Source organism: Gopherus evgoodei, chromosome 4 (genome assembly GCF_007399415.2).
Source record: "Gopherus evgoodei ecotype Sinaloan lineage chromosome 4, rGopEvg1_v1.p, whole genome shotgun sequence".
Lineage (NCBI taxonomy): Eukaryota > Metazoa > Chordata > Testudines > Testudinidae > Gopherus > Gopherus evgoodei.
This window is the reverse complement of record NC_044325.1, coordinates 120,933,234-121,185,017: the sequence shown is the minus strand read 5'-3', so window position 1 is coordinate 121,185,017 and position 251,784 is coordinate 120,933,234. Positions and strand designations below refer to the sequence as shown.

At 45.2% G+C, this 251,784-nt stretch overlaps 3 protein-coding genes and 1 pseudogene across 7 annotated transcripts; 1 reads left to right on the top strand and 3 right to left on the bottom strand.

Annotated features, from left to right (window-relative positions):
- Positions 1–20,107: 20,107 nt before the first annotated feature.
- Positions 20,108–99,051, bottom strand: LOC115650589 (NACHT, LRR and PYD domains-containing protein 3-like). 3 transcript variants are annotated; one of them, XM_030560769.1, is made up of 14 exons: positions 98,896–99,051; positions 95,042–95,131; positions 92,435–92,729; positions 83,273–83,311; positions 80,721–82,443; positions 62,631–62,720; positions 55,869–56,036; positions 53,251–53,421; positions 47,198–47,368; positions 44,841–45,011; positions 38,633–38,800; positions 34,405–34,593; positions 31,115–31,285; positions 20,108–20,721 (listed from the first exon to the last, which is right to left on the bottom strand). In XM_030560769.1, exons 3-14 carry the CDS (start codon positions 92,709–92,711, stop codon positions 20,622–20,624), a joined length of 3,438 nt encoding a protein of 1,145 aa, XP_030416629.1. In that variant the 5' UTR covers positions 92,712–92,729; positions 95,042–95,131; positions 98,896–99,051; the 3' UTR covers positions 20,108–20,621. The 3 variants fall into 3 exon arrangements, with proteins under 3 accessions (XP_030416629.1, XP_030416631.1, XP_030416630.1); XM_030560771.1 differs by lacking the exon at positions 34,405–34,593; XM_030560770.1 differs by lacking the exon at positions 62,631–62,720.
- A 21,904-nt stretch (positions 99,052–120,955) lies between these two features.
- LOC115650592 (NACHT, LRR and PYD domains-containing protein 3-like) lies at positions 120,956–180,703 on the bottom strand. 3 transcript variants are annotated; one of them, XM_030560776.1, is made up of 12 exons: positions 180,584–180,703; positions 171,597–171,693; positions 170,734–171,037; positions 162,333–164,058; positions 156,676–156,765; positions 152,461–152,631; positions 147,955–148,125; positions 142,978–143,151; positions 138,515–138,685; positions 134,959–135,129; positions 133,047–133,151; positions 120,956–121,521 (listed from the first exon to the last, which is right to left on the bottom strand). In XM_030560776.1, the coding sequence occupies exons 3-12, from the start codon at positions 171,014–171,016 to the stop codon at positions 121,437–121,439; spliced, it is 3,147 nt and encodes a 1,048-aa protein (XP_030416636.1). In that variant the 5' UTR covers positions 171,017–171,037; positions 171,597–171,693; positions 180,584–180,703; the 3' UTR covers positions 120,956–121,436. The 3 variants fall into 3 exon arrangements, with proteins under 3 accessions (XP_030416636.1, XP_030416639.1, XP_030416638.1); XM_030560779.1 differs by lacking the exon at positions 134,959–135,129; XM_030560778.1 differs by lacking the exon at positions 152,461–152,631.
- Positions 180,704–184,668: 3,965 nt separating this feature from the next.
- On the bottom strand, positions 184,669–225,700 carry LOC115650591 (NACHT, LRR and PYD domains-containing protein 3-like). The gene is made up of 12 exons (XM_030560775.1): positions 225,418–225,700; positions 222,480–222,512; positions 220,029–221,793; positions 218,318–218,407; positions 212,758–212,928; positions 208,460–208,630; positions 205,723–205,896; positions 200,298–200,475; positions 198,428–198,591; positions 190,559–190,729; positions 188,306–188,476; positions 184,669–184,996 (listed from the first exon to the last, which is right to left on the bottom strand). Exons 1-12 carry the CDS (start codon positions 225,698–225,700, stop codon positions 184,906–184,908), a joined length of 3,462 nt encoding a protein of 1,153 aa, XP_030416635.1. The 3' UTR covers positions 184,669–184,905.
- A 17,750-nt stretch (positions 225,701–243,450) lies between these two features.
- Positions 243,451–251,784, top strand: part of LOC115651202 — a 20,220-nt pseudogene continuing 11,886 nt past the window's right edge.

Sequence of the window (251,784 nt, the reverse complement as noted above, 5' to 3'; positions counted from 1 at the left end):
GTAGTGAAGATGTACCTGAAGAGACTATCAGGGCTGTGAGAACCAAAAGCTTATTATGTGGAGCTGGTTGGGCTTTTAGGTTCACCCATTGATATCTGCTCACATCCTCAAGGTTGTAGGCCCCTGTTGCTTATTGAAAGAAATGTTATTTGCTAACAGTTTTATAAATTGTATTAAAACTATTACACCAACAAACTGTATCACCAAAGTGAAGCTACTAATTGTACTACAAAACTAAATGAAGCACAGAGCAATGCAACTGTTAGGTAATAATGCAAGTCCTCACTCACCTCTCCAGCACCCAAGTTCGTGCTGAGTTGGTATGGGCACACAATTCTGTCAGAGACCAGACACCAATGCGTTGATCAACGGGCTCACACTATCCCAAAAGCTTTAGAATAAGTGTGGCACCTTTATTAGGGGTGAGCATCAATATTTATACACAGAAGTAAACAAAGTGATTAACAAAAGATAATGGTCATGCATAATCAATCAAGATTTTACAGGAAAAGCAAGTTTAACAAGTAAATGCATAGAGATAAAGGCTAATGGCTACTTGAGAAAGGGGGTGTCATGAGTAGTTTGCAGGTCAGTGCTTTGTTCGATAAAGGGTTCAGAAAGGATTATGCAGAGACGGCCAGTCTGGGTGTGTTTTGGCTCCCAAAAGTTCACCAAAAGTTTAGACCCAACATTCCTCCATTTGTAGCTTTGAGATAACTATTAATCAAAAAGCTACACCCTATTTCAAGATCTCAAGGGCCGCTTGGCAATTTCAGCCTGGGCCAATTCGAAGAGAGTAAGGCTTTTAGCTGAAGTGGGAAAAGAATAAACTGACTTACATGAGTTTATGAGGGAGGGGACACACTGAATACAGCAACACAGTATTATAAGGACCACTATGGCCCCAACAACACCCACCAAGAGGTTTTTAACCCACCCAAGTCCGGGCAGCCAATTCCATAAGGCTCCCCACCAATCATAAGGTGGCTGGCCAGAGGAGTAGTTTTTAGCCATTTCCCTTAGGTGTTTGGTACGTTGAAAAGTGTCAGAGTAGGTGTCATTTACAAAAACACAGCATTCTTCATTTATGAGGGCGCAAGTTCCTCCCTGGGCTACTAACATCATATCTAAAGCCATTCTGTTTTGCAAAGCTAACTGGCGCAGCTGGGACATTTCCCCGGCCTGATTTTCAAATAGGGTTGCAGTTTTATTGGTTAAAGATTCTAATAGTCCCTGTAGACGGATGATAGCACCCTTTAAGCTAGTATGACCAGCCCACCGCTGCCAGGACAAACCATCACGGAGATTAATATCTCTGTCAGTTTCACGGATGTTACGAACGTGGGGAAAATGAGGGGGAGTGAGGGAGATGCAAGAAGGCGGTGCTAGCCATGCCAAATAACATGACCCTGCCCAATCAGGGGAGAGAAAATAATAAGCCTTGGGCCCGCACACCCAGTATGTTCCATATAATGCGTTTTGGGTATTCCATTTCTCAAAGTAGGAGGTAACCCACCACCCGTTGTACCACTGTTCCCCTGGTAACGCAGAGGGGTCGTTGTGTGAACTGCAGAAGCACAATTTGGTAGTGTTGTCCTCAAAGGACAGTGTAGTACTGCTTGAGCAGTTGTAGAAGGCAATTGTGTATCCTTTAACAATTAGTTGGACACCCTCGAGATCTGAGCAGGGCTTTTTAAAAACTGACTCTGAAAACCTGCCCCTCCATGAAAAAGTTGAAAAGGTTGGATCGGGGTGAGGGATCCACATATGGGATAAGTGGGATGCGCAAGGCTAGAAGCCAAGATTTTTACTAAAGGCGGTGCCATTAAAATATATGTTGCATTTACTTGTTTCCACAAAAGCTGACCCTTTTTCTTTAACAAAACACAGTGATCCTGTTTGATTGGTTACCCTGAGATATTTGTTAATTGGCACTCCTGTTTTGTCCCATGTAAGATTGGGTTGGACTGGATCTTTTATTCTAGTCGGTGGCATCCAAGTCATATTAGCAGTGGTTAGGGGAATGGGTGTGAAGGGGAGTCCCTGTGCTGCATTTACTGGAAATTGAGTACATACCCAGCAATCACTTCTATTTCCTAAAATACGAGTTTTAATCTCGTGGGAATATCTAATAAAAGCATTATCTTCATAAGCAGAAAATAAACTAAAAAAGCATAAAAAAAACACAGTTGTCAGAATAACGGGTCCTCTCATTTTTTTCGAGTCAATTTAAGTCTAATGTCTGAGAGAGGTAAGCTGGTCCACTGGTCGAAGGCAGTGTCCTCAGTGGTGACAAGAGCTGCTGGTCCGTCACTGTGGTCCACTACGGCTGGCTTGACGTGGGAGTGGTGGATCCAAGATTTGCGTCCTTTCAGGAACACTGCAGTCTGGGTTGTCAAAAGAACCTGGTGGGGTCCAGTAAACCTTGGCTGGAGGGTGTCGTCACGAACGAACTTTTTGGCCCAGACGAAGTCCCCTGGTTGGAACGGGTGGATTTGTTCCTCCAGCGGCACGGTCTGGGAAAACTGCGAGGCTTTCCAAAGGGTACGGAGGCGAGCCTGTAGGGAGAGAAACTGACACGCGGTCATATGATCCCCTCCCAATAGTGAAACATCAGCACGTGGTAGCGCCCCGCCTTTGAAAGGGTGGTGTCCATAGAGCAGTTCAAAGGGGGATAATCCCAATGCGCGGGTTGGGTGAGTACGAAGGTGAAACAGGACCAAGGGAAGTACCTGAGGCCACTTTAATCCTGTTTCCTGACAGTATTTAGCCAATGTAAACTTAAGTTCCCTATTCATACGCTCAACTTTCCCGCTAGACTGGGGGTGGTAGGGTGTATGAAAGGAGTGTGAAATGCCCAGTCCTTGTTCTAAACGGCCAAGGACATGACCAGTAAAGTGAGGTCCGCGATCTGAGTCGAGCACAAGAGGGATGCCAAAACGGGGTACAATGTCTGTAAGGAGAATATTTGCCACTGTGGCAGCAGTACAATTAGCAGTAGGAAAAGCTTCGACCCAGGAAGTCAGAGGGCAAACCAAAACAAGGAGGTGCTTTTTCCCAAAAGCCTCTGGCATATCTGCAAAGTGAATTTGAAGATGTTGAAATGGAGCAGCAGGCGGAGGTCTTCCACCCTTAATTTTGTTAAGAGGCGGAGCAGGTTCATTACGCTGACATGTGCTGCATGCTTTGACTATTGATAGGCAATAGGGTTGAATGCCTGGAGCATACCAAAAGCGAGCGATAGTGTCCACGAGGGCGTGCGTGCCGTAGTGACCCCCTTTATCATGGTGCCAGCGAACTGCCACGGGGTATGTGGAGCGAGGGAGGCAGGCTTGGCCATCTGGCATAAGCCAGGTCCCTTTGACCAGAGTGGCCCCGAGGCTCTTCCACGATTGTAGTTTAGCAGCGGGTACTGGTACAGGGTGCGGTGGAGTAAAGGAGGAGGTTGCAATAGCCAATGTGGGGATGACTAAAGGTAAGGTGGCAGCCTTCTTGGCGGAGGCGTCAGCCAGGGCATTCCCACGGGTAACGGGGCTACTATCTTTAGTATGGGCCCGGCAGTGAACTACAGCCAGGACAGAGGGTTTTTGGAGGGCGTTCAAAAGCTTGTGGATGAGGAGGAGGTGCTGAATGGGTTTACCGGCAGCTGTCTGGAAACCTCGAAACTTCCAGAGGTGGATATGACAATGCACAACTCCAAAAGCATATTTGCTATCAGTAAAAATGGTAACGGTTTTACCAGCGGCCAACTGGCAAGCTTGGGCCAGGGCATAGAGTTCAGCGGCTTGGGCTTCCCAGTTGCCTGGCAGTGAGGCGGCCTCTTGAATGTTTCATTCAGAGGTGACAGCATAACCTGTGAAACGCTTGCCATGAACATAGAAGGAGCTTCCGTCCGAGAAGAGGATGCAATCGGGATTGTCCAGTGGCACGTCAAACAGGTTGTCCCTTATCTGTAAGATGCTGGAAACTACTTCCACACAGTTGTGCTGATCCTGGAGGACTGGCAGGTCAGGAAGCAAGATAGCTGGATTAAGGGGTCCACACCTTTTAAAAATTAGGTTAGTGTTTTTTAAGAGTTCGGCCTCTAGCTGTTGCTGACGATGGGCCGAAAAGACTTGGGTTGTGCCCCTACGCAGAAGGGCTGACAAGGCATGAGAGGTCCAAACCGTGGTAAAATGACCCAGGGTTAGGCTCTTTGCCTTTGTGATCAGCAGGGCAGCTGCTGCCAGAGTCCGGGTGCAGGATGGGGTTCCCTGAGCGACAGGGTCGATTTGCTGAGAGTAAAAAGCAAGCGGGAAATGGTGGGGCCCGCTCAGCTGGGTAAGGACACCACTAGCAATTCCGCCCCTCTCGTGGACAAAAAGGTGAAAGGGTTTGCTGTAATTGGGGGGGCGGAGAGACATGGAGGAGGCCACACTGTCCTTGAGTAACTGAAAGGCTTTAATAGTGTCCGGGGACCACTGCAAAGGGTCAGGAGCAAGGTTAGCAGTGAGTCGGTGGAGCGGTTTGCTTAACTCCCCGCAGGATGGCAACCAGGGGCGACAGAAGCCAATTAATCCTAAGAAACCTCGAAGTTGTTTCTTGGTGTTCGGTAGAGGGCAGTTTTGAATAGTCTTTATGCGGGCTGGGTCCATCTGTCTTTCCTCTGGGGTTAACAGGAAGCCCAGATATCGGACCTTCTGTGAGACCCACTGAATCTTTTTAGGGTCTACTTTGTGGCCTCTGGTGTGTAGGTATAATAAAAGTGCCTTACCATCGATGCGGAGGGCAGCTTCTTCGCGATTACCTAATAGGATGTTATCTACGTATAGGACCAATGTGGATCCCTGCGGACTGGTGAAACCTTTCAAGTCGTGGCGGAGGCACTGGCTGAAAATCGTGGGGCTGTCTCTGTAGCCTTGAGGAAGTCGTTGCCAGACATAACTTTGTCCCTCCCAGGTGAAACCAAAGAGATACTGAGAGTCTGGGTGCACAGGAATGCTGAAAAAAGCTGATTTTAAGTCAATAACAGTGAACCACTGAGCATCCCAGGGGATTTGGCTGATGATAGTAGCTGGGTCAGGAACTACTGCATGAAGAGGGACCACATACTGATTAACAACTCGTAGATCCTGTACAAAGCGCCAACAAACAGGGTCTCCGTCCTTTTTAGGAGGCTTTTTGACAGGCAGTATAGGGGTGTTACAGGGAGTGCGCTGAGGGCGGACTAGCTTTTGTGCAATGAATCCCTCGATAATGGGGCGGATGCCCTCCCGGGCTTCCAGCGACAGGGGGTATTGAGGGACTGACGGGGGGGTTAAGGAAGGCTTCACCTGAATCCTTACGGGTTCTGCCGAAAGGAGCAGGCCAACATCAGTGTCAGAAATTCCCCAGAGGGTTGAAGGCAAGTCAGTGAGGTCAGGGGAGAGAGAGGGGGGTGTTTCCCAATTACCCTGAGTAGGGGCCGAATCTCCTAACACTGTCATCAATAATCCTACCCCTTCAGGAGTGCAGGTTAAAGTAGCCTCAAGCTTACAGAGTAAATCCTGGCCCATCAAAGGGATCGGACAAGCTGGGGAAAAAAGAAAACGGTGAGGAAAACATTTATCAGCATAAACAACATTCAAAGGCAAAGTGAGTTTCAGAGACTGTGGGCTGCCCTCCACCCCAGTCGCAGTTTTAACCTCAGAGGATAGCCAGGGAGAGGGGGCATGATTTAAAAGAGAGAAAGTAGCCCCAGTATTAATGAGGAAAGAGACAGGCAGTCCCTGGACTGAAAGGGTTAAACGAGGCTCTTTGCTGGGAGGGGAGAAAGTGAGAAAGGAGCCGGCTAAAGACATTAAGGGAATAAGACCATCACATTGTTTGCCTTCGCCCCCGGGGTACCGTCATTGAGGAGGCTGAGTTTGCTGCGGCTGCTGCTGTTTCCCGAAGTTGATCCAGGCCTGGGGAATGGGCTGAGCTGGTGGTGCAGGGGTGTATTTCTCACTTGTGTAAGCATCTGCGGATGCAACCAGACCCTCTGGGCGTCCCCAGGGGCATTCACGTTTAAAGTGACCAGGCTGTCCGCACTGAAAACAATTTCCTGATGGCTGGGGTCGCCAGGACCCTCTTCCCCGAGCACCCTGGAATCCCCTGCCACGGCCACGGCCTTTGCCTCGAACACCGCCGTGAAAAGCTAAAGCCATCAGCTTATATTCTTCCTTTTTCTCTTTCTTTTTACTACTTTTCCTTTTTTTCTCCCAGGCAAAATCAGCTACGTCCAACACTGAAGTGACTGACTCACCTCCCCAACCAGGGCGAAACTTTAAGAAGTAATCCCTTACAGGGGGCACCGACTGATTCACAAAAAATGAAATAAGAGTAGGGTGGTCTGCTTCTCTCTCAGGATTCATCTGAGTGAACATTCGGGCCCCCTCCAATAGCCTCGACCAGAACTTTCTGGGCGGCTCATCAGATTCCTGCCGAATCTGCATGAACTTAGCCTGATTAGGCGAGCGGCGAGCCATTTCCTTGAGTCTTTCTAACAATCGCTTTCTATCTGCTCGCAGCTGAGTCAGCCTTGGCTGAGTCCAGTCTAGGGGATTCCAGCCAGCGGCCAGATCCCGCCTATCCATCCAAGTAAGATTAACTGCATTGCTATCTCCCCATGTCCTTTCTGCCATCCACAATCTACTACGTTCCTCTCCGGTCAAAACTCTACTTAACAACTGATCCACATCCGTATAAGTAGGATTATAACTTAAAAACAATCTTTTTAGAAGTTCTATGATCTTTCGGGGATTTTCCCCAAAAGACCCTGACAACTGTCCCCACTCTTTCAAGTCCCATTCTAGCCATCCTTTATATTCCACAATAGTAGCATGTTGTAACCGTCCATCATTGCCCATATAAGGTTGATCGTGCACCTGTAAAGGCATCTCTCTAACTATACATTTATTACTCGCAAGAGATTTGACGGAGACATCCTCTGGGCTATCCTCAGGGGGGCGGGGGCATGCACCCTGCCGTACCTGCTTGGACATTAGCCTAGTAACTACTCCTCCCGAGGTTTGCCCCTTCATTTCCTCCTCATCCTTCTGCAGAAATTCCAATCTGGTATCCTGCAGATTCCCCTCTGCTACAAGGAGAGAGTTCCCCTGCGGAGGAATAGGGGCAGGTGCAGAGGGGACCAGCTGACGAGTCAAAACACGCCGTGGTCTACACCCTTCATCGAAATAACCTGGAGGGGGTTCACTCTCGGGAGAGTACCTGACTGCCATAATTTTTAAAGATTTCCACAGCTCTGCTGCTGTGTCCCAACAAAACCAGTAACATAACTGTCCCGGATGGTCTTTTTCGATCTGGCTCTTTACTCCTCTTAAGGCAGCCTGTTCGAAAGAGCCATACGAAGGCCACCTCATCTCCAGGTCGGCCAATACCGCGGTATACCCAGTCCAATTCCTTACACATAGTGTGTACAATTTCTTCCTAGACATTCCTGTCTGTACTGGGAGTTTCCCTTCGTTCCATAACTTATTTACAATCCCCAACGGACTCTCAAGAGGCACGCTAGTCCCTTGACCCATGGTGTCTGACAGGAGCCCTCCAACTGGCGTTTACCCTGCTGTCCAATACACGACCCCTCAATATTGAATTGGCTGGGAGAAATCTCCTGTGGCGCCTTGCCAATTCATATATGAGTGGTCTGACCACTGGACAGAGGTACCGCACCAGAAGGAATCCCGGACGAGCCCCCAAATTGTTAGGTAATAATGCAAGTCCTCACTCACCTCTCCAGCACCCGAGTTCGTGCGGAGTTGGTATGGGCACACAATTCTGTCAGAGACCAGACACCAATGCGTTGATCAACGGGCTCACACTATCCCAAAAGCTTTAGAATAAGTGTGGCGCCTTTATTAGGGGTGAGCATCAATATTTATACACAGAAGTAAACAAAGTGATTAACAAAAGATAATGGTCATGCATAATCAATCACAACTACCCCAAAAAAATCAAAGCCTGATTAAATTAGTCTCAATGTTGGATCAAAATTATGTCACCAAATTAGTTACCTCATCAGATTAATAAGAACTGATTATTTGTTGTATTAATCCTGAAAAGGATCTAAGAAGGTGACTGTTTGGGTTGTGAATCCAAACTAAAGAATTTTACCCAACCAATCAAATCTATAACTTGGTTCTGGATCACCATCTTAATACTGTAAGAAGTTTATTATTTAATGTCTAAACCACAAGCTCAGAACCAATTACAAAGCTCCCTCCTGACATTTCAGTGTGTGCTGGTGAACACTTTCCTCCCGTCACCCAGAGCTATTACAGCGTAGGCCTTGAAAAAACGCACTCTGCTAAGCAGAAGTTTGACATCTCTTATTTAGCAATTTACAGCTAACAGCTTTGTTTCTCAGGCCTCAACCACACACAGTCAGAACATACTTCAGCGAAAGTCTTTGAGATTGTTTTAGGGCTACTTCTATCCCGGGAACTTTCTTTAAGGCACCTTCCCGGTGTGGATTCTACTGGCTCTCGTACGCACATGCTGCATGTATATACAAACCCAGGCTGTAACACCATCAGTTTAGAGAATAGACAGGGCTGCTGGAATCATATTGCGTTTATTTATATTTGTAGGTATTGAACAAGAACTTTTTTTGTTGTTTTAAAAGATGTGTTGATACATTTTTAGAGATTATCCAAAACGTTTTGTATTTAAGTGATGCTAAACTAGGAATTTGCATTTTAGTACATTTTATGGCTAAGACAGTTTTTTTTAATTTGTTGTTTATATAGCAGTTTTGTGATGGTATTTAGCCACCGCTATATCTTTTATATTGCTTTTAGATTTTTTAGCTTTATTTGTACTGTTTATATTAGTATTTGCTTGCTTGTGAATGAGATTACTTTGCAGTTGTGATAAGGAACTTAATTTATTTTTGATTATTTTTAGCTTTATAGTATTTATAACTTTTGCTTTAAAACTATTTCTTTTTAATATGGTGTTTGATATATTTTGTTTTGCTTGGCTATTGGGGTGTTGATGCATTTTTATTTTAGGCCATCACAATGGGAAGGGAATAGGGTAAACATTTAGATTTTATTTTAGATACGCTTAGTTGAGTTTAATTTATATTTTTTATTTTTATTAATAGTTTTTTTTACCAACTGGTAAACTCATTTTTATTTTTTTGCATATGCAATATTTTTTTATTTGCTGATTTTTACCTGTTTTTATACCAATTATGAATTTAATATTTTAATACAAAAATGACGGTTAGCAGTGGATACAGACTAACACAGCTGCCCTTCTGATACTTGTTAGCATAAATATACATGGGCCATGGGGAATATTTATATTGCCTTAAAACTTGATAAATTGCAGGGAGCTCGGCATGCTGGGACGATTTATGATATAGATGTTTTTGAGTGACTGTTTAAAAAAAAATAATGGCAGCATATTTTGCACATTTTTTTTACTACCATTGCACTTTTATTAGTAAACCAGATGTGCTTTTTTTGATTAACGGTATTGAATATTTTTAGTGGGAGTGCCTTTACCAAGGCAATTGTTTGCTCCAGAGTGACCTCTGGACATTTATGTTGGTTTTTTGATTTCTTTTTTTGTTTTTAATTAGGGCATGTGTTAGCATGTCCGGCTTGGACATCATTTTTTGGTCACCCCTTTGTTGACTAAGATAAGCGTTTATTGAGCCATTTGGCTGTTTGAGACTTTACTTTTTAGTAATTTCCATGACAAAATGTACTTGAGGGGAGTGTGGGTGCTTTGGATAGTAATAGGGGCTGTTCCTGTGAGTGTCTTAAAAGATTGTACTGCCCAGATGGCTGCTAGGCACTTACGTTTACAGGGATTAAAACATATTTTTCCTTTTTGTAGTTTTTTAGATTTACATGCTATTGGTACTAGCTTTTTTTATTATTGTTTTGTAATAGTGTGGCAGCCAAGACCATGTTACTGGCTGCAAAACGAATAACAAAAGGCAGTGATTCATTAGGAGAATGCAAGGCTGGGGCTGTGAGATCGTTCTGTTTTAAAAGGTTTAAAGTGGACTTTTGCTTTTTCTATTTTTATTTTGTTTTGTTTTTTAGCAGTTTCCACAATAGGTGAGTTTTTTTAGCATATTTATAAATGTGGTTTAAGAAAATTGAATTTTTTTAGCAGTACTTTTTAAGAGTGGGCGTTGGTAGGCGCCGGCATTTTTATTAGTGCCCTTATCTTCCTCTGATCTACCTGTTTTCCTTTTTGTTTAATGACCATGCCCAGGTGTGTAACCTGAGGTAGCACCAACTGAGCCTTGTCTAAGGCCTTGGCTACACTGGCTCTTTACAGCGCTGCAACTTTCTCGCACAGGGGTATGAAAAAACACACCCCTGAGCACAGCAAGTTACAGCGCTGTAAAGCGCCAGTGTAAACAGTGCCCCAGCGCGCTCCCAGCGCTGTATGCTAATCCCCACAAAGAGGTGGAGTACCTGCAGCGCTGGGAGAGCTCTCTCCCAGCGCTGGTGCCGTGACCACACTCGCACTTCAAAGCACTGCTGCGGGAGCGCTTTGGAGTTTCAAGTGTAGCCAAGCCTGAAGACTACTTTGAACCCTGTTTTTTTTAATTAGTGCCAAAACTTTTTCCATTAGTGTTTGAGTTTGTGCCTTAGTTTTTTTAAATCTTAAAATGTTATTTACATATGAAAACACAAAAGACTTCTTTTGTGGACTCAACTGGTTTAGCATATTCACAATACATGGATGGGCAATAGCTGGGCTGTTGTGATATTCCTGGGGTAACTGACAAAAGGTTCATTGTTGTTCTTTTGTTCTAATGGCAAACCCATTTTGTTAGTCTGGATTAGGGTGACCAGATGTCCAGATTTTATAGGGAAAGTTCCAATTTTGGGGTCTTTTTCTTATATAGGCTCCTGTTAACACCCACCCCCTGTCCTGATTTTTCACACTTGCTGTCTGGTCACCCTAGTCCGGATGTAGGAGTATGGCAAAGAAACGGCCAAATCAATAACTGAGAAATATTTAGATGTGACTTGCACATTTGTATGACCTTTGTCAGATTAGCCACAATAGGGGCCATATGAATGGTGCCCTTATGAATTCTTTTATAATTAATTGTTAGATGCCAGGATTGGCCGTTTGCCTTTAGCACTGGCCACACAGGGGAGTTAAAGAGTGAATTTGTTTTTTGAATGATACCTTGTTGCTTTAATTCCTGGATAGGTTGCACCAATTGGGCTTTTGGGTAGGAGTATTGTTTTGGGGGAGGGACAAATTCCACAACAAGTTTAACACAAGCATTAATTTTACCGCAAATTTTTTTTTTGCATGTATACTGAGAGGAATTTTAAGGGCCACTTTTTTGCTTGTGGGGCTGTAAGTGCAGCTACTGGTCTCTCTCCCGTCAGCGGCTGATACAGGGACAGTGGTGACAGTTGTATTTTCCCCCCTTTTTGTGGGTATTGTGATTGTAGTTTGTTGTGGCTGTGAAAGGGTTTTGTTTAATACATTTTAATGTGGGGGCTTATTTTATTTATTTTTATTTTAAGTTTTACTAGGGTTTTATTTTATTCTTTTATTTGAGGATTTTACCGGATTGGGCTTGGTTTTATTTTTTTGCCATTACAGCTGCTACTTGGCGGGTGGCAAACCCCGCTTTGTTTTGAGATGTTTAATAATATATTCACAGTGATTGTAATTGGCAGGGGCTCTACCTTGTTTTAATGTTATTTTTGAATTATTTTTTGTAAAGCCTGATTTTTTTTGTTATTTGATTTGTTTTGATAATTTTTTTTTTAATTTTTTGGGGGTATTTTTGAGAATGTCCAACTGGCTTTGGACTCCGGTGGCCAGTATTTTCCATTGATCAGTTTTTGTTTAGATGCACCACGTTTTTCATGCAGTGTGGCATTCTCCTCTTGGCAGCTAGCCAAGCAGAGGAATTCCTCATTGCATGCTTTTAACAATAGCAGCTGAGTCCCTTTTTACTGGGGTTGATGGCCTGTAGACCAAAAGATATTTTGCCAATTTATATTTATTTTTAAATTAGCTATAGTATGGGCATTGACTAATGCTTGTTTAGTCCATGGGCTGTGCCCAAACTTCTGCAAAACATTTTTAAAAAGATTGGGGCATGGGAAGAGGCTCAAGGATGCAGGCTCCAGGCAGCGCTTACCTCAAGCAGCCCCCGGAAGCAGCGGCATGTCCTGGCTTCTACGTGCAGGCACAGCCAAGTGGCTTGGCACGCTGCCCTGTCTGCAGGTGTTATCCCCGGAGCTCCTATTGGCCGCAGTTCCCTGCCAATGGGAGCTGCACAGGCAGCACTTGGGGCAGGGGCAGCATGCAGAGCAGAGCCCCCTGGCTGCCCCTACATGTAGGAGCCAGAGGGGAGCCATGCCACTGCTTCTGGGAGCCACACAGAGTGGCCTCCGATACTGCTTCCCAGCTGGAGTGCCGGAGAGGGGCAAGTCCTAGATTCTGCTCCCCAGTGGAAGCTCAACAGCTGGATTAAAATGGCTGGCGGGCCAGATCTGGCCTGCGGTCTGTAATTTTCCCACCCCTGCTCTCGGCAGTCCTTCGCACCGACCCCAGGGTTAGTGAGCTTCAGGGTTCAAATCACATCTAATGCTGGGCCCCTGAGGCTCTCTACTAGACATCTTCACTTTTCTGTGCCTGGTATGGCCCACTCCTGCAGCATTTCAATGGTATCTTCCAACCAGGGTTCACACTCCTCTTCCACAAGTATTGCGATGGGACCCCCCCACCCCAGGAAATAACCTTAACTTACGATAGGAGCTTGACATAGCATGGGACAGCACAACCTTTTCCAATGCTTGCCCCAGTGCTTTTGCCCAATCATCGGCTGAGGCTGCAGCCCCCGAGCTAGGGGCTGCTGAGCCGGGGCCCAACAAACCTGACCTATTAGTTATTATACAGAGTGATTTCCTCAAAATATAAACACAATTGTTTTCCCAACATAGTGAATCACTCACCAGGTGCTTGAAAGGGGTACTGATCCAGGATCCCGGATGAGCCCCCCAAAATGTAACCCTTCTGTCAGATGGAGCCAGCAGCAGCTAGGGCCATGTCCAATATCTAGGGGTTCCTTTCCATTGATCCAACAGAGAACCAGCGTGAGCCCCCACCCATAACCTGGGAAATTTACATATCCCCCTGGGGCACCTCTGAGAGGCACTAGTTCCTCTCTCGCAAGCACAGAGTCTGTGGGTAGAAAAGAAACCTTTAATAAAAGGAGGGAAGTAACTCAGCATTAATTTTGGAAAACACCACAAACAGGGTTCATAAACATAAACCATGAGTAAAAGACCCACCCCAAGTAGGTTGGGCAGTGTCCTATTACCCTCAGGTTCTTAAATTCAGCAACCCAAAAGTTCCCTTCTCATGCGCAACCCTTCTCTGCACCCCACTCACAGTTGCTGCCCTTGGTCAATGCAGACCCAGAGTTCAGAGGTACATCTGCAGAGTTCACCTCCCCTGTTGCATGAGGGTTAAAGCAGTGGGTAAGAGGCATCTTACTCACTCATCACGCCTCTCTACTGCAGCCGTGCTGGCCACTCATCATGTCTCTCTGCCTCTGCCTGCTTGTGCCAGCTGGCCACCCTCTTAGTGATTTTAGCTCCGTGCACTAAACACTGTCCTGTCACAAGTGATCTGCAGCTCTGGAGAAGCAGGGAGAAACAAAGTCCTGCTACAGATGATTTACCTTCTGACTGAACAATTAAAATAATAAAAGGCTCCTAATAAAGCCTATTTAGCCCTATTTTTAACAGAAGAGAACAGACTAAACCAACCTAGGAAGAACCCTTAAGACTATACACCCTTCTAGCTGCTATTCCTACACCCCCCCCACCCCCATATTTTTACAGGGCTCGGACATTTGAGCCCTTGTTTTACCAAGGTTCTTTAAACTGAAAGTGACTAGCTCCTTTGGGACAGGTTAAGCAAGTACTTTTCTGTATTCCCACAATAATTGCAAACATTGGTAACCATATTACACTACTCCCGCATTCAGTACTAACATCACACTGGAGGTAAGGCACACAGTTTTAACAGGGAGGGTAATTAACCACTGGAACAACTGACCAAGGATTGCACTGAATTCTCCATCACTGGCACTTTTAAAATCTGGAGTGGCTATTTTTCTAAAAGACTTGCTCTAGATCAAGCACAACTATTGGACTCAAAGCAGGAATTAATTCAGGGATATTGTGTTGCCTTCTGCATGAGGTAAGACTAGGTGATCACAACAGCCCTTTCTGCCTTATGTCTGTGAACTGCGAAGCCAGATATTGGGGAAAGCCAGTGCCCTGGGGGGGGATCTAAGGGTGGGGCACTTTTTAGGGAAATGGGAGACAGGGAGCCATGGGCCTAGAAGGATGGGACTTCCCCTGAACACACGGAAACCCTGTCATTGCCCTGGTCTCTACCTGTGAAAGATCAGGCCTGCGACTGTGCTTTCCTCCCTTGTGTGGCTTGCAGGCTGGCTCGGTGCAGGCTACTGTTCGAGATGCTGGGATATGTGCACAGAATGACAGGGTCTGACATGGAGGGGTGATGTGTGAACTGAATGACTGGTGGAAAATGAACAGGTGCATGGAGTATGCTTCTTCCCTGGATCTCCATCAGCACAGAACCTACATTTTATCAAGCAAAGATCTCGCCCCCTCTCTCCTAACAAGCACTGGCTGTGATCTGAGGGGGCCTCACTTTAGTAGCTGATCAACTGCTCAGATGCTTTGCCACTTTTTGCTCTCTCCCTCATCTCCTTCCTGAGCCAGTCCTCATTGATTGTCACATGCTGCCTGCAATCAAACATGGAGTGTGGGGATGATCCTCTGTATTGCACAAAGCAGAGAGATTGGCATTGCCATGGACTATGTGCCAGGCAATAATCATGTACAGAAAAGGCATGGAAGGAGGGGAGCATGAAAAGGGACTCAGCAGGGGCACAGGGAGAAGGCCAGCCATGGAGCAGGGCACACTCTCGATCCTTTGCAAAATGCAGCTTGGGTCTCCCATCTTCAGGTGCCACTAGATGCTCTGTGGCTGCAGCTTGTAAGAGGCGCCTTCACCCTGCCAGACTGCATAGAACAGGAGCAGGTTGAAGAAGCTCCCCCTCTCCCAAGACGAGCTGAGGAAGACCCTGAGTTATGTCAGGAACCAGAAACTGAGGCTTGTAAGTTACATTGCCCCCTCACTAATATCCCTTCTTGCTCTGGTGCTTAAGTCTCAGTTTTAAGATCAAGGGTATTTAAAGTACTGTGCACTGACTTTTCCTCCCTGTAAGTATATTTCAGCCAATTTCTGTTGCAGCAAAACTCCAGCTGGTTCTTCAGGGTCACCGGCAGTGCAAATCTGCTTCGTCCTCCTTCATAGATGACCAAATCCCTCCATTCAGCAGTATGTGATCCACTAAACCTTGCAGGATGATTGACTAATAACCTTTTCAATTCATTGACTCATCTGCCCAGTGCAGGGGGCAAAGTATTAGGCTATGGGTGCCATTGATGGCCCTGCACAGTTAAGAAACCTCATTCTCTGAAAACCAAATAATAGTACTGGAACTTTTCTTATGACACCCACCTGTGGTTAAATCAGTGTTCACTGCCTCACAAACCTGCACAGCCACAACCCTGACAGTTGATGGGTCAACCGCAAAGTGGTTTACAATGGACCTATCGCTGTCTGGTGTAGCCAGCATCCACAGGGCAATAGCCATCCACTTCTGCACTGGTGCAGCTTCCCTGAATCAAGTGTTCTGGTGCTGGAGAGTTAGTGCAAGCTAATCAGAGTGCCCCATAAGGTCCATTGCCTCATTCGGCCCAAAACTTGGATCCTACCACACGGTGCTGGTTCTCCTTCACCAGATGTGACAGTCACTAGAAGGACGCACCATGACAATACGGACATTCACATAGCTATACTGTGTGAGCAGAATTGACTTGTCAGTGCCCCACAGGGTCAGCCATCTTCGATATGTCAGAAAATGCTGCCCAAATTCCATCCAGCAGCTTGCTGAGCACCCACTTCACTGCATAACGATTTATCCCTCAGTAAGGAACGGGAGATGAACCAGATCATCATCCAATTGTTCCATGTCTTCTACCCAGTTCTGTAGGAGTAACAATCAGAGAGTGACATGATCAAGAACTGCCATAGGCAAGAGTGCGAAGGTGGAGGACAGTACCAATATCCCACAGCAAAGTGGTTCTTGTAGTGTCTCCCTGTGACACACAGAGCCCTGAGATACCACCCCTGAAATGGCAGGGCTACTGCTGTGCACTTACAGTGGCAATGTGGCCACAGAGATATGCATGTACACAGTGTTATACCTGTTTCCATCAATGCTTAGGTGGGTTCTTGGTCATGAGTATATGATTCACATGGGGGCATAGTCTTATTGTGAGGGAAAAAAGCTCTCACCAACATAAGCTCCAAATCAGACCAGTCACATTAAAAAAAAAAGGACCAATGCTAGTGTGACGTGGTGATTACTCCAGAGGTCACTTTTCCACATAAAGCTGAATCCAAAGCCCAGGGAAAGATTCCCTTTGACTTCAGTGGGCTTCACAGCAGATCCATAAAGCCTATTCCTGCCCCATTGAAGTCAATGGGAGTTTTGCAGTTGACGCCAATGGCTGCAGAATTAGGCCAATAGAGCAGGTGAAATTCCCTAGTAAGGTTTAATACGCTCTTCTCACCAGCTTTGCTCAGATGCAGCTGCCTGCACATGGGGCTGTGCAGGGGAGAATTACCCCTTAATGTGTTAGGATCAATTTCCACCTTGAATTATCCCAGTGCAGCAACTTTGGCTTCTGCAGAAACCATCCTCCACTAGCCCTAAGATCCCAGGTCTTGTCCATGTGGAATGTCTGTGCTTCACTGGAGCTGCATGGATGTAACTGAGGGCAGAATTTGTCTCTTGTGTCACAGCAACCGATTGTCTCCACCCTGGTCTGGTAAGAGAGGAATTAGTGCAGGTAACCTGGCAGTTACTGCAGCATCCATATCTCCATCTCAAATGGATGTAACCATGCACATTCCTGAAGAAAAGTGTAGATCAGAGAAGAGTGTGGTGGAGGCGCAAGAAACAGCTGCTGCTGAGTTTAGTTCCTTAAGTCTAGATGATCCAGGACTGTGGACCCATTTGAGCAGTACCCTGAGGACTTCCTTGTACTGCATGGGCCACAGCAAGTGAAAAACTTCATGTTCCCCAAAGACAATGAAAATAGAAGTTTCCATCCAACACATTACTGGCATGAAATCCCCAATGGTGACAAAGTGGAGAGGCCAGGGCTTATGTACTCAAAAACCCAGAATGCTGCATACTGTTTTGTTGCAAACTCTTCCAGTCTAATGTTCCAGCCCCATTGGGTTCTACACGAACAAAGAACTGGAAAAATTTGGCTAGAAATCTGGCATGCCATGAGAAGGCAGCAAATCACCAGCGAGCATTCCATAGGTGGAAAGAGCTTGAGAAAGGTCACCTTAGATGATCAGCATCAAGAGAAGATTGCATCAGAGTCTCTTTGCTGGCAAAATGTTCTGAAAAGGCTCATTGCCATTGTGGGAATGCTTGCTACCCAAAACCTAGTACTGTGTGGCACTTCAGATCAGCTGTATGTGCCAAACAATGGAAACTTTCTTAAAAAACTGTGGAGCTGATGACTGAGTTTGATGCTGTACTCCAGGAGCATCTAAGAAGAGTCACCACCCAAGAAATGTACACACACTACTACCTTGGGAAAACAATTCAAAATGAGATCATACAGTTACTGGCAACAAAAGTCAAATAGAAGATTCAGGCAGATCTGAAGTTAGCAAGCTATTACTCTATTATTCTGGACTGCACACCTGACATCAGCCATATGGAACAAATGACTTTAATGGTGTGTTTTGTAACAACAACAGAACCTACTGAAAATGTCCCTGCAATGGTGGCTGTCAGAGAGCATTTTCTAGAATTTATTGACATTGATACTACAGGAGCTGGTATGACAAATGTGGTTCTTAAAAAGCTGGAAGATATGAGAAATTCCGATAGCTGACATGAGAGGTCAGGGCTGCGATAATGGTGCCAGCACGAGAGGAAAGAACAGAGGAGTGCAGACATGGATCTGAGAGTTAAACCCTCGAGCTTTTTTTGTCCTATGCAGTTCTCCTTCATTGAACTTGGTGGTGAGTGATGCAGCATCAGCTTCTAGTGAGGCTGCTGAATTTTTTATGTAATTCAAAGCATCTACGTATTTTTCTCTGCATTAACTCATCGATGGCAAATTTTGAAGCAACATCTGGGAACATCCTCTCTGACACTGAAACCACTGAGTGCCACACAATGGGAAAGTCGAGTGGAGGCGATAAAGCCTATCAAACACCAAATTGGGATGCCATAGTTGCCATTATGGAGGATAATACTATGACAGGAACTGTTTATAGGAGAACAGTGGCAGAGGGAAATGGAATCACCAGAAACATACATAACTTCAAATTTCTGTGTGGCTTAGTGTTGTGGCATGACGTACTGTTTGAAATAAATGTTGTAAGCAAGAGACTCCAAGGTGTCGACCTTGATATATCTGGAGCAATGGAACAACTGGACAAAGCAAGGTCATACCTACAGTCTGACCGGGCAGATGAAGAATTCCAAAACGTTCTGAAGAGTGCACAGAAGTTGGCAGAGGAACTTCACATTGAAGCTATTTCCTCACCCATTCGAGAATACAAGAGTCACCGAAGAAGACGACATTTTGATTAGGAGGCACGGGATAATCCCCAGAGACCCCAAACAACAAAATTCAAAGTTAAATTATTTAACCAGGTGCTCAATTGTGCAATACAGTCAGTTGAAGAACGTTTCATGCAGCTCAAGGAACACAGCAGTATATTTGGGATGTTGTATGATATTCCAAAACTCCTCACTATACCCGAAGAAGACGTACACCAGCAATGCAGGGCACTAGAGACAATGTTGACACATGATGACATGTGCGATATTGATGTGAGTGATTTAGGTTATGAACTGAAAGCCCTTTCAAGATATATTTCAGCAGGATCAACTCTAAAGGCTGTTCTGGAATATATGTGCACAAATAAGATGATCACCCTCTTTCCAAATACTTTTGTTGCTCTGCGCATACTTCTAACACTTCCTGTAACAGTTGCCAGTGGAGAATGAAGCTTCTCCAAGCTGAAGCTAACAAAAACACATCTATGCTCCACGATGACACAGGAGAGGCTGGTTGGCCTTTCAACCATCTCAATAGAGCATGAGTTCGCCCAGACTGTGGACCTTGGTTCAAATCTTTGCAACCAAGAAGGCACAGAGAGCATGACTTTGATTATTCAAACAGATAAAAATTCTAATGTTTACTATGTGGACAAGAAAAGTCACATTTGCTGTTCAGACATTTGAAAGTTAAGTGTTACTTAAAATTTTTGAAGAAGACATTTTAAGTTGTTAGTTCTCCTCTATTGGAGTAGGTAGCAGAGCAGTACCATGAGAGGAGCAGAATAGGAAGAAGACAGACTTGAGACCTTTCAAAGTTTTGGCCCAAGCGAGGGGGCATCGTTTGAGCTCCCCGCCTTAGATGCCAAAATGTTGTAGACCAGCCCTGCATAGTCTGTGTGTTTGGGGTATTTTAATCAATGCGTAATAGGGCTTGTGGCTGCGTTGCAGCTGTGAGAGGAAGTGAGTGGCTATAAGGTGAATGTCATCACTTGTGCTGATATATTAGTCGTTCACCAGGTATAACTAGACCAGCAGCATTTCTTTGGGCACATGCAACTGGGTGACTGGCTAGGCCTTAATCATCTCCCTATCTTGCTTTTTTGTTTCCCACTCCCAAATGGGCATTCACGAGCCTTTGTGGTGACCTACAGCACCTTTCTGATAAAGCCATGAGCACCCAGAGAAGGGTAAACAAACCCTCTTTTAGCTGCCCAAACTGTCATTTTGCCTGTGCAAGCTTCTTGACCCTGAGAAAGTGGTCTGAAAAGCATCCCAGAGGACTACCCCTGCCTTGGAGAATTCTTGTGCACAAGAACAGCACAAATTATAGAAAGAAATACAAACTCTGAAGTGCAGCATTAGTCTTGATTCATGATCTTTATTGGACTCCAGCAAAACTGACATAGAAACATCCATCTGGCATAAACAAATGCTGTAGATGGACAAAGAATGTTGACTTAATGGCCAGGGAATTGTGTGAAATTGTGGGAGGGGGATGAGTAGGAGAAGAAACATACAACAAATAATGACTGAGCTATTGGAATAGAATCCACTGGCTCCAAGGATGGTTCTTGGGTCACCCCCCTTCACTGTCCCCCTTCCTTCCTCCTGCTCCATCCTGCAAATCAACTCCCCCATCTAAGGTCAGACCAAGCATGGAGCAAATCCAGCTTCTACTTCTGAGTTTCTTGCCTCAGACAGGAGGGTTGGGCCTGACAACCTCTACTTAGCTCCCTGCCACTGATGCTGAAATATGATGCTGGAGTCCCTGGGGATGGTGGGATCTATAGTAAGTGAGCCAGGTCTTCATCTTTCCCTGGCTGCTGATCCAGCTAGTGGCAGGGCAGCCAGGCCAGAGCTGTGTTGGTGCGCAGGCTCCCACTCAGTCCTTCGGCTGCATCTTTATGATCAAATCAGGTTTTATCTTTTTCACGGCATACAGCTCTGCCTGCATTACTGGAGTTAGACAGTGAAAGTCCACTCTGAGGGGAAAATAAGGAAAGAAAAGGATGTTAAGTTCTCTCTGCAGACATGATGCCTGAGCCCACAGTCCCTGTCAGTGTGTTGCCCACCACTGGGGTCTTTCCCAGCTGTCTGCCAGAGCCTACAGGATCTGTACCAATGTCATTCCCTTGCCTGCTGATCTCACTGTCAGCTGGTGCCTTTCCCTTGGAGAAGGGGAGGAGAAGCATTGGTGCAGTCTGTAGCCTGGCCTGCACCACCACACCCCACTCACCCTGTGAGCTCTGGGCAGGGACAGCAATGTCCTTTCTGCACATAAAGGGCTAGATTGTGCAGCTACTCAGCACTCACAGGGAGCAGGAGCTGCAAAATCCAGCTCACAGTATCTCTCCATGTAAGCAGAATTATCTCAGCTCTCTGCTGCACGGGCATCTCACGCTCCCCTCCCCTCAGTAACTCAGCTCTTGAAGGGGGTGAGTTTTAGCAGCTGTTGTGGTGCTGCACACTGGGCCTGACACTGCTGAAATGCAGGTGAGAGCTCAAAAATATGCCCCAGCTACAGGAAGACAGGAACATTTCACTTACTCTTGTATTTACTATTACAGCCAGTTCAGAAGAATGCAGTTTTTCTGTCTGCAGTGAGTTTGAGAGAGCAAGGGCCAGTGCTCAGTTCAGAGCATGGTGCTCGTGACACTGGTAAACAAGTGCCAGCTCTGGCCAAGGCCATAGGTGTCAGCTAAGAACTGACAAACTCATGGCTGGAAGCCAGATCAGTTGATTGGTACTTTAGTACTGTTCAAAGTAGATGTTAAATGTGTTTAGTGTTTAAACTTCACAAAAAACCTGCAGGATGTTGCATGCTTTGTTTTTACTTATCAGTACCCTGTTATAGCAAATATCTGCACTGTATATACCCCTGTAAGGAAGTAACTCATCAAACAAGAAAGACGTCTTCTGTAATGCAAATGAAGAACTCTAGCAGAAAGTGTTAAATCCTGCGCATTCAAAGCAAGTGGTCATTGTGTGTGAGTTCAAAGTCTCTAAGTGCATTCCTCTTTTCCCACCATGAAGAAAGGAACCTACATCCAGTAAGCTTGGTTTCTGTGAGGAGAAGTTATAAACACGGACTCATGGAAAAATACTTTATTTCTTGACTGTTTGGATTCTAGCAGGGCAGAATCTTTTATTTGTTCTTATTTTTATTCTTATTTTAGTTACCACTAGCCTAAATGGTTCACACCCACACGTGCCTTGATCCTGCTATGTACATCTTCTAAAGTTAAGAACAAAGGAACATAAAAACGGCCATACTGGGTCAGACCAAAGATCCATCTAGCTCAGTATCCTGTCTTCTGATGGCCAGGTGTGCCAGAGGGAATGAACAGAACAGATGATCATCAAGTGATCCATCCCATTGCTTATTCCCAGCTTCTGGCAAACAGAGGCTAGGAACACCATTCCTGCCCATCCTGGCTAATAGCCATTGATGGACCTATCTTCCATGACTCTATCTAGCTCCCTTTTGCACCCCGTTATAGTACCGGCCTCCACAACACCCTCTGGGAAGGAGTTCCAGAGATTGACAGTGCGTTGTGTGAAAAAATACTTTCTTGTGTTTGTTTTAAACCTGCTACCTATTAATTTCATTTGGTGGCCCCTTGTTCTTGTATCATGAGGAGTAAATAACACTTCCTTCCTTACCTTCTCTATACCACTCATGATTTTATAGACCTCAATCATATCTCCCCTTATCCGTCTCTTTTCCAAGCTGAAAAATCTCTCCTCCAATCTCTCCTCATATGGAAGCCGTTCCATACCACTAATCAATTTTGTTGCCCTTTTCTGAACCTTTTCCATCCAATATATCTTTTTTGAGATGGAGCGACCACATCTGCACACAGTATTCAAGATGTGGGCATAGTATGGATTTATATATCGGTATCATGATACTTTCTGTCCTACTATATATCCCTTTCTTAATTATTCCCAGCATTCTGTTTGCTTTTTTGACTATCGCTGCATGTTGAGCAGATGTTTTCAGAGAACTATCCACAATGACTCAAAAATCTCTTGGCAACAGCTAATTTAGACCCCATCATTTTATATGTATAGTCGGGATTATGCCTTCCAATGTGCATTACTTTGCATTTATCAACATTACATTTCATCAGCCATTTTGTTGCCCAGTCACCTAGTTTTGAGAGATCCTTTTGTAGCTCTTCGGAGTCTGCATGGGTCTTAACTATCTTTAGTAATTTTGTATCATTTGCAAATTTTGCCACCTCACTGTTTACCCCTTTTTCCAGATCATTTATGAATATGTTGAATAGGACTGGTCCCAGAACAGACCCATAGGGGACACCACTCTTTACCTTTCTCCATTCTGAAAACTGACTATTTATACACACCCTCTGTTTCTTATCTTTTAACCTGTTATAAATCCATGAGAGCACTTTCCCTCTTATTCTGTGGCAGCTTATTCTGAGTATGAGCTTTTGGTGAGGGACCCTGTCAAAGGCTTTCTGAAAATCTAAGTACACTATATCCACTGGATCCCCTTTGTCCACATGCTTGTTGACCCCCCTCAAAGAATTCTAGTAGATTGGTGAGGCATGATTTCCCTTTACTAAAAGCATGTTGACTCTTCCTCAACAAATTATGTTCAGCTATATGACAATATTATTCTTTATTATAGTTTCAACCAGTTTGCCTGGTACTGCAGTCAGGCTTACAAGCCTGTAATTGCTGGGATCACCTCTGGAGCCCTTTTTAAAAATTGGTGTCACATTAGCTATCCTCCAGTCATCTGGTACAGAAACTGATTTAAATGATAGGCTACAGACTACAGTTAGTAGTTCTGCAATTTCACATTTGAGTTCCTTCAGAACTCTTGGGTGAATATCATCTGGTACTGGTGACTTATTGCTGTTTAATTTATCAATTTGTTCCAAAACCTCCTCTAATGATACCTCAGTGTGGGACAGTTCCTCAGATCTGTCACCTAAAAAGAATGGCTCAGGTTTGGGAATCTCCCTCACATCCTCAGCTGTGAAGACCGATGCAAAGAATTCATTTAGTTTCTCCGCAATGGCCTTATCGTTCTTGAGTGCTCCTTTAGCACCTTGATCATCCAGTGGCCTCACTGGTTGTTTAGCAGGCTTCCTGCTTCTGATGTACTTAAAAAAAATTGCTATTACTTTCTGAGTCTTTGGCTAACTGTTTCTTAAATTCTTTTTTGGCTTTCCTAATTGTATTTTTACACTTAATTTGCCAGAGTTTATGCTCCTTTCTATTTTCCTCACTACCGCTTTTTAACTTCCACTTTTTAAAGGATGCCTTTTTGCCTCTTACTGCTTCTTTTACCTTGTTGTTTAGCCAAGGTGGCTCTTCTTCAGTTCTCTTACAATGTTTTTTTTTAATTTGGGGTATAAGTTTAAGTTGAGCCTATATTATGGTGCCCTTAAAAAGTTTCTATGCAGCTTGCAGAGATTTCACTTTTGGCACTGTACCTTTAATTTCTGTTTAACTAACCTCCTCATTTTTGTGTAGTTCCCCTTTCTGAAATTAAATGCTACAGTCTTGGGCCACTGTGGTGGTTTTCCTGCCACAGGGTTATTACATTTAATTATATTATGGTCACTATTACCAAGCGGTCCACCTATATTCACCTCCTGGACCAGATCCTGTGCTCCACTTAGGACGAAATCAAGAACTGCCTCTCTTCCAGTGGGTTCCAGGACCAGCTGCTCCAAGAAGCAGTCATTTAAGGTGTCAAGAACCTTTATTTCTGCCTCCTGTCCTGAGGTGACGTACTCAGTCAGTATGGGGATAAGTGAAATCCGCATTATTATTATTGAGATTTTTATTTGAATAGCCTCTCTAATCTCCCTGGGCATTTCACAGTCACTATCACCATCCTGGTCAGGTGATCGGTAATATATCCCTACCTATATACTTATTATTAGAGTATGGAATTTCTGTCTTATTATCTATCCCTTTCTTAATAATTCCCAAAATTCTGTTTGCTTTTTTTGATTTCTGCTTCACATTGGGTGGATGTTTTTCAGAGAACTTTCCACAATGACGCCAAGATCTCTCTCTTGAGTGAGACCCCCATCATTTTATATGTTTAGTTAGGATTTGTTTTCCAATATGCATTACTTTCCATTTATAGACACTGAATTTCCCCTGCCATTTTGTTGCCCAGTCACCGAGTTTTGTGAGATCCTTTTGAAGCTCTTTGCGTCTGCTTTGGACTTATTTATCTTGAGCAGTTTTGTATGATCTTTTTCCACCTCACTGTCTACCCCTTTCTCCAGATCATTTATGAATATATTCATCTCTGTTTGTGTTTAATTGTAATGTGATCAATTTGGTTCCCTGTTCTGTGATTAGATGACCTCCATATCTCCCATCTTTTGAAAATATAGACCATAACTCACTTGTACATATATTTTTACTTGCTTTACCCTTGAATAATGCATTTATTTTTCTTGGGGTATGTCTACACAGCAATGTAAGTCTAGGGCTAGTGGGACTTGAGTTAGCAGACCTGTGTCAGAGAACCCTGAATTGAGAATCCACACTGCATTTTAATCCTAAATAAAGAATTTTCTGACCAGTGCTCAAATCTAGGGCTCTGTAGTCCACTCTGCAGTGCACAGACTCAAGACGAAGTAACCCTATCCCAGAGTACTAAGCACATCTTCCCCGCCTCGACTGTCGACACTCTAGCCCTTTTAATGTGTTGCACTGTGGGAAAACTCTATTGCCCTCCCTATTTCCGAACTGTGACAGTGCTGTTGATAGGATTCAGGTGCCCATAAGGACACACGAGCACATCAACTGCATAACTAGCTCCTTTGGCAGCTGTCTCAGTACAATGACTGCAGTTTGTGAAGGCTTTATATTGAACAACCATCTAATGTGAGAATTGGGCTCTGCATCTCTAGGCTGTCACACTGGCAGGAAAATGCCCATGTGCTCCAGTTCTAGGGATAATTAGGATGTCAGTCTCCAGGGCTGTCAAACTATTCTAATAAAACTTTGCCATTCTTCATTTTTAAAACAGGATATTCAATTAAGCTGTTTTTGTTTGTTTGTTATTTTTGTTAGTTTGGTTTTATGTTTGAGAAAAACAAGTTTTTCAGAGGGAAAACGCCCACCCACCCCAAACTGGCTGCTGCCAGTGAAGTTTTATCCCCAGGGCTTGGGGTGCAGTGTACTTCAGCAAACCCCAGGGATCCCTTTTCTGTGCCCCCAAAACACCCTGTGAGGAAGGGATAAGGGATCCCTGGGAGGCTGTGAGGAAGTTTTGGGGCTGATTCCCACCCCACACCCTCACAGTGCACACTGCCTGGGCACCTCTGCATATGAAGCCCAGGAAACTCTGGAGAACTTCTGGGAAAGAGTCAAGCCAGGGCCACATGCGCACAGGAAAGCAATAGAACTCAGACCCTAGGTCCCAGCTTAACACAGGCTCAGACCCTCCAGACTTTCAGGGTCCTGTGTCCCTAGGTTCAAGCCTAAATTAACGCAACACAGGGGGTGTTAGGCTTGAGCCCAGGCTCAAGTTTGGACTTACACTGCTGTGTAGACATACCCTTACTAATAAATCTCTAAACAGCTTACTATAGGATTGGCTGCCAGCTTCTTTGGCGTGAGATCTAGGATGCAAATCAAACTCGGTGAGTAACTAGTCTCTTGGGAGGTGCCCACGCTCCTAAGTCCCCCCATACAGCTTGACAGTCCTGTTCTAAGGAAAGAGATGTGCTAGTGTAACCCACCATACCCAGTGTGGCTCTGTTCCTCTCTAGTGGCTGGACCACATGGAAGCATTGTGCTAAAATCACTAGAGTTTGTAATACTGACATTTCCCCAACCCTGTCCCTGAAAACATGATGAAAGGCAAAAACTAGCAATTTTTCCTTTATTAAAAATGGCCACCATCTCCTCTTACTGCAAATGAGGATGAAAAAAAAAAAGTGTTCCTTAAAAAAAGAGAAAAGAAACCTCTCTGGTTTTTAAGTAGCCAAAAGGAAAATGTGTTCTTTTAAACTCCTGAGTGCTTTTGGTTTAAATTGATTCCAACTCTGCCACCATGTCAGGATTCCCCCCACACACTCTGAACTCTGGGGTACAGATGTGAGGACCTGCATGAAAGACCCCCTAAGCTTCTTTCTACCAGCTTAGGTTAAAACTTCCCCAAGGCACAAATTCCTTTCCTTGTTCGCGGTCGATATGGCTGCCACCACCAAGTGATTTACACAAAAATTCAGCGAAGGGTCACTTGGAATCCCTATCCCCCCAAAATATCCCCCCAAGTCCCTTCACCCCCTTTCCTGGGGAGGCTTCAGAATAATAAACCTACCAATTTCTTTAGCAATGTGAGCACAGACCTGACCCTTTGTCTTCAGGACACTGAAATCAATCAGATTCTTAAAAGAATAACTTTATAAAGAAAAAAATAAAAGAATCACACCAGCAAAATCAGGATGCAAGGTAACTTTACAGGGTAATAAAAAGATGTCGGCAATGGCTACACTGGTGCTTTACAGTGCTGGAACTTTCTCGCTCAGGGGTATGAAAAAAAACACCCTCTTGAGCGCTGCAAGATACAGCGCTGTAAAGCATCAGTATAAAAAGTGCCACAGCGCTGCAAGCTAAACCCCATGAGGATGTGGAGTACGTGCAGCACTGGGAGAGCTCTCTCCCAGCGCTGGCGCTGCAACTACACTCACACTTCAAAGCGCTGCCGTGGCAGCGCTTTGAAGTTTCAAGTGTAGCCATACCCGTAGAACACAGAGGATTTTCCTCTGGCGCAGCTTCACAGTTACAAAAACAAAATTCACAAGCTAAAACAAAAAAGATACCCTAATGCATTTCCTTACCCTACTTATATTTGCAGATGATGTTGTACCTGCTTGGCTTCTCCCTCCATCTGGAGAGGGAGCAACAAGAGAGAAGAACAACAAATCCTCCCACCTTCCCCCTCCCCCCGCAGATTTGAAAGTTTATCTTCTTTCCTCATTGGTCTTTCTGGTCACGTGCCAACTAGGTTATTTGAACTGCCTAACCCCTTACAGGTAAACCAATCTAGTAGAGCTGCCAAGGAGGGATTTTATGCTACTACAATCAAAGGTTGCTACCCTTCCCTCTATATTTATAACAATGGCTGCCATTTCCCTACAGTCCATCTGCTCGTGGAAGTGAGGCTGCCCTTGATAAAGTTGGCTGCCACCTCCCGCTGTTTTCAATGAGATGGAAGTCATGACCACAGGCAAAATGGCTGCCATTCTGGTTTGGGGGCTAGACAGGATATAAGGATTGTGAGGAGCTCCAAGGACAGGGCTAAAAGTAGATGGAGTGAGGGGGATCAGGGCAATGAAGGGGAGAAGGAGGTAGATTTAGGGGCGCAGGAAAATGGGCTGCAAGGCAATGTGGAGGACAGCAAGGAGCGGATTGCAGGAGGCATCTGGAGGAAGAGGAGTAGTATTTCAGGGGCTTTGACAGAGATGTGGTGGTTGGGGGATCAGGAAAGTGCTGCTTCTTAGAAAAGGCTAGACCAATCCCATAGTATGTTTACTGTGACTTTGTTGCTTATAACCTTATTTGAATACGTTTCAAGTTCTTTAATATGAATAGCTGTAACTCACCAACCCTAAATAGTAATATACATTCTTTGTGCAAGTGTGAATCAGGAAATAAATATGGAGGGTAGAAAGTCAAGACAGTGATAGGAAAGGGATAGAAGCTCCTCTACATTATGGGTGAGAAGAAATTAAATGCAGGCTCCATCTGAGCAACCAGGGAGAGAGATGCATTTTGTGTACACTGAATATTGATTTTTCAATCTATTATTTTACTCACGCTGGTGTAGTAGTAAGAGAGGTTGAGACATAAGCCCTTGTATCAGAGGCCTGGGCTAAAGTAGTGGTCAAAGCTTTGCTAATATAAAGCAAAGTCAGGCTCTGAACTGGAGGCAGGCCCTGCTCACAGAATCTGGCAAGAACAGGGCTGATATTGCAGAAATACATTCTTAAGAAGTGTTAGGCGCCAAAGACACCCACAAACACATTCCAGAAGGGTGGTACCAGAACACCTCAGTACTGACACATTCCCCACAGATAACACGAACACGTTGACCCATTTTAAAGATAGGATCAGATGACAGCATGCTGAATAGAGATCTCTGGATCGAACCAACATGTATAAGGTGATGGGTGGCACCTAGCCATGTCAGAGGGGCAATACATAACTTGTTTGTATCGGTGTATAAAATGAAGTCTCAGAGGGAATGTCTTTCACCCGTCAAGAAGAAAATGAAAAGTCCTGCCATTCACTGAGTTGCATCGATTATCACAGGCATACACGTGCTAGTGTAACTGTAGATATTGATCTGGGAAGCTAGGACGATGGTTCATTGGCAATAAACCTGACTAGGTGTCATAAACAGATAAGTAAGAGTTAATAGAACAGAAGTACTTCATATCTCTTTTGCCTGTAAAGGGTTAACAAGATCAGTGAGCCTGGCTGTCACCTGACCAGAGGACCAATCAGGGGACAGGATACTTTCAAATCTTGAGGGAGGGAAGTTTTTGTGTGTGCTGTTAGTGTTTGGTTGTTGTTCACCCTGGGTTCTGAGAGTGACCAGATGTGCAACCAGGTTTCTCTCCATCTCTCTGATACAGTCTCTTATATGTCCAGAATAGTAAGTACTAGGTAGATAAGGCGAGTTAGGCTTATGTTTGTTTTCTTTATTTGCAAATGTGTATTTGGCTGGAAGGAGTTCAAAGGTGTATTTTGCTGAAAGGATTTTAATTTGAACTTGTATACTTAGGCTGGGAGGGTATTCCCAGTGTCTATAGCTGAAAGACCCTGTAACATATTTCATCTTAAATTTACAAAGATAATTTTTACTGTTTTTCCCTCTTTAATTAAAAGTTTTTCTTGTTTAAGAACCTGATTGTTTTTTTATTCTGGTGAGACCCCAGGGGACTGGGTCTGGATCCACCAGGGAATTGGTGGGGAGAAAGGAGGGAAGGGGGAGAGAAAGTAATCCTAACACAGAGAGAAAATAACCTCTCTCTCTCAGGGAGAGTCTGGGAGGGGGAAAGAGAAGGAGGTGGGAAGGTGAATTTTCCTCTCTGTTTTAAGATTCAAGGAGTTTGAATCACAGTGATCTTCCAGGGTAACCCAGGGAGGGGAAGCCTGGGAGAGGCAACGGTGAGGGAAAGGGTTTACTTTCCTTGTGTTAAGATCCAGAGGGTCTGGGTCTTGGGGGTCCCTGGGCAAGGTTTTGTGGGGACCAGAGTGTACCAGGCACTGGAATTCCTGGTTGGTGGCAGCGCTACAAGTACTAAGCTGGTAATTGAGCTTAGAGGAATTCACGCTGGTACCCCATCTTTTGGACGCTAAGGTTCAGCGTGGGGAATTATACCATGACACCAGGTGACTTTGATACTGAAATGGGTCTTGTGGTCTCACTGGGTGGTTCGATTGAGGTCTGCTGTGCCAACTATCTGCACAGAGCTGAGACAGCACACAGAGAACAGACATGCAGCCAAATATCTGACTACATTTGACAAAGAAGTAAAAGGGAGTTAAAAAGTCAAAAGACACTAAAACCAAAAAAACCCCACCACAATTAGGGTTTTTTTTGGCAATCCCTATGAGTTTCAGGGGTCTAACTCATGATTTTTGCTCTCTTGATGTTGGCAATACTAGATTGTAGTTTTTATTGTATTAAAATAATAGTGTTTTTAACTTCAAAATATGCTGCATCTGGAATTTGCTAAAAACCACTGGACACTGTCCTCAACTGCACCAAGTTCACACTCAGCGCTGAGGAGGAGACTGAAGAAACCAGTTATAAGCCACATCTGCACTCCCTGATCCTGGGCCAGGTGGGGGACAAAATGGCTTCTCGTCTAACAGAGAGGAACCTCAGGGCTGCCCTAAGTTACCCCAGATGCTGGGCCGGCCTAGGAGAGGTGGAGCACCATGCACTCTGCCCTGGACATACACCTCCATGCTCCTCCACACCCTGTACATGGGAGCAGGGGGATGCAAGCAATGGGTAGTGCAGAGTTTGCTATACCAGCTTTCTACCACCTGAGGATTATCCTGAGTCAGGGGGATCCTTGGCTACCCCTTTAGGGCCGTTGTCCAGCTGCTTACCTGCTCAACAGGGGCTGAGGCCTGAGCCCAGTACATTCTTCAACTGTTTAACTAGTAAAATACAGGCAGTGAACACATCAGTGGGTCTCTGTTCTTTGCCTGGGGAGCAGAGTGGAGCTGGTCCGTGGCTGGGTTCCATGTACTGTAGGACATTGTGATCCGGGTACACTGAGTTTAACTCACAACATCACAGTGTTTCCAGGAACTGGCTAAAGGGAGCCAGCAGTTACTTACCCTAGTGTGTGTAGTTTGCAGTTTGGATGTTTCAGCCCCTCACACAGCCGCTGCACTCCTGAATCCTCCAGACTGTTTGCCCCTAGACCTAGGAATGTCAGGGTCTGGCTGGTGCTGAGAACAGAGGAGAGAGCCTCACAACATGCAGCTGTGAGACCACAATAGTGAAGCCTGCAAGAGACAGAGATATACAGAGTAAAATGACTTGCGTATGCCCCATTCTCTGCATTTCCCCTCACTGACACCCATGGGTATCTCCAAAGGAATTCTTAATTCAGGACAGTGGCTAGGATTCCTGTTATCTATTTATTTTGATTGAAATGATAATAAAAGACCCCTACTGAAAGTTGTAGACCCTTATGATATAATTAATTATATAAACCCTACTATGTTAAGAGAATATTACGGCTGCAAGATCAAGCACCCAAAAGTTAGGGACCGCCAAGCTTTAGGCTGCCTGGGCAACCTTAATTTAGCTCCTTTCTGTGTGTACATTTTGATATAGTCTGGGCAGGGAACTCTGGTCGCTGCTGATGCTGGGGGTGGGGTGGGGAAAAGTGGTGTGGAGTTCTCCCTGTTCCCTAACCACTCCTGCTGTGCAACCACCTTCCGGCTGCCTCCACCTGGAGATGCTGCAGAATCATTGCCTTTCTTCTTTGCAAGTGCATTGGGGTGCATGTGCTCCCCATCAGCCTTCCCTCTCCTTTCTCCCCTCAATTTGCATTAGTGGATTGGTGGACCTCCTCCTCTTCCCTCTGCCTGCCCAGCAGTCCTTTTGACCCCCACCCCACATAATGTCCCCCTTGCTGCCCCCATCTCACGTGGTCCCCCTTGTGATCCACTTTCCCCTATGGTGTGTTGCCTGTTTCCCCTGCCCTTCCTACTCACCTGCACACACCCCACACACTTATATGCTCTCCTTCACTCCCAGTCAGCTGTAGAAGGAGATTCCACACATACACACCCAAACCATTTATCTGACTAATTCCTCAGTTGACCTTTGCTCCCTCCTCACAGCACGGCAGTCTAGTGGGGAGAAGATGTTAGATTCCCCCATCTCCTTTCTTCTATATTCCCCTCCAGTGGCTGTTCCTGTCACCCGTCCTCAATGGCAGACCCTGACCCAGCCTCAGGTGAGACTTCTGCTTTAGCGATTTGGTCCATGGGGGGAAGCTGGGAAGACTGAAGGAGGGGGACTCCTGGACATGGCTGACATCCCCCTCAGCTTTCTCCTCTATCTGCTCCCATGGCTACCACTGACACCTCTGCTGGTACCATCATCATCCCCCCTGGGACAGCAGCAGAGGCAGGGACTTTGCTGCCAAACCCACCACCATCAAGGGAGCCCCTCAGTCAGGAAGAAAGGCCAGGACAGAAAAAAAGGCCGTGGCTCTGCTACCAGCTGCAGCTCCCGCTCCTCCTGCCATCCCTTCTGGAGGGCAAAGGGGTGTCTGTGGGCCTGGCGATTCTGCAGGCTTCTCAGCTCCCACTGTGCTGTGGCACAAACTGTAATTGTTCCTGGAAGACTCACAAGGCTCCAGGAGGAAGGTGCAGCTCACTCTCCAGCAGTGGGGAGATTTTGATCTTGTCCTCCAGAGTGTGATGGCCTTACTGGGGGAGGATAAAGGGAGCAAAGGGCAGTGCTCTGCAGCCAACCAGTGGGCCTGCAACTTCCAGGACTCCCTAGTCACCTTTGGGATCGAGCACAGGTTTCTATGTGTTTCTGTGGGTACAGGCAGAATCACCAACCGTGAAGATCCTCAACTCCTTCAATCACATCTACACCATCACACCTCTCAACATCGGGGCAACAGGGCGAGTCTCCACATGTGCCAGGTACTGTCCTATCTTTGCACAGGGTGTGTGTGCGCTCCTTCTGCAGGAATCTCAATCCAAACCAGCCACCAAAGCCAGCTGGTAGACTCATCTCCCGTCGATCCAGTGGGTAATGTAGACAAGCCCTCTTGCTATGGGATACAGACCTTTCTGAAAGTACATCAAGTTCCCTCACCACTCCACACACACCTTTCTCTGCCAAATCCAATCTAAAATTAACGTTTGGGCAGTACATCACCTGCTCCTAATAACCAGCAACTTGCCTGGTCGGTGATTTGTAGATCTCATATGTCTTTTTGTGGCTGCTGTCAATCCAGGGTTGGTGGGTGATGGTAGGGAGTGAGCTATCACTACCACTTTCTCCAGAGACCACCTTCTCTGCAGCGCATTACAGCCAAAACGTAAAGGAGACGGGTAGGAAGAGGCACTGAACCAGGCTCACATGCCACCCCTATTAGTTAACCTAGTACCTCCCTTGCCAAAGCAGGATTCCTCTCTACAACATGTGTTCCAGTGAGCTGTCTAGTGGAGATTTAAGATGTTCCAAGTTATGAGGCTTCCATCAGTTCCACGTGGAGACTGTTTCATGGGATAGTAGATCTCACAGCAGATCTGTCAGAGCAACACAGAAGTGTGTCTTCCCTCTCCATCCCACCAACAGTGAGTCACTTATCCCTCACTGTCCTACACCACATGGGGGAGAGAAGGGGCAACTTCCACAAGAGAGAGGAATCATCACCACTATAAGATTCTCTGCAGGGCTGTGGGAAGCACCTCAGCCCTCCAGGCAGCTAATCTGATGTTTTTAGGAGAGAACGGAGGGTGTGGACATCAGAAGTTAGTGGCATTAACTCCAGTGGTGAACAACTGCTGCAAATGGATGTTGATTTTGCTGCTCATTCTATTGGTGCTTTTGGGACAGATTTTCAGGAGAGCTCAGCTTCCAGGGTGCAGGTGTTTTGAAAATATGGGTGGAAGTGTTATAGTGGGGGCTGCTGAGTGCTGAGCTCTTTTGAAAATCTGGCCTGAAGTCCCTAGAGTCTCCCAGCTTCTCACAGGCATGGATGGGCCTTCTGCCTTGAGAGAAGAAGAAACACACAGAAATACACTGAAATAGAAGGAGGAAAAGCCAAGGATTTCCCAGGACAGTTTTGGGGTTTTTTAGAATGGGACCAGCACTGGCATCTGCTCTAACCAGCCCTGTTTGTAACTGTAAACACACAACCTCATTCCTAGCAGGCTACACTTCAACGGGTATTTTGACATTTACATCTACCTTTTCAAACCTGGCAGGCTGGGCACATATTGTGAGTCCTTCCTGCAAATGTTGGAGACACACTAGATTTTCAGATTCTCCTTGTAACTGCAGAGAGCAGATACCAGCTACGCACCCTGTCAAACACTTTCCAACAAGGACACCCGTAAATGCCTAAAGGAGGCCAAATGTTACTTACACCAGAGTCTCTAATTTACAGTTTGGGTGTGTCAGCCCCTCACACAGCAGCTGCACTCCAGAATCTCCCAGAGAAAGATGATTATCCAGGTACAACTTTGTCAGGTTCTGTTTGGTTTTGAGAAAAGCCGCGAGATCTCCACAGCCAGCAGCTGTGACACCGCACCCCCATGTACAGGACTTCCGCAAGCTGCAGTAGAGAGAAAGGTAGAGAAGGGGGATCCTGGGGTGAATGGGCTCATCACAGCTGTTCTGACAGGTGGCCCCACCCACTAGCCCCTCTGCTTGACTAATCAGCATCCAGAATGAGCCAGAATCCTGCTACAGACTCTACCCCAACTCCCGCCTCTTGTCCAGTGAGAAACTAGCAGTGGGTGGGACTTCCTGTCTAAACTCCACCCCAGGCCCTTTACCCTTCACCAATCAACAGGGAGAATGGCCAAGACACAACAAATTTCTGCTACTGACCAATGAGGAATAAGTTTTGTGGTAAGACACCTTCCTAGGCTCCGCCCCCTCACTCTTTCCATTCACCAGTAAGAATTCAGAAAGGGTAAAAATTTTCCCTTTAATTCCTGCCCACTCAGGTCCTGACCAATCAGGCTGGACTTGGTGCTAATATGTCTCAGGATGGTGCTATCCAATCAGAGTAGCGCGAGCAGCCCATCCCTACAGCTGGGCCAGGCTCAGAGCAGGAGGAGCTGGGTGATCCTGCCCCTCCATCCCCCCGGCACTAGCTCTGCGGCTGCCCTGCAGGGGAGCAGCTGTCTCACATCTCTGTGTCTGCCCCCCGGCCCACCAGCTCCTAACTCTGACCCTCAGACCTGGGGAGGGGAGACAGCAGCCAGGCAAAGCACTGGCAGCATCAAACCCACCTTCCTCTGAGACCAGGAATCAAAGTGGGGGGAGACAAAGAGAAGAAGATCCCCATGGCAGGGGGTTCCCCAAGGTTTGGGGAGGGAAGAGCCCCTGAAAGGAGGGTGACTGTGTGATCCTGTTGGCAGGGCCAGTTTCAGAGTCTCTAGAGGGGTTATAAAAGCAGATTTTCTGCTGGCTTCTGTAACCCCCTGCAGATCCTGGGCTCCTAATGGAGCTGCCAGCCAGCTGACCGGGTAACCATGGCAGCAGGCCAGCTATGACCATGTGCACTTCAAGAACCACCCACAAGTATGGCTGTCTTTGTCCTCCAAGGAGGCCTCACAGTGAGCCCCCTGCACACCCAAACATGAGCCCTCCTTATCCGTAACAGCTGCTAAATCTTGCACATATGTTGAGACACCCCTTTCACCAGAACTGGCACTGGCACGGCCTCCTTCATCACCTCATTTGCCTTAAAATATTGTTACTCTGCCCAATGGGGAGGTGTGACGGGCCTCCCAGGGTGCAAGAATAACCTGATTTTTCTTCCTAACAAAATGATGTGTAAAATGAAGGGTTTTCAGTCTAGATTTAACTTTAAATCTGTATGCAAAGTTAATCCTGGAGCTGCTCGTGCCCTTCCCCATCAACTCAAGTTGATGTTGGGTTTTAGAATATAGCTGGGTATGCATCTATTGGCAAATACTTTTATCTATTTAGGATCTTGTGGTTTTGATGCACTTCTATATTAACATGTAATTTGAGACACTAGAAAGTTTTCTTAGTGCAGAACTCCAGATGAACACCATGAAGGCTCTTATTATTCTAATTGCATAGAATGTTGCCTTTGAAATGTCTGAAGACTTTCAAATATACTGGGAATGACACCTGACATTTCAAAAATGTTTAGGAGATGGCCACCCTTCACCCTCCTCCTCCAGGCAACCCTACCTGGATTTCGTTTTGCCTCTTCATAGGTTTCAGATATTTGTTTGGATCTGATTTGGTCAGTAGACAGAGCTTTTTGAATTTTTCTGACATACTTCAACAAACCATGTGTATCGTGGTCAGAAAATTCATGAGTAGCACTGGCCCTAAGTTTGAAATGCTGATTGCTAAGTTTGTTATTGTTTAAAAACCATAACCATAGAAAAGAGAGGCCGTGTCCAATCCAAAAAGCACATTTCTGAGAACAAAAAATACAAGAGAATGAGCACAGCTCTCTGCAGGAGAAAGGAGGCTCTTGTAATTAAAGTCCTGCCTCTACCACAGACTCCCCCAGGTGACTTTGGGCAAGTCACTCTATCTTTATGGGTCTCGATTTTCCATCTGAAAAAATAATTATATTTCCTTGCCTCATCCTTTGTCTTTCTGGTCTCTCGGTGATGCTATAGTTAAGGTTTAGACCAGGTTTCTGTTTAAAATTCAACTCTTCTATAATCCTCAGGGTTAGTCAGATTGCCTTGAAAATTGGTGAACCTCATGAGTGCCTGAGATTCTATACGTGTTCCAAACTTTTAGATATTTGACCAGTTGTTCCAGAGATACAATCTCAGAGGAAAAAACATTTTTTCTTAAAGGTGGCAGATTTCAGCAGCCTTTTTCTGCTCACCAGATATGTCTGCACTGCAGTTAAACAGACTGTGCAGATCAGGGAGCCTCTGCTAAATTCCTGCTCCCTGCAATAGGAGTTTGCATTACTTTTAGACTGTGGCTTCAGGGATATGGCGTCTCCAGCACTGTAGTGACCAGAATCCAGACAGAGAGAGAGAGATCTTACCCAGAACAGGTTACCGAGAGCCATCCGAGATCCCAAGGGATTCTAATGAACTGGATGGAGTCAGGAGCAGGGGCGGCTCCAGGCCCCAGCACGCCAAGCACGTGCTTGGGGTGGCATGCCATGGGGGGTGCTCTGCTGGTCGCCAGGAGGGCAGCAGGCGGCTCCAGTGGACTTCCTGCAGGCGTGCCTGCAGAAGGTCCACTGGAGCCACAGGACCAGCGACCGGCAGAGCGCCCCCCGCACCATGCCGCCGTGCTTGGGGCGGCGAAATGTCTAGAGCCGCCCTTAGTCAGGAGAAGAGCCTGCCCTATCAAGGCATGAATTAAAAGGTGACTTTTGTTTTAGTCAGCCACCACCACAGTGCTGCAACATTCCATCTCAGGACACGCAACCTCAGCAGAACCATCCACCTTGGGAAGGTGCCAGGTGGGAGTTGGGGTTAGAGGTGTTTGTGAACGTTAGGATGCAGGGAAATGGGTTAATAATGTTTCTTAATTATTAGATAATCTTAAACCCTTCCTGCCCCGATCCTATTTTCCTGTGACCAATACAGTTCACCTTTCTGTTATAGTGTTATTTTTGGTGTGTCATTCATTTGCTGAGGTTTACTTTATTTTTATTTCAACATTTGTTTTCATCCCAAAGCGTGACAAAAAGATGAGGTGCCAGTTTTTATGGAACAGAAATTTTTAAAAAACCTCTATTGAAGAAACTTTTTGTTTCAGCCTTCTCAACTCAAATGAAATATTTTGCATTAAACTGCCTTTTCCTATTGTTGTGCATAACCTCTGGAACTGTAGTATGGGAACTTAATGCACCCATTCTCCACAGTGCCCAGGGTTCCTGCATGGACTAGGCCTCCCATGATGCTACCTACATCCTCCCATGATGCATCACACATGTTGGTCAGAGGAGAGTCCAATTGCACTAGGGAGATGTAGACCTCCAGGGAGTCTGAGTCATAGGAGAATGAGGACCTGAGGTACAACTCCCATAAGGAAATGTGCTAACAGGGACATACCGTTTAATGAAATGTTTTGTCAGTTCAACCAAAAAAATTCAATTTGGGTTGAACCAACCAAAACCAAAAAATATTTCATTTTGATTTTTCTGATGGAAAAATCAAAATATTTATATAAAATCAGAATATGAAGTTGCATTTTCCTTCATGGAATCATTCCACTGGTAAATTCTTGACTGGCTATAGACAACAGTCTGCATACGCCATTAGCTGCTTGAGCAAATTCTTCTAGTTTAAGTATTGGAGCATAAAACGTACACAATCAAGTAACAAACTCAGTTACTGCTATATATCTGCAGGTCTTGTTCCTCAGGAAGGAACAGGACGCTATTCTCCTAACTCCAGATATAAAAATAATAGGGCAAACAAATAGGATGAACACACTTAGTAGATTACAAGCTTTCTAATGACACCATACAGGGGCTATTTAGTGTAAAGCATATTCCAGTTATGTCATATTCCTAAGCATATTTCCATAAAGCATATGGAGTGCAACATCACATGCACCCTGTCAAGCTCTTTACATAGAGGACAGCTGTAAATACACAGAGGAAGCCAAATGTTACCTACTTCAGACTCTGTAATTTGCAGTTTTGTTTCAGTCCCTCACACAGCAGCTTCACACCGGCATCTCCCAGATTATTATAACCTAGATCCAGCTCTGTCAGGCTCTGGTTCGTTCTGAGAACGGTGGCAAGATCCCCACAGCAAGCGTCTGTGAGAAAACAAGAACTCAAGCTGCAGGAGAGAGAAATGCAGAGAAGGGGGATCATGATGTGAGCAGGGCTCATAACAGCTGTTCTAACAGGCAGCCCCGTCCACCAACCCTCTCCCTGACCAATCAGCATTGAGAATGGGCCAGAAAGTCTAGTCCAGGCCCTGTTTCAAGTCCCACCCCTTAGCTCATGAGTAACCAGTGTTGTGTGGATCTTCCTACTTAAGCCCCACTGCTTCCCTTGAGAGATAACCAATCAGCATTGAGAATGGCCCAGCCATGTCAATCCCCAAAACTCTGCCATTGACCAATGAGGAATAAGATTTGTTTTAAGGCTTCCTCCTTATGCAGCCCTCCAGCCCTTTCTACTGACCAACCAGAATTCAGGATGGGAACTAGGTCCCTTAAGCCCAGCCTACTGAGCTCTCAACCAACCACAGATCATCTCCAGGATGGTACAGCCCAATCAGAACAGGCCCATCGCTACAAGGAGGCTGTAAAGGGAGCTTCTTTCCAAGGCAGAGAGGGTCAGGCTCAGAGCAGGGGAGATCTTGTTCCTCCGCACCCCTGGCACTAGCTCTGGAAAACACAACCCTCTGAAGCATCTGGCATTGGCTACTGTTGAAAGACAGGATGCTGGGCTAGATGGACCATTTGTGAGCCAAACTCTCAGCCAAACCAGGGCTGCTCTTCCAACAGTGCCTGCACTGATCAAGCCTCAGGCTTGCAACAACAACCTATCCCTGAGCATAACCTGGCTCAGATGACCACCTAGGCTCAGGTATTTCCACAACCCAACTAGAGTTGCAGATCAGTCTGTGCAACAGCACCACCTGGCCAAGAGCCCTCCTGCTGCCTCAGCGCATCAGATTCTGGAGACTCCCAGCCTGGTCCTGCCCCTGCCTTGCCTGAGCCCTGTTCCAGTGTTGTCCTTGCTGTACTCTGGCCTCATTCCAGCCCTGTCACCAACCTGCTCCAGCCTTGCCTCCGCCTCCCGATCCTCTCTACACCCTCAGGCTCTGACTACCTGGCTTTGACCTTCAGCTTCTATATGGCCACTGGCTTCGATATGACTTGGCTTGTCCCTGGATTCTGACCACCCACCCTTGACCTCTTGCTTGCCCCTGCACTCCAGCTCTGGTTCTAGTCTGGTTTGTCTACAGACTGATCTGAATTTTGATTCCAGTCTGTCCCTGGATTTCATTTCCAGCATCACACCTTGGGCCCAAACCCAGCCCTACACCTAGCTGCAGCCTACACCCCAACCACTAGGCCTGCTTTTCAGAGGCACTGCTTGACACCATTGGTCTGACCCAGTATGGCCATTCTTATGTTCTACTGTCTCTGTCTCTCCCACCAGCCCACATATATGGATATTGATCTCAAAAGGCCAAAGGGTTAAAGGTGTTTATAAACTCTTTCTCTGCCCAACATTAAACGGTGATAGGTAGGATATGGGTTATTTTAAACAGAGGCCTTGTTTTTACTCAGTTATTTGGCAAATGGACAAAAACATTCATTCTAAGTAAAAGTTTATTGATTAACCACAAGAAAAAACAAAAGTCAAAACAGTCATTTATATTGAAAATGTCACTGAGTGATTATGCAAACCAAACGTAGTCAAAATCTTCTACGTCTTTCTCTTTTTGGAGGCAAAATATCAGTCTCTTATTTTCAGAATAACTTTTCTTGGATGGAAAGGAAAGGAGTAATTTTATTATCAATCCTGATGTATACTTTACTTTCCCTGTTTTTTAACAGACAGACACAAGGTGAAGAGAGACAGGATAGAAAAGATGGGTGAAAGATGAGTTTTGTTGATGTTTTTGAAACACTGTATTGCCAGTTATTTATGTATGAATGCTTTCTGGCTGGCAAGTCGACCACGACACCTGCTGCTTGGACCCTGGTTTACGATATGGTCAGGGATGTTATCTGAAAGGATCTTTTCTTCTTAGACAAGGCAGGTTTGGATGAATACAGCATAGCTGACTTCAGGATTTGATGAAAAGTCAAAAGAGTAAGAGAGAGAAGCGAAGGAAAGGAAAGAGGGGCAGAAAATACAACAAGGGAAGGGAAAACAATGCAGCATCTTATGTGCTTCTGCTGTGTTGGCAGTTTGACACCCCACTATTGGGCTGAGAATTGCATGTCATGATAATGTGATGACCTTCAGCACTCACAGGTGAAAACAAAGTTCCTTGAACAAGTTTAAGGTCAGTCGACCTTCCTCTCAGGAACAAAGTCCTTTAGATGAGCCGAGGTGAGTTGCAGTGCTGGCAGTTTGGGGGATGAGCTGAGATGCAAGGTGGGATGGGAGATGAGAGGGGGAGCTTATCTAAAGGGATTGGAATATTTTTTTCCAAAGTCTCTTTTTAAGGAACGCAAAAGTGGGAAAAGCAGGCACCATAGTTCATCTCCCTTATTTTGTCCACCAGTTAGGTCTAATATCCATCACACTAGTTTCTGGTTCCACATACCTGTTTTTCACAAGCATAATTTCAACAGCCCTTGGATTATAACAACACGGCATTTTTGGTTTAAATTAATCTATTTTTTCTATCTGGTTTTCTTGCACCTCTGGCAAGATTCAACATTGTTAACAGCTTGACCTATTTTTCATGGTTATTGTAACATCTTATGGACTCTCACATACTGTTTACATTTGAGCTCACAACGTGGGTACAGCTTATAGGCCTAATAGTCACAACAGTGCCAAGCTTTGACTGTTAGGCCTGGGGAGGGGAGGCAGTCATCAGGCCCAGCACTGGCAGCATCACACCCAGCACTGGCAGCATCACACCCACCTTCCACTGAGACCAGAGTTAAAGGAGGAAAGACAAAAAGAAAAGAGCCTCCCGGCAAGAGGGATCCCTGAGATTTTGGGAGAGAAGAGCCCCTGAGAGGGGGGCGACCATGTGAACCTGTTGGCAGGGCCTGTTTCACACTCTCTGTTGAGTTTATAAAAGCAGAAGTTCTGGTTTCTGTAATGCTCCAGCAAAGTCTGGGCTCCTGATAAAGCTGCCAGTCATTTGAGTGGGTAACCCTTGCAGCAGACTGGGTAACCATGTGCCCTCAGGGACCATCCCCAGGCATGGCTGTCTTTGTTCTCCTTCAAGGCCTCACAGGGAGCTCCCTGCACACCCAAGCATGAGCCCTCCCCAACTCCAACCAGCTGCCACATTCTCTGCATGTCCCAGACTTCACACCCATCAGAATTGGACATGGCAGTGACCCCTCCATCACTACAGTTGCCTTGAAACTATGGTCATCCTACTGAAGAGGGATCAGATCCCCTAACACTTGGGAGAGAAAAAGAGCCGCTGAATTTGTATAAGGGAGAGAAGCCCTCAATCCCTGGGTGAGCCCAAAAGTTCTGTAAGGGAGAATAGAGCCCCCAAGATATTTTGGAGGCAGGACAAGAGGAGCCCCCAGTGATGAGGGGACTCTAAGGTTGGGGTGAAAATGGAGAGTAAAACACCATGGGTATATGTGGGAAATTGGGGAGATAAGCACTAACTTGGGGAGCAGCGGCTAGGGAGAGAAGAGGCCATCCAAGATAAAGTAATGCAGAAAACACCTATAAAATTTACAGATAAAATAAGAGAAAAGACACATGAGAAGGTGAGGAGAAAAAGACCCCAAAGTGAGGAGAGGAAATGTGCGGGGAAAGAAGGACTCCAACTGGCTTCCAAAAGGAGAAAACCCCATCCCCCCCAGCAGTAGAAAAGGGTGGTTGTATTCATTTTATTAACTTTTCCCATCAACATTCATTATTAAGAACATAAGAACCCATACTGGGCCAGAACAAAAGGTCCATCTAGCCCAGTATCCTGTCTTCTGACAGTGGCCAATACCAAGTGCCCCTGATGGAATGAACAGAACAGATAATCATCAAGTGATCCATCTCCTGTCACCCATTCCCAGCTTCTGGCAAACAGACGCTAGGAACACCGTCCCTGCCCATCCTGGCTAATAGCTATTGATGGACCTAGCCTCCATGAACTTATCTAGCTCTTTTTTGAACCCGGCTAAAGTCTTGGCCTTCACAAGACCCTCTGGCATAGAGTTCCACAGGTCGACAGGGTGTTGTGTAAAGAAATACTTCCTTTCATTTGTTTTAAACCTGCTGCCTGTTAATTTCATTTTGTGACTCCTAATTCTTGTGTTGTGAGAAGGAGTAAATAACACTTCTTTATTTACTTTCTCCATACCCGTCATGATTTTTTAGATCTCTATCATTTCCCTCCTTAGTTGTCTCTTTTCCAAGTTGAAAAGTCCCAATCTTACTAATCTCTCCTCATACGGGAGCTGTTCCATACCCCTAATCATTTTTGTTGCCCTTTTCTGAATCTTTTCCCATTCAAATATATCTTTTTTGAGGTGGGGCGACCACATTTCACACAGTATTCAAGATGTGGGCGTACCATAGATTTATATAGAGGCAGGTGACTGAATCATTTCATAAACTTCCATCCACTTTTCCTCAGTCAGGCTTACAACTGAGGTAGGACCAGGACCAAATAATTACTATAAGGGTAAGGAAACGACCTTCTTCCCTTGCACCATGATATGTTCAATGGAAGAGATAAGGTTTAGGTGGGGTAAGTGAAGACCCACCATGGTGTGAACTGTAAGAGAGACCTTTGAGGAAAAGCACTGAAAGGGGGGAGAGACCCTAAATGGAATAGAGGCCCCATAGGAAGTGATATGGGGAAAGAGGGGGAGGAGAATTAATAAAGATGGTGAGGGTGAAAGAGAGAGAATGAAAGAGCTATAAAGGGAGTATCAAGGGAACAGAGAGAAAAAGGAGGAAAAAGGGGAAGTTGAAGAGAGAGGTTTAGAAAGGAAATGGCAGGAAAAAATGAGTTAAATTGGAGGGTAAACACAGACAAGTGAAAGGCTGAAGGAAAAAAGAGAAAAGAAAATACCCGAGCAAAGAGAAATAAGAGAACAGATTTTTAAAAAAGGGGCTGGGGAAAAGGAGAAATCAGGGAACTCAGGGTTTTTTTTTTAATTATTTGTAGAAAGGTTGCAGCCAGAAGATTGCAATAGGATACACACTCATTGTATGTTGAAAGTGTTCCCAAAACATGAGCCAGGCAACAGAGTTACACAACTGGCTTAAAAATCATGAAATTTTCACCATTATCCTCTATAAGACGGCATGATTCTCTGTGATAACATGGGACTCAGGAGACTTATTGGGAATGGTGGAGGACATGTGAATCCATCATTTCTGAGTTCAGTGGCAGGGAAAACCTTGGTTTTTGTCTATAACAAAATGTTAAGTGTAAAATAAAGGGGTTTCAGTCCTGATTTAACTGTAAATCTTAATTCATACTTAATCATGGAAATGCTACTATGCCTCTATATATTTCCCTAATCAATCCAAGTTGATGCTGGGTTTTAGAATATAGTTGTGTGTACAAAAATTAACAGTCTCAGCCTCAGAGGAAGCCTTCTCTTCAATCTCATCAACTCCTCATCTATCTCCGAAATCACAGTCTCCTCTCTTATGTCCACTCAGCTTGTATGCTCCCTCAAAATTCAAGAAATCCATACACTTCCAATTCCAGGACAGACTCTAATGCATTATAAAGCTCAGAGGTATTCCTTCTTCTGCCAGGTGCAAAACCAGGCATTCACAGCAATGACCTGCTATACCTGGGAATTCCTTTACAGAACCACATGCTAAACAGATGATTTGATGGTACAACTGAGATTCATAAACTAATTTCTGTAGGGGATTCATATGCTTACCCCTTTGGGGGATGAGATTTTCTTTTTGCAGAGTGGAATTACATTGGACCAATGAGTCCTGGAAACAACAGAAAAAGGATATTCCATTCAACTACTCAACAGGTTGCTGTCCCACACTTATTCTTCAGCCTTTGTCACTCTCCCTGTTGTTAGTCAAAACGCCCATTAGGCCCAGGTGTGATGCTGTTTGACTGAAATATGACTATGCTTGAGGAGTTGGGGCTGTCCTGAATGTTGGGATCCTGGTTCTACTTTACATAGAGGACACTGAATACACAGACGAGGCCAAAAGTTACTTACTCCAGTCTCCACAGTTTGCAGTTCGGGTGTTTCAGTCCCTCGCACAGTAGCCGCACTCCGGCATTGCCCAGATTATTACCACTCAGCTTCAGCTCTGTCAGGGTCCAGCTGGCTCTGAGAACAGCGGCGAGATCCCCGCAGCAAGCACTTGTGAGCTCACAATCCCGCAAGCTGCAGCCGGAGAAGGAAACACAGAGAAGAGGGATCACGCTGTGAATAGGGCTCATCATAGCGGTTCTAACAGGTGTCCCTGCCCAACAACCCCTCTCCCTGACCAATCAGTACCCAGAATGAACCTGAACTTCCCCTTCTCCCCACCCTGCTTCCCAAGTCCTCCCTCTTTGTCCAATGAGGAACTGGTGTTGAGTGGGACTTCCTACCTAAGCCCCACCCCTTGCACTTCACTCTTGACCAACTAACATTGTGAATGGCCCAGATACCCAAATCCTTAAACCTCTGCCATTGACCAATAAGGATTAAGGTTTGTGGTAAGATTTCATCACTAAGCACCGCCCCTCAGCCTTTCCACTGACCAACCAGAATTTAAAGGGCAGCCGTCTGGCCATCCGAAGTCCCACCTACCCAGCTCTCAGCCAATCAGGCTGGAATTGGCACTGATGTACCCTTGGATGGTGCGACAGGGGATCGCCCTGGCTATGAATACAAAAGACTACACTTTTCAGTATAACAAAGTGTAGAGAAAGGTGCTGTGTATTCATCACTGAGGAAACCCATTTAGGAGTTGTGGGGTGTGATAAATGAAGGGGGGGCAGGTTACTCCCTTTTTTGGACACTCAGCCAGCCAGCTAGCTATAAAGTTCCTCTTGGTGGCTGTTCTCTGTTTGCTTTACCTGTAAAGGGTTAACAATATCCCCCAGGTAAGGAAAAGAGCACCTGACCAAAAGAGCCAATGGGAAGGCTCGAACTTTTTAATTGGGAAAGAAGCTTACCCTTTGTGTTTGTGGTTGTTCTCCAGAAAGCAGAGACAGTGAGCAGCAATGCTGTACGTAGGTTTAAACCAGGCATGATCATAAACCATCAGATCTTACCTAGAACTACTTATCTGGAACTCCCAAATGTGTAAGTAGATCAGGAATGTTTTGAAAGATGCGATTAGGGCTATTTCTGTTATGGCTAATGGACTCCTATGTGCTAACCCCAGATGCTTTTCTTTGCTTGTAACCTTTAAGCAGAACCCCCAAGAAAGCTAGTTTGAGTGCTTAGTTTTTGCAATTGATCTTTTAATATCTAGCAAAAGCCTAAATACCAGATGTATTTTCTTTCTTTTTTGTTTTTAATAAAATTTACCTTTTTTAAGAACAGGATTGAATTTCTGGTGTCCTAAGAGGTTCGTGCATATTGTTTGATTAGATGATAGCAACAGCTAATTTCCTATGTTTTCTTTCTCAGCTCTTTCCCGGAGGTGGGTGGGAAAGGGCTTGAGCATACCCCACAGGGAGGAATTCTGAAATGCTCCTTCCTGGATCCAAGGGTTTGGGTTTTTTTGAATTTTGATGGTGGTAGCGTTTACCAAGCCAAGATCAGAGAAAAACTGTAACCATGGGAGTTGTATACAAGCTTGGAGTGGCAAGTATTATTTTTTAAAATCCTTGCGGGCCCCCACCTTCTACACTAAAAAGTGCCAGAGTGGGGATTCAGCCTTGACATGGAAGCGGTCCTTAATGTTTGCATCTGGTTTGTATGAAACTACCTAGTCCTGCAACTGACTGAACTTTGTGGGGAAAACCTACTTTATTAGCTACGAAAGGTAACTACTTACAGGTGTATGCCCAGGTTCATGGTTTTATGATTTTGTTTTCTGTCGGAACCAGTTGTTTCCATAACTTGCTTTCATTTCTAATAAATCTTTTTTTCCTTTTTTAAATAAACTACTTTCGTTTTCTTACAAGAGTTCACAAGTGCTGTGCGATGTACTGGAGCAGTGATTTAAGGTAAATCTGATAAACTGGGGTACATGGCACCTTTGGATGCAAAGTATCTGGTACTTATGTGAGTAGCCAGAGTCAGGGGCTGGGTATCACAGGAGAACCATTCAAAGGGACTCAGAGATTAGGGTGCCCCCCTTGTCAGCCTGCAAGGCAAAGCTGGGGCTGACATAAGCCCAGAGGAGAGTGCTTGAGTGAGTGAAGTGCTGGTGGTTTCAGGGAGATTATGCCCACCTACTACGAGTAAGATCCCCTCTTGCTGTAGGCAGGGAGTAACAAGCCCCGCTGAACCATCAGAGCGGGGCAGGGAGAGAGAAAAACACTTTTGTCCCCTCCACCGTCTCTCATCCTGTCAAGCGCTTTACATAGGTGACACCTGTGAATACACAGAGGAGGCCAAATGTTACTTACTCCAGTTTCTGCAGTTTGCAGTTGGGGTGGTTTAATCCCTTGCACAGTAGCCGCATTCCGGCATCGCCCAGATTATTACCACTCAGCTTCAGCTCTGTCAGGCTCTGGCTGGTGCTGAGAACAGCGGCGAGATCCCCACAGCAAGCGCCTGTGAGCTCACAATCCCGCAACCTGCAGCCGGAGAGAGAAACACAGGCCTGGTCTACACTACGAGTCTATATCGAATTTAGCAGTATTAAACTGAATTAATCCTGCACCTATCCACACCACGAAACCCTTTATGTTGATATATAAGGCTCTTAATACCGATATCTGTACTCCTCCCTGACGAGGGGAGTAGCGCCGAAATCAGTATTGCCATTTCAGATTCAGGTTAGTGTGGCCGCAATTCAATGGTATTGGCCTCCGGGCGGTATCCCACAGTGTACCAGTGTGACTGCTCTGGACAGCAATCTGAACTCAGATGCACTGGCCAAGTAGATAGGAAAAGCCCTATGAACTTTTGAATTTGCCCAGGGTGGAGAGCTGATCAGCACAGGTGACCATGCAGAGCTCATCAGCAGAGGTAAGCATGCAGTCTGAGAATCGAAAAAGAGCTCCAGCCTGGACCGTACAGGAGGTACTGGATCTAATTGCTATATAGGGAGATAATTGTGTGCTAGCAGAACTCTGTTCCAAAAGACAAAATGAAAAAACTTTTGAAAAAATCTCCAAGGCCATGATGGAGAGAGGCCACACTAGGGACTCAGCACTGTGCCGGGTGAAAGTTAAGGAGCTCAGACAAGCCTACCAGAAAACCAAAGAAGCAAACAGAAGGTCCGGGACAGGGCTGCAAACATGCCGCTTCTATGCTGAGCTGCATGCAATTCTGGGAGGGGGGTCCGCCGCCACTATCCCCCCCCAACCATAGATTCTGAAGAGGGGGTAATCTCAGCCATGCCTGAGGATTCTGCAGACGAAGAAGATGAGGAGGAGGAGGAGGAGGAGGAAGAGGAGGACGAGCTTGCAGAGAGCACACAGCACTCCGTTCTCCCCAACAGCCAGGACCTTTTTCTCAGCCTGACGGAAGTACCCTCCCAGCCCTTCCAAAGCGGTTATCCCAGACAATGAAGCCATGGAAGGGACCTCTGGTGAGTGTACCTTTGTAAATATAAAACATGGTTTAAAAGCAAGCGTTTTTTAATGATTAATTTGCCCTGAGGACTTGAGATGCATTCGCGGCCAGTACAGTTATTGGAAAAGTCTGTCAACATGTCTGGGGATGGAGCGGAAATCCTCCAGGGACATCTCTTTGAAGCTCTCCTGGAGGTACTCCAAAAGCCTTTGCAGAAGGTTTCTGGGCAGGGCAGCCTTATTCCATCCTCCATGGTAGGACACTTGACCACGCCATGCTAGTAGCAAGTAATCTGGTATCATTGCATGACACAGCCTAGCAGCATATGGTCCCGGTGTTTGCTGGCATTCAAGCAACATCCATTCTTTAACTCGCTGTATTATCCTCAGGAGAGTGATCTCGTTCATGGTAACCTGATTGAAATACGGGAATTTAAATAAGGAGACAGAGGTGGCCATTCCTACTGGGCTGTTTGCCTGTGGCTGAAAAAAAAAATTCTTCCCTGCAGTTAGCCAAGCTGGGAGAGGAGAGATGATTGGTGCTGAGCTTTTTCGTGTTTGGCTAGCAGTGATCTTCCCTGATACCAGCCACGCAGTGGGGTCGGGGGGTGGCTAGCAGGGATCTTCCATGATACCAGCCACGCGGTGGGGGGAGGGGTAAAGCTATCATTCCAGAGAATTGGATGGGGCGGGGGGTTGGTTTCTGCTGCTGCACGTTAACAGGAAAGCCGCAGCACTCAACGGACTTTGCTTGGTATGTGGGAAAGGAGGGCGCTGAACATAGGAAGGCTGCAGAAGCCAAAAGACAATGGCTTACCATGGCTGCATGCAAGACGAAGTCTATTGCCCGGACCTGCATCTGTGATCTCTAACACCACAGCTGCAGGCACTCAATATCAAGATGCAAAATGCGGCCTTGTACTCAAATCACATGTGCTATGTAATGTGAATAGTGTTGTTCACCGTGAAAGAGTATAAGCATTGTTCTGTACAATGTATCTTTTAAAATATTTCTCCCCCTTTTTTTCCCTCCCTCCCTCCCGCAGCTGCACATTTTTCAAGCCTCCCTCCTCCGTCCCGAAGGCTATCTCAGATAAGGTGGCAGAAAAGAAGGACACGAGACGAAATGTTCACTGAAATCATGGAATCGACCCGCAATGAAAGAGCTCATCTGACTGAGTGGAAGGACGCGGTATCAAAGTACAGGAAAGATACCAGTGAACGTGAAGATAGTAGAGATGCTCGAGATGAGAGGTGTCGGCAGGAAGATCAGCGGTGGCGGGATGCAAGGCTGGGGCTGCTGCGTGATCAAACTGACATGCTCCGGCATCTGGTGGAGCTTCAGGAACAGCAACAAGATCACAGAGTGCCGCTATAGCCCCTGTATAACCACCCTCACCACGTTCCACAGCCTGCTCACCCAGACATGTAAGAACGCGTGGAGGGGAAGCTCCGTGCAACCTCCCACTCCACCCCAGTGGACAGCCCAACCAAAAGGCTGTCATTATTTTGAACGTTTTTACTGGCCTTTTCCTTCCCTCCTATCCTCCTCCCAAACCCCACCCAGGCTACCTTGTCAGTTCTCTCCCTCTTTTTATAATCAATTAATAAAGAATACATGATTTTTAAATGATAGTGACTTTATTTCCTTAGAAAGCAAGCTGTGATCGAAGGAGGTGGGTGGATTGCTTACAGGGAATGAGTCAATCAAGGGGGCGGGTTTTCATCAAGGAGAAACAAACACAAACAGTCACACCGTACCCTGGCCAGCGATGACACTGGTTTTCAAAGCTTTTCTGATGCGCACCGCTTCCCAGTGTGCTCTTCTAATCTCCCTGGCGTCTGGCTGCACGTAATCAGTGGCCAGGTGATTTGCCTCAGCCTCCCACCCCGCCATAAAGGTCTCCCCCTTACTCTCACAGAGATTGTGGAGCACACAGCAAGCAGCAATAACAATGGGGATATTGGTTTGGCTGAGGTCTAAACGAGTCAGTAAGGTGCGCCAGCATCCCTTTAAACGACCAAATCCACATTCTACCACCATTCTGCACTTGCTCAGCCTGTAGTTGAACAGCTCCTGACTACTGTCCAGGCTGCCTGTGTAGGGCTTCATGAGCCACGGCATCAAGGGGTACGCTGGGTCCCCAAGGACAACTATAGGCATTTCAACATCCCCAACTGTTATTTTCTGGTCTGGGAAGTAATTCCCTTGCTGCAGCCATTTAAACAGATTAGTGTTCCTGAAGACGAGAGCGTCATGAACCCTTCCCGACCATCCCACGTTGATGTTGGTGAAATGTCCATTGTGATCCACCAGTGCTTGCAGCACCATTGAAAAGTATCCCTTGCGGTTTACGTACTGAGTGCTCTGGTGCTCCGGTGCCAAGATAGGGATATGAGTTCCATCTATCGCCCCACCACAGTTAGGGAATCCCATTGCAGCAAAGCCATCCACTATGACCTGCACATTTCCCAGAGTTACTACCTTTTGTAGCAGCAGCTTAGTGATTGCTTTGGCTACTTGCATAACAGCAGCCCCCGCAGTAGATTAGCCCACTCCAAATTGATTCCTGATGGACCGGTAGCTGTCTGGTGTTGCAAGCTTCCAGAGGGCTATCGCCACTCGCTTCTCAACTCTGAGGTCTGCTCTCATCTTGGTATTCTGACATTTTAGGGCAGGGGAAAGCAAGTCACAAAGTTCCATGAAAGTACCCTTATGCATGCGAAAGTTTTGCAGCCACTGGGAATCGTCCCATACCTGCAATACTATGTGGTCCCACCAATCTGTGCTTGTTTCCCAGGCCCAAAATTGGCATTCAATGGCTAGAACCTGCCCCATTACCAGCATGATCTCCAAAGTGCCGGGGCCCGTGGTTTGAAAGAATTCTGTGTCCATGTCCTCATCACTCTCGTAGCCACGCTTCCATAGCCGCCTCCTCCTCGCCTGGTTTTTCAGGTCCTGGTTCAGTATAAACTGCACGAGAATGAGCGAGGTGTTTACAACGTCCATGACTGCTGTCTTGAGCTGAGCAGGCTCTGTGCTTGCTGTGGTATGGCATCTGCACAGGTCACCCAGGAAAAGAAGTGCGAAACGGTTGTCTGCTGTTGCTTTCACGGAGGAAGGGGTGAGGATGTACCCAGAACCACCAGTGACAATGTTTTTTGCCCCATCAGGCACTGGGATCTCAACCCAGAATTCCAATGGGCAAGGGAGACTGCGAGAACTATGGGATAGCTACCCACAATACAACACTCCAGAAATCAACGCTAGCCTCAGTACATGGACGCACACAGCCGAATTAATGTGCCTAGTGTGGCCGCGTGCACTCGACTTTATACAATCTGTTTCAAAAAACTGGTTTCTGTAAAATCGGAATGATCCCGTAGTGCAGACATACCCTTAGTAACTCTTTTTGGTTTGCAGCATTGCCAGTTTTAAATGGTTGTGTTCTGCACAAGGATCGGCACATGTGTTGTCAGCCACAACACCTCACACTTGTAGCTGCAATGACAAAGGGTCAGCATTCCTCAGTCCCATACCGTTTGTGGGCCTGGAGACCCAGAGTGTATAATGAAGAGCAACAGCAGCGTGGGGTGTCAGTGCTCATGGAAATGAGGAGCTGGATTTTTTTCCTTTAATTCATTTATTCAATAACGTTGTTAGTATCTTATATAGAGTTTTTTTGTTTTAATTTTCTTATTTGTTCAGTAGTTTTGCTGGTTCATGGTTTGCTTTGTAGCTGAACTCAGTCCTCTCTCTCCTCTGTTTTCCTTTAGGAGGTAGAGATGAGAGTGCTCTAGGCCCAAAGGAAGAATATCATTTGCCAGAAAGAACACCAGGGCCAGCATGAGATGGAGTTGGTGTAATAAGAGGAAAGATAAAGAATAAGAGAAAAGAAAATGGGTTGAGTGTGATACAGAGAGCGCTTGGCAAAGGGTCCCATGTTCATTACAAACAGCTGTCAACTCAGATCTGACAAACTCACTACGCCAAACAAATCTTATAGGATGTTTATCCATCAAGTATAACAAGTAACGTATCTACAGAAAGCTGTGTTGTCTACCCTTGCCACATCGCAGAACTGTCAATGGAAAGCCATCAAAGACAATGGCAAATATCAAAACCACTTGGAGGTGAAAACAAACCTTACAGCAGGCAGGAGATTGCAGACAACAGTTTTCAGTATAACAGAGTGTTGGGAAAGGCACTGTCTATTCATTTACTGAGGAAACCAATAGAAGATTGGTCCTGAATGTTTGGATCTTGGTTCATATGAAACCAGCTAGTTCCTCAATTGACTGAACTTTGTAGTGAAAATCTACATTATTAGCTAGGTTTAGACATACAGGTGAAGACCCGGGTTCAAGAGTTTATAATATTGTTTTCTGTTGTAACCAGTTGTTTCTATCACTTTCATTCATTTCTAGATAAATCATTTTCTTTTTTAAATATAATTACTTTTGTTTTATTATAAGAGTTCACAAGTGTTGAGTGGTGTACCAGAGCAGCCATTTAAGGTAAACTGGGGTACACAGCACCTTTGGGTGCAAAGGATCTGGTACTTATGTGAGTAGCCAGAGTCAGGGACTGTGTATCACAGGAGAACCATGCAAAGGGACTCAGTGATTAAGGTGCCTCCTTGTCAGGCTGCAGGCAAAGTTGGGGCTGGTGGAAGCCCAGAGGAAAGTGCTTGAGTGAGTGAATGAGTGAGTGAGGGAAGAGCTGGTGGTTTCAAGGAGCTGATGCCCACCTACTACAAGTAAGATCCCCTCTTGCTGTAGACAGGGGGGTAACGAGGTGACTTTCAGTCCCCAGAAACCATCAGAATGGGACAGAAAGACAGAAAAACCCTTTTGTCCCCTCCACTATCTCTCACTTTGTCCAGCGCTTTACATAGAAGACACCTGTGAATACACAGAGGAGGCCAAATGTTACTTACCCCAGTTGCTGTAGTTTACAGTTTGGGTGTGTCAGTCGCTTGCACAGCAGCCGCGCTCCAGCATCGCCCAGAGAATTTGCACACAACTTCAGTTCTCTCAGACTCTGGTTGGTGCTGAGAACATTGGCGAGATCCCCACAGCAAGCGCCTGTGAGCTCACAATCCCACAAGCTGAAGCCGGAGAGAGAAACACAGACAAAAGGGATCACGCTGTGAATAGGGGTCATGACAGCTGTTCTGACAGGTGTTCCTGCCCTACAGCCCCTCTCCCTGACCAATCAGCACACAGAATGAGCCAGAACCGCTCTGTCCTCCCATCGCTTCCTAAGCCCAACCCTTTGTCCAATGAGGAACCGGTGTCGGGTGGGACTTCCTGCCTAAGCCCCACTGTGATGTTCTGTCCCTCGTGGGAACACCCTATACACCCATGTTCACCCTTATAATATTATTGTGTGGTATCTAATGCAAAGTTTGTCATTTCAGGTGTCTTCGGAAGGCTCATGATGCACTGAGCATTGTTGTTATAGTGATATTATAGTAATTGTTGTTATAGTAATGTTATAGGTTATAATTTCTCCAGTCCGGAGAACACCAGGGGAACTTCACATCTACCCTTGGGTCAAGGGAAAAAACACTCACAGGGAGACCAGTTGACCCAACCATGAACACCCCAATGGGGGCAGAACTGGGGAAATGCTGTGAGTGTGGCTAAGAAGGGCATTTCCACCATGACTGTCCTCATGGATTGCAGCTATGGCCAAGCATTAGCCACAGGCTTCAAGGCACACCAGAAAGGCTGTGCCAAACTCCTGATAACCCTATGGGTATAAGGCACTCCTGTGACCATGCTGATTGACTTGGGCTGTAGCCAGACACTCATCTAGGCCAATTTGGTCGACCAATCTAGCAGGGGCCCCAATACTTCTACAGTGTGTGAACAGGGATATACAGTCGGACCCAGCTGTGTGGGTATGGCTGGCCAATGGGTGCCAGGAGAAGGTGTGCTGGGTTGGACTGGCCCCAAGGCTGGCCTACCCCGTGATTTTGGGAGAGGACTGGGGGGGGCGGGGGTTTCCTGCAAGATTGTGCAGGACTGCCGCCATTGGGCACCAGAGGAAGAAAAGGTCAGCCCACTAAAGAGATGCTATGTAGTGCAGGAAGGCCTGGAGGATGTGGTGGCAGACCCTCCACCTCCTAAAACCAGTACCCCCGAAGATCCCCCCTCCAATGTCAGGATGACAGAGTGACTGAATGCTAGTGGCTGGAGCTTGGAGGGGACTTCATGAGTAGGGCTTGGGAGCAGGTGACAAACCCTGACCAGATGGGGGCACCGAGCAACAGACTCTGCAGGGACCCCAATTTGAGGTCCGTGAAGACCTCCTATACCATGTGGTTCAGGAATCCCAGACCCAGGAAGAATTATGGCAGTTATTAGTCCCACAGAGGCACCGGAGGGGCCTGTTATGACTGGCTCAGTCAGTGCCCTTAGTGCTTTAATCACTATTTTTGGCCTCTCTGTTTTAAATGGTTGTTTCCTATACAAGGATCTGCACACGTGTTGTGAGCAGTGACCCCCTCATACAGAAAGCACTTGGCAAAGGGTCCTCTGTTCTTTACAAAAAGCTCAAACCTCAGACCTGACAAACTCAGTACACCAAATACATCTTACAGGATATTTATCCATCAAGTATAACAAGTAACATATCTACAGAAAGCTGTGTTGTCTACCCTTGCTACATCCCAGAACTGTGAATGGAAAGTCAAAGACAAAGGCAAATATCAAAACCACTTGGAGGTGAAAACTAACCTTATAGCAGGCAGTAGATTGCCCTGGCTATGCATACAGCAGGCGACAGTTCTCAGTATAACAGAGTCTAGGGAAAGGCGCTCTGTATTCATTCACTGAGGAAACCCTTTGAGGAGTTGTGGAGGGTGTATTGAATGTTTGAATCCTGGTTCTTACGAAACCAGCTATTTCTGCAACTGACTGAACTTTGTGGGGAAAACCTACTTCATTACCTAGGAAAGGTAACTACTTACAGAACCATGCTCATGGTTTTATGATTTTGTTTTCTGTTGTAACGAGTTGTCTCCATCACTTTCTCTAATTTCTAGATTAATCTTTATTCTTTCTTAAATAAAGCTACTTTTGTTTTATTACAAGAGTTCACAAGTGCTGCGTGGCCTACGGAGCTGTGATTTAAGGTAAATCTGGTAAACTGGGGTGCACGGCACCTTGGGTTCAGAGGATCTGGTATTTATGGAGTATCCAGAGTCAGAGGCTGGGTATCACAGGAGAACGATTCAAAGGGAGTCAGTGATTAGGGTGCCCCTCTAGTTAGCCTGCAAGACAAAGCTGGGGCTCGCATAAGCCCAGAGGAGATTGCTTGAGTGAGTGAAGGGGTGGTGGTTTCAGGGAGCTGATGCCCAGCTACGCCAAGACCGACCCCGTCTAGCTGTAGGCGGGGGTAACGAGGTGACTCTCAGTCCCCGAGAACCATCAGAGTGCGGCAGAGAGAGACAAAAATTCTTTTCTCCCCTTCACCATCTCTCATCCTGCCAAGTGCTTTACACAGAAGACACCTGTGAATACACAGAGGAGGCCAAATGTTACTTACTCCAGTTTCTGCAGTTTGCAGTTCGGGTGTTTTAGTCCCTCACACAGCAGCCGCACTCCAGCATTGCCCAGATCATTATAACCCAGGTCCAGCTCTGTCAGGCTCTCTCTGGCTTTGAGAACATCAGCAAGATCCCTGCAGCAAGTGCCTGTGAGAAACCCATGCAACCTACAGGAGAGAGACACACAGACAAGAGTGATCACGTTGTGAATAGGGCTTGTCACAGCTGTTCTGACAGGTGGCCTCACTCACTAGCCCCTCTCCCTGACCAATCAACACCCAGAATGACCCAGAACCCCCGCTGCACTCACTTTCCCAAGCCCCACCCTTTGTCCAATGAGAAACTGCTGTTGTGTGGGATTTCTTACCTAAGCCCCAACCCTTACACTTCACTCTTGACCAGTTGGCACTGTGAATGGCCCAGACACCCAAATCCTTAAACCTCTGCCATTGACCAATAAAGATTAAGGTTTAGGGTAAGACTCCAACAGTAAGCATCGCCCCTCAGCCTTTTCACGGACTAACCAGAATTTAAAGGGCAGCCATCTGGCCACCCTAAATCCCACCTACCCAGCTCTCAACCATTCATACTGCATTTGGCAATGATGTGCCCTGGGATGGTGTGACTGAATCAGAGAAGTCTCATCTCTACAGGGAGGCTGTAGGGGGCACCACCTCCCCAGGTAGCTGCATCAAGCTCAGAGCAAATGCTGGGAGATCCTGCTTCTCTTCACCCCAGACTCTAGCTCTGCTGCACAACTACTGACCAGACCAAACCCAGGCAAACCTTTTAAGAACTGTTGGAAGGGAAAACAAAAATCCAAAGGGGTTCCTTAGATGTGTGTGGGGGGGGTATACAGTGGGAGGGGGCATGGAATGTTGGACCAACCTAGATGTTTTTAAAATATCTGGTGCTCCCTCCAGTATTTTAGAAATTTGCCATGCATTATAAAGGCAAAATTCTATTCAATCAAAATTACAAGAGCATTCATGGTTTTCATCTGGAATTCTGTACTCGGATGGCTGGCTAGTATGTCTTATGATGATGTACTGTACAGAGATGTGCATACATCAGAACCACATGACCCCAAATAAATTTGATTTTTCCTAGCAGATGCATAAACAAACAGCCTAAAAGCAAACATCAACTCAGTGGGAGATGGGAGTGTATGCAGGGGTAGTAGCAGCTCCATGATTAAGTTCACATGCAGATTTACACTTGAAACAGGACTGAAAACCCTGTATTTTCACTAGCCTACCAGCCTGGCCTCATTTTGGGCACTAAGGGGAAACTATCAGCCAATATGTGGGGGGTACTAGCTAAAGGAGGAGGATATATGACTTCCCCATGAATCTCCTCCCCGCCCCACCCCCAGCCAGGGCCCCCATGCTCACTTCGCCCCCTCCTCATCCCACGTTACCTGTGGAGGGGGAGGCTCTATCCTCCTGCTGTGTTGGCTCGCCTCCCAGCAGACCCAGGCAGGGAGCAGGATGGAGCCACTTCTGGACATTGCGTGATGCAGCACAACAACTGCCTGGGAGCGTGCCTGGCTGGGGCAGTAGCAGGCAGCCTCCCATCCAGACCTGGCTTCCAGGACAGTAGCTGAGTGGGTCGGAGCCAACCTGTGACACCGGCATGCTCTCTGTGCTGCAGCAGCTGCCTGGGAGAAAGACGGTGGGGAGGGGTGGCAGCCTGCTGCATCCCCAGCCTCAGCTTCTGGGGATAGGAGCCGACTCCGAGCATGCTGGGTGGAGTGTATGTGTGTGTGTGGGGGGGGAGCATGGCTTGCTTGGCTGCTGTCCACAAAAGTTGAGCCAGAGTTGGGGAATAGCCCAGTGCTGCCGCAGTCAAGTGCTCTCCCCGTCAGCTGCTGTGCTGCACCAGGCAGGGTCCAGGCAGCGTACCGCTGGAATAGGCTCTGGCCCCACCTCTTCTCTTCTGACTCTGGCCCTGGCCCTTCCACTCCTGTGACCAGCATCCTAGTGGGGAGCCAGCTGTGGTCACTCAATTAGGGTGAACAGCAAAGAATGGGGCAGACAATTCCCATAAAGCTGGTGGATATTCCAATACTTAGATTCACCAGGCCAGCATAAAACAGCTTCTTTGTTACCTTACTGGTTACTCAGAAGACCAAACAACACAGTTCCCTTCAAGTGATCCAGCCTCAGGCCTCCATCCAGATACCCACATCAAATATGATGAAAATTTCTGTAAATCTTATTTCATCACATAAAAGAACAGGTTCTACCAATCCCAAAGAATCGGACATGTTACCTCTCAGGTTATTGAATATTCCAGATCTTACCCAAATACACGCTACAGCCAATTCTTATTAACTAAACTAAAATTTATTAAAAAACAAAAGACAGGGTCTGGTTAAAAGATTAACATACACAGGCCTTGGCTACACTCACACTGTACAGCGCTGCAACTGGGGTGTGAAAAAACACCCCCCTGAGCGCTGCAAGATACAGCGCTGTAAAGCACCAGTGTAAACAGTGCCGCAGCGCTGGGAGCGCGGCTCCCAGCGCTGCACGCTACACCCGTAAGGGATGTGGTTTACACGCAGCGCTGGGAGAGCTCTCTCCCAGCGCTGCCGCTCTGACTACACTCACACTTCAAAGCGCTGCCGCGGCAGCGCTCCCGCAGCAGCGCTTTGAAATTCCAAATGTAGCCATACCCATACAGACATGAGTTCAGTTCACTGAGGTGCAGATTCATAGCAGAGATGGTGCGTTTTGTAGTTGCAAAGAGTTCTTTCAGAAATAGTTCATTGTTTATAGTCCAATGTCCAAATATCATGTTCAGGGCATGCCAGTATAACTGGGACCTCAATCTTGCAACTCAAACTTCCCCTGAAGAAGCTTAAGCAAATCTGAGATCACAGAATCAGGACCCAAGGATTTTTATACAATTTCATATCTCTTGACAAGTTGGAATTTCTCAGGGAACAAAAGGTCAATAGGATGACTTTGAAGGAGGCCCATCACTAGTACTTAGCTATACGAATTAACATAAGGCCATTTGCTTGTTCCTCCACCACTCAAGGCACATTTCAAAGAGAGATGAATACTGAGATATCTCGTGTTTACAATTCATTTACATGATAGGATGTTCTTTTGACTTCTGAATTATCAGAATACAGCATAGACAGGGACTGTTGATTACATTGTCCATCATAGTCATACATATGTAAATACACAAAAACACAAACATTACCTCCCCACATGTCTTATGAAGGTTATTTATTTTGCAGGATGTTTAACTCTTTCTAACCATGCGTCACAGCTCCTCACCCAGAAGGCGGTTATTAGGGGGACACTCAACCCTGCATGACCCCCTCCACATAAGTCATCTATGCCAATAGATGGAAAAATTTCATTGCCACTATGTTATGCACCCCATCATCATTCCCCAGCCTGCAGCCCCCTCTGGTTGCAGCTCTCCAGCTGAGAGCCAGCAGACCTCTCTCTCTGCTGCTGTCCACCTTCAGCCCTCGCCAGCCACGGCTTTCTGGCCTAGGGAAGTTTACAGATGAAACCCTAACTGCCTTCCTGCCTTCAGCTTTCACCAGTCTGATCCGGCTCCACTGCTCAACCAGGAAATGCTCTCCATTCCCCCCCATTCAGAGCACCCCCTCCCTGAAGCTGTTAGCCCAGTTCTGCTTCTGGGCTCCCTCTCTGGGTTTTGGACTCCTCCCTCTCAGCATTCTGAACTCATTGTTAACTTCCAGGGTCAGTCATGCCCTCCCCATTACACTAAACTAGGGCACATCTGGATTGGAACAGGAGAACTCGGCCCTATTCCATGTGAAGGCCAGCTTCTTGCCTAGGTGCTTGTAGCAAGTATCTCGCATGATTTACATATGGATAAAACTTCTCTCCCACTCCCAGCCTAGCTAAAAAGAGTAACACCCTGCTTTCCCATAATGGAAAGTGGTCTACTATAGACTGCGAGTGAAACAAGATCAACAGATGGTCAAGAATCTTTTGGACTGAAATTAACTACATATAACCTGCTGTGAACCCAGAAAACAGAAGAATGTATATGTGGGTCAAATCTCTTGATTCCCCAAAAGTCCAATTCACACATATTCATCCCAAAATTATAAGATGCACATTTCTCTCCCATATAAATCAAACATACCATAGATAATTTGTTTTGTTCCTTCAATATGTCACACACCCTGAATTAGAAGCTTGATATTTATGTACTCTGCCATGTCATGCCTTATGCTCTACTATATGTCCTGAAAGATGTGAAGTGAAAGGTATTAGATAAACCACAGACTGTTTTCTTTCTAAACTATAATTGTACTAAAGAAGTGTAGAAATGAAGCAGAAAGGAATATTGAAAAAGATAAGCACCTAATGAGAAATTACTTAAAGGAGGAAATTTCAGTTGAGAGTCTGGAATGAAATATAAGATCCCTCTGACTAAGAAAAGCTTCTGAGAGATGGGCTGTACATCACCACCACCTAGTGGAGATCCACATTTGCCATGATCTCTGAACTGTGACAGGTCAAGTGTCCAATAGAAAATCAGAGAGTAGCTGCTCTGCAGCTTCTTCAATTAATTCAGCAACTCTGGGGTCCCACACAGTGACCTCAGTCTAAGCTTGTCAAACTTTGTTTTTGAAATGGGTAGAATCATAGTATCATAGAATATTAGGGTTGGAAGATATCTCAGGAGGTCATCTAGTCCAATCCCCTGCTCAAAGCAGGGCCAATCTCCAACTAAATCATACCAGCTAGGGCTTTGTCAAGCCAGGCCTTAAAAACCTCTAAGAATGGAGATTCCACCACCATCCTAGGTAACTCATTCCAATGCTTCACCACCCTCCTAGTGAAACAGTGTTTCCTAATATCCAACCTAAACCTCCTCCACTGCAACTTGAGACCATTGCTCCTTGTTCTGTCATCTGCTATCACTGAGAATAGCCAAGCTCCTTCATCTTTGGACCCCCCCCTTCATGTAGTTTAAGGCTGCTATCAAATCCCCCCTCACTCTTCTCTTCTGCAGACTAAATAACCCCAGTTACCTCAGCCTCTCCACGTAAGACATGTGCCCCAGCCCCCTAATATTTTTCGTTGCCCACCATTGGACTCTCTCCAATTAGTCCATATCCCTTCTGTAGTTGGGGGACCAAAACTGGACACAATACTCCAGGTGTGAGCTCACCAGTGCCGAATAGAGGGGAATAATCACTTCCCTCGATCTGCTGGGAATGCCCCTACAAATACAGCCTAATATGCCATTGGCCTTCTTGTCAACAAGGGCACACTGCTGACTCATATCCAGCTTCTCATCCACTATAATCCCCAGATCATTTTCTGCAGAACTGCTGCTTAGCGAATCGGCCCCCAGCTGTAGCAGTGCGGGGGATTCTTCCTTCCTAAGTTCAGGACTCTGCACTTGTCCTTTTTGAACCTCATCAGATTTCTTTTGGCCCAATCCTCCAATTTGTCTAGGTCACTCTGGACCCTACCTCAGCCCTCCAGTGTATCTACCTCTCTGCCCAGTTTAGTGTCATCTGCAAACTTGCTGAGGGTGCAATTCATCCCATCATCCAGATCATTAATAAAGATGTTGAACAAAACTGGCCCCAGGACCGACCCCTGGGGCACTCTGCTTCATAGCAGATGCCAACTAGACATCAAGCTGTTTATCACTACCCACTGAGCCTGACAATCTAGCCAGCTTTCTATCCACCTTATAGTCCATTCATCCAATCTATACTTCTTTAACTTGCTGGCAAGAATACTGTGGAAGACAGTATCAAAAGCTTTGCTAAAGTCAAGATATATCACATCCAGCACTTTCCCAATGTCCACAGAGCCAGTTATCTCATCATACAAGACAATCAGGTTGGTCAGGCATGACTTGCCCTTGATGAATCCATGATGACTGTTCCTGATCACCTTCCTCTCCTCCAAGTGCTTCAAAATGGATTATTTGAGGACCTGCTCCATGATTTTGCTGGGGACTGAAGTGAGGCTGATAGATCTGTAGTTCCCCAGGATCTCTTTCTTCCCTTTTTAAAAATATGGGCAGTATATTTGCCTTTTTCCAATCGTCCGGGACCTTCCTTTGTCTAATAAATTATTTATCTTTTCACTTGCAGGTTTAAACTTGTGCAAATGGTGGATTCTATGTAACTTGAAGTCTTTAAACCAAGATTTGAGAACTTCAGTGACTCAGAAGGTAATGAAGTGACTCTTAACCCTGGGTACCCCGAGAACCATCACACTGGAACAGAGAGAGAGAGAGAGAGAGAAAGCGAGAGAAAAACCACCCCCTGCTGTTCCCCAAACCCCATCTTTGAATCAGGGAGAAATGAGATCAAATAAAGATACATGAATGGTAAACAAATAGACTTGCACAGGGTTTAGATACCATGGTGATGTGCACCTCAGAAATATCTAAGATTAAAATACCTAAAATCTTCTCTCCAGCCTCCTGAGTCTTTCCTGACTTTAAACCACCCACAGCTATGCTGCTTAGCTCTGTCTCTCCTGCTCACCTGAGATAAATGTCATTGAACCACTAAGCTGCCATATAAGCCAAACCCACATGTATTCCAGCAAATACTCAGTTGCTGCAACTTGGTTCAACGGAGCTATGACAGTTTACACCAGCTGAGTATCTGCCTCATTAAACAAATTCCTGAGCAGCAATAGTGAAGAGCTGCGCAGCTGTAGAATTTCTGGAATAACAGCAGTAAAAAGGGGATTTTTAAAAAGGAAGGAACAATTTCTTACTTTAGTTTCTTTAATTTACAGTTTGGATCCTCCAATGCTTCACAGAACAAGTAAATAGGTGAGTGACGTGGCTCATGCTGATGTTTTTCCCTGAAAAGAGAGAATAGACATTTTCTATGTTGTTCTCTGGACACAAATTTTAAATCTATTTCCTGAACAGTAAAATAGGCTCTTATATGGAGTGATCATGCACTGTGAATGAGAGATTCTGCCATTTCAATGTGTCCCATTCATACCTAAATCCTCCAAACCAAAAATATATCCAGTACATTAAGATGTACTTTTAATACACAGAGTCAAATAGAATAGGCTCTGCTAAGTGTAACCTATTCATTTTTTGAACTTGTGGTACTCTGGGCATTCACATGCAGTTCTAAGAACTCACACCAACGGGAATGTCTACAATGGTTTTATACTTTTGTGTTGGTCAGTCATTTTTCAAATCAGTTCTGGAGATATAATAGGAATGATTGTGTTTCTCTGACCAAGAGAGTTGACTTTAATTTACCCACTGAAGTAAAAAGCAAGAAGATGAGTATTTGCTTACAATTTAAAGTAGGACAATTATCACTCAGCAATGTGTGATTGGTGTTACACTTTCGGAAATTACATCCCCATAACTAACAGAAATGGTGTCTTAGATCCTGACACCAGTGTGTGTAAGAGGGCGAGTTAATTTTAAGGCAGCATCTGTATAACAAATAGTGCTGGATTATCATCATCATGGCAAATGCCTAATGGACAAAGCCTCGTTGCAGATTGAGCACCACCCAGATCAATCTCTACCTGGGACCTTACAATGGTCTGGCTGGATTCTCAATCTATATACACTATTGGCATTCTTATTGCGCCACCAAAGCTTTTGGCACCCATGTGACCACCTACCATCTAGTAGCATTCCTTGGTAAATGTGTTTTGTAGTTCATTAATCTTCCATCCTAATAATGTGTTGACGCCAAGAAAACTGCTGAAACCAAACCTGTGCTGAGCTTGTCCTGCCACTGAATATGGAGCAACTGACAAAGATAACAAGAATCAAAAATGTCAATCCAGTCCTCTTCAGCCTTCCTCAGTGGTGTTTTTACGAATGCAAATTGGTGAGACTGATACTGGAATGCTGTGTCCAATTCTGATGTCAACATTTTTAATAGGTTGTTGAAACACTAGAAAGAAGCCTCAAAAATGATTTGAGGGCTGGAGAAAATGCGAGTGAGTGACTGAAGTAGCTCATTTTTTTTTTTTTAGTTTAGCGAAAGATCAAGATGTGACTTCATTACGGTGTCCAAGTACCTACATGAGGAGGAAATAACAGATACTAATGGGCTCTTTAATCTAGTGGAGAAAGGCATAACAAGACCCAATGGCTTGAAGTTAAGGCCAGACAAACTCAAATGAGACATAAGGCACATTTTCAACAAAAAACAAAAAACACCAAGCAGAGAGGGTGGTTAACCATTGAAACAAAATACCACAGGAAGTGGTAGATTCTCCATTTCTTGATGGCTTCAAATCCAGACTAGATGCCTTTCTGGAAGAATGCTTAATAAAATACAACCTATTAGACTCAATATAGGGGTAAGTGAAATTCTACAGCTTATGTTATATACGAGCACAGACTAGAGGAGCTAATGGTCCCTTCTGGCCTTAATATCTATAACTCCAGAGTGGGGAGGGACACATGGGTTACATGCCCCCCCAGATTTCTGCCAGCTGTGTTCCCACCCTGTGCAGAAGCTCCTGGATCTGGTGAGCTGCAAACTGCGGTTGCATGGAGAGGGAGGAGCAAGCAGCTGTGAGCTACAGGGAGGGGCCCCTGAGGGTAAGACGGGAAGGCGTGCCTGGGAGGGGCATGACTCAAACTGTTGGGGGAAGTTGAACCTTTAAATTGTTCCCCCTACTGTCAGCAGGTACAAGTCTTTTCTGTATAACTCTATACACTGAAAGGAGACACTCTGGTTGAAATTCTGGCCCCGCTGAAGTCAATAGGAGTTTTGTTACTGACTTCATTGAAGCCAGGATTTCACCCACTCTCTGTCTCAGCTCCCATCGCTTTACTTCAGCACTCACAGCCACATCACTGCATCTCACATCTTTGAGCCAACACATCTGCAGGCAAGCAGAAACATCAAAGAAATGAGCAAAAACAAGCAAACCAACACCGGTCTACAAAAGAATGTCATGAGCCGCAAGCACAACTTGAACAGGAGTACTTGTGGCACTTTAGAGACTAACAAATTTATTTGAGCGTACGCTTTCGTGGGCTACAGCACACTTCATCGGATGAATGTAGTGAAAAATACAGCAGGAAGATATGTGTGTATACACACACACACACACACACACACACACACACACACACAGAACATGAAACAATGGGTGTTACCATACACACTATAAGGAGAGTATCAGTTAAGGTGAACTATTATCAGGAGGAGAGAAAAAAAACTGTTTGTAGTGGTAATGAAAATGGTCCATTTTGAGCAATTGACATGGAGATGTGAAGAAGTGTGTGTGTTGGAGTGGGGGGAATAAGCATGGTGAAATAGCTTTACTTCATGTAATGGCCCATTCAAGTCTAATTTGATAGTGTCCAATGTGCAAATTAATTCCAATTCAGCAGTCTCTCGCTGGAGTCTGTTTTTGAAGGTTTTTTTGTTGTAATATTGTGACTTTTAGGTCTGTAGTTGAGTGGCCAGGAAGATTCAAGTGTTCTCCAACTGGTTTTTGAATTTTATAATTCTTGACATCTGATTTGAGTCCATTTATTCTTTTGCATAGAGATTGTCTGGTTTGGCCAATGTACATGGCAGAGGGGCATTGCTGGCACATGATGGCATGTATCACATTGGTAGATGTGCAGGTGAACGAGCCTCTGATGGTGTGGCTGATGTGATTAGGTCCTATGATGGTGTCCCCTGAATAGATATGTGGACAGAGTTGGCAACAGGCTTTGTTGCAAGGATAGGTTGCTGGGTTAGTGTTTTTGTTGTGTGGTGTTTGGTTGCTGGTGTTTGCTTCAGGTTTGGGGGCTGTCTGTAAGCAAAGACTCGCCTGTCTCCTAAGGTCTGTGAGAGTTAGGGATTGTCCTTCAGGATAGGTTGTAGATCCTTGATGATACACTGGAGAGGTTTTAGTTTGGAGCTGAAGGTGATGGCTGGTGGCGTTCTCTTACTTTCTTTGTTGGGCCTGTCCTGTAGTAGGTGACTTCGGGGTACTCTTCTGGCTCTGTAAATCTGTTTCTTCACTGCAGCATGTGGGTATTGTAGTTGTAAGAATGCTTGATAGAGATCTTGTAGGTGTTTGTCTGAGGGGTTGGGGCAAATCTGATTGTATCGTAGAGCTTGGCTGTAGACGATGGATCGAGTGGTGTGGTCTGGATGAAAGCTAAAGGCATGTAGGTAAATAAGCAGGACTGTCTGGCTATGTAGACTCCCTCCTCAGGCCCTATGCTACCAGCACTCCTAGCTATCTTTGAGACACCACTGACTTCCTGAGGAAACTACAATCCATTGGTGATCTTCCTGAAAACATCATCTTAGCCACTATGGATGTAGAAGCCCCCTACACCAACATTCCACACAAAGATGGACTACAAGCTGTCAGGAACAGTATTTCCGATAATGTCACAGCAAACCTAGTGGCAGAACTTTGTTCCCCCATAACTATTTCACATTTGGAGACAGTGTGTACCTTCAAATCAGCGGCACTGCTATGGGTACCCACATGGCCTGACAGTATTCCAACATTTTTATGGGTGACATAGAACAACACTTCCTTAGCTCTCAACTCCTAACACCCCTACTCTACTTACGCTACATTGATGACATCTTCATCATCTGGACCCACGGAAAAGAAGCCCTTGAGGAATTCCATCATGATTTCAACAATTTTCACCCCACCATCAACCTCAGCCTGAACCAGTCCACACAAGAGATCCACTTCCTGGACACTACAGTACTAATAAATGATGGCCACATAAACACCACCCTATACCGGAAACCTACTGATTACTATAATTACTGATGCTCTGTCCCAGAAGGGAGAATATTATGCTGATCCAAAGGACTCAAACCCTAAAATCTCCTGCAGCCTCAAACCTCATAACTTTCTGGTCACGGCTTCCCACCAAGCCATGGTCACCGTCATACAGCCCATGGGATCCCTCCTGATGAGCAGAAGCCATAAGTAAGGAACTCCATGATGTCCAAGACAGAATATCTATATGAAAGGGCATATATATGTCTCCCCCTCCCCCTTGATCTCCAAGGACTACAACTCTACAAGTATATCAAGACTCCCCACTGGCAGGACATTTTGGCAACTTTAAAACTCTGTGCCCAGTCTCTTGTCTCTTCTGGGAGCCTTGTATGCAGACCAGAGCACAGGCCTATCGGTCTATTGAAATGCATGGGCCCACTCCAAGGTACTGCACAATAAAACCTCCAGATTCCTGCAGTCCCTCAAGATTTTAGCCGGCCTTTGGACAGTTGCTGTCCTGGATTTTGTAGTAGAATTACCTGAGTTCAATGGGTTCATGACCATTCTGACAATAGTGGACCATCTCACAAAGGTGGCACTCTTCATCACCTGCACTGGCCCAACCTCCACCCAGGAAACTTCCTGACTCTGGGTGGATCAAATTGTCCACCTCCATGTCCTCCTGGAGCACATCATCCATGACCACAGTGTGTAACTTATCTCCCACTTCCAACAAGGAGCTCTCTGGATTCTGGGCATCTGTTTCTGTCTCTCCTTCACCTACCACTCCCAGACAAAAGATCAAATGGAAAGAACCAACCACATCCTGGAACAGTATCTTCAGTGCTACATAAAATTCCACCAGTACTCCTGGTCCTTGCTGCTATCTCAGGCAGAGTTCATGTACTATTATGCAAAACATACCTCTATGGGGCAAAGATGTTTTTTTCCTCAGACTATGGGTTCTACCAAAGCTATCCACAGCATCCCACAATCCAGCAGCACAAGATGACCTAAAGTTAGCCTGGAGAATGCTAAGCAGAGCTATAAACATTATGCTGACCATCAATGACTGGAGGGTGCCCTCCTTTCGGTAGACCAGAGGTGTCATAGGTTCCACACCCACTCTGAACTTTGCAGTATAGATGTGGGGACCTGCATGTGAACCCCTAAGCTTAATTACCAGCTAAGATTAATATGCTGCCACCATCCAAATATTTGAGTTACTTGGAAAACTCTGTCTTTCTCCCCATCAAAAAACCTTCTCCCTGGATAGCCTTGAGACTCCTTCACTAATTCCCTGGTGAACACCGATTCAAACCCCTTGGATTTTAAAACAAGGAAGAATTACTTATTCCTCCCCTCCTTTTCCCCCCACCAGTTCCTGGTGAGTCCAGATTCAATCCCCTTGGATTTAAAAATAAGGAGAAATTAATCAGGTTCTTAAAAAGAAGGTTTTTAATTAAAGAAAAGAAAAGTAAAAGAAAAAACCTCTGGGAGATAGCATACAAGCTGATCTTACAGCCAGCAGATTTAAAACACAGGATGTTCCCCTGGGCAAAAACGTTAGTACACACAAGAATACCCAATTTGATTATTCCCCTAATGTCAAGACAAGTTACAAAAAGAAAATAAATAAACCTATTTATTTTCTTTCTTAATACTTACTACTTTGACAAGAGGCTGATTTCTTGATTTTTTTTACTCCAGCCAAAACTGAAACGGAGGCAGGGGAGATTGGGGCCAAATGGGTAGAGGTGGGAGAAAAGAAAAACACTAGTAGCAGTTGGAGCGAATATCAGAAGAGACAATCTGAAACAAAACCCTACGATCAGGGGTAACCCAAGGCACCCCCTACATCCCAAGGGGATTGGACCTGGACTCACCAGGGATTGGTGAAGGAAAGCTGGGGGGTGGGAGGATAAGTAATTCTTCCCTGTTTTAAGATCCAAGGGATTTGGATCGGTGTTCACCAGAAAATTGGTGGAGGAGTCTCTCCAGGCTACCTAGGGAGGAAAAGGTTTTGGGGGAAAGAGATTTTCCCAAATGACTCAAACTATTTGGGTGGTGGCAGTCAGACCAGATCTAAGCTGGTAACTCAGTTTAGGGGTTCGCATGCAGGTCCCCACATCTGTACTCTAACAACCAGAATGGGGGTGAAATCTATGACATGGTGAATAGCGGTGAGGGATTTTAAAGGAACCAAAAGCTAGATTTTTCCCCCCTCATTTAAATGCTGGTAAAGCAGCGAAGGAGAGATACCCTGAAGGCAAACAGGTTACGTTTTCTAACAGGGTTCTATTAGCAACACTTCCAGCTGTGATAGTTGGAGGGTAATTAACATTGCCAAACAAGTTACAAAACCGGTTTTACTTGTTCCTTCTGACTGAGGTTCAAGTTACATTCACAAAGGAATCACAAGCTGGTTTTGTTTTTGTTTTTTTAACTTCTCAAACAAAGACAGCTAAGGTAGACTGGGGAAAAATGTCAGGCAAAGGGGAAAAAAAACCCTATGCAACAGGACCTAGAACACTGCTCTACCGCCAAAATCTTTCTGAAATAAATGTAGTCCAACTTTACTAATTCTGGGTCACTGAGAACAAAAATGTTGCTTAAAATTGTTGATTGGCTCTAGTTTTCAAGATATGCTATTGGGTCAGTATATACGACCCTTGACTTGGGAATGGTGGAGGATAAGTGAGTTATAAAGGGAAGGGATCTCCATTTAAACCAGAAATGACTAAAATATATCTTTGACTAGATCTATGAATAAATCTATGACTGGGTTTGGACAGTACTTGCTTTTTAGGCAAAACAATGAATGATGCAATCTGAAGCTGGTATTGCGTCATACATGATATGAATTGCATCATGTTATTCCTAAAAGTCATGGATGATGCAATCATAACGAAGCTTACATCACTCTGCTGAACAAATTGCCTTATATCAGCTCTAGAAATCATACAGTGCCGTGCTCTCTTATTTGTCAGTGTTTGATTTTGCAAAAGGACACATTTCTGTTTAGGCAAAGTGAGCAGAGATGCCTTGTACTTGAGTGAACAGTGCAGATAACTTCTGCTATGTTTGTGGTGAAGTGACTTTTGCATCACAAAAGCGCAGTATAACCACTATGGTTAAGAAAGCCTATCACCTTTATTTTGGCTGCAAAATTGGAGATCAGGACAAGATGTGGGCCCCACACATATGCTGCAACATTTATGCAACAAATCTTCGCCAGTGGTTGAACAGGAAAAGGAAATCTATGCCTTTTGCAGCGCCAATGATTTGGAGAGAGCCAACAGATCATACCAGCAATTGTTACTTCTGCATGGTGCCTCCAGTTGGGAAAGGTGTGTCAAAGAAGAAAAAGTGGACTGTGCATTATCCAAACATTCCATCAGCTGTACGCCCAGTACCCCACGGAGAAGGACTGCCGTTTCCTGATGCACCAGAATCATTCTCACTTGAGTCAGACGAGGAAGAGGAAGAGGATGAAACTTCTGGCCCTGAACCATCAATTTCACAGGACCCACATTTTCTCCCATCCTCCTCCTCTGAACCACACCTCATAACACAAGGTGAACTGAATGATCTTGTCAGGGATTTGGAACTACCCAAGAGTAAGGCAGAGCTGTTGGGCTCCGGACTACAGCAGTGGAATCTCCTGGCAGGCTATCAGGGCAAATGGAGCCCATCGATGCTTGCAGACTATTGCTGGACAGTGACGAGAGATGCTCCATTTAATGAATAAAAGAGACAAGCCAAGAAGCGCCAAGTAGACACTGAATAGGACTGAACTATGTACATAATAGTTTTTTGCCTTTTGTTTCATAATAAATTTTATTTATATAACCTTTTGCTGATTTTTAAAGTGTTACATAAACAGGACAGGTGAAATATCATGTAAAGCAACCATAAACACATGAAAAGACCTAGGTTTACAATTTATGATTAAAACTCTGCTATCTACACAATATACATAGACATAAAATGTAAAAACTTAAATATCTTAGAAACAGTAGCCAATCAGTTGTTTTAATTGTCATATTTGAATTCAGCACATCAAAATACATAATAAATATCACATTTGATCTCTGAAGCAGACGACTTCTCAAAAATTGTAGACCAGTGGAATTAGTCAAATTCCAGGCTCAGGAGAACCAAAAGAAACATGACAGACAGAGGGCCAGGGCTGAGGCTGCCCACGAAAGAGCTATGGAGGAGAGGGGAAAAAAAAGAAAAAGCCAAAAAGAGGATGCCCACAAAAAAAAGCTATGGAGCAGAAAAAAAAAAGAAAGATGAATCATAAACTGCAGTTAGCAAGGGCTTGGCAAAATATACCAGCCAACCCCTCTCCAGGTACCACTTCTCCTCCCAGAAAATTCCCCAGCTACAAGGCAGGCGATGATACTGAGGCCTTCTCAGAAAATTTTGAACGGGCCTGCCTGGGTACAATCTCTCTACAGACCAGTACTGGTAGAGCTGAGGCTGCAGCTCAGTGGACCCTTAGCAGAGGTGGTGGCTGAAATGCCTAAGGAACACATGAACAATTACGAACTTTTTAAAAACAAGGCCAGAATCAGAATGGGGCTAACACCTTGTCAAGGTATGATTCCTCACTCTGAACTTTAGCGTCCAAAAGATGGGGTACCTGCATGAACCCCTCTAAGCTTAATTACTAGCTTAGAAATGATAGAGCTGCCACCACCCAAAAATATAGTGTTTTGGGACACTTTCTGACTCCCCAAACTCTTCCCTGGGGACCCCAAGACCCAAACCCCTTGGATCTTAACACAAAGAAAGTAAACCCTTTCCCCCACCGTTGCCTCTCCCAGGCGTCCCCTCCCTGGGTTATCCTGGAGAGACTATACATATTCAAGCTCCGTGAATCTAAAACAAAGAGGAAATTCACCTTCCCCCCTCCTCTTTTCCCCCTCACCACTCCCTGAGAGAGAGACAGATTCCTAACACAGAGAGAAATCAGGCTTTTCTTCCCCCCTTCTCTCCTTTCTCCCACCAATTCCCTGGTGAGTGCAGACCCCCTCCCCTTGAGTCTTAGACAAGGGAAAAAAATCAATCAGGTTCTTAAAAAGAAAAGCTTTTAATAAAAGAAAGAAAAAAAGTAAAAATTGTCTCTGTAAAATCAAGATGGAAAATGTTACAGGGTCTTTCAGCTTATAGCCACTAGAGAGAATCTTCCCCATAGCACAAATATAAGTTGCAGCAAACAGAGATACAGTCCTTCCAGCAAAATACACATTTGCAAATAAAGAAAACAATCAAAAGACTAAACCGCCTTTCTAACTGGTTCTTACTAAATTGAACAGAAGAGGCTGTTTCAGAAAATTGGAGAGTCTGTATACATGTCTGGTCCCTCTCAGAACCCAGAGAGAACAAAAAATAACCCCAAAAAACACAGACAAAGGCTTCCCTCCACCAAGATTTGAAAGTATCTTGTCTCCTGATTGGCCCTCTAGTCAGGTGTTCCAGGTTTACTGAGCTAGTTAACCCTTTATAGGTAAAAGAGACATTAAGCCTTAAGCATCTGTTTATGACACCCCCGAGCATGCCTGTCAGCGGTTCAGAGCCCTAAGGTGGAAACCAGACATCTCAGGATGTTCACACCACTGACATGCCTACCACATTGGAAAAAATTGGGATGTCTGGATATCAGAAACAAAAGTGTTAAATATCCAAAAGAGTTGCCCTTCCTAATGCAAATAGAGCAGTTTTTAAAAGGTGTTCCTGAAGAAATAGAAAGATACATCCTAAATGGGAAACCCAAAACTGTAATGGAGGCGGGGGAGATTGGGGCCAAAAGGGTGGAGGTGGCAGAAAAGAAAAAAACTAGTAGCAGTTGGAGCGAATATTAGAAGGGACAACCCGAAACAAAACCCTACCACCGGGGGCAACCCAAGGCACCCCCTACATCCCAAGGGGATTGGATCTGAACTCATCAGGGATTGGTGAAGGAAAGTGTGTGTGTGGAGGGGGGGGAATATGTAATTCTTCCTTGTTTTAAGATCCAAGGGGTTTGGATCAGTGTTCACCAGAAAACTGGTGGAGGAGTCTCTCCAGGCTACCCAGGGAAGAAAAGGTTTTGAGGGGAAAGACAGAGTTTCCCAAATGACTCGAACTATTTGGGTAGTGGCAGTCAGACCAGATCTAAGCTGGTAATTCAGTTTAGGGGTTCACATGCAGGTCCCCACATCTGTACTCTAAAGTCCAGAGTGGGGGTGAAACCTATGACAAGAGGGTATGGCTCTCAACAAAATACCCACACACGGACAGGCCATCTCATAATTAGACTACCAGTTCCTTGGCCCCACCAAGTTCCGTGGCAAATAAACCCAGTCATCTTTCAAGTCAACTTAACCAATTCCCTCCAAGTACACCTGGTTTTCCATATGCTTCTGGGAACTGGTACAGATGTTCACACCACTCACCTGTAAACAACTTCCACAAAAACCACCCTGGAAAACCGAGACCACTACAGCTTGGGATGGGGCACACCAGGGCACTGGGTGATCTGCAGGGTCATGGTTTCCAAACCCTAGCCCGTGGTTCCCACGCAGTGTTCAGGACATGGCCACCCTCCAGCAGATCATCAGAATCAGTGGAGAAGGGAGCTAGAGGAGCTCTAGTTTACTAGGGATTCTGCCCACGAACCTCTTGATTGGGGAACACATCTGGCCCCACTAATTGGCTCAGAGGCACTACTTAAGCCAGAAAGAGGCACAGAAAGTTGTCCAAGTAACTAGGGTGGATACCTGCCTGGCTGCCACTTTGGACCATGCCCATGAACCTGACTCCTTAGCTCTGTCTTCCTTCCTGTTCCTGCCTGCTTTATCCCAGAACCTTCTCCACTCCCTGCTCCTGTTTTTCTACTTCACTCCAAATCCCTGCTACTCTGCCCCATCCTGTATTCTGGCTCTGGCTTTGACCCTTGGCTTGTCCCCTGACTCCAGCTCTGACACTTGGCTCCAGTGTTGGCTCCTAACTCCAACCACTAGGCCTGACCACTCACACCCTGGTCCTTACACAGGAATAACTGCTAACCCATTTGTAGAGCAGCCACTGGAGAAGATCTTGACAAACACTTTCACAGAGGGTTACTCAAGTATTTACTAATTATCATCAGGCTATTGTTGATCAGGAATCCTGGATTCTATCGCTCACTCAGGGTGAGGAATGTGGTTTATTGTGATTAGAGATAAGATAAGCAAAACTGGTGCAGTGAACATGAAAAGCAGTATGTGTCAGTGGATGAAAGTGGGATTTGTTATGTTAGAGAGCTGGGGTCTGTCCTGGCAGTGACCCTGCCTAATCTCTCTGCCAGTTTCTTCAAATAACGGGGTGTGTTCAGCAGATCTTTGAGAACTGCCTTCTAAGGCTGGGGCTCATAGGCTTGGCCAAGAAAAGGGTAATCAATTGCATGAGAATATACTATGAGCAGCACTGAGAAGAGGTGAGGTTTGAACTCTTGGGCTCCTGTTTTCCAGACTTAGGAAGTTTGTCCCACATTATAGTGGCATTTGGTGAGAAAATCCCACAAACTGAGTGTTGGCATTTGGGCCGTAGCAGATACATTGGCACATTTGGCTTGATGCACAGATTTACTGTTATGATTAAAATGGTATAAAATGCTCTACAGACAGACAGTTCCTATGTGTAACTGATATTAGCACCCCAAAAACTGTGTGTTAATGCAGAGTTAAGGTTGCCCAGCTCTGTCTTGTACCTTTGCAGAATGTGGAGAGTGACTTAACTTAATCCTCTGTGTGACAGGGTTTGCTCCACAGCAGCCTCATGGTTCACCAGAGCACTGTGCACCCTGCCTCAGGGCCTCCAATGATCAGCCACTGCCTCTTGTGAGATCCAGTGCAGTGGTGCTTTAGCCCTTTGGCTAAGGCACTCTTCAGTCCCTGCCTTTCGAAGTATTAAAGTCCCAAAAGAAGCAAAAACCAAAAAACTCTGAATAGGGTCATCCCACAAGTCTTTGGCAGGACCCTGCCCATTTATAGCCATTTACTCTGGGCCAATCTCCAATAATCAGTTCCCAGGGCTCGGTCATCCCATCTATTGGGAGGTTCGTCCAACTGGAAACCTCTCTCAGCTCCTAGATGTAACCAGGATTCCCTCACAGAGGGAGAAGCAGGGCTCTGGTACTGTCCAGAAAGGAGAGCAAACAGACCTAAATTGTCTCCTTTTAACTGCCCACTTCACACCTGACATCTGCTGCAGTTGTCATAGGGTGGAGCTAATTGAGCCTACAGTCCCTCATTAATCTTCTCCTTGTCAGCATGGGGCCTGTATGCCCTGTCACAATCCGAAAACTAGGAAATACAAAAAACTGAGCTATGCATCAGGCTGCCTGAAAACACTCTGGTTTGTCAAGAGCTCCAGATCAATTTCATATGTGCAAATTACTGTCTCTGGCACATTGCCAGGGCTCAAATCACATTGGAGATCCAACATTTACCCTGAACAATTTAAATAATCCTTCCTCAAAGGCAAAGTGGATGCCAAACACTAGCTGACTAGTCCAGTTAGAAAAATTCAGCCTCCACCACAAACCTATCAAATGTGAAATGAATTGGCAAAGAGGTTCCTGGATTAGGACACACTAAAAATAGAGATCTTCACCCTAGGTCAAAAAGTAATTATTTTTGCTACTTTCCAGTCACGCAACAAAAAGAAAAGTCAAAACAGTTCACTGGATTCCCCTAGCTGGGATCTAGTGCACAGAACCAAAGTTATTATCATGGATTATTTGTAGTACACTAGCCCCTGGAGGCCACAGTCAGGATTAGGATCCCAGTGTGCAAGGCACCGTATCTATACATTATAACAGACAGCGCTTACACAAAAGATTATTATATGCAGAGCTGGTAGCAACTCCTATTATTAGGATTCCTGGACATGTCCCTGTTTTCAGTTGCTTATAACTTTGCTAAATTTTAACATTTGGGCTGAAATTTTCCATGCCTGGTGTTTCCATTAGGCTAAATATTCTGAAAGTTTCTGCTAAAATGGTTCAGCCATTTTTGAGAATTAGGTTTGTGTCATTGCATCCCATAATGCTTTACAGCAGGCCTGCACAACATACGGCCAGCAGAGGTTCACTGTGTGGCCCGCGGCGGGATTCAAAAGGCTTTGAGCTGCTCGCAGCGGCGGGGAGCTCAGAGCTCTTTAAATCTCAGCCACGGCTGGGATTCAAAAGGCTCTAAGCTGCTCACAGCCACGGGGAGCGCAGAGTCCTTTAACTCCCAGCCACGGCCGCAATTCAAAGGGCTCTGGGCTGCTCGCAGCGGTGGGGAGCCCAGAGCCATTTAAATCTCAGCTGCGGCCGGGATTCATAGGGTTCTGGGCTGCCCACACCAGCGGGGAGCTCAGACCTCTTTAAATCCAAGCTGCGGCCGCGATTCAAAGGGCTCTGGGCTCCCCACAGCGGTGGGGAGCCCAGAGCCATTTAAATCTCAGCCGTGGCCGGGATTCAAAAGGCTCTGAGCTGCCCACAGCTGCGGGGAGCCCAGAGTCCTTTAAATCCCAGCCCCAGCCACGATTCAAAGGGCTCTGGGCTGCTCGCAGTGGCAGGGAGCCCAGAGCCATTTAAATCTCAGCCCCGGCCCGGATTCAAAGGGCTCTGGGCTGCCCGCAGCCGCAGAGAGCCCAGAGCCCTTTAAATCTTAGCCGCCAGGGCTGGCTTTAGGCCAATTCATCCAATTCCCCTGAATCAGCCCGCCCTTAAGAGAGTCACATGCCCAAGCCCCAGTACGGTGTACCGGCAAAAGCCAGTGCACTGTAGCAGGGTGGCCCAGCTTCCCCAGGGGGCAATTTATAAGGCCTGTGGCTCCCAGGCCCTTTAAATTGCCACCAGAGCACCACTGCTGGAGCCCTGGTGTAGGGCTGTGGGGCTCTGGGGGCTATTTAAAAAGTCTGGGTTCCCGTCGCTTCTACCGCCCCGGCCCTTTAAATAGCCACCGGAGCCCCACCACTTCCCCAGGGTTCCCGTGGCTATTTAAAGGGCTGGGATGGTAGAAGAAGGGGAGCCCCAGATCCTTTAAATACCCCCAGAGCCCTGGGGTAGCAGGGGACTCTGGGAGCTATTTAAGGGCCGGGGCTCCAGCTGCCTCTGCCGCCCCGGTCCTTAAATAGCTGCTGAAGCCACACTGCTTCCCCATGGCTCCCTCGGCTATTTAAAGGGCTGGGGCGGTAGAAGCAGGGAAGCCGCGGGCTCTTTAAATAGCCCCCAAAGCCTTAGGGTAGCGGGGGGGGGGTCTCCAGATGTCTTTGCCGCCCTGGTCCTTTAAATAGCCCCCAGAGCCCCACCACTTCCCCAGGGCTCCTGCAGCTATTTACAGGGCTGGGGCAGTGGAAGCAGGGGAGCCCCAGGCCCTTTAAATAGCTCCTGAGCCACGGGCTGCTACTGCTACCCTGGTGGGGGAGGCAGGAGGAGGGGGCACTCACCATACAGGATGGGCTGTACCCCCTGTACCTGCACCAGTTGCCCGCAGCCAACCCCTGCCTGCACCAGTTCCTGTCTGCAGCCAGCCCTGCACTCGCTGCCCACAGCCAGCCCCTCACCCCCTGCCTTGCCTTCAGCCCTGCACCAACCCGTCTCCAGCTAGCCCTGCACCCCCTTCCCTGTCTCCAGCCAACCCCTGCCACACCCCCCTGCCTGAAGCCAGCCAGTCCTGCACTCCTTTGTCTCCAGCCCTGCCAACCCATGCCGCACCCTCCCGTGGCCCTGCCTGAAGCCAGCCAACCCATCTCACATGCCGTCTCCAGCCTGCCCCACACCCCTTGCCCAGCCTGCAGCAAGACCCTACCTCCAGCCACCTCCCCCTCACCTCCAGCCAGCCCCATGTGCACTGGTGCCCTGTAGTTCCCAGGGAAGTAACCCTGCACACCTGCTTCAATGAGGTGGGCAGGGAGCAGCTGGGACCCACACGTGCACCCTAGCATACCCTCAGGGAGTGGCGGAGCTCATTTCTAGTTCAGACACATCCTTTTAGAAAAGAACTTTAGGTAGGGTTAACATACATCTGTACTTTCCCGGACATGTCAGGCTTTTTGGATCTTAAATCACCATCCAGGAGGAAAATACGGATGTATGGTAACTCTACTGGTACAAAAAATACATACTGTGGCAGAACTTTTTATAGGGAACCGGTTACTAAGAAATGTGGTTGTTTTTTTTTTTCCAGTCATCCCTGCCGGGGCCCCACTGAAAATGTTCGAATTGGGCCCCGCACTTCCTAAAGCTGGTCCTGCCAGCTGCGGACGGGATTCAAAGGCTCTGGGCTGCTCACAGCTGTGGGGAGCCCAGAGCCCTTTAAATCTCAGCCGTGGCCAGGATTTAAAAGGCTCTGAGCTGCCCGTAGAGATTCTCGGCCGTGGCTGAGATTTAAAGGGCTCAGGACTCCCCACCGCCATGGGCAGCCCAGAGCCCTTTGAATCCCAGTGGTGGCTCCAGCGGATGCGCTGGGGTTGGGATTTAAAGGGCTTGGGCTCCCCTCAGCAGCAGGAGCTCTGGGCCCTTTAACTCCCTGCCCCAGCCCCACAGAGCTCCGGGTTCCCGCAGCCGCCGGAGCCCCAGGCCCTTTAATTTGACCCTGAGGGCTCTGAGCGAGCTCTTCAGCTGGAAGCCCCTGGCTGATTTAAAATCAAGTATCACCTCCCCACCCCCAACCTTCCTTTTTGGCCCACAGCTGTTTTGGTGGGGTGGCACTGGGAAAGGAGGGTTTTTTTCTGCAGGGCTGGGCAGTGCTGGGGCGGAGTGTTTCTGCTGGGCCGGGAGGGGGCGGGTGTTTCCGCAGGGCCGGGGGGTTTCGGCCGTCAGCTGTTTTCTTTCGAGTAATGTGGCCCTCACCGCTTTACGAGTTGTGTAGGCCTGCTTTACAGAAATATGCTTATGAATGTAAATATGACATAACCGGAATATGTTTTATGCTAGATATGCCATGTAACATATCTTTGCAAAGGTTATGTACTACTGAACGTATTCATCCTATTCATATATCATTTTATTATCTGAAGTTATAAGCGTTGGCTCTATGCTTATATATAAAGTGTTTGCTGTAGAAAGCACCTAAGGCAAATTTGATCGACATAGTGAGGGGGTTATTCAAGTAAATGGAAGTACTTGGCAAACAACAGACCTTGATAGATGAAAATCCACATCTGAGATTTCCTGGGAATGTTCCTGTAGAGACCTAAGTCATGCATGGGCATGTGATTTGCCCATGTGACTCCCAAACTGCATCTTGTAGAGTGGATTCTACACAGGGGGAGGGAGGGGTTTAGACCAAGGAGAAACTACATAAAGTCTTGGGGGACCCCTCCATTTTGTCTTCAGCTGGCACAAAAAAATAGCCTCTCCACCCCAAAGAGATGCCTGAAAGAAAGTGAAACAAAACTCAGCAACTACAGAGGTGTGAGTGATTGCTGGACCCAGACTAGGAGGAAGTCCAGTCTGTAAAAGAAGCTTATCGAAACATCTGAAGGTGAGATTTCATCTGTAATCTATTTCTTACTGTACTAGGCTTAGACTTGTGTGTTTTATTTCATTTTGTTTGGTAATTTACTTTGTTCTGTCTGTTATTACTTGGGACCACTTAAATCCTACTTTTTGTATTTAATAAAAATCACTTTTTACTTATTAATTAACCCAGAGTATGTATTAATACCTGGGGAGGGGGGTGCAAACAGCTGTGCATCTCTCTCTCTCTATCAGTGTTATAGAAGGCAAACAATTTGTGAGTTTGCCCTGTATAAGCTTTATACAGAATAAATCGATTTATTTAGGGTCTGGAGCCCATTGGGAACTGGATGTTGGAGACAAGAACACTTCTTAAGCTGTTTTCAGTTAAGCCTGCAGCTTTTGAGGGACATGGTTTAGACCTGGGTTTGCGTTTGTAGCAGGTTTGTGTGTCTGGCACAACCAGGCAGGGCACTGAAGTCCCAAGATGGCAGGGAAAACAGGCTCAGAGGTAATCCCAGCACATCAGGTGGCAGTTCCCAAGGGGTTTTACCCATGTTAAAAAAAGTAAATCTTGCAACCTTTTCCCTCAGAAGTTCTAGCTCCCCCATGTTTTGGAGCAGGGACTTGAAATTTGGCAAGGATGGAGGGTGGTCTTTGTGTCAGGACCATGCCTTTTGCTGTTCCCATGAAAAATACACCCAAATACGGCCAAGTTATAAACCTTTGAAAAATCTCTATTTGCATAAGCTCTGTAGAGACACGTTAGAGTTTTGTAGCTAAATTTCTTCTGAGTTTTGGTTGTTGCTGCTGTTTGTAATCTTGTCAATCACCCATGGTTCTCATCACACCCCCATTTCTTCATTACAGTAGCTGTCTTCTTCTCCCTCCAGTGGCCCCTTCCTTGTGTTCCCTCACCCCTCTACAGTTCCCACCTGGTTCTACCTATTCCATACCAATCTCCCCTCTCCTTCCACCAGCCCAAATAGATATAGGTCCCATATCCACAGTTGCCTCCTGACCTCTGATTTATATCTGCCCTAACCTGGGCTCTCCCCCAATCCTCATCCTCTCTGCCTCCCTCACTCATCCCCACCTCACCTTGGCCCCTCTGCTGCCATCCTTCCTAACCTCAAGCCCATCCCTCTTCTTTCCTACCCTCCCCGCTCACTTCTCCTGCTGTCTCTGGAACACCCATTCCATCTCTAAAAAGATCTCAGTCATCCAAAACCTTTTCATATCTCATTGCCCCCAGTTCCACACACTCCAGTGCAAAACTCTATGGAGTAAGTGTGATGAAGTTGGGGTACATATTGCTTTTGGTAACTATTGGAGATGGAGGTCAAAGCCAAATGAAGCACGGCAGCATTACTGACAACGTTTAGGCAACATGAAGGTAGAAATGAGTGCACAAGTCTTTTCCCTTAACTTCTTATTTCCATGCTTTTAAGATTTGGGGGTGGATGGGGCATAGTCCTTCCCAGGTCTTAGATGTGTCACTAAATGGAGTCACTTTTAAGCTGGGTCATTTGGCCATTTTTGAGATATGAAAATGAGGGGTGGGGGAAATCGATTATTAAAAAAATAATAAGTTACATAGGCATTTTTAGAGCTCAGATAACACTCACCCATGTGGCCGCTTGCATGGTCTTGGGGAATCTTCATTCAGGTCTTCAGTTAGAAATGTACAAGTGTCTAGATAAACTGACTCCAATTTACAGGAATTCTTTAAACAGAATTGAAGAACAATTTGATCCATTTTGGTAAAGGTATGATGAAGTAATTTTAGTTCAGTTAAATGATTCATTGCACTCTGAACAAATTCTCTTTCTCCAATTTCATACAAACAGTGAAAATATTCAAAATACAAAATCGTCGTGTCCTCATCAAAAGGCAACATATCATATTTGAACAATGACAAAGAGAGTTTTTCTTTAACCCATGTTAGTAAATTATTTTTAATTTTGGGTGAAATTTTGCAGCTAAGTTTTTTCTCCATCTCCTCCATTCTCTTTTTATTTAAGAGACCAAACAGGAATCGCACTGTTAACATTAAATCATTCCTAGATTTTTCACACTTTTCAAACAATTTTTCCACAGGTTGTATAGCAGTTTCTGAATTTTCCTCTGTTTCTTCTTTCTCCAGCACATAAAACAAAGCTGCAAAAAACTCTTGAAAACTCAAGTGAATGAAGGTGTAAACACACTCACAGTCAATGCCTTTTTGAAACATGTTCTCATTCAGAAAGAGGGCATCAGGTTTATCTAATCCGTGTTTCTTGACATCTTCTTCCTCAAACAGTATATTCTTCTTCCAGATTCCATCTGCAGCCAAGGAGCAAAGTCCCTTTAAGTTACCTTGTACCTGTTGCTTTGAAGTGCTGCTGTGACCCTTTAATAAACTGTCGAGATAATGCATGTACACTCCAGTGATTGTACTGGAAGTTTGTGCAAGATCTTCATCTGCTTCCATCTGCTGTTTCAGAACCGTGCAGATGATCCAACACACAAGGGGAACAAAGCACATGGTGAAGAGCACTTCATTGTCTTTTACAAAGTTAAAGGCTTTTCTTGCTTGTTCTTCATTCCCAAAAAACTTGTAGAAATATTCTTTTCTCTCATTTTCAGAAAATCCCAGGATCTCTGCATAACGTTCATCTTTCAAACACTGCCCAAGTTTCTCCAGGGCAATTGGTCTTGTAGTAATTAGTAAGTAAGATTTGAGAAGCACTTTTTTCCTAAATAAACTGCTCAGTATGATTTCCACTGGCTGCTTCTCACAGGAATCAGAGCACTGAATACTTGTTGGTTGGTTAAAGGAAAATCTCAGTTCATCAAAACCATCAATTATGAACAGGAGTTTTTCTGGATTCATCAGAATCTCTTTAGTTGGTGCATTTTGATCAGGACAATTTTCTAAAATCAAATCTTCAACACTTCTCTGCTCTCTGACAAAGTTAATTTCCCTACAATTTATGTAGAAAACATAATCAAACCTGTTCTGATACAGTCCTTCATTTGCCCAGTCCAACATGATTTTTTTTGCTGTTAGTGTTTTTCCAATCCCTGCAGCTCCCTGGAGTACAACAATTTGTGGTGACTGTCCATTTCTATCAGATTCAAATAAATTGGCTATGGTGATAGGACTAGCACGTTCAGCCATGATCTCTGCATGTCTCCGTCCCAGGGCCATTATTTCGTGTTCTCTCTGCTTTTTGGGACGATGTTCATTTACAATGATCAGCTTTGTGTATCTGCTGTTTAGCTTCACATTCTCACCAAGACGAGAGTTCATGTCTTTTATTGTGGTATATTTGTTTCGTATATGTTCTCTGTACTTCACTCTGTAAGCTGAGTTAGTGACAAGAAGCATTAGATATTATTGTAATGTTACAATAAAAGCTATTTAAAACAAGAATACTGGTACTGTAAGTTTAAAGTGCACCTTTCATCATAAAGTGTCCCCACACAAATTAACTATGGTCCCAGTCCTTACTCACATCAGTGATCCCACTAAAGCCAGTCATGTGAGAGAAAAGTGTAAGCTCAGACCTTTTGTGTGCACGTAGAATTATATAAAATAACATATAAATATATAAAAATAAAAGAATCACTTAATCAGTTTCTGAAATGCAGCCACCCCGATGGTGAAACCTATCAGGTGTTTAACAGTGCACAATGGCATTCTGTAACAAACAAGGGCATGAAGTGATGGAGAATGACATGTATAACGGAAACAGCAATGGGATTTAAGTGCAAAGAATATAACTAAATATAACCTAAAATTGGTCCAGGGCCCAGAGGTTTAAAAAGTGCCATAGCACCTTCAGTGACCACAAATGTTGACCTCTAGTTATTTTGCCTCGATTAAAAGATGGTGTCCCTAGCAGGAGAGTGTATTCCAGCATCATGCTGCTGCACTGGGTCAGTCCTGCCTGAGACAACAGCTCCACCTACTCACCAGCACCATGTTCTGCAGCACCTGATTCTTTCCTGGAGATCTCCCCATTCATTTCTTCATGCCCCATCCCACCCTGAGTAACCTGTGTGATCTGATGAGACTGCGCTCTCAGATGTTACTTATTATTTCTACTAGTAAACCGAATGTCTGGCTGATCTAGCCTAATGCTGGTAATCACTGGTAATTACACAATGCAATTCCTTATTGAATGCCACATACCATTTGCTGATCTTTCAGGTGTTTGCCGAGGACCCAAACCTGAAAGAGAAATTTCACATGAATGTTAGTGTAACAACAATCACAGTGTGTCACACAATTCAGGACATTGGGACGAGTCATTCACACTGGGTTCTCTGCAGTAATAAGCTCCCTAGAAAACCCATGTCTGAGGCAGGCAGAGAGAATTTCTTTGGAGACACTTGTTCAGTGATCTGTTCAAAATGGCCATCAGAAGCAATATTCTTTTTTCTTTTAAACCACTGGAGCAGCCTCTTACAGTATGTCTACACAACAGTGTAAGCCTGGACTCAGGTCTAACCCTTCTTCTGCTGTGCAACAATTGTGCTAACCTAGCGCTAAGATCTAGGGTCCCAGGACCCAGCAGGGCTGGAGGGTCTGAGCCCATGTTAAGCTGAGACCTAGGATCCAAGCCTTATTGTTTTCCTGTGTGCACGTAGCCCTGGCTTGACTTGGGTCCTGAAAGTCCTCTGGGAGTATCCCAGAGATCCTGGTGGCAGAGGAGCAGCGCTGCAGGTAGCCAGCCCAGCAGCCGGAAGCACCATTACTGCCTGGCCAAACACAATCCCTGTTCCTGCTCCTCTCCCGGTGGGAGCAGCTCCTGCTCTGGCTCCTCCTCACTGCTGCACAGAGCTTCCCTGAACCAAGGGGCAAAGCCACCAGGTGGGAGGCAGCTCCCAGTCATTGCAGCATTGGGAGTCATCCCTTCCTGGCCATGCTGAGCCAGGAGCCCTGCTGTTCCCCCTCCCTGCAAAGCAGCTGCTTGGTCCCTACTTTGCTCGCTGGCCTTTGCCCCCAGCCCCTCTGGGGTAGCATGTACAGGGGTGCCGGGGCTGCATGAGCGAGAGTCAGTGGGAGTCAGAGTCAAAAATTCCCCCACAGCCTCCTTCAGTGGTGGCAGCTCCAGTCCCTCCTTGCTGCATGGCACCTGCTTGTTCTCACTGTGCTCTCTGGCCCTTGCTCTCAGGCCCGCGTGGGCCCCATGTCCAGGAGTGCCCAGACTGCCTGCACTGTCAGGGTGGCAAGTGGGAACCAGCCACAAACCTTCCCCACAGCATCCTTGTAACAGCATGGGACTGACCTCTCACAAGTGCCACTTCTGGTCAGGTGCATCTTCAGTATTTATATAGCTCCAGCCCTGGTATCAGGCCGCAGCCCCACAGCTTCCTGTTTGGCAGCAATGGATACATCCTCTCTTGGCCCTTCTGGCCCCAGCTGGGCCACTAAGTAGTTCAGATCCCCTTCTTGGGAGTCACAGCTGTCCAAACTGTACACCACTTTGCCAGTGGCCTATGGGGGGACCTAGCCTCACCCATTACTCCAAGTCTGGGTCCAGGGACCCTAAGAATAGCAGCCCCACACCACTGTGTCCCTTTAACTAAGCTGCTTTCAGTTCCCTAGGTCACTTCCCCATGGCCCCAGCCTTCACCAGTGCTTCACCCTTAGCTCAGGGCTCTTCTATGTTCTGGCCCAGCAGTCAGTCAGGACCTCTCTCGCTCCCCCAGTCCCTACTGGCATTGATGTGTCCATGGTGCTGCAGTTCCCTTAGTGTGACCAGCCAGGAGAACCATCTGCAGTCCTTTGGCTCCAGCCAGGAACTGCTTGTCTCTGGCTTTGCAGCTCCTTTTTATATGGTCTTCCTGGGCCCTGATTGGCTGCTTCCCCTGCAGCCACTTTAGGCTGCTTGGAAAACTCCTCTACTACTCTTTTCCTGGAACAAGAGTGGCAGGACACTGAGGCCTCCAGCCTAGCCCCACCCCTCCCATCACACTCCCTATGGTGGTGACTTTGGCTCCTCCTTGCTGCTGTGCAGAGCTTGCCCAGAGCAGGGAGCAAAGCTGAGTGGTGGGAGACGGCTCCCAGCTGCCAGGATGTTCAGAGTCATTCCTCCTCTGGCTGTGCTGAGCTGGGAACTCTGCTGGTTACCTTCCCTGCAGGGCAGCCACTTGGCCCCCCTCTACTCTCTGTTCCTTGCTTCCGGGCCCCTACTGCCCTCCCTGGGGCTACGTGTGTAGAACTGCCTGGGCAGTGTGCACTGTGAGTGCAATGAGTAGTAGTCAGCTCCAAAACATCCCCAGAGACGCCAGGAATCCTTTATCTCTATCTCCCGGATGCGGTGGGGGAAGGGATAAGGGATCCTTGGGGGGTGCTGAAGCACACTGCACCCCCAGCCCTGGGGAAACACTGCAATGCTCCGTAGCAGGTAGCAGCCAGCCTGGAGTAGGGGCTGTGTGTTTTTCCTCTGATAATGTCCTTTTATGTCAAACTTCAAAACATACAAAAATACATTAAAAATTTAAAAAACAGCTTCATTGACCGTCCCATTTTAAAAAATTAAGAATTGCAAAGTTTCATTTAATAGTTTGGCAGCCCTGGAGACTGATGTCCTAATTATCCACAGAACAGAAGCACCTGGGAATTTTCCTGCCAGTGTGACTCAGCTGAAAGGTGCAGAGCCCAACTCTCAGATTAGATGACAGTTCAGTATACAGCCTTCACACACTGCAGTCATTCTACTAAGACAGCCACCAAAGGTGCTAATTGTGCATTGGATGTGCTCGTGTGCTCCTTATGGGCACCTGAATCCCATCAACAGCACCATCACAGTTAAGAAACAGGGTGGGCATTAGGTTTGCCCCACAATTCAACATATTCACAGGGCTAGAGTGTTGACACTGGGATAGGGGGCACCAAGCACTCTGAGATAGGGTTACTTTGACTTAGGTCTGTGCACTGCAGTGTGGAGGCTAGAACACTAGGTTCAAGCACAGGTCAGACTACCCTTAACCTAGGGTTAAAATGCAATGTAGAAGCTCAAACCCAGGGTTCCGTGACATGGGTCAGCTGACTCAAGTCCCACTACCCTAGGCTTATGTTTCTATGTAGACATACCCATCGTGTCTTTCTTTATTATATGTGAGCACTGAGATCTGCTAATGAAAAGCCCTATATTAGAGCTGGGTATTATTATAAAAACAAATAATCTGAAAGGGTTGAAAGCAAACCACCAAAGAACAAAACAAAAAATGTTAACAACCATAAAAATGTCAGTACTGCTGCATTTAGTCGTCCCCAGTTATCTGTGAGCCCAGATAAGTGGTGTGGAAGCTTTCTCAGCTGTATAATTAAAAGGGCAGATATTTTGAAGATATCTTCTCGCAACTGTATATCAGAAGCTTGTATTGAACAAAAAACACTTTACACACTCAAGCCTTCTTTATATATAATACAGCAGGGCAGAATTTTTTTTAAATAAACCTTGCCCCCCCCACACACAGGTAAGCAGCTCAAGATGGTAAATGTATTATGATACTTACTAAAACTTAATTCTGGGCTGTCACATGGCATGAAGAATTTAGTCCTCAAATAATATTTTATAGAATTTATAAACACCTGAAAACAGGGAGCCTGATTCTCCACTTCCCTGTACCTTGTGTAGCCATTTATACATGTGCAAAGTGCACCACATTATCAGCCTTGATATGGCCCATTTGTGCCTCTTTGATGATGCAGGAGGGCCATACAGCCATTGTAAGCAGCCTCCTGGGGATTTCCACTGTGTGGTAGGAATCCTTAGGGAGAGGGACAGGGAAGGCCAATGTAATCAGAAGTACCTCACTGCACATCAGTGTAGAAGCTGTGCTGGGGACATAGCTGAGTGTGTGCCTTGCCAGTCACCTGAATGGATCCTTATGGCTCCGCTGCTAGAATAGGCTATTGTAAAACCACCTTCGTCTTACTGCCATCAGCTGCATCGGATGCTGCTTTGCACAGCTGAGGATTGAGCCCAGTGAGTGCAAAGGGGCTACAAAAAGCCACCAAATCAGAAATCACCACTTAGCTTATTCTAAATGTAGCATTGGACATCCACTGAGTGCTCATTAGACAGAGATTAATGGCTACACAAAGTATAAAGCAGTTTAGAATCAGGACCATTAATGTGCTCCTAACAATACATCATCCTGGAATGTTGTGGGGCTAACATGATACTGTTATTTCTGGATGGGATAGAATTTTCATCCTTAGCCCTTGTTTTAAGAACATAAGAACATAAAAATGGCCATACTGTGTCAGATCAAAGGTCCATCAAGCCCAGTATCCTGTCCTCCAACAGTAGCCAATGCCAGGTGCCCCAAAGGAAATGAACAGACAGGTTATCATCAAGTGATCCATGCCCAGCTTCTGGCAAACAGAGGCTAGGGACACCATTCCTGCCCATCCTGGCTAACAGCCATTGACGAACCTATCTTCCATGAATCTATCTAGCTCTCTTTTGAACCCCTTTATAGTATTGGCCTTCACAACACCCTCTGGCAAGGAGTTCCAGAGGTTGACCGTGTGTTGCATGAAAAAATACTTTCTTATGTTTGTTTTAAATCTGCTACCTATTAATTTCATTTGGTGGCCCCTTGTTCTTGCATTATGAGAAGGAGTAAATAACACTTCCTTATTTAATTTCTCTAGGCCACTCATAATTTTATAGACCTCTATCATATCCCGTCTTAGTCGTCGCTTTTCCAACCTGAAAAGTCTCAGTCTTATTAATCTGTTCTCATATGGCAGCTGTTCTATACCCCTAACTATTTTCGCTGCCCTTTTCTGAACCTTTTCTAAATACAATATATCTTTTTTGAGATGGGGCAACCACATCTACATGCAGTATTCAAGATGTGGGCATACCATGAATTTATATAGAGGCAACACGATATTTGCTGTCTTATTATCTATCCCTTGCTTGATGATTCCCAACATTCTGTTCGCTTTTTTGACTGCCGCTGCACATTTTCAGGTGCTTAAAGAGAAGTTATTGAACAGTAACTGGGGGTTGTTCAAGAGTGTTGCCCCTGCATATTCTAACTTGATTCCCACAAAGGAACTGCGCTGTGAGCTTCCAAAATCCTCTAAAGAGCATTGTTCATTGGGACCGCTCCTCTCTCTCCCTCCCCTCAGGCAGGGTTCCCAGAGCATAAAGTGGGGATTGTCCTCCCATCGCTCTTCCACTAATTCAGGAATACTTAACCTAAGACTCTTAAAAAGTGAGGTGAGTGAGGAATGTGAATTTGTAGAGCGAACTCTCATGCAGAACCTCAGTTACTGATGATTAACTTCTCTTTCTTCTTCAAGGTGCCTCTACCCATTCCCACCTGTGTGCATTCAGCAGGCAGTACAACCCCAGGAAAGGGCTGTGGAGTTCCAGGTGAACAAAGATTGCAGAACTGCCACAATGTACAGCAGCTCTGGATGAGGCTACAACTACATTGCATACAGCAGCTCTCAGCTCAGATTAAGATTAATAGTAATGACTATAACCTTACTCATCCAAATCAGATTCCAGTTGAAGGAAAAAATCTGCCTCAGGCATGTACAGGTCTTCAGATAGCAGCCTTGTAAACTCTCTTATGAATACAGTAAGAAAGCATGTTATGGAAATTGTCTTAGGTCTAGTTGAGTATTCACCAATATTTTCAGGGGGCTGAATACCTGCCAAGTAATAACAATTGTGATACAGAGTCTGATTCATTTGGGCTGTGATGGATTGACCACTGGTTTCACCCTCTACAAAAGGATCTTCTGTGGCCAGGTTGCCTAGTGGCTAGATCTCTGGCCTTCCAGACTGAAAGACCAGCTAAAAGGGTGGGACCCAGACCCTCTCTCTCTATTGGGTCCCAGCCCAGGGCCCTGTGTAGATCAACCCCTGATGGGGAGAGAGAAAATACAAAAACCAGAAGATCACAGAGTATCAGGGTTGGAAGGGACTTCAGGAGGTCATCTAGTTCAACCCCCTGCTCAAAGCAGGATCAATCCCCAGACTGATTTTTGCCCCAGATCCCTAAATGGCCCCCTCAACAATTGAACTCACAACCCTGTGTTTAGCAGGCCAATGCTCAAACCACTGAGCTATCCCTCCCCTGTCATACTTGCACCAAACTAATCTCCACAATGGATCAGTCAGTTCAGGATAATGACCTGAGAGTCTGTTGGAAGAAGAAAGGGCCTGACAAACAGGGAAAGACATGGCTGATCAGCTAGCCTGGGTGAGAGCCCTAACTTGCACTCCCTGGATTTCCAAGCTCTTCCTATAGCTACAGTAATGATAATTACCCAAGAGCAAGATAAGAACTGGGAATCAGAAACCATGGTAGTCACTCCTGAAAGACAGGATTCTCTCAAAGCACCCTGGTCTTTGCCTATGAAATTTTGCAGAGGCACATCTAGAAGGACCTAATGGGGTCCAAGCTTTATCAATACATAGAGGACCCTGTGACCCATCCTATCACATCTGAGAAACTGACAAAAGGCCCAGAGACCCATTTCTCCCAATGAAATTACAATAACCTGTCTGTTCACAGAATGCGTGGAAGATTTACCTGCCAGTGGTGCAGCTCATACAACAGACACACTACCACTACATCATGTTTTCAGTAGATGCTGTCTGCCCCTTGGCAGAAAGACAGAGGATCTCACTTGATCTCAGAGATGATACATATGCTGTGCAAGACACTACGACTAAAACAGAAGTTCCGTATTCTACATCACCCTCAATCCTCCAGACAGGTCAAGTACATGAACTGGACAAGGACATTTATCACTAAGATATTGGTCTCAGAAAATGCCCACCACTGGCTGGGACTTGAAACTGCCACTAGTATTAATTGGCCATGGGATCAATTCCAAACAATCCATTAATGTCACCTTTTCAAGCTTCTGATAGGTATGACTAGAGTCCTCCCCATGAATCTGCTATCCCAGACTCCAGACACAAGCATTACAATTTGTCATCCAACAATGCTTAGTAGAATTAAAACATCTCTTGCAAACCATATTTTCATTTGCTTGACAGAAGCCAGAAAAGAATGCCAAGGAGCGAAAGCCTTGCTATGCTAGAAACTTTTCCGAGGGAACGTCATACTGGGACAGAGTATTTTATTTTGACTATACCAAAAAGAAGAAAAGGGTCAAAAAGTTCCAACTTAGGTGGAAAGGGTGTTACCTCATGTCATGGTATAATCCCCACTCTGAACCTTAGCATCCAAAAGATGGGGTACCAGCATGAATTCCTCTAAGCTCAATTACCAGCTTAGTACTTGTAGCGCTGCCACCAACCAGGAATTCCAGTGCCTGGTACACTCTGGTCCCCCCTAAAACCTTGCCCGGGGACCCCCGAGACCCAGACCCTCTGGATCTTAACATAAGGAAAGTAAACCCTTTCCCTCACCGTTGCCTCTCCCAGGCTTCCACTCCCTTGGTTACCCTGGAAGATCACTGTGATTCAAACTCCTTGAATCTTAAAACAGAGAGGAAAATCCACCTTCCCCCCTCCTTCTCTCTCCCCCTCCCAGACTCTCTCAGAGAGAAAGTAATCCTAACACAGAGAGAAAATAACCTCTCTCTCCCCCTTCCCTCCTTTCTCCCCACCAATTCCCTGCTGGATCCAGACCCAGTCCCCTGGGGTCTCACTAGAATAAAAACACAATCAGGCTCTTAAATAAGAAAAGCTTTTAATTAAAGAAAGAAAAAACAGTAAAAATTATCTTTGTAAATTTAAGATGAAATATGTTACAGGGTCTTTCAGCTATAGACACTGGGAATACCCTCCCAGCCTAAGTATACAAGTACAAATTAAAATCCTTTCAGCAAAATACAAATTTGAACTCCTTCCAACCAAATACACATTTGCAAATAAAGAAAACAAACATAAGCCTAACTCGCCTTATCTACCTCGCACTCACTATTCTGGACATATAAGAGACCGTATCGGAGAGATTGGAAAGAAACCTGGTTGCATGTCTGGTCACTCTCAGAACCCAGAGAGAACAACAACCAAACACTAACAGCACACACAAAAACTTCCCTCCCTCAAGATTTGAAAGTATCCTGTCCCCTGATTGGTCCTCTGGTCAGGTGACTGCCAGGCTCACTGAACTTGTTAACTCTTTACAGGCAAAAGAGACATGAAGTACTCCTGTTCTATTAACCCTTAACTATTTGTTTATGACACCTCACCACAGGCAAAACCTCCCCTGTAGCATATGAAGTCAAAGTGCTGGAGGGAAGGCAAAGACCCATCTGCAAGTTGTTTCACAAAGCCCTGGAAAATCCAAATTGCCCCTTCAACTCAGGAAAAAGACCTGGGCTTCACTATGGACAGCTCAATGACAACTGCTGATTGCTCTGTGACAACTTCTGCTTAATGTGTAGCAGTGGTACAAAAATCAGACAAAATGTTAGATTACATAAGAAATAGAGTGAACAAAATATATGGCATTACATAAATCAATGGTGGGCCCTAACCAGGAATACTGTTCATCCCAACACCAAAAGTACATAGCAGAATGAAAGTGAGTTCAGAAAAAACAGCAAGAAAGAATTGGGGCATGGAAAAACTCAAATGAAGAGACCAAACAGACAAGAATCCTTTACCTTTGAGAGAAGACAAATGAGAACAGTCATGACAAAACAATGTCTAGTATAGAGAAGATAGAAGACGGGGGAATAGAAGTTACCAGTCTGATATGATATCAAGGGAACATTTAGTGAACTTGAAAGACGGCAAATTAAAAACTGATAAAAATACTTTCTCCACACAATGCTTAATTAGCCTGTGGGACTTATTGCCACAGTGTATTGAGGCTGAAAGTTTAGCAGAATTAAACAAAGAATTATTATTTATAGGGATAACAGACCTATCTAGTTACAATACTAAACATTTAAAAAACGAACAAGAGTTCTGGAAAGGATATAAACCTGATCCCTCCCCCAACTCTCCCCACACCTGCCTTACTACTGGGGTCACAAGAAAACTCACTCTATGGGCAGGTTGTCCCATAACTGCCTACTCTAGGGTTTCTAGCACCTTCCTCTCAAGTATCTGGCAAGGGCCACTGTCAGAGACAGAATACTGGACTTGAGGGACCAGTTGTAGATTGGTAGCTCCTATGTTCCTAAAAATGCATGTGCAATCTGGAAGGTCAGGCCTCACCTGCTCTGCAGTTTCCCTTGATTCACTCTGACTCCCGCCAGGTTGTGGAATCTCTTAGGTGTCATTAGTCTGCTACTGCTCCTGCAGCTGCCCCTGCTACTGGTGCTGTGGGGGATATCAGGGAGAAATGACTCTCAGGAGTTAGTCACTTTGGATTTCTTTACCTGTCTCTTTTTCCTGTTTGAGTTTCATGGCAGAGTTGTTGAGATTGAGGTTAGTGAAGATTTTGATAGCTATGTCCACAGCGTTCTCCTGGTCATAACGTTCTTTCAGGAGTCTCACAGCATCTATCCTGTCAACCTTCTCCAGTTTACACCAGGGGATTGAAGGTTTGTCATCAAAGGCAAACTCAGATAATTTGTGTATAAATTTTTTAAAGTCTTGCTCTGCAAGATCCTCCAGTCCCTGCAGGAGGACGTCAGTCGGTGTCTTTCTGCTCATCACGAGGATATTAACTATCTGAAATGGAAACAAGCAAAGTAGAGGATTAAGGCTAAATTGTGGACATCATAAAGTTGTGATCCCATCTATTAAGGGCACCCAGTGACTGTGAAAAACCACCTTTCCATGTATCCACAGCTACCACATTTTGTGCAATTCCATGTGTCATATTTTATCCAAGTTACTTACTGAGATAATTTGTACACTTATAAGTTAGCATATAACAAGCTTCAGCTTGTGGGGATCACATCCTGGCCAAGCAGTGGCAGGGGTATGACAGCACTGTACAAAATTTGGCAGTTGTGTCTGGTAGAAGCTGGTGGCTCTCTGAGTCACTGAGTGGGTGCTGGGGCACCATGGGGTAGCTGGAAGTGTGGGGTGGATGAGTGCTGGGGTTACTTGGAATGGGCATTTGTTGGGTGCCTGGAGTTGTTTTCTGGCTGTTGGGTTGGTGCTGAGATGTCTGGTGCTAGGGTGAGGATGGCAGCTCCTGAAGGGAGGGAGTGGTGCTGATGATTGTTCAAGGGTGGCTGATGCTGAGTTGGGCGGGAGGGTGGGGTGTAAGCTGCTGTTGCAGAAGTTGGTGGGGGTCTCCCACCTTATGCTGCTCCCATGTCTCTCTGCTCCTTCCTACCCAGGACCCAGCCAGGCCAGACTGTTCTCTAGAAGACAAAATGCACAAGTGCAGCCTCTGTCCACAGCTCTGTCAAAAGGCAGGGCAGGTGGGACAGTGCTGTCTGATGCCTGAGTGTCCTGAGAGACGTTCAGTGCTTGGCAGCCCTGTGACCCAAGATCAGACCAGAAACAAGATACCTGGTGGTACTCTCTGAAACACCAGCCACAGGCAAAGCTCTGCCCACAGCTGTCTCTGAGCATCAACACCATCGGAGGAGAGCTCAATGTCTACAGAGTAGATAGAGGTGGCTGGACAGAAGGCCTCCCTTATACACACACCTTGTCTGAAGGTGATGGGTTCAGTCAGGGCCCAATTGAGCTTGAGCACTGCACAGAGATGCACAGCACCCAGAAGGACCACGCAGAGCAGGCCCAGAGCTGAACCCAAACAGAGCTGCCGGGATATGCCAGTGATCCACCATGTCCAATGCTTTTTTCCAAGTTGAGAGTCAAGGAAGTGCATGATAGACCAAGTCCCTGCCCAGAAACCGATTGCTCAGTACAGTCTGGTCTGGGGGCACAAGTCTGGTCAGGGTGGATCACTACCACCAGCACGGACTGCAGTTGCAGCAAGATGGCCTTCATTACAACCTTTAGTCCATATAGAGGAGTGATGCCAGGTGACAATTCCTCAGATCACAGAGATCCCACTTCTTGGGCGCCAGCGCAAGCACTGCCTCCTCCCTGAAAGGGAGAGCACTCCATTCCCCAGAGATTCAGTCCAGCCATGGATAAGGCACCAAATGAGTGCCTCAGAACATGTGCAAGAAACCTGCAGTCAGCCTTTCGATGCCCAGAGATTGTTGGTGGGCATAAGATGCAAGTCTTCTGAACTCCAGTTGCCTTGTTCAGATGGGTCTGGAGGACAAATATCCTCTGACAAAAGTGCAGATATTCTTGATCAAAGAAAATACAAAAGGTTTCTGCATAGGCAGCAATGACAGCAAGTTCTTCTACAGTATCAGCAGCATAGGAGAACTGCCCTTTTAACCAGCAGCAAGGATCTATATAAGGCCTTGTATACACCTGCAAGTTGGAAAATTAGCCACAGGCATCCTAACTCCTGAGGTGCCCACCCTGGCGAGGCATGTAGATCACCTGGACACTGCGGCTGGAGCACCCCTGGTAATCAGTCAATCAGGATCTTAAAAGAAGAATTTTATGTATAAAAAAATAAAAGTAAAAGAATCACACCTGCAAAATTAGGATGGAAGACAACTTTACAGGGTAAATAAAAAGATTTAAAACACAGAAGATTCCCCTCTAGGCTCAACTTCAAAGTTACAAAAACAGGAATAAACCTCCCTCTTATCATAGGGAAAATTCACAAGCTAAAACAAAAGATAATCTAATGCATTTCCTTGCTATTACTTACAATTTCTGTAATTTTTAGATGTATCAGTTCATGATCTTTTTAGGAGCTGGGTTACCTTCTTGGTCTCTCTCCTTGTCCCGGGAGGGAATCAACAAAGAGAGCACAAACAAAACCTTCCCTCCACCCCCCAGATTTGAAAGTATCTTCTTTCCCCATTGGTCCTTCTGGTCAGGTGCCAACTAGGTTAATTGAACTGATTAACCTCTTACAGGTAAGTGATTCTGTACCTCTGGCCAGGAGGGATTTATGTTACTGCATACATAAAGATTGTTACCCTTACCTTTATATTTATGACAGTAACAGAAAGTCATACTCCAAAGGAGAAGGTTTGTTTAGGATGGTCCAGCAGAATAAAAACAGGAGTAATGGGCTGAAATGTAGAAAAAAAATACAGATTGAGCCCCAGTAAAACTCTGAATGTGAGAACTACACCACTACCTCGATATAACACCACTCGATATAACATGAATTTGGATATAATGCGGTAAAGCAGTGCTCTGGGGGGAGCAGGGCTGCGCAATCCAGTGGATCAAAGCAAGTTCAATATACCATGGGTTCACCTATAATGTGGTAAGATTTTTTTGCTCCCAAGGACAGAGTTATATCGAGGTAGAGATGTATCATATACTGTGGCAAAGTCTTCCAAGAGAAGAAGTTTTGGTTTGATGAACACAGAAAAATGTTGAAAATGGAATGGAGCTCATTTGTTCACAGTCAACTGGTGTCCCCACTTGTGGGGCAATATGAATAGCCACAAATTTTAGTTTCTTCCAAAATCTTAGATTTGTAGCAATGTCTGCATGTGTATGGTTTGTTTTTATTTTTCCTACTTATTATACAAATGTCATCAAAATATTCCCTGGGAGAATCTGCAGTTTAACTGTACAAAATAAAAGAAGTTTAAGAGTAGAATAATTTGACATTTGATATAGTGCTTGTTGCAATAACAAAGAAAATGAAGGAAAGACCTTCTGAGGGAGCTTTAAGAATTTTCTCCTTCTAGTAAAAATAAAGGATACACATTCTGCTTTTCCTTTAGATAACATTTCTTGATGAGGAAGCTTAAATTGTAGGAAATATTTTTGCTTTCTTCCCTTCACTAGACTGAAGCAAAATCTGACAAGGTTTATTTTGTGAGTTTACAGTGGCCATATTGTAAGCATTATAGGGGCCAGTTTACAAACACTACCAATTTAACACAGTGAAATGTGGAGCTAGGGTGACCAGATGGCCCAATTTTATTGGGACAGTCCCGCTATTCAGGGCTCTTTCTTATATAGGCGTCTATTACCCCCCACCAGGGGCGGCTCTAGACATTTCGCTGCCCCAAGCATGGCAGCATGCCACGGGGGGCGCTCTGCTGGTCGCCGGTCCCACGGCTCCGGTGGACCCTCCGCAGACACGCCTGCAGGAGATCCACCAGAGCCAAGGGACCAGCGGACCCTCAGCAGGCATGCTGCCGAAGGATGCCTGCCGTCGCCCTCTCAGCGACCGGCAGAGCGCCCCCCGCAGCTTGCCGCCCCAAGCACGCGCTTGGCGTGGTGGGGCCTGGAGCTACCCCTGTCCCCCACCCCAATCCCGATTTTTTCACACTTGCTATCTGGTCACCCTATGTGGAGCTGACAGCTCTATCACACATGCAAAGAGAAAGCTGTAGAGATAATCTTGCAAATCAGGCCACTCTAACATAAACTACTTCATCTACAAAACACAAAGCTAAAAGAACTAACTAGGGAGCCAATCCTGCAGGCCTCATTACAGCAAAATGTATCTGTATATTCCATTGCCGCCCCCAGTCCCTGAAAACATTTCTCCAAAAGGGAGGCATTACAAGCTGCCTGGTAGGTTTGGAGAATATCAGAGAGCTGAGTTATTTCCCTCATCACTCAGGAACCAAAGTTTGTATGTGAGTGAGCAGGGGAAGCTGGGCCAGGCAGGGGGAGGCCAGGCAAGGCTGGGGGGAAACCTGGAGTCTGGGAAGAGATGAGGGGAGCTGATCTTGGGGTGGGGGAGCTGGGCATGGGATTTGTGGGGGGAGGGGGGCAAGGAGGAACCTGGCTGGGGATTGCTGGGGAGAGCCGGGCTGGGAAGGGAAAAGAGGGGCAAGTCTTTGTCTGGCTCAGTGAGCAGCAACAAAGGCTCTGGAGCCTTCTGGGGAGCAGGCTGGTGGCCCCAGGGGAGAGCAGCTGTTCTGAGCAGCCCCACACTGTAGTTGCACCTCTTTCCTCTTCTGCCCTGTCCCGCCAGCAACTCCCTGCAATCTCTCCCCTCCTCTCCTTTTCCCTCTGCCTCCCTCTTCTCTGAAGTTTAAGCCCAGACACTGAAGATCCCCTTTGGACCACCACCTTTCCTCTCCTCCCCTCCCCTCCCCAGCAGGGATCGGCAGCAGTGGGCTGGGAGGAGGGAGAGGCACACACACACCAGGCTGCGGAGGAGGGAAAGTTAAAGGAAAATAACTTTCTGCCCATTCACAATATTCCAGAGTCAACAGGAGGAAACTGACACTAAAACAATTGGAGGAGGGAGATGTACCTGGTGCAGAAGAGCAGCAATCAGGGCTGCAGAATGCAAGGGAGGGAGTGACTTCGTTGCTGGGGAGGAAGAGGGACTCGCACTTGACAAGGCTGGAGTAGCTGAAAACATTTATTAGGGAAAAGAGACATGATTGTTTTTCTTGTGGATCCAAGTATCTCTAGGGCTGTCTCTGAAACTGGTAGCATTTTGAATGAGGGAGAGTTCTAAACAGTGCAGAGTTGAGTGGGATTTTAAAGGTCCCTTCAAGAATGCAGCACCCTCTTCCTCACCCGTGGGAAAGACCTTTTAAAAAAGACACTGAGCTGTGTAGCAACCAGGTGTATAAAACAGGGCAGAAAAAAAGACTGGTACCTGAATACAATTCCTTTTCTTATTAAACTGCACATCCCAAGCACCTCTTTACTTTTCAGGATCAGAGGGAAATGCTTTGTTTTAGGGAGAATGAATGGCCATTTGGGAGCTGATGGCCCAGAGTGGTGGCAGACCAGCCTGGACTCAGCCATTGGTATCAGCTATTTCCTTTTTTGTCATTCAAATGAATTTCAAGTCATGGTTGACATTGCAGCCATCATGTAAAACACTTTCCTGTGGCCTTCTGACATGCACATAGAGGTATCTCACTGCCAAGTCCCTATCCTAGGCCGGGGAAGGGGGACAAGACTGCAGGGTGATCTCCCACCTCCATGCAGCCAGTGGCCTGTGCTCCCCACTGCCATGCTGCAGTCTCCACGTTTATTTATTGACAAAATTTGCAGAATTTTAAAATATTGTGCACAGAATTTAATTTTTTGGCGCTGAATTTCCTCAGGAATATGGGGTGCTGGGCAGTTGAGGGGGGCTCTGAGAGCAGTGCTAGGCAGTGTGGAGGGTCTGTGGGTGGGAGATCGCTGGCCACTGGGATCTGTGGTGGAAATATCTGGGTGAGGGGCCATTGGGCATGAGGGTTGCTGGGCATAAGGGGGTGTGGGGTACAGAGCAGGGGGTGGTATGGCGGGGCACACTGGCAGCACAGGGCTGGGGTTGGGGTGCAGGGAGGAGGGAAATGCAGGGGTTGGGGTGAAGGCGGCACAATTAAACTGTTTTTAATAAAGTACATGTGGCAAGTTTTCCAATACTTTAAGCTTATGTTTGTGTTGCTAAGAGCAAGTCGGGCAGAAAAGCACCACATTACTAATACTGCATAGAGCCCCATAAATCCTAGGGGTGCCCCACAGTCATCCCTTCATTTGGGGAAGCAGAGAGGAACATTTCACCCTTCATATTGTTATAGCTCCTACCCCCACTGCCCCACTCGAGTTACTTTCTTCTTCTAACACAGCTCCAGGGATCTTTCAAGACATTTTGGAAGCAGAGCAAATGAAATATGTTATTCTCCATTCTGGCTTTAATACAAATATATAAACAAACTATACAAATATATAAACTTGCAAACATACGCCCTCCATTTCCAGGAGGGAGCAGAGAGCTTGCCACACCCATATATTCCTTTGTCTATCTGCACTGAAAATTCTGGCTTTCTCCATAGAACTCAACAGACTGTAATATGATCTTAGCTCAATAAAAATATCAATTAAAAAATCTCATGCACTGTGGACTCACCTTGAGGCATTGGAGAGAGCTTGTTTAGACAGAATTTGAGATTTTTTTTCCATCCAGAAATAGAGGACACCGGTTCTCTGCAATGATCACAGCATAGTTTCACTTTTGCATGTGGCCCCTGCGTTTCCTATCTCTTCAAAAGCAGTCACTGTTAGAACTAGCCCTGTCACCTGTGGGGGAAAAAAACACTCTTAAATTGAAGCTAAGGTTTGAATTATGCAGTGCCACCTGGTGTCCAGAATAACTGGTGGGCTTGCAAATATCCACCTACCACTCCCAGTGTGCAAGAGCCTTCTGTTCTCATTGGTCTTGTTTTTAAAAGTGAAAACAGAAGACCTGAAGTCCGAAGAGCAGGCAACGCAATGTTTACTGGGATTAGTTCCTTAGCAAGCAATAGCTCTACACACCAGCAGTCGGTTTCCCAGTGTTTGGTTACCATCTCTGATGCCACAGTTTACCCATATCCCCACTCCCCAGCTCTGACTAGGATGACCAGACAGTAAGTATGAAAAATCAGGACAGTGGGTGGGGGGTAATAGGAGCCTATATAAGAAAAAGACCCAAAATTCAGGACTGTCTCTATAAAATCGGGACATCTAATCACTCCAGCTCTGATGTTGCAGGGCCTGTGCCTGTGTCCCCATTCCCACCTCCTCTTTCTTAGCAGACCCAAATATAACTGAAGTACATGCCCCTAATCGCACCCCTTACAACTTATGGTCATGTTCTCTTTCAGAGGATCAGGAGTCTGGGGTCTTCATCCCACCTTTTCTGTATCCCATGGGAGGGGTAAGGAGTGAGGTCATGTTCTGGCCAAAGCCAGGCTTTTCTTCAGCTTTTAGTGGGGGAGGGATAGCTCAGTGGTTTGAGCATTGGCTTGCTTAAACCCAGGGTTGTGAGTTCAGTCCTTGAAGGGGCCATTTAGGAATTTGGGGCAAAAATCAGTCTGGGGATTAGTCCTGCTCTGAGCAGGGGTTGGACTAGATGACCTCCTGAGTCCTTTCCAACCCTGTGATTCTTATGCTTGCCCCTCCTAACTGGTTGCTTGACTTTGGCTTGAGAGAGAAGCCAGGCAGCCTTCCAGTGTATGCTCATCTTTTAAACTCCCACCATACCCTGTAACACTTTTAACTCCATCTCTTATCTCTTTTCACCCCATCTGCCTATGAGCAGATGTAACACACAGTATCTTTGTTCACACACATTAGTATAAGATATAAGAGTATCAAAAGGTCAAACCCAAAATTCTCTCTCAGGCTAACAAAGAGGCCTATATACCAACATTCCATCCCCTTTTGTTTTTCTTCTGTGTTCCACCTGCCCAGGTATCCCAGGAGAAGCATGGGACATATGGCCGCACATTTTCTGATAGGGCCATGTATCAAAATGGAATGGGTCAGTGCCCCATTTGCCCCACTGCCCCCTGTGCAGTATAGTGTCCTGCACCTTCCCTTGTATGCACGTACTGCACCTATATTCCAGTTTGTGAGTCTGACTTCTATAGTGATGGGCCCGAAAAGGTTGGGTCCATGTTATCTGTTACACTTCAGTGGAGGCCTTGATATATCACTTATATGTTACAATTAGTGGTTGTGCTTTGTGAGTATGTGCCCCCTTTAACCACCGCAGTGTACATTGCAGGATTAGTATATTCAATAATAGGCCAACAGCCATAATGATTCACAGTCACATGGAGAGCCCTGATCATTGTAATATAGTCCAATATCCAGGTCACCACCAAATACACTGCTTCTTCTTAATGCCATTCTGGAAAATATATGTTAAATGTGTCCTGTTGTTGGCAGTTGCAGCGAGCTGCCCCTGCAGTGTTCATGTATTTTTGTCCATATTATGAGTCTACTGGATATTCACAGCAAAATGGGGCATTGTCCAAGCCAGCTTGACTACTCGGTATGGAATTAGGTAATATGTTCCAGTTTGATTATTTACAGCAATGAGTTCCACTGATGCATTCATGCACCATAGTTCCAATGGCAGTGTGTGGATGTGTGCAACTTGCTCATGTGCTGGAGTAATTGTGCCCCCTACTATTGTGTACATTCCCAGCAAAACATCCCATGCCCCATATACATCACCCTTAATCACCCCCATTTTTCAACAGGCCATTGGTTCTGCCCCTCTATGGACATTGGGAGAGACATACGTAAATATTTTTTATGGACATTCAATTGATTATTGTTCAGTGTACCCCACTCCACTCTCCCCATCTATCCTCCAATGGTTCCCAGCAGACCCCTACCTTTCTCATTATTCCCATAGGACTCAGGGGGACCTGCATGTGACGCTCTGTACCTCACCATGGCCACACTCTTTGGTCCTCATTTAAAAACGATATTAAACTTTATAAAAATATGGAATTTTATAAATTTATAAATAATATTTAACCAAAGGGTTAAATGCTGAACACCAGAGCCACATCACATTAGCTGCCTGTGTCTGGCAGAAGGGTTTGTCAGTGTTGCAGTGAAGCAACCAGTTAACTCTGTGAGGTTATTTTTAGTGGTGGTTGTTACCCTGCAAACCCTGAATTTGTTCCCCCCGTCTCTGTTGCTTTTGTTTGCACCTCAAGAGAATTCCAGGATTGCCCTTCTCTGTTGCAGTTCACTGTTTCCAAGCAACTCCAAGTGTTAACGTGCTCATTTTCATTTTGAAACTTTTTTTTTCTTAACTCCCCTACAACCAAGTCGCAGCTTCTGTCTTTTAGGGTGGTCTGTTAACTCTGCTTCTGACTCCAAACGCTGTAGTGCCAAACTATCTTTAACCACCCCCTAACTCTAGTTTACAATCCTCCAGTTGCCTTTTTCTGGAGTAGCAGGTTAGACAGATACAATAGACGACAGATTCCCTTCTGATGACCATGGCTATGGCAATGACCCCCTGGCAGTACTCTGCAGCCTGATCAATAGTTCACATTTTGCTCTCAGTTACTCCTAATTTACAGGTGCAATTGAGAGCAGAGGTTGGCCCGGCAACTTGTGTTCCTAACTTCACTCACAAAAGGTGCAGCGAACAACATTTAGCGATTGTGTTGCAACATAGACCCCATTATCCTGCTTCTCACGCAGCATCCCCCGTGATCCAACCCACATCACCACCTCAAGGATTGGATGTTTCTCTAGATCTGCTGAAGGAATTATTTTGAGGAAGTTCTAGGCCTGTGTTACACAGGAGATCAAACCAGATGATCACAATGGCCCCTTCCTGCCCTCCATGTCCATGATTCCTTCAGGGGGCTTGTCAGAGTTCCTTCCCCACTCTAAACTCTGGGTTACAGATGTGGGGACCTGCATGAAAGACCCACTAAGCTTATTTTTACCAGTTTAGGTTAAAAACTTTCCCAAGGCACAAACTCCACCTTGTCTTAAACAGTTTGCTGCCACCATCAAGTGATTTAGACAAAGAATAAGGGAAAGTACCACTTGGAGTCTTATTCCCCCAAACATATTCCCCCAAGCCCCTACTTCTCCTTTCCTGGGGAAGATTTGAGAATAATATCCTCACCAATTGGTACAGGTGAACACAGACCCAAGCCCTTGGATCTTAAGAACAATGAAAAATCAATCAGGTTCTTAAAAGAAGAATTTTAATTAAAGAAAAGATAAAAGAATCACCTCTGTGAAATCAGGATGGTAAGTACTTTACAGAATAACAAAAGACTCAAAAACACAGAGGATTTCCCCTCAAGGCAAAACTTTAAAGTTATAAAAACAGGGATAAACCTCCCTCTTAGCACAGGGAAAATTCACAAGCTAAAATAAAAAATAATCTAATGCATTTCTTTGCTATTACTTACTATTTTTGCAAGACTAAATGTTTAGTTCAGATATGGCTTAGGGAGATGTATTTTCCCTGCCCTGTTTCCTTGTTGACTCCCGGAGACACAGACAAAAAAACTTCCCCACAGATCTGAATGTATCTTCCCCCCTTATTGGTCCTTTTGGTCAAGTGCCACCCAGGTTATCTGAGCTTCTTAACCCTTTACAGGTAAAAAAGGAATTAACCCTTCACAGGGTAAAGAGGGATTTTATGCAACCCTTAGCTGTATGTTTATGACAAGACTTCACAAGGGATCTGTGTGGGATGGGGTTGGGGGAGCTGAAATGAAGACTGAGCTGTTCATAATGTTGCTGAGGGTTTTTCCCTGAGCTGTTGGAATCTTCTCACCAAAGCCTCTCAATGGAAAAAATGGATCATTGAACAACAGAAAACGTTTCTTATTTGTGTATCGTTCAAAATAGTCCAGTTTTTCTTTTATATCAAAAATGTATTCAATTCAAATCAGGATGAGTATTTGGGGGGCTTCCCCCTAGCTCTTACCTCCCCTGCCCACACACACCTTCTTCAGGTAAACAAAAACTGAACATTTTCGTTACAATTTTCAAATAAATAATTTTCTCCCCCTTCAGATATTTTCTCTGGAAGTAATTGCCAGTTTTGAGAGCCCAGTAACGTGCACAAGTGATTCCAATTTTTCCCTCCTAAGTGCATTACTTTGGGCTTGTCAATACTGAATTCCATCTGCCTGGCACAGTAGGGTCCCTCTGACGTTCCTGTCAGACTGCCCTACTGTAGACTAACTCAAATGCTTTCACACGGGTGCACAGACAGGGAGGGGCACCAGGTGCTTCCCCTCCAACGAGCACAGCCTGTGTAAGACCAGGCACAATTGCAGTCCCTGTGCTCAGGGCAGTGCAGAGATTGTTCCCTCCACATCACCCCACTGGGGGCAGGAAGGCAGGAGAGGTGGGGCTATGGCACCATCCCACAGAGAGGCACTGGCGCACACGGAGGTGTGTAACACACCTTGAAGGTGGTAGCAGGTGCTGTGCTCCTCCTGCAAATCCAGTATTGCTCCCTGACCTCATCCTGCTCCATACCTCCCACAGCACTGGCTGTGCAGACACATGGAGAGGGGAGGGGGCAGCAGAGGCACATGAGGTGTCAAAAACACATGAGACCAGTGGGTCAGAGCCACATGGGAGGGTAGATGGGTGGACTGAAGGGTCAGAGACACACACCACGCAGAGGGGGTTGGGAGTCCCCTGGCAGTCATCTCAGCTGAGGGGGTGGGAGATTCTGGGGCCCTCACTGGCAAAGTCCAGCCCACACCAGTGGAAAGCTCTGAGCTCAGGGAAAGTGGGGATGTAGGTGCTGGGGTTTTGGGGTGAACCAGGCAGAGCAGCCCCTTGGTTGGGGGATATAGTGGGTATGGTCTGAAGGTTTCTTTAGAGGTACCTGTTTCAGTGGGCTTTGGATCAGGCCCAGAAAGCCCATTTCGGCTCCACAGAACTCAATGGGAGTGTTGCAGTTGACTCCAATGGCAGCAGTGTTAGGCCTATAGAGCAGGTGAAATTCCCTAGTAAGGTTTAATATGCTCTTCTCACCAGCTTTGCTCAGACACAGCTGTCTGGACACGGAGCCATGCAGGGGAGAATCACCCAGAGTGTGTTAGGGTCAAATTCCACCTTGAGTTACCCCTGTGCAGCCCCTTTGGCTTCTGCAGGAACAACCCTGCACTGGCAGGAAGATCCTGGGTCTTGTCCACATGTAACTTTGACGGGTCAGTGGAGCTGCGCAGCTGTAACTGAGGGCAGAATTTGGACCTTGTGTCACAACCACCTTTTGGCTCCATCCTAGTCATATAAGAGAGGAATTACCATATAAACCTACCCAGGTTAGCAGGATAAACTACTTCATGGCCTGCTCTAATCACTATAAACTCACACACTGAAAAATCCAGTGTTTGGTTCCTGAGCTAAGTTGCCCTCAGTATGGAGGGGAACAAATGCATGTTTCCTCAGAGAGTGGAAACTTTTTTAACATCAGATCTAATGCACTTCACATGCCCAATAATAATGAGAAGCATTTAGAAATAGTGTGTGTGCGTGTGGCACCTTCTCTGTATTCTTATTACTAATTACTTCAAGCACCTGGCGGCAGACATCTCCTAACAAAATCCACCTCCGCATGCCTGGTGGGGCTCATGTTTTATGCCCCAAAACTTCTCCAATAGTCCTGGGCCTGTCCTTAAAGCATCTCACCCCTCTGCATCATTTTCAAGAATTTCCAAAACATTGCGTAAGACTGTATTGTAGGAGAACACACAGGGTCGGTGGAAGCACTAGGCAAGTTAGGCAGCTGCCTAGGGCACCGAGATCTGGGGGGGCGCTGAAAAGCCGGTGCCTAAAAATAGAAGCAGGATGCAGCTCACAGACTGTAGGGAGGACATACATGAGAACTACGCTCCCAACTAATTGCTCTCCTGCCATTTACAAAGCCAGCAATTAGGGAAGTCCTTTGGTTTGACCGCAGACTATAGGGAGGAGGAGGTGATAAGAACCAGCTCCCAGTGAATTGCTCCCAGACTCCTGTCTCCTGCCATTTAGAAAACCAGAGAAGTCCTAATTGTTCTCTGACTCCTGCCATGTGAAGTCCTGTGACTGTGAATCACTCATTGTGCAGATTGCTGTGTCGGTAGGTACATTATTACAGTACTTGCTCCTCTGTCTTGTATTGCCCAGCAGCAGTCAGAAGGAGAGTGGAGCAGCTTGGGGGGGGAAGAGGGAGTGTAAGACCCCCCCGCTAGGGCTGAGCTGTGCTATCAGTGTAGTGCAAGCAAGCCGACTTGCACATGGCATGCTCCTTGGAGAGCAGGCTGCAAGTTTTCCAGGGCAGAGGCTCTGCTCCCTGGGGAGAGAAGGGAGGGAGGCCACAGCTGGCAGCTCTGTGGACTCTCTTGTGTGGAGAGGCGGCTAAGCCTCTTTAACCCACCTTCCTGTGCCCCAGCTTTCTACCCTCCCGACCCTGCTTTGGCATCAGGGGTGGCTCCAGGAATCAGCACACCAGCGTGTGCTTGGGGCGCTCTGTTGATCACTGCGACGGCGGCAGGCAGGCTGCCTTCTGCGGCTTGCCTGTGGAGGGTAGAGCGCTCTCAGTGGCTCGCCGTGGGACCAGCGGACCCTCCACAGGCACGCCGCCGAAGGCAGCCTGCCTGCCCTTCTTGGGATGGCAAAATGCCTAGAGCCGCCCCTGTTTGGCATGAGAGCCCCGCACTCTCTGCCTCACAGTCCTGCCTGCTCCATGCCCCCCTGCCAGAGCGAGAGCCCAGCATTCACTCCCCAGCCCGGGCGCAGGACTGGACTGGCAACACACTCCCATTGCCCTGTCGCAATTGCATTGTGACTTGGCCCACTGCTGCATGCCAGAGACTGGAGAGGAGAGCACCCATTTCACTTTGCGGCTCTTTGAATCCTACCCTGTCCGCCACCCTCCTCCACACCCAAACCCGGTCTGGTCCCCTGGCACTCCCCAGCCAAACCCAAACCCCCACTGACCAAACCCCAATCTGCTTCCCTTCCCCACCTAACCCAATACCCCAGTATGATGGAGTATCTGCCATTCTAATTTTATAAATTTTACTAATAACAATAATTCAATATTATAAAGGTAGAATGAAATGTAGTAGATTTTGATATGAAAGACTGAAGGAAGGAAGTACAGGTGACCGAAAAGGGTGTGTTTCTGATTACAATCAACATTGCTTAATTTTAAAGAAAAGTCATCCTGATCTCTTAATCAATGTTTATATTACCTAGGGAGAGACATACAGAATGAGCTTATTCAGCTTCTATCCAATGCCATCAAAAGAAAAAATCCTAGCATCTGCTCATGCTGCAAAATACTTCTGGATCATTCTAGATTGTACACCTGATGCAGGCTATGTTGAACAAATGACCATAATCATTCTGTTTGTGGATAGGCCTACTTCAGAGACAGAGAATGAGACTGAATCAGTATTCATAAAGGAACATTTCTTGGGATTTGTGTCGCTTACGAAGACAACTGGAGCTGGTATAAGAACATAAGAATGGCCGTACTGGGTCAGACCAAAGGTCCATCTAGCCCAGTATCTCTCTACCGACAGTGGCCAACGCCAGGTGCCCCAGAGGGAGTGAACCTAACAGGCAATGATCAAGTGATCTCTCTCCTGCCATCTATCTCCATCCTCTGACAAACAGAGGCTAGGGACACCATTCCTTACCCATCCTGGCTAATAGCCATTTATAGACTTAACCACCATGAATTTATCCAGTTCTCTTTTAAATGCTGTTATAGTCCCAGCCTTCACAATCTCCTCAGGTAAAGAGTTCCACAAGTTGACTGTGCGCTATGTGAAGAACTTCCTTTTATTTGTTTTAAACCTGCTGCCTATTAATTTCATTTGATGACCCCTAGTTCTTGTATTATGGGAATAAATAAATAACTTTTCCTTATCCACTTTCTCCATATCACTCATGATTTTATATACCTCTATCATATCCTCCCTTAGTCTCCTCTTTTCCAAGCTGAAGAGTCCTACCCTCTTTAATCTTTCCTCATATGGGACCCTCTCCAAACCTCTAATCATTTTAGTTGCCCTTTTCTGAACCTTTTCTAGTGCCAGTATAGCTTTTTTGAACTGAGGAGACCACATCTGTATACAGTATTTGAGATGTGGGCATACCATGGATTTATATAAGAGCAATAGTATATTCTCAGTCTTATTCTCTATACCCTTTTTAATGATTCCTAACATCCTGTTTGCTTTTTTGACCGCCTCTGCACACTGCATGGACATCTTCAGAGAACTATCCACGATGACTCCAGGACCTTTTTCCTGATTCGTTGTAGCTAAATTAGCTCCCATCATATTGGATGTATAGTTGGGGTTATTTTTTCCTACGTGCATCACTTTACATTTATCCACATTAAATTTCATTTGCCATTTTGTTGCCCAGTCACTTAGTTTTGTGAGATCTTTTTGAAGTTTTTCACAGTCTGCTTTGGTCTTAACTATCTTGAGCAGTTTAGTATTGTTAGGCCTGAATAAAGATATAGCAGACAAAACCAGGTATGCCAACCTGACCAAAGTCAGGCTAACAGAGGTTTGTGGGTAATCCCTGAGTGGAAAACACTGAGAAGCAGCAGCATGTCTCACAAGCGCTGGGAAAAGGTGCGATAAGAGAGAAGCTGCATTCCTGGCATAGTACCAGATGTGCTGTGTTCGGGCAGCTCCTTCAAAGAACTGATAAGAGCCCTAGTTTCCCAGCCTCCTTGTTTTCACTCCCTGGTTTTGTTCTTTGTTTGTTTTTAACTCCCCTACATTTCTAACTTTAGGCATGCATGTATACTAAAGGTGTCTAGTTTCTAGTTGTTAGAAGAAGGGGGTGGGTTGCTCCAGTGAATAATTTATGACGCGATGGAACTGTCTATATAGGCTTATACTAAGATGTAAAGGGGGGGCTGGTTCTCTCTGGAGATGAGCTGCTCTCTATTGATGCGTGCACTTGTCAATAAAGAGCTTTTGATCGGACCTTGCTGGTGTTGCCTGTCTCTCTCGCGGTCAGACAACGAACTTTGCCGTTGGGGTTAGAGTCCCTGACATCTTTGGCGACTCCGCCGGGACCCGTCTGACTCTCCGGCGAGGGATCGGACCCTGAGGCAACGCAGTGCGCATCCTCCAGTTTAGAGGAGCCTTGCCTGATGATCTGATCTCTGCGTTGGCGATAAGGCGTGTTCTGTGAACCAGCTGAAGCTCGTAGAAATCAAGCAACGTCCACCTACCCGTTGAGTAGGGTCCAGGTTGTCGGGGTTAGAGTCCCTGACAACTTAGGTCTGGGTTAGAGTCCCAGTCCAGGTCTGGGTTAGAGTCCCAGTCCAGGTTTGCGCAGGATCCAAGTTGTCTGGGTTAGAGTCCCCGCCTGGGTTTGAGTCCCAATCCAGGTGTTTGAGTCCCCGGAGAGGTAAGCGAGCGCTCGACGCGGGGAGGTGGGGGTTAGAGTCCCTTTACCTCGACCCGGGAAAGAGGGGTTAGAGTCCCTTCATTAAAATGGGACAAGTTGGCAATAAGTGCCCGGGGGACGCCCCGTTGTCTCTGATACTTAGAGATTGGAAAGAGATTTCTGAGACAGCTGGTCTAATTAAATTTAAGATGAGAAATCTGTGTTGGATCCAATGGCCATCATTTACCTTTCATTTGTCCACGACTAGAGACTGGCCGGAGGGTAAAACCTTTTCCACAGATAGGATGAACTCCTTAAGGGATATTTTGGTTGATCTTAGGCCGGGACAAATGGATTACTTGTTTGTATGGTATAATTATGAACCCATGGAGGGATGGATAGCTTTTGAAGCTGTTTGTATGGAGAGCTCTTGTAAAAAATATCCCCCACCATATGCCCCAGAGCCGCACCGGGAGGAGGACAATTTTGTTCCTGTTTTTCCCCGCCTGATGGAGTGCAAAGATTCAAAAGCAGGTTAGGGACAGTTCAGGGACAGAGGAGAACCAAGGGGGAGCTCAGAGTGATGGTCCCTCATCTTCAGAAGAATCAGGCAGCCTCACCCCCTCTGTGCAGCCTCCAGCCAGCCTTTTGCAAACTTGGTCAGGGACTGCTTTTCAAACACCCCCAATATTACAGCAGCCCTCGTCCTTGCCCTTGTGGACCCCCACTAGGTTACTTAGAAACATTCTCCCTCATGGAGTTGAGACACCCCTGATATGACAAGCCTCGCTGAGAACTTATCTGGTTCTACTGGTTGCTGGGGAACATGAGATGGTTTTACCCATATCCTGTTTGCAACTTCAAATTTGTTTAACTGGCAGTGCACTATGCCTCACTTATGAGACAATCCTGAGGCAGTGGAAAGAATGTTCTGCACAATCTTTTTCACTCATGTGCCCACTTGGGCAAATGTAAATCAGTTATTAGATACTCTCATGACAAAAGATGAAAGACAAAAAGTAAAAAAAAAATCTGCAGCTCATTTGAATGCACCTTGGCTAATTACTGACCCTAACTGGAATCCCAATAATCCAGCTCAAAAGACAAAGTTGGATGGATTTTTAAAAGCTGTTCTGAATGGTATTAGAGATGCAGGGGAGGCTACTCCAAATTGGAGCAAGGTGACTGCTTGTGTTCAGCATCCAGATAAGCACCTCTCTGACTTTTGTGCTCGACTGATTTGTGAAGTTAAAAAGCATGGGAATTTAAATCCTAAAACTGATCATGGAAAGGAGATGGTTAAAATGGCTTTCATGTCACAATGTGCAAAGAATATTGCAAAAGAGATTTAGAGAGCATCCAGATGGTACGCAAGGGAAAAGTTTGTCTAAAGTAGTTAGCATTGCTACTAGAATGTTTAATGGGAAAGAGAAAAAGAAAGAAAAAAACATAAGGAACGGGTTAATTTAAAAATCATCTTGGTCCCGGGATGGAAGGAGGGGGTTGCTCTGCGTTCAGGGTCAGAAATCGGCGCAGACTGTGCTTGGTGCAGGGAGGGGCTGCTTTCGGCCCCAGCTGGCTGTGAAGGAAAAAATATAGACAGAGGCGAAGCAAAGGAAATACAAGTTACAGAACTGAAATTACATTTGCAAAGCTTAACTGTCCAGTAAGATCCAACAGAGTGCCTTTGTGACCCTGGAGTCGGTGTGGCTTGGTGACACCAAAGAAGCCACAGGCAGCCGACCTGGACTGGAATCTCTGAAAGAGACGCTGCAGGAGATTCCAGGGTGTAAGAGAACAGCCCTCCCAAGAGCAGAAGCATGTTGAAAATTCTGGACGAGCTGTAAACAGGATCATCTCCCTTCCACCTCTCCCCTTCCTCTGAACATTATACACAGAAGTGGCCAGTCTGAACGTACGTGTGTGAGTATAAAAGGAGCTTCGGGCTTGGGGCATTAATATTTTCCTGAGTAATGTGGGAGCGTTCCCAACACTCTCCGTTGTTGTTTTATTATTTTATTAATAAAGCTTTAAACTTCAGTTATATGGTGTGTTTTCTTTATCTTCCCCCAACGATCCTGTAGTGTCAGCCTGATCACCTGACACGAGGGATAGATTGGTAACAGAAATTTGTCACAGTTTGGTGAGCAATTAAGAAGAGGGGAGCCCTGCAGAATTTACACCATCTATTTGTTTTACCCTTGTTATTTTGTGTGTGCTTTGCTTGGTACTGTTGGTGTTATATGCTGAGAACTGCATGAGTAAAAGTGAGTCCCAATAGGATAAGGAAACACTATCTGGTTCTGGTTCTGTTCTATTTAACCAGTTACTGTTGGGTTTTTTTGCTCTGTTCATTTGGGTGTTAGGAGTGTGGGCGGAACTGAACCTCTCGTTCATAATTCCTCGGAGTGGAAGCCATGTGTGCAAGAGAGCTCTGAGGTGGAATTGAGATCCTTCTGTCCCGTCCCCTGTAGCGGTCAGTGTATAGAAGTGGGAAAGTCTGGCTTAGACTGTAATTCCCTCTGCTCTCTGTGTAATTCTCTTTTCTGTTTAAGTGTCAAACAGATAAATGAGTCTCTGGGTAAACCCTCTAAGAATAGTCCTTTAACTTATATGTTAAGTAAATGGCCTTTGCCCAATGGGCCATGTGTCTTCGTCCAGGTGGCAAGCCTCATGAAGGACGACTCGGGTAGTTTTGTAAGTAAGAATGTCTAAGGCAAGAGACCAGGAGGGGTGGGGGCTAGTTGAGAAGCCCACCCTCCTAGCTAAACTGGTAGTGGAACAAGTTGGTGCCTATGAAAGGGACGGTTCAGTGAGAAAAGCAAGATCGGGCTCAGGCGGGCAGGCAACAGACAGAGAGATTGGAAAACAGGTTGGAAAACTTTAAGGGTGTAGTGAAAGAAAGAAGTAAGTAAGTGTAAGCATGGGAATTTCAAATACCCAGGACTTACTTGGAATGGTAATTTGAGTTAATAAAAGTGGCTGTTGGAAAACAAGCAAGTGATTTAAGGGAGAGCAAGAAGTTAACTCTGTAGTTGCTAAAGAAACCAGCAGTTGAACTTTGTAAAAATGCTAAAGAGGAAAGTTCTTGGTGTCTTTGAAATGTTTGTAAATAAATTAAGGCAAAGAAATTGTTAATTGCAATCATTTAGAATTTAGTTAAATTAGCTGAAGAATGTATATAGTGCTATGTAATTAAAATTTTATTAGGCTGTAAGGGCACTATAAGTAGTAATGTTTTCTTTCAGTGTTTGAAAGCAACAGTTAAAAGTAAAAAGCAAGCCAGAAAGCATCTGAATTAATGCAAATTATCTAACTGATAAGGTAGAAGCCACTGAAACCTGGGCTGCCTATAAAACACATAAAATATGGGATAAATCCTCTGTTTTTCCTAAAATCAACAAGGGTATTTGTCTATTTTAAGCAATAATTAACTGCCCAGAAGGGGTAGACCTCTGTTTTTTTTGTCTTTCAGATAATCAGAGAAAACTGATGCCAGCTGAACACCATTCAACGTACCATGCATTTACTGGCACAATAGGAATTATGTTTTGTGTTCTATGTTCTGTCTTGTGGTGTTTGTCTTGTGGCTGGAATTGTTGTGTTTAGTGTTTTCATGGGATGGTCTGGTTTGGAATCAGGCAAAAAAAGGTTAAATTAAAATGCACATACTTGTTTTGTTCAACTTGAAATATAAAGTGTTTAAATAAATCAGGACAATGTGATATATTAAAGTCTAATGCATTTCCTTAAGTAAAAAAAAAAAACTTCATTGGCCAAATTGTTAATTGCAAAAATTGTTGTTAAAATTTGCATACCAACAGTCTTTAAAAGCAGACATGAAAAGTTAACCCACTCCCCATATTGAACATGGGATCCTTCTGGCTACCTCAAATTTCTAGCCAGAGGGCTGGGGATGGTGGGAAGCTATTGGACTACAGGTTGTATTAAGTGAACTCCTCAAAGTGGGTGTGCTTGTCCTGGCCTGTTGCTCCAAAGTTCTGTAATAAAGTTATTTTAGTGAAAGGGTATATGTGGCATACATTAAATAATAAGACTAATGTACTGTATAATGACAATGTGTAGGTGTTCATTGTTGGGAAAAAGGTGTATAAGTAAAAAGTGAAAGTTTCCTTTGCAGGTTAAAAGAAGCCAAGAAGGAAAGAAGGACAAAGAACAGAATGAATTAACTGAAAAAAAATAAAATAAAATAAAATAGCAAGCTCAGGCTATAGATAAGACACTGACTCCATTCAAGGACACTGCTCACAGTTAAGACTTGGTTAACAACCAGGAAAAGGAGAGCTTGAATTTGCCCATGCAGCTATGAGATCTGAAAAACACTGCCAGGCACTAATGAAATGTATTAAGTTTCTTTTCTCACAGGTAAGGAATCACTACCCAAAGACCCTAGCAGCCCTGCCACTCCTTACAACCAGGAGACGGGATTGATGTAAAGGTCCACCAACGAAAGACTGCCTTGGCTCCATGCTGGAAAGGCCCTTAAGTCCTGATGACTACCAACACCGCTGTGAAGTGCCAAAGACTGACTGTTTGGACCCATGATTCTCACTGCAAAAAGACCCCTCCAACTCGGGAGAATTCTCCTACTGATGATTAGCCTATTTCTCCTTCTAGCTCCACTGTGTCTTCTGGACAGTATGGAAAAAGTACAAAGTGACGTGCTAGTAACCTCTCCCTTGTCCACCGACAGATCTATTGTGCCTTTGAATTTTTCTACAAAAAGCAAAGCCATTACAGGGTTATGTGCTAGTAACCTCTGCCCTATATGATGCTGCACCACGACTGTTTTGGGAAAGAAGAAGAAACACTCACTCCACTGAAATTGCCAAAGTCCAGGAATTCCTGACTAGAAAGGACATTAAGAACTGACCCTGGTGAAGAAACAAAGAATTGTACACTGGCAGAAAAAATTTGTGGGACCCATGCTTGGGAATGTGGTATTGATTGGATTTTGGGGTTTATTCTACAGGCTGTGCCCTGTGTTCTGGATAAATTCTTCAGCATGTATTGGATTTTAAATAACAAGTACCCGAAGAGTTTGTTCTGCCACTGGAAATTTTACCTGTATTGAAACCATTTCAGTGACTAATAATGTAACCCCCTCCTATGCTATTAATGTCAATGCCTTTTAAAAGTACCTAAAATAGTTAAATAACAAATGTAATATAGTACTACACCAAGAAAAGATGGTATTAAATATCACTGAGGCTGGGAAGGCATTGCAGTGGGATCTAGTATGTTTGGAAATTCAGAATTTCCTGAATGACCAGCTAATGGCCATTTAGAGTGATCTTGAGTACCAGACTTGGCCCACTGCCCTTACAGAAACATCAGAAGTACCATCTGATCTGTGGTCATGAAGATATACTAAAGACTTTCTGGGTGGAAGTGTAAACATTTACAGTGCTCCTTCCAAGCATTTGGACCGGGGGGTGTGGGCTTCCACATACCGAATCCTGACGGGTCCATGGGGAGGATGCACATGAAACTGGATTATTCACTGAAACATCTGGGAAATTAGACCACTTGGTATACCTAACTGATTTATAGTCAGTGCCCCAATCCCTTAGTTGTCAGACAAACAGAATTCCGCTCTTTTGTCCGTGCACTCATTCCTGGATTGTGGGTGGCTAAGCTCAAGAGAGCAGTTGTAAATATTTCTGCAGAGCTTAAAAAAACAGCTAATGCATTAATAGATGCTTTCCAAAAGTTGCAACGAAAGACTGATGAAGTAGCAAAAGTAACTTTGCAAAATAAACGTGTGCTAAATGCCATGAATGCTAAATTAGGGAGAAGCTTGTGCTCGCATCGGGGAAAAATGTTGCTTTTCTGTTAATCACTCTGGCTTAATTAACAAGAATTTACAAGCTATTAAGAATGTTCTGTTGTTTTCCATGCTATATCTCTTGATCACACTTTTAGCTTTAAAAACCTCCACTCAGACCTTGGGTCATGGTTTACTAGCCTCCCGCATACAATTGTTAAATAAATATGTGTCCCAAGAGTCCCATTATGGTCCTCTAGGGACAAAGGGGGGATTGTTAGGCCTGAATAAAGATATAGCAGACAAAACCAGGTATGCCAACCTGACCAAAGTCAGGCTAACAGAGGTTTGTGGGTAATCCCTGAGTGGAAAACACTGAGAAGCAGCAGCATGTCTCACAAACGCTGGGAAAAGGTGAGATAAGAGAGAAGCTGCATTCCTGGCATAGTACCAGATGTGCTGTGTTCGGGCAGCTCCTTCGAAGAACTGATAAGAGCCCTAGTTTCCCAGCCTCCTTGTTTTCACTCCCTGGTTTTGTTCTTTGTTTGTTTTTAACTCCCCTACATTTCTAACTTTAGGCATGCATGTATACTAAAGGTGTCTAGTTTCTAGTTGTTAGAAGAAGGGGGTGGGTTGCTCCAGTGAATAATTTATGACGCGATGGAACTGTCTATATAGGCTTATACTAAGATGTAAAGGGGGGGCTGGTTCTCTCTGGAGACGAGCTGCTCTCTATTGATGCGTGCACTTGTCAATAAAGAGCTTTTGATCGGACCTTGCTGGTGTTGCCTGTCTCTCTCGCGGTCAGACAACGAACTTTGCCGTCGGGGTTAGAGTCCCTGACAGTATCATCTGCAAACTTTGCCACCTCATTGTTTACCCTTTTCTCCAGATCATTTATGAATAAATTGAATAGGATTGGTCCTAGGACTGACCCTTGGGGAACACCACTAGTTACCCCTCTCCATTCTGAGAATTTACCATTAATTCCTACCCATTGTTCCCTGTCTTTTAACCAGTTCTCAGTCCATGAAAGGACCTTCCCTTTTATCCCATGACAGCTTAATTTACATAACAGCCTTTGGTGAGGGACCTTGTCAAAGGCTTTCTGGAAACCTAAGTATACTATGTCCACTGGATCCCCCTTGTCCACACGTTTGTTAACTCCTTCAAAGAACTCTAATAGATTAGTAAGACACAATTTCCCTTTACAGAAACCATGTTGACTATTGCTCAACAGTTTATGTTTTTCTATGTGTCTGACAATTTTATTCTTAACTATTGTTTCGACTAATTTGCCCAGTACTGATGTTAGACTTACTGGTCTGTAATTGCCGGGATCAATTCTAGAGCCCTTTTTAAATATTGGTGTTACATTAGCTAACTTCCAGTCATTGGGTGCCGAAGCCGATTTAAAGGACAGGTTACAAACCTTAGTTAATAGTTCTGCATCTTCACATTTGAGTTCTTTCAGAACTCTTGGGTGAATACCATCTGGTCCCGGTGACTTGTTAATGTTGAGTTTATAAGTTAATTCCAAAACATCCTCTAGGGACACTTCAATCTGTGACAGTTCCTCAGATTTGTCACCTACAAAAGCCAGCTCAGGTTTGGGAATCTCCCTAACATCCTCAGCCATGAAGACTGAAGCAAAGAATCCATTTAGCTTCTCCGCAATGACTTTATTGTCTTTAAGCGCTCCTTTTGTATCTCGATCATCAAGGGGCCCCACTGGAGTTTTCGGCTAGCTGTTCTTCAAACTCCTCTTTGAGTTTTCTTGTTACACTCTTGCACTTAATTTGGCAGTGTTTATGCTCCTTTCTAGTTGCCTCACTAGGATTTGACTTCCACTTTTTAAAGGAAGTCTTTTTATCTCTCACTACTTCTTTTACATGGTTGTTAAGCCACGGTGACTCTTTTTTTAGTTCTTTTACTGTGTTTCCTAATTTGGGGTATAAATTGAAGTTGGGCCTCTATTATGCTGTCTTTAAAAAGCACCCATGCAGCTTGCAGGGATTTCACTTTAGTCACTGTACCTTTTAACTTCTGTTTAACTAACCCCCTCATTTTTGCATAGTTCCCCCTTTTGAAATTAAATGCCACAGTGTTGGGCTGTTGAGATGTTCTTCCCACCACAGGGATGTTGAATGCTATTGTATTAGGGTCACTATTTCCAAGCGGTCCTGCTATAGTTAACTCTTGGACCAGCTCCTGCGCTCCACTCAGGCTTAAATCTAGAGTTGCCTCTCCCCTTGGGAGTTCCCATACCAGCTGCTCCATGAAGCAGTCATTTAAAGTATCGAGAAATTTTATCTCTGCATTTCATCCTGAAGTGAAATGTTCCCAGTCAATATGGGGATAATTGAAATCCCCAACTATTATGACAGAAACTATTCTTCACCAGTTAGAAGAGATGTCATTGCCTATAGAAAACATGCGTGGTCAAGAATACAATAATGGGAGCAATATGAAAGGGAAAGAAAATGGTGTCCAGTGAAGAATTTTGGATATTAATCCATGAGCCTTTTTCGTTCCTCACAGTGCACATTCATTGAATTTGGTTGTTAATGATGCTGCAAAGTGTTGCTTGGAAGCAACTGCCTTCTTTGATTTAGTTCAACATGTTTATGTGTATTTCTCAGCTTCTACACATCACTGGGAAGTTCTAACACACCATGTATCTAATCTCACGGTTAAACCATTGAGTGAAACAAGATGGGAAAGTCAAATTGATGCCTTGAAACCTCTTCTCTATCAGCTTAGTGACATCCATGATGCTCTAATAGAGATCTATGATGACACTACTCTAACAGGATCATCTGGCAATACCTCACGAGTTGATGCAAAGGATCTTGCAAAAGCCATTTCTAGTTTCAAGTTTCTTATTTCTCTTGTTGTGTGGTATGACATATTGTTTGAGATCAACATGACTAGCAAACAACTTCAGGCGAAATAATTCAACATAAGTGACGCCATTAATCAACTTGGAGAAACCAAGAAGTTTCTCATAGGCCGCAGAAGTGACGCAGACTTTGAGAAAACATTGGTAGATGCAGGTGAACTTGCGGAGGAGTTGAATGTACTTTTACTTTGCAGTCATCAACACAGCAATACTTCAGCTGAAGAAAGATTCACATTGATGCAGCAAATTAGTTCAGTATTTGGCTTGCTATGTGATGTTTACAGTTTTCAAAATACAACACCAAAGCAAAATATGGAACATTGCTTGAATCTGGAGCAAGCTTTGCAACATGGTGAACCCAAAGATATTGATGCCTTTGACTTGTGCAGTGGATTGCAAGCTATTGCACGACGAGTCCAAAAGAGTGCATCACTGCAAGATATATTGAACTTCATATGCACAAATAAACTGACAGATAGTGTCCCCAACACAGTTATTGCTCTTGGCATCCTCTTGACTCTTCCAGTTTCTGTGGCCAGTGGTGAGTGAAGCTTCTTGAAGCTCAAGTTGATAAAAACATACTTGTGAACATCAGTGTTAGCCCAACAAGTCTTTGTTGCATCTACCTTGTCAATACAACATGACATTGCTCGCAGCATTGACTTGGAGGAACTTGCTTCTAAATTTGCTAAACTGAAAGCGTGGAAAAATAAATTCTAAATTATAACATGTTACTCTGTGACAGTGTATTGTATATAATGTATGTGATTTATTTTAAGATCCAGGCTATGTTGTGCAAAGTGAAAACAATAAATGTCAACACTGTCAGGTTATTAATTTATTTTCATTAAATATGTAGACTAAATAATTAAATTAATAATTTTTCAAGCCGAATGTGTATTAATTCTAATGAACAATGCCACATTATGCAACATTCATTTTTGAAAGTTTTTAATAAGCAATGCTCGTGGGGGGTTGGGGGTGTGCAAGGTGGAAGTTTCGCCTAGGGCGCAAAATATCCTTGCACCGCCCTGAGAACACAAGTGCCCACTCAGAGGGTAATGGATTTTCATCTATGTAATCACAGTATGTGAACTAGTTTAGAACTTTATGAAAAAGCAAGGAGCACCCAAAGACATTAAATTTTGCCCACAGAAAGTGCTGAAAGTATTGGTTATCATGGATAAGAAACAGAAACCATGAAAAAATGCCAGGCTAACACCTCTGAGAACTCTCCTAGTTCTGGAGAACAGGAGGATTCTTGTGCATTAGCACACACAATGGCAAGAAACACAAACTTTAAAGTGGAACAATATTTCTTGATTCATGATCTTTATTGGACTCCTGCAAAGCTGATACAGCAATGTACATCCAGGATAAACAAGTGTTGCAGATAGATACAAATAATACTGACTTAATAGCTGTGGAATCGTGTAAAACTACAAACCCTTTGTAAAGACCCGAACAGTGACTGAGCTATGAGAACAGAATGACAATTTCCCTCTGGATCTAAAGATGGTTCCTGAGTTTCCCTAATGAACTCACAGAGACTGAAATGGGAGGTTCCCAGACTCCTCCATCTCATGATCCCACATCTCCCCCTCTCCTAGGTCCTGGCCCCCGTCCTGCTACCTCCAAGGTCAGACCAAGCATGGAGCAAATCCAGCTCCTATTCCTGAGTCTCACCCACTCAGGCAGGGGGGCTGGCGTTGACAATCTCTACCTAACCCACTACCCCAGGAAGCTCCTGCAATTGCCCATATTAGATCGTGTGGAGTAACTAAAGTTCCCGGAGGGATATATAATCCTTTAAAACTGCCTTTCATTGCTAAAATGGCAGCTGCCGGGGTGGTAAGTGGCCAAATGCGATTATTTAATAAAGGGTGACCTGGGAAGCCTCGTGCCCAATTGGCCGTTTTGGCTAAGGTGCCGGCCTCCTCGCGGTCCACCAATTCTGCTCCGTGTTCTAAGGCTAGCCGCCCGACCCAAACCATGGGTGCCTCGTCGGCTTTTCGTTGCGTTTCCTTTAAAAACTCTTTAAGTTCGGCCTTAGTACGTGTTCGCAGATCAGTAATCTGCGTGGTGTTGCCTGTTTGTGCATCTATTTTAGTTTTAGTTATTGCAATAGGCAAAGCTTCTGCTACAGTTTCAGATTCTGCAAATTCTGGGGCTGTTGGCAGAGCTGGATACAGAGGAGTTTTAAGAGCTTCATATGGGGGTGGCAAAATTTTCCGAGAGGGACTTTGGGGGGGGTAGTGATGGGCTCTACCTTTTCTGTCTTCTTCTCATTATTACCTTTAGGAGAGCCTGGGGCTGCCTGTTTAGCTGCAAACATTGTGCCTCCATGGAGGACAGAACACAGATCGAGGGCCTTGCATATCATGCTAAACAGGATGGTGGAAACATCCTCAGATTTATATTCATCGTGTCGCAATTTTTTGGTTTTCTTAATCAAATTTAATTCTTTTATCATTTGGCATAATAAGTTATGTGCCAGATCAGCAGGTATTATCCGAGGTGGGGGAATTAATTTGGAAATGGTGCCTCCAGATTTTTTAACAATGCGGCTACATTCTCTCCAAAGTTGAGAGGGATCTGCAGCACCGAGGTTTTCCACAGTCTCCGTGCACTGAGGCTGCAGGGAACAATCGGCTGGCTGACTCCTAAAACTCAGGTAGCACCGAAGGAGGCATCCCATATCTGCCAGGGTTAATGGTACAGTATAACCTTTTAGAGTTTTGCCCGAGCCAAGAGAACAGATCCATTCTATTTTTGGATTAGTCGAATTTTGGCTAGTAAGAAGGTGAAACTGCAAATGTTGGAACTGTTCAGTTTCATTATCTGCGCGATCTGCAGTGTGCCACAGGCATGGCCCAACCTCCGTTCATCCTGTTCGTGACGCCATGTAGATTGCCATGTACTTTTAGGGGCGAAAGAAAAATGCAGAGCTGTTATATACCAGGCTGCACGTGGCAATAGACTGTATAGGTAAGGGATGCAAGGAGGGTCTGAGTCACGATGCAAACTGCAGGCACGCACACAACTAAAATTAGTTGATTAAAAGTTTTATTGGGGATAGTTACAACGGGTAGGGGAGCAGCATATGATTAGCTAATAGGGTTAATGGAACTTAAAACATACAATGGCTAAAGTATTTACTATTAAACAATATTTATAAACAAAGATGCAGTAAACAATATTTATAAACACAGATGCAGCAGTTAGTAATAACCAATACTTACGAATACAAACCAACTCATAACGACCGGCAAACGTAGAAACTCTGCTTAAAACACGTGAGCTGAGAGAGGCTTCAAGGTGATCAGGCTCGGTTACGGGTGTGCACAAGGTACACAGGATTCGTTTTTCTTTCTCCTCTTCTGCCTGCACATGGCAGATCAGCCTAAAATACCCACTATGACATCATAGAAGTGTCATAGGGGACGGGGCCCAAAAACTGTGTGTGTTCGTTTCTGATTGGTACAAGCAAAGTTTACACCAAGTAGGGGAGCAGGTGCCTGAAAGTCTGGCTTCGCCCCCAAAAGGTGAGGAAATGCATATAGTTCAGAATGCCTTTAACAGTGACTGACAAAGGAAGAGGCCAGGGCAATACCGGTATGGGCAAGTCTTTTAGGATGCAGACAGGAACTTATCTTAACACCCAGATGCTGAAATAAGCTGCTGGAGTCACTGGGGGTGAGGCATGGGTCCCCTGCTCCAGCTGCTGTCCTAACGAGTGGCAGGGCAGCCAAGCCAGACACCTTGGTGCAACGGCTCCCACTGATCAACCTACCACAGTGATACTTGGACTGTGGCTCAGGAGCTGCAACTGTCTCTTTTATGTGTCTCCTGTGGCTCTTTGCAGCACGTGATATTAAAACACTGGATGATTTAATTATTAACCAATTTAAGTCATTAACCAATCAGGATGCTTTTACTATGTTATTAATCAATGAAGCTATCAACTTGCACTAAGTTATTAATTTATTTGCGGGGTGTGTGTGTGTGTGTGTGTGTGTGCAAACTAAATATTTGGCTCCTGAACCACTGAGGTCTGAGTATCACTGACCTACCATATGTATAGCTCAGGTTTTATCTTTTTCACAGCGTACAGCTCTGGATGTTTCTCTTTGCTTATATCGAAACAGTTCACTCTGTGGGGAAAAGCAAGAAAGAAAAGTGTTAATTCTCAATGCAGACATGATGCATATTCACTGAAGGTAGGATAAGAAATAATGGGCTTAATCTGCAGCAGGGGAGATTTAGGTTAGATATCAGGAAAACCTTTCCAACTTTAAAAAGCCCGTTCCTAAGCGACGAGAGGAGTTTTGCAAGGGAGTTCTCCAGGTGAAGGAGGAGCAATTATGTGACCCTTGGAGTAAGTTTGTTGTCTATAGTGCATGTGTTTGTGGTGTGCTTCCCGCTTGATTGAAATATTCCGTGTGGTCTGTTTGTTTGGGGGACCGTGGGCTGAAGGTGTGTGTGCTGAGCATAGCAGCCTGCTAGGCAAGGCTGAGAGCTTCTTAGCAAGGCTTTGATCCCTAAGTCCTTTAGCACCCATCAACCCTTAACCAGGGGGCGGGGCTACTCAGGAAGACCAGGGCTTTAAAAAGCTTGCTCACTCACTTATGACCAGTGGTGCTAGTGAACAGGAGTGGCAAGGGAGTTTTGCAAGGGAGTTCTCCAGGACAAGTGGGGGGAGAGCTAGATAAACTTAACATTCTTTAAATTTTAAGCTATAAACACCACCTGATAAAAACAAAACACCAAAGGAATGAGCTTCAGAAGTAAAAAAGTAATGCAGGCAGAAGTCCGGCAACAGAATGGAGGCTATCCAGTTTTTTGCACCCAATGCAGCATGTATGATTACCTGCTCTATGGGCAGGTGGCATATGTGTGCATTTGGTGCAAGAAGGGTGGCTGAGCTGGAGGAGCTAAGGGAGACAGAGAGCTACATAGATGAGACTTTTCGGGAAACAGTAGAATGGTCCCAACCCCAGTTTGACAGTCTCTGTGCTGTTGAGGAAGATGAAAGTCTCAGGGAGGAGAATATCCACCTGGAGCAAAGTGAAACAATCCCACAGTTGGGCCCCTCCTTCCAGATCATTTTGTGGTATCCTTTCGCACTGAGGATCTTGTCCAAGAGGTGAATATAGCTGGACCGCTTCGTAATAGTGACCATAATATAATTAAATTTAACATCCCTGTGGTGGGAAAAACACCACAGCAGCCCAATACTGTAGCATTTAATTTCAGAAAGGGAGACTAGACAAAAATGAGGAATTTAGTGAAACAGAAATTAAAAGGTACAGCACCAAAAGTAAAATCCCTGCAAGCAGCATGGAAACTTTTTAAAGACACCATAATAGAGGTTCAACTTAAATGTATAGCCCAAATTAAAAACATAACAAGAGAACCAAAAAAGAGCCACTGTAGCTAGACAACAAAGCAAAAGAAGAAGTGAGAGGCAAAAAGGCATCCTTTAAAAGGTACTGTAGAAGTTAAATCCTAGTGAGGAAAATAGAAAGGAGCATAAACTCTGGCAAATGAAGTGTAAAAATATAACTAGGAAGGCCAAAAATGAATTTGAAGAACAGCAAGCCAAAGATTCAAAAAGTAATAGCAAAAATTTTAAGTACATCAGAAGCAGGAAGCCTGCTAAACAATCAGTGGGACCATTGGACAATCGAGATGCTAAAGAAGCACTCAAGAATGATAAAGCCATTGCAGAGACACTAAATGAATTCTTTGCATCGGTCTTCACAGCTGAGGATGTGAGCGAGATTCCCAAGGCCCGTATCCGAGATGTTACAGAGGCATTGTCGAGGATTATCCGGCCTTCTGACTACTACCCCATGCTACTCATCCATGTGGGCACAAATGATACTGTAAGGTGTGACACTGAGCAGATCAAGAGTGACTACAGGGCTCTGGGAGTAGGGGTTAAGGAGTTTGGAGCACAGGTGGTATTCTCTTCGATTCTTCCTGTCGAAGGTAGGGGCCTGAGCAGAGACAGATACATCGTGGAGGTGAATGCCTGGCTGCGAAGATGGTGTTGCCAGGAGGGCTTTGGCTTCCTTGATCACGAGATGCTATTCGAGGAAGGACTGCTAGGCAGAGATGGCGTTCACCTTTCGAGGAGGGGAAAGGCTTTATTTGCGCACAGACTGGCTAACCTAGTAAGGAGGGCTTTAAACTAGGTTCGACGGGGACAAGTGAGCAAACCCCACACGTAAGTGGGGAACAAGACCTGGGAGATGGGTCGGAAACAGGAGGGAGCATGGGCTATAATGGCAGAGAGAAAGGAGGGTCAGGGCAAAGCTGGGAGACAAGATCAAACCAGTATCTTACATGCCTATATACAAATGCAAGAAGTATGGGTAATAAGCAGGAAGAACTGGAAGTGCTAATGAATAAATACAACTATGACATTGTTGGCATTACTGAAACTTGGTGGGATAATACACAGGACTGGAATGTTGGTGTGGATGGGTATAGTTTGCTCAGGAAGGATAGACAGGGGAAAAAGGGAGGAGGTGTTGCCTTATATATTAAAAATGTACACACTTGGACTGAGGTGGAGATGGACATAGGAGATGGAAGTGCTGAGAGTCTCTGGGTTAGGCTAAAAGGGGTAAAAAACACGGGTGATGTCGTGCTGGGAGTCTACTACAGGCCACCTAATCAGGTGGAAGAGGTGGATGAGGCTTTTTTCAAACAACTAACAAAATCATCCAAAGCCCAAGATTTGGTGGTGATGGGGGACTTCAACTATCCAGATATATGTTGGGAAAATAACACCGCGGGGCACAGACTATCCAATAAGTTCCTGGACTGCATTGCAGACAACTTTTTATTTCAGAAAGTTGAAAAAGCTACTAGAGGGGAAGCTGTTCTAGACTTGATTTTAACAAATAGGGAGGAACTCGTTGAGAATTTGAAAGCAGAAGGAAGCTTGGGTGAAAGTGATCATGAAATCATAGAGTCTGCAATTCTAAGGAAGGGTAGAAGGGAGTACAGCAAAATAGAGACAATGGATTTCAGGAAGGCGGATTTTGGTAAGCTCAGAGAGCTGATAGGTAAGGTCCCATGGGAATCAAGACTGAGGGGAAAAACAACAGAGGAGAGTTGGCAGTTTTTCAAAGGGACACTATTAAGGGCCCAAAAGCAAGCTATTCGGATGGTTAGGAAAGATAGAAAATGTGGCAAAAGACCACCTTGGCTTAACCACGAGATCTTGCGTGACCTACAAAATAAAAAGGCGTCATATAAAAAATGGAAACTAGGTCAGATTACAAAGGAGGAATATAGGCAAATAACACAGGAATGCAGAGGCAAGATTAGAAAGGCAAAGGCACAAAATGAGCTCAAACTAGCTATGGGAATAAAGGGAAACAAGAAGACTTTTTATCAATACATTAGAAGCAAGAGGAAGACCAAGGACAGGGTAGGCCCACTGCTCAGTGAGGAGGGGGAAACAGTAATGGGAGACTTGGAAATGGCAGAGATGCTTAATGACTTCTTTGTTTCGGTCTTCACTGAGAAGTCTGAAGGAATGTCTAATATAGTGAATGCTTACGGGAAGAGGGTAGGTTTAGAAGATAAAATAAAAAAAGAGCAAGTAAAAAATCACTTAGAAAAGTTAGATGCCTGCAAGTCACCAGGGCCTGATGAAATGCATCCTAGAATACTCAAGGAGTTAATAGAGGAGGTATCTGAGCCTCTAGCTATTATCTTTGGGAAATCATGGGAGACAGGGGAGATTCCAGAAGACTGGAAAAGGGCAAATATAGTGCCCACCTATAAAAAGGGAAATAAAAACAACCCAGACCAGTTAGTTTAACTTCTGTGCCAGGGAAGATAATGGAGCAAGTAATTAAAGAAATCATCTGCAAACACTTGGAAGGTGGTAAGGTGATAGGGAATAGCCAGCATGGATTTGTAAAGAACAAATCGTGTCAAACTAATCTGATAACATTCTTTGATAGGATAATGAGCCTTGTGGATAAGGGAGAAGCGGTGGATGTGATATACCTAGACTTTAGTAAGGCATTTGATATGGTCTCGCATGATATTCTTATAGATAAACTAGAAAAGTACAATTTAGATGGGGCTACTATAAGGTGGGTGCATAACTGGCTGGATAACTGTACTCAGAGAGTAGTTATTAATGGCTACCAATCCTGCTGGAAAGGTATAACAAGTGGGGTTCCGCAGGCGTCTGTTTTGGGACCGGCTCTGTTCAATATCTTCATCAACGATTTAGATGTTGGCATAGAAAGTACGCTTATTAAGTTTGCAGACGATACCAAACTGGGAGGGATTGCAACTGCTTTGGAGGACAGGGTCAAAATTCAAAATGATCCGGACAAATTGGAAAAAATGGTCTGAGGTAAACAGGATGAAGTTCAATAAAGATAAATGCAAAGTGCTCCACTTAGGAAGGAACAATCAGTTTCACACATACAGAATGGGAAGAGACTGTCTAGGAAGGAGTATGGCAGAAAGAGATCTAGGGGTCATAGTGGACCACAAGCTTAATATGTGTCAACAGTGTGATACCGTTGCAAAAAAAGCAAACATGATTCTGGGATGCATTAACAGGTGTGTTGTAAAGACACGAGAAGTCATTCTTCCGCTTTACTCTGCACTGGTTAGGCCTCAACTGGAGTATTGTGTCCAGTTCTGGGCACTGCATTTCAAGAAAGATGTGGAGAAATTGGAGAGGGTCCAGAGAAGAGCAACAAGAATTATTAAAGGTCTTGAGAACATGACCTATGAAGGAAGGCTGAAGGAATTGGGTTTGTTTAGTTTCGAAAAGAGAAGACTGAGAGGGGACATGATAGCAGTTTTCAGGTATCTAAAAGGGTGTCATCAGGCGGAGGGAGAAAACTTGTTCACCTTAGCCTCCAATGATAGAACAAGAAGCAATGGGCTTAAACTGCAGCAAGGGAGATTTAGGCTGGACATTAGGAAAAAAGTTCCTAACTGTCAGGGTAGTTAAACACTGGAATAGATTGCCTAGGGAAGTTGTGGAATCTCCATCTCTGGAGATATTTAAGAGTAGGTTAGATAAATGTCTATTAGGGATGGTCTAGACAGTATTTGGTCCTGCCATGAGGGCAGGGGACTGGACTCGATGACCTCTCGAGGTCCCTTCCAGTCCTAGAGTCTATGAGTCTATAAACCTGAGCCATTCTCTGTAGGTGACAAATATAAGGCACTGTCCCAGATTGAGGTGTCATTAGAGGACGTTTTGGAACAAATTGATAAACTAAACAGTAGTAAGTCACCAGGACCAGATGGCATTGTCACGGAGTGTGGGGGAGTCCGGTCCTGCACCCCTCTTCCTGGGACTCACAGTGACTCTCAGCCAGCCAGTAAAACAGAAGGTTTATTGGACAACAAGAAAGCAGGTTACAGCAGAGCTTGCAGGCACAGTCAGGACCCCTCAATCGAGTCCTTCTGGCAAGGCCGTAGCAACAAAGAACGTGGCCCCCTCCGAACATATGTCCGGAGCCCCTTACAATGCAGAAATTGGAATGCGGTATTTATTTTATACAATATACAGGGTTCATATTATATATACATAGGCCTACAGTGTACATGTATTCCGTATTTACGCAAAGCGCTTCTTTCGAGCCTTGTTCTCCACAAATTGGTTAATCTATGCGTCATAGCCAGAGATCTGGCAATCTTGTTTTCGATTGAGATAATTGTAAGCGCAGAAAGCCTGTCATCTGTCATGGTTGAGCGCAGGATATTCTTGATCAGTTTCATTCTGCTGAAGCTCCTTTCAGCACCAGTGACAGTAACTGGTGCGGTCAGAAGAATTCTGATGCAAATGCAAAGATTCGGATATATCTCCTGAAGGCTGTTCTTGTATAGGTACGTTAAAAAATTGTTTGCCGTGACAAGTCCTCTCTCTTTCTCGATGACATAAATAAAATGATTCAATTCCATTATGAGCTCGTTGGCAACAATGTCTCCCATTTTTCTTTCAAAATTTTTGCTGTGATTCTCCAGTTCATTTTCTCTGTGACACTGCTTCAGGCTGTTAGCGTTGTACAGAAATCCAAACAACTTATACCACTCCACGAGTTGGTCAAATCGTGACGAAACAGAAGATATGGCCTGATCAGTGAGAACAAGAAAGAACTGTGATTTGAATTTTTCTTTGGCAGAAAGACGACTCGAATCATCAGCACATTCGTAATCAAACTTTCTCTTCTTACATCGCACCCTGGTTTCTGGAAACACCTGCTCAATATCCATGTGCTCTGCTATTTCACGTGCATTTGTGACCACAGAGTTATATCTGTATTTCGATAGTCTTCCAAAAACTTCATTGTAGCACCGACTTCTGCCTGCAGTACGTCAATTGACACATCTGGTGACTGAATTAATTTGCTGGTTTTATTGACGTGAAATAGTATATCGTACCACATGTACACAGTCAGAACAAAAGGCCACGTAGTAACATGGTCTAAAAGTGCACCGGCTTCTGTTGCTGTATTGCCATCTTTCTTTTGGAGTGCATATTCTCGCAAAGATGACAAAGCATTGCACAGTTTTTCAAGGTGATAATGCAATGGCTTCACAACATCAATTCTCGACTCCCAACGAGTGTCCGATAACCCTTTAACAGATATTGGCATATGTTCTTGAAGTATATCCCAACGTGAAGATGAAGAAGAAAAGATAACGTATATTCTGTTAATCAGACTGAAAAAGTCAACGGCATATTTCGATGACTTTGCCACGTCTGAGATCTCAAGATTCCAAGTGTGAGCTCCACATGGTACATACAAGGCACAGTCATTTATTTCTAGCATGCGAGCTTGAACTCCTTTATTCTTTCCTCTCATATTTGCGCCGTTATCATAAGCTTGGCCTCTCATGTCAGCAATGTCTATTCCTAAGTTGTTTGCCTTTTCAAGAAATGCTTCCAATAAGCCCTCGCCAGCTGTATCATGAACATTAAGAAAACCAACAAACGCTTCACAAATATTGACACCACCTTCACCGTTGCATTCAACAAAGCGTAACACGACAGACATCTGTTCTTCATGTGACACGTCGGGAGTACAGTCCAAAATAACTGAATAATATTTTGCTTTTTTAAGCTGCGCTATGTTGGCCTCTTGAATGTTACTGGCAACAAGTTGAATCAGCTCGTTTTGGATCTGTGGACTGAGGTACTGAACATATGTCTCTGCCTTCTTAATCCTCTGTAAAAGTTCGCTGAGGACAGTATCATACTTTGCAAGCAACTCAAACAGTCCCAAAAAGTTGCCATTCGAAGGATCGTCGAGCTTTTCATTACTTCCTCGAAATGCCAAGTTTCTTTCGGACAAGAAAATAACGACATCAACCATGCGTTTGACAACATTTCTCCAGAAATCTCTTTCTTTCAGAAAAGCCTGCAATTCGAGTTGGTCAATAGATGTACGGTTTACTATGCCTGACCGAAGGTCAAACCATTTCACCATACACTCTTGATGACCTTTGCCTGTTTTATGCTGCTGAAGTCTTTTTGACAGTGCTTTCCAAGCAGATGTTCCACGACATAGCGTATGTCGCCAGTGCCAAATAATTTACAACAAAAACAAAAAATGGCATCTTTCTGAACTGAGTACATTAACCATGAACGTCTTATTTTCTCGCCATTTGCCATGGTTCGATAGAAATGAGTACTTGTGAACCTCCGTCTTTCCTCGTTAAATGGAAATTCGTAACTTTCATTCTGCTGCGGTGGGCCACATGCAACAATGTCACACACTTGCCTGTCCGATATTATAGACGGCCAATCTCCTAGATCATCAGTCAGTGGTTCAGATTCAGATATTTCTTTCCCGGCAGCAGCTGGAATATCTGTCACAGTTTGTTTGGTAGAACAACTGGCTTCACCTTCGACCTCACTTGAAGCACTTCTGGATACTTCTGGATACGATTCGTCACTGCTAACGCTGTCCGTTTCATCTGCCTGTACCTGTACGTTGGATTGCAGCACAAAATACATTGACGACTTTGGAATTTTCCTTCTCGGCATCTTTTGCTGCCTTTCGTTTACTAGCTCCACTCTTATACATTCTCTTAGACATCACAAAGCACGCTTCTGCGTTGGAAATGATAAAAAACTAAGCAACTAAATTAATAACATTTATCTGCCAACTGCCATTATGAACGCAAATACACATTCTTTGAATGGGTCCAACTAAAATTAGAAACTGACCAACAGACAACTGATGTAGCCAATAGCATTATGATGTATCATAATGACTTCACGGTTTTGTCAGTAAAACCGACATGGATTGTGCAATAGCGTCAATAAATGTCACTTACTTAGTTATACCTTACATTTTTTTTTGCCACTTATAGGGGCCCCCTTGCTTGCAGGGCCCCCTCCGGTCAGAGGGTACGGAGGGTGCTCGCTACACCTCTGCCTTCTGGAGTTTCAGGGTGCTTGGATCCCAGCTTAGGATACCCTGAATTCCACCCACACAGCCCCAAAACGAAACTGAAACTAACCCCCTCCTGCCAGCCCCTTCCTTTGTCTAGCTTCCTGGGCAAAAGTGTTGACCTCCCACCCCCCTTGCCTAGCTCAGGTTACAGGCTCTGGTATAGTCCATCCCCTAAAGTCCTCCCCTGCTCTCCCATCGCCCATGCAGACAGCCCCTACTCCATCACAGGCATTCACCCAAGAGTTCTGAAGGAACTCAAATGTGAAATTGCAGAACTACTAACTATAGTCTGTAGCCTATCATTTAAATCAGCTTCTGTACCAGATGACTGAAGGATAGCTAATGTGACTCCAATTTTTTAAAAGGGCTCCAGAGGGGATCTTGGCAATTACAGGCAGGTAAGCCTGACTTCAGTACCGGGTAAACTGGTTGAAACTATAGTAAAGAACAAAATTATCAGACATGCAGATGAACATAATTTGTTAGGGAAGAGTTAACATGGTTCTTGTAAGAGGAAATTATGCCTCTTCAATCTACTAGAATTCTTTGAGCGGGTCAACAAGCATATGGACAGGGGGGATCCAGTGGATATAGTGTACTTAGATTTTCAGAAAGCCTTTGACAAGGTCCCTCACCAAAGGCACTTAAGCAAAGTGAGCTGTCATGGGTTAAGAGGGAAGGTCCTCTCATGGATTGGTAACTGGTTAAAAGATAGGGGAAAAAGGGTAGGAATAAATTATCAGTTTTTCAGAATGGAGAGAGGTATATAGTGGTGTCCCCCAGGGGTTTGTACTGGGACCAGTCCTATTCAACATATTCATATATGATCAGGAAAAAGAGGTAAACAGTGAGGTGGCAAAATCTGCAGATGATACAAAACTACTCAAGATAGTTAAGTCCTAGGCAGACTGTGAAGAACTACAAAAAGATCTCTCAAAACTAGGTGACTGGGCAATAAAATGGCAGATGAAATTCAGTGTTGATAAATGCAAAGTAATGCATACTGGAAAACATAATCCCAACTATACATATAAAATGATGGCATATAAATTAGCTGTTAACACTCAAGAAAGAGATCTTGCAGTCACTGTGGATAGTTCTCTGAAAACATCCACTCAACGTGCAGCGGCAGTCAAAAAAAAAACAGAATTTTAGGCATCATTAAGAAAGGGATAGAATCTGGGGGGAACAAGGGCTATTATAGCAGAAATAAGGGAGAGATAAGTCAGAACTGGGGTGGGGGGGATCAAATCAGTATCTTAGATGTCTGTATACTAATGCAAGAAGTATGGGGAATAAGCAGGAAAAACTCGAAATGCTAGTAAATAAACACAACTATGAAATAATTGGCTTCACGGGGACTTGGTGGGATAATATGCATGACTGGAATATTAATATAGAAGGATACAGCTTGCTCAGGAGACACAGGCAGGAAAAAAAGGGAGGAGGTGTTGCCTTATATATTAAAAATGCATATACTTGAATTGAGGTTGAGATAGAAATAAGAGACAGACTTGTTGAAAGTCTCTGGATAAATATAAAAGGGATAAAAAACAAGGGTGATGTCATGGTAGGGGTCTAGTACATACCACCAGACCAGGAAAAAGAGGTGGATGAGGCTTTTTTTAAACAACTAACAAAATCATTCAAAGCACAGGACTTGGTGGTGATGGGAGACTTCAACTACCCAGACATCTGTTGGGAAAATAACACAGCAGGGCACAGATTATCCAAATTCTTGAAATGTATTGGAGACAATTTTTTATTTCAGAAGGTGGAGAAAGCTAGTAGGGGAGAGGCTGTTCTAGAGTTGATTTTGACAAATAGGGAGGAACTGGTTGAGAATTTGAAAGTGGAAGGCAACTTGGGTGAAAGTGATCATGAAATGGTAGAGTTCATGATTCTAAGGAATGGTAGGAGGGAGAACAGCACAATAAAGACAATGGATTTCAAGAAAGCAGACTTTAGCAAACTCAGGGAGTTGGTAGGTAAAATCTCATGGGAAGCAAGTCTAAGGCCTGGTCTACACTTGGGGGTTGGGGGGAGATCGATTGATCTAAGATATGCAACTTCAGCTACAAGAATAGCATAGCTGAAGTCGACATACCTAGATCAATTTACTGTGGTGTCTTCACAGAGATGAGTCAACTGCTGCCACTTCTCCGTCGACTCCTCTTGCACCTCTCGCAGCGCTGGAGTATAGGAGTTGACGGGAGAGTGCTCAGGGATTGATTTATTGCATCTAGACTACACGCAATAAATCGACCCCTGATAGATCAATTGCCACCCACCAATCCAGTGGGTAGTGTAGACCTGGCCTAAGGGGAATGTAGCAGGGTGGTCACCCGCTCCTGCCTGGGAAGAGTTACAGCCAGCTCTGTAGAGGGCTGGGGTTGTGGAAGGAAAGAGCTGGGTTGATTGGGGGAAGCAGCTGCAGCTGGGCCATGCCGCAGTCAGAGCCCAGCTGGCCCTATAAAGAAGCTGGGAGCCAGGAGCTCAGCAGTCTCCCTCTGCTTGTAGAGGGAGAAGAGCCTGGCTGCAGGGAGCTAGACAAGATACTTACAGTGGAGCAGGGCTTGGAGCACTGGTGCCTGGAGCTGCCGTGGCTGGTAGCTAGGTCAATGGAAGAATTCTATACTGGGACTTAGATTTGCTTAACTATGTCTCTCAGGGATGTGATTTTTTCTCAACCTGAGCAATGTAGGTAGATCAGCCCAAGTTTTAGATGGAAGCCAGGCCTCATTACTATCTGTACATTTAAAACATTTGGCTGGGTTTTTGTGCGGATTATGAATGGTACTATAGTACTTTTCCTTGTGTCCTTTCACTCTTCTTTTCTCTGTCTCTTTTGTTTGTCTGTCAGTCTTTGTCCCGGGATCAATCGTGGTAATGGTTGTACATTATCTGAGTACTGGAGGGTTCCATTAATTAAATTGTGAAAGAATCCCAGACTTCTGTTTTCAGTCTTTCCTACTGAATAAAATAACGTGCTGTTCTAATAGGACAAAATATTGCCTTTAGTATGTACTGAACGCCACTATGTTACAGCTTTTCAAATAGCAAACTGCAGCCTATCACCAAAGCAATGAGGAAAAAATAACAGCCAGTTCTTGGGTTAAGGGGCATGGAAAGAAACACTGTGATTCAAGTAAAATGTCCTTAATCATGACCCTGAGTAAACACAAACAAATTAAAGGGACCCAGTAGTAACTTACAACAAGTTCCGAAGATCACAGCCTACAAACGTCATGCCACCACATAGTACCATCGCTCTTGAATCTCCCGCATTAAGATCGGCTATGATGTCATAACTCCACAATCTGCAGGAACCAAATATAGACCATGAGGAAACAATGCTTATTTTTACTCCATTCACTGCTGTCAGCTCACCCCTGTTCCGCCTCCTCCCTGAGCACGCTGTCACTGCTTCACTTCTCCCGCCTCCCAGGCTTGCGGCGCCAATCAGCTTACTTGCTGCAGGAGGCCCTCCATGGGCCCCCCTGCCCCAGCTCTCTCCGCCTAAAGAACCGGCCGCTGTGGTCGCTGCCAAAGAAAATGCCGCCCCCCAAATCCTAGCACCCTAGGTGATCACCTAGGTCGCCTAAATGGTTGCACCGGCCCTAATTACTGGATACTCCCATCTTCTAGAACAAGCTGGAGTGAAAGGCGTGGTTCACGGATTATGTACATGGGCACTAAATATGCCTGGAATATATTAGGAATTATTAACCACTATGATCACATCTCATTTCCAAACCAAGAGTTGATGAATGCTTTCCCCATCCTAACACAGAAAAGCTTGCTGACAGCTACCTCAGTTTACCCCCAAAAGAGTGCCTATTCCAATTCTAACTCCACCTAGAAACCAAAACAATAGAAGGCCGATATTCCATTTTTAAGGTGTCAGATAGGTTGGCTATAGAAAGCCAGATAAGCTGAAACTAGACTCTGAACTCTCCCGGGGTAAAATGGGAATGTTTACAAAAATTTCCTTCACTTTGCCTAAGTTTATAGATATATTAGCTTAAAGAAATTGACAAAGGTAAGTTAACTGAGGAACACAGAAAATATTTTATAAATTTACACATGAATGAAATTGCTTCTTCAGTGTAGCTAAAGAGGTCCACCCAAAGTTTAAACTTGTTTACAGAAAAGAGCATGTAAAGTGTGACATATTAACTCATGGGACACAATCAAATCATAGTGAAGTAGATCAGAGATAAGACTGGACACTGTAAATTTAAACTGGTTAGAGCCACTGCTTGATCTACTTGAACTGAAGATTCCATAAGTTAAACTTCCTGAAAAACTAAGAATCCAAAATGCATTTTCACCCCAAGTTACAAACTGCACTTTTGTCTGCCTTGTGAATCAAATATAGCCCCCCCCTAGATGTGGATAATCTGTTTTATTCCTTTTATTTTTTGTCTTTTATTCCACTGTAAGCCCCAACAGCTATGAAATAAAATGTGCCAGACACAGAGAATATACAAAACATGTCAACTCCATTCAGAGGAATTGTAAAATGTTTGTTTTTCTTTTGACTGGTTGTTGCACTCTGAAATACTGTGATGAAACCACTCTGAAATACTGATACAAATACTATAGCCCGAGAAAAAAATACTGACAGGGCTAAGCATCTGACGTGTGTGTAGCTTTGGAATATTAACAGAACTGCTTAACTAGGGGAATTTTCATTAACAATGTGGGTCAATATAGAAAATGATCTTTGAAATTAATTAAACCTAAATATCCTCTAATGAGAAAGAACTCACAAACCCCTTATTACATACCATCACCAGCTACTGGGCGTGGACAGAAGTACCAGAGAAACTGGAGCAGCAGAAACCTGATGCCTATTGGCAAGTGTCAAATAGGAAGAGAAGAGGGCAGCCCCCTCCAACAATCCCTGAAAAGGGTATAAAACCTAAGGACCACCTCAGAGACTGCTTGATCCATTAAATATGATCAGACCTTCATGACGCTTCAGACCACCCACCATGAATAGCACTCCCCTCCTCCAAGGGTTGCCAGGGTTAAGACGAGATTGCCCTGTAGGATGTTGTGATCCTGGTATAAAGAGTAACTCACAGCATTGCACTGTTAACAGGCACACACTTTACTTACCCTAGTTTCTGCAGTTTGCAGTTTGGATGTTTCAGCCCCTCACACAGCAGCCGCACTCCTGAAGCCCCCAATGAGTGGCCCCCTATATTTAGCTCTGTCAGGGTCTGGTTAGTGCTGAGAGCAGAGGCGAGATCCCCACAACAAGCTGCTGTGAGCTGACAGAGAGACAAACTGCAGGAGATAGACATTTACAGAAAGCAGAACTACTTGTTTCTGCCCCATTTTTTGCATTTCCCCTCCTTGATACCAGTGTGTATCTCTAAAGTGATTTTAGTTCAAAGACAAATATTGATTTTAGTTTAAATAATAAAGACATCTATAGAAAGCTTTAAAATATATAATTACATCAAGAACAACAACAGAAACTATGTTATAAGAACTCTGAGGCGGCAAAGTCAAGCACTCAAAAATATAGGGAATGCTAGACTTAGGTTTCCCTTGCGACCGAAATTCAGCCTCCTTGTTTGTATGTATTATGACAATCTATAGTTACATGACCAGATACTATTTTTTCTATAGCTCCTTGCCTGATCCAGCAGACAGGGCAGATGGTGCACTTTAAAGGAGCAGCCATGCAAAATTTCTTTTTACCTGCATCATTCACTTTGTGGTCCCAGACCTTAATTCAATATCAAATACAGAAATATTAATATTTCCTGGGCCTCTCTCAGGTGCTCTCACCATAGTATCCGAGTGCTTCACAAACCCTAATGGATTATTTATCTTCACAACACTCCAGGACATTAGGTATTATCATCCTCACTTTCTAGGCGGGGAGCTGAGGTACAGAGACATTAAGCTAAAAAATGTCCACTAGTTCTGGGTACACGAGACCCCCTAGACCCTGGTCTTCCAGAGTCCTTAACATTTTAAAAGCACATTACATGTTCGAAGCACAGCTCCTCAGTTGCAGTCATGAGTGCTCAGCATTTCTGCAAATCAGGCCCCAGGGTCTCAGTTTGGCACCCAGAAAGTGGCTAACTATGAACATTTTGGTTTAGGTGATTTGCCCAGCACCGCACAGACACTCCATGGCAGAGGCAGGGAGCAGAGTCCAGGGCATCATTCAGTTGCCTTAATCCTCCTTTCTCTTACTGTAATACTCAGCCTCATTCTCTACCCACCTTCTCACTTCTGCAACACGAGGCAGTGGTCCTACAGACAATGGCCTCATTCGCTACACAACCCTGATTCATCCACAGAGTTCCATCCACTGACTTCCTTCCACGGGACCTCTGCCTCATAGCATGAAAGCATATCATTAAAGATCGCATCATAATGCACATGCCTGGGAGAAGGGGAGGGGGAAGCGGGGTGTCAAATTCCTTTTTCATGGGCAACCTTAAGTCTGAGATTTCCTCATTTAAATGTTTGACTTAGCAACGGTAACAGTCCTTTAACAGGTTTAATGTAATTTCCTAACCAAAAAAAAAATCCTGAACAGAGTAAATCCATTACATGGAATCATAACTGACAGCCAAGCTGGGCCATCATCAGTGTTCTCACGTTTAGAACTCCCCACAGAGCGCTATCACTTGAGCCTACGGACTAAATGGTAACAGTAGTAGGCTGCTATCCTCTATGTGGATCAGGCACTAGAGGGAGATTAAACCCACTGGCAAGCATGTGTCTCACAGCTATTGCAGGGTATGTCTACACAGAAAAAAAAAAAAAAACATGTTTAACTCAGGTTAGCTGTGCCAGGTTAAAACAGAAGTGAAAACACAGCAACTCTGCTTTTAATTTAGGTTAGCATCTTGAAGTGTACAGGGCAGCCTGGGCTTTAACTCGAGCTGCTAAAATGAGTTAGCAGCCATGTCTTAACTGCTGTTTTAATCTGAGTTCACTAATGCAGGGTAGTTAACCCAAGAAAAGGACACAGGTTTCTGTGTGTGCATGCAGCGTAGACATACGCTGAGACTCAAGCCGGTGGGAGCAGCTGGAGAACTGTGTGGGAGGAAGTTAAATGGTGCCTGGTGAGGTCCACCCCTCTCCCACAGCACTCTAGGCTCAGAACTGCACATGGAGGATGCACTCCTGGGGAGGCACTAGTACTCATGCAGCGTCCTCCCTCGCCTCACCATGTGGCTTTGGGGGAAAAACTGCAGGGAGGTGTCAGCTGCAGACATAGCTGGGTCATGCTTTTGGATGCTGATGAGGTCAGAGCATTTTCTAAAGTTCTGAATAGGAGTTCGCTCCTCTGCGCTGTAACTTCTCCCTTCCTCCATTCCCCTCAGCACGGCTGTCCCACTAGCTCAGACTCCCTTTACACTCCCTCCCACACACTTATCCATATGTGACCCTCCCCCTCTCCAATTCAATTCTGAATGTGGCTCAGTGAATCCAACTGAGCATAAGGGAGTCAAACTGAATCAGGCCTGTTGTAATCCAGGGACCAGATCAGAGGACTTGAGGAAGGAAAACAACTAATTGGGGGGGGAGGGGGAAGAGGCATGTAGAAAGGTGTAAACTATCCCTCCCCCTTACCTGACTTTACATTGTCTTCTGGCTACTTGGTTTGGAGAGATCAGCTCAGACTCCCTTACACAATTGGGGAGCAGGTGAAAATAGGTCTAGAGGCATCTAAACTAGTCAAAGAAATTCAGAGTGTGAGGGACTGACTGAGGGCAGCAGAGCCGCACAGAGCCTGGGGCTTTCCTAATTGGACTATTGTAATATCCTCTGTGTCTGCCAGGATCCACATTCTGTTATTTGCACTCCTCTGTGGATCACACTTGGAGAAAATGCTTTTCATCTGTGTGCAATGAATGGTGGGGGACGGGAGTAGTAGAACAAGCCCTTTCCTTTCTGCCCCCACCCCCCATACCCAAAGGCAACAGTTTGAACCCAGGTTATTGATTAGTAATTTCCTTCATGTGAGGAATGTCTCCATGATAGCAGCAGGACTGTATCTCTCAGTGCTAGGACCAATGTTCTGCCCCACATGCTTCCCCTGCTGCCTCCACACCAGGCTCTCAGTAACAGATTCTTGGAAGGGCCTGAGATCTCAGCCATGTTGGTGCTGCAGGTTTGCCCTGAAGCTCCCTCTGAGAGCACATGAGGAGGTCAGGTCCTTCCTGGGGGAAGCACAGTGATATTTATTTTATTTGTTCATTTATTTTTACAGCTCATTCTGGAGAACGGGGGGTGGGCGTTCTGTCCAGCCTACACAGGAAAGAGGATTCCAGTGCTCCAGTTCTGGGGACATTGAAATTCTACGGGGAGGGACATGGCAGCCATGTTATCTTTATGTCAAGACCCAAAGAAGAGACTTGGGGAAATAACTCGCTCCTGAAATCTACACAGCCAAAATTTAAATAATTGTGAAAGCTTCTCTTGTTCTTTCCTGCTTCCTTCCCTCCCCACCCCACTTTTTTTCTCCCATGTTTCTTTGTCTAGTTGCTAGGCTTTGTCCCAAGGTTAGTTCTTGTGATGGTGGTAAAGGATTTGAATGGAGGAGCATTCACCGCAGGGCTGTGACCCTAGTAGAAAGCACTGAAATCACAGTAGCACAACGTTCAGAAGCACGGACTAAAGGGAGCCAGCTGCTACTTACTTTAATATCTGCAGTCTGCAGTTGGGATGTTTCAGTCCCTCACACAGCAGCTGCACTCCTGGATCTCCCACTTCGTTATACCCCAAGACAAGCTCTGTCAGGGTCTGGCTGGTGCTGAGAACCGAAGAGAGAGCCCCACAACAAGCGTCAGTGAGCTTGCAGCGGTTCAGACTGTAGGAAATAGAAAACAACAAGGAAGATAATCACTTGTTTCCTCCCTATTTGTAGCAATTCTCTCACTGATATCAGCATCTGTGTGGAAGGGATGGTTCATTTAGAAGAGACCAGTCACAGGGCTCTAGCAGGAAGCTGCGGGATGTCGGCACCAAAGGCCCCTATGTGGATTCCTGTCCATTTACCCTGGCTCTGTCAGTCACTCCCTGTTGGCCAAGGGAATGTTCAGATGAGCTGAAGGGAAGGAAGCAGAGTGTGTGTGTTTGCAGGGGGGAGGAGTGGTTGTAATGATCTGGAGAATACTAACACCAGGCACAGAGGAACAGTGCAAACCCTTTCCCAGCGCTGGTATTCTGGTTCCTTTCTGCTTATGCAAATGAAATCTAAAGCTTCTGTAAAAGCTCCCCTGCCTTCCCCAAACCATTCCCCAGTGTCTAGAACTATCAGCCATGCCTGTGAGAGCCAAACTCCTTTCCAACTGGAAGATGAGTTACATTAGTTCTCTCCCATGGGAGTATGGCTACACTTGAAACGCCAGCGCTTTGAAGTGTGAGTGTAGTCGCAGCGCCAGCACTGGGAGAGAGCTCTCCCAGCGCTGCACGTAAACCACATCCCTTACGGGTGTAGCTTGCAGCGCTGGGAACCGCCCTCCCAGCGCTGCGGCACTGATTACACTGAGGCTTTATAGCGCTGTATCTTGCAGCGCTCAGGGGGGTGCTTTTTCACACCCCTGAGCGCGAAAGTTGCAGCACTGTAAAGTGCCAGTGTAGCCATGGCCCCAATCAGACTCCCAGGTATGCGTATGGCTGATGATAAAACCCTTGATCCCACCATACTCCCAGCCCATCTGTTTAGCACAGCTGGGTTCCCTGCTCCCACTTCTGGGTGTGCAAGAAAAGACCTTCCTCCCCTCCCTATATCAGACCCACTTACAGATGCTAGAGGGAGTGTTTACAGAGGTTGTAAAATGAAGGGACTCACAGTTAATATGTTACATAGCTGGGACACATTATCTTAGGGACCAAGTAAGTGATCCCCCAGATAAACCGCATATTGTTGTGCTGGCTCCACAATGAAAGCACATCTGAATAGCATGTTTCTTGGCTTGGTGAATTACAGTGGGAGTTTCTAGTTAATAAAGGGTTTAGCCATGGAGGTTAAGTTGCTACATATGAAGAAAGCCTGGGCCTGGATCATGGAATGTATTATTGGGACTTCTTGGGACACTCAGTTAAGATCTCTGAGCCTCAACTTCCCTCATCAGTGAAATGGGGATAATAACTAGAACTGGCTGAAGTTTTTGGGGTGAATAGTCTATTCACCAAAAGATACAATTTTGAGGCGACCCAAAACTATTCATGAATTTGGCACAGATTTGCTGAACAGTTTTGGCCAACTTTTTTTTTCAGGGCTAGATTCACCACGCTGAAGGGGGAACTAGAGGCTTTCTTACAGCCTTTAGACCAGTGGGTAGGACACTCACCTGGGTCTGTGGGAGACCCTAGTTTGAAGCCCCACTCTGGAGCAGAGACTAGAATCCAGGTCTCCCTCCTCCCTGCCCTAACCCCTAGCCTATGGGTTATGTTGGCAAGCTCTCCCAAAAGTAGGGAATTGAGGGAAAGAACTACTGCCTCCAATACTAGGGGTGGGGTTAATGATTTGCATAGTTTTGAGTCATTGTTGCTGTGTGTTCCCCCCTCCTTTAATAAAAGTTTGCTTTGGTTTATTCACAGATTCAGGGCTTGCAGGCGGGGAAGTATTCCCATATAACCTCTCTGATGGACTGAAACCTTGTAGCGGTGGAGAGATTTGCGTGGGCTAAAGACCCACAGAGCTATATCGTCCAGAGCTTTTACATTCCTGGTAGGGTCCCCTTGGCAAGCAAGTCTGAGGCGCGGCTCCTAACCGTGGTCCAAACTTCAAAGAACCCCAACGGTGTCAGAGTTTTCCTCCTGTCAGGTTTTGTGTGGTTACTGCCTGTGCACTGTTTTCCCCACGTTAAAAGATTTCACACACAGGCCTCTGCCAACGGGTTCACACCTGCACAAAGTCCTGCGGCGATGGACGAGTGGTGGTGAAGACAGGAGCAGTGATCTCAGACTCGTTAGTCACAAATCTGCATGCAGGCGGCAGCCGTGTGATGGCTGTTTTGTGCTTGGTTGAGACAGAAATGCATTTCGGCAGCAGTGGCTGTGACTGTGCAGGGCTTTTCAGGATCCCCCTTGCTCACTCCAAGTGAGAAGGGAGCTAGAAAAAGAGCCCCAAACATAGGCTGTCTCACACTCTTCTGACTGGATTGTCAGATCCAGTGGAATCACTCAACTCCGAGGCTGAAACAAGAGATATGACAATGAATTTCGCCGCCTGGAATGTCCGCACCCTTGTGGTCTCTCGGCACAGTGAATGCCCAGAAAGAATAACTGCCATAATTGCCAAAGAACTGGCAAGACTCAACACTGACATTGCAGCTCTTAGTGAGACCCGCCGGGCCAATGAGGGTCAATTAAAAGAGGATGGAGGTGGCTGCACCTTCTTTTGGAAAAGAAAGCCATCTGAAGAGAGAGACATTCATGGGATTGGCTTTGCCATCAAAAAATAAGATCACCCGTCAGCTTTTGGAGCTTCCTGTGGGGATCAACGAGCATCTCTTGACTCTTCAGCTCAAGCTTTGCAACAACCAATAGGCCAGGGTCATCAGCATATATGCCCCAACACTCAGTGATGAGGAAGACAATAAGGAGTAGTTTTATAGCGCCCTCCATGCAGTCCTCACAGCCACACTTAAGTCAGACAAACTCATCCTCCTGGGAGATTTCAATGCCGGAGTTGGACGGGATTCCCTACTCTGGAGCGGCACAATAGGCAAAGAAGGGGAGGTAAATGTAAACCCTCCTCAGCAAATGCATGGCACATGACCTGCTCATCACAAATACCATCTTCAGGCAGAGTAACAAATTTAAGGCCATCTGGAAACATTCTTGTTCCAAATACTGGCGCCTCCTTGACTACGTTATAGTCAGAGCCTGAGACTATACCGACGTTCATATAACACAAGCTATGAGAGGTACCAATCACTGTTGGACAGACCATTGATTAGTAAGATCTGTCATGTACCTGCAGCTCGCTCCACCACATCGCAAACACCCAAAGACTTAGCAAAAGCAGTACAACTTCAAAGCACTTCAAGACCAAGCCAGCTGCGATACGTTCCAGAAATATCTGTTTGAGAAACTCTCTAACATGCCAGACAACATCACTAACATTCAAGAGCACTGGAATCAACTTAAAAACACCATTCACAATGCATGTGCTGAAACCATAGGATATTCCACTCATCGGCACCAAAACTGGTTTGATGAAAACAATGAGGAAATCCTAGCATTAATTCAACAGAAAAGAACTGCATTTTGTAACTGGCAAATGATTCTTCTAACAAACGAAAACATGAGGCCTATCACCTGCTTAAAGCCAAAGTCCAAAGGAGGCTATCTGACATCAAGAGAAGACCTCTGAGATCCAGGATTTTGTAGACCAGGATGACATGAAAAGCTTCTTTCAAGCAACAAAAACTATATATGGGCCAAGCTCCAAAGGCCCGACCCCCTTACATTCTCAGAATGGCTACACTCTCCTCAAGTAGAATGCAGCCATTAAACAACGCTGGAAGGAGCACTTTGAGAGCCTACTAAACCATGAATCCATGGTCTCTTGCAAGTCTAACATGGGCACTCGTTCTGGCCTGCCCTATTTGTAACCATAAACACACACATCCCCATTCCCACTGGGCTGCACTTCAAAGGGTCTGTCTTCACACTGGTGCTGTCTCTCTGCTGAGAGCAGCTCGAATGTCAAAGGCATGAGTCACTGCAGCTGGAGCTGAAGCTGAAATGGGGGGGCGGGGGTCAGAACAGCCAGAGGGCCAAGCGCTCTTTTTCTCTTAGTTGTTTTAAATTAAATTGTCAGAGTGTCAATAGTCATTTAAATAGCTATAAAATGGGTGTTCGCTAAAAGGTAAGAATGAGCTTTTTAATAAATGCATTTTATTAAGGGTTATTTAAAAGAAAAGAAAAACTATTTATTCCCCCAAAATTGGGACTGTGGGGCCAGCTGTCTGGTGTGGGCTCAGCCTTACTTACAATCCCCAAACAAGGCAGGCTGATGCATGGTGTGAGCCACTGACACAAGTGCTGGAGACACAGTAAAGGGATCAGACACAAGCCACTGCCATGAGTGAGTGCTTTAAACAAAGGACATCAGTAAATGCACAGAGGTGGCCAAATGTTACTTACATCAATCTCTGTAATTTGCAGTTTGGATGTTTCAGTCCCTCACACAGCTGTTGCACTGCAGTCTCTCTCAGATCATAATTACGACACATCTCCAACTCTGTCAGGCTCTGTTTGGTTCTGAGAACAGCAGCAAGATCCCTACCACAAGTGTCTTTGAGATGACAGTCTTCCAACCTGCACAAGAGACGAAATCCAGACAGAGCAATCACCATGTGAATTGCACTCGTCACAGCTGTTCTGACAAGTGGCCTTGCCCACCAGCCCCCTCTCCTGACCAATCAGCATTGAAATTGGGCCAAGAGTACAGTTCTAGCTATGAGGATATTTTTAGACAGCCATGCTTGGCAGCACATGCAGGTTCAGAAAGAGAAAGAGAGAGAGAGTGCAATCTCACTTTGGAAATGGCCCATGCTTTGCTTCTAATAAGTAACCATCTCTCTCAGTTTTGTCTAAGTCTTCTTCAAAAGAATCCATGCATATTACACTAGGCCCTGCCCAAGCCCCACCCCTTGTCCAATGAGAAGCCAGTGTTGGGTGGGACTTCCTGATTCAGCCCCACTGCTTGCTCATCACCCTTGATTTATCAGCATTAAGAATAAATCAGACATTTCAAGCTCCAAACCTCAGCCATCAGGTTATGAGGAATAAGGTTTGGGTTAAGACTTCTTCTCCAAAACCACCCCCACCTCTTCCCCTGACTTTTCAGTGTATCTACTTCATTTCAGAGATTAATGATAAAATCAACACTAGCATTCAGACAGCACAGGTTTTCCAGAGAAGCTGGCAGAGACACTGCCTGATATGGTGATGGAGTTCTCAAGAATTACCATCCTTGGAGACTTTGGCATTTACATCAACAATATATCTAATCTTGTCTACCCTTTTCACCCGATTGTCACACAGAGTCTCTGGGCCTGTACACATAAAGCTGGTTACACCCTGTACCCGATCTTCGTAATGAACGTTGACATAAGCAACAATTGTTATCCTATCCCAATCAGACCATCCTTTCCATAAAATGGAAAGCAGAACTCTCCTCATCTCCAGGCAAAAGTTCTGGCCATGGTGGCCTGTCCCCACAAGCTCACAGACTCAGCTATATTCACAAAATAATGGTGCCCTACCAACCAAGCAAGGAGTTGAAGAACCAGTGAGCTATCACAGTCATTGACTGACCACTATAACTCATGTCTTGATGGCAGAGTACCACCTCCCCTGCATGAGCCTCACAGAGCTTTATGGTTTCTCAGTTCCTAGAGACTTCAACCTCCTTGGTTGAAGGATCCATCTTTCCTTAGATTTCAAGAGCTCTGACCTCATGTCCTTCAGGTGATGAATGCAAAAATGGCTGGCTGTTTCTGCTTACGCATCCCATTTCCCAAAGTCCACTGTCTCTTTTTCGAAAGCCAGGAAGGCTTCCTGGGGATACAGCCTCCATCCTCTGCTGGGATTGTTAAGAGGCCATGGCCGCTACACCCTACCCTCGACTTGCTAGTTTGATGGTTTTTGTCTACCTTCTATATTAAACGTACTGACCTCACCTTGCTCAATTTACATTGGAGAGACAGTCAAGCAGGTGAAACAACATTCTTTTGTCTAGGACAGACTGGGCTTACCCACTGTCTGCCAAATGCATTTTAAGACCATACTTCCAGCACACCTCTATAATTCTTTATACACCGACGGCACATACATCACACAATAATACTAATGACAAACGTGTCCCCAGTTTACATATGATCCCTTACATGACGCCTTCTAGATACAGATTCTGACAACAGTGAGCAAGGACAGTGAGTGTGTCAGGTCTGATGTGAGTTACGGCATGATGTGCCCTCTGCCAGCTGGCACTGAGGGACTCACAGGAGCCACCATGGTTGGGGCTGAAGCTAAAGCCCAAATTGAGTATTTCAGCTCAGACAGGGAGGTTTAGAATCCTCAGGAGTCCTGGGACCTCTTTTATTTTTATTAGTTTTACATGGAAAGATCAAAGTATCAAAAGTTAGTATAGTGATCTGTAAAATAGGCTGGTAGCTGAAGGTTAAGAGTGAGCTCTTTTAAATAATTATTAATAATTGGGGTTTTTAGGGATCTAGGGGGTACTGTTTGGCACGGTGGAGCAAATCTCTGGCGCTCCAAAGCCATCCTCTGCATCCATTTCCATCCAGCATTGGGAACCCGCACCTGACCCCTCCTCTCCCAATAAAGGAACAGGTACTCCAAGCCTTTTAAATGCCAATAGGCAGTGATGTGACTACTGTGGGCTTTGCCAGTGGCCAAAAGATGAGGAAAATGGAGATGCCCCCCTCCCACCCCAGCAAGAAGGCTGCCAACAAGCGCATTGAATCTATTATAGCCCTGCTGAAAAAAGCATCTACAGACACATTAGAAATCAAGGCCACAATGATGACTATGCACTTGACTGTTACCTCAGCTGATTCCTCTCTAAAAGCACTAAATGGGACTGATGAATGAAGCTGAAGGAGAATATCAGCAGTGGAGGATCTTGTACAGGGGCTCTTGGCTCAGGTACAGAGAAGGCATCTCCTCTGCAGAATGTAAGCTGGCAGACCTCAAGTGGAGCTCACACCATAATAATCTGAGAAGTGTAGAGGTACCTAAAGGAGCTGAGCAAGGCAAATCCCTAGAATTTGTCCCCCTGCTCCTTATACACGCAACTCAGCCTGCTGGATGATTTTGATTTTGATTGTGAAAGATCTTAGGAACCAGGGACCTCTGAGATGGCCCCGAGAGCCAAACCTCATGAACTAATTGTTAAACTTCTCAAATTCATTATCAAAGAAAATACTGCAGCTAGCTCCTGATAACACACTGTTTTGGGGGACACCATGAAATAAGACAACGATTTTTCAAGCCTAGCCTTTAGAAAGGCTAGGGAACTTCAAGCAGTGAGGGCTTAAATATTTTATGAAGTTTCCAATTCAGTTCCATGTCAGGATTGGTGAGGAAGTACCTCTGCTTCAAAAGCCACTAGAAGCAGAAAGATTTTTAAACAGCCTGCAGTGAATTGAGCACCTCTTCTGTTTTACACCAAGTTTACTTCTCTATTGTCGTCTGCTCTGCTTGAACACACAAACCTATCCAGTGACTGTGACTAACGTACTTCTCCACGTTCTCATCTGTTCCAAGATTGTATTTTATTAATGTTTGGAAAACGTATATCAATTCTCCTCAAATTACAATGTGAAGTTCCCCAGCAGGGGAGTTCACGGTGGACCGCACTCCAAATTCATCTGATGGGAGTGAACCATCTGCAGAAAGGATTTATTTACACTGTATTTATCAGTAATAAATCGCCTTTGCTTCTTCATTTGTGTTGGGGAGTTAATGAAACATTTGATGAATGGCCCAGACAGATCAGTATGAACAGTTCGTTTGCGGATTATACAAGGTCTGTGTTTTCGCTTAGCACCAAATCTACGGAAGAGATCACTGGATGGCAGGAGTGGCCAGCCTCCTGCTCCATTGTAGGAACTGGAGGATGCCAATTCCACTTTTAAAAATTGGTGCCAGAAGAAAACCCGGCATGTCGCCACGTCTTGCTGCTGGGGGTCCTTAGTGCCCAGTAGTTTGACACTGCACACACTGGAAGTGAGAGACAGAAAGCCCTCCTCCTTGCCAGACATCATGGAAAGGTTCATAGAAGCTGGGGGATGCAGCAGCACCATCTACAGGCCATGGGAGTGGAAGAGAAGACCAGCAAGAGTTGCTGAGCTACACAAACTAACCAGTTCTGGGACTCGCCCCATCATGTCTGTTTTTTTAAATATCTAATAGCGCCTTCCTTTGGGGCCCTGGCCTCATCATTAGCGCCTTCCTTTGGGGCCCTGGCCAATGACCATGATTATCATTTTAAAAACTTCAATTCCTTACAGACAGGGGGTGAGGTTAGTCTCCTAGATCTACAAAATTACTATTTTGCTTTTCTCAGGTCACAGATGTCAGGTTAGGTCCAGTGTGCTAATGCCTTTAGATCCCTATGGGTGGAAATTGAACTTGTGTTATTGCACTCAGTCCCCTCTGCAGGACTCCTTGTCTAATGGAGAAAAATAGGGTGCTCACCGTGGTGGCCACACACGCCGCCTGGGCTGTCTTAGATAAGAGGTACTCATTTAATCCTCACCTTCATGCAAGGCGTCTCTATGGGGCAATCCAGACTTGCAAATTAGATGCAAACCTGTATGTTGGAAGAACTGGCTGAGCAGGGGCATTGTACGGGCTTCCCAATTAGTCAATGATGAGGGCTTTGCTCCTTTTCTACGGCTACAGCAGTGCTATGACCTGCCACTCTCAGCAGAGTGACACAACTTACAGCTAAGACATTTGCTAACGTATCTGTTCTGGATAAGTTTGGATAAAGGCTGAGACTGCATGAAGAGTGCCAGACTTTCATTGTATCTAACCATCCCTGCCTTTTCCCTTTCCCTCATTACCTCTTCTATTTATCTACGTCTATTTTATTAATGTAACCGCCACCGTAATGTGTTATATCCAGGTAGCATTATCATGTATTTGTCCAGCTTCAATGATTGGTAAAATTGCTTAACTTTTTGGTGACCTCATATGGTATTTGGAAACACATACAAGCTGTATGTGGATCTTCCTTTTTGTATTTTTTACGGACTCTCTTAAAGAAAAAAAATCACAAAAACTTGTTTAAAATATTTACACCCCTACCCTCCCTTCCGTACCCTAAACATATATATTCTGCAACGACCAGGGGCTGGAGAGCCAGCTGTCCAGTGTGAGTCCAGATTTACTTACAATACCCACCTTCCGAAAAGGGGTAGACTGGGTGCACATTATGAGTCATTGATGCGGGTGCTGTAAAAACACTTGACTTTCATCTTCTCCACATAGCTGCAGGGAGCAGTCATCAAACACCAGCAACACACCCTGTCAAGCACTTTACATAGAGGACACCTGTAAATCCAGAGGAAGCCAAATGTTACTTACCACAGTCTTTGCAATTTGCAGCTGGGATGTTTCAGTCCCTCACACAGCCGCTGCACTCCGGAATCCCCCAGAGGATTACCATTCAGGTTCAGCTCTGTCAGGCTCTGGTTGGTTCTGAGAACAGCAGTGAGATCCCCACAGGCAGCACCTGTAATGCAGCAATATTGCACTCTGCAGGAGAGAGCAATGCAGAGAAGAGTGATCAAGGCATGAATGGGACTGTTCTGATAGGCGGACCTGCCCAGCAGCCCCTCTGTCTGACTATTCAGCATCAAGAATGGCCCAGACATTTCAAACCCCAAACCTTTGCCATTGACCAATGGGAAATACAGTTTGGAGTAAAGCTCCCTCCCGAAGCACTGTCCCTAGCCACCAAAACTGACCCCTGCATAGCCCCTTCCATCACTACAAGAGATTTGTGATAAAATCGCAAGAGATGGAAACATGGTCATACATCAGACAATACAGGGCTGAGGCACCTAGTTGGGAATGATAGGTGGGCATGAAAGTCCATCGTTCCTGAGAATGGAGGAGGGAAATAACATAATCTGTGTTGACATCAAAATGCTCAGGGTAAAAAGAATGGTTTCTTACCTTACAGAAACTGATTCGTCAAGATGTTCTGTGCCTGTGAATGCCACTCATTGTGTGCGTGCACCCTCTGTGCAGAAGTTCAGAAAGTTCTCTTTGTCAGCGTCCATTGGGGTCATGCATGCACTCTGGATAACCTCATGTTCCCCCTCTTGAGGCATAAAGGGTGAAGCTACCCCATGCCTCGGTTCCTTTAAGGCTCAGATTCCACAGGGGACAACTCTGAGCTACGGGGATGGAGGACAGGTCATGAGATCCACAGGCACAGAACCTCTCAAAAAAATCACAGTTCCTGTAAGGTATGTCACTGTTCTTTCTTCTTCAAATCTTTGTGCATGTGGATCCCACTCATAGTGATCACCCAGCAGCTGGGTTGATCTGGAGGTCTGAGTCAAGGGTTCATCTGAATAAGGACCGGAGAAGTGCTCTGCCAATCTGGACATCTGCCACCAATGAGTAATGTTAGGTTGGACTGAAGACCACACTGCTGCTCTATACATTTCTACTAATAGTACTTCATTGAAACATGCTGCTGAAGAAGACAGAGCTCTCATTAAATGTGCAGGATAATCTAGTTTATTAAATTTGATAAGCTGTACTGTTACAGTCAAAAATCCATTTAGACAGTCTCTGTGAAGAAATCGATCTCTCTTTGACTTTACTATCATGGGCTACAAAAAATCATCTGGGTGAATTTCTAAAATACCTTCTTCTATTCAGAAGAATAGACCACTTCTGACATCAAGCTCCTTCCTACCTGGGAACAAAATAGTGGGTACTTGTCTTTGATGGCAAAAAGATCTATCTGAAGAAATCCCCATTCACGGGAGACTAGCTGAAGGATTGTACCTTTCAATGTCCACTCATGAGATGATGTGCTCATCCTGATTGGCTGATCCATCAGGACATTACACCTACCAGGAGAAGTCATACTATGATATTGAGTTGATGCAGAATGCATCATTCCCAGAGCAGTATGGATTCTTGATAAAGAGTCTAATCTTGCTCACTCTGTCTCTTGATAGTACAATAGTCCACTAAGATCTGTATTGACAGGCCCTTTGCAACTGTGAGAAAGGACCTGTATGCTAAATGGATAGCCCTCGGCTCCAAGACATTTAAGTGGACCACTGAATCCATTACTGACCCAAAACCATGAATCTGCAACTGAACTAAGTGAGCTCCCTTGTCTGCATGCATTGGTGATGGGAGTCTTGGCAAGGACTGGAGTTTGAAATGGAATTCCTTAACATATATTGTTAGGGATTAGCTCCCACTGAAGAGACAAAAGAACCCCTTGGGGTATTTTAACCCTTCTTCCCATGTTGTGAATGCTTGGGTGAAATACTGATTCGATCTGTGATTGTAACAGCCTTAGCTTGAGTCTTGCAAAGGCTGTCGTGTAAGTACTTGAGACTATGTGGTCTAACAGTCAAAGATAGACCCTTATGAGTTTCGAGGGAAAATCTCAATCTGAGATATTAGTTGACAGATGTTCTGAAATCTCTCTTAAAGGAGAAAGACATTTGCAACTCTGGAGACCAAGATCACCCTGATGAATTCTATTGATGCTGTCAGAATTAGGTTTGATTTCTTTAGCTTGACTGTGAGACCCAAATCAATTAAAAAGGCATGGGATCAATGCACATAAATTAAAGCATGTCAAACCTCCATTTGACTGCTCACATTCATTAATAAAACAGAGAATATACTATTGCCCTTATATAAATTGATGGTACGCCCACGTCTTGAATAGTGCGTACAGATGTGGTTGCCTCATCTCAAAAAAGATATACTGGCACTAGAAAAGGTTCAGAGAAGGGCAACTAAAATGATTAGGGGTTTGGAGAGGATCCCATATGAGGAGAGATTAAAGAGGCTAGGACTTTTCAGCTTGGAAAAGAGGACACTAAGGGGGGATATGATAGAGGTATATAAAATTGTGAGTGATGTGGAGAAAGTAGATAAGGAAAAGTTATTACTTATTCCCATAATACAAGAACTAGGGGTCACCAAATGAAATTAATAGGCAGAAGGTTTAAAACAAATAAAAGGAAGTTCTTCACACAGCGCATGGTCAAGCTGTGGAACTCCTTGCCTGAGGAGGTTGTGAAGGCTGGGACTATAACAGCATTTAAAAAAGAACTGGATAAATGCATGCAGGTTAAGTCCATTAATGGCTATTAGCCACAATGGGAAAGGAATGATGTCCCTAGCCTCTGTTTGTCAGAGGGTGGAGATGGATGGCAGGAGAGAGATCACTTAATCATTACCTGTTAGGTTCACTCCCTCTGAGGCACCTGGCATTGGCCACTGTCAGTAGACAGGATACTGGGCTAGATGGACCTCTGGTCTGACCGGGTATGGCCATTCTTATGTTCTTACGCTCTTATGAAGAAAGTGGCCTTAATTTGCTGTAACTTAATCTGAATTAAGTTACTGCAAACCAAACACTGATCCCCTACCAAGTAGGCAAGGCCTAGAAGTAGCAGCCAGACATCACAATCATTGACTGACCACTGCCATCAACACTTGGTTTCTGAAACACTCCTCCCCTCTATGGCCCTTACAAAGCTCTGTTGTTTGTCTTACTTGGGACAGATGAAGCAGGAAGGAATGGAACCCAAGTGTCAGTGTTGGGGGGAAATTTAAGAAGAAAGAAATATCTGCCCAAAGAATTCTTCACATCTGCTCATTGCCCATGAAAGAGGCCAACGGATCCTCCTTCTCCTCTGCCACAGCAACCACTAAGTCACACCCCACTGAATTATTCAGGACTGTCAATCATTCTGTCAACCTAGAATGTCTCCTCATTTCCATAGCCCAGCACCACGCTCTGGGAGCGACTGCTACCCACTGACATCCCCCATCCCCCTCGGCACACAGACCTCTGGGACAATGGAGGATGTTCCTGACTCCTCTTGGCTTATACTTTACTCTCCTTTTGCCACCTCTGGAGATGCTTAAGACAGATGTGTAGAAGCCTCCTGAGGAGGAGAAGGTGGCGGGGGTGATGCCCACTCAGATGCAGAAGGAGCAACTGAGGGGGTACAAAGAAGGCTAACCTGTCTCCCCTGAGAGCTCCCTCGGAGGAGGAGAAGGTGGTGACTCCTGCTGAGGGCACAGAGGAGCAGCACAGCTCTGGCCTGACCTTTGGAGATCTCAAAGCTGCAGCTGCACAGCATGATGGATGGAGAGGCAGATGAGAACATCAGCCAGGAGCATTAACTGAAGAGGAGTGAAGCCAAGCACTGCAGCATGTTTGAGACAGGCATCGGACTGTGAGTCGGCCAACACCCTGACTATGCAGAGCTTCCTGTAACACCACCATGCTGCAAGGGCAGCCTCCTGTAGGAGACCAAGAGCCACTGCTTCACTTCCAACCCCACCTTCAACTGCCCGGACTGCCAGTGCTACAATGAGGATAAAACAGAATAGTGAACAGCTGCTGATTCAGTGAGCACTCTCCATTCTGTGCACTGTATGAGGCAGGGCTCTTCTGGAACAAATAGTATGTGGTTGTGTAATTAAAGATTGCATTGTAATACATATGCACAGGGCAGCTGAATTAAGGTTACCCAGGCAACTTTAAGTTCAGCATTCCTTAACTTCTGTGCTTGGCTTTGCAACCTTAATGCTCTTTTAACATAGGGTGCCGGGGGTTGGGGGAAGAGGTGTTGTTTTATATCTAACACTTATTCCTCAAGTGCAGGGGGGAACTGTTATTAGTGCTCCAATTTGGACCTCTCTCTATTTCCATTCTCCAAATAAGACCAGCTCTCAGGCTGTTATGAGTAACAGACATGTCAGGGGCTGGAGGGACACTCACCTATGTTCCTGAAAGGGAGCGGACATCTTACACCATCCTCACACCCTGCTGAGTTCTTTGCTTCAAAGAAACCTATAAACATTCACCTCAGTTTCTGCACTTTGCAGTTTGGATGTTTCAGTCCTTCACACAGCAGTTTAATTCCTGAGTTTCCCAGGACTTTATCTGACAGGTCCAATTCTGTCAGGGTTGTTTTGGTATTGAGAACAGAGGAGAGATCCCTGCAACAAGCGGCTGTCAGAGAGCAATTCACAAGCCTGCAGGAGACAGATAAACAGAAGGGGAAAGTAGTACTTCTGTCTATCCAGTTCCTCAGTGGGTACCAGTGGCTATCTACAAAGATTCCTTTATTCTGGGAATAAAATCACAGCCCTGTAGTAGTGGATGCTAAGGACACAATACTATGGGTGGATTTCAATCCACATGCATCTGTAGCTCTCATTGATCGCATACATGTTATTCTAAGCTAACGTTCTCAAACTCCATCCCCTGAGCAGAAACACTTGGGCTTCTCCTACTTAAAAAAAAGCATGATCATAAAGGAGGAGTCAAAGGAGTGGAAAGCAATGGAGGAAAGGAATCTCAATGGGAAATAATGAACTGCTGCTGCACTGGAAAGTATATTACAGTTTTGTGGATGGGGGGAACCCGTTCTTCTCTCTTGCTACATCATTTCTACTTAGCACTCAGAAAACAAACCACCATCCATGGACTGTGTAGTATTGAACATTCACAGTTATGCCAAGTCTCAAGCTCCACCTTCCTCTCCTAGTACCCCGGGACACTAGAAAAGGCTGGAATTTCTCTAGTGAGGCCAATCTGACGGATTGTAACTACAGTTTCACTGTAGGCCTAGCCTTTCATCAGTGCAGCTCCCCTGGTGGAAGACTGTCTGCCAGCATTAGTAACCAGTATGTCCTCTGACCCTGCTTAGAAAAAATGCCAAAAGCCATTACTGCAACCCAGAGAGCTGCACCAGCAGTAGTGCGATGTGGGAAATTTGCAGTGTTCAGAGCAAGGCTACAATGTAAATTACAAATAGCAAACAGGGAAATCTGTCTGCCTTTTTTTTTTTAGGCTAAGGACTAGGAAAAGAAGAAAATGATGGCTACTGAGGCAGCAAGAGAGATGACCTAAACAGGAGAGGAGACCAAGACGTCTGAGTGCAGAAGCTACGGAATGTATAGCATCCATGAGTCGGTACCTGACAGAAGTGAATTGTGTAAGAACTGTTGCCTGGTAGCGTTCATGGTAGAGAAGATCGGAGGAGCAGAGATGCAGCTAGAGATGATGGAGTTTAGATGGGGATTTGAAGACGTGATGGAAGAGAGGAAGCTGCACACACAACTCAAGATTTGCAGACACCTGCTGAACAAGAGGATCTGAAAAGTGTCCGCTAGACAAGGGAGTGACTCTTGGAAAAATCTGACCACAAGAACAAGGCAGAGGAAGATGCAGCTAATGAAGGCGAGGAGGGAAAGCAATGAGAATATGAGGTGACAAGGAAGAAGGAGTAGTCCTGGCAGAAGAGGGGAAGAGATGATGGAAATACCTTTGGATCAGAGCTCTAGGAAGGATGAGGGGACTATAAGAGAACATAGGTTAGAATGATATGCTGATAGAAAGAACAACAAATGGGAGGGATCCTGGGATTCACAACAATACCAGGAAGAGGAAGGTCTATGTGATTAAGGGTTCCTTACTAAAAAAGACTGACAGGCCTGTCACCAGAGCAGCTCCAGAGAACAGAAGAGTGTGCTATCTGCCAGGAGCAAGGATAGGAGATATGGACCTGAGGCTGAAACGGAGCCTGATAGACGTGGTAAAAAAAAAATCCACAGATTGTCCTACATGTCGGGACAAATGATAATGCCAGGCTCCTGCTAGAAGACACCAAGGACAGCTAAGTTTGACTGCTGAAGATGTTCAAAGAAGTGGAGGCTTGGTTGATCGTCAGTGGAATACTTCCAATCCCTGGAGAAGAAGGGTGAAGCATGACACAATAACTCAGTTCCACACATGGCTCAGGGATCAGTCCTGTGAGGAAGGTTTGGGGATGTTTGACCATGAGGAGGCATTCACAGAAAAGAGATTCTTTGATGCACGGGCTAAACCTGAGCACCTGGGGTACTAGCCTTTGGGGATCAAGGCTGGCAGAACTGATATGAGTGGTATGTGGTGCCAGTGCTAGTTTTCCTTCTTCTCCCCAGAAACTTGCCCCCTGTTACATCTCTGCATTCTAAAGCATCAAGGCAACACACGGGGGAAATGAAATGGGGCAGCAAGGGAGCCTTAGCTCCAGCCTAGTTATGTTCCCGAATGGAGAACAAGGCCCATGCTGAAGTTCCCCAGAACCCAGGGACAGGAAATGTCCATTATCCCTCTAGTGCTGCCTCTGACCAGGGTGCTTTCTGAGACCCTTACATGCCCCATCCACATTCCCTCTTTGGGGATCTATTCCTTTTCTATTTCCATTCCCACCCTCTAATGGGCCAGAAAAGCTGAGAGATATTTCCCTGTTTTTTAAGATCCAAGGGGATTGGATCTGGACTCACCAGGAATTGGTGGGGGAAAGAAAGGAGGATAGTTATATTCTCCTTGTTTTAAGATACAAGGGATTTGGATCAGTGTTCACTAGGGACTTGGTGGAGAAGTCTCTCAAGGCTACCCAGGGAGGGGAAGGTTTTTTGGGGGAAGACAGAGTTCTCCAAATAACTCAAAAATCTAGATGGTGGCAGCGAGACCAGATCTAAGCTGGTAGTTAAGCTTAGAGGTGTTCATGCAGGTCCCCACATCTGTACCCTAAAGTTCAGAGTGGGGGTGAGACCTATGACAGGAGTAAGCAAACAGTGCGGTTTTTGTGGGTTTTTTTTTAAGTTGACATGTTTTTGAAATTCAAACATTCAAATGAGAAATGCAGTGCTACATCTTTGTTAATCTGATGGGTAGGGGATGGCCTTGGGGCCAGGCTGAGCAGAGACCTGGCAGTCTCCCCTCAACTCCTCTGGGGATGGCATGAAGCAGAGGTACAAGTGGCAGAGCTGGCTGGAAAAGAAAACAGTTTGTCCATTTTTATCAAAATTAAGAGGTTTTCTGACTTGCTCCAGAGAGCTACTTGACAGCTGACGGGGCCAGTTTCATAGAGTGTAAGGCCAGAAGGGACCATTAGATCATTTGGTCTGACCTGCTGTGTGCACCGGCTATTGAATTTTACCCAAACACTCCTATGTTGAGCTCAATAACGCCGAGCTGTCAAAGCTGTCACAAACGGATGGGCAGCAGCAGCGTGGAACTGCAGTGGGAAGAGACTCATTGTCCCACTGCAGCTGCTTTGCCAGTCCTTGTGCTGATACAGTGCAGAGGGACATGGTAGTGGCCATGATGCGATTGCATTGGCTTTGAGCAAGGTTAAACATAAAAGGTGATGTCATCCATTGTGCACTGTTGTAAGCATGCATGCGTGTGGATGTGCAGTGTTACAGGTGTGTTAGGAAGATGCACTGATGCTATTCTCTAGCATAGACAGTCTCAGAGACTGCTTATCCCCTTATCACTCTGTGAAACAGCTGTGCACCACAGAGACAATCCAGCTGGAGGAGCCCAGGTTCAGACTCTTGGGTGTAGGAGCAGAGTGTTTTCCACAACTAGAACCCCTTGTCAGAGGGGATCAGACTGAGCCTTGGCCTAGCCATGTCCCGAGCAAAATGCAAGATGGTCTGTTTCCTAGTAACATCACCAGAGTCGGTGTGAGATGGTGAGAGATGAGAGAGTAAAATGAAGAAAAAGAAAGAAACAGAAAAAAAAAAAAGATGGGGTTGGGAGGGGACAGAGATAGAAAAGGAGATGAAAATCCTACCCCTCCAAAACACCCCACATTTGAATCAGGGAGAAGTTAGATCAGATGGGGATACATGAATATTAAATATATAGACATGGACAGGGATTAGATACCCTGATAACAAGCACTTTAGAAATACCTAAGATTAAAATACCTCAAATCATCTTTCTCGCCTTTTGAGTCTTCTCTGACATCAAGTAATTTCCCCTGGACACACGGCTTATCTCAGTCTCTCCTGCGCCCCTGTTAGTTGGCAGCTGGGTTAATGTCATTAAACTGCGACGCTGAAACTAAAGCAACGCCATGGAAACTGAAGGGAAATTTAAACAGATTCCTTAGCAGCTAGACAGTTATAGATGGTCATTACACCTGCCCCGGCAAAGAGCGCTGCACTGATGTAGAATTTCCGTGATAACATCAATAATAATGGGATGATTAAATGGAGAAAAATACAGCTACTTACTCTAGTTTCTTTAATTTACAGTTTGGATCCTTCAAAACTTGACAGAGCAGATAAATAGGCGAATGCTTCGGCTCATTCCAGTGCTGTATCCTAAAAAGAGAGACTAGAACTGTTCCATGTTGCCATCTCGGGACAGACTTTAATTCTATTTCTTTGTTCTCGGATGCCCTTTGTATGGCGTGATCATACACCATGTATGAGTTACTCTACAGTTTCAGTTCATTGAAAATACCCCCAAACAATGTATGTATAGCACACTACGATGTACTTTAGATACAGTCAAATAGAACAGGTTCTACTAAGTGTAATCCATTCATTTTTTGGACTTCTGTGATGCCGGTCCTTTGAGCAGTTAAATGAAATTCTAAGGACTCCCACGAATGGGAGTGTCAGCAATGTTTACATGTTTTCATGTTGGGCGGTAATTGTTGCATCATTTCTGGAGATAAACACGTTCATTCCTATTTTATTTACCCAGGAGTGTTAATTTACCCATAAAGATAAAAGTCAATAATCCGAGTATTTGTTTATAATTTTACATATGTTGGCTATCACTCAGTATTGGGTAACTGGTGTTACACTTTGTGAATTTGCATCCCTATAAGTAACTAGAAATGGTGGTTTATTAGTTCCTGACCCCAAAGAGTACAGGAGGGCAAGTTAATTTTAAGGCAGCATCTCCCTAAGAAATAGTTCAGGGGAAACAGTGCAAAAATTAAAGACTATTCTGTTGAACTTTAATGTAAATTTATTTCTATTGTGTTCATACAGCTTTACTGTTCATGTTCTACAAATATTCTAGCAAACAAGTTTACAGACGGGAATGCTGCTGAAACCATGAATGTTACAAAATGTTTGCATGGAAGAAGAATCAGAGTTTGTAATCCTGAGCTTCATATTGGAATTCTGGTTCTAATGTTTATGCTCATCCATTAACAGAACAGAAACCTGTGAGATGACCCGTGGGTCCAGTCAAAATGAATAATTTTGAACTAATACATTTTAACACGTATATTGTTCAAACAATCTGTGGGGGGAAAAGAGACAATTATTAATCATTAGCCTAGCTCTAATAAGCAGGTCTTTCTGAAACATGATACAGATTTGATATTTTGGGTGGCACAGTCATTGGCTCTGCTCTCCTCCTTCTATTCCTCTATTTGCTCCAGCATCTTTGTGCCATTCTCACTCTTTCCCTCACCTGTCTCCTCAAGCTCTCCCTTCTCCTCAGGTCTATTTCCCTTTCAATAAAACAGTACCTAACTCTCATATGGCACTTTGCATCCATAGATCTAAGCTTGTTTTCTGGAAAGAAATTTTTATTAAATCAACCTATGACCTTTCTGGTGCTGGCAAGGCAGAGACTCCCACTTTCTGCATACACCAGCAACATCTTCTACATGCTGCTCTCAGTGTCCTTCAGACAAACCCTACAAAATGCCCCACCCTGTTCTTTAAGGGACAACACCTGTTAACCAAAATACACTTAAGATACAGCAAATAATTATAAACAACATCCCAAATTCAGCTCCAAATATCATATTTTGCAACAGAAAAATCATTTCAACAATTAATCCAGGATCCTAACACTAACTTACATTTTTCTCCCATATGGGGTATCACCCGATTATAACCTTAAGATTCACAGCCCAGACCTCTACCACCTCAGTTCTAGGGAAAAAAACTCTTGGGGAAGAAATACCATTAACTCCTATGGGTAGGCTTATAGAAGGATTAGATTTTTAACAGTAAATGTCAGTAAACATCAATTTCACCCTGGTTATATCGGTCATTAAAATAATTTGTAACACACTACTCCTATTAACCCACCTCTGTCCTACGACGTCAGGGCTGTTAATTGCCCATTTCATTTGAAGTGGTCTCTTATAACATATGTGAACCCCTTATGCTTGACAATCTGTCCCCGCTTGTATTTCAGCTATAATACTCTGGCTACCTTCCCCAGATGTGACGTGCTGCGTGAAGGTCAAAGCTTGTCCCTTTCATCAAGAGAAGTTGGTCTAATAAAACATATTACCTCGCTCACCTTGTCTTTCTCATATCCTGGAACCAACACCACTACAACAACACTGATTTCACCATATGCACACAAACCGATGAAAAATATTTCCATCAATAATAATAGAAATTTACAGAAATGCAAAGTAAGAAAAATGCTGCAGAGTTTGATTTAAAGATATTTACTCTGTAGATTTTGATATGTGATTTTAACAATTTGTGCTTCAACGGTTACACAGGTTTAACTTTTTGAATCTCACCATCTATTGTCATTAAATAATTATTGTCTAACTCCCTTCTCATAACTCCCATAACTCTGAACATTTAAATTGATCAAAATCTAAATATATATATATATATATATATATGCTTAAAACACATAATTTGTGCAACTCTGAAAAGTTAAACTGATGAACATTTTAAAAGCTTACAAATAAACATTGATATTATCCATCAAAACTATACAAAGATAAAAATTAAATTCTGCCAAGCCTATCTATGAGGAATGGTTAGAGAGAGCTCAGCAGCCAAGTGTGAATTAGCACTACAACACTGCGGGGCCGTGTTGTTAGACTGGGTTCTGTTCCTGGGTCTGGGTCTACTATAGTCTACTTAGGTATAGCAAATCTAAGTAGAACACCACCTGTTTTTTGGGTGTCTGCTGGGAGCAAACCTGTAATTTCTCTCTGAAAACATGAGCTTGTACCACTTGACCTAAAGCAGTGGTAGTCAATAGCCAGACTGCCTGCCAAATCCGGACGGCCAGATGCTTTTGAATATAAGAACATAAGAATGGCCATACTGGGTTAGACCAAAGGTCCATCTGGCCCAAGATCCTGTCTTCCGACAGTCACTAATGCCAGGTGCCCCAGAGGGAATGAACAGAACAGGTCATCGTCAAGTAATTCATTTCCTGTCACCCATTCCCAGCTTCTGGCAAACAAAGGCTAGGAACACCATCCCTGCCCATCCTGGCTAATAGCCATTGATGGATCTATCCTCCATGAACTTATCTAGTTCTTATTTGAACCTTGTTATAGTCTTGGCCTTCACAACATCCTCTAGCAAGGAGTTCCACAGGTTGACTGTGTGTTGTGTGAAAAAAAATACTTCCTTTTGTTTGTTTTAAACCTGCTGCCTATTAATTTCATTTGGTGACCCCTAGTTCTTGTGTTATGAGAAGGAGTAAACAGCACTTCCCTATTCACCTTCTCCACACTATTCATGATTTTATAGATCCCAATCATATCCCCACTTAGTAATCTCTTTTCCAAGCTGAAAAGTCCCAGTCTTATTAATCTCTCCTCATACAGAAGACATTCTATATCCCTAATAATTTTTGTTGCCCTTTGCTGAACCTTTTCCAATTCCAATACATCTTTTTTGAGATTGGGCAACCACATCTGCAAATAGTATTCAAGATGTGGGCATACCAAGGACTTATACAGAGGCAATATGATATCTTCTGTCTGATTATCTATCCCTTTCTTAATGATTCCCAACATTCTGTTCGCTTTTTTGACTGCCCCTGCACATTGAGTAGATGTTTTCAGAGAACTATCTACAATGACTCCAAGATCTCTTTCTTAAGTGGTAACAGCTAATTTATACCCCATCATTTTATATGTATCATTGGGATTATGTTTTCCAATGTGCATTACTTTGCATTTATCAACATTGAATTTTATCTGTCATTTTGTTGTCCAGTCACCTAGTTTTGAGAGATCCTTTTGTAGTTCTTCACAGTCTGCCTGGGACTTAACTATCATGAGTAGTTTTGTATCATCTGCAAATTTTGGCACCTCACTCTTTACCCTCTTTTCCAGGTCATTTATGAATATGTTGACCAAGACTGGTCCCAGTACAGACCCCTGGGGGACACCACTATTTACCTCTCTCTATTCTGAAAACTGACTATTCATTCCTACCCTTTGTTTCCTATCTTTTAATCAGTTACCAATCCATGAGAGGACCTTCCCTCTTATCCCCTGACAGCTTACTTTGCTTAAGAGCCTTTGCTGAGGGACCTTGTCAAAGGCTTTCTGAAAATCTTTTTATTTACATATTATCATTATACTTTTTATTATTTTCTCTAGAGTCTGGACCTAGACCAGGAAATTTGGACATTGACAAAAAATAATTAACTACCCTTGACCTAAAGTATCACTACTGTTATCACAGATGCAGTGACCGACTCAAACTTCTATGTGTCATAGTCTCTGGAGAGCACAAACATCTATGCTGTGTGGACATGCATTACACAAGGAGAGATTTTGGCCCATTTCACCTGCAAAGCAGATGAGTGTCTGTCATCCTACTGGGTTCCACGCCCAGCTCTGCCAGCTTTGGCCTTGTCCAACGTCAGTTATCTTAGCTGTGAAATGGATGAGTGATAGTTCACCTCCCCTAAGGGCCTTTGTTAGAGCAGCCAGTAGAAGATGGAGATTAGGACTCCTGTGCTTTTAGCTGCTATCTCAGTGCACCTTCCCCTAGGCTACTGGGTATTTGGTGGCACTTTCAGTTAAAAAAAGAGAAAAAAAGCATGATGTTGCACTGATTGTGCAGAAATGGGTGACAGATCCTGGAAGTTTCCAAGGAGAGATTGGACAAACACCTGTAAGGGATGGTCCTAGGTTTATTTGGTCCTGCCTCAGCACAGGGACTAGATGACCCCTAAAGGTCCCTTCCAGCTCTCTGTATCTATGATTCTACACTGGCAGTGTTATAGTGATGAACTCTACCAATACAGCTTCATTGGTATAGAATAGATAACCTCTTAGTAGCATAGGACATTTTCTTCACAGTCTTGGGGGGCCGTTCTCAGATTGTTGCATGCTGAGGTGCTGCACAGACTGACTATGGGCTGTTCTGCACTTTGGCCATTTCATAGCAATATTGAAAGCTTATAGTTTTGCTTGAAGTGGTTCAACTAGATTTAAAGCAGAGATGAATGCCTGCAGCACACAGTGCCAATGAGGGTACTGCTCAAATCAACTGTAGTAGTCTGAGAACACCACTCTAAAACGACAGACAAGGACAGAGCAACTCACTGTCATTTGGTCCCAACAGCTCCTGGGCACTGAGAACTCTGAGGACAGCACCCAAATTACGAAAGAGCAATTTCCACCATCAACCTGGAAATCAGAAACTAGTTTTACCCAGCTACTGTGTGTAAAGGCAGGGGTTTATGGGAGTTCTGTTCTGCAAGGTGATCATTCTTTCTCAGCAAAGAATCTTGTGGCACCTTATAGACTAACAGCAAAGAATCCTGTGGCACCTTATAGACTAACAGCAAAGAATCCAGACTAACACGGCTACCCCTCTGATACTTGACGTTCTTTCTCAGACATTCACTGAGTATAGGCAGAAACACCTGTCCTTGAAATTCAGTGTTTAGTGAAATTTAGAACAGGAAGGACAGATGAGTTTGGATAAAGAGAATCTGAAAAAGATCATGACTTATTTTTTATGCCTTATTGAGGAGAACATAGTTTTACATTAGGAGCATGGACATTCCCTGTTTCTTTGTAGTGTTGTTACACCACAATGATGGACTTTGCAAAGTTATCAAGACGCAAGAAAAATAATGTTTCATCTGTTAATTAAACTACAGATTTCTGAACTCAGGAGATACTTACTGATATAGCCACTTCTGTCGTCTTGGAAGCACATCTTCCCCATGGTCTCCAAAAGCAAATGTACAGTAAGATATGCAAAGTGACTCCAGTCTATGACAGTTTTTTACACAGAATGAAAAAGCCATTTGATCCATTTGGGTAAGTTTATTTGAATCTAACGTTAGTGCAACGACATGATCCAATGCACTTTTCACAAAGTTTTCTTCATACATCTCAAACATGCAGTGAAACTCCTCAAGGTTATAAATACGACATGTCTCCTGATACACATTGGACAAAGGTAAATATTTTTGTTGGTTTGTTTGAACCCACTTCAGCAAATCTGGCTTAATTTTTGGTGAAATTTTACAGGAAAATTTTTCCTCCATGATTTGCATTATTTCTTCATTTAAGAGACCAAACAGGAATCGCACTGTTAACATTAAGTAATTTCTAGAGTTTCCATAGTTTTCTAATAATGTTTTCATATCTTTCTTGGGAGTCTCTGAATCTTCCATTGTTTCTTCATCTTCCTCCAGCACATAAAACAAAGCTGCAAAAAACTCCTGAAAGCTTAAGTGAATGAAGCTGTAGGCATTCACACAGTCAATGTCTTTTTGAAAAATGTTCTTATTCGAAGACAGGGGAAAAGAGTCAGCTTGATTTAAGCCAAATTTCTTGAGCTCTGCTTCCTCAAACAGTATCTTCCGTTTCCAGATGCCATAAGCAGCTAAAGAACAAAGTCCCCTCAGGTTAGCTTGCATGTGTTGCTTCAAATTGCTGCTGAGGGGCTTGACTAAACTGGAAATGTAGAGCATGTACACTCCAGTGACTGACTTTGAAGTTTGTGCAAGATCCTCACCTTTTTCAAGCTGTTGTTTCACAACAGTGCAGATGATCCAACACATGATGGGAATAAAGCACATAGTGAAGAGAATGTCATTTTCTTTCACAAATTGTAACGCTTGTCTTGCTTGTTTCTTGTTTCCAAAGAACTTGTGGAAATATTCTTTCCTGTCAGCTTCAGAAAAGCCCAGGATCTCTGCATAACGTGAACATTCCAAACACTGCAAGAGTTTCTCCAGAGCAGTCGGTCTTGAGGTGATCAGCAAGTAGGATTGGGGAAGAATCATTTTCCTGAATAAACTGCTCAGTATGATTTCCATTGGCTTCTTCTCCCAGGGATCAGAGCACAGATTTTCTGTCTGATCAAAAGAGAATCTCAGTTCATCAAAACCATCAATTATGAATAAGAGTTTTTCTGGCTTCATCAAAATCTCATTAACTGGTGCATTTGTATTAGGCCAATTTTTTAAAATCATGTCAACCACACTTCCCTGCTCAGTAAGGTTTCTTTCTCTGCAGTTTATGTAGAAAACATAATCAAATTTTTTCTTATAGAGTTCTCCAGCTGCCCAATCACACATGATCTTTCTTGTTGTCATCGTTTTCCCAATTCCTGCAGCTCCCAGCAGCACAACAATTTGTGGTGTTTGTCCTTGTTTATCACATGTAAATAGGGTGTCCATCGTAACTACAGACCAAGCTGGCTTAGTCTTGATTTCTTTGTCTCTCCTACTCATGGCCATTATTTCATGTTCTCTCTCCTTTGCATGAAGAGGGTCATCTAGAATAATCAGCTTCGGATATCTTCTGTTTAGAATCACACTGTCAGTAGTAAGGCTTGTCCTATTTTGTATGACTTCATACTTGTTTTTAACATCTTCTTTATACTTCTTCCTGTAACCTAAATCAGTACATGATGCATTAGAAATATTGAACCAGAAGCTCAGAGAAAAGACTTGATCAGTTACAACAAAACAAATAATAATGGTACCTGAAACTGATATTGCACCTATCCTCAAAGAATCTAGAAATCAGTTAACTATGGGCCTGATTCTGCAGCTTTAACTCCAATAAAATTGCCCCACTGAAATGATTTGTGTGAGAAAGGACTGTGGTGATCACTTTACCCCCCACTGTAAGGCAGCTACCTCTTGGGAGAAACCTGGCAACTGTTTATCAGTGCATAGCAACACTATACAACAAGTTAATGTACAAAGTGCATGTGAAACAGTACTGGAAATTTAGGTGGAGAAAATGTAACTTTATAAACTAGAAATTGCCCAAGGCACTTGAGTTTGAATAAAGATGTCATTATGTCTTTGTTGACCACAATTGGATGCCTCCAGTTATCTTCTTTGCTTAGGAGATGGTGTCCCTAGCAGCAGAACATCCTCTGGCACCAGGCTGGTGCATTGGCTCAGTGCTGACCCAAAGAGATGTTGTGCCCGCATCTGTATTAGAAGTTGCCAGAGGTAACAAGAGTCCCACTCAGCCCATTATATAGAATTGTTTATAAAAGTAAGCCAGTTGAAAATAGAATCGTTGGTACAACTGGAGTGTTTATGGTCCAGAAGACTGGTGCTGAAAAGCTCCTGGTAAAGGACAGGTTGGCATGACAACAGAGACTCTAGACATTGGAGGAAGTATTTATAACTGAAATGGCCAAATGGAATTGTGGTCAGCTGATTTTGCTGGCATTAGGTTGCTCCCCGTTTTGATCATCTTTATCTTGGGTCAGAGGGGTGTCACTAAACAGGCCAGTGGGACATATTGATCTTTCCATTATGGCTGCCATCCTTGTCATTTGCAGTGAACCACCATGACACCATTGGAGCTTCATCATCCTGGGCCTGAAAGCCATCCTGACCAGACTGAGCCAGAGAGAGGGACCCAAATGAGACCCCCAGAGGAAAGCAGTACATACTGACTTTCATAGATTTTGCTACCCGATGGCCAGAAGCAGTAGCTCGAAGCAACACCAGGGCTAAAACTGTGTGCTAGGCCTTAGCAGACATTTTTGCCAGGTTAGATTGGCCCTCCGACATCCTTACAGATTCAGGAACTAATTTCCTGGCAAGGACCATGAAAAATCTGTGGGAAGCTCATGGGGTGAATCACTTGGTTGCCATCCCTTACCACCTTCAAACTGATGGCCTGGTGGAGAGGTTTAATGGAACTTTGGGGGCCATGATACGTAAATTCGTAAATGAATACTCCAATGATTGGGACCTAGTGTTGCAGCAGTTGCTTTTTGCCTACAGGGCTGTACCACATCCCAGTTTAGGGTTTTCACCATTCTAACTTGTGTATGGCCACGACGTTAAGGGGCCATTACAGTTGGGGAAGCTGCAATGGGAGGGGTTTACGCCTTCTCCAGGAACTAACATTCTAGACTTTGTAAGCAACCTACAAAACACCCTCTGACACTCTTTAGGCCTTGCCAAAGAAAACCTAAAGGATGCTCAGGAAGAGCAAAAGGCCTGGTATGATAAACATACCAGAGAGCGTTCCTTCAAAGTAGGGGACCAGGTTATGGTCTTGAAGGCACTACAGGCCCATAAGATGGAAGCATCATGGGAAGGGCCATTCACGGTCCAAGAGCGCCTGGGAGCTGTTAACTATCTCATAGCATTCCCCACCTCAATCCTAAACCTAAAGTGTACCATGTTAATTCTCTAAAGCTCTTTTATTCCAGAGAATTAAAGGTTTGTCAATTTACAGCCCAGGGAGGAGATGACGCTGAGTGGCCTGAAGGTGTCTACTACAAAGGAAAAAGTGACGGTGGCGTGGAAGAGGTGAACCTCTCTGCGACCCTTTGACGTCTGCAGTGACAGCAGATCAAGGAGCTGTGCACTAGCTTTGCACCAATGTTCTCAGCCACCCCAGGATGGACCGAACAGGCATACCACTCCATTGACACAGGTAATGCTCACCCAATTAGAACGCCACCCTACCGGGTGTCTCCTCATGCCCAAGCTGCTATAGAATGGGAGATCCAGAGCATGCTACAGATGGGTATAATCCGCCTCTCTAACAGTACATGGACATCTCCAGTGGTTCTGGAACCCAAACCAGATGGGGAAATACGCTTTTGCGTAGACTACTGTAAGCTAAATGCTGTAACTCGTCCCAACAACTATCCAATGCCATGCACCGATGAGCTATTGGAGAAATGGGGATGTGCCCAGTTCATCTCTACATTAGACTTAACCAAGGGGTACTGGCAAGTACTGCTAGATGAACCCGCCAAGAAAAGGTCAGCGTTCATCACCCATGCAGGGGTGTATGAATTTAATGTGCTTCCCTTTGGGCTGTGAAATGCACCCGCCGCCTTCCAAAGACTTGTAGATGGTCTCCTAGCAGGACTGGGAGAATATGCAGTTGCCTACCTCGATGATGTGGCCATTTTTTCTGATTCATGGGCAGAACACCTGAACCACCTGAAAAAAGTCTTCAAGCGCATCAGGCAGGCAGGATTAACTGTTAAGGCTAAAAAGTGTCAAATAGGCCAAAACAGAGTGACTTACCTTGGACACCAGGTGGGTCAAGGAACGATAAATCCCCTACAGGCCAAGGTGGATGCTATCCCAAAGTGGCCGGTCCCAAAGGGAAAGAAACAGGTCCAATCCTTCTTAGGCTTGGCCAGATATTACAGGCGATTTGTACCATACTACAGCCAAATCACTGCCCCACTAACAGACCTGACCAGAAAGACACAGCCAAATGCAATTAAGTGGACTGATGAGTATCAAAAGGCCTTTAACCAGCTTAAGGAGACACTCATGTCTGACCCTGTGCTAAGGGCCCCAGACTTTGACAAACCATTCCTAGTAACCACAAATGCATCTGAGCGTGGTGTAGGAGCAGTTTTAATGCAGAAAGGACCAGATCAAAAATTCCATCCTGTCGTGTTTCTCAGCAAGAAACTGTCTGAGAGGGAAAGCCACTGGTCAATCAGTGAAAAAGAATGCTACGCCATTGTGTATGCCCTAGAAAAGCTACGCCCATACGTTTGGGAGCAGCGTTTCCAGTTACAAACCGACCATGCTGCACTAAAGTGGCTTCATACTGCCAAGGGAAACAACAAAAAAGTTCTTCGATGGAGTTCAGCTCTCCAAAATTTTGATTTTGAAATTCAACACATTTCAGGAGCTTCTAACAAAGTAGTTGATGCACTCTCCCATGAAAGTTTCCCAGAGTTGAATGGTTAAATTGTCCTTAAAATGTGAAAAATCTTGTAGTTTTACATAATTAGTAGTATACGTAAAGGTGCATGTGTTTTATTAATCTGTTTATTCTAAGTTCTAGGCAGGGCTGGCGCTTCCATTTAGGCGACCTAGGCGGTCACCTAGGGCACCAGGATTTGGGGGAAAAGCATTTTGCCATCCTCGGCAATTCAGCGGCGGGGGGTCCTTCCGCGCTCCGGGTCCTCAGCGGCAATTCTGCGGCAGGTCTTCACTCACTCTGGGACCCGCCGCTGAAGTGTCCCGAAGACTGAGAGCGTGGAAGGACCCCCCCTACTGCAGAATTGCCGCCAACGACTGGGGGCGCGGAAGGACCCCCGCCTAGGTCGCCAAAAACCCTGGCGCCGCTCCTGGTTCTAGGAAGAAATCACCGCCAGTGTGGTTCAACACTTTCTGAGATTTAGGGGGCGTGTCATAAACAGAGAGTTAAGGGTTAATGCCTCTTTTACCTGTAAAGGGTTAAGAAGTTCACCTAGCCTAGCTGACACCTGACCAGAGGAACCAATGGGGGAACAAGATGTTTCAAAAGGAAGCAGGGAAGTTTTCCCTTGTTTAGAGTATCAGTTTCAGTCAGAGTGAAAAAGATCAAGGAACCAGCCTCTTAGGTTTATGTTTATTTTCTTTGTAACTTGTCTTGGTATCATTAAAGGAATTATCAAAATTGTGTATTTGGGTATTTTTTTGCGTAACTAAGTTTTGCCCAGGGGAACATCCTCTGTGTTTGGAATCTGTTGTCTGTGAGAGTAGCTGGTATGCTAATCGCTCCCAGAGGGTTTTCTTTTACCTTTCTTTTCTTTAATTAAAAAAAAAAAGCCTTTTTCTTAATACTTGATTGATTTTTTTCCTTGTTTTTAGATCCAAGGGGGTGGATCTGGATCCACCAGGAGTTGGTGGGAAAATGGAGGGGGGATGGTTAATTTCTCCCTGTTTTAAGATCCAAGGTGTTTGGATCTGTGTTCACCAGGGAATTGGTGAAGTCCCTTAAGACTACCCAGGGAAAAAAAGGTGGTACTTGGGGGGGGGTCGCAGCGATACCAGATCTAAGCTAGTAATTAAGCTTGGAAGTGTCCATGCAGGTCCCCACATCTGTACCCTAAAGTTCAGAGTGGGGAAGGAACCTTGACACCTACTGTCTAGTAAGTTCCTGGCTTCGCCAGCCAAGATGACTCCATCTTTTAGAACATTGCTGTGAGTCCAAACCACAAGGGGAAATAAAGGCAATGCCTTAAACATCCTGACCCTGGTAAAAATTTTCCGGGTCTTAGAGTGACTGTTCAGACCATGTGCTGAGCCTGTGAGTCTCCAGCAGTGATGCTGGAAGTGAAAGTCAGCACCAGAGACAGGGACTGCATTTTCCCTTTGCTACGCTTTTCTCCCCCCCTTTGTGTGCATTTGTCTTGTTTTGTCTTAAAGTATTTCAGCAGCAATTTCCTGGGGACTGATGCTGGCTGCTGCCCATTAAACCCTAGGGAATGATCTTCACCTCTAGTGTTATTACCACAGTCACCATTGAAATCTGTTGCCTTTGGCAGTAGGTAGCCTTACTGCTGAATTCATGATATTCCCTAGACTAGAAAATAATAAGGAAACCCGGTGCTAAAAGTATGATCTGGAAAGGTATTTGTTCCAGCAAAGAATACAAATGAAAAAGCCAGAACCCAATGTACTTAGGTAATTTCCCATGTAGTTATCAGCCACTTTATGAAGTTCTGTTTGTGGAATACAGCAAGAGGCGTTGTGTTTGTGTGACCTCTCTCTGCCTGATTCTGCTCAGGATTGGCCTGCACTCTGCATAATGAACAGGCTACATCATCAGGAAAACAGAACAACGTAAATTGGGGCAGAGGCATTCAGGCGCATTTCTAAAGAGAGCGAGTCTCCTTCCAAGCAGTCATGTTTCTAAACAGATTAGGCTGAACAATTAAAGGGCCCATGTCAATTCTGCCCTAGCACAGGAGCTGGACTAGATGCTCACGAGAGCTTTTCCGAACCTAGGGAACTAAGACAGACACAGAGGGCAGCAGAGTGATTTTTATTTGGGACCATTACTATTAAGATGGAACTACTGGTTTGGAGGGTAATAGAGTATTTACTATATTCAATTACTCATATAATGCTCATTGCCCAATCAGATGTTATTTTACAAAAATAAGTTTGAAAACAATTTATGTTATCTCTTGTGGGGTGGGAAGAGGATATTTTATTCCCCGAACTTAGTTATTAACAGATGCTGGTTAAAAGTAAACTAAAACCTATAGTATATTAATTACTATGTTCTGGTAGGATCTAGAGCCCCGATCGGTGATCAGGGCCCCATTGTACTAGGTTCTGTGCGCACACATAAGAAAAAGACAAATCCTGCCTGACAGAGCTCACAGACAAAACCAACAAAATGCTCCCTGCATTGTGCTCTGGAGGCTGCTAAATTCTCCCTCTGGGGGACTGTCCAGGGCAGTGAATTCCAAAGGCCTCCAGGGAGAGCCCCACTGCCAGCCCCGGAGCTTCCATTCCAGGGACCCCGGGCAGAACCAACCCAGCTGAGCTCCACTGGCACCATAGGATGCAGGGAAGTGGAACAGGAATGAGTGTAACAGGGTTGAGTTCAGCTCCCTCACTGAGCACATGGATTTTAACATTGCTCCACTATAGAGTGGCTCCCCACTGGCACTGGCTATTACCCTTCTGTGAGACCCTGCAAAGCAGCCTGGGGCCTTTGGAACTGCAGCTCTCCAGGTTTGCTGGCTCCTTGGCTATTTGTATTGCACTGAATTTGTTTCTTTAATGAAAAATAGCATTGGAGATAAAGTTTGTGCCTGGAACCCCAGAAAGGTTCCATGGGGCCCATCAGCTGTTTGGTGATAATATAGTAGACCAGGATCATTTTCCAGTGACAGATCCTCAAACAGAGAAGCCTGGGGGCTGTTCTAATTTACACCAACTGCCAGTGGCCCTCCAGGAACAGTCTCGCAGCTGGGGACACACTCTAGTTACTCCTCCTCCTCACCACCTTCTGCCCATGACACTCCCTCTGCACCACTATATTGGCTGTCCACCCACTGGGAAGTCCCCCACACTGAAGGTATCCTCAGATGGAGAGATACAGGCCATGTCTGCTCCCTTCATGACAGCTCTGTGTTGAAAGGGAGTGGAGTAGGTCAGAGCATCTGGCTCACCACTGGCATCCATGCTTAGTGTCCCCTGGCTTCCTGCCGAGATTTAGAATTTGGCATTTGTGCCATCAGCTTGTTTCTTCTTCTGCTCCTATTGCTGCTGGTCTGGGGCATATTCCAGGAGGAGACTCCCAGGTTTTAAAGTGACTATAGATTTCTTACCTTTCTCTTTTCCTTCTCTGAGTTTAGCAGCAGAATCTCGGAGATTGATCTGAGTGAAAACATCTATGGTTACATCTACTGCAGCCTCTCCACCATAGAATTTCATCAGGAGGTTCTTAGTATCTATCCTGTTGGCATTGTCCAGACAATCTCGAGGGATGTTACCTCTCCCCTTAAGGGCAGAGTATGATAGTTTGTCTTTAAATCTTTTGAAGTCTCCCTGAGTAAGGTTGTTGAGGGCATGTACAAGCAGGTCACTGATTCTGCTGCTTTGGTTTCCCATCACTGGATATCAGGAAATGAACTAAAATATAATGAAAAGTCCATTTATTAATAAGTAATATAGTAGAGAAAACAAGTGCAATCCAGTGGCCAGAGTAGATCATAACTCCTGGGTGCTTTTCCTCATAAATGACTCACTGGACTTGGTCTCTCTGTGCCTCAGTCTCTCCATCTGTAGAATAGGGATAATCATAGTCCTCTAACTCACAGGGCTGTTGTGCAGTTTAGCCAGCATTGGTAAAGCCTGTTGAGGTTTTAGGATGAAAGGTGCTATAATAACAACAATAGTAATTATCACCCAAATGAATTTCAAAATGCAAGGTTGGGATGCCCTAAATTAATTACATTTCAGAAAACAATCACTCTGGAATCTGCACATCACAGCCCTGGGGAATCAGGCTCCATGTACTGAGACCCAGTGCTAGCTTGTGATGACCTCAGGAGGTTTTCTGCATAGCAGAGCACACCAGGTGAAAGGTAGCTGTAGTCATTTCTGACAGTGACCAGGCCCTATAACCTGAACCTATAAACTAACTAGTTCTGATCAAAATTAGCCCATCCCAAGAGAGTGACTTACTTACCATTCACCAGAAAGCTACTACAAACAACATCTGACATCCCTAATTAGAGCTGATCCTCTTAATCTTCTTGATGCTCAACCACAGATGCACAGGGCAGCTAGAAAGAAGAACAGGAAATTTGCTCAAAGTTTATTTCCACAACAAAGAGAAACAAAAGCATCTCCAGTTAAAGCTAATCTTCAAAGCTTTTTGAATTTCTAGAACAGTCCTCATAGGACAGTAAGTAAGGGTCTAAACCTTCCTGGTGATTTTTTATAGATATAAAACCTTTTCTTGGTTTTTATTCCTTCTGGAAATTTGTCTTTTAGCTACACCCCTTTGGCATCAACAACTGGCACAACTTTTTCGGTGATCTATTGACACCACAAACTCCATGGACTTGTTCATCTCTTTTCACCTCCTTCATATTCTGTGTTGGGAGAAAATAGTGTAGTAGCTTTAACCAAGCAGGTAGCAAGTCTAATCAAAAGAAACAACATACAAAAAGAGAATGATTGAGTATTTGCTCAATATTCAAATAACAGTGATCTCCGCAGATGGTGGGGGCTTAAGTCCTTCTCACCTGTGTTTTTCTGAGGTGGAACATTGCCACTATTTTTAATTTTAAAACATCATGAGAAAGAGAAGGTTGGAAAAAAATAAAGGAAGCAGAAGTGGACCTTCATGGGCCAGGAATATCATAAGCTGAAAAAGTGAACCTGAAACAGTTTTTCAAGTCACATTCACAGTGACTCAGGAGGAAGTTGCTGCTTGATAAATGGAGTAAGGGAGGAGGCATCTCTGATGAACCCCTGTGAGATTCTTTATCACCGCTATCTTTCTAGGGCAATCTTCTTTATTCCCTCGAAGATCAAATAAGCAGCTCCACTGAGGGTGCAAAGCCCCCACCCCACTGACTCATACCCCCATACCTGGCACCATTTGAGGCTCTGTGTTATTATTTTGAGAATTTCTCATGTTTGTTGTATTCGTTTGCAGCTCCCTGAAGCCCATGTCCCAATGGAAAAGTGGAAATGGGACATCAGCCGTTCATTTCAGCAGAGAAATGAGAAAAATAGTGACAAAGGATTCGCTAGCTCCAATCCTTTAAAGATGGAAATACAGAGGGTGGTTTCTGCCTGGTTTTATGACAGGGACCAGATCCTCTGTAGATGCAGGTCAGCGCAGCTCTGTGGAAGTCAATGAACACACCCTCATTGACACCAGCTGCGGATCTGGCCAAAGGACTGTTCATGTCTTGGAAACGATCCAGGGTCTGAGAAGAATGCAACAAGGCGGCCCATATCATAGAATCATACAAATGTAGGGCTGCAAAGGGATCTTGAGAGATCATCTAGTCCAGCCCCCTGCACTGAGGCAAGACCAACAAACCTAGACCATTCCTGCAAGCATTTGTCTGATCTGTTCTTCAAAGCCTCCAATGACAAGGATTCCACAACCTCCCCTGGAAGCTATTCCAGAGTTTAACAACCCTTACAGTTAGAGAGCTTTTCCCAATATCTAACCTAAATCTCCCTTGCTGCAGATTAAGCCCATTATTACCTATCCTACCTTCAGTGGACAGGGAGTACAGTTGATCTCTGCCCTCTTTATAACAGCCCTTAACAATTTGAAGATTGTTATCAGATGCCCCCCCTTCCCCTAGCCTTCTTTTCTCAAGACCAAGACTACATCTACAGTTAAAATTATACAGTGGCACAGCTGCAGTGCTTCAGTTTAAACACTATCTACAATGACTAGAGGAGTCTCCTGTCGCTGTAGTAAATCCACCTCCCTGAGAGAGGACAGCTAGGTCGATGGAAGAATTCTTTTGTTGAGCTAGTGCTGGTCTACATCTGAGGTTATGTCGGCTTAACTACATTACTCAGGGGTGTGGATTTGTCACACCCCTACGCAATGCAGCTGGGTCAACCTAATTTTTCAGCATAGACCAGTCTGAAACATGCAGAGTTTTTTTAACCTTTCCTCAAAAAAGGTTTAGAAAACCTGACCTATCATTTTTGTAGCTCTCCTCTGGAATCTCTCCGGTTTATCCACATCCTTCCTAAAATGTGGCACCCGCAGCTGTTCACAGGACTCCATCTGAAGCCTCACCAGTGCCAAGTAGAGCAGAACAGTTACCTCCTTCATGGTTTGCATATGACATTGCTGTTAATACACCCCAGAAACAGCCTTTTTCTCAGCTGCATCACATTGTTGACTGATATTCAATTTGTGCTCCACTGTAACCCCCAAATCCAGCAGCATTACCACGTAGTCAGTCATTTCCCATTTTGTAGCCGTGCATTTGACTTATCCTTCCTAAGTGTAGTACTTTGTGTTTCTCTTTAATGAATTTCATCTTGTTGATTTCAGATGAATTCTCCAAATTGGCACAGTGATTTTGAATTCTAATCCAGTCCTCCAAAGTGCTCTCAACCCAGCCATGGTGTCATCCACAGATTTCATAAGGCACTTCATCTACTTCATTATCCAAGTCATTAATGAAAATATTAACTGGTACTGGACCCAGGACTGACTCCTATGATACACCCACCCAGTTTGACAGCAAGCCATCGATAACTACTCTTTGAATATGGTCTTTCACCCACTATATATATGTCCCTAAATGAGTGGGATCACAGGGGGCCCTAGATTTGCTTGCATCAGCCTTGCACACAGAGTGAATCTAGCTTTCCAGGACAATATGCAGCTGCCTTAACCATGACACCATCTTTTCTCTTCTTATAATAAACTGCCTCATTCACAATACAAATTCCAGCTTCTGCCACAAATGAGGTCAGGATCTTACAGACAACAGCAGATACTGCTGCCATGTTTAGCCAGAGAAAATCAGATTATATTGGGAGAGAAATGTATTCCATTGAGGACCAAGCTTTGAAAGAAAGAAAGGCAGTTTAAAGCACATTAAAGTAAACATGACCATCCTCTCCATCAGAACAGTCAATTATTTAACAACAGTACGATTTCAGACACTCTATTCTGCCCTGTCTACAGCTGAATCTGCACTCAGTACTCAGGATGTGAAGGGTTTCTAGATACCTTTTACAAAAAAGGAAATTGTAATATTCCTTTTTTTTTTCAGGCTTTGAGGACAAGATTTTCAAAGTAACCAGTGATTTTTGAAAGCCTAAATTGGGAGACATTAAAGGGTCCTGATTTTCAGAGGGTAGCACTTTCTGAAAATTAGGATCTTGTCAAATGTCTCAGATTGGACACCCAAAATCACTATTGACTATGTAAGTATGTATTGACAGTGGAACAGTCATTGGGCCAGAGAGAGCAACTGTGGATGGTTCTGTCGTTAGGGCACCCACCTAGGAGACTGGAGACCCTCAGTCCCAATCCCCCTGGTCAAATCACTCATTATTTATCCTCAGTGGAACAGCTTCAGGAGGAGAGAGAAAGAGAAAGAAAGCCCTCTCAGAATATCCCATAGCTCAGTAGTTAGAGTGTTCTCCTGACAGATGGGACACACTGTTCAAATCTTTACTCCCCCTCTCACAAAGAGAGTGGAAAGGAACCTGAGTCTCCCATATCTCAGCTCTAACCACTATCCTAAAAGTTATGAGATAGACAGCACCACTAGCACGACTTCCTCCTCCGGCTGTTTTACATAGAGCAAGGCAGGCACCTAACTAATTCACCCAAGAAAGATCTCAGGTGCCTGAACTGCCTGTCTCCCATTCGTGGATCTCTAAGCAGAGCTAGGCACCTCCCTGAAGCCCGACTTAGGCACTTGTCTCTGAGGGAAGGAAGGGGCTCACCCCAAACCCATGTCGTTGGCATCTCTAATTGGATAGATAAAGCACTTCGCCACCTCATATGCTGGCCTAACCCTAGCTGGGGGAGCTGTACCCTTTATAAGCCTAACTGTATCATGGGATGCTCTACCAGCCTGAGGCCTAACGTTAGCTCGTAGAGCTCTATCCCCATAACCTTAACACTAGCCCGGGAAACCGTACAGCTCCCAGACCTAACCCCAGCTGGGAGGCCCTATCCTTTCCAACCATAAACCTAACTCAGGGAGCCAGACTGGCTCCAGGCCTAACCCTAGAGTGGGGAGCCCTACACTTTGTGTCCCTGACCCTAGCTCAGGGAGCCCGACCAGTCTGAGAACTAATCCTAGCCCAGAGAACCTTATACTTGGTAACACTAAACTGAGGAGCCCTACTAGCTCCAGGCCCAAGTCTGGCTCTGGGAGCCTTTCTAACCCAAACCCCAGCCCCCCCGGCTATCCACCGAGCCCTAACCCTAGCATGAGGAGCTCTACCAGCCACAGGAATAACCCTGGTCTAGTGAAACCTATCCCTTGTAACCCAGCTCTAGCCTGGGGAACCCTATCAGCCCTGGTCCAGAGAGACCTACTCTTTCTAAGCCTAACACTAGCCCAGAGCCCTACAGGCGCCAGACCTAATCCTAGCCCAAGGATCCCTACTCTTAGTAGCCTGTAGTCCAGGGACCTCCTCCCATGGCAACCAGAACCCTAGCTTGGGGAGTCCTACCAGCCCCAGGCCTAACCTGATCCAAGGAATCCCTACCTTTGGTAACCCTAACCCTAGCCTGGGGAGTTCTACTGGACCCAGGCCCCAACCGAGCCCATAGAGGCCTACTGTTAAGGAACTTTATCACCTTGTTCCAATGGTTACTCGCCTTCCCTGTTAGAAATGTGTGCCTTATTTCTCCTTTAAATTTATCTGGCTTTAACTTCCAGCCACTTGTTTTTGTTATGCTTTCTGGAGCTAGTTTAGAGTCCTAAAATGCCTGATATTTTCTCTCCATGAAGGTACTTTAAACACCATAAACAAGTTACCTCTTGATCTGTTCAATTAAGCAAAATACGCTGAACCCTCAAATCATTTTTATGGCTCTCCCTCTGACTCCTCTCCAAATTTTCAACATCCTCTTAAAAGTATGGACAGCAGAACTGTGCACAATATTCTAGTATCAGTCTCACCAGTACCACAGACAGAGTTAAAATCATCTCCCTGTTCAGACATCCAAGACTCACATTAGCCCTTTTTGCTACAGCACTGCCCTGGGAGCTCAAGTGGAGTTGCCTGTTCTCTATGATCCCTAAACTCTTCTCAGAGTCACTGCTTTCAGGATACAGACCTTCACCCCCATTTTGTAGGCATGGCTGCACTCTTTGATCCACAATGTGTGAACTGGCATTTGGCTGTATTAAAATGCCCTTTGCTTCAATGGATGTAGCTTACCAAGTAACCCAGATCGCTCTGTATGACTGCCTTGTCTTCATCATTATTCACCACTTTAAAAATTTGCAGATGGGCCAAAGATTGATCAGCAGTGATTTTATATTCACTTCCAAAGTCATTGATGAAAATATTGAACGTCAGGCCTAGAATGGATTCCCACAGAACCCCATTAGAAATACCCCCAACGTGTCACCAACGTATCTCAGGACCAAGAGCTTTCCTAGGAGGAGAGTTACCTTCTGCCCCAGCTAAGCCTGCACTAGCATCTGCTAGCTGAGTTCCCACAGCCACACATAGGCACACCATGAAGAGGGCTCTGTGGTGGGAGGCAGTAGCAGGGACAGTAAGTTTGTATTGATGGGTTATACTCCCAGACCAGGTGCTGTTTCAAACTGGAGCATTTTATCCAACTTTTTCCAGGCTCCAGCAAACAAATGAAGAACTTTCACAGGCCCCTCTGCTGGAGCATCTCCAAGGAGCATCAAATGCCACTGTGACCACATCCTGCTCATCCCAGCTGTGTCCTCCTGACCTCTCAGCATCGTTCCAAACCTTAAAGACAGGGAGCTAGAAAATATAGCCCTGGCCTTCCAGCACTTTCCATCTAAAAGCCGGCTACATTTACACTAGCATGTAGTTATTACAGCTGCTAAGCGCTGGGGTACTTCAACCCACTGAAGGCCAGTTGCGTGCCAGCGTGTACCACAACTTGGAGGCAAGAACAGTAGGCACTTCAGCATCTGGGCCTTGTAGGTGCTAGCCCCGGTGGGTCCTGATATCCACTCAGACACATGGCTAAGTGAAGGGGTATTTTACGGGGCTGGCAAGAAAGGGAAAGGCTACAGATACCCTAGCTACAAAGGCTTGAATAGTTCAAAGTGAGCAATGGTAGTTCTTGTTTGGGTCCCTGGGACAGTCCACTTTAGATTTAGGGTTCTTCAGCCTAGTGCCTGGGGAGCCCTCCCCACAGCAGCCCAGGCTCCATTCAAGCAAATAGAAACCTGCAGCTTTTCAGGCCAGGATCTCCCACTGGGACCCATCTGCCCTAGCTCCCTGCTCAGCCTCTGGTCTTCCCCATACGTCTCACACAGATCTTGTCCCGGCTACACGTGTGACAATCACACCCTGCTTCACAGCAGTGCCCTATGTTCTGCTGCAACACTCTGTATGCAGTTCCCTCTGGGTGTTTCCTTGCAAACCAGGAGGAAGGGGATGTGCACGGGAAGATGGGAATCAGTCTCTTGTTTAGCAGGCCCATCCCAGGCAGGAATATACATTCCAACTTCTGAGAGATTCTGATGTACAGAAGCTAAAGTATATTGAAACAGGAGGAGAATCAGCTCACCAGCCAAGAAGGGGGAGCCCGCCCTCTGTTTTTAGTTCCCTCCCATTCCCCCTTACTTTAAACCTTGTACATGCTGATTGAGTAGCCCTTGTGCAACGATTATGAGTGGACTGTGGACTAGCCCAGTTCATAGATTCAGAGGGCTGCACAGCAGCCTTGCACCTTGATTTGGGGGCTGGATTTCTCCTCCCAAACCTTGTCACTGAACTGATTAAATCAGTAATGGTCCATAATGATTTCTCTTCATGTGTGGATTTGAAATATAATCCAGACTTATGTTGTTATTCTTGCTCCAACTTCTGACACCAGTGTCCAAATTCAGATACCAGCATCATCTCTCTGCTAAAAGGTAGCAGATGTCCAGGATCTTGCAGGTCAGTTTAAAATAGAGAAGACGACAGTGATGCAAAATCTGGATGCACTTTAAGTGTAACTTGTTTTATTTTCACATGCACACCAGTCCTGGCATGAGATGGTCACACAGAAGGTGGGGCAAACCCTTCTTCCAGGAATCTCAGCCCAGCACCAACACCTAGTTCCCAGAGAACAGACTTCAATCCAAGTCCACGGCAGAGAGCAAACTCTCAGGCTGACCACAGAGCTCCCTCTCTCCCAAAGTTGACTCCACACAGAAAATACTTGCATAACAGAGCAGACAAAATCATGGCAAGAACCAGTTGGAAACTGAAGCCAGATACATTCAAGTTAGAAATAGGGCACAAGTGTCTCACAGCAAGGGTGATTAACCATTGGAACAAGCTACCAAATGAAGTGGTGGATTCTCCATCTCCTGCAGTCTTCAGATCAAGGCTGGAGACCTCTCTGGAAGATTTGCTTTAATCAGACAAATGGTGTCAGACCAGATGATTAATGGTCTCCTCTGGCCTTAAAAGTCTATGAATTTATGAAACCAAAAAACACCCCCCTTTGATCCACTCCCCACCCCCAAGAGCAGCAGCCCATTGGCAGGAGCGGCGCCAGGGTTTCTGGCGTCCTAGGCAGAATTCGGGGGGCAGCATTTTGTGCGCTCCCCATGGGGTTCGTGGGAGCTTCTGGTTCCACTCCCATCACGCCGCCAAAGAAGAACCCTGAGCTGCTCAATTGCCTGCCGCTGTTTTCCGCAGCACATCGGCAGAAAGTCCTTCTTCGGCTGCGCGACAGGAGCGGAACCGGAAGCTCCCATACACCCTGTGGGGAGCGCACAAAATGCTGCCCCCCGAATCCTGGTGCCCTAGGCGACCACCTAGGGTCACCCAATGGAAGCGCCGGCCCTGCCCATTGGCACACCAAGAAACACAACCCAAGTAACAGTGACACATGGTCACCGGCCATAACATAACATAGCTCCTTCAGGGGAGCCTCAGAGACATAGACATAAACCAAAGTCTCTACCCCAAAATGGCTGAAATATACATGAATTGTTTTTAAATCCTGTCTTATATAGTCCATGCACTGACTGTAATGTGTGTAAACAAACTGGTATAAACGGAAGTTAAGGCTGGTGTGTATTTTGTTCAATAGTTGTTAATATTACAGTGTCCATAGATGTCACGGCATGTGATCTATGCTGTGTAATTCACAGAGTAATTTTCCTGTGGGGGTTTTGGATCTCTGTCTCATAACTGCCTGAATTTCCAGCAAAGGACATTTTAAATCCAGATTTGGGATTGGGGAAAAGGAGGGCACCTTGGTTAGCTCCTTCTTTGGTTTCTATTTCCACCCTAAACAACCTCCTTAGCAACACCCTCCTCAGCACCAGTTTCCAAATCTGCCTTCTCTGCCCAAGATACCCTCTTCCTCTTACAGCCTGTGGGCAGCCTGGGGGAAGAACAGCCAGAGGATGCCCTCAGCAGTTCCAGTATCTGATGTCTCAAAACAGCTGAAGTAGGACTGGGAATGGGTCTCCACCTGGCAAAGGGAGAGAGCCCCCAGCCTCCCTCATGGCCACTCTGTGCCCTACAGCAGGCTAGTGGCTCCTGTGGTTTCCTCAGCTGTTCCTGATGATGGAAGGGGGCAGGAGGGGTGTGTGCCTCCCCATGGGACAGTTCTGATCTATAGCCCGTACCTTATACTCGGACTCACTCTTCATTTCTGTCACACACACACTCACTCTCTCTCCTGTCTCATGCCCCACCCAAGTTCCTCCTCAGTTTCCCTCTCCCTCACACGCAGCTGCTGAAAGCAGACAGCAGGAAAGCAGAGGGAATGGCAGGCCAGTCCTCTCTGTGGTTCAGACACTTAGGAAAGACTGCAATCCTGAGACCTCCTCTGCTCCCCTGCAGGAGGGACTCTAGAGACCCCAGCAGAGATGCACCTCCCCCACCCCTTTCTCACAAGAGGAGATGTCGCTGATCTTTATAAGACAAAAAAACCTGCTCTGACATGATTTCAGCCAAGTGAAATATTTTGCATGCTGAGCTTACCCTACAGCACTGGCTGCGTTGGGATGATAATCAGCTTTTCTTCCTCTCGAGTGGGCAAATCTCCACAAGCTGATGAAATTCCAGAAGTTTCACTCCCTAAATGTAATCCCCGGCAGGACTTCCTTGCCTATTTCCTGTCCCTCTGTCTCAGCTCAGAACTAGCCTCCTTTCTCCTCCCCTTCCCTGTTTAAAGACACAGGACTGTTTTCTCCCTACAGCGCCAGAACAAACAGTGCAGTGAAAAGCCTTACCCTTGAAACAACTGCCTAGTAAACGTCCAGCAAAAGAGAACATTAACAATATAGATGACCTAGTTCTGCAGAGATCAGCAAGTTCTGCCATGAACTGTAAACTGTTCTCATCTAATTTACTCACATTTACCCCTTGCAGATATTTAGGCCAAAATGTTCAGCGGTGGCAAGAATTAGGTACTGAAATAAAAGTGCCCAGGTTTGCAGAGTCGCTGAGCACTTACAAGTCACTCTGAAGTGAGTGGGAACCAGTACTGCCAACTCTAGAGATTTTAATCAGGGAGTCTCCTGGTATTTGGTGTTTTTCTTATACCCTCAGCTCCTGGAGTCCTGAAGTTACAGGAGACTCTCAGCTTCCATTTATAAAACATGTTTTCAACCCTCCTGGTTGTGGAGAACGGTCTGAAAATGTGACCACAGCGAAGCCTAAAGCCTCAGAAAACAGAAGACAAATGAAAAGAATCACAAATGTATTTCTTGTTTAAAATCTCATGATTTGGGGGGCTTGACTCCTGACTTTTTGAATGTTTGTAGCTGACAGTACCGGGGAACGGCTTTTGAAAAGTCAGGCCACTTTTAATTAGGTGCCAAAATATGGATTTAGGTGCCTAACTTCTATTGGCCAAGTTTGAACATTTGGGGCTAACCTCTACAGACATCATGGGACAGCTGAGGAGTGGGGAGACACTGGAATAGTGCTTTGCCCAAACACTTTAAAGAAAAGGAAACAGCCTCATTTTAATACATACAGGCTCTCAAATGACTCTGCTGTTGAGCTCCTTCACTATTGTAGGTAAAACCTACGTCTTTATCTTGGTTTTGGACAACAATTAAAATGTTTGGTGATTAATATTAATAAATTAACAAAATAACATAGCACCAAAAATCCACTATCAAGACTCCCTCAAAACAGGCGATGACCTCCCTTCAGTCTGGTCAATGGGTCATATTTTGAGCACAGTTACTCCCAATTTACACTATTTTAACCCCACTGATTTCAGTCACTCCAGATTTACATGGATGGAACGGACAGCAGAGTTTAGCTCCATAAAACTGTGTTCTTACCTCCCTAATAAAAGTTAAAGGAAACAAAATGCAGCAATCATGGTACAACACAGAGCAAATGAACTTGCTTCCCACGCTGCAGCTGCCTTGATCAAACCCTTTGTAACCATCACGTGCAGGGTGGGATCCACAGCAGGGTGAGGACTACACAGAGGGCTGTTCATGATGGTGATTGGCTTAAATTAGCTGTGAAGGAGACTGGCCACTGTTTAAACATCACCCACCCATTGGTGCACAGTAGCCAGTTCTGCACTATGACATTCTGGGGTGCAATCCAGAGCAGTGAGGGGTTGTGTCACTGCCTGCCCCCTAACTCTGGGTGCCTTAAGTGCTCCGCCGCTGTGGCTCACAGCCCAGATACCATCAGCCAGACAAGCATGCAGTCCCCTGCGTGTCTAGGGTAGCATGCAGCCCCGGGTGAGCATCCTGATCCCAGCAGCCTGCCCACTCTCATCTCTATCACCTTATGCAGGGGTGACCCCAAGCATACTGCCAGTTGCGATTTCCCCGCAAACCATCTACTCTGTAATGTCCAGCCCTTTCCTGGACCATTCGGAGGAACAACAAGATTCATTTGCTCCTCTAAAGAGACAAAACGCACAGCTTAGCATTTTAATTGGAGTTAGCAACCACTTCAGTTCAAACACAGCACTAGGTTGGTTTACATTAAAAGTAAAGCAGTTTATTAAACAAAAGTCACAAGTTGAGCAATGAATAGTAGAAGGAATAAAGGCAGAAAGGGTTACAAACAAACAAAAGCGAAATACGCTTTCTAGTGGCTATGGCTTAACTCAGCAAGCTACAGTCTTGGTTCAAGGTTGATTTCTTACCAAATCTTTTCCTTTCCAGACCATTCTCGTTCTCAGTCAAGACCTTCCTCGAGAAATATAAGGTACAGGTTTCCCTTGTCTTCCTAAATGGAAGATTGTTGCCTAAGCAAATTTCTCACCAATGTTCTGTTCCCAGAGATTTCAATCCCCTTGGCTGAAGGGCCCGACTTTCTCAGCTTGCAAGAGCTCTACTCCTTTGTGTCGGTCCAGTGATGGATAATGCAGGGGTTCTCTGCCCCAGCCTTTAGAATCCAGTAAAGCTTTGACAAGCCTCTCTCCCAGAGTTCACTGGCCTTGCTTCAAAAGGCAGCCAGTCTTCCTGGGGGTGCCCTCTCCATCCCCAAGATACAGTGGTTGGCACAGCTTCAGGAAGTGGCATGAATGGCCCGTCTGCTAGTAAGTATTTACTGATACTGGTGCAAGCCATTTAAAAGGCTGTTTGTTTAATAATTACGGCTATAAGTAATGAAGCACCATGAAAGAGAAAAAAAAAGAAGAAAGAGGAGGGTGTTCTCACACATGGACTTGGGACAAACACACTCTCTAAAGTTTATGAAGGTCATAGTTTGCCTTCAGATCCTAAAACACTTGTTAAATGCCCTGCAGGGTGTGTCTGTGAAAGACACTTAAGCTCTTTGCCCTCTATCATCTAACTCTGGCTCTAATTAGTGCCTGCAGTTGCTGCCGAAGCACTTCTACAAGGAACAACAACTAGCGACTGCGTTGATTTTAAATCTTCCTGACAGCCTCTTGTTTTAGGTATTACTTTGTGGAAAGCAAGAGTGAATCCTTCAGCCATTCATCAGCTGAAGGGGGTAGTTCAGGCTTGGGGGGCAGGGGGGCGAGAGAAGAGAGGGATGATTACATGGCCAGTGAAAGAGCAGCCAGAATTGGGAGAGAGCTAGTTGAATGGGGACTATTGCTGTAGAAGGTTGTTGCTAAAGGCCTTGGCTACACTGGTGCTTTACAGCGCTGCAACTTTCTTGCTCAGGGGTGGTAAAAAACACCCCTCTGAGCGCAGCAAGTTACAGCGCTGTAAAGTGCCAGTGTAAACAGTGCCCCAGAGCTGGGAGCGCAGCTCCCACCACTGTAAGGTAATCCCCACGAGGAGGTGGAGTACCTGCAGCACTGTGACCACACTCGCACTTCACAGAGCTGCCATGGGAGCGCTTTGGAATTTCGAGTGTAGCCAAGCCCTCAGGTATCACTAAAGTAGTAGCTTCTGTTTGGGCACATGGGACTAAAAGGCTTTTGAAAATGCCAAGACTCGGCAATAAACTTGACCCTCTCCCTGTCCTGCACCTTTGATCTCTGCTCTCAACTGGCCATTCAAGGTTCTTAGGAGTCACCTACATCATCTTTCTGACAAAAGCCCAGAAAAATTAAAAATCATTCTGATTTTGCCTGCACAAGCTTCTGAAGGTGTTGACCATAATGGATAAGAAAGAGGAACCATGGGGGGAAAAGGGGTCTGAGGAACCATCCCTGAGGGCTCTCCTAGGCCTGGAGAATTCTTGTGCATTAGCAGAAACTATGGCAAGAAATACAAACTCTAAAGGATGGCATTATTTCTTGGTTCATGATCTTTATTGGACTCAACAAAACTGACACAGAAATGTACATCCAGGACAAAAACACTGGAGATGTAATATGGAAAATGCCAGCTCAGTTGCTGTGGAATTGTGTAAAACTACAATACTATTATAAATACACAAACAACAGTGACTGCGCTGTTGTAATAGAGTGACAATTCCCCTGTGGATCCGAGGATGGTTCTTGAGACTCCCTCCTGCACGAGGATGGTTCTTGAGACTCCCTCCTGCACGTAGAGAGACTGAAAAGGGAGGTTATCAGATTTCCCATGATCCCACATCCCTCGCTTGGGCCCTGAACTGCATCCTCCCTCCCACTCCCTCCCCCCACAAACCAACTACCCCCTCCGAGGTTAGACCAAGCATGAAGCAAATCCAGCTCCTACTCCTGAGCCTCTCACCCTCAGGCAAGAGGGCTGGGCCTGACAATCTCTACTCAGCCCCCTACCACAAATGCTGAAATATGTTGCTGGGGTCCTCCTTAAAAGGAGCAGGGGTCCCCCTCCCCACAGCCCACTTCCTCAGCTAGTGGCAGGGCAGCCAGGTCAGAGCCTCGCTGGTTCAGTGGCTCTCTCTCACCAGCCCTACCATATCTCTATGACCAGATCAGGTTTTATGTCTTTCACAGCATCCAGCTCTGCCTGTGTTTCTTCAGTTACACTCTGATAGCCCAAGCTGTGGAGAAAACAGGGAAGGAAAAGGACGTGTTAATTCTCTCTGCAGACACAAAATTTGAGCCACTGCCTCTATGAAGCACCATGCGCTGCACCCACAGGATCTGTGTCACTGTCACTGTCCAGCCTGCTGAGCTCACCGCCAGCAGATACCTTTTCTTTGGGGGAGGGGAGGAGACGTGCTGGTGCAGTTTGTAGCCTGGCCTGCACCCCCTACACCCCACTCACCTTGTGAGCTCTGGACAGGGACAGCAATGTCCTTTCTGCATATAAAGGGCTGGATTGTGCAGCCCTTGCTCAGGATATGGAGCACTTACTGACACAGACAGTCCCATTTATCGCTGTGGGGCTACTCAGCGCTCACAGGGAGCAGAGGCTGCAAAATCCAGCACATAGAATCTCTCCATGGAAGCAACCTGATCTCCCCTCTCATTGCTGCAGGGGCTCCTCACACCCCCTCCCCACAGGCTTCAGTAACAGAGTCCTTGAAGGGGTTGAGTTTGCAGTTGCTGTTGTGGGGCTGCAGACGGCTTTTCTAAGTGCTCTATCACTCGCATGCTTACTTGGATTGTCTTGAACATTACTGTCTGTCATGGGGAGCCAGGGCAGGAAGGGGCTAGAGGTTCAAATCTGGGGTCATCTGAGAAAGAAGTTCCTGAGATATGGCCTCCAACAATGTCATTGGATAGAAGAATCAGACATTTTTTATAACTTTTTTTCCCCACACCAGCGGCTCAAACTTTGGCTCTGACCCTCCCCAAATTTATAGCAATTTCTCTCAGCTAATGCACCCCACCCGCTGCCCCTTTGGGAAGCAATATTTAAGAAGTTATTGAAGATAAAGTTTGGAACCTCAGCCTGGGTCAGCCCAAAGTGACTGCCCAAAGAGAGTTAAATACTGCTGTGGCAAATGTAGGGCTCCACTGCTAATCAGAAGCTTTGCTGGCATCGTGCTGTGCAGTAACTGGTGGCTCAAGAAGACTTGCTGTGGCTTTTGAATCAAAGTAGCACCCATGGCTGCGGAATGCCCTGCCATTGGCAGCTTTCAGCCAACGTGTGATGTGCATGTTATTCATGTTCTACAGAGGTTTGTTTTGCCCAGAGACCAACATTTCTGGTGTAAGAGCAATATTTTAAGTTGCTCTAAATTCCACATGCAGAATCCCATTGTATTGTAGGAGTATTGTTCAAGGAAAAATAACATTAATTAACTAGAGGGAAGATGAAAGATTCTGGTATGCCGTTAGGGTGATGGAATCAGGACTCAAGCTCTTCCCCTCTTTCCTAAACAATGGGACTCAGTGTTATCAAAGAAAAGCAAGTTGTTGGGTCATTTTGTCAAGAGGTTCCTGATATGCAGCCCTATAAACTGAGCTCATAACTCTTGTGGTGCAGAGCTAGGGAAAAATCTAAGGCTCTGGCCTTCATTAAATTGATAGCATGGCCTGCCCCTGAGTTTAGCTATTGAACATGACCAATGACCAGTTTAGAAATATTTCAAGGGTTACTGCACTACATAAGCATTAGTACCTCTGACTACAGACAGCAAGAGATGAAATGAGACCAGGATAGGGAGCTGAGACCAGGCATGCTCACTGCATGGCACAGGCCCACAAGAGCTGAAACCACAGGAGGGAGAATGAGAACACCCCCCAGATGGATGGAGCAGTTCACACCCCTCATCCCTATTGTTTCATCTCCCTGGGCTGTTCTCATTCAGCTAAGAACACTCCATTGAGAAGAATGGGCCATTCACACCTCTCTGAGGCTCCTATACTGCAAATGAATGTTTAAAGCCCCTTTCCCCATATACTAGGCCCAGATTAGGGGTCTGGCCTCCACAGATCCACTCTCCTGCCCATTTCTGCCTCCAGCTGGTACATTCACTTCTCACAGACCCACCATCCCACCTCCCTATAGCCCCTTAATCCTTACAAGGGGTTTAGAGCGGCAAGGAGTAGGGGGGAGCTTGGGTGGTGTGTAGGGTAACCCTGGGGCATACGGTAACTCAGGCTGTGGCTGGCAGGGGGCTGGGAGCAGCAGCACCAGTACACCAGAGGGGGTGGGTAGCAGCCTAAAAGCAGAAGGGGAGAGACAATTGCTAAGGCTGGGTGACACAGGAAGACAATGCAGAGGGACCCCAAGGAGATCAGAGATGACAGGGCTGAGCTCAGGCCACTGACCGGCCCTTAATTATCTGCCATGAGAAGGATGGGCCAGAAGGGATACGGGGGGCCAGGCCACAGCTGGCTCCCAATGACACATTTGCTGGCTGGGCTGTGTTATCAGTAGCTGGGGTGACACTGAGGATGGGGCCTGACATGACTGGTGATGAGCAGGGATAAACACATTATGTTGATGTTATTTATTCACATTTCTTGTTTGCAGCCAGTTTTGGAGAACAGGGTGGGTCAATTTTTAAAACTATTTATTTAGGAAGTTTTAGCAGGTGTATGGAAATAGCAGAGAGAAAACAATTCCAACAGTGAGCTTTTGATTAAAGAAATATACAGTAGTATGCTCATCAGATCGCTCTATGTGACAGAATGCTGCTCTGTTACAGAATGAGCATTCATTTTATTTTCTTTCCAGCCCTTCTGGGAGAGCAGGAGTGACAGCTGGAGTTGAGGGCAGCGTGTGCATGTATGGAGTTGTTATTATTGCCTTAGCGAGTAAAGTCATTGTGCTCGTAACATCAAGATATGCTGCATTTCGGGGTTGCTAGAAGCCACTAGGCTCTGTCCTCAGCTGCACCAAGTTTATACTCGGCACCACTGAGGTGATTTGGAAGTGAAGAAATAGGCTCTAATTGACCTTTCCCCTACTCCGATGCTGGGATAGAATGAACTCTGGTTTAACTGAGAGACATCTCAGGGCTGCTCTAAAATTACCCCAGCTGCTGTGACCGCCTAAGATCTGGAGGAGCATGTTCTGCCTACCTTGCCCTTTACATAGGTCCTCCATGCTCCTGAAGACCCCTTCAGTTGAGGCAGGATTGGGTGGCACAGAGTTGGCTATATCTGCTTCGCACCACCAAAGGATTACCCTGTGCCAGCGGAGTCCATGCCAATCCATGCTCTGCTTAACAAGTGTTGAAGGTTGAATTCACAACTCCATTATTCAATTATTTAACTAGCAAAATGTGACTAGTGAAGACGTCAGTGGGTCTCTGTTCTTTGTCTCAGGAGCAGAGTGATGCTGGTCCATGGCTGGGTTCCATGCAAAGTACTATGATCCTGGTAAATGGAGTGTAACTCACAACACCACCATGTTAACAGGCACAGACTAAAGGAAACCAGCTGGTACTTACCTTATTTTGTGTAGTTTGCAGTTAGGATGTTTCAGTCCCTGACACAACAGCTGCACTCCTGGATCTCCCAGTTTGTTTCTCCCTATATCTAGCTCGGTCAGGTGCTGGTTCATGCTTAGCGCAGAGGAGACATCACCACAACAAGCAGCGGTTAGACAGCAATGCTCCAACCTGCAGCAGACAGATACAGAAACGAAAAGGGCTACTTGTTTACAACACTTGTGTTTCCCTCCTTGATAACAGTGTGTATCTCGAAAGATATTCTGAATTCAGAGACATTAGAGACAAATCAGCTATTTCTATTTAAATCCTCATCAAAATACCCCTATACAAAGTCCCAAGCTCCTAAGGCATAATCAACACTACAGCAAAACTCCAACAACATTAAAATAAATATTCAAACAGGAACTCAGCTAGCCACAAAAAAAAAAACCTTTTTCCCATCCCTTCATTGCTCTGGGAGGCATCCCTTAGTGACCCTCAGCAAACCCAAAACCCTAATCCAACAAATGTCTTTTACAGCATGCCCAAGTGGTCATCAGATTCAGGCAATTTTGTGCCAAGGAGGGAAGTAAGTTCCAAAATGCCCTGCCAGTGGCCCCTCTCCTTTACAACAAGGGGGAATCCAACTCAGGTGTCCAAGCTGATGGCAGCAGCATGGGAAGAAGTGATCCAACAGGCCATTTAGATCTTTATAACTCATAGGCTCATAACCAACACCTTAAACTCCACCCATAGATCAGCTGTCAGCCATTGCAGATCCCAGACCACTGGATCATGTGCTCACCACGAGATGCCCTGCTCAGTAAGCAAGTCACTGTATGTGCACCAGCTTCACTCTCTGAATGGTTTGACATGTAGCCCGTTGCTACTCAGGATGCTTTGGTTAAAGTGAGTAGATTCCTTTCCGCATGCCCAGTTATAGCAGTTACCCTGTCTTCCATGAAAGGATGGTCAGCCAAGAATAGAACTGGGTGGGTAGGATGTAGGTGTATTTCTAGTGGGATAGGGAATCCCTCCCTACACCTGGGGAATAGGTCACAAGCTCATTCATTGTCAGCACTCTGGTTCCCCTCAGTTTAAGCAAATGAAAACCATTGCTGCTATGTAAACTGGCCTGGGTGGAGGAGAGAAACTGTGGAGCAGGCTTCTCCTGGTGTGTAGCTGTGCTATATCCTGCCCTGTCTGAAAACAGAGGATTAAAGGCACATGTGATGGAAAGGTAACAAACTATGTGTTTGTAATGGAGCGGCTGTGAAAACTGGGCAGAGCTGCACACTGGACAGCTGGAGAAGTGCCTTGTGACAGGCCTTCACCTTGATAGGTGTCATTTCACGATTGCTCCATCTCAGGGACCATCTTTGTAGCTTTGGGCCAGTTAGATGATCCAGGCATTCTGGATGTGGTTGATGTGGCACAATCTTCTTGCAGCACATAGTCTTTAAGCCTTTCATTCTGTATTCTCTATCCAGTGACAGGAGAAGAGCATCCATCAGTTCCATTAAAGCAGCACCAATTCCATATCCTAGCCTGAATCTAGACTGTGCTGGGTTGGAATGTTGGCTTCGGTCAGGTGGAGCTTGTAGTTGACCTTTTCCTAGCTTCTCTTTGAACTTGCTCAGGAATGGGAGGTTTGACACTGGTCAGTCATTGGCTAGAGTGGAAGTTCCAGGGTGAGCTAATGGGACCTACAGTGCTGTCAACCTCGATGAGAACTGCTGCCTAGAGAGAGGGGGCAGGCTGAGGAAGAGCTTGGTGAAGGACAAAGTACCCTGGCTGCTCCCATAGACAGTCCCCAGCTGATGATTATTTCTACTGAATTTCTTTGTCTTTTTGTCCTTTCCTGCTTCTCTTTTTCCTTTCTTTCTTTCTTAGGTTGGTAGGTTTGTCCTAGGATTTATTTATTACAATGAAGGTAAAGGATTTGAATGACAGAGGGTTATTCTAGTCAAATTGTGAAGTCTCCTATAACTGTGTTCTCATTCACACACAGTGAGTAAATTAGTCGAAGGATCTTCAGTAAAATACACTGCATTTATGGTGCATGTAGAGTGGCTGTGTGATCCAACTTCTCATCTAATACGAGGTGATAAATCTACATAGCAATGGGTCTCTTTCTGACTCCTTGGGAAGACAGTAGGTGTTTTTTAAGGGTTGTTGATGCATTCATCGTAGTACTGCGATTCTAGTAGAAAGAGCTGAAATCACAATAGTACAATGTCAATAGGCACAGAGAAACCAGCTGCTACTTACCCTAGTTTCTGCAGTTTGCAGTTTGGATGCTTCACTCCTTCACACAGCAGCTGCACTCCGGCATCTCCCAGTTCATTATACCCCAGTTCCAGCTCTGTCAAGTACTGGCTAGTGCTGAGAGCAGAGGAGAGATCTCCACAACAATCAGCTGTGAGATCACAACCCCACAACCTGCAGATGACAAAAACACACAGAGAAGGAAACGAGTTATCATTTCCCTCCTGTTTGTGGCAATTCTTTCACTCATGTCAGTGTCCGTCTGGAAAGGCAGGATTCATTCAGAAGAGACCAGTAACAGGGCTCTAGCAGGAGGCTGTGGGACTGGTGGCACCAATAACCCCAGTGTGGATTCCTGTCCACGTGCCCCTGGCTCTGTCAGTCACCCTTGTGTTCCACAAGGGAATGTTCAGATGAGCTGAAGGGAGGGCAGCAGACTGCAGGGGTGTTTGTAATAGGCTCAAGAATCCTAACAGGCACTGAGTAATAGTTCAAACCCCTTCCCAGTGCTTGTACTCAAGCTCCTTTCCGCTTATGCTAATTCAATCTAAAGCTGCTGTGTGAGCTCCTCTGCCTCCCCCAGAACATTCCCCAGTGCCTAAAACTACACCTGTATCATCACTGCAGTTACCCCAGCTCTGAATGTCTAGTTCTGGGAACCCAGGTTAGCCAAGCATGGGTGTTGAGTGTCCACACTGCTAAGCCACACTCAAGTCACATTTGGGCACCCCTGCCCTAGTCAGATAAGCTAGCCAAGGCTTACAGAACTTCCAAACCTGGGTCAAAGGCTTTTGTCTGTGGACAGTAAAGGAGTTAGGGCTAAAACCTTGGTAACAGCCCAGGTTAACCCTGCAGTGACCATGTACCCTATCAGCCAGGGCATGTGGGAGCCAAACCCCTTCCAAACTGGAAGACAGATGACATTTTTTCCTCACAGCCAAACTCTAGGCTACGTATATTACTGATAACAGCTCCCCGCTCCCAGCCCACCTGTTTAGCACAACTGGGTTCCCTGTTTCCCAAGAGACTTTCTGGGTCTGTAATGAATGACTTTCTTCCCTTGCCTATCAGAATCACTTACAAAGGCTAGAGGTGGGGTTCACAATACTTATAAAATGAAGGAATTCACAGTGAATCTGACTTGTGCTCCTTGTAAGGTTCCAGGCCTGGGACACATGATCTCACTGCATGCTGGTATGCAGCCTCCACAATCAAAAACTCCCTCTAAAGGGAGCGTGTTTCTTGGCCTATTGAATTGCTATGGGAAGTCTGTAGTTAACCTCCATGGCTGAACCCTTGAAGTTGCTACATATAAAAGAAACCTGTTATTGACCACAGAATATATTACTGGGTCATTCTGGGACATTCAAGATGACATGAAGGAAATTCCTTAGTTTTCTATGTACCACTGATAGGAGTCTGGGTAATAAATAGGAGGAATTGGAAATGCTCACACGAGAAATTCTGTCGTAGTTGGTATTACCAGAACCTATGGGAGGATTCACATGATTAGAATGTTTAAATTAATGACTACAACCTATTTAGTAAGGATAGGAGAGGATAAAAGACAGGTTAATGGCAATTAATATAAATCAGAAATTAAGACATGCAGGCAATTGATAAGTGAAGCTAAAAGTCTCAACAGCAAAAGCATCTATGGACAATATGGTTAACAATAATTAAAAGAATTTTTTTTAATATATCTGGAACAAAAGTAATCCTAACAATAGTGTAGGTCCATTTCTAGATGGAGATAGTAAAATTGTCAACAATGGTGCAGAAAAGGCAGAAATATTAAATATCTACTTTTGTTTTGTAGCTGACAGGAATTAGAGTCATAGGACTAGAAGGGACCTCAAGAAGTCATCTAGTCCAGTCCCTTGCGCTCATGGTAGGACTAAGACCATACCTGACTGGTATTTGTCTAACCCAGGGGTGGCTTTTCAGAAGTTAATATGCGGCTCCTTGTATAGGCACTGACTCCAGGGCTGGAACTACAGGTGCCAACTTTCCAATGTGCTCACTGCTCAACCCTGGCTCTGCTGATGAGGGGCTGCTGACATTTTACTGTGGTTCTTTGACAAAGTTCATTGGTCAATTCTGGCTCCTTCTCAGGCTCAGGTTGGCCACCCCTGAACTAACCTGCTCTTAAAAGTCTCCAATTCCACAACCTCCCTAGTCGATTTATTCCAATGCTTAACTACCCTGACAGATAGAAAAAATTTCCTAATGTCCAACCTAACCTGCCCTTGCTAGAATTGCTGCAATTTAAGTCCATTGCTTCTTGTCGTATCCTCAGAGGTTAAGCAGAATATTTTTTCTCTCTTCTCTTTGCAACAACCTTTTATGTACTTGAAAACTGTTATCATGTCCCCTCTCAGTCTTCTCTTCTCCAGACTAAACAAACCCATTTTTTTTCCAGGAAGCTGGAGGATTTATTCATAACACATAATGGTGATAACATAGTTTCTGTTCCAATGCTATCTAAAGAGGATTAAACAACATCTCAGAGTTAAATAACTGTAAATCATAAGGTCTTTACTGCACCAGTTTTTTTCCCAATAATAATTGGCTGAGAAGCTTTCTGGACTGTTGATGTTAAATAAATCTTGAGCAACTGAGGAAGTTCCAGAGGACTGAAAGAAAGCTAATGCTATGCTGATATTTTAAAATGACAAATGGAAAGAACTGAGAATTATAGTCCATTTGGCCTCCCATCAACCCAGAAATAAATAATGGAACAGCAGAGATGGATCAAGTAATAAAGAGGTAAAGGATTGAGTATCAATAATGGCAGTTAATGTAGTTCATGGAAAACGGGTTTGTTTGACAAGACCTGACACTAGTCTTGGAGATTCTGAGTCTGGTTGATAAAGGCAACTACTGAGATAGTGTACTTAGACTTCTGCAAGAAACTTGATTAGCACACCGCACTTTGATTAAAAATAGCACTGTACAAAAATCAATATAACACATATGAAATGGACAGAAAACTGGCAGACTGATAGCTCTCATCCCACCCATGGACTGTGGGTGTTCCCTTTTTTCCTGCTGGTTAGAGATGGCCAAAATTTGACAGCCTGCCAGAGACTAGAACCACCCCTTTGTGGAGCTCCCAGAATTCTCTGCCTCCACTCCTGGGTAATTGGCACACCAGGAGTCTCCTCTTTGTGTCAGAGTCTCAAGATCTTTTTAAATTGGATTCCATTGGAGGCTCATACAAATGACTCTAAACTGAAGTACACTATATTAAATTATAAAAATAGCAATGAGCAGACTCCCTTTTGGCCAGGGGGTTTTCTGAGCCAGTCTTGCATCTGCTCTGGCCACAGATCTCTTCCACAACAGGGATCGTTTTGAGGGCAGTCCGTGTTTCCTCCTTTAACTCTCTGTTCATGGCTGAGAGAGGAGAGAAGAGGAGCCATGAATGCTCTGATGGTGCAGCTCTCTCAGAGCCAGGACCTCAAGGGCCCGCATGCCCAAGCTGTAGATAAGAGCCTGCAGCCAAACTAGAGAGTGGTATAGGATAAGCCAGGTCTCCCTGTTGTCCTCTACACATGGGGCACAGCCCCCTCATGAGTTAGGGCTACAATGAAACAGTGGCTCAACTTGTGAAGTCCCTGTCCCAGTCAGGCCATCTGGCACTGGAGCTGCCAGTGGGCAAAGCAGCTTTAGAAGCTCTCAGTACTGCAGCAAGCAGAGCTGGCTGAAAATTCTCCACTGAAACTTTTTTTTAAATGGAAAATGGCTTTGTGCATAGAAATGTCCATTTTTGTGAATTTTCGTGTATGTGTGTGTGGGGGAATTCACAACCAGCTGTTGCAGTCAGCTCCTTCCTGCCTCTGAGGAGCATAGGCAGGCCAGCACCTCCTGCCCTCCCAGCTTCACAGAGAACAGGCCAGAAGATAAGTACCCAGCCAACTCTCAGCCCTCACACCATTCAAATGGATCCTCATCCCTCTACAGTCCTGGGAGTTCCTCTGAGAGAGAAACCAAGGTACTAGCTTTGTCTCAGCTACAGGTCTGTCGCATCTTACACTAGGGTTACGTTCCGCAGTCAGCACGTAAAGCAAAAATCACGTATAGTCAAAATTACATTGAGTGTAATGGCAGGCAGAATCGCCTGCACTACACGTATAGTATTAAAATTGTTATTTTTCTCTTTTTTTTGTTTTTGTTTTTGCTGACCGCGTAAAGTTGAAATTGTGCATGTTAAATGCACATAAGATGCGACAGACCTGCATTGCAAATGATGCCGTCCTCTGAAATGTGAAGGCACGGGTGTCCAGCAGACACACATGCTCCCAAGGTCAGAGTGAAGGTTCACATTATAGTGCGGTTGTGAGGAATGTGATGTGTACGCTGGACTTACGAAGGAGCAGAGTCAGTCAGTGGAAGTGGTGAATGTGTTGTGTGAGGGGTGACAATATTTAAATGGGATTGTTTCTTGTTTTTAAGGGTTTGTTTGTGGGACCATTCCTCTTGTGGTTGGGTTTGGATTGAACCTTTTCTCTAAAAGAGACGCTCTAGTTCAAACAGAAATTAATTCACGGAAGTTCTCTGGTCTGTGTTATACAGATCAGACTAGCTGTCACAAGGTCCCTTCTGGCCTTCTAATTTATATGCATGAGGACAGATGCACTGTTTTAGCTCCAATATTTTGAGTAAGACAGTGCCAGTATGGAGGGCAAAGCCTGAGTCCATTCAGCCATGACTAGTTGGACACATTGAATTGCTTGTGGTTCGCTCAATTGAAACCTCAAACAATACAAATCTAGTGCATGAGCAGGGCCGGCTCCAGGCACCAGCCTAGCAAGCAGCTGATTGGGGAAGCCAACGGTGAGGGGCGGCACATCCGGGTCTTCGGTGGCAATTTGGCAGCAGGTCCCTCACTCCCTCTCGGAGCGAAGGACCAACCGCTGAATTACTGCCAAATACTGAAGCGGTACAGTAGAGCTACAGATCATGATCACGGCTTTTTTTTTCTTTTCGCTGCTTGGGGCAGCAAAAACCCTGGAGCCGGTCCCATGCATGAGGCCTATGAATCGCCCACCAGACAAGCTGTGGTTTTGAGGATCAGGGAGCTGTAGCGTCCAAAGGTTAATTTTACACTGAATATGAAAGACAAAGGGTTGGGCTGATGCACTTTCAGAAAGGTCAGTATCCTATAGCAAGCCCATTGGGGGGGTGGGGGAGAGAGAATGAGAGGAAAGAAAGAGACAGTGAAATGGGAGCATAGTGTGAAAGGGAAGAGGGAACTCACTTGGAGATCAGAGACCAGGGCTTTGGCTACACTTGAGAGTTACAGCGCTGGTGGTGGCTTTACAGCGCTGTAACTTACTCTCCGTCCACACTGGCAAGGCCCATACAGCGCTGTATCTCCCTGGCTACAGCGCTGGCTGTACTCCACCTCCACCGGAGGAATAAAGAGTACAGCACTGCTGTTGCAGCGCTGGGGTGCCAGTGTAAACAGGGCATAATCTTAGTACGCTGTGACTGACCTCCGGAAGCTTCCCATAATGCTTTTAAGTAAAGATTACTCTCTTTGTTTTGTCGTGATGACTCTCTTTATTTTGTTGTGAACTCCGGGCTCCCAAAGCTGCTTATCAAAAAAACAAACGCAGCTACTGTTTGCAGTGAATGAGCAGAGGCAGGAAGGGGGTTCCCTTTGGAATGCCCACAGCTAGTGTTTGCTTGAAGAGAGGGGGCTTGAGGAGAGAAGTGGCGCGACGTGCAGGAGGGAGGGAGCGGGGGTCTGTTTTGGGGAGGCTGCTTATCAGCTGTTGTTTGCTTTCAGTGAGTGAGAGAGGGGTGTGGGAGGGGGTTGGAACTTACAAGGCAGCTGCTGACAGAGTGTCAGCTCCAAAAATCCACACTGTCTCTCCCCCACACTCCCTCTCACACTCCACTCCACACACACACACACACACACACCCCGCTTTTGAAAAGCATGTTGCAGCCACTTGAACGCTGGGATACCTGCCTACAATGCACTGCTTCCAATGCCGCTGCAGATGCTGCAAATGTGGCCACGACAGTGCGCTGGTAACTGTCAGTGTGGACAGACTGCAGTGCTTTCCCTACTCAGCTGTACGGAGACAGGTTTAACTCCCAGCGCTGTAAAGCTGCAAGTGTAGCCATACCCCAGGATGAGGCATTGACAGATGGCAGCTTCGCCCAGCCTGGGGCTCAGAGTCAGGGCTTCTGACAGTTGTAATGTAGGTATATTTTATTGTTTGAAACCCAAAGATGTTTCCCCTGGTGAAGTGGGAATGTCATAGTTCCAGGCTCAGCCAAGCAATTAAAAAATGGAGCTGAATTGGGGGCAGATGAGGTACCATCACATTCCTGAGCTGTCGGACCATGTGGTATCACTGCCCCCCATGACACCATCTGTGAATGACTCACTCCCAACCCTCTTCTAACCTATGAGGGATAAAAGGGGCAGGACTCTTTGTAGGGCCACACAGATGAGAGGCACCAGTGATCCGTAGGTTTTGATCCTCAGAAGGAGACAGGAGGCTGCAGGTGTCCTGAGCGGAAGGCTCCCAAAGCAAGGAGGAGGGAAGGAAAGTGAAAGGGGAAAATGGAAGAAAAACCACTAACAGATGTCTTCTTTCCCTACAGAGAGGAGGGGTTTTGATAGCAGCTGGTGGATTATCTTTTCTGCAGGATTGTGTAGTGGAGAGTGGCACCTTATCCTCAAGAGTGAAGATAAGGAAGAGGCACTGATGGTGAGACTGAAAGGAGAAATCAACTAGCCCTGAGCTGAGTCCCATCGATCTACACACAGACAGGCAGAGCTCTGAGGCTTCCCTGGATGGCTGAAGGGGAGAGATTGGGATGGAAGCAGCTCAGCCCTCCAGGCTTGGATCTGATGTTTTTGGGAGGGAATGAGGATCCCTCCATTAGGGGTCAGTGGCACTAACCCCAAACTCCAATGATGGGCCTTAACTGAGAGGCTGATTTTGCCGTTCACTCTGCTTGTGCTTTTGCAGCTTTTCAAGAGATCTCAGCATCCAACATGCAGGTCTTTGGAAAACCTGGGCAGAACAGTAATAATCGGAGATGCTGAGTTCTCAGTAATTCTGAAAATCTGGCTCAAAGTCCCGGGAGTTCCCCAGGAGCACCCCACACCAGGTTTGAAGTTCAGTCATGAAAGAAGAACCACCGGGCAGACATGTACTGGAATAGAAAAGGGAGGAACCACAGCTTGCCCCAAAGGGTTTTGTGTTTTATAATGAGTCCAACATTGGCCTCTATTCTAACCTGCCTGGTTTGTTACTGTGACCACTCGTCCCCACTCCCAGAGGGCTGCACTTCAAGGGATATTTCTCCAAACTAGTGGTGCCTCTCAGCCGAGAGAAGCTTCTGCCCCAGCTCTGTGAATTTCAAAGCAAGAGCTATCATGGCTAGGGCTGAAGCTGATGCCACTCTGGACAGTTCAGCTCAGATTGGGAGGTTAAGAATTCTCAGGCTCCTGGAACCAATTTTGCCTTAATAAATTTTAAATCAATATGTCAAGGTGTCAAAAGTCATTAAACTTCTCTACAAGACAGTCTGCTAGCTGAAGGGAAAGACTGCACTATTGTAAAGCAAATGCATTTTAGTAAGAATTGTTTAAAAAAATAATCTATTTATTCGCAAATTACCAGGGGGATATGCCCTGCTTTACTTTAAAATTTCCATTTTCCATGCAGGGCAGTCCAGTGCACGTTGGGAGCCAATGACGCAGGTGCTGGAGAGACACTAATCTCTCAGCATCTCCATGTAGCTGCAGGGAGCAGATATCAGACACCAGCCACACACCCTGCCAAGAGCTTTACACAAAGGACACCTGTAAACGCAAAGAGGAAGCCAAATGTTACTTACCCCAGTTTCTGCAGTTTGCAGTTCGGGTGTTTCAGTCCCTCGCACAGCCGCTGCACTCCGGAATCTCTTAGATAGTCAATACCCAGCTCCAGCTCTGTCAGGCTGTTACTGATGCTGAGAACAGCGGCGAGATTCTCACAGCAAGCATCCGTGAGAAGAAAATTCTTCAATCTGCAGGAGAGAGAAACGCAGAGATAAGCAATCACAGCGTGAATGGGGCTTGCCCCAGCTGTTATGACAGGTGGCCCCGGTCACCCATTTCTCTACCTGACCACTCAGCATTGAGAATGGGCCAGAAGCCCTGCCTCACACCCTGTCCCAAGCCCCACCTCTTGTTTAATGAGAAACCAGTGTTGAGTGGGACTTTCTGCATAAGCCCTGCTCCTTGCACTTCACCTGGACTGGACCACCCTGGGAATGAGCCAGACATTTCAAGCCCCAACCCTCTGCCATTGATCAATGAGGAATAAGGGGTGGGGAAAGACTTCCACTCTAAGCATTGTCCATAGTCCTTTCCACTGACCAACCAGAATTCAGGATGGCCCTTGTACTCCCGTCTGTCAGAGTTTTAGAGTAACTGCACCTTTGATTCCCTCTGCAGTTTGCTCAAGGAAAACTCCCTCAGGGTTCTAGCTGTCGCCTCTCTCTGGGCAGGGACCCGTGTCTCATTCCCGTCTGACCAGGGGTTTAGGCTGTGGCAGCTGGCAGTTGCACTCTGATTATCCCCAGAAGGTCTGAATTAGTGCAGCCCCTGGACTTTGCTCTCTTTCCAAAGGCTATAACAATGGTTTACTAGTGACCAACCAGCTCTCTCCAAGCAGAGTGCAATTATTTAAGGACAAAAATATACAGAGAAAACAGAAAACAATAACAGGATTTAAATGCTCCCCCTCCCACATCACCTCTGTGGAGACCCAGGAAGGTTCCAGTCCCAACAATCCTTCAGCAGGGTGAGATCTCCCCTTGGACAAAAGGTCATGGCCATTTGTCAAATAAAAAAAGAGGACCCCTCTTGTCAAGATCAACTCAGCCTTTTATCCCAAACCTCTTGCTTTATCCCTGCTCCCCAAGTCTGAGTGGACATAGAGCAAATGTCCCTGCATAATTATTAGGTCCTGCTGGAAGGCAGGCATGGGATGCCTACATACGGCTGGGACACATAAGAGCCTGCTGTGTAACTGGACAGCTCTTGAGCCTCTGTGGAGGATGCAAATAACTCAAGCTGGTCTGTAGGCTTGGGACAGAGCATAAGAAGGCCCAGAGATGCCGGTTTGGGAAGATTTTCACAGGAAAAGCAAAAGGCACATTTAACAAAGAGGCTGCGCCTTGCTAAATGTCGAGTCCTTGCTCCAACGTATGGGCACGGGGGCGAGATCTCTTCAGCAAAATGGCTGGTAAAAAAATGTATGTTCACCCTGACCTGGTTCTTTGGAGCATTTGCACTGCTGAGCTTGAATTTACTAAAAAAGTTCAGCCTGAAGCAGACACCCGGTGTGGAAAATTTCCACCCAAGCAGTTAGAGTTCAGCCAATTTATAAGCAACTGAAGACAGACTTACAATAGGAAGTATCGGGCAAATTTTATAATAGGTGATACTACCAGCCATGTATTCAATTACAGGTGAAACACTTATTCCTCAAGTTCAGAGAGGAGGAGGAGGAGGAGGAGTTTGGAGGTAGAGCTCCAGTTTGGGCCCATCTTTCTTTATAACTTCAAGTTTACAAACATGACAGTCTATCAAGATGTTGTGAACCACTGACAGGTCAGGTACTGCAGGATTACTCAGCTGTCAGCCTCACCATGTACTCGCAGGGAGCTGACAGTGTCCCACCATCCACACAACTTGCTGAGTTCTTTACAGAAAAGGTACCTGTAAATACTTACCCCAGTTTCTGCAGTTTGCATGCTTCAGTCCCTCGCACAGCAGCTGCACTCCTGAATTTCTAAGGAGGCTCCCCCTCAGCTCCAACTCGGTCAGAGTGTGATTGATACTGAGAACAGAGGAGAGATCCTCACAAGAAGCAGCTGTGAGTTGGCAACCCATCAACCTGCAGGAGACACGCAAACAGAGGGAAATGAGCACCTCTGTCTGTCCTGTTCTCTCTGTGGGTTTTTATAGCAAGATTCCTTTATTCCGGGAATAAAATCACAGAGCTGCAGCAGTGGTTGCTGAGGACCATGTGAGGATTTCAATCCCCTGAGCATAAGCACTGTAGCTTCTGCTAATGAAGAAACACTAAAGGAGGAGCCAGAGGCAGGGGCGGCTCCAGGCCCCAGCACGCCAAGCATGTGCTTGGGACGGCAAGCCACTGGGGGCGCTCTGCCAGTCACCGCGAGGGCGGCAGGCAGGCTGCCTTCAGCGGCATGCCTGTGGAGGGTCCACTGGTCCCACGGCTTCAGCGCACCCTCTGCAGGCAAGCCGCCAAAGGCAGCCTGCCTGTCGTGCTTGGGGCGACAAAATGCCTAGAGCCGCCTCTGGCCAGAGGAAATGTGGGAAGCCTGTTGTCCTCTTTCCCTGTCTCATTTCTACTTAGGATTCAGCCAAGGAGCCAGCCTCTACAGAGTACTTAGTTCTGAACATTCAGAATTCAGGAATGGGGTCAGTTTTGCTAAGTGTCAGGTCCCCCCATCTCTGTCCCATTTTCCCTAGATTTGACCATACACTAAAAAAGGCTGGAATTTTCATAGGGAGCCCAGTCTCACAGGCTGGGCCTACAATTAAATTGTGAGTCTTTCACCATTGCAGCCCCACTGCTGTGACAGCAGCATCACGGGAGTTACTGTAGAGACATCAGAATTTGGGAAGAGCTAAAAGGTGGGATAAAATGAGTCCAGAGCCAGTGTTTGTTTTAGATATGGGCTCATAATGCTAGGGAGAGACCGATAGGTGCCTCACGACTTCTCTAAAGAAAGCTCAAAGGAACTTCCAGTGATGGTCAAGGCCAGATCCATGGCTGATGTAAATCAGTGAAGCTACTTAGAAGATAGTGGAGCTATAATGATTTGTACCAGCAGAAGATCTGGCCCTTAGTGTGGAAGTTCACTGGCCATAAACTCCCTGACATGTAATGTAAGGAGTCACAATTTATCAATGGATGAAAATATACATGGATTGGTGTGGGAAACGAAGACTGGGGAGGGAATTACAAAGGAAGCCAGTAGCTGCTGATGCTAATCCTTGTATTTTACAGTTGGGACGCTTCAGCATCTACACAGTGGTGTCACTCCTGAAACCCTCTGTTTGAGACCGGAATTCCTTTTCTGAGACTGGAGGGAAATGTCACATGCAAAATCCAGCTCAGACCATGTGCAGCAGCCAAATTATCTGAGCATATCACACCACGGCCCTCAAGCTGTACAAAACCCCCAGGAGTTTCAGGATATCATTCCAAGCCCTAGCAGTAGCCCTGATTTACAAGACTCATAACAGTTTATGGTGAGGCTGCCACAGAGACTGTTCATCCACCCGTGATCCACCACCCTGACTACACTGCCAAGGGGATCTACAGATAACAAAGCCCAGGTCAGACTCCAGGGGCACAGGCAGAGCATTCTCAGCAGCTCGCCCTGGCTGGGGAGCTCTTTCCCAGGGGAGATTAGACTAAGCCTGGGCCTGTCCATGTTCAGATTTAAATGCCAGACCAGCCTCTCTGATCCCTTACAGAGCCCTGTGTTCAGGTAGCTTCAATTGTTGCCCAGCACGCAGTCTTTCAGAACATGGAGTGGCACATGCTCATACTCCAAGTTCAGAAAACCAGTTAAGTTTCCTCTGCCCCATCAGGAACAGGAGGGGCAAACCCTAAAGGTCAGAAAACCAAGATGTTTCCCCAAGGAAAAGCAAAGCACAAATACAACGTTTACATTTCATAACCTGGCACAGCGGCCCTGTGTTCATCATCAATTTGACAAAGTTACCTGTTATGGAACATTTCGCAAGTACTTCCCTGCCCTTGCCTGCTTCCAAAATATGAAGCAACAGTGACCTCTAATGACTGACAAGAGAAACTACAATCCCTGCATTCACTGGATTCCATCTGCAGTAAGGACAGGAGCGACAGGGTTGCCAAACGAGTGTCAGATGAGATATGTGACACTTGGCAGCCCTGTGGTCTATACATATTGGTCAGTCATGTCACCTTGCTGCTGGGGAAGTGCCTTTCCCAAGAGATACTGCTGCCTGGATCACTGTATTTTTTAAAAGAATTGTGACTGATTAATCACAGCAGTTTGAGTGCTCTCACTGGGATGTGTCGCAAACTTCCAACCTCACATGTAGCAGTGATCTGAAATCCAGCAGCCAATGCTCATGCAGCTACCCCAGGCTGAGATGGATTGGTCTCCAACTCACCTGAAGATCTCATGAGAAAGGGCAAAGCCTTACAGAGCACCAATACAAACTGCCCATCAGTAGGCTCCCACCGCCATCCAAGAAAATCAAGCCCCCCCCCAATTTCTTGGTCACAGCAGCAGATCATCCTCCAGTGTCCAGGCTGGGCCTGGCAATTCCTTTAAGCAACATGTCAGAGGCCCCCCTAAACCTGTTTGTCAGTGTCAGAAAATGGATGTGAGCTGCAACTCACTCTACCCCAGTTAGAGGTCACTGAGCAATAGGATTCTCGGGTACGGGTGGGAGTCATTCATCTGCTCCCACTGCCAATCCCACTTGTAGCAGCATGGAGGAGGTCACTCCCACTAGTTTCTCTGAAACTCCATTTGCTTCCCGGAAAATCTGGAAGTGCAGCCATCTCTGCCAAATTCCCTTTCCGAGTGAGAGACTGAAGGGGCTTCATTCAGTGAAAGCTTTCAGTTCACTTCTGCCTCCAGGTGTTAAGGGTCTGACACAAAGGAGTGCTGGAGAGAAACTGGTTGCTATTTCCTGGCCCTGCCCAGTCCCACACTTGGATTAATGTGATAATGGCCTGCCACGCGACAGAAGTCACCACCCACTGCTACCTTAGTAACTAGAAACACGCAGCCCTGGAGTTCTCTGTCCCCAGCAGGTGTGGGGCCGCGGCTCCTCTTGAAGCCAGAGAGAAGCCGCAGCCCTAAACCTGCTGGGGACAGAGAGCACTGGCGCCTGCAGCCTCAGAGTTCTTTGTCCCTAGCAGGCACGGGGCTGCAGTTTCTTTCCCCTGCTGGGCACTAGGCAGGGGCACATCAATGTCCCGGCGGGCGCCAGGGCATTGGGGACTACTGGTATTAGGCCTTAAAGGGGAGCCAACTTATGATTACATTATTTGCGATTTCGCGTTATGGCGGGGCACGTTATTGCGAGGTTTGACTGTATTAGCAGGAGTATTTTTCCACCTGCCTCACCTGGTGTTTTGTGTCCAGTTCTAGGCGCCACATTTCAGGAAAGATGTGGACAAACTGGAGAAAGTCCAGAGAAGAGCAGCAAAAATGACTAAAGGTCTAGAAAACATGATATATGAGGGAAGATTGAAAAAACTGGGTTTGTTTACTCTGGAGAAGAGAAGACTGAGAGAGGACATGCTAACAGTTTTCAAGTACATAAAAGGTTGTTACAAGGAGGAGGAAGAAAAATTGTTCTTCTTAACCTCTGAGGATAGGACAAGAAGCAATGGACTTAAATTGCAGCAAAGGAGGTTTTGGCTGGACAATAGGAAAATCTTCCTAACTGTCAGAGAGGTTAAGCACTGGACTAAATTGCCTAGGGAGTTGGTGGAATCTCCATCATTGGGGATTTTTAAGAGCAGGTCACACAAACACCTGTCAGGGATGGTCTAGATAATACTTAGTCCTGCCATGAGTGCAGGGGACTGAACTAGAAGACCTCTCGAGGTCCAGTTTTATGATTCTATGATGGCTCACATTTCAGGTTGTCCTACAAGGGATGGTGCGAGTATATGGATGTGCAGATGTATACTCTGTAGTATCCTAAGCTGAGGTGTTTGTGACTGAGCTAAATGTATTAATAAACTGTTTGTAAATACAGAGGAGTTCCTGTAGCGTGAGTGTTGCAGCTGTGCACATCAGAGTTTCCCATTATATAATGATTTGAATAAATACTGGGTCTGATCTTGGGACAAGAAACTGTCAACCCTCAAAGTGATAACTGGGGATTATATTTATATTTCCTCTATAATCTATAGATCGGGCTACAGAAGGGACAGCACAGGAAGCCTCTCTCTCTCCTTGCTCAGTCGCAGGCCTCGCACTCCCCTGAGCACAAGGTCTGATCCCTTCTTTGCCCTTAGGGGCAAAATAAACAACTAAGTAGCCAATGAAGAGCAGAAGGGGGCCATGATAAAATCCCACAGTGCACTGGCCAACACAGGCAGCTGGGCAAACAGAAGAACAAATGGTGGCTCTTGAAGAGGGTTTAGCTACAGACAAATATCCCGGACCCCTTGGTATGAAAAGGATGTGTGTAACCCACACACCTCCTGGGTGTGGTGTTCTATCCCATCTAGGGGCACCAGGACCACTTAGAGAGAGAGAAAAAATGACTCTGCTCTATAGCCTTAGCTAAGAGTCAGCTGGTAGAGTTTCATACACTAAGCTCCAGAGATCCCCAGTTCAATCCTGCCTGTTGGCAACCGGTGTCTGTCAGTGCTGCAAGTGGGGGCTCATCTGCGATTCCAGCTGGGACATCTCTGAAGCTCAGGACATGCTTCCTCAGCTAGGGGAAGTATGTAACTCAAACACCTTCTGGGTGTGGTGCTTTGTCCCATCCCGTGCACTGTGAGATCACTTAAAGAGAAAGCAATTAATGCATCTGCTTAACAGCCAGTTGGCTTTTAGCTCATGTGGTAGAGGCTCATGCACTCCAGAGGTCCCCCGTTCGATCCTGCCCGCTGAGGACCAGGGTCTGTCAGCATTGCATGTGCAGGGAAAATTCTTCCTCTCTAAAACAGTATTCCTCCCACAGTTCCCCCTGAGGCAGATAGCAGAGAGATTTAGGCTCCCCAGCCCTTTGGACCTCTTGTGTTTTTATTCATTTTAAATCAAAATAAATGTAGTATTGTTTAAAGATGACTAAACAGGTGTTTAAAAGACCCTGCTTCAATTTTTATTGAAAAAAATATATGAGAGTGGAAATCACTCAATCCTCAAATTCAGGGGGGTTTGAACTACTGCTCCATTTTGGACCGATCTCTATTAATAAATTCTGTTCTCCAATTGGAATAGCCCATAGGGATATTGAGAGCCACTGAGACATCAGGTGCTGGAGGGACACACAGCTTTCAACCTCTCCATGTTCCTTCATGGACCTGACATCTTCCGCACACCCTGCAGAGTTCTTTCCAGCAGGAAGATGTTTGAATACTCACCTCAGTTTCTGCAGTTTGCAGTCAGGATGTTTCAGTCCCTCACACAGCAGCTTCATTCCTCCTGCCTCTCCCAGGTTGTTCAGCGCAAGATCCAACTCAGTCAGGGTCGGTTTGGCCCTGAGAACAGAGGAGAGATTCCCACAGGAACCGGCAGTCAGACCACAATTCATCAACCTGCAGGAAACATGATCAGAGAGGGAAATGAGCACTGATTTCTGTCCAGTTCCCTCAGTGGGATTCTAGAAAGAGTCCTGTATTCTGGGAATAAAATCACCCTGCTGTAGTGGTGGATGCTGGGGACCACATGAGGATTTCAGTCCACATGCAGCTTTAGCTCTCAGTGGGCCTAAGAGTGGAAGAATTGTATGATTCCACCAGAGAGAGGTGGAAGCCTGGGACCTGAGGTGGGTGCACCCAGAGAGGCCCGAAAGGGGACAGAGGTGTAGCTAGCCCTGGAACTGTGATACAGGATTGAGCATGTTGCTCACCGAAGTCTGAGTTTGGTCTTTCCCAAAGGAGCATTCTAGATACAGGGTTTCCTCTTTCCCTGTGGCAGGCTGTAAGCCACTGGGCAGACTCAGAGCTGGAGTGGAAAAATGAAGTCATTTCAAGAGGGAGGCTTCCTGTGCTCAAGGGGAGGGAAAAGCACAGGAAGCCTCCCTCTCCTTGCACCCTGCACTGAGGCTGGGCACAGCCAAAGCCCTTGCATTCCTTCTCTCCGCACCGCGGTGGCAAAAGTAGCACCAAAGCAGGCAAGAGCAGAGCAGAAGGGGGCATGATAAAGTTCCACGATTCACTGGCCAGCACAGCCAGCTGAACAAACAGAAGAACATGCTGCAGCTCCCGGAAGAGATTAGCTGCAGGCAAATTCCCCTGCAGGCAAAGGATGTTCAGGAGGAATTCTGCCTCCCTTGGGGTATGTCTACACTACAAAATTAGGTTGATTTAATATGTTGATTTTTTAGAAATCAATTTGATATAGTTGATTGTGTGTGTCCCCACTTAAGACCATTAAGTCAGCGGAGTGAGTCCACAGTACCAAGGCTAGCGTTGAGCATGGAGCCCACTCAGCTCACTGTCACCGTACGTGTCCTGGGTGCTGCTGGCAGACAGGGTACTGCAGTGCTACTCAGCAGCAGCTCCTTGCCTTTGCAAGTTAGCGAAGATGGTTAGCAGCTGTATTGTACTGTCTGCTGCTATCTCCAGGTTCCTCCTGGCCAGCCTCGGTGAGGTCGGTCAGGGGCTCCTGGGCAGACATGGGTGCTCCTGGCCAGCCTCAGTGAGGTTGGTCGGGGGCACCTGGACATAAACAGGAGTGACTCCAGGTCATTCCCTTCTTTAAGTTTTATCTAATGGAGATTCAGTCCTGCCTGGAATATCAGGCAAGCCTACCAAAGAACCAGAGAGGCAAATGGCTGCTCTGGGTCAGAGCCCCAGACATCCCGCTTCTACGATGAGCTGCATGCCATTCTAGGAGGTGCCCCTAAAACTACCCCACCCCTGTGCTTCCCACCCCTCCTGGGCTACTTTGGAAGTTATCCCCCCATTTGTGTGATGAATTAATAAAGAATGCATGAATCTGAAACAATGATTTTATTGCTTCTGCAAGCAGAGATCACAGGAGGAGGGCAGTTGGCTTACAGGGAAGTAGAGTGACCCAAGGGGGTGAGTTTTCATCAAGGAGAAACGAACAGAACTTTCACAGCATAGCCTGGTTGTGAAACTGGTTTTCAAAGCTTCTCTGATGTGCAGCACATCCTGCTGTGCTCTTCCAAGCACCCTGGTGTCTGGCTGTGCTTAATGATTTAGTCTTTTGGAACAGAGTTCTGATAGCACGGATTTGTCTCCCCATACAGTGATCAGATCCAGTAGCTCCTGTTCGGTCCATGCTAGAGCTCTTTTGCAATTCTGGGACTCCATGGTCACCTGTGCTGATCAGCTCGCCATGGTGGCCAAACAGGAAATTAAATTCAAAAGTTCACGGGACTTTTCCTGTCAACCTGGCCAGTGCATCTGAGTTGAGAGTGCTGTCCAGAGCAGTCACAATGGAACACTCTGGGATAGCTCCTGGAGGCCAACACGGTCAAATTGCATCCACACTACCCCAAATTCAACCCAGCAGGGTCCATTTCAGCACTAATCTCCTCGTCGGGGTGGAGTATAGAAATTGATTTTAAGAGCCCTTTAAGTTGACAAAAATGGCTTCGTCATGTGGATGGGTGCAGGGTTAAATCGATCTAACTCTGCTAAATTCTACCTAAACTCGTAGTGTAGACCAGGGCTTACACAGAATCTCTCTCCCTCCCTCCCTTAGGCAGGGCTGTGAGAGATTTCGGATTCTGAGGCTTTGTAAGGCCTCTTGTCCTTTCATTCATCTTAAATCACAGTAAACATAACATTGTTTTAAAGATAATTCTAAGAACTGGTTGTTATCAAAGGGAGTGAGATCATGCTTTAAGCCTTATTGGACTTATATTTTTAGTGAATATTACTACAACTTAGTCCTCAGTTTCAGATGGGGAGGGTTGAACTAGGGCTCCAGTTTGGGCTCGTCTTTCTTTATATGTTCCATTTTCCAAACATGAGGAGCCATCGGGATGTTGGGAGCCACTGACATGTCAGGGGCTGGAGGGACGCTCGGCTTTCAGCCTCACCCTGTATTGCAGAGAGCTGACACCACACACGGTCCCCAGACCCTGCTGAGTTCTTTTCAGAAGAGAAACTTAGAAATACTCACCGCAGCTTCTGCAGTTTGCTGTGTGGATGTTTCAGTCCCTCACACAGCTGCTGCACACCTGAATCCCCCAGGTTGTTCTCCCCTATATCGAGCTCCATCAGGGTGGGTTTGGTGCTGAGAAGAGAGGAAAGATCCCCACCACACACGGCCGTGAGATGGCAGTTAGAAAGCCTGCAGGGGACAGATAATCAGAGAGGGAAATGAGCGCTTCTGTCTCAGTGGGTTTCTAGGAAGATTCCTTTAATTTGGGAATAAAGATTACAGAGCTGTAATATTGTATGCTGAGGACCACATGACCAGGTGTCAATTTCAATCCTGGGCATCTGTAGCTTTCATTGGTCCTGTGTTCCATACATGAACATTTTTCTAAGGCAAAGTTCCCAAACTCCATCTCCTGAGCAAAAACATTTGGGTTTCCCCTACTAAAGAAGCTTTATTGCACTTGATAGAATAGGAAGGGGAAGAAAGAGAGGGAAAGGAACATCATTGGAAAGTCTATTGCAGTTTTGCGGATGGGCGCAGTCCATTCCTCTCTCTCTTGCTGCATCATTTCTACTTAGGACTCCACAAACAAGTCGCCATCTATGGGGTACACAGTATTGAATATTCAGGGAGGGGTGAGTATTGCCTTATCTCAAGTCCCTCCTCACTCTCCGTGTTGCCTGGGCTTGGCTGCACACTAAAGGAAGCCTCAATTTCCCTAGGGAGGGCAGTCTCACAGGCTGGGCCTACAATGAAAACTGTTACCGTCTTTCACCATTGCACTTCTACCAGGGACAGACTGCCTGCCAACAGTCTCAGCTACTGGAATGCCTAGCCCTGCTCTTAGGGGAAATGCCACTGTCTGTTCTTAACACCCTAGCAGCTGCACTGGGAGTAGTGCCGTTTTGTTAGTGCAATTTTAACAGCTCCGAGCAGACAATGCAATAAACAGTGACCTAAAGGTGCTCGTGGAAAATGTGTGTGTGTTGAACTCATTAAATGATATGGAAGGGATGTGGCTGGGGAGAGATCAGAAGCTTAGGAGTTAAATTGCAGAGCATTTGGGAAGAACTGAAAGGGTGGATAGAATGACTGAGCCCTGATGTATTGTACCTGTTACATACAAGTGCACAATGTTAAGAAGAAACTTATAGATGCCAAATGACTTCCCTTAAGAAACCTCGACTGAATTTCCAGTGAGTGCAAGGCCGATTGCTGAGATGGCGTAAATCAGACAAGCTACTTTGAAGTTAGTGGAGCTTTGCTGATTGACAGCAGCCTAGGATCTGACCTTAGCATGGAAACTGATCAGGGAGCACATGACCAGTGCTTCTTAATCAGCCTCTTACGCTCTGTGTAGAGGATCATCCACTTCCTTTCCAACCAGTTGTCATTTATTTAAGACTCAAACTGGACTGCAGGCTAACATACCAGTCTCATTTAAGGAAAAAGTTCACCTCCTGTGCCTCCTGGGGAGCAGAGGCCAATGTTCTGCAAACTTCAGTCCTGACACTAGTGTTTGCTCCAGCAGAATATTGTGCAGCAGTGTGGGGCAGGAGTCAGCCCACACATCTTGTTGCTTCAGAGCTGAACACAGCCACCCATATCTTTAGTGGCTGCCTTAGCCACATATTCTCATCTAATTTATATACGTTGGTTCATATAAATCCCCCAAAACTTCAGCGAGATGCCATCACTCCTAAAACTGCCTGGAGGGCCATACCGGATGAAAATGACCTGCAGCGTGCAAGGCTGACTATGCTTCGAGCAAGTGCAAATAAGCAATGCACACTTTCCACCAGTAGATCTGCCCACCTCCAAAAGAAAACACCTACACCTCTAGCTCCTGCTGATTTGCCATGACCAACTTCGTACTGCCAGCTTAATAGCAGGGCTGTCAGGAAGGGGGAGATTGCTTGAGATAACCACCTAACACCACACCATCAAGGGACAATGCCAGAACTATTAGCCTGGGTATTACTGGCTCCCCCTCCTGCTGGGACACAAGATTCCACTTTTATACTAGGGGACCATAGAAGGGTTTAAGGGGAGACATGCTTCCTCAAGGAGACACACATAGTGAGCTAGAGCTAAGGCAAAGGGAAACAGAGGGTCACACCCCAGAATCTACTAGCATGTCTGAGGAAGCTTGACCAGCCTGGACCTCCAGCGGAGACGGAGTGGGGTGATAGGATTCTGGGGAAGATAGCTATGCATGTAGACTCTGCTGTTTTGAAATCTTTTTTGCCCTAAAAGGCTTTCTTCTTATTAAATAAACAATACTTGTATTCTCAGAAGGCTGTTCTGGCCACTGGGTTTAACTAGTCACAGACTCCCAGAGGGAAGAATTGCAGGTGTCGAACCCACTCAGACCTGCACGATAATTGCGGTGGATACACAGGTACTGGCTGAACCAGTCAAACTCGCAGGGCAATCACCATGGACACAAAGGCGACTGCTGCCCTGGGCCTGGTCTAAGAGTGAGGAAGCTGCATGATTCCATCCAGAGTGAAGCAAGGACTAGAGGTCCGGGTGGGAGCACTCAGAGAGACCTGAAAGGGGACAGGGTGTAGCTAGCCCTGTAATCATGACATAGGCGTAGGCTTGTCCACTGAGGCCTGGATGTTGCTCACCAAAGGCTGAGTTTGGCCTTTCCCAAGGGAGTATTCCAAATACAGGGTTTCCTCTTTCCCTATGGCACAGTGGTAGCCAATGGGCAGACTCACCAGCTAGTGAGGAAAAATTAAGTCCCAGCTACAACTCACTTCAAGTCCCTTTCATTGGGTCTTGCTTTATTGTGAAAAACAAGATCTAAAAGCAAGAGGAAATCAACTCATCATACTGGGTAAGAACTTCCCAAGACCTCGTCAGCTGGAAGGGGAAAGGACCAGGGGCGGCTCCAGGCCCCAGCATGCCTTCGGCTGCATGCCTGCAGAGAGTCCGCTGGTGCCGCGGCTTCAGTGGAGCCGCGGGACCAGCGGACCATCCACAGGCAAGCCTGCGGGATGTCCACCGGAGCCGCGGGACCAGTGACCGGCAGAGTGCCCCCCGCGGCATGCCACCGTGCTTGGGACGGCAAAATGTCTAGAGCCGCCCCTGGTAAAGCGCCAGTGCCTCCCCATTAGGTAGCTTCCTCCACACCGGCTTCCCCTTTACTTCCTTAACCCTGCCCAGATCAACCATGGAACCTGGGAACCCCTTACACTGAGGGCACCAAGCATGCAGCCTGCAGGAGGATCTGACATGCATGATATATTTATGCAGCCCATGTGACATTCTCAGATTCTCCAGAATCTAAGCTGCCATTTAAACAAAATAAGTTTCTAGCCTATATGGCAGCAGAGATCATCTTCTCAATGTGAATCCAGTGTAACTGTTAAAATGATGTTTACCTGAGTCGGCACACAGCCTGAAACAACAACTCGGAGATCTGAACTCTCCTGTCACCTGGTAATCTGATTGGAGTATCAACTTAGTGAACATTGACACTGAACCATCATCAATGGGCTTTAAATCACTGATCATTTTGGTGGCTGGAAGAGGAAGGCAGGGGTGGGAGTGAAACCCAGTAGCTTGCAGATTGGAAGTTGCTACAGAGAAGAAAAGGCAGAGACATGGAACAGAGCAAACTCCCAAACACCAGCAAGAGGAAGAGAAACAGAAAGAAGGATGAAGAAGGAAAAGAAACCAAGGGCAAAAATGCAGTGGCCTTAAAGGGGAGCAGATTTTCTCACTGAGGAAGGATGTGGCAAGAAAGCGTGGAACAAATAATAAACAAAACAATGTTACTACATAAGCCCAAATTGTCCCCTTGATTGTTGCTATCAGGGAAGGAGACTATTGTGGATCATAGGAAGTACATTGTATTTACATTTATGTATTTACATTGTATTTACATTTATGTATTGTATTGGCCCACAAACTACAATTAACCATACAAATCAGCCCTCTTCCCTGAGTGAGTTTCACACCTCTGCCTTAGATGCTTAGATGCAAAAATATGTAAAATTGTTTTAAAGATCATAAAGTGGTGTTTAAAATGGGCTTTTCCCTCAGAAAGTGAGATTATGCTTCAATTTTTATTCAAAAATCCATTTCAGTGAAGATCACTTTTAGGGAGTTTGGAATTAGTGCTCTGGTTTGGGACCATCCTTATTTATATCTTCTGTTCTCCAAAAATGACCAGCCACCAGGCTGTGGGGAGCCACTGACACTCCTGATGCTCAAGCCTCTGCGTGCTCCTACAAGAGCTGATGTCACACACCATCGTCCTGGCCTGCTGAGTTCTTTACAGAAAGAAACCTGCAAATACTCACCCCAATTTCTGCAATTTGCAGGTTGGATGGTTCAGTCCCTCACACAGCAATCTCACTCCCGAGTCTCCCAGGTTGTTCATTGACAGGTCCAGCTCAGTCAGGGTCTGTTTGGTACTAAGAGCAGAAGAGAGATCCCTATAACAAGCGTCCGTGAGATGGTCGTTAGTAAGCCTGCAGGAGACAGATAAACAGAGAGGAAAATGAGCACCTCTGTCTGTCCGGTTCCTCAGTGGGTACCAGTGTGTCCCTAGAAAGAGTCCTTTGTTCTGGGAATAAAATCACTGCATTGTGCTAGTGAATGCTGAGGATCATATGACCATTTGTGGGTTTCAATCCACATGCACCTGTAGCTCTCACTGATCCTTTATTCCACATACAAATGTTATTCAAAGGCAAAGTTCCCTAACTCCATCCCCTGAGCAGAAACACTTAGGTTCCCCCTAATAAAGAAACTATTATCAGTGAGGGATCAGAGGATGGGAAAGGAAGGAAAAGCAAAAGGAATCTCACTGGGAAATAATGAACACACTGCTGGAAGGTATGTTACAGTTCTGTGAATGGGGAGGAGGAGGGGGAGCCTATTCTTCTCTCTGTTCCATCATTTCTACTTAGGGCTCAGCAAACAAACCTCCATCTATGGGATACTTAGTGTTGAACATTCAGGGCTAAGGGATGGGTTCCATTTTGCCAGCTCTTGAGTCCTCCCTCCCTCTCCCATTTTCTCTGGACTTGACCATAGACTAGAATAGGCTGGAATTTCCCTAGGAAGCCGAGTCCAGGGGCAGCTCCAGGCATCAGCACGCCAAGCGCATGCTTGGGGCAGCAAGCCCCTGAGGATGCTCTGCTGGTCGCCGCGAGGGCGGCAGGCAGGCTGCCTTTGGCAGCATGCCTGTGGAGGGTCTGCTGGTCCAGCAGCTTCGGCAGCATGCTTGGGGTGGCAAATGCCTAGAGCTTTCCCTGGACAAGTCTCACAGGCTGGGCCTACAGGGCATGTCCACAGTGCAATAAACGACCCATGGCACGGCTGCAGCTGGCCCTGACCACCCGACTCAGGCTGGCAGGGCTTGGCTGTGGGGCTATAAAACTGCACATTAGCTCCCTATTGAAGGAAGGTTTTCTTTTCTTTCTTTCATTAATGTTTCAAGAACCAAGCCTTATATAATCTTATCAAACACCTTTTTAACACTGGGCATTCTGAGATTATAATGCTATCTTTGAGTTCATTTATTCTTAAAATATTCCACCATAGATGACCCATTTGCAATTAATGTAAATTTTGGAATGTTTGTGAGTACTTTAAAGTCAAACTTACTTCAATAAGGCAGACCTAGGTCTCCTGCTATTTTGTTATTAACTTTTGTTTATATAATATAAATATAATTCACAACATTAAAAAATCTATAATGTTATAACCATTACAGATACTATATTCACACAGAGTAAACTATCCTGCATGCAGCTTCCATTTAACTCTAACCCTTTTTCATTATAACCACATGGATATAATATCCATTATTTATTGTATGTCTTACAGTATTGATCGTGTTCTTTGGGATCTGGACTTTTTCTTCTCCTCTCATGTCTGCTCAGTTGTCTTAATGATGCATCTTTTAAAGCTATTTAGGCTCTCTTTGATCTCACTGACTCTTGGCGACCTGGGGGACTGATGCCCTTGATCCCCTTCGGATTTTTCTTGAGCTGATTCACCTGTACTCATAAGTACTAGTGTCCTTTCTTTTGGATCTGAGACAGACATCTGCTCTTCCATCTAAATGTTAATCTAAATGGGAAACTTCTCATATCTTATATTGTTCTCTCCAAGAAATGTGGACACCTAGTATATTCTCTTCACTTTCTAAAGGTTGCAGTTGCCAGATCTGGGAACATTTGTATGGGCTGATTAAGAATCATCAATGGTTCAGCTCTCTCTCTCATAACCCTCAGTATTTTATCCTTGTCTTGATAATAGTGTAGATGGACAATCCCATTTCTGTTCTGGAGTCTGCTTAGGGCCCGGAGAAAAAAGATCTGTGAGCCCTCTCGGTATGAATGCATCTTTATTACTTAGTTTTAATGGTATGAAAAATATTGACCAATATGTCCAGCAGATTTCTCCCTTCATTCTCCTTTGCAAAACCTTTAATCCTTAAGTTATTCCTGCATTCTTTAATTTTCATGTCTTGCAGCTTCAATTCTATTTCTTGTTCTCTTTTTTTAATTATTTGGATTCTTCAGTCTAGAGTAGTAATTCTGTTGGATTGTTCATTTAATCCTATTTCCACATCTGTTAGTTTAGCATTAATTTCATTTTATATCTTTAACGTAAGCCTGCATTACTCTTCCCTCATTTCCTTATTCATAGGGTGACCAGAAAGCAACTGTGAAAAAATGGGATAGGGGGTGGGGGTGGGGTAAAAGGTGCCTATATAAGTAAAAGTCCCAAAAAATGGGACTGTCCCTTTAAAAATGGGACATCTGATCACCCTACTCATTCATTTCTTAGATTTCTAACAGCAGGTCCTTCAGATCAGCCTTAGTGGCTGGTGCTTCTCCACCTGCCTCCATAGTTTGTTTGCTGAAGGGCCATTACTACTTTTTGTGGCCATATCTTTGTTTTAGGGGAATCAGACGTTTGTACAAGAGGAGATCTTTCCTTTCCTAGACATCTAGAGCTTCTTCTTGTCTTTCCTTCCTGCTTGTTACATCTCTCTCAAGATGGCTGCCACCACACTTCCTGTTCATTTGTCTGACCTTTCCAAAATGGCCACTAAGGACACACTTCCTCCCCCAGAGACAATATTACAATTTTAATTATTTTTATTGCACTCACCCTCTGTCTCTTTACAGGATAATGAGGGTCCAGTTCAACATCTCCCCATTTGCATAGTAATTATTAATATATTCTGCAGGCTGAGGGCTCTGGATTCTGTAGTTGGATATTCTCCCTCAGAGTCTGCTCCCTGGGATTGGGAGCTGTCCAGCTTTCTTCAGCCTTCTTTTTAAAACTGGCTCCAAGAGGCGTTATTCATATATAGGGCACAGATCTGTGGATTCAGGTTGGCTTAGTTCTTTTTATCTTCTTAAATTGTTTTAATTTCTCCCCCATTTATTGCGGAGAGCTAGATTAAACCACTGTTTTGTTTGCTGTTTGAGCCATGCCCCCATGCTCACCTAGCTTTTAAAGAGCTGACTAAGGAGCTCACTGGGCCATTAATGTTGATTTTCAGTAAGTCTTGGAACAGCTGGGAATTCCAGAAGGCTGGAAGAAAGATAGTATTGTGCCAATATTTAAAAAGGGTAAATGGAATGATCCAAGTAACTATAGGCCTGTCAGACAGACACTGATCCCAGGCAAGTTACTGGAGTGGCTGATATGGGACTTGATTAATAAAGATTTATGGAAGGGTAATAAAGTTAATAACAATCAGTATGGTTCTATGAAAAATATGTCCTGCCAAACTAATTTGATATCTCTTTATGATGAGATTACAGATTTGACTAATAAAGGAACAGTACTGATGTAATACACGTAGGCTTCTGCAAGGCATTTCACTTGCTACTGCAAGACATTTTGATTAAAAAACTAGAATGATACAAAATTAACATTGCACACATTAAATGGATTAAAAACTAGCTAAGTGATAGGTCTTAAAATGTAACTGTAAACGAGGAGTCATTATTGAGGTGTATTTCTAGTGGGGTCTCATGGGGAGCAGTTCTTGGCCTTATGCTATTTAACATTTTTATCAATGACCTGGAAGAAAACATAAAATCATTTCTGATAAAGTTTGCAGATGACACAAAAATTGGGAGAATTGGTAAATAATGAAGAGGACAGGTCACTGATACACAGTGGATCACCTGGTAAGATGGTTGCAAGCAAACAAATATATGTTTTAATATGGCCAAATGTAAATGTATACATCTAGAACAAAGAATGTAGATCATATTTATAGAAAGGGAGACTTTGTTCTTGGAAGCAATGACTTTGAAAAAGATTAGGGGATTGTGGTTGATAATCAGCTGAACATGATCTGTCAGTGCAACGCTGTGGTTAAAAGAGCTAATGTGATCCTTGGATGCCTATCAAGAGGAATCTCAAGCAAGAGTGTAGAGGTTATTTTACCTCTGTATGAGATTCTTGTGTGACCACTTCTGTAATATTGTGTCCAGTTCTGGTGTCCACAATTGAAGAAAGATATTGATAAATTGGAGAGAGTTCAGAGAAAATCCATGAGAATGATTAAAGGATTAGAAAACCTGCCTTATAGCGATAACCTCACAGAGCTGGTTTGAGCATTGGCCTGCTAAACCTAGGGTTGTGAGTTCTGTCCTCAAGGGAGCCACTTAGGGATCTGGGGCAAAAATTGGTCCTGCTAGTGAAGGTAGGGGGCTGGACTCGATGACCTTTCAAGGTCCCTTCCAGTTCTAGGAGATTGGTATATCTCCAATTATTACCTATAGCTCAATCATTTTAGTTTAACAAAGATAAGTTTAAAGGATGACTTGATTACAGTCTACAAGTACCTACATGGGGTATAAATATTTTATAATGGGCTCTTCAATCTAGCAGAGAAAGTTACAGTAGGATCCAATGGCTGGACACTGAAGCTAGACAAATTCAGACTGGAAATGTGGCATATATGTTAAGAGAAAGTAATTAACCATTGGAACAATTTAGCAAGGGTCATGGTGGAGTCTCCATTCACTGTCAATTTTAAAATCAAGATTGGATGTTTTTCTAAAAGATATGCTCTAGGGGAAGTTCGATGGCCTGTGTTCTAGATCAGGTCAGTCTGGATGATTCTGCTCCAACCATTAGGCCAGACTCCTGCTCGGACCACTAGGTTGCACCACCTACACCGTGGTGTGTGATAGCAGAGAACTCTGACTAGGAGTCTGCGCTGTCCCACCAGAACTGTAGCCTTCCGTGCAGGTGATTCCTGTAGGTGCAAATGTAACCCACACACCTCATAGGTGTGCTGTTCTGTCCCATCTACTGTCACCGAGACCACTTAGAGAGAGATATAAAATGAATTTGCTCTACAGCCTTAGATAACAGCAAGCTGGCTTTTAGCTCATGCTGTAGACGCTCATGCACCAAGGTCCCCAGTTCAATCCTGCCCACTGGTGACCCGGGTCTGGCGGTGTTGTGCAAGAAAGCTGTGGTGCTGGCAAGGGAGAGCAGTCTTGGCTGGGGCTCTCTGCTCTACACTCTGAGGACCACACCACCAGCCACCGCACCTTACTCCTATAGGGATCAGTGTATGAGGCAGTGCAGGGAGCTCTCTACGGCTCCACTGTCATGGGAGTGAATGAGCGGGGACATGCCCCTGTTTCTTCGTTATCCAAACTCCCAATTATCCATATAAAATCTATGTCCCCCCCAAGCTATTTGGGCAATAGGGAGTATACGGTAAATGGAAATTTAAATTCCTGAGCACCTAAACAATTCTATATAGTCACTACAGCAGACAGGGTCAAGAGAGCTACGGTGCTGTAGAACTTCTGGGATAACAACAATATATGAGGCCTTTAAAGACAAAAAACAGCTTCTTACTTTAGTTTCTTTAATTTACAGTTTGGCTCCTTCAATGCTTGACAAAGCAGGTAAATATGTGAACATGTCGGCTCATCCTGATGCTGTTCCCTAAAAAGAGAGAATAGAAATTTTCTATGTTGATCTCTGGAAACAGATTTTAATTCTCTTTCCTGAACATGATAATATTCTCTTGGATGGCGTAATCATACACTGCATATGAGTTACTCCATGAGTCTGTGAGTGGGAGTCACAAGGGAGCCATCCAGTGGTCATGCACACACACACACACACACACAAAACATGACACTGCACATCAGAGGTGAAAGTGAGCCGGTACAGGCCAGTATGGTGTACCAGTAAGAAGTGGACCCATACACAGTTGAAATTAAAGCGCTTTAACGTCACGGTCCCTTTCCCCCTTCTCCACCCCGGGCCACCAACAGGGAAGAGCAAATGAGGCAGCTGCTGCTGCTTTAAATCCTTTCCAGAGCCCCAGATGGTGCAGGCCGGGCAGCATGAAAGGGCTGGCTGGGAGAGGCTGACACCCCAGGCCCGCCCCTTCTGCCCAAGGTCCCGCCCCTTCCAGGGGCCCGGAGTCGGTAAGTCTTTTATGTTACTTTCACCTCTGCTGCACACACTTCTCCCTCTGGGGAGATGATGAGAGAACAACCACCACCTGATAGTGTCGCATGTCTTAATGCTCTACTGGCAATCCCTCAGATGATAGTGATGAGCATGTTATAAGAACCGCTATAAAACAGAAGGGCTTGAAATGGACTCGAGCATTGCACTGTTTTTCTCAGGGCTAGTAAAAGTCCACCAGCTTGAAGACATGAATCCAGAACCAACAGAACCTCTCTGCATTCCCTATTCCCAGCCACCCATAATCACCTCACTCTTGCCCTCACCTATTTTGTGCAAAGTGCAGCATGCACTAATAATATGGGGCAGATATTTTTTTTCTGTCATCAGTTAGCACATGTTCAGTGAATTGTCCTCCTGATTCCGGCACCCTTTCCCAGTGTCCCATCTCTGTGGCAGGAGACAAGATTATGATGTGAATCCCCTTACTAAGACAGAGATTGACAAGGGAGGGAGTGGGACATTCCTGGAGTTTGGGGTCTAGGTCAGGAGAAGCACCCCTGTGGGGGTGAGAGCCTACAGGGGTGGAGAAGGAAAAGAGTGTTAACCCTCCACATGAGGTGAAGAAAAGGGTAAGTGTGTGAGGATGCTTTTGTTTTACCCTTCCCTCTTGCATTTATTAGTAACTTGGGTAACTTAGATTTTAAAGATCCCTTTTGTGCCTTCCCCTGGATGTCACTATTTGGGCACCTGGCTTTAGCAGTTGTGCCTTTTCAGTGAACACTTTAAATGTGATTAAGAGGGTGACTCTCTGCAGCCCCAGAGCAGTGCCATCTTCCTGGTCTCCTTGGAAACAGGAGGCAGCAGTGCGCACAAGTGGGAAGCCCATCTGTGGGAACAGAAAGTCACACACACACACACATACCCCTCCACAAGGTCCTTTCAGTTTTACTGTTGAAATCACCAGCTGCTTTGGTACTTAATGCCCCATTGACATGTCACCTGGCTGCCCAGATGCTCCCACTGATCTGAAGTTCAGCCGTAACACTTTTGTCACTCATACTGTTGCCATCTTTCCATTTTAAATGACCTTCTCTCTCTACTTAAGAAATTATGTAGGCATGTTTCCATCTCAGACACTACTTACAAACGTGGCTGCTTGGGTGGCCGTAGGGAATCTTCATTCGGGTCTTCAGATCCAAACGTGCACAGATTTAGATAAAGTGTCTCCAGCTTACGACAGTTTTTTAGACAAAATGAAAGAGCCACTTGATCCATTTTGGTAAAATTATATTCAGCTAGATATAGCTCAGTGAAGTGATTTAGTGCACTTTGCACAAAACTCTCTTCTTGAATTTCATACAAACAGTGAAACTCCTCAAGCTGGTAAATCATCTCAGCATTACGTTTAAAGGATGAGAACTCCTCATCAGGGTCCAAGAACAGTTCCTCAGACTCCAGGGACAAGGATGATATTTTTGGTTTTGTTTTAACCCATTCTAGTAATTCTGGTTTAATTTTGGGAGAAATTTTGCAGCTAAGTTTTTTCTCCATGTCCTCCATTCTCTCTTCATTTAAGAGACCAAACAGGAATCGCACTGTTAACATTAAGTAATTTCTAGATTTTCCATAGTTTTCTAACAATTTTTTCACATTGTTCATAGCAGTTTCTGAACCTTCCACAGTTGTTGTTTCTTCTTTCTCCAACACATAAAACAAAGTTGCGAAAAACTCTTGAAAACTCAGGTGAATGAAGCTGTAGACACACTCACAGTCAATATCTTTTTGAAACATGTTCTCATTCAGAAGGAGAGAGTCAGATATATCTAAGCCGTGCTTTTTGATTTCTTCTTCCCCAAAGAGTATTTTCTGCCTCCAGATTCCATCTGCAGCCAAGGAACAAAGTCCCTTCAGGTTAGCTGGTGTGTGCTTCTTTGAATTGCTGCTGTGACCCTTTAACAAACTGAAAAGATAGAGCATATACACACCAGTGATTGTTTTGGATGTTTGTGCAAGATCTTCACCTGCTTCCATCTGTTGTTTCAGAACCGTGCAGATGATCCAACACGCAATGGGGACAAAGCACAAGGTGAAGAGCATTTCATGTTCTTTGACAAAGTTAAAGGCTTTTCTTGCTTTTTCTTCATTCCCTAAAAAATTGTGGAAATATTCCTCCCTCTCAGCTGCAGAAAACCCTAAGATCTCTGCATAACGTGCACATTCCAAACACTGCCTGAGTTTCTCCAGAGCCGTTGGTCTCGTAGTGATTATTACATAGGATTCAAGAAGAACAGTTTTCCGAACTAAACTGCTCAATGTAATTTCCATTGGCTGCTTCTCACAGGGATCAGAGCACAGACTATCTTCTGGCTGATCCAAGGAAAATCTCAATTCATCAAAACCATCAATTATAAACAGGAGTTTCTCTGGATTTATCAAAATCTCTTCAACTGGTGCATTTTTATTAGGACAATTCTTTAAAATTAAATCAGCAATTCTTCCTTGCTCACTGCCAAAGTTCACTTCCCTACAATTTATGTAGAAAGCATAATCAAACTTTTCCTTATAGAGCTCTCCAGATGCCCAGTCAAACTTAATCTTTCTTGCTGTCATGGTTTTTCCAATCCCTGCCACTCCCAGCAGCACAACAATTTGTGGTGTTTGTCCATCTTCATCACATTTAAATAAATTACCCAGGGTGATAAAACTAGTTCGCTTAGTCATTATTTCTTCATGTCTCCATCCCAAGGTCATTATTTCATGTTCTCTTTCCTTTTTGTGACAATGTTTCTTTACAATAATCAGCTTTGTGTATCTGCTGTTTAGAGTCACGTTCTCACCAAGCCGAGAGTTCAAGTCTTTTATTACTCTGTATTTGTTTTGTATGTGTTCTCTATATTTCACCCTGTAATCTAAGGTGATGTGAAGCATTAGAAATATGGAATCAGAAATTCAGAAAAAAGACATCACTAATGTTACAGTTAAGCTATTTAAACAATAATAATGCTACTTTAAGCATATACTGCAACTTCCAGCATAAACTATCCCCAAATCAATTAACTATGGGCCTGATTATAAGTAGTCCCATTGCAGGGCCGCCCAGAAGGGGGGGGGGGGGGGTGGGGCAATTGGCCCCAGGCCCTGGGTCTTCGGTGATATTTCGGCAGTGGGGGGCCCTTCAGGGCTGCTGAAGATGCGGAGCAACTGAAGGGCCCCCCACCGCCAAAATGCCGCCGAAGAGCCAGACCGCAGCCGGGTGAGTGCAAGCACTGCAGCTCCCCCAGCTTTGTCCCAGGCCCCTGAACCCTCTGGGCAGCCCTGTCCCATTGAAATTAGTCATGTGAGTAAAAGCTATAGGACCTTCCATGCACATACAATAGAATTTTATTTATCTGAATGGCCTGCAGGACATCTGAAATGCTCGGATAACTGGGCAGCTGGATAACTGGGCGTTCAGATAACCGAAAGTGTGGGGTATCTGACTGCCTCCCCCGACTACACAGTCTGAGGTGTTATTTCTTATTTCTAGTGGTAAACATCTGGCTGCTCTGATCTAATATCTGTAATCAACACAATTTTCTTTTAGAATGTCACATACTTGGTCTTCCGGGTGTTTGTTTAGGACATAAAGCTGAAAGAGAAATTTGCAGATGAACGTTAGTGTAACAGAATCACAGTGTGTCACGCAATTAAGGAAGATAGGGCAATTCATCCAGTCAGTGGTCTCTGCAGAAGTAAGAATTAATTAGCTATGATACTACATAGCATCTAAGAACCCTAGCCTTGGCTCAGGACCTTGCTGTACAAACAGAACAAAAAGATGGCACCAGCCCTAACGAGCTTAGACAATTGGGACATTATTTTATAGAAAATAAACACATGTCCTAGCTTAAAAGAAATCTAGCTGTGTGAGAAATAGCCATTTTACTTTTTCTCTGCTAATTTACTAACCAAGATACAAATAATCTATATATTTTTAGTAAAATTGATTAATTATGAGACAACATGCAAGCCTCGTTTAAACTATTCTCTATAAAACTGTTGATGACATTTTTGACTGCTTTTACCACACTCTGTGCCTATTTTGTCAGTTAAACTGTAACACTTGCCAAATTTAAGGTATCCATATATAGGAGTACAAGTGTATCGGCTTTTATTGTGCTTTCAATAATGGAGAGTAATGTTATGAAAAGGGTTAAACATGGATTCAATACATAAAAATAGCCTTGAAATATTACGGGAAGCTGTAGTTTAGTAATTATGGGGCAGGAAATGCAAACCAAAGGTCTTCCTTAAGTTTCTACATATCTTAAATAGTTTAGTAGAAAATATATACCATTCTTTATTTACTTGGCTTATTCTGAAAACTACAAAGAAAATACAAAAATTACATTGAATACATGTGTGCACACACTGAAAATATATTATGGCTGATAGAGAAAAAACATTTCAAAAGAAGCCCTGCAAATCCTGAGAGGCCACCCTGCTCACAAACTGTCCCTTCAGAAGGAGACCGCTGGTTTTCTTTCTGACAGTGTCAGTCTTGTCAGAAGGTGCTAAGAGTGAGGGTCACTCTTAGCTCTTGGCAGGGGTTAGACTAGATGACCCTGGCAGTCCCTTTTAGCCCTATGACTCTAGGAGGTATCTAGCCTTTGCAATATTTTTTGTCTGCGGGCAATGAGTCAGAGATAAAGTTTGGACCCACAGGCTGTGTGCAAGGGGACAGCTTTTGCAGCATTGTCCAACCATTGTATAAAAAGATGATGTGTCATTTGAAGTGGCTTGTGGGATAAAGATGGAGGCACTTTGAACTGGATCATGCCACCACCCATAGCCAAGCAGCTCGTAAAGAGATGTTATATGAGCGAGATGGTGGGAACCGAAGAAACACATCTGCCTTTGGCACAACCGGTGTTTGACATACCACGATCAAGCCATGAGAACTGCACAGCCATGCTAATGGATTATGAATGTCATCACAAGGACAGTGCAGAGACAAAGGCTGAGGCCAGCCCTTGGGCACAGCTGTGGTTTGAAACTCTGGAACTGACCAGGAGACCCCAAACGATTCAAACAGAGCCAAGTCACAGGTACGTTGTATGTAAGACAGTTTAAGGGTTGATATAAGGGTGGGATACTGGCCATAGCTGCTCAGCTGGCTAGAGTGTTTGGCTCCCATCCAAAAGATTGGTCAGTTAAGACCTGCCTGAGGCAAAGGTTTTTAAACCATGTGCTGAAGAGGCCTCTACACACAAAAATGAAAGGCTTTCAAGCATGGTGTAAAAACTAAAATGGCACCTTACATGTTTTTCTTATTTCAAGTCTCATCAGCTTAGAATTGGTTCTTTAAAGGCCTGGAAAAATCTGGACATCAAATGGACTGACTGAATCTGGTCCACTTTCCCCCCCCCCCACATGGAAACTGAGTAAAGGACGTGCTAATTCTACAAGACCTAACTTTGAAGATGGGATTTGGTACTGAGCTAACCACACCTGTGCCAGTCTATACTCTTAAAACTGTACATGTGAGATTGTACGAGCAGCCATGCACTTCATTAACCATTGTCTGAAGGGTTGTCTACATCTGGAGTTATTCTGGAATAACAACTCTATATGTGGACACTCTTACTCCCAGTTAGCTTAAAATATGTTGAAAGTGGATTAAGCTAAACTGAAAAAAAGGCACTCATTCATGGAGTTATGCAGCACAGACTCTTACACATGGAGTTATTCAGGAACAGCTACTTCAGTTTAAATTCAGACCTTCCTTAATCTGATATAATTTAAGTGTAGACAAGTCTCGAGGACTGTGAAAGTGGTGTCATAGATGCCCCAGGCTAGCACCACCCTGATTGCATGAACTGGACTTCGCTCTCTTGTGGGACATTGAAAAGCAGCTGGAGGCCTTTGAAACTGCAGCTCCTTAGGTTTGCTGCTACTCAACAAGTTGTATTCTACTAAATTTGTTTCTTTAATTAAATATAGCCTTGAAGATAAAGTTCCTGCCTGGAATCCTAGAAAGGTCCTGTTCAGCTGTTTAGTGAGAATATGCTGGGTCAGAGTCTCTTCTGTGATCAGTTTCCAATTATAGATCATTGATTCACTGTCCCAGCCCCAGAACAGGTTAGAGCCACCTGGGGGATGTTCTAACTCACACCAGCTGCCACTGGTCCCCAAGGAATGGTCCCCCAGGTGGGGATGAATTCCAGTCACTCCGCCTCCACACCTCTCGCTGTCCAGGACACTCCCCCTGCACCGCTCTGTTAGCTCTACACCCTGAGGATTTCCTCAGAGGGAGAGTTACCAGCTGACTCTGCTCCCCTTGTGTCCACTGAGTGGAAAAAAGGCAGTGGAGCGGTTAGAGAATCTGGCCCACTCTGGGCATCTCTGCTCTGAGCTCCCCTGGCTTCCTGCTGGGATTTAGAATGTGTCATTCCTGCTATCAGTCTGTTTCTCCTTCTTCTCCTGCTGCTGCTGCCCCAGGGCAGATTCCTTGGGGAGACTCCCAGGTTTTTTAGGAACTTTAGGTTTCTTACCATTCTCTCTTTCTTCTCTGAGGTCAGCAGCAGCTTCTCTGAGACTGATTTGATTGAAAACTTCTATGGCCACATCTACTGCAGCGTCTCCACCATAGAATGCCATCAGGAGGTTCTTCGTATCTATTGCATCAGCATTCTCCAGCCAACCTCGGTGGATGGTACCTTTCCCCTCAAAGTCAGAGTGTGATAATTTGTCTTTAAATCCTTTGAACTCTTCCTGAGAGAGGTTGTTGAGGGCATGTATGAGCAGGTCATTGATCCTGCTGCTTCTGTTTTCCATCACTGGGTATCAGGAAAGGAAACTAATACACAAAATAAAATCCTGTTATTCATAATTAATAGGGTATAACAGCAATTTTCCCCATGTATAGGACAGAAGTGTAGTCTACTAATGAGAGTAAATCATGGGGCTCATAACTCCTCAGTTGTTTTCCTCACAGATGAAGCACTGGACAGCTTACTTTGTTTACAGTGCCTCTATTTTCCCATCTGTAAATAGGGATAATCATACTCCTCTAACTGACGGGCCATAACTGTGTCATAAGAGGTTTGGACATCATGCTGTACCCATGCTCAGGCAGACTCGTGTGACTACATCCCAGTTGTTCCAGGCCATATTCTGCCGTCTTTACTCAGGTTGATTTCAGTGGGACTACATGTGGGTAAGGTATACTCGGGGTGACTAATGGGGACAGAATATAGCTCTAAAAATTAAACCAAGTTTTGGGGGTGAACTGTTGTTCACCAAATCTCTAGAAACTTCCTACTGAATTTATGAACAAAGGAAAGTCTGTCAGATCCCTGAAAAGCCACTTATTGAAAATATGACAAATGCTTAACTAAATAAGAATTATCCTCATGCACCTAATTACATCAAATCTATTAGCTAGAGACTTAGGGCCACAGGTTTAAAAACAGCCTCAATTTTTCTACCTGTGATCAGTCACAGCAGGTGCAGTTTTGTGAGTGCAAATCATTGCAGACATAACAGGAGACGGGCCCCGAGCCTGCCAAGGAACAGATGGGGCCACCATTACACACAAACAGGTTCCTTTGCACTACTGTGGCCTCTGCTGACTGACTCGCTGATGATGCCCCCCCAATCAGAGAGACTTCTAAATGCCAACACTTAACCCCATGATTATTTGCACTCCCAAAAACCGAGCCGCTAATTGATTGGGGCAAAATTGGAGGCCAGTTTTTTAAATAGAATTTTCAGCAGAGCTGCAAAAGAATTATTAATTTGGCCATCAGCAAAAGGACGCCATAAAAAATGAACAGAAAAAAAAAAGGAAAATGGTTTAACAATCGAAATTTGAGACAAATGGTGAAGAAATCTAAGCAAAACCACAAAGTCTAAGCAAAACCTAAGCAAACCTAAGAAATCTAAGCAAACCTCAGTGCTCTTCCCGAGTTACCCCCACCCTCTTCCCCAGACACTGTTGTGCTGGAACGCTTAATCACAGAAAGTCAGATTATACAGGGGGGAGAGAGACATTTGTTCTAGGGAGGATCAAGCTTTGAAAGAAAAGCAGCTTAAAAAAAAGCCATTAGGGCAAATGTGACCATTCTCTCAGCAGAACAGTCATGTATTTAAGAATGGAAATATTTCCGACCCTGATTGTCCCCTGTCTACAGTTGAATCTATGCACATAATAGTCAGGATGTGAAGGGTTTCTAGAGACTTTTTACCAATGTGGAAATTGTAGTATCCTGTATTTTTGGCTTTGAGGCCAAGATTTTCATTAGTGACTAGTGACTTGGGATGCCTAAATTGAGACACCTTGAAGGGGCCTGATTTTCAGAGGGTGAGTGTTCGGCACTTACTTGAAAAATCCCCAGTTTTCAGTGTTTCTGGTTGGGCACCAAGAATTATGAGTCACTCTTGAAAACCTTATCTTAAATTGTGTAATTTCCAGTTTCTCCATAGAAAGCACAAACATTGGTATGGAAAGAAAAAGTGGCATTACGTTAAAATGGGAAAAGCACTTCAGCAAACTCTCTGGAGGAGTGAGCCCAGATTTCTACAAGAGCCACCACTTCCTCTGTATGCATTCCTCTGAAAGTAAAGCAGTATAAGTTGCTGTTCCAAGGGTGCCTCATTAGCTCTTAAAATAAAGCAGCTCAGCGGGGTGGGGTGAGGTGGGCTGGGGTGGGGGGAGGGGGAGTTCCGTTCAGATAAGTGTCTGAAGGTGGCAAATGTTTAGATATCCACCCTTGATTTAATCTTGGAAATCATTGGATCCAGGTTGCAGCTGGACTTCTTTATGATATTACTGTGCCACCTTGTGATGGGGAGTATGTACCACAGACGAACTCTGATCCATTGAAGTCAAAGGCAAGATTCCCATTGACTTGAATGGGGCCAGAATTTCACTCCCACTCCAAGCTTGTGCCTAATCTCCCAACAGTAACAAAATTCTCCTCAGCTGCATGTTAGTAAGAGAACAAGTCTCCAGACACAATTATTTGATTAAACGATGCTGCAGGCTCATTTGGTTTTATGAAGAATCTTACTAATAAAAGGGAAATGGGAGTCCTAGTTATTTCTCAACAATTTGGCTCCACTTTTCAGCATCTGAACAAAACTATCCCCCATGTCCCAGAAGCCACCAGATGAATTTAACCACTTTGCTTAACTATATATGGATATGAAAGTCTTCTCCTGATGTAATTTGGGCTTCCTTGTTGTTTCTGGTGCCTACTTCTTATTCTGTTTCATAATTTTTACTGTATGTTTTTCCTTTCTGATTATGATGTCCTATCTCTCCCATATCAACTTTCTTTTATTCTTTTGTGTTATTTCCGAAAACATGTTGCAAGAAAAAAGTCACAAAGATGCTTTTATTATTATATATTTTCTTGACCCACTAAAAATATTAATAGAAAACGTTCAAACCCCATGTCATTATTCAATAAGCACTTGCAAAATGGTGGCTGAGAGAGGGTGTGACATGGGGCAGCATTTTGTGGGCCAAAATAAGGAGGCTTTTTAATCAAGATACAAGAATGTCACAAAAGTTCTCCTGCCCACCCCAGGACTGTTTTCCCTCACCATATAAGAGAACTTGAACTCTGTGGAAGGGCATAAGTGGGACTGGGGGCAACAAACAGAAAAATGCTGTGAAGTAGGCAATGCTTTCTCCTTCCCTTGTGGAGCTGGGATTCTCAAATCCCCTCTCATCTCCACTTGGGATGATGTAAATAACTGATTTTTCATGTAGTGGCAGTTCTGTAAAATCAAAACAAAATTGTTTTGGATGCAACAAAACCCTTCTTTTTTTACTTCATTTTTAACCTTTTAAATAAAAATCAATGGGAATTAAAAAACCAAGACATTTCTAAATGCAGAGTTGTAATATTTTGTTTCCAAAATGCCTAAACAAACCACTTCAAATTTTCCAAAATAAATAAAATAAAATAAAATAAAATATTTTTTGCTTCCTCTCTCCCTCCCCTGACCAAAAAAATTTGTCAAAATCAATTTATAAAATGATTTGGCCAACACTGATCTGCATTTTTTGGTGAAAAAAGGTTTCAGCTGAAATATTTCACCCAGCTTTAACTTCCACTTGCAGACACAAAAGGAGCTGTTGCTTCCTCCCCCTGCCCGTCTCTTTCTGCCACTTTCCCACGCACAAACACAAGAGACCTGACAAGAGATTTAGAAACTAGAGCAAATGACACACATTCTCCCTTCAGGTTTTCATGCAAGAGAAATCAGTAAAATATGATCTTGAACGTACACCCCTCTGTCTCTACAAGGGAACAGAGAGCTCTCTACATGTGTGTCCATTTTCTATCTGCACAGAAAACTCTGGATTTCTTCATTGAACCTGACTAACAGCAATATGACAGATCAATAAAAATATTATGCATTGTGGACTCACCTTGAGGTGCTGAAGAGAGCTTGTTTAGCTTGATTTTTTTTTTTAGAACTTTTTCATGCTAAAGTAGAGGAAAGCGTTCTCTGCAATCTGGTGAAATCTGAGAGTGCTCTCATAGTCTATATATGGGCTCTGCATTTCCAGTGTCTTTAAAATCAGTCACTCTTAGACTCAGCCCTGCCCCTTTCCTAGTCACAAAAAAAAAAAAAAAAAAAAAAAAAAAAAAGGTTCAGCAACTGGAATTACCGTTGCAAATATCTATCAGTACTTTAAAGGTAAAATTTATTAGTAGAATACTCAATGTGTTTCCATTTTTTCCCCCTTTTAAACCTATGAAGGAAAGTTTCATTTAAAACACATATTGTGAAGTATGAAAATGCAGAGTGAAGTCACCTTAAAGGGTCACTGAACTTCATCATTCCAGAGCAAATGTCTTAAGATTGACAGACACCTCCTGCACTATTCCATACTGAGTAGCTGAATATATCCACACCATCCATTGTATGTACCACCTACTCACTCCCCGCTAATTCGCCTTCCCTTGACAACACAGCAATATCAACACACTACATCTTACACCACAGGGATCGAATATTGTTTAATTAATTTCATTTTTGCCCGGACTTGGGTTCAGACAGAAATGTTAAACTATCTGATTCTTCTTTTAATTTTTTATACTAATCTTTGAACTTTATGGGCCCAAGCCTACCAGCCTCCATAGACAGACTGAGGAGTACCCTCACATATGGGCAACAGGGGTGGGGTTCAGCAGTTGCATTACAGAGTGAGAGGAATTCTGTGTCTCACTGGGTATCCATGTGTGTGTGGTGGAAGCGAGTCCCTTAGGGAGGGACAGGGTCTGACTGTGTGAGATACTGATGGGATGTATGGATTTTATGGTACAATGAAGCCTCCCTTCACTGATGAGTTCTCTGTTTTGTAGGGGTTTGTATGTGTGAATTTGGCATGGGGCCTGAACCCAGGTCCACAAGGTTCAGAGGAGCAGCCATGTTCCAACCCTCCACCCAGGGGTGGCTCTAGCTTTTTTGCCACCCCAAACACGGGAGGCAGGCTGCCTTTGGCGGCAGGTCTGCAGGAGGTCCCCGGTCCCGCGGATTTGGCGTACCCGCCACCGAATTACCGCCAAATCCCTGGGACCGGCGGACCTCCCTCAGGCAAGCCATTGAAAGCTACTGACTGCCTCCCTCGCAGGCACCGGCAGGCTACCCACCGTGGCTTGCCGCCCCAGGCACGCACTTGGAGTGCTGGTGCCTGGAGCTGCCGCTGCCTACACCTAGCAGCCTCCTGGCAATAGCTTACCTGAAACCTATGAAACCCAGCCTCAGTGTCCCGGCCCAGCCATCTCTTGTCTCCTGTCTTGTGACTGCGGACTTTGGTTCTGACTACTAGGGCTGGCTGCCCATGACCCACCCATGACAGATTTAGCTGGCTGCTAATTTTTTTAAAGAGTAATTTTATATATATTATGTATACACTCACATAAAATCATTTAATAGTTAAAGTAGCTCTATTCAATTGTAATATTGTCCTCAAGCATTGAGGAGCTAAGAACAACAGGCCAACAACCACACATCTATATGCTCGCTACCTGCACCAATATTAATCTTATCAGCTCTTACCTAGTTCTATCCTCTTTCTGCAACACATTGCTAAAATCCAAGACTTCATAAACTGCTGTACAACCTTTTTATAGTCATACAAAAGGCTGCTAAGATTGGAAAACAGTAAGAAAATGTGAGAAAGTGGGGGAGAAACTTACTTCAGCGCACTTTCTTATTGTGTTAAACAGCAAAAAGGTTTGAAAAAGTAGCCCTGGATCTTCCTTGCCCCTCCCCCACCACTTTATTTTGTTTTCCTACTAGAAAAACTCATGAAATCGCAAGTGGGGAAAATCCAGAACATTTCAGAAAAAAGTAACTTGAAATTTTTAGTTTAGATTTGTAGGAAAAAGGGAAGGAGGTATTGCATTATACAGCAAGATCATATACAATTGTTCTGAGGTCCAGAAGGAGGTAAGGGGAAGACTAGTTGAAAGTTTCTGGGTGAAGGTAAAAGTGGAAAGAATAGAGATGATAACATGATAGGGGTTTACTATAAACCACCAAATCAGGAAGACGAGGTGGATGAGGCATTTCTAGAACAAACAGTAGAAACATACAAAACACAAGATCTGGCAGTAATGGGAAACCTTAACTACCCAAACATCTGTTAGAAAAATAATATGGCAAAACATGAGTACGGGGGACAACTTTTTGTTTCAGAAAGTTGAGGAAGTAGCCAGGGAGACAGTCATTTTTAGACTTGATTCTGACCACAAGGGAGCAACTGGTTGTGAATCTGAAGGTTGAAGGCAATTTGAGTGAAAGTGATCATGAAATGACAGATTTCATGATTTTAAGGAAAGGAAGGAGTAAAGGCACAAAATAAAGGAGTAGTTTAAAAAAAAAGCACACTAACAAACTTAGAGAACTGGTAGGAATGGTCCCAGGGAAAGAAAATTGAAGAGATAAAGACATTCAGGAGAGCTGGCAGTTTCTCAAGGAGACAATATTAAAACACACAACTGCAAACTATCCAGATGCAAAGGAAGTATAAAAAGAACAGTAAGAGGCCAATATGGCTCCATCAGGAACTCCATAATGACCTGAAAATCAAAAAGGAATCCTGCAAAACATGGAAACCCGGATGAATTCCTGAGGAAGAGTACAAAAGAATAACACAAGCATGTAGGGACAAAAGCATAAAGACTAAGGCATAAAATAAGTCCTGTTAGCAAGGGACATAAAAGGCAACAAAAAGAGGTTCTTTAATTACATTAGGAGCAAGAGAAAATGAAGGAAAGTGTAGGCAGGGCCATCCCTAGGGAGATGCGGGGCCCTGGACATAGGCGCAAGATTCTAATCTGTCAGGGGGCACTCTCCCCAGCTCTGCCCAGACCCCGCCCCTGACTCCACCTCTTCCCCCAAGCCCCATCCCCACCCTGCTTCTTCCCACCACCACTCCGCCCATCCCACCACAGCCTCTTTCCCCCAACCCCGCCTCTTCCCCGTCCAGTTCCAACCCCTCCCCTGAGTGCATTATATCCCTCCCAAAGCCTCCTGACTCTGCAAAACCTGATCTCTGGCAGGGAAAGGCGTGAGAGCAAGGGGAGGTGCTGACTGGCAGGGCCTGCTGGCTGGTGCGAAACACTGGGGGGGGAGGTTCTGGTAAGGGGGCTCCTCCTCACCGCCCCCCCCACCCGGCTTCCTGCTGCTCATCTCCGCATTCACCTTCTCACCCCGCTCTCTCGACCACCTCTGCCTCACCTCCCCGCCCGCCTCCTCATGATTAGCATGGGGGCCCTCAAAGCACAGGGCCCAGTGCGGTGGCCCCGATTCACCATACCCTAGGGATGGCTCTGAGTGTAGGTCCTCTGCTTAGTGAGGAAGGAAAGTTAATAACTGAGAACATCAAGAAGACTGAGGTGTTTAATAACTATTTTGCTTGAGTCTTCACTAAAGAGGTAACTAGATACTCAACATAATTAATATTCACAAGGGACAAGAAACAAGCCAAAACAGGGAAAGAACGGGTTAAAGAATATTTAGATAAGTTAGATGTATTCAAATCAGCAGGGCCTGCTGAAATCCATCATAGTGTACTTAAGGAAGTAGCTGAAGAACTGTTAGAAAATATCTTTGAAAATTCCTAGAGGATGGGTGAGGTCCCAGAGGACTGAAGAAAGAAACATAGTACCTTTCTTTGAAAGCGGAAACAAAGATCCCAGGGAATTGGAACAAAGGATTAAGCAATTAATTTGTAAGCACTAGAGGATAATAGGTTTATAAGACACAGCCAGCATAGATTTGTCATCATGCCAGACCATGCTAAATCATGCCAAACCAACCTAATTTCCTTCAGGTTACTCCCCTAGTGGATACGTGAAAGCAGTAGATGGGATATCTTGATTTTAGTATGGTTTTTGACACAGTCCCACATGACATTCTCATAAGCAAATTAGGGAAATGCAGTTTAGCTGAAATTACTATAGGGTGTGTGCACAATGGGTTGAAAGGCCAGACTTAAGGATATCAATGATTATTTGTCAAACTGGGAGGGTGTATTTTGTGAGGTCCTGCAAGAGTCTGTCCTGGGTCCAGTATTATTCAGTATTTTCATTAATAACTTGGATAATGGATTGGAGAGTATACTTATACAATTTGTGGATGACACCAAGCTGGGAGGTCCCTTCTAGCCCCACATTTCTATGATTCTATAATACCCTATTTTCTAATGATTTACTAACTCTAAGCAAATGATAGAAAAGAACAGAAACTTCTATGAATCTTGCTTCTCCAGAGTGCTGCAAGCAGGACACATGGACAACTTGGTCATAAACCGGTCACTCGACCTTTGGGTTTCACTTCACTCCTCCAGTTTCAGCTGACGTTTGCATTAGTTATTTCCCACCAGTTCTCTCTCACGCCAGTGCAGGGATTCTCAGGCTGCTTTAGCCTTCCAAACTGATTACAGCAATCATATAATAGAACCAAGCCAATCCCAAAATTGACCAAGCCTGAAACTGCTGATAGAGAAAACAGAAAGGATGGAAAAGAACAGAGAGAAAATAGAAGGGGGAGAAACGATACCTTAGGGAAGGGTTAGCAGAAATCTTAAATCTCATGTCCTAGAAGTTAAAAAGGACCTGGCAGTTGAGGTTTGAAGACTCTGGTCTAGTCTCTGAGGTCAGCAGCTGAGGTCAATGGGAGCTCAGCATTTTTGAAACTCAGATCTCTTATTGGAGGGAACCTCACTTCAGGCTCCTGTTTTTTAACATCTTGGCCCTAGTTAACATGATTTGATGACTCCATGTTTGCTTACCAATACCTCCATGCTTTGGCTCACAGCTATCTTGTGTTACCTTGTTGCAAGTTCCAGTCAAGAGCCTGTCTCAGCCAGTGCTGAGGGAACCCAGCTGCTAGGTCCCCACATGTTTTTAGCCTCTAGAGCCTGACTTGGAACCCACATAGCCCCAGTGTTTGAGGTCCCTAGGCACAGTCTTGGGGCTCAGACCCTCTGCCTAGTACACTTAAGTGTTGCAACTCCCTGTCAAGCTGGTCCTGGGCTCAGTGCTGACCGTTCACACTCCCCCATAGCTTAAACACGCACTCTGTGAGCCTTTTGGAGTACAGTTTAACTCAGGAGGCATGAGGGAAGTGTAAAGCCTATAACACACATAGACACAGAACAGATTCTAACACCCTTGCTCTTTTACTTAACAGATAAAGCACAAGAGAGTACAGACCATGTAGAACACACTAAACATCCTAAATGCAGCTGACCCTTCCCTTGGGAGTTCTTGGGGGACCATCTCTGTTCAGAAAGATAGTGTTCCCTGCCTAACCTGGCTCCAACATGCTGGGTTACTTCACCCTTCTCTTCAGCTGGAGAAAAATGACCCAAGAAAAGAAATAAAAAAGAACAGCTTCTGACATTTTTATAACTCCCAATCCTCTCTGTCTGGTGATTCTCTGTTCAGCCTCAAAAGGTGACTGCTGTCCCTTCCCAGATGACTCTGTTGCCAAGGAAACATCTCCCCTGATAACCAGTTCTCCTGGTTGGGAGTCAGTCTTTTAATTACATCTATTTCATTTCAGCCAGAAATCACTTAACATCAATGACCCTCTTTTGCTATTCTCTTGCCACCGGCCAAGAAGTTCAGAGTATAAGTGCAGGGCAAGAGACACGGGGAGCAAAAGGAAACGAGTTGGTCAGCGTGGAAGGGGTGATCACAATGTACCATCTGCCTGACCATTGAGATTTTGTAGGCATGATGGCCCAGGAGAGTTTCAAGGAGGGATTTGAAGGAAGCAAGGTGGCTCTATGGAGGCCTTTGAGGAGGAGCAGAGGGGGTTTGAGGCCCTGAGGGGGGCAGGCTCTGGAGGAAGCTCGAGCAGCAGAAGTTGCCTATTTTTGCCCCAGTGATGGCTTTGAAGACCCGAGAGCTCCTCCAGCTCGATCACGCAAAGGCTATTTTTTTTAAATGGATGCTCGAGGCAACACATCGTCCACGGGCAGGCAGCAGGAAGCAGAATCTATCTGTCCCTCCTGCCCCAGACAGCACAGCCCCACTAGCCCTTGTGCTGAGGAAGAGGATTAGAAGAAACAGTAAAAAGGAGTGGGGTGAACAAGAGGTTTGTAGCCCTGCTCAACGGGTTTGGTTCAGATCACCCAAGTCGTGTATATGTAACTGTAGTGTACAGGAGTAGGGTAGTATCTCTTTAAATAGTTTGTGAGCCTTCTAATGCTCCTCACTGTATTCTATATTTTAGAAGCTGCCAGAACCACAGTAGGCTGCACATAGCTAGGCCTTGCATGGTATGTATATTCAATCAGTGTTGGTATTTGCCCCCACTCTGTGCTCATGTGGTTCCTTTGTATTATGTATGTTGTGTGAAGAGCAAAAGACAGCTGGTGATCAGGATGGGGTCCTAATCCAGGACTGCAGTGACAGAATGTGATTGCAGAGGCCTCAAGGAAGAAACTAGAAAGAAAGCTGCAGCCACTGGCGCTGAGAGTAAACTACTTATTTAGGGAAAAACGAAGGCTAAAAGTTACCGGTCGTTGGTGGGAAAGGGACTTGTTTGCTGGATCAGTAGAGGACTAGAGAGACTGGAACACTGGATAATAGCCAATGATATAAACTGAGGAGGAAAAGGTGGCATTTTTAATGAGTGTAATGAGGGCTCAAATGTGTAACCCGCTGCACAGCAGGCCAGCTACTATTAAACGCACAGACACAATATTTGCTGATTGCAAAAATTCCATAAAATCCCCCATCCCCAAAGCCACTGAGGATTGCAGAATGTTTCTGCACTTGCAGACAGAATTGAAGAGGAAATGAAACAATTTCTGAAGAGTGGCTGAATTAAGGAAATAAACAGAGTAGTGCCAGTGTGGAGAGAATTTAAACTCCTTGTGCTAGTACCAGCGAGCCTCATGTTTGTTTCTACACAGATTACCCTACAATGACTGAACAGGAAGGTGTTGCTGATATGGCTGCACCAGATAGAGCAGAAACTGTCCGAGATACTCTTGTGATGCCTGTGTTATACAGAAAGAAGTCGTAAACTACCTCTCGGACTGAATTTGTAACAGGGTGCATATTTACTGACAGCAGTTTTGACAGAAATGTATTTGTTACTTTAACATCTTGTACATCAAAGGGGGAGGAGTATGTAGTACATAATAGTGTAATATCCCTTTAAAAATATGTGAATCCTCTAGAGACCCTCACTGCGTTCTATGCATTAGAAGCTGCCAGAACCCAACCAGACAGCCTTGTGTGGTGTGTATATTCAATGAACATAATTATCTGGACCACACTGTGCCCATGCCATCCTTCATATTATGTCTGTTGTGCGAACAGCAAAAAAAACCCCAAACCCCACACACATATTTCCCCAAGCCCAGGGGCCCCGATGTTAATGTTTTACTAATTAGTTCTGTATCTCTAATATCTGTTTAGGACACAGAACCGTATATTCATACATATTGACTTATATTGGTAGCAGTTCTCTTTCTTTTTCCCACCTGAATTGCTCTATAAGAGACTGCTCCTGTAAGATTGTTCTTTTACTAACATCAGCTAAGTGAATTTTGTTGCAATCAGGATGTTAGGCCCAAGCTTAGAGTTTTCAAGGATGAAATCCTGGCCCCCCTCAAGTCAATGGGAGTTTTGCCTTGACTTCAATGAGGGCAGAAGTTTATCCCCAGTGCATACTTCCCTTTTACAAGGTGACACAGCAATATCACCAAGTGGTCCGATGGCACTCACGATCCATTGATTTCAAAGACCAAACTGAGGATGGATGTCCCATCAGATGCTATGAATAGAATCTTCCCTCTACACTGTCTCTAGTAAACCTCGGAACTGCTTTAAATTTTTTAAGAGGTAGTGATATGTCATTGGAACAGCACCTTAGAGTGAGTTACTTCAGTAGAAACACCCAGAGGAGGTGGTGGCAGGTCTCTTCCAAATCTAGGACCACTGCTCTTAAGAGATTTCTCTGCAGTTTTCCCCCATTTTAACTAATGGCCACATTTTTTCCTCCTTGTCAATGTCTGTGATTTGTATATAGAAGCCGGAAATCCTACATTTAGGCTAAGATTTTCAGAACCGACTGGTAATTTTGGGTGCCCAACAGGAGATACTTGAAAAGAGCCTAATTTTTAAGTTAAATTTAGGCACCCAGAAACTAAGGCACCCAGAGTAACTGGTTACATTATAAAATTCAGGCTCAGGCCTAAAAACCAGGATATTACAATTCCCACTTTTGTAAAAGGTTTCTGGAAACCCTTCCCATCATGGGTATTAAATGCATAGATTTGGCTGTAGATAGGAAAAAATGGAGTATCTGAAACACTTTCATTCTTAAATAATTGTTCCTTTGAGAGAATGGTCATACTTGCCCTAATATGTTTTAAATCTCTATCCTTCAAAGTGTAGTCCTCAAGATAAATTTCTTCTCATTATAGAATCTGACTGCGGTTAAGCATTGCAGCTCAGCGGTGTCTGGTGGGAAATTCAGGAAGAGCACTCAGTTATTTTACATTGATTTCGTCACCATTTGTCTTTATTTTTGGTTGTGAAGCCATTTTCTTTTTTCTTTTCTTTTTGATTATGGCTCCTATCTGCTGGTGGCCAAATCAATTATTATTCTTTACAGCTGTGGTATAACTCAACTGAAATCAACATGAGTAAAGATGGCAGAATATCACCCTGAGTGTGTAGAGCCATTTGCTGGAAGTCACACCGTTTTGCCTGAGATTTTACTACTGGTGCATCCTGATGTCCAAATCTCTTATGACATGCTCAGTGTTACTGCCTAAATAGTTGCTTATCACTCAGAAAATAGAAAGCCACTCTGTTCTTGAGGTTTAATTACTCCTTGTTTGAGATAACATCACATGCAGAAACAGATGAGTGAAACCAAAGTACACTGTCTGCCAGGGTTTGTTTCCATCCAATGTGCACAGTTTACTTTCTGTCCCATGTACTTACATTGCTGCATATTAAGATTTGCCTCCGAGTTTGAGCAGCTGTTGTCTGGGAATGAATGACTGAGAAATAGCCCTTATCATGATAATGGAGCTTTATATGGGCATGTACAAGCCACCATCCTGACTGGGGAGCATTTTACTCCCACTGTACACTTACTTTGCTCTGGTATAATGAGTACAGTAATTGCAGGGCACTGTGGATATAAAACAATCTAAAGTTAGATCTAAAGTGACGCCCTCAGCATGATCAGATGGCTCTCTGAAAAGTAATTAGCACAGCAGGAGCTAGAAATGCCTTGTGAATGGTGAGTCGGATGACATCAAACAGCTGCCAAGTTCAGCTAGTTCTGATCCCAGGTAGTTTTTAGATGTTTCTAAAATGCACTGGTTATTGTTTTATCCCCCTCAGAATCCTGTACCTTTGGAGTCTGGTACAGTCCTAAACAGCCTGGCTTTACAGTGGAGGGATAAATATAGTTGCATCCAAAAAACTACTTTAAAAGGCCATTAACACTGAAAATCAATTACTTAAAAGTTAGAAAATGCCAGAATTTAGGCTGTGCAACAAACCCTTCTAGTGTGTATATATTACGATACAGTCTTTAATTACAAAAAAACAGCAAAGAATCCTGTGGCACCTTATAGACTAACAGAAGTTTTGGAGCATGAGCTTTCGTGGGTGAATACCCACTTCGACGATGCATGTAGTGGAAATTTCCAGGGGCAGGTATATATATGCAAGCAAGCTAGAGATAACGAGGTTAGTTCAATCAGGGAGGATGAGGCCCTGTTCTAGCAGTTGAGGTGTGAAAACCAAGGGAGGAGAAACTGGTTTTCTAGTTGGCAAGCCATTCACAGTCTTTGGGTATGGCTACATTTGGAATTTCAAAGCGCTGCCCCGGCAGCGCTGCGGGAGCGCTGCCGCGGCAGCGCTTTGAAGTGTGAGTGTAGTCAGAGCGGCAGCACTGGGAGAGAGCTCTCCCAGCGCTGCATGTAAACCACATCCCTTACGGGTGTAGCGTGCAGCGCTGGGAGCGTGCTCCCTGCGCTGCTGCCCTGATTAAACTGATGCTTTACAGCGCTGTATCTTGCAGCGCTCAGGGGGGTGTTTTTTCACACCCCAGTTGCAGCGCTGTAAAGTGTGAGTGTAGCCAAGGCCTTTGTTTAATCCTGAGCTGATGGTGTCAAATTTGCAGATGAACTGAAGCTCAGCAGTTTCTCTTTGAAGTCTGGTCCTGAAGTTTTTTTGCTGCAGGATGGCCACCTTAAGATCTGCTATAGTGTGGCCAGGGAGGTTGAAGTGTTCTCCTACAGGTTTTTGTATATTGCCATTCCTAATATCTGATTTGTGTCGATTTATCCTTTTCCATAGAGACTGTCCAGTTTGGCCGATGTACATAGCAGAGGGGCATTGCTGGCATATGATGATGTATATTACATTGGTGGACGTGCAGATGAATGAACCGGTGTTTGTGTGGCTGATCTGGTTAGGACAGTCTCTACGGAAAAGGGCAGGAGATTGCAGGAAGTGAAAGAAGACTTGCAGGAAATGGAAGGACGATCTCTTGTGGCTAAGGCAATTGAATGCTGCCTTAGGGAATTGGGTTCTCCCTGTCTCAGTCACAGAATTCTTATGTGATGTAAAGCAAGTCACATACTCTAAACTTTCCATCATTTGTTCCTTGTTGTCTGTATACTTAGCTTCAGATAGCTGAGGTCTGCTTTGCAGAAGTGCCGAGCACTTACAACTATATCAGAAGTGAGAGCTCTGCTCTGAACATATAAAGTGCTTCAAAATGTTAACTAGTCCAAGAAACCAGGCCGTAGGCTTCCCAAATTGGGTACCCAAAATTAGTTGGCACTTTTGAAAAGTTGGGCTTTAATATATGTTCCTCGTATGTATAATGGAGTAATAATCCTATCTTACCTCACCTCCCAGGAGTCCTGTAAAGATTAATTCATTAATGCTAATGAAGAATAAAGATACTATGCTGAGGGCATGATATAAAAACCTAAGAGGAGATTAATCATTCTGTCTTCAGAGCAGGGTTTGGATGGTGTGAGGTAAATAAACGATGGGGCCACCCAGTGAATGATGAAGATAAAAAGAATTACATAGCTACCTATCCTTTACACTGAATGAGACAGGGATCCTGTGACAAAAATAGCATGTGATCATGTAATTAATTCTAATGCATAAGCACAAGGGGGCTTCATTGAGGTTGCATGGGCAACCTTAAGTCTGGCATTTTCTAACTTCTGACTGCTTGACTTTCTAACCTGAATGTGCCTTTTAATGTAGTTTCCTACATTGTTGTGGTTTTTTTTAACTGAACAATCAAAAGTTTTACCATGTGGAATCATATTGACCCCATGCATGGGTTATCAGCAGGGCTGGAATATTTAGATTCAAAGCACAGAACCTTTGGAGCTAATGAAGTAACGGGTAGCAATAGAAGGTTGTTATTGTCTATGTGGCCTTCTCACTAGCGAGGGATGGAGACACACACTTTGCCAGTGGGTTTCACAACTATTTGCCAGACAGCAAAGGAACATTGAGGCTCAGGGCTAATGCATTCCATTCCAGCTCTGGAGAGCTGGTGCTTTAGTGGTTACAGACTCTGTGCCCCCAGCCTCTCCTTGTTCCCCTCTACTCTTATCTCTCCACCCTCTCACCTCCTGCCTGTCTCACTACCCCCAGCTCCTGTCCTCCTCCTCTATAGCTCCTGCCTTTCCTTCCTTACTCAGCCGCTATTCTCCGCCACCCTGGACTCCCGCCCTTTCCCCAAGATTAGAAAGACCCAGCACACCATGGCTGGAGTGAATGCAAGCTGGATTAACTTCCAGTTTACACAGACTCTTAACTCTTTTTATGCCTCCTACTGGTCACTCTGACTGTTGACAACTTTCTGGAGAGGGATGATAAAACTTTTTTCCCAACTTATTGTTAAGCATCACGCCAGTGTGTACAGCCGGGACGAAATACCAACACCAAACAGCCCCGAGAAGGACAGGGCAAGCTGCCGGCACCTTCAGCCTTGTGTCAGGGTGGATCTATTGAACTGTCAAGTCCTAAGGTCATCATTCAGGAATGCAGGAAGAACATCTGTCTGTGGTTGGACAGCTCCATCCTCTTCCCATCTCCACTCCCCGCCCCCAAACTCTGCACACCTGGCTGGCTGGCACACTCCCCCTCTTGAGCCACAGCCAAGACCAGAGATATCTCTGAGCCGTGGGAGGGATTGAGAGAATAAGCAGGCGGGGGTGGGCTGAGGCCAGTGGGAAGCTGAGAACAGAAACAGAAATGAAGCAGAAACCCTGGGCTGGGAGGGAGCTGCTGAAGCCAGGACACTCCTGCACATGCCCAGCCTGGAGCTGGCAGGGACCGAGCCCGGTAACTAACCTGCAGTCTGAACTCCCCCCACACCCTGACAGGTTGGGCTGACTCAAGGCGGGGAGAGGGCTTGCAAGCACAGGCGAGAGGCGGAGTTGGTGCGTGTCTAGCCATGCATGGGGAGGGGAGGGGCTGTTTTGCGCTGTGCTGGGGGGAGATCCTGACCTGGGTCTGCTCCTGGTTTTGCCTGGGATATTTACAAGGGTGATGTTATTGTTAGGTGCGGTGTCTGTTCCAGGGGTAACTCTCAGCCTCTAGCAGGCAGGGTTGGTGTTTGTGCAGAGGTGTGTGGCCAGGACCTGGGATCCTTTCCCCAACCCTGACACCAGGCAAAGGATCTGGAGAACAGGCTGGAGGCTCTGTGTGGGACAGGTGGGGTGTTGTTCACAGGTGCAGTCACGGGGTAGCAATTGGGGTGTACTGGAGATCCACCTGGTAACGCAATAAGATGCCAGCGGTTCCAATGGCTGATTCCTGCTAGCACCCTCACAAAGCAAAGTCGAGGTGTGCTAGTACATTGCTGTGTAGTCTCCTTTTCCTGAGAATCTGTCACCCCAACTGTGATCTCCTGGCTACGTACACTACACACCAGCATAGGCGGCATGTACAGGAGAAGCTCAGAGGTACCAACACCTCAGGAATAGAGGTTGTTGTAACGCTGAAGTGTTCATAACGCTGAACAAAGCATTACGGTGGTTCTTCCAAATGTCTACAACTGAACGTTGACTTAATAAAGCTTTGAAACTTCACTATGCAGAAGAAAAATGCTGTTTTCCCCCTTTTTTTTTTAGTAGTTTATGTTTAAACACTGTACTGTTTTTGATGCTCCCTGATTGCCTACTGGCCAGTTCGTAACTCTGAGGTTCTACTGTACCACACTGAAAAGCACATCATGTTCACCATGCAGTGTGTAGCTACACGCCAGTGAAAGGCTCTGGCAGAGGGGCTTCTTCTGCTCCCCACTGCCAGACCCTGGCACTGTGGCGGGGAAGGGCTCCAGCAGTGGGGAGCTGGCAGCCTTTCCCTGCTGCTTTCCCACCAGTGAGGAAGGGCTTCAGAAATGGGAGCCAGAGGGACACTACACTGCTAAAAAACTTGGCCTGGTAGAGAACAGGGAGGTACCTACCCTGGCCCACCCTCTTCAGCTGTGTCTTTATTCTCCTGGCTTAATTTGTGCCTCACCCTCTACCCTGCTATTGATACCCATGGTGGGTAGCTATTCATGTATGTACCTAAATGTTGCCAAATAATTTTGCACTGTAGATGCACTCTCAAGGATTTGACTCTGTCAAAATCCCCCTTCTAATTGTTTTGTATTGATCTTCCTTCTTCACTAATCTTGAAGATCCCTGAAAATGACCAAGTATGATTCACAGACGTTTCTGACTTTGTCAGTTTTATCCAGCTCTTTGCAGTGGTTTGGTTCAGTAATTCATCTGCCTCTTGCTGCCTTTTCAGTTCTTGCAGGTGTCTGTCTCTGACTGGTAAAGTAGTGAGTACTGTGCCTACAATACAGGTGAGTGGCAGCTCCTGTTTACAAACTTGCTGTGCTGGGTCTGGGATTAAAGAAGGAAGAATTTAGTTTTAATCTCCTACATTTTTCAGATTATGTATGATATTCAATGATGGCGAGAGAGAGGAATCTAAGAGACAGCCTTCTAAACACACTGGAAAGCCTCTTGGCAGATGTATATTGATTATGATGGAAGAGAGAATATCCCCAGATGTCAGCTGGAGGAGGCCAACACTCGGTTTAAACTTGTGGATCTGCTGTGTACCTTCTATTGTGAAGATGGTGCAGTGAATGTAGCTATTTGTGTTCTCACCCACATCAATAGGAGAGATGCTGCTGCAAAGCTCACAGAGAAAGGTAAGAAAACCTATAGTAACTGCAACATCTCAGCCTCTCCTTCAGTATTCCCTGAAACAGGTGCAGAAGGAACAACAGCAAACTAAGAAAGGGAACAGGTTCCAAATCCTAAGGACAGGACCGGCGCTAGTGTTTTTAGCACCCTAGGCACACGGCCATTTCGCCGCCCCGCGCGCTGGTCCCACGGCTCAGGTGGGCCTGACACAAGCATTCCTGCGGAGTGTCCACTGGTCTGCGGCTCCAGTGGAGCTGCCGCAGGCGTGCCTGCGGGAGGTCCACCGGAGCCGCGGGAGCAGCGGACTGTCCGCAGGAATGCCTGTGGCAGGTCCACCTGAGCCGCGGGACCAGCGCGCGGGACCGTAGCCGTGGGACCAGGGGACCTTCTGCAGGCACGCCTGCGGCAGGTCCACCAGAGCCGCCTGCCACCGCCCCACCCCCTGGAAAAATGCCACCCCCCAATAATCCTGGCGCCCTAGGCAATTGCCTAGGCCGCCTAAATGGAAGCGCCGGCCCTGCCTAAGGAAGCCTGAAAATGTCCAAGTAGCCAAGGATACAGTTCTTTTCTAGTGTAGGGGACTGGGTAGATTCTCTATTAATAGCATTGCTCTCACTGCCATATCTATGGATTTCCCCATTTTAAGGATTGCTGTCACGGGCCCCTTTATCTCTTGCTGTATTTCCTGACTTATTGTCCCTGGGGTTCATAATGTATGGACATGTTCATAATACTTTTATTATATAAACACAGCAGGCCAGATCTTGGTCATGCCTCTGGCTGCTCTGTTTAGGCAGTGCAAAGCTGCCTCAAGCAGGCAGCTGGAAATCTCTCTGATCTACTCAGTTCTGTCACCTCATTCCTGCCCTGGCACAGGGTTAATTGATGGGGCACACTCATCTCTCGCAAGCACCCCTTTGGCCAAGTGCACATGCCTGCACTCTCTCACTTTATCCCTGTTCCGGGATAGAGCAGTGCCCCTGGGCTCCCTCCCTGGAGACAAGGTCTTCAGCCTTTCTGATCACAGCTCTCCAGCTGGGCCACTGCAGCTCAGTTCCCCCTCTGTGGTGCCTCAATGTCCAGGCCACCCCCCCAGTGGCTAACAGAGGGACCCAGGCCTGCCCATTACTCCTGGTCCCAGCCCATGGACCCTGTAGATAGCAGCCATCCACTGTATCCCTTTATGTCACACCACTGCTCTAATTCCCTGGGCCACTTCCCCATGTCACCTTCACCCTTACCTCAGGGCCTTTCTAATGGAGTCCCAGCAACCAGCTCTGGTTCCTCCTTTCTCACTCTCCCTGGCTTTTGGCAGCACTGCTCGGTCCAAAGTTCTGCAGCTCCACCAGCCAGTCACACATCTCCAGCTCCAGCAAGGAACTAAATGTCCTCTGCCCCTGCAGCTCTTCTTGTACTAGGCTGCTGAGCCCTCATTGGCTGTCCCCCACACAGCCACTCTAGGCAACTTAGAGGACCCTCTCTACTGCCCTTTTCTGGGGTGGGGTGTGGCAGGGCCACAAGGCCTCCCGGAGGGCGCTTCAGAGGGTCTGGTATAGCCATCAACAACATATTTTAGGGGCATAGCTAGAGTTGCAATGAACTCCAGCAATCCTGGTACAGTGCTGCTAGTGTAACTTAGAACAGTTCAGTTTGCTCAGCTAGACCCTGGGATCTGGCCAATATTTTACTTAGGATGATTATCTAGTTGCCCTATAGTGCATCTACGTAGAGTTCTTCACCTCTGTGCATGATTTATTTAAAAATCTACCCAAGCCTAGAGAACTGGGTACTGTGCATGACTTGCATGCACTTACACCTTTGTTATTTCTAAACCAAATATATCTAAACATGGCAAAGGGACATAGTGTCACTGAGAACAAATACCTGTTTAACATGCTGGTTTTCGTTGCCAAGTTCTAAATGAGCAGCTGAATAATTTCTTATAGTAGAAAAACTTCCCTTTGTATCTGATTTCTCAAAACTGATGCTAAGGAATTTTACCAGACTGTTCAGAAACATTCACCTTTGTGGTGAGAATCAATAGAACATGCCAGCCTTAAGAACAGTTCTTGCTCAACCCCAACAGGTCAAAAATAGCTTTCCTGCATCAGGGTGTCACCAGTGCTGAGTTTATCCTTAGTGCCTGGATGGGTGGGGACAGCTTTGTGTGTGCATCACATTAAATACGTGAGACATCTAAAGAAAAGGGGACAGTGAAGCCTGTGTTAATAGCTACATAGAATGGCCAAACAATGAGCAAGGTATGTGGTGGCCATTATTAACAGAGTTCACTGAAGTAATGCCTGTGAAGAAATTCTGCCTGTCTGCTCCTGGGGATTCCTGGGGAAGCTTATTAAAGCCCAGATCCCTGAAGGAATTACTTATCTCCAGGTTTCTCACTTGTATGACACACTCTGTGATACTGTTACACTGATGCTCACATGCGATTTCTCTTTCAACTTTGGGTCCCAGTCAGACACCAGGAACATCTGCAGAAGGTATGTGATATTCTAACAGAAAATGTTTTGTTATTAGCAATGATTAGAGGCATGAAAACAGATCACTTAAATTCTGTCTACTCATAGAATAACAAATGACCTCTCTGACGATCATCTCAGCTCACTCAAGCTAAGCAGAGTTGGATGGGAGGTGAGGAAATGGATGGGGGACCTCAAGGAAAAATTCCAGGTGCTGCAGAGAATGGCGCTGGTGATTAATTGGAACTCTACTCGATGAGTCAGTACAGAACCATTGCACCAGGATGGTGTTGGAGGACCTACGCTGCTGCAGGGTACCATCGTCTAAGGGAGGCAGAAATTCGAAATCCCCATTTATGGTCGTAGAAGATGTTATAGCACTTCCTAAAATCCCCTGTGTCCTGAGCAACTTCTCTAGTTTGTGCAGTTACAATCTTCCCACCTACATTCTCATTGCTGTGTTAAATGGATGTGACATTCTTCCCTACTTTGTGTCCTCATTTGTTACAATGGACACTGTGCAGTGTTAACACAGTTCATTCTATAGGTGGCTGTATTTCAGGGGTGGGTGAAGTGATTCCTACAGTCTTTACTCACATGGGCAATTTCGGCCAGGGTTACAGGATCACGCTATAGTTAAATAGTTTTGGGGATCCTTTATGATGAGGTTTAATACATTTAAGGTACTATCATTCTATTGTTTAAAAGTTTTATTGTGTAGATATATCTTTATTCTGAATTTCTAAAGCATCCTGTCATTGTCTTAGATTACAGGGTGAAGTATAGAAAACATGTTAAAAAAAAGTACCAACTAATAAAAGACAGGAACGCTCGTCTTAGTGAGAATGTGAATCTAAACAGCAGATACACAAAGCTGATTATTTTTAACAAATATCGTCATGAAAAGGAGAGAGAACATGAAATAATGGCAGTGAGACGGAGACATGCAGACATCATGAGTGAACAAGCTCATTCTTCAATTACTATGGATACTTTATTTAAACCTGACGAAGATGGACAAATGTCACAAATTGTTGTGCTGCTGGGAGCTGCAGGGACTGGGAAAATAATGACAGCAAGGAAGATCATGTTGGACTGGGCAGGTGGAAGACTCTATCAGGAGTTTGACTATGTTTTCTACATAAATGGTAGGGAAATGAACCTTCTTACTAAACAGGGAAACATGGCTGATATGATTTTAAAACACTGTCCCAATAATTGTGGCCGAATTAGACACATTCTGGAAAATACAGAAAAACTTCTGTTCATAATTGATGGTTTCGATGAACTGAGATTTTCCTTTGATCAGCCAAAAGATAACTTGTGTTCTGATCCCTGGGAGAAGAAGCCAGTGGAAATCGTACTGAGCAGTTTATTTAGGAAAACAGTTCTTTCTGAATGCTACTTAATAATCACTACAAGACCAACTGCTCTGGAGGAACTCAGGCAGTTTTTGGAATATCCACGTTATGCAGAGATCCTGGGATTTTCCAAGGAAGACAGGGAGGAATAGTTCAACAAATTCTTCAGAGATGAAAAACAAGCAACAGCAGCCTTTAACTTTGTATGTGAAAATGAAATTCTCCTCACCATGTGCTTTGTCCCCATTGTATGTTGGATCATCTGCACGGTTTTGAAACAACAGATGGAAAGGGGTAAAGATCTTGCACAAACTTCAAAAACACTCACTGAAGTGTATCTGCTCTATCTTTTCAGTTTAGTCCAGTCTCCCAGCAGCAGTTCAAAGCCACACATGCAAGCTAGCCTGAGGAGACTTTGGTCCTTGGCTGTTGATGGAATCTGGAAGCAGAAGATACTATTTGAGGAAGTGGAAATCAAAAAGTTTGGCTTGGATCAGGTAGATTCTCTCCAGAGGTGAAAGTAAGCTGGTACAGGCCGGTACGGAGGACGGGTAAGAAAAGGAGACTGGCTGAGGGAGGGAGAGAGAAGCCTGCTCCCTGTAGAAGAATAGTTTAAACTCAGCTGTTCCCTGATGGTTCAGCCCCCAGGGCTAGGTTTCTGGCATCCTTGTTAATTTCACTCACAGTAGCTGGGGGGAGGGGATCGAGGGGAGGGTGTGTTTGACCATGGCAGGGGCAATCCTTTTCTGCCCCTGGGGGATGAGGGGATCTCTCCAATACTAATATACCCAACAAATACAAGCATTTGGCTGCACAGCTTAAATCCAGAGCTAATAAAAGCAGGTGGAAGGGGAAAACTCACTGTCACATTGGTTTCTCCTCTCCTCTCCTCTCTCCCCCTCCTCCAGCCAGGCTGCAAACAAGGCTCTGCATTCCTCCCCATTTCCCCCTCCCCCCAGCAGAGGTTTTCCTCTAGGCTCTAGCTTGCAGTAGGGACACTGGCTGAGATGCCTGCTGCTCCTGCCAGCAAAAGAACAGTTTAAACTAAGCTGTTCCCTGTGCAGTTCAGTGCCCAGAGTTAGAAGCTGTTTCTGGCATCCTTGTTAATTTCACTCCCATTTATTGTTGGGTGGGTGTGACTATGGCAGGGGCAGTTCTTTTCTGCCCCCGGGATGAGGGGATCTCCTAAACACAATAAAAATCAGGAACGATTTCTAAGTTCAAATCTATCCCATTCCTTCCCCAGCAGAGGATCATGGTTGTGATGTCCAAACTGCTTGCAGATCCTCTTTGAAATGTTACTGTTTAAAAAAACAAACAAAAAAAATATGGAGAACATGGTGGAAAGATGTGTCATGATGACTAGGGTTTATTTTGGGCAAAGCAATTTTGCTAAAGCAACTAAAGCTTCACAGGGAAAGCAAATAGCCTCCATAGACAAAATCACAAAGGGATTGGAGGGGAAAACCGATTATTCAGGGAAATTATTGTGCCTCCTTTGAAAGAAATAGTAGTTTTCATTCCAATCCACCCTCTTTATATATTGATTTAAACACCTGAAATGTCCTTAGGACATCGGGTACAATCTCAGATCTCTTTTTGTTTTGTCCTGCCTGCCAGCAGAGTGCAGAGGCTGAAATTGACAAAACTTTCTCTAAATATCTTGTATATTTCATGAAAGCTATTCCAGTTGTCCTTCATTCACCCCTGACTTCCCCTTCCCCCCACCCCCGGTTCCCTCCCTGGCTGGCTGGCTGTGGTTTTTGCCTTGGTTACTTACTCCTTGACAGACCCAGCCCAGCGGCACCTGCTGGCTCTCTGCAGGCAGCAGCCCACAGGGGCTGGTTGCTGGGGTCACTGCTGGTCGGTGGCAGGCTGCAGCTGCATTATTTGTGACACATTCATACACATACATACAGTCAGAGGTGAAAGTAAGTCAGTCCGGTCTGGTCCGGTGTACCGGCAAGAGCCAGTATGCCGTGCTGGACCGCATCGACTTCAACAGTGGGGATTGAAAGGGCTCTGGGCTGCCCACGGCTGCGGGCAGCCCTGAGCCCTTTAAATCCCGGCCGCGGCTAAGATTTAAAGGGCTCAGAGCTCCCTGTGGCTGCGGGCAGCCCTGAGCCCTTTAAATCCCGGCCGCAGCTGAGATTTAAAGGGCTCAGAGCTCCCTGCAGCTGTGGGCAGCCCAGAGCCCTTTAAATCCCGGCCGCGGCTCCAGCGGCTGGGCTGGGGCTGAGATTTAAAGGGCTCAAAGCTCCCCACGGCTGCAGGCAGCCCTGAGCCCTTTGAATCGCAGCCATGGCTCTGGCGGCTGGGCTGGGGCCAGGATTTAAAGGGCTCTGGGCTTCCCTCGGCGGCAGGAGCTCTGGGCCCTTTAAATCCCTGCCCCAGCCCCGCAAAGCTTGGGGTTCCCCTGGTGGCCAGAGCTCTGGGCCCTTTAATTTGCCCCTGAGCCCCGGGGGGCTCCCAGCCACCTCTGCAGCTGGGAGCCCCTGGTTAAGTTAAAGCCTCTGGGTCTCCCAGCCACAGCTGGTTCCCCAGGGCCTTTAAATCTTGAGAGGCCACGCCCCTTCTGGATGAGGCCACGCCCCCTCAGGACTACAGCAGTACCGGTAAGTCCTGTAAGTTACTTTCACTCCTGATTCTTTCCCCCTCTTTTTGAACGAGAACATTTTTCAAAAAGACATTGACAGTGAATGTGCCTACAGTTTTATTCCCTTAACATTTCAGGAGTTTTTTGCAGCTTTGTTCTATGTACTAGAGGAGGATGAAGAAACAATGAAAGATTCAGTGATTCCTAATAGAGATGTAAAGGAGCTGTTAATACACTATGGGCAGTCTACAAGTTGTTTAATTACAGTGCACTTCTTGTTTGGTCTCTTAAATAAAAACAGAATGAAGGACAAAGATGAAAAACTTGGATGTAAAATATCACATGAAATTAAGCCGGTTTTAAAGACATGGGTTATTTCATCCTTGCCATCAAATATTAACCAACATTACTATCTAGAGAAATTTTACTATTTGTATGAGATCCAAGAAGAAAACTTTGTGAAAAATGCATTGGAACATTTAACTAACTTAGAGACATGGGAAAAAATATTTACCCAAATGGATCAAATGGTTCTTTCATTTTGTGTAAAACATTATCATCAACTGGAGTCACTTCTTATACATTACTGTGTATTTAGATTTGAAGACCATGAGGAAGAAGAATTCCCTAGCTTACCAAAGTGGTTATGTCAGTAAGTATTTGAGCTCAGAAACATTCTTTAACCAATGAAACATTATTTTCCCCTGTGTTTTGATAAATAATAAATGGTTGAGTGACCCACTACAAAGCAATTCTAATCTTTCAGCAAGCTATGGTACAGTTATGGAGGCTTTCTTGGGTTTGCATTAACAAAAAATGTTTTTCTTTTCTTCTTCTGATTGTTCGTCCAACTTGCCCTCTTAGCAACGTGAATGTTTGCTGTAATCTTATATGTATGGGATATGAACAGAGGTGTAGCTGAGACCAAGGATTTGTGTGGGGGAAGAGAGCTTGCTTTGTGTCAAAAATTTCCCAAGAAAGGTAGAGAACTCCTCACTTAGGCTATGTCTGCAGTTGGAGTGAGGGATGTGATTCAGACATACTCTCACTAGCTCTCATTAAGCTAGCACACTAAACATCATAGTGTAGATGTGATAGCACAGGCTGCTGGACAGTGGCACGGGCTAGCTGCCCGAGTACATACCCAGGGGACACAGGGAGTTTATACTCAGGATAGTACAAATATGCCAGTGCTACTGTGACTACACTATTTTTAGCCTGCTGGCTTAACGAGAGCTAGCAAGAGTATGTCTGTGCGAGCTGGGAATCACACCCCTAGCTCCAGGTGTAGATGTACCTTAGTAAGTCTGCACTGGAGCTAGGAGGTGTAACTTCCAGCTTGAGTAGCCATACCCGTGCTAGCTCTGATGGCGCTAACACATTCAAATCGAAACTGAGCTGTGGCAGGGCAAGTGGCAGAGAGGGCTAGCTGCCTGAGTACAGTACATCCTCGCTATAACGAACCTGCTGGGATCCAAGCCTGTTGTTCGTTATAGCCAAGGGGTTGTTCTAGCAAAAGGACAATCAAAAGGAAAGATAAACTGCTGGAGTAAGTTAATGAAGTCGCCTTAGATAGAGGCATTAGCTTAATTAATTAATTATTATTCATAATGATACCTAAGGCTAAGAGTCAACCACAGAGCATAATTGGGGACGGGGGGGATAGCTCAGTGGTTTGAGCATTGGCCTGCTAAACTCAAGAGGGCCATTTAGGGAACTGG

Excerpts from the sequence above, each read along its gene's own strand:
- LOC115650589 (XM_030560769.1), bottom strand. The coding sequence starts at position 92,711 with ATGAGCAGAAAGACACCGACTGACGTCCTCCTGCAGGGACTGGAGGAT. Across the intron at positions 62,721-80,720 it reads CCATGCAAGCGGCCACATGG|GGAAAAACATCAGCATGAGC; the intron begins GTGAGTGTTATC and ends CTCTCTTTTCAG. Across the intron at positions 47,369-53,250 it reads TGTAAACTACAGCAACTGGG|GTTGCGGGATTGTGAGCTCA; the intron begins GTAAGTAACATT and ends CTCCGGCTGCAG.
- LOC115650592 (XM_030560776.1), bottom strand. The coding sequence starts at position 171,016 with ATGGGAAACCAAAGCAGCAGAATCAGTGACCTGCTTGTACATGCCCTC. Across the intron at positions 156,766-162,332 it reads CGACAGAAGTGGCTATATCA|GATACAGCACTGGAATGAGC; the intron begins GTAAGTATCTCC and ends CTCTCTTTTTAG. Across the intron at positions 121,522-133,046 it reads TGTGATCTTCGGAACTTGTT|AGTGAACTGTTTCGATATAA; the intron begins GTAAGTTACTAC and ends TTTTCCCCACAG.
- LOC115650591 (XM_030560775.1), bottom strand. The coding sequence starts at position 225,700 with ATGGAAAACAGAAGCAGCAGGATCAATGACCTGCTCATACATGCCCTC. Across the intron at positions 222,513-225,417 it reads CAGAGAAGAAAGAGAGAATG|CTTTATGTCCTAAACAAACA; the intron begins GTAAGAAACCTA and ends TTTCTCTTTCAG. Across the intron at positions 205,897-208,459 it reads AGCAAACTGCAGAAGCTGCG|GTTGATGAATTGTGGTCTGA; the intron begins GTGAGTATTTCT and ends TGTTTCCTGCAG.